Source organism: Cryptomeria japonica, chromosome 10 (assembly GCF_030272615.1).
Source record: "Cryptomeria japonica chromosome 10, Sugi_1.0, whole genome shotgun sequence".
NCBI classification, from domain to species: domain Eukaryota; kingdom Viridiplantae; phylum Streptophyta; class Pinopsida; order Cupressales; family Cupressaceae; genus Cryptomeria; species Cryptomeria japonica.
The window spans coordinates 458,364,960-458,653,317 of record NC_081414.1 but is presented as its reverse complement, the minus strand read 5'-3'; positions in this window follow the sequence as shown (position 1 = coordinate 458,653,317).

The window sequence follows — 288,358 nt, the reverse complement described above, 5'->3', positions numbered from 1 at the left end:
CTAAGAAAGAAAGCCTGAGAGGGAAGTTTGAAGATATGCGGATGGTTGAAGGTGAGACCATCCAACAGTATGGAATAAGAATCAAAATAGTTGTTGGAGAAATCAAGAGTGCAGGTGGTAAAATAGAAGATTCCACTGTGGTAAGCAAAATCCTGAGATCCCTGTTGCCGGTCTATGCAATAAGGGTTGCTGCTATTTAGGAGCTGAGATCAATAGACAAGACTAAGGTATCTTTGGACTCCATCATAGCCAAGTTGATAGCCTATGAGCTAAATAGTTTTGATGGTAGTGTTCAAAAGACTGAATCAACATTTAAAGCCTCTGCTATACTATCCAGAAAAGGAAAAGAAGCTAGCACTAGTGGTGAACCTAGACAAAGTAGAGAAATGAATGATGAGGAGATTCTGATGGCATTTGAAGCTCTCCCTGCCAGGAAGCTTCCTAAAGGAACCGGAAAATACAAAGGTAAGCTACCTTTGAAATGATTTTCTTGTAACCCGATAGGACATATTGCTATAAATTGTCCTAATGGCAATAACAAGGACAAACCAGAAAGGTTCAGAAAATTCAAAGGAGGAAACCGAAGAAATTGTTTTGTGGCAGTTGATGAAGGTGTCACAGAGGAGGAATCCGAAGATGCAAAGAATGAAGACATTGTGTTTGTTGCTGTAAAGGAAGATGTGGCAGACAAGAAGGCTCTTGTCTCCGGGTTCGATAATTCCAATGAGTGGATCATTGACAGTGGCTGTTCTCACCATATGACAGGTGACCGGAGAAAGTTTCTATCCTTGGAGGAGTATGATGGTGGTGTGGTTCACTTTGGCAATGATGCACCATGCATGGTCAAAGGCAGAGGGTCCATCTCTCTAAATGGAAAGAGTAGTGCTGACAATGTGTATTGGGTTGATGGTCTCAGACACAACCTTCTTAGTGTTGCCCAGCTGAATGATAGTGGCCTCACTCTAGAATTCAAGAATGGAGTCTGCAAAATCAAAGGAAAAGATGGTGAATTGGTGGCCACCGACATTGAGACCAAAGGTAACCTATTTCATCTGAACTCAAATATAAGTACATGTCTTATGGCTAAGTTTGATGATAGGTGGATATGGCATAGGAGACTCTGCCATGTAAACTTTGATAACATTGTGAAGGCTAGTAAGATCAAGGCAGTTAGAGGGTTTCCAGTGCTAAGCAAACTAGATAATACCTTGTACAAAGAGTGTCAATTGGGGAAAATGTCTTCCTCAACCTTTAAAGGTAAATCTTTCACTGCTGAAAACTTGCTTGATCTTGTGCATACTGATTTGTGTGGTCATATGAAAACTAGGAGTGTGCAGGGTGATAGGTACTTCATGATTCTCACTGATGACTGCTCAAGAATGATGTGAGTCACATTCTTGAAAGACAAGTCTGAAGCCTTTGTGAAATTCAAAGCTTTCAGAGCATTAGTGGAGAAGGAAAGCGGTAAAAGGATCAAGTGTTTTAGAACTGATCAAGGAGGGGAATTCACTTCTAGTGAATTCAACAAGTATTGTGAAGAATTCGGCATCAAGAGGCAATTGTCTGCCCCCCGGACTCCATAGAAGAATGGCCTAGCAGAGAGGAATAACTAGACTGTGGTTGAAGGAGCTAGAACCATGTTGATTCAAGGAAAGGTAGCTGACACCTTTTGGAGAGAAGCGGTGAGCACTGCAGTCTACACAATGAACCGGGTACTCATCAAGAAAGGTAAGGACAAAACTCCTTATGAGTATTGGACTGGTAAGACACCTGTGGTTATCTACTTTAGGGCATTTGGTAGAAAATGTTACATCAAGAGGAGTGAACATCAAGGAAAATTTGAAGCTAAATGTGATGAGAGAATATTCCTAGGATATTCCACCAAGAGTAAAGCTCTCAAGTGTTACAACCATAGGACTCAGAGAATTATGGAAAGTATCAATGTAAGAGTTGATGAATCCTCTGAGAAAACTGGCAGTGAGCAAGCTGTAAATGAACCGGTTACAACCTTCTGGGAATCGGTTGTCAGTAAACCAAGTACCAGTAACAGTGTTCCTGAATCGGTGAATGCTGATACTGATGAAGATGAGGATGAAAAGGAAAAGAAAGAAGAGCCAGTAAAGACCATTCCTTGGTATGTCAAGATGAATCATGATCCTAAGCATATCATAGGAGATAAGGATGCAGGAATCCTTACAAGAAGAAAGATCAGAGAAAACTCATGTATGATATCTGAATTTGAGCCTAAATCATTCAAAGAGGCTCATAAAGATGAAGACTGGATCAAGGCAATGGAAGAGGAACTTGACCAGATAGAGAAAAATGGTACATGGTCCTTGGTACCCAGACCGGAGCATAAAAATGTTATTGGCACCAAATGGGTGTTCAGAAACAACTTGAATGAGGATGACACAGTAATTAGGAATAAAGCTAGATTGGTGTGCAAAGGATATGCTCAAGAAGAAGGAGAAGACTATGGAGAATCCTTTTCTCCCGTAGCTAGATTGGAAGGAGTTTGTATGCTTCTTGCATATGTAGCTTTTAAGGATTCAAGGTATATCAAATGGATGTAAAATTTGCATTCCTAAATGGTGTACTTGAAGAGGAGGTGTATATAGAGCAACCAGATGGGTTTTCCCTATCTGAAGACAGTGATATGGTGTGGAGGCTACATAAAGCCTTATATGGTCTAAAGCAGGCACCTAGAGCATGGTATGAACATCTACATTCCCATCTTGCAATGATTGGATTTGAGAGTGTTAGGGTTCCCATAGATATTGAGAGGGGGGGGTGAATCAGTATTTGACCGGTATTCAAATTTTCTTAAGTTAAAACATGTAGAACATAAAGTAGCAGTATACCGGTATGCAAGAATTAATGTAATAAACAGAATCAAAAACATCCACATGAAAAGAACACCATAAAACAAGATGTTTTAATGAGGAAACCCGGTGTGGGAAAAACCTCAGCGGGATTTGTGACCCACAATATTCACTTACTGGCCAATAAGAGAATATTACTTACAATAGGGGCCTGCACATGCAGGAAGGCCAATTGCCTAGAGCTCACTGCTCAATGAGAAGTCACACTGACTTACAATGAGGATTGTACTAACTCAATGATATGTACTGCTTTACAATAGCATCTCCAATGCCATATTGAGTACCGATTCTAACTCTGTTCTTTACATATATCCTTGACCTATAATTCGCACATTAGGTCTGCCTAATAATTTTCCTTTTTTTCGCTTCCTTACCCATAAATGTCTACAATGATCTCTTTTATATACAAGAGTCATTTTACAATTTTCCAAGTCAGCTTACAATAATAATCAAAATATTACATATCAAAAATCATGTCGGCCTCTGTGCCGGTATACATCTTTTCTTCTATGCTAATGCTGGTGCCAGTGCCGGTGTAGAGTGATCTTTGTTGATGCCGGTGCACTGTCTTGCTTGAATAATGCTTTGCTGGTATAATGTCTTGTCAGTGCCATAGGATTGCAAGGTTGCCATCAATGACAAAACCTTCAATCACACACAATGTCTCATTGGAGTGTCTATATGCCAACAATCTCCCCCATTGGCATTGATGGCAACACTCATGATAAAATTCAAAAAAGTGTCCAAAATGTGTAGACCAAAATTTTTTACCAAAAATATGAAGGGCTCCCCTTGAGCATATGATTCCTGTCTTTGAACTTTCTCATCCTACTACTCCCCCTTTGGCATTAATGACAAAGGTTGTCAAGATGTTAGTAGAGTTTGTAGTTATACCGGTCCATATCCTCAACCTTGTAGTTGGGTAGTTATTATCTGAAAAAGATCACCCAAAATTAAGTTTATACTATCCATAAAATTTTTGCTATCTTTTATTGCTGTTTCAGTCCTCTTCACAGTATCGGTGAGATGCTACAATTGTCCTGCAGGTGTTTTACTTCCCGGTGTTAATGCCTTTGAGATTTCCTTCCGCAGAGATGCTAGATAATCCAATCTTGGACTCAGTTTAGATCTCAAGTGTTTTGCCTTGTTTATTATTTTCTCTTTCTGTCTTTCCTATTTAATTAATTCTGCCTCAAAATTTGCTAACTTATCTTAAAAAATAGATAGTGAATCCGGAGAGTTGACAAAATTGTCTACAAGCTTGTTTATCTCTTCCTGTGTCTTGCTTATTTTCTTGTCAATATCTACAGTCAAGAAGTTTGTTTTGCATGTGTCTTTATACAAGTTTTTATACTCTTTTAACAAACTACACAGTTCTGGTAGAAGTGTGTCAAAGTCTCTGTTACACTTCTTTATTTCCTCCTCAAAGAATTTTTGTTTCTCCTTTTCTACAATGTCCTTTATAGATTCTTCCTTTATTTTCTCAATATTTCCAGAAATGTATTTACATAATGTATCCAACTGTCCTAAAGAATCTTTATTATCTATACTACAATCAGGAGCAATTATCTTCAAAATTGGTATTGAATCATCTATTGCTTTGTAAGCTTGTGAACTATAGTCAGTTATTTTCTTGATGGATTCAAGTAATACCTCAGTCACATTTGTTGACTTTGATGATGACCCAACAAACTGAGTACCAGTGGAAGTGACCATGCTTGTATTGACCTCTAGCAGGTCAGTTTATGTTTGCATTTCCTTTAGCACTGGTTTTCCTACTTCATTGCTTAACGGTGGCATCTGTTCCAGAGCCTTTAGCTCTGTCGGTTTCTCTGTTTGTGCCTTAGATTCCATCTTTTTCCCTGTATCCTCTGCCGGTTGCTTCGTATCTCCTGTTACCAGAGGCTCTTTAGCCATATCTGATTTTTCACTTGTGTCTTTATCAACTATTATGTTGATCTTTTGGGTATCAACATTTACAGTGTATAGGACTTCACGATTTCTATTGCTATCCTCTGCATCCATGCTTTCAGCTGTCGGTTGGTTTTCAGGGATTGTAATTTTTACAAGTGGAGGTAGGTTATCTTTAACCTTTATGCTTGGAGGTCCACCAATTTTGCCTTTCCCTTTGTCCTTATCCTTCTGGTATACATCAGTAGGCTTGGGATTCCTATATTTTGGTTGTTTCTCTTTTTCAACCAAAAATATGTCCCAACCATCTTCAGTTTCCTCTGAAACTTCTGTAACTCTACCTGCCATCTGTGAAATTTGCCGGTGTGCAGTGGAAAAAACTGTCTGGTTAGCCTAAGCTATCAAATCATCAATTTCTTTTGGGGAGTTTACTGGATATACAACAAGTAGTTTTTCTATTTTTATTTTCTTGTCCAGTTCAATTACTCCTTGCCTTCTGGCCTCAAGTCTTTTGTATAAGTCATCAGGAATTTCATTTATGACTTCCATCAAAAACTTTTTGAACATGTCCATGTATAATATTACACTTTCCTCAACTTTCCCTTCCTCATCAGCCGATAGGGTGTCATAAATTTTCCCTATGTTCTTCAGTTTTCCTTCCTCTATGATCTCATCTAACAAAATGTATAGAGGTGCCAAGTCAGTTTTTGCCTTTTTCTTTTTCTTAGGAGTCAACTTCTTTTTAGGTGTGACCTTTCTGACCGGAGATCTCATAGCTTGTTGCTTCTGCCTTGTCCTTCTAGGTGAAGGAGTGGTTGCCGGTGAGAGATCTCTTTTCCTAACAACTCTTTTAAAGGTTGCTGGCATTTCTCCTTTTGAAGAAGTATCTACTGGTGATAGATGAGCTTCAGGTTGTGGGGCTGCCAACTCATTTTCTGTTATGCCAGTTTTCTTTAATACATCTTCCTTAATGGCTTTTGCTTGTCTGGATCCTTTTCTTACAAATGCCTCTACCTTATTCACTCTTTTCTTGGACTGTATTTGGCTTTCTATTGTTTCAGCACTACTAAATGCTTCCTCCTTAGGTTTATTGGGGGCTTCCAGAAGTGCTTTGGCATAAGTTTCAACTATGTGGTCATCTGTCTCATAGCCCATTTCTGTTACCCAGATTGTCCTTGGGATGACTACTTCCATCCATATTTCATCCTTTTTGATAAAAAAGCATATATCATCTTTGTATTTATTTACAATTTCTTGAGATAACCTTGTCCTTTTCTTCATTTTTGTCTTTAGTGCTTGGAAAAAGTCATGAATGTTGTTTTCCTTATTCTCACCCATGGTTTTGAACAGTTCTGTTAGTTGCTTTCCTACCGGTATGTCATATCCAAGTTCTTTATATCCTATACGGGGAACTTGTTTTGTTATATGAAGCATTAGACACACTAACAAATTTCCAAATCTGAAGGTTCCTTTCTTATCCTTCTTTATCTTTCCAAGGTTGTTTATCAGTTCATCCTTTAACCATTCACAGATGTCAATTTTTGCATTGTCTGTTATCATATCATAAGCACTCTTAATGCATAAACTTGAAACTGAGTTAAGTCTATTGGCATGAGTGGCTTTATAACCTAATATCATGCTTATGAATCTTACATTTGTATCCTTTACATCATTAACCCTTAAAGATCTTTTATCAAATGTTGCACCTGTTAGGTCTGTGACTAAATCATTTGAAACTTTCTTGTTTTTGTCTGGTCTTTTACTGGTGGCCGGTAACCCTGTGACAACCTTTACTGCTTGCTTGGTGATCTTATGAATTGCATCTAACCAGAAAAATTCTTTGTGAACTCTGCTTAACACTATCCTAATCACATCCTTGGGAAATTCAGGAATGCTAAGGATTTCTGTGAATCCTAGGGTTTCAATGATTTTGTGTTCAGCTTTGATATTGCCGGTATCATCACATATCTCAGTTTTATACATGGTTTTGATTTCCTCGTCTCCTAACTCTTCAATATTGCAGTGAATATACATTCTAGGGTCTTCAACATATACAACACCTTTAGGGATTTGAGAAAATGCACCTAAGGTATCATCCTTCTTTGCTATTTCGGGGACCAACTGAAATACGGGCTTAGGTCTTTTAATTACTTCCACAATAGTGGGGTTCGCTATGTATTCAATTACAGAGGTGGATGCCATGATAAAATACCTTTTTCTGTCTTGGATGGATGATTGCTTGGAGTGTGCTTGCTTCTTGCTCGAATGCCTTAGCTCGGAAATCTTTGCACTCTCTAAAAGTTGGAAATCATGGTGAAATGAAATGGAGCCAAAACCTTATTTTATAAAGTCTTTTTCGATATCTACTACATTGATTGCATGCCGGTTAAGTATTCACTTAACATTATTTGCCGGTAATAAGTGATTTTCAACTTCTTTTCTCTAATCGAGGGAATAATAGCACATGTGTCATTAGATTGCCAAACCCTCAAGACAATTTTCTTCAATTAGATGAAGAGCTTCCTACCAGTGGAGCACTGCTCTGTCCTATCAGTGAGGCATCACTCTGTCCTGCCGGTGGAGCATTTGTTGGTTCTACTAGTGGAGGAGTATTCCCAATATTTAGATCAGCTTTTCTAATCCATTGCTTTGAGAATTCTTGCTTAACCTCTTGAACTTTTTCTTTACCTTTCAAGCTAGCACTTTTGTTGTCTACCGGTGTGTTTTTACTTCTACAAAATTTAGCAATATGCCCAATCTTGTTACATGCATAACAGGTTACATTATTTTTCTGAATAGCTTTCCCATAACCTATGCCGGTTTGTGTTCTGCATTGATTAGATAGATGTCCAAATCTTCTACAAACATAACTTCTCACATTCATTATGTAGTTTTCAGAGTTATGACCAACTTTTTTGCATTTGGAGCATTGACCGGTGGGTGGATTGATATTCTGATAATTCCTAGATCTACATTCATTTGCCCTATGACCATATTTATTACAGTTAAAGCATTTTCCATTGAATTTATAAGTATTAGGTGGTCTTACCGGTTTGCTGTGATCCTGAGTATTTGTAGTACCAGAGCTTTCTCCAACTTCAAATCCAATTCTAGAAGTGTCACCTTTGGGTTTTTGATTCTTCAATAAGGTACCAAGTTCTTCTGAGCTTTTCTTGAATTTTTATTTATGTTGATTTGCAGTTTCCAATTCCCTTTCCAAGATTTCTTTTTGTCTCATTAGTTCATTTGAGTCATTCTGAGTATGCATTAGATTTGTCTTTAACATGTCATTTTCATAGCTAAGTCTTGTGTTCTCATTTGCTGCATCACTTAGTCTTCTGGTCAATTCTTCTTCATTCTTCTTTCTGTCCTCAATCTCTTTGCAAAATCTCATAGTCATATCCTGCATTTCATTTTTTGTTGTCATGATCTCTTGTTTCAACTTGCTTATCATATCATTAAGCGATTCCTTTTCATCATTCTCATTTTGCAATTTTTCACAAAGTTCTCTTCTCTTATTTCTTGTAACAGTAAGATTTTCTTAAAGTGCCTGAATGATATCCTGAGCTGCTCTTAAATCATCTTCTAATTTGATATTTTTCAACTTCTCTGCATCATAGTCAGTAAGAGCTCCTTCAAGTTGTTTCATCAGATTTTCCATCTTTACCGGTGTCAAGATCTTCCTCAAGCTGTTAGGCTTTTGAAAATAGAGAACCAGGCTCTGATACCAATTGTTAGGGTTCCCACAGATACTGAGAGGGGGGGGGGGTGAATCAGTATCTGACCAGTATTCAAATTTTCTTAAGTTAAAACATGCAGAACATAAAGTAGCAGTATACCGGTATGCAAGAATTAATGTAATAAACATAATCAAAAACATCCACATGAAAAGAACACCATAACACAAGATGTTTTAACGAGGAAAACTGATGTGGGAAAAACCTTAGTGGGATTTGTGACCCACAATATTCACTTACTGGCCAATAAGAGAATATTACTTACAATAGGGGCTTGCACATGCAGGAAGACCAATTGCCTAGAGCTCACTGCTCAATGAGAAGTCACACTAACTTACAATGAGGATTGTACTAATCCAATGATCTGTACTGCTTTACAATAGCATCTCCAATGCCAGATTCAATACTGGTTCTAACTCTGTTCTTTACATATATCCTTGACCTATAATTCGCACATTAGGTCTGCCTAATAATTTTCCTTTTTTTCGCTTCCTCACCCATAAATGTCTACAATGATCTCTCTTATATACAAGAGTCATTTTACAATTTGCCATGTCGACTTACAATAATAATCAAAATATTACATATCAAAAATCATGTCGGCCTCTGTGTCGGTATACATCTTTTCTTCTGTGCCAGTGCCGGTGCCGGTGTAGAGTGATCTTTGTTGATGCCGGTGCACTGTCTTGCTTGAATAATGCTTTGCCGGTATGATGTCTTGCCGGTGCCATAGGATTGCACTATTGCCATCAATGACAAAACCTTCAATCACACACAATGTCTCATTGGAGTGTCCATATGCCAATAGAGAGAACAAGTGAAGATAGTAATATCTACTTGAAGTCTGAAGGAGATCAGATCCTGATCTGTGAGGTTTTTGTTGATGACATTATCTTTGGTGGAGATGACAAGATGAGTCATGAGTTTGCTGATGAGATGAAGAAAGAGTTTGAGATGTCACTTATAGGGGAGATTAAGTTCTTCATTGGACTGCAGATCCAGCAGATGAAAGATGGAATCTTTGTCACTCAGTCCAAATATGTCAAAAGGTGTTGAAGACCTTTGGCATGGAAGATAGAAAACCAGTTGGTACACCGATGGTGATCGGTTGCAAATTGTCGAAAGAGGATGATTCTGCACTGGTTAATGAGAAACAATATTGATCAATGATTGGTAAGTTGCATTATGTAGTGCATAGGAGACCGGATATTGCACATGCAGTTGGCATTACCGTAAGGTTCCAGAAAAGTCCAAGAGAATCCCACTTGGTTGCAGTCAAGCGGATTCTTAGGTATCTGAAGGGAATAGTTGACTATGGATTGTGGTACCCATACAACAATGATTTCATTCTGAAAGTATTCACAGATGCTGATTGGGCAGGTAATGTGGATGACCGGAAAAGCACAACCGGTGGTGCATTCTTTCTTGGTGGTAGACTGGTCTCATGGATGAGAAAAAAGTAGAGTTGTATCTCTCAGTCTATAGCGGAAGCACTGTATGTTACAACTTTCATGAACTGCACTCAAACAATCTGGATGAAGCATGTTTTAAATGGCTTCAAAATCCCTGTATCTGAACCGGTAATTATATTCTGTGATAATACAAGTGCTATCAATATTTCAAAGAATCCGGTTTTACATTCTAGAACCAAGCATTTTGAGCTTAAGTATCATTTCTTGAGGGAAAAGGTTCAGAATAAAGAGATTGCACTGGAACATGTTTCCAGTAAGGAGCAGTTAGCAGACATATTCACCAAGCCTCTCCCAAAGACTACATTTGTGCATTTAAGAGGTGAATTGGGGGTACTGCCCCTTCAGGAGGTGAACTAAAAGTATTTGTTCCACATCAGTCAGGTATTGCATAGTCAAATTTTTGTTGATTGATGTGTTGAAGGATGCTACTCCTCAGGGGGAGCAGCATAATGGAACAGGGATGCTCGTGCCTCCACTTTGGCATTGTTGTCAAAGGGGGAGAAGGAGTGAAGCGGAAAAGATATCTACAGAAAATGGGGGAGAAGATGTGAAGCAGAGAGATATCTTTGTATATTGCCATCAATGCGAAAGGGGGAGATTGTTGGTATTATGTGAACTAGTATAAGGACATAATGATATTGTATGTTGTCATTGATGTCAATATGTGATATGAAGTGAACCGGCATATGTGATATGTGGGAAGAGAGAACCGACATATGTGTGAACCGGTATAAATGCCAAAGTGAAGCGGTATATTTGTTCAAGGTGAACCGGCATGTAGTTATGGGAACCAACACATGGAAGCATTGTATGACTACCGGTTGGTAGGTAGTTTCCACTTCAAGATTTCTGGTTGGAGTACCTCAAGCCTATGCGACTCAATCGGTGATCTTTGTGTGATGAGTTAGCAGTATAACGAAGAACAGATCGTGTTGCCACGTAAGCCCTGTGTGCGTGAAGGATCTTGCATGAAGAAGACTATCCCTATCTACCTTGGGAATGTGTGAAGTTTGTTAAACGGTGATAACGCGTGATGTGTTATTAGCCGCCATGAAATCTGTGGATAATGGACGATGGAGAATGTCTTGAGATTGATTCAAGATTGTTGCATTTAATGTAGTATGATTCAATGGTCAGGATTGAACCGTTTGAATTGCTTAACCTAACAGGTTTAGGGTTTAGGTTTTTTTTGCTACCGACCTGTCTGTTTCCTATAATGTTGATGTTGTGTTTCTTTCTAAATTTGTTGGCAAAAGTTGTATGTGTGTATCCAAGGGAAGTGATACATGATTCTTGCCAGACCAAAAGAGAGAAGAGATACCTGCCAAGTGAATGTGCAGAAGGTGAAGAGGAGCCAAAACAGATCTGTATTGGCATTGAGTGCTGTTCTTAGATCATTGTAATTCCTGTTGATCTTTAACCACTTCAATAGTTGTGAAATCCATTAACAGGGTAGCCTTAACCGGCTTGATACAAATCCTTTAATAGGGTAACTCAAAGTTATTGAGTTCTAGGAAGCTATAGAGCTCTGGAGATCCTTTAGCTATTGAGTTCTTGAAATCCTCTTACAAGGTAACCCTAACTAGGTTTAACCCTTAACCGGGTATTATAGCCATCCCTTAACCAGGTGATCCCTAATAGGATCGGTTCCTAGCAGAACCTATTGTAATGTCTTTAACCAGACAAGGCTCCTAACAGAGCGGACTTCTAAAGAGTTCAAAAAGCAGCTTGTGGGTATTCATCCCCACCGTGGTTTTTCCCAGTTGGGTTTCCACATGAAAAATATGTGTGTCATGTGTGATGCTTTTATCTTGTGATGCTTTGTTATTACCTGTTAAGCATATGATGGTTTTGTGTTTTATGCCTGTCTATAAAACATATTGAACTAACTATTGTGAAGATCTGATGATAGTTTACCTGTTCATGCATGAGGGTGTAATGGTACTATAGTATTGACCTAAGAGGAAAGCTAAGTGAGTAACTGGTTTATGATTGTTTTAGTTGTTCTGGGTCTTACCGGTTACACTTTGTTTCAACCAGTGTCACTGCTTGCCAGTCATTCGGAGTATTTGCTATCAAACCGGTTTTGGACAATATTTTGTGTGTACTGATTCACCCCCCCTCTTATTACCAGGTTGGTACTATTTGTTCATCATTGAGTTATCATATATCTCAAATTGATACTAATCGTGCGTCGGGTGAGCTCATTTAGAGTTATCGTGAGAGGCATTGTTTCCCCAATGGGCTTCATCATTGACATAGACCTTCCCGATGCAACCGGCTTCATCACCATGAGTCTTCCCGATAGTGTCTTCGCTCCGCTCAATCAATCTACTCCTTCATCAGGTATTGGGGTAATTCAAAATGAAACATATCGATAAGCAATGTCTTCCTGATAGAGTATGTTCCATCGATATATGTTTCACCGATGATTTCTTCGGGCGTCGGGGTGGCTCAAAGTAACACATACCGATCGCTTTGGCTATACCGATGCAATCAAATTCATCTCCATGAGTCTTCCTGATAGTGTCTTTGCTCCGTTCACTCAGTCCGCTCTTTCAATGGGTATTAGGGTAATTCAAAATGAAACATACTGATAAGCAAAGTCTTCTCGATAGAGTATGTTCCATCGGTATATGTTTCACCGATGATTTCTTTGGGTGTCAGGGTGTCTCAAAGTAACACATACTGATCGCTTTGGGTATATCGATGCAACTAGATTCATCACCATGAGTCTTCTTGATAGTGTCTTCACTCCACTCAATCAGTCCGCTCCTTCATCGGGTATCGGGGTAATCCGAAATGAAACATATCGATAAGCAAAGTCTTCTCGATAGAGTATGTTCCATCGGTATATGTTTCTGTAGTGTCCTAAAATTGCGACACTTGCAATTTTGACTGCATTTCGGTCTTCACGATATTGACGCAACACGCAACCTGAATGGAGACCCCGAAACCTGATTATGACACTGAAAACTGCATTTTTCAAGTACCCTGGCCTGAACCTCCTTGCACCCTGCTGTCCCGGGAGGTGGGACCAGAGCGCCCAGCGCCCTGGTCCCCAGGACCATGGCGCCCAGCGCCCTGGTCCCTGGGTCCTATTTTGGGCCCGGTCTCTTTTGGACTTCGGGTCTTTATGTTTGCAAATTGGAAATTATCTTTCCTGGTCGGCCTAAGGTCGGGAAAATCAGTCTATTAACCCTAATTGACAAGTATATAAACTACATTTGCCTCTCCCATTTGGGTAAGAAGAAAATATGTGTACAAGGCGTGGAAACTATACTCAAGCATTCAAGCATTCAAACATTCAAGCATTCCTTCTAAGTCTCCATTCAAGGCTAAGTGTTGCATTCAAGACAAGGATTCAACCATTGAAGAGGAGATCACATACTACATGCTGCATACAACATACTACTACAACAAACATACAACATCTATACCTTTGCACATAAGGATACAAACATCCTTAGAACAAGGTATTAGTACTTGTTTTACAGTCATTTACATTTACAGCACTTGCTCATTTCTTGGTTAATTCCAAAACCGGGGTTTGACCTAAAGGCAAACCCCTAATCCCTAACCCCCCAATCGTCTTCACTTTTCTGTGTGTAGGTTGCAGGTACACGGCTGAAATTGAAGATCTGGAATCCTTGTGCAGAGACGAACAGATCCCCCTTCGTTTCGCAGATTTTTCGGAGGACCGTGGCGCCGGGCGCCATCGTCCCGACAACTTTTGCTCAAATTTGTAGGATAGCGCCGTATCGACATTTTACTACTAATTCCAGGTCCGCAGCTTCATCCTATATCCCTATCTCAGTTTATAAGAGAATCTTTGTCACTTTCTATGCATTCCTAGCTTAATTCTTCTATGCACATTCTTTACAAAAGAGGGTAGCCTTGCTTTCTTAACCCTTGAAACACATTTAGCATCCAATCTTGCATTGCGTAGGATTGGATCTTGTGGGTTTCAACCCCTCTTTTGAATGTAAAGTCTCTCCCCTAAGTGAAAACCATCAACCCTAGTGAATCTCCCTTCTCTCTCCTCGGAGTTGGAAGAGGGGAGAGCAACTAGGGTTCGATCGCGATTTTCCGCTTTACATTTTGGTGAACCCGATGTGAACATCCTTTTTGATTATTCATAGTTAGATCTGAAAATTTGATTCCTTGATACATTTCCATGTTTGATCTTTTGCAAAATTTTAGAGGTTAATTGCATAAAAACCCTAAATTTTCTTTTTAAGTAATTAAACTTGTGAAATGTTTAATTATTAATGCTTGTTTCAGATCTGACCTTCTATTACAAATTATCAATTCATATCTATGCTTTAATTTTGAAAATTAAGTGGTTAAGTGTCAAAACCCTAATTTTTGAAACCCTCTTGATTCAACCTTTGTCTGACAATTTCACTAATCTAAACATCTCCAAATCAGCTGTAACTTTGGATTCCGCAATAAAATCACAATATCTTTCACCCCTGAAAATTTGGAAAAAAGTTGCGAGGACCGTGTGCACTCCGAGCGCCATCGTCCCCGACATTTTTTCCGAAATTTCGGGAGCTAGATCTTACTATATTTTCCTGCTAAAATCCAGAATTTTGGATGATTTTATCAAATCTAACACTTTCAAAATTACAGTCAAAGTTGGTCTTGTGATTGCTTGGATTAAGGCTTCTAAACATTCAAAAATCATTGAAACTGAAATTTTGTGTCAAAATTGTGTTCTTATTGTCCTAAATCTGAAAAGTGTATTTGCATTCATTCGAAATTTCAGTGCTTTATTCAAATTCTTACAATTTGTGACTTTTGAAATTAAGTGCTTAATTACAACAACTGTAATTTCCACTTTCAAAATTGAATTTTGCGTGAAATTGAGTCAATTTTTAAATTTCAAAGTTTGCATTGCTCTTGGCATTCCCTCTAAAATCATAAAATTCAAAATTTCAGTTTCCCTCTCTTTTTCAAAATTCAAATTTTTGCATTTTTCGACAATCTTGGTAGGGTTCAATTTCGAGATTGCAACTTTAATTTGGCCTATCTATAGATCGTAAAATCACTCAATTTTTTCAGATTAGCTCTAAAATCATCATACCTTTCATCCCTGTAAATTTCAGAAAAAGTTGCAATGACCGTGTTGCACTCCGAGCGCCACGGTCCCGGACATTTTTTCCGAAATTTTGGGAGACTGTCGTGATTGCATTTAACAGCTTAAATCCAGAAGATTGGCTGATTTTACTGAAAATTGCTACCTCTAAATTCAAAACTTTCTCTCTCTCTCTAGTGCATGAGTTTTACAACAATAAGCCCTACCTACACTATTCCCGTTAGACGAAGCCGTAGAATTAAGTCTTTCCAAGGTTTAACTACTGAGGAGATGGAACCTAATTTGAATAGTCTTTTTAACGAGGACATGGGTAATTCCTCTAATCCTCCTAATGATGAAGAAGCTCTCCATGAGGTTTCTGTAGAACAACTTTCAAAATTGGATAACCAATTTGACGATTTTTGACAGTGGATGTCTCAAGAATACCCCGATAGTCAAGCTCTTCCTTTAATTGAGGGTCTAAAACGTATGCTTCAAAGTGATAAGAATGGAATTGATATTTTGCGTGGTATTGCACACATTGTGGATTCGAATGTGATGCCTATGAAGAGTTGTGCCAAAACCTTAGGTTATACACAACCTCCTACTCAAGTCAATCATTCTATTCCTTTGACAACTTCCATTGCTAGCATACCTACCTTTACATCAAACATAATGGCTACTTCTACACAAGACATTCCTCCTGTGATCACTATTCATGGGAGCAACCCTTCCTTTTCAATTAACCCTCTTCCTTCATTTAATCCGACTTCTTCATTCATTACTTCAATGAGTGTCCCTATTATATCTCCACAAATGAACATGACGCAAGGGGGCAATTTATTTAACCATTCCATTCCTCCTTGTAGTGTTCCTCCTATCCAATCATCTCCTATGACTAATTATCATAAAGTCCCACCACCTTACTCTTTACCTTCTTTCAATAACATAACACCTCCATCTCAATCTAACACATCTAATATGAATTCTTCGACTGAAGCGACCATTAACAATCTTGCACAAACTGTCTCCTCTTTACAGCAACAAATTGCCTCTATGAATCAATCTAAGTTTAGTGTGCCCACATTTGATGTTGCGAGCCCACTTTCTCTTGACATTGTTCGAGCTATTCCCCCTAAACATGTTGAAATCCCGCATTTGGAGCTTTATAATGGTAAGGGTGATCCTCTAACACATGTTAAGACCTTTCAAACAATATGTACTGATTTTGCTTATGACCAAAGGTTGCTTGCAAAACTGTTCACTAGAACATTAAGAGACAAAGCCCTACAATGGTATTGCTCGTTGCCTTCTTATTCTATTACTTCTTTTGAACAACTTGCAAATGCTTTCATTCAACAATTTCAAAACAATATAAGTCCTAAAGTTACTTTGATTGATTTAATGCATTGTAAACAAGGTGTTAAAGAAAAAGTGACTGATTTTATTGGTAGATATAAGCATTTGTATGCTCAAATTTCTTTTCCAATGCCTGACAATGATATTCAAAGAATCTTTATTTCTAATTTACAAAAAGATATTCGAGACAAACTTCTATTTTCTGAGTTTACTTCTTTCCAACAGTTGTGTGCAACTCGTCACAATTATCAACTGACTGTGAGTCAAATGGAACAATCACATCCTATGGCTCCGAGTGATAAGGGTGATAGCAGTCAACAACCATTTGGGAAGTTTAAACAGAATAGAGATTCCATCAAATTCAATGAAAACATCATTAACAACAATGTGAATGCAGCATCAGGTGTGCCTCCTATTTCTAAATTTTTCAAGAAAGAAAGAAAGTATACTCCTTTGAATGAATCATTGCATAGTATTATGAATAAATTATTGGAACAAAATGTGCTTACTCTTCCTCCTATAAGACAAATTGATCCTGCAAAGATTACTTCACCTTATTTTGATAACAAATCTTTTTGTCAATTTCATCGTCAGCCTGGGCATGATACTGAAAAATGTTTTTCTTTAAAGGGTAAAATTCAAGATTTGATTGATAATAATACTATTTCTGTTTCTGGAGTGAATGATAAAGGCAATACATCTGTAGCTCCTCCTAATCAAAATCTTCAGATTTTCACTGATCCATTACCTTCTCATACCTCTAATGCAATTGAGGCTAATGATTCCTCTCTCTCATCTGATGGTCTTGTGTCTATGACTCCGAATGTGATTAACTTTGTAGAGCAGCAAGAAATCCCTAAAGAACCTTCCATCACATTTGATTCCAATGAAACCATTAGGGCACCTGATGATCCTTTATACATAGTTGCAAAAGTCAAGAATATACCTTGCCGTGGAGTGCTTATTGATCCTTCGTGCACGGTTAATGTTATTACTGAAGAATTTCTTTTTACTTTGCAATTGAATCAAGTGATTTATGACAAAACAGATGTGATTGTGAAACTATTTGATGCATTTTCTTCTCCTGCAATTGGTTCTATTACATTGCCTATTGAGGTCCATAACAAATCTCTTGATGTAAACTTTGCTATTATTCCTTCATCCGAACAATTTCATGTGAAGCTTGGCTATCCTTGGCTATCTTCCATGAAGGCTATTGCTTCTCCTATTCATAAGTGTTTGAAATTTCCCCATAATGGTGAAGTTGTTACTGTCAATCATAGTCTCTTTAAACCAGGTGAAAGAACCTCTAGCGTTCCTATTGATTACTTTTGGCCTAAACAATTCCAATCTCTTCCTCCGCGAAGTGATCATCTTTTCAAATCTTATCAAAAGTGGAAAACAGATATGATCCTATCTCTAAGTGAACCTAGAACACCTAAACTTGATATTCCTATCATTCTTGAGAAGGAAGTTCTTCCTTTGAAAGATAAAACTAATGTCTTTCCTCAAGAAGATTCCCAACCCATCCCTATGGATGTGACTATGTCTATGCCTAATAAAATTCCTAAGAGTAGACCTATACCTCCTCGTCATGATGGACTTGGTCTCCTTCCTAAACCAAAAATTCCTCCTTTATATGGAGCAGTTCCTCCTCCTTCCTTCTATAGAGAGAAGAGACCTTCTTCTTCTCCTATTATCCAGCCTAAGAGACCACAACCTAAACACCCAAGTGATAATGATGAGAACATCCCTCCTCCTCAATCTTCTCAACTTCCTACTAAGACTAGACGAAATCGTTCTGCACGTGAACGCTGACGAAAGCGTCGTCTTAGGGCTCAAGCAGCTGCTTCTCAAACTTTACAATCTCCAAAAACACCTTCAACAAGCATTATTCCATTTTCTCCTCAGCCGGAAATTGAGCCTAAATCTCCTAAACATAAGATGCATGATGGTTTTGATCCTGTGTGAGTTAAAGATCCTATTTTTATAAATCTTGATGATGATATAGATGAAAATGTTATTCATGATGAAAATGCTACTTCTCCTGTTCATTCTGATAGTGAATATGAACTTGTTGATATTGATAACCATTTATCTAATGAATTTTCTAAAGCACTTATCCTAGCTCCTAGACAAGAACACCACGGCTTGGGATATGAACATAGCCCTTGTTTGGATCTTGTGATAGCTCCATCTACTGTGTTGGATGTTCTTCCTCTAGCATGTTCCCTGCCTTCCCGAAACATTGATCAGCAAGATCGGGGGGTAGATGACGTGCTAGACTAGTTACATTAGCATAGCAGATTCTCTCCCCCTCTCTTTTGTTACTTCTTCTATATGTTATTCTCATTCTTCTATTTGTTGTCCTTAGTGTTGTCTACTTGAGGACGATGCAAAGCATTGAGATCTCTCGATCTCTCTCATGTTGACTCAAAAGACACATGTGTTCCCTTCTTCTAGGTGACCTTCCTTGATTGGGGAATGAAGAACAATTATGCATACATACATATGATATACATGAATTATCATACCGCATACTGACCCTGAGGAAAGCAAAGTCACCTCGTGCTTTGTGTTTTGTGTCTAGTATCCTTGGGTTTATCTCACACTTAGGGGCTAAATCCTTGCGATAACGTGCTCCTTTCCCTTCTCATTCTTATATGTATCACTACCTTAAAGCAATCACCCCCGGTGAGGCGTGTGCGATCGCTTTAACGTAGGGGGGCATACATCCCGTTCATATCTTTTCAAGATACTTGAAAATTTCTTGACAAATTTAACCTTGCCTTGAAAATTTTTGATATCTTTCTTGCATGACTCATAGTGAGGGAACCTTACTGCTAATAGTCATGGTTCTCCCTTGTGATCTTCCCTTTTAATTTGTCAATTGAAGTCGTAAGATCCTTAGTCCACTGGGGGCTTGGTGTGTCTTGCCTCCTTGACGTGGTGAAAGTCTTTCAATGTTGTTTTCTTGTACTTTACCGGAAGTATGAGCATACATACTCCCGCTAAAGTGGGGGCTAAATGTAGCGTCCTAAAATTGCAACACTTGCAATTTCGACTGCATTTCAGTCTTCACGATGGCGACGCAACACGCAACCTGAATGGAGACCCCGAAACCTGATTATGACACTGAAAACTGCATTTTTCAAGTACCCTGGCCTGAACCTCCTTGCACCCTGCTGTCCCGGGAGGTGGGACTAGAGCGCCCAGCGCCCTGGTCCCCAGGACCAGGGCGCCCAGCGCCCTGGTCCCCAGGACCATGGTGCCCAGCGCCCCGGTCCCCAGGACCATGGCGCCCAGCGCCTTGGTCCCTGGGTCCTATTTTGGGCCTGGTCTCTTTTGGACTTCGGGTCTTTATGTTTGCAAATTGGAAATTATCTTTCCTGGTCGGCCTAAGGTCGGGAAAATCAGTCTATTAACCCTAATTGACAAGTATATAAACTATATTTGCCTCTCCCATTTGGGTAAGAAGGACATATGTGTACAAGGCGTGGAAACTATACTCAAGCATTCAAGCATTCAAACATTCAAGCATTCCTTCTAAGTCTCCATTCAAGGCTAAGTGTTGCATTCAAGACAAGGATTCAACCATTGAAGAGGAGATCACATACTACATGCTACATACAACATACTACTACAACAAACATACAACATCTATACCTTCGCACATAAGGATACAAACATCCTTAGAACAAGGTATTAGTACTTGTTTTACAGTCATTTACATTTACAGCACTTGCTCATTTCTTGGTTAATTCCAAAACTGGGGTTTGACCTAAAGGCAAACCCCTAATCCCTAACCCCCCAATCGTCTTCGCTTTTTTGTGTGTAGGTTGCAGGTACGCGGCTGAAATTGAAGATCTGGAATCCTTGTGCAGAGACGAACAGATCCCCCTTCGTTTCGCGGATTTTTCGGAGGACCGTGGCGCCGGGCGCCATCGTCCTGACAACTTTTGCTCAAATTTGCAGGACAGTGCCGTATCGACATTTTACTGCTAATTCCAGGTCCGCAGCTTCATCCTATATCCCTATCTCAGTTTATAAGCGAATCTTTGTCACTTTCTATGCATTCCTAGCTTAATTGTTCTATGCACATTCTTTATAAAAGAGGGTAGCCTTGCTTTCTTAACCCTTGAAACACATTTAGCATCCAATCTTGCATTGCGTGGGATTGGATCTTGTGGGTTTCAACCCCTCTTTTGAATGTAAAGTCTCTCCCCTAAGTGAAAACCATCAACCCTAGTGAATCTCCCTTCTCTCTCCTCGGAGTTGGAAGAGGGGAGAGCAACTAGGGTTCGATCGCGATTTTCCGCTTTACAGTTTCACCAATGATTTCTTCAGGCATTGGGGTGTCTCAAAGAAACACATACCGATCTCGTTGGCTATACCAATGGACTCTTCATTTTTGCCACTCTTATCAGTATAAGTCTTACCAATACCCTCATTGGCTATCAGCAAGACAATTCTCCACTGCTGCCGCTATGTTTACTATGCTAATGGGTCATATTGGTATAGTTTTTGCCGATGCATCAATTCTCCTCAAATTTGCTCCTTGATTGGTATAACTTCAGCTTGCTACGCTCTCTCATCGGTATATGGTATCCTGATGCCTCCTCACCTCAATTGGGTGATTGTGAACTTGCAGAGGATTTGCTGGTGTATTTTGTGGAACAGGTATACAATTGGTAAAACATATAGTTGGTTGTTCTCTCTCACAGGGTAAATTTAATTTTGAATTTTTATTTTGGATTGGGGCATTAAAATGGGGCTTACTTTTGCAATTTGGAAATGCAGGGCAAGAAAGAATGCTTTACTTCATGCTTGTTCATATGTTTTGACTCAATCAGACCAGATGTGGCTTTGTAATTTACCTAGATGAATAATATGATTGACTTTGTGTTTTCATACTTACTTTCGGTTCTTGATATACTCTGATGATTCTGTGAATATTTTAAGTTTCTCTTTAATAAACATTTTAAATCTTCTGCACAATTAAATAGCTAATATTCAAAAAATTTATTTTTCAAAGTTCATTCGAGAATACATGACAAAAGTTGATGAGCTTGTTAAGGACAAGTTAGAGGCTGTCCAAGAAGAGAAATCCAAGGAGAAAGAAGAGAAAGATCTTGTTGCTCAACATGTATGCATTTTGCTTAATTGAGCCTCAAGGAGCACTTGTTCTACTCTACTGATTGTTTTTAAAAATTCAAATAAATATGTGCCTATTTTGTTTACAGAATATAGCATTTTAAGAGCATAATTAAGGAAATTATAGAAAAATTATATGCTAACATATTGCACTGTCTAAAAAGGATAATCTTTACAAGGATGCAATGAAAACTAGTTCTCAATCGAATGATCATGAACTTGCAGAGGAATTGTTGGTGTATTTTGTGGAATAGGTATTTTGTGGAACAAGTTAGAGGTTGTCCAAGAAGAGAAATCCAAGGAGAAAGAAGAGAAAGATCTTGTTGCTCAATAGGTATGCATTTTTCTTAATTGAGCCTCAAGGAGCACTTGTTATACTCTACTGACGGTTTTTTAAAATTCAAATAAATATGTGCATATTTTGTTTATAGAATATAGCAAATTAAGAGCATAATTAAGAAAATGTTAGAAAATAGCATGCACATTTTTAAGAGCATAATTAAGGAAATTATAGAAAAACAGAATTTTTTAGGAAATTATAGAAAAATTATGTGCTAACATATTGCACTGTCTAAAAAGGATAATCTTTACAAGGATGCAATGGAAACTAGTTCTCAATCGGGTGATCGTGAACTTGCAGAGGAATTGCTGGTGTATTTTGTGGAATAAGTTAGAGGTTGTCCAAGAAGAGGAATCCAAGGAGAAAGACGAGAAAGATCTTGTTGCTCATCAGCTATGCATTTTGCTTAATTGAGCCTCAAGGAGCACTTGTTCTACTCTACTGATGGTTTTTAAAAATTCAAATAAATATGTGCCTATTTTGTTTACAAAATATAGCATTGTAAGAGAATAATTAAGAAAATTATAGAAAACAACATGTGAATTTTTAAGAGCATAATTAAGGAAATTATAGAAAAATAGCATTTTTTAGGAAATTATAGAAAAATTATGTGCTAACATATTGTACTGTCTAAAAAGGATTTATATCTTTACAAGGATGCAATGGAAACTAGTTCTCAATCGAGTGATTGTGAACTTGCAGAGGAATTGCTAGTGTATTTTGTGGAACATGTATACAATTGGTAAAATATATAATTGGTTGTTCTCTCTCACATGCTAAAGTATATTTTGAATTTTCATTTTGGATTGGGGCATTGAAATGGGGCTTACTTTTGCATTTGGAACTGTAGGGAAAGAAAGAATGCTTTGCTTCATACTTGTTCATATGCTATGACTTGATCAGACTAGATGTGGCTTTGGAACTTGCTTGGATGAATAATATGATTGACTTTGTGTTTCCATACCTACTTCAGGTTCTTGATATACTTTGATGATTCTGTGAATATTTTAAGTTTCTCTTTAATAAATATTTTAAATCTTTTGCACAAATAAATATGTACCTATTTTGTTTACAAAATATGTATGCTCAGCTTCTTCACCTTTGCTTTGTCAGCACCTCCAATGCCTAGCATGGGAGTGGGCATGGGAGGTTGCTTTCATCTAGGTATGAGTGGAATGGGAATGCCTCCCATGCCAACTTATGGTATGCCACCTATGGGTGGCTATTGATGGGATTGAAGAACTTAACGTGGGACACAATTCTTCAATCATATATGGCTTTTTGAGGCTGGTCTTCAAGTGGAAAGATTAGATTGTCAAATTGTTTTAGTGTCGTTTGGTTGGTTAATACAAAATAATGAATCTTTAGTATTATCGTATTGGTCAATCAGTTCAAATCTTTCCATCCATCAAGCATTCGACGCTTGAACTGTCGCATGATTAGATTGTCAAATTATTTTTATTGTTGTTTGGCTGGCTGATATAGAATAATGAATCTTTAGTATTATCGTATTGGTCAATAAGTGCAAAAATTTCCATCCACGAAGTATCCAATGAGGATGTTGCATGTCTAACAACATCCTCATCGGATAAGCAGTGAGAGGGCATCGGAATTCCGATGCCCACCCAATTTATTCCAATGACTATCGAGTTTTGCCGACGGCTAAGCAATAAGGGGGCATCAGAATTCCAATGCCCACCCAATTTATTCCAATTACTTATCGAGTTTTGCTGAAGCCTAGAACATCGCACATACAACATCCTTGTTAGTGTGGATGCCCTCATTGCTGTCAGACTTTTGATGGCTAAATAGTGATGAGGCCGTCTGAATTCAGACGCCCGAAGTGTTGCACATACAACATCCTCATCGGTGCAAATTCCCTCGTTGCTGTCAGAATTCTGATGGCTACACAATGATGGGGCCATCTAAATTTAGATGCCCAAACCGTCGCACATACAACATCCTCGCCATTGTGGATGCCCTGGTTGTTGGAATTCTGACAACTTATCAAGTTTTACTAATGGCTAAGTAGTGAGGGGGCCGTCAGAATTCCAACTTATTCCGATGCCTGAGTCGTCAGAACATTACTTGTAAGGCATTGGAATTCCAATGACTTATCAATTTTTACTGACGGCTAAGCATAATCATGGTCGTCGTTGGAAGAGTCTTCGATGTTGTCAAAATTGTGACAATCTTGAGCACCATCAGAATGTCTGACTACAAGTTTTCGACAGCGTTGCTTGTTGGCAGTCCGATGAATTGTAGTCAGAATCCCGACAAACTACCATCGGAATATGAGGCCAAATGTACTAGTGAATATCCATCAAATTTTACCATTTTCATTATTGAATTCAAATAATCCACCAACCACTTCAATATATCCACCAAGGGAAACCATAATGCCTAATACAACATTACATAATAAGGTGGTTCAAACTACATATAATATTGAAATTTCACAGATCCCTTTACATTTCATTAGTATGTTTTAAATTGGTGAATCACAGTTGAAATGTGTATCTACAATGAAAGGATGTGATTTTGATTTGAATGAATTAGAAGAAAAATATGATCCACTAAATGATACTCAACTTTGTTCTTATCTACATCGTAAATCACAACCTTTAGAGGGTATTCAAACATATCAAAAAATAATTCAATATGAGTTTAATTTTCTTATGGAACCTATAAATGTGTGTAATCATGCGATTATAAATGTTGAACTATATGCATTAATCATTCAAGAAATGTGTGGTGAAAGAATATAAGATGTATACTTTTTAATTGTTCGTATATTCAAACATCTAGATCTTTGGAGGCCTATGGTAAAAACGTGCATTCCATACACACTTATTGATTTAGGTCCACTAATACTTGATTTTATGACTAAGCACAACTAAATGGATTTGAATACATTAATAAGCATACCAAACATGATAAAGAGGATGAAAATTCATTAAATGAGGCTCAAGGTATTGTGTCTATATACATAATTGTCTTTCTTGATTCTTTGGATTTTCCTAATGCCCTCATGCTTTTACAATATGAAATTAAGTTGGGGGGGGGGGAATCCCTTGAATTTTGAAATTCATTGGTTGATAATATCTTCATTTATTATTTCATTGGTACTTCTAATAAACCACATGTGTAATATTTGGACCAAATCAAGGTATTGTAATGGTGAAAAATTAGGGTTTCCATCCCAAGAGAGATGAAACCTGCTAATTTTTGCTTGGGGTGAACATTACATTCAAAAGAGGGGGAATCCAAAAGATTCAGTCAAAAATTAGCAAGGATTAAGATTGAATACTAATTGGATTGATTAATTTGGGATCCCTCTTTTGTGAGTTTAAATGTTGAAATTAGAAAAAGTGTTGAAAATGAAGGTAAACATGTGGAAACAATGAGCTACAATCGTCAAATCGAGGCACACACTTGGATCTGAGAAATATATGAAGATTCGGATCTGATCCCTGAAAAAGCTCCAAAAATGTCAGGACCAAAGCACCCGCCACTTTGGTCCTCCTAACTTTTCTCACACCAAAGAGGGTTGATTCATCTCTGCAAATAATGCCAATTTTGTAGATCATAGCTCCATACATATTTCCTCCACACACAAATAAAGGGAAATAGGTTGGTAATAGGGGCTTGCCTTAGGTCAAACCCCTGCTTTGGAATTAACCATGAAATTGAGATAAAGATAATTGAAATTACTGTAATGGAAGATTCTCCTTTTGATGGAGATGCTGGATAATGATTGAAAATCAAATGATATACCTTGTGAATTTTGTTTGTCTCCACATGAAATTAGGGCTTGATGAAGTCTTCAACAAAATAGAATGAAAGATGTCTACTTAATTGCTTGATTCTTGAATTTATTGCTGCTCCAAGGCTTGAAGGAAGACTAGCAATTTCTCAATTGTTTGATGTCAAATTGAATTTCATGTTTGTGGATGTTGAAATGAGAGGGGAAAGTCTCCTTTTATACTTTCCCATCAGAAAACTTGCTAATTTCCTGACATGAGCCGACACAGAACTGGAATTCTCACTCAATTTTGAAATAGGGCAAGGGGTTTTAAAGAGGCCCTAATTAGGGGGGACCAGAGCATGACACACTGGTCCTACCCTTATTTAGGGCTAGGATAAGGTGTCATCTGCATAGGAAAAGTAAAAAATGATGCAATGCATGAGGGGCATCAACATAATTAGGTCCAAAGCAGGCCAAGGGACAAACACTAAGATAAGGGTCCAATGTGGTCAAAATTGTACAAGGGTGCAATTTTAGGACACTATAGGTATGTATTCTTGTGTTAATTGGAATTGAATTTATATTACATATGTTTACATAAGAATTAATTAAAATTAATCTATTTTATTATTATCAAATATTTATTCATATAAATAACTCCATTAGACTCATTTTCTCATAAATCAATCAATTGCAATGATAGAGTTATTAAATGGGTAATATTGTGTTACTATACTTGATAAACTTGGTCTTGAGAATAGGGTTATAGGTTTCTTATCATGGCACCTTTTCACTAGTACCAATTGATGATACATTTCTACATGAGCATCCAAAGACACATTTTTGTAGCCTTGATAACTAAATGGCAAAGAATGAATTTTATTTGGGATTCACTCTTGGAAATAATAAAAGGATTGTTGGGTAATGTGTTCAACATTCATGGACAATAGTTCTCTTTTGTACCAGTTTTGATCCCATACCATGTGGAGGAAATTATGCAACTTGGTGTGTGAGAACCATGGATCTTGTAGTACTATCTTATTGAAAAACCACACATCCAAAGACAACTTGAAGGCATGTGGAGTATATACAAGGAGCTTGAGCATCTTCTAATGAAGATCATTTCACTTCATCATAAGTATCAATTCAGCTACCTATTTGAAGCTATATGGATAAGATTTCATTACATAGCCTTATCTTCGGGTTAGTAATTCTTGTACCCAAATTATTGGGCATCTATTCCAAAGTTCTATGATCAACTTTCAGATATGGTGGCATGAGCTCAATGGGATCTAGAATTTTTTAGCAATCATGCTATGAGAATATGCATGCTTAACCTTGTTGAAGGTATATTTCTTATTCTAGTCATCATTCCAAGTTCTTGAAGCAACCAATTTCAATAGTGACTTTCATTAAAGGGCTTTAGAAGAAACTCTATGTTTCGAATGGTATCACTTCAACATCCATATGCAACTTTTATTTTCTTTGGTCATTATCTATAGTGATTCAAAAGAGAAAAAAATAAAAAAATGAAAAAAAGGAAAAAATAAATAAATTCTAACAATGAAAACCTTTGGGCATTATTAGACAACTGCAATTTGAAAACTAGTCTCTGGTGGATTGCAATTGAAATAAATTGTTAGTGGTGAAAACTTTTTTTATAGCACCACTAAGTGGTGAGTGATTGAAAACTAGCTTGCCAATAGTCACTCATTGTTATAAAAAATTAAAAAAAATGAAAAAAAGGAAAAAGAATTAAAAAATGGAATAATTGGTGTTCTTCCTCCAAGAAAACCATTTTTCAAGAACACTCAAATGCTTCTATGGTTGTTTCACTCTTTGAGTGTTTCTAGCACCTCCTGTCACTCACTTGTGTAGCTGTGCTCTAGTTTGTTGTGGTCAACATGACTCTGATCACCTATAGAAAGAGTTACACATTTAGTTGAGGTGTTATAGAAAGTGGACTCTGTTACCATCAGTATGCTCCATAATCCTTCAGTAGGATGGAGATCTTTCTTGGTGTTATAGTCCCCGTCACAATTTTTGGCTCCTTCCTTGCTCAAGATCCATGGTTGTTGAGTTATTTTGGCTACTGGATCTTAGCATAACTGGACATGCAAGTTGTTACAACAATCAATTTTATTTGTCATTATTTTATCTCTTAACTTTATTAATGTTTCTTATCATATTAATCATGTGTGCAACATCCATACCTATTATCTCCTTGTTTCTTGAGGTTGGTAAACCCTTTAAGTTGGGGGGGAGGTTCATTATCCTTATTACTTATCTTTTATTCTTATTACTACCTATATTTTCACCCATTACTTCTTGTCATCCCAACCTAACTTCCTAACATCCATTATTTCATCTTGTCTAATCATTTCATATTGCTTATTATTTCACCCTTCATCTTCCTTATCATTTCTTGCTTCATGTTGCCTATCATTTGACCCATTTCTATAGCTGAAAGTGGAGATAATTTTTCATGATACCTCCCTTATATAGTATTGAAAAAATTGATGTTATGGAGAATGATAAAAGAGGAGAAAAAGAAATTGAAAAAATAATTGATGTTATGAAGATTGAAAAAAAGAGGAGAAAAAAAAATTGAAAAAAAAATCAAAAGCTGGAGGAATATTGAAAGATGAAAAAAATCTATAAAGTTGTAAAAATAAAGAAAACTCATGAAGTTGGTTATGAAGAGATGGGTGAAAAATAATTGAAAGTAAAGCCATGAAGCTTTCTATGAAAAGAAATTGATATAAAAATTGAAAGAGAATGTGGTGAGAGATATAACAACTAAGGGTGAGGAAGGCACATGCCATAAATCCAAAAGGTCACCTCTTAAAAATAAATATTGCATGATGACGTACAATATGCTAAGTTGGGGGGAATGATGAGAGCCAACTATGTCCCATTTCATGGCACATTTTAGCCTTTTACATATGCCTTCAATCATATTCTAATATTCCATTTTCATTCCATGTCTTACCATTTTACCATTTTATGCTACATGATTAAATATAAATAAGTAATATTTAATTTAGTTTTTTGATAAAATAAGTGAATAATATTTATTAGATTGTATTTACTAATATTTTCTTCAACAATGTTAAGAAACTATATAATGCAACATGTTGATTGAAGAAGAAGAATGTAGACTTTTTGTGACAAACTTCCTATCACACCTGTGACATGATTCCTATGACTTGTGACAACCTTTTTATCACACCGATGACATGGTTCCTATGACTTGTTATGTGGGTTCTTTTTTCAGTGAGTTATTTCCAGCCAATAAATGTTGTTTACTATATATGATAAGATATATTATAATATTCTATTGTAGCTAAATGCAATATGTGCTAGCCATAAACAACTCTTATGATACCTATTATTATGGCTATGGGATAAAAATAAATGTTGTTAAAGACAATTTGATATATTGGAACCTATTTATTACCAAACGAACCTACCATGTTAGAAATATCTTGCATTATTCTCTCATTTGAGATCTGATTTATGGAGAGATCATATGGAAGCATTATGTAAATTAGTAAATGTCTATCTTATATAATACATAAGAAATGGTATGAGAAAGGGGGAATGCATTTTTTAGGAAGGAAAAAATACACAAAAGCTAGTTTGGAGTAAAAGAGTTTGTAGTAAATCATTATATCACCAACTAAACCAAGGAGGTAAGGCCCACTTCTTGGGTTACTTAGTGAATTAGTTTAATTCATTTAATTTAACAATGCGTGTTAATCTTCTATAATAATTATGTCATTTAATTAGCTGTGATATGGTTATATTGGTTGCAAGTATTGATATTATTTTAAAAATTAGTCTATTTGTTGAAATATTTAAAGTGTAAATCTTTTTTTAAGCATACATAGGTTGTTGGTATTTAATAGACGTGATAGTTCTTGTCACTTCCTGTCAAAGTTTCTTGCAACAATTCCTATTGTTGTCATAGTTTTTTCTACTACTACTGGACTGTTCTTGTTGTAGTTCTTATTGCTCTATTCCTGTTGCTGTTCTTGTCACTTTGTTTCTATTGCAATCCCTGTTGTGTTTCTTGTCACAGGATCATAATAGAGAAACTAGACCAGATTTTCACTTAAGTAGTTTTCATGATTTTATTTAGTTGCATTTTCATCTCCACTCATCTCACTACCCATAACCCTTGTGAAAATAGGCATGACATATTTCATAAGTTTATACCTTGGATTAACACACAGACCAAGTTGAATCTAGTTATTGGTTCCTCTTATTCATTACCCTAGTTTTGGGCTATCACTTGGGAAGTCATATAATTAAATCCAAGGAGATATCTTCCCATTTTTGAGTGGGAATAGGTAGGGGATGTAGTAAACAAGCATGGCGAGTATGTTCATTTTTGTTGAGTTTTCATACTTGGCACTCACAAACATACTTGATAATTTCAACTTTCATCCCTTTTCTTGAGAACCTCTCATGGATCTGCCTACATGTCTTATAAAATCTAGGGTGGCCAACCATAGGAGTGTCATGAAAATTTTTATAACCTTCAATTTAAGCTTAGATTTAGGAACTAGAAACAATATTCCCTTGTAAAAGATAAGCTTATCCCTTACCTTGTACATGTCATCATGCAAGGAACCATCTTAAATGCTATTGGAAAAGGTGTTCTTGGCATATTGAACATGGATTTACTCTTTCCAATCTGCTACAATCTCTATTAGTGATCCCAAGTGTGGCCTCCTTAACAATGCATCAACCACTACATTATTTTACCCTTTTACATATTCAATGTAAAAATCACAGTCTTGAAGCTCACTAACCCATTTTTGTTGTTTGTCATTAAGATCCTTCTAATTAAAGAAGTGTTTGAGACTAGATTATGATCAATTTTCACAATAAATTTTTCCCCAAATAAGATACTATTTAAATTTAGCCAATGCATGGATAATCCCAACATCTCCTTATCATAAATGGAGTAGCTCCTCTCACCACCTCTTAACTTATTACTCTCATAGGAAATTATGTATTTTTAAAATAAGGACAACCCTAATAACATCTCCTAAAGCATTACATTCGAGCTCAAATGGCTTAGAAAAGTCCAAAATAGTCAAAATAGGGTATGTGCTCATAAAGTGCTTGAAGTGATCAAAATATTTCTGTGTTGATTCATACCAAGTGAAGGTTTTCTTTTTTGGTCAAAATAAATCTACATCAATTCATACCAAGTGAAGTATTAAATGTTTTTGGGTTACTTTTTAACCAAGGGACAAGGAAAAAGAAATGGGTAGTTAATAACCACTTATTAATATAAAAAATGTTAGAATCCAAATCATTAATTTAGAATGAATAGGAGTAATTGATAGTGGTATAAGAAATAGTTGTTGTATTAAAGGCTACAATGATTGTAGAAAAAGAATAAGGGCATATGGATCAATGGTCCCAAAAATAAATTAATAGAGTGAAAGGAAAAAAGAGCATTATTTATAATAATAAATAAGAATAGATAATTTTTTTTAAGGAAAAATGTGTGGATGTGCTAAACAAAAGGTACCACTATTGTCTATGAGAATATACCCACATGTCACCATCCCATGGTATCACCACTCATGGACATCCCCTTCTAGATGAAGTGGCATATTTTGTTGCATCATTTCAAACATGAAGGATATATGAGAAATATGCATTTTGTTGCGGTAACACCCTCAGTTATTGCTAATTTAATTATTTAATTATTCAAAAGAATTACTAAATTTAAGTTTAACTAAGAAACAACTTGCTTGGAATAATCAACTTTTTAATTAACTTTAAAAGAAGAAGATAATTACATTTACAATATATTTAGATATCCACAAATGAAAATGAATCCATTGCAACATATATCCACAGAGGAAGATAATTCTATTACAAAATATATATTCTCATGTGTTTAATCTAGGATAGCACTTACAATTTGCATTATGGCTTATCTTGCCAAATTTTGCATAAATTAATAATAATTGATAACAAAATACAAATGCCCACACATCTCCATGATGCTAAGGGGATGAGAGCATGGTTGAGGCACTTTATTGTCCAACCACAAAGTAACTTGTTTCCCTAAAGTTCTTCCTATCTCAAAGAACCATCAATGTTTCTCAGAAAGCCTAGAAATATAGAAATACAACAACAAGGAGTAACACTCAATGCAATTTGATATGTCATGTGCATACTACCATGAATGCATATAGGGTGTGGCAAAGATTTGAAACAATTTTCTAGGCAGATTATACATCTATTTCAATGTCATGGCTTTGGCCAAAACACTTATAACTAGATTTTCCTATAAAGAGGATCATTCATTTTTGTAGGTCCACATTTAACACCCTATCCCAGAAACAAGACTAATTTATACACTCAAACATAATGAAATGCATAAATTGTTACCTCCTATATGGTTGTTCCAATGCAAATTCAATTATTCTTATCTATTTAATAAATCTATATGAGTGAGAATGCAACTTAGATTCATAATGAATCTATACTCATGATATCTTACATCCCTAGAAGATTGGAAAAAAGTAGACCGGACTAGAATGCTACCATTCTAGTCCCAACCTTTTGTCCTCGAATTTTGGGAGCTTAATTTGGTGGTATTATAATGTTCAAATTCCACTTTGTGTCAATTTTTATTAATAATAACTTGGCCTAAAGGTGATTTTAATTATGAAATCCCTATATAAGGCATCTCTCTCAATTCATTTTCAACAATTGTATTTTTTGCTAACATTATTGTTTGCTCCACCAATAGGAATAATAACTATAGTTAAAGTCTCAACCCGAAGTTTAGAAATTCACTTTGTGAAGTTACTATATCCATAACTAAATTTCATTTGATTGTCAACCCAGGGACGTATGACTTGAAATGGGTCTGCATTATATATGCACTAAGTTCCTGCAATAGCTATCCTGCATTACTGCATCAACTAAAATATATTTGGGATAAGCAAGCAAGAATTAAAACAACTGAATAGCTACAGGAAAACACTGCATTAACATAAAACTCACTTAAAGAAATGTTAACTAATCCTAGAGCTATCTAACAGGAACTATTTGCTTTGGTTGCAGGAATAATCAATGGATCTGTTTCCAGTGGCTGCAAGAACAGTCAATACTAGGATGTCTATTGCGGCAAAAAAGGAAAACTAAATTTAACAAAGGCACAGGAACACTCACCAAGTGGGCCCCCTTGGATGAGTGTATCCAGGCTTCCAAAATAACTCTAAGTTCTTAGAATAACATAACATTATTCACTGCTTTTAAAAAGTTGATACATCATTCAGAATCAAAGAAGACTAAAGCATTTTGCATCTTTATTTCTAAACCTTTTTCTCTTTGTCCCTCTCTTTCTTTCTAACCTAAGAGAAGATCCAGGGACACTTATTTAAAATAAAATTATAACAAATTCCTACAATTAAGATCACGCTGATGAGAAGAGGTAGATAACATTCATGAAGGAAAACAGTCGGAGTCAAGCCACTCAAAATGTGGATCTATACCAAACCACAACCAAGAATATAGCGTGGCAGTATTACAAGATTGATGCTCACTAAAGTCAGACATAAATAAATCTTGCGCGCCTTGCTACTCCTTTTCTGTTCCTCACGCCCATTATCCTCTTCGCTCATTTGAACTTTTAGTCGCCCCTGGAATATCTCAAACTACCTTCTTGACGTGACAGGACAACCTTCTTCGCAACATCTCATTTATTCCTGCAATTGAAAAGGGAGAACATACAAGCATAAGGAAGAAATAAGGAATGAAGCTAAAAGGTATTTCTCGAAACTGCTCAAGAGGAATCACAAATTGGATGCTGAAGCTCAAACTTCTTTCCTTCATAACATCCCCTATCTCATTGATGAACAAATGAACGTCTCCCTCTCTTCCATTCCTTCGATCTTGGAAATAAAAAATGCTATTTTTTCTTTTGATGGTAACAAAGCGCCTAGCCCAGATGGTTTCCCCATGTTCTTTTTCCAAGATTTCTGGGATATTGTCGGGAAAGATGTCTCCAATGAGGTCAAGGAATTTTTTGGGGCTAGAAATTTTTTGAAAGAAATCAATGGTACTTTCATTTCTCTCATCCCCAAAACCCAAGGTGCAGACTCTATGGACAAGTTTAGACCAATCAGTTTATGCAATTCTTTTTATAAGATTATCTCCAAGGTTCTTACTACCAAAATTCTGTCTGTCCTTCCTGCTTTGATTAATCATCAGCAAAATGGTTTTGTCCCTGGAAGAAAAATTATTGACTCTATTATAATTGTCCATGAGAACATTCATTCTCTTGTTAGAGCTAAGAAGAAGGGTCTCATCCTCAAGCTTGATCTCTCCAAGGCCTATGATCAGGTTGACTGGCCTTTTCTTATGAAGGTTCTTATGGCTTATGGTTTTTCCACTAGAGTTATTGACCTCTTCAGCCAGCTTATCACCTCAACCTCTTTTTCTATTCTTGTCAATGGTTCTCCTTCCCCCCTTTTCCAAGCTTCTAGAGGACTAAGGCAAGGGGATCCCATTTCCCCCATCCTCTTCATCATTATGGTAGAATATTTTGGAAGGTCCATGGAAAATATGGTTATGCAAGGCTCCTTTAAGGGACTCCAACCTTCTTCTGCTGACCTTATTTGCTCCCACCAACAATTTATGGATGATACTATTATCATGGGGGAATCTAGTATCTCTGAAGCTAAAATCCTGAAGAGTATGTTAGGTGCCGGAGACAACTGAGAGGGGGGGGGGGGGTGAATCAGTTGTCAAATAAATTCAAACCAAAAACAACTTAACCAACTTAATTCTTAATACCGGTAAACAAATTTAATATGTCGGTAGTCAGTTTTAAAAGTTAATTTCTATACTGGTAAGGATTAGTGCATGAAACATAAAGAAAAAGTCATCCACAACACATAACACCAATATTTGTACGTGGAAACCCTGTAAGGGGAAAAACCATGGTGGGAAACCTTACCCACAATTAGATGATACTACTGCAGATAGTATGTGTACATAAATGGGGTCTGCACATGCAGAAAGGCCAAGCGCCTAGAGCTCACTGCTCAATCACAAAATGGGAGTCACATTGACTACAGTTGGATGGTTAAATCCAATAAGAATGTACTGCACAAAATAGCATCTTCATATGCTAGATTCAATACCGGTGTAGTCCCGATTGTCTTCACAAAAACCCTCCTTCAATCTTCAAATGATGTCTGCGTGTATAGCTCTGCTTATTCTTGCATATACCTTCACACAATCCTTTTTTGCATTCCACACTTGATCTTACAAATAAGATCTTACATTTATACCATAACCTAAGACCAATTTTAGTAGGTCGGCTCTACAAGGTATTACAATAAAAACATTTTACAAACAATACTATATCTGATGCAATAACCGATTCAACATGTCAGCTTAATGTATTTACAACAATAATTAATCATCTCCATAGCATGCCGTGCTGATCTGGAAAAGATAAACTTGCCAGTATAACCTAGACCTATTTGCCGGTAACAAAAAATATGCAAATATGAATATACCAAAAAAACAATTCTCCAAGACAAGATGTCCAAACGATGTCTTCAACATTACCAAGTGTTTTCCATATCATTCCAAGTGTCAGTGATTATTATATCTTGCCGGTGTACCAGATACCGATGATTGTGCATGAGTCACTTGCTTGCCGGTGAATGTTGCTGATTCTTCAAAGTGCCAGAGTTGATAAGTGTTTAGTAGGTGTTGACATCAATGACAAAACCATACCAAAATACCAACAATCTCCCCCTTTGGCATTGATGGAAACACAAGATGGAAAAACCGTGAAAGTGCCAAAACAAAAATGCCAAATACCAAAAACCAACAATCTCCAAAAAGAGATCATAACTAGAAATCAAAATACAGATACAAAGAGTAATAATCTCTCCCAAACAACAATCTCTCCCCCTGGAGCAACATGTGTTTTTCTTGTGTTTTTCCATACCAATCTCTCCCCTTTTGACATCAAATGCTAAAGTTACAACAAAACCAAGTTCATATACAAAATACCAATCAATTTAATATACCAACTACTCCCCCTGAGAAGTAGCTTCCCATGAAAGCCGGAATAAAAGATTTCTCTGTTAATTCTGCCGGTTGATGACAATCATCAACTTCCTAAGTCTCTACCGGTGGGGGTATGACCCTAAGCTGATCTCTAAGATATTCAAAAGTCTCGTTAGGCAGAGTTTAGTAAAGATATCTGCAATCTGCTCTTTAGTATTCACATAAACCAATTTTATTTCCTTTGCTTCAACATTTTCCCTTAGAAAATTTAGCTGGATAGAAACATGTTTGGTTTTAGAATGTAATACTGGATTCTTAGATATATCAATTGCTGCAGTGTTATCACAATAGATAGTAATAGGTTCCTTACATTTTACCTTTATGTCTTTCAACATTTGCTTAAGCCATAGTACCTATGTACAGTTAGTTGCTCCTACAACATATGCTGATTCTGTTGTTGATAAAGATGTACAACTTTGTTTCTTACTCAACCAAGAAACTAGTCTATTTCCAAGAAAGAATGCTTCGCTGGTGGTGATTTTTCTATCATCCACATCTCCTGTCCAATTTGCATCTGTGTATGCACATAATTCAAAGTTTTCATCTCTAGGAAACCATAACCCAAGATTTATAGTGCCTTGTAAGTACCAGAAAATCCTTTTTACTGCTGATTAATGATTTTCTCTAGGATTACTTTGAAATCTTGAAACAATACATACTGCATTCATAATATCATGTTTGGTTTGTGTTAAATACAGTAAACCTCCTATCATAGATTTGTATCTAGTTGGATTAACAGGTGTAGATTCATCCCTTTGTGATAATTTGTCATTTGTTGTCATAGGTGTGCTTACCGGTTTAGAGTTCTCCATCCCAAATTTCTTTAGTAACTCTTTTAAGTACGTGGATTGACTCAAGAATATACCTTTATCAGTTTGTGAAATTTGCAATCCTAAAAAGAATTTAATTTCTCCAATCATAGACATTTCAAATTCTTGCTGCATCTTAATAGAAAATTCTTTACATAATCCATCTTCTCCTCCAAAGATTATATCATCAACGAATACTTCTGTAATCAAGATATCATCATTGGTCACTTTATAATATAAATTACTGTCTGCATTTCCTTTAGTAAAACCAATCTTCAAAAGATACTTATCCAATCTTGCATACCAAGCTCTTGGAGCTTGCTTCAATCCATATAAAGCTTTTCTTAACCTGCAAACCATATCATTGTCATCTGTCAAAGAAAATCCATTAGGTTGTTCAATGTAGACTTCCTCTTTAAGATCTCCATTCAAAAATGCACATTTAATATCCATTTGATATACTTTGTACTTCTTATGTGTTGCAAAAGCCAAAAATAATCTGATTGCCTCAATTCTAGCTACTGGTGCAAAGGTTTCATTGTAATCAACTCCTTCCTTCTGAGAATATCCCTTACACACTAGTCTTGCTTTATTTCTAACAACCTTACCATCTTCATTAAGTTTGTTTTTGAATACCCATTTGGTTCCAATTACATTTTTATCTTTAGGCCGGGGAGCTAATGTCCAAGTGTTATTTTTCTCAATTTGTTCTAATTCTTCTTCCATAGCTTTAATCCAAAATTTATCTTCACATGCCTCATTAACTGATGATGGTTCAATTTGAGAAATAAGACATAGCTCTTCATTTTCCAATCTTCCTCTTGTCATAACTCCTTTAAACTTATTTCCAATTATCTGATCTTCAGAATGATTCAGTCTCACATACCGGGGTGTCTTTGTTTGCTGTTGTTCCTCAGTTACTGTGGAATCCTTAGATGATATCGGGGTAACTGGATCTTCATTTTGTACCAGTGGATTTAGTGTAGGTTCATTTGTCAAAATTTATGTTGCTGGTTCAGAGTCTATATACCTTGAAGTTCCTCTGAATTGTTCATCAATCTTTACATTTGTACTTTCAACAATTTTCTGCAATCTTTTGTTAAAACATCTATATGCCTTTCTCTTAGATAAATAACCAAGAAATATTCCTTCATCACTTCTAGGATCAAATTTCCCAATATACTCATCTCTTCTAATGTAACATTTGCTTCCAAATATTCTAAAATATTTAAGACTAGGAGTATTATCAAACGATAGTTCATGAGGGGTCTTACCGGTTTCACCTTTGATGTGAACTTTGTTGAATGTATAGACCATTGTATTGACTGCCTCTCTCCATTATACATGTGGTAGGTTTGCTTTTGATAACATACTTCTTGGTGCATTGAAGATAGTTCTATTTTTCCTTTCAACAACTCCATCCTATTGTGGTGTTTGACATGGTGATAGCTGTCTTCTGATTCCATTCACTTCAGATAATGTATTAAACTCCTTAGATGTAAATTATCTTCCTTGATCTGATCTTAGACATTTGATTTTCTTACCAGTTTCATTTTCTACCATAGCTTTGAACAATTTAAACTTTCCAAGTGCTTCTGATTTTTCTCTAAGAAAAGTAACCCAACACATTCTAGAGTAGTCATCAATGATTAGAATGAAATGTCTATCACCTTGTAAGCTTTTAGTTCTAGCTGGACCACATAAATCAGTGTGAATTAAATCAAGAGCATTATTGGATTTTTCTGGAATACTTTTGAAACTAGCTCTAACTTGTTTTCCAAATTGACATTCCTTACATACTGTATTCTAAGGTTTGACAATTTTAGGTAAATCTCTAACTACCTTAGTAGTACTGATTTTCACCATGCAATCAAAGTTTACATGACAGAGTCTTTTATGCCATAACCAAATTTCATCAATATGTGCAATTAAGAATGTCTTTTCACTGTTATTCAAATGAAAGGTATTACCTCTAGTCTGATTACCGGTTGCAATTTCCAAACTAGTTCTGTTCATGATTTTGCATTTTCTATTTTTAAATTGTAACTGAAATCCTTTCTCAACTAATTGACCAACACTCAAAAGATTATGCTTTAATCCTTCAACATAGTAAACATTGTCAGTGTTATGCCTACCATCAAGAGATATTGTACCCTTACCTTTGATTAAACAAGCTTTGTCATCTCCAAATCTCACTAAGCCTCCATTGTATTCTTGAAAGTTCAATAATTTACCTTTGTTTCCTGTCATATGATGTGAGCATCCTGAATCAATGATCCATTCATCCTTTACTTCAACTTTAGCTACCAAGGCCTGTTCTACCGGTTGAGCAGTAGTTGCTTGTTGATCTTCTATTATAGCAACAAAAACTCATCCATTGTCTTCTGGATCCTCATCAGAATCATCAGTCACACCTTCATCAACAATACAACAAGATTTGTCTTTATTCTTCTTAAATTTGTATCTTTGATATTCAGGGTTAGGCTTCTATGTTCTCCTTGCTTCTTCTCTTAGTCTAGCATGTCTATCAGGGCATCTCGAAGCCATATGACCAATCTTATTGCAGTTAAAACATTTAAAGGGTTCTTTACCTTCATACTTACTTCCAACTGGACCTTTAGGCATTTTCCTTGCAAATAGTGCTTCAAGTTCTTCATTTTCTTTCCTGCTTTCTTCAAGTTCTCTTGCATAAAAGGCTTTCCAATCAGATTTGTCAAATGATGGAGTAGATGATGTTGATGCTTTAAAGGCCAAATCTGTCTTTATAGTAGCAACAAGACCAAATTCTTCAATTTTATAAGCTAAAAGTTTCCCAATCAATGTATCCCTAGTTACTGATATATTAGGCATTGTTCTTAACTCATTTATAGCAGTGACTTTCATTTTATATGCCGGTGGAAATCCTCTTAAAATTTTTGAAACAATTTCATCCTCACTTAAGGTTCCTCCACAACATTTAATACCCAAAACAATCTCATTTACTCTTTCCATAAAAGCAGAATTCCTTTCATCTTCTTCCATTTTTCAGATGTTCATACCTAACCCAAAAGCTTTCAAGTTTTGCAATTTTGACTGTGGAATCTCCTTCATTCAGTGTTTCCAAATGATCCCAAATAGCTTTAGCAGTAGACCTATTTGATAGTCCCATGATTTATTGATCTGATAATGCGCTCAAAAGTGCTTCTCTTGCTTTGAAATCATTTTCCTCATCTTTAGTCAAGTTGGGTGGAGTGGGATGACTCTGAGTAGGAGCAGTATAACCATTCTTTGTAACATCCCAGATGTCCTTTCCAATACAATTTAGATGTGTCTCCATTCTGATCTTCCATATGCCATAGTTGGTTCCATCAAGTTTAGTACTGTCCTTCCTAAAATAGTTAGTAGACATTGGATCTCCTCAAGCTATTAAACTTATGCAAAAGAGGACTAGGCTCTGATACCAATTGTTAGGTCTCAGAGACAAATGAGAGGGGGGGGGGTGAATTAGTTGTCAAATAAATTCAAACCAAAAACAACTTAACCAACTTAATGCTTAGTACCAGTAAACTAGTTTAATATGCCAGTAGTCAGTTTTAATAGTTAATTGCTATACTAGTAAGGATTAGTGCATGAAACATAAAGACAAAGTTATCCACAACACATAACACCAATATTTGTACGTGGAAACCCTGTAAGGGGAAAAACCACGGTGGTAAAACTTACCCACAATCAGATGATACTACTGCGGATAGTAAGTGTACATAAATAGGGTCTGCACATGCAGAAAGGCCAAGCGCCTAGAGCTCACTGCTCAATCACAAAATGGGAGTCACACTGACTACAGTTGGATGGTTAAATCCAATAAGAATGTACTACACAAAATAGCATCTTCATATGCTGTATTCAGTACCGGTGTAGTTTTGATTGTCTTCACAAAAACCCTCCTTCAATCTTCAAATGATGTCTGCGTGTATAGCTCTGCTTATTCTTGCATATACCTTTACACAATCCTTTTTCGCATTGCACACTTGATCTTACAAATAAGATCTTACATTTATACCATAAACTAAGACCAATTTTAGTAGGTCGGCTCTACAAGATATTACAATAAAAACATTTTACAAACAATACTATATCTGATGCAATAACCGATTCAACATGTTGGCTTAATGCATTTACAACAATAAGGAATCATCTCCATAGCCTATCGTGCTGATCTGGAAAAGATAAACCTGCCAGTGTAACCTAGACTTATTTGCCGGTAACAACAAATATGCAAATATGAATATACCAAAAAAACAATTCTCCAAGACACGATGTCCAAATGATGTCTTCGACATTACCAAGTGTTTTCCATATCATTCCAAGTGCCAGTGATCATTATATCTTGCCGGTGTACCAGATACCGGTGACTGTGCACGAGTCACTTGCTTGCCGGTGAATGTTGCTGATTCCACAAAGTGCCAGAGTTGATAAGTGTTTAGTAGGTGTTGACATCAATGACAAAACCATACCAAAATACCAACAGAGTACACTTTGTAAGTTTGCCTCAGCTTCTGGTCAGCTTATTAATTGGGTCAAAAGTGAAGTTTTTTTCATCAATACTCCTGAGAGAAGACAATAGAGAATCAATAGAATCCTAGAATGTAGGATTACTGATCTTCCTATGACCTATCTTGGCCTCCCCATAGGCATTGCACCTCCTGATCCTTTTTGGAGCTCACTAGTGGATAAATTTCATAAAAAACTAGCTGGTTGGAAAGGAGGCCTTTTAAGTCAGGAAAGCTTCAACTTCTAAAAGCTTCTCTTCAAAGTATACTAATTTATGCCCTAAGTCTTTTCAGAATTCCAGTTAAGTATGCTGACGCAATTGAGAAAATTCAAAGAAAATTCCTATGGTCAGGGGTTGAGGACAAGAAAATAATGTCTTTGGTGACCTGGGATCAGGTTTACAGACCAAAAAGTAAAGGAGGTCTAGGCTTGAGAAGAATCCAAACCTTAAATGAAGCTCTCCTATCCAAACAGGTCTGGAGAATCTTCCATTCGGACACTGAATGGTGTAAAATCTGGCGAAGTAAGTACTCTCTTCTATCGTTCTCTCTTTCTTCTTTTATCAATTTGAAAATCAGTATTAATGGGTCCCATATATAGAATCATGCCTCTAAGTGCAAAGAAAGCATTTCTAAAGGAGTGATTTGGAAAGTAGGAAATGGCAGGAAAGTTAAATTCTGGGAAGACCCCTGGCTTTTTGATAAACCCTTGACTAAAATCCCTGAATGGTCCCCTCATGCTCCCTCCTGTATTAGAATTTTTGGTCCTTTAGTTGCAGAGTATTGGTCTTGCAATAAATGGTAGAACATTGAAAGTATTCACCCTAGCCTTACTAAGCTGAAGATCCATCTGTCTTCGGTTTGGTTGAATAAAGAGGAAGAATCTCTTATTTGGAAACATGAACCCAAAGGTATTATAACTATTTCTTCAATGTATGGTGTCCTTTCCTCCATCCCTCCTGTTAATCCTTTCTGGTCTAAAGCTTGGATTAAGGGTCTGACCCCCAAAATCAACTTTTTCTATTGGACCATCCTTCAAAATAAGATCTTGACCCTAGACAACCTCAAGGGTAGAGGTTTTGCCTTCCCTAATAGATGTGCATTGTGTCTTCAGCAGGAAGAGTCTGTGGACCACCTGGCCATCCACTGTTCCTATTCTACCTTAGTCTGGGAAAGATTTCTTAAAAGTTTTAGCATTGATTGGGTGTTTCCTAACACTATCAGTGAACTGTTCTCCTCTTGGAATTTTCATTGGACTAACTCCTTTTTGAGATCTCTGTGGCAACTATCACTTCCTCACATCTTGTGGGGATTATGGAAAGAAAGAAATAATCGTATCTTTAGGGACATATCCCTCAATTAGGATATTGTGTTCCAGAAAATGCAATGGGTGATTGTGGAGAATATTGGATCATTGAGGGTCCCTGTTTCTCGACCAACCCCTTGGAATCCAACATTTTAAGCTCCTAGAATTTTAAGATTGCTTCCAGTTCTGACCCTAATCAAAATAAAAGACTTGAAGCTAGGTGGCAAACCCCCCCTCATGGCTGGTTCAAAGTCAATTTTGATGGTGTTGCAAAAGGTAATGCAGGCCCTGCGGGTTGTGGAGCTATTCTTAGAGATGATAAAGGTATTTGAAAGGAAATGGTTGTTGTCCCAATAGGGAGCCAACAAAACCATAAAGCAGAAGCAATGACAACTCTCCAAGGTATTCTCCTTGCTAAAAAATGGAACTGCCCCTACATATGGATTGAAGGGGATTCAAACAATATCATCAAATGTCTCAAGGGGACTTCTAAGCCCTCATGGTCTATCAACAATATCATAAAATTTGGTAGAGACCTTATCAACACTTTTGAAAAAAGTTACATATCCCATATCTACTGTGAAGCCAATGGGTCTGCTGACTGGGCAGCCAACGCGGCGGTTAATAAAGATGAAATGATTACATGGATGGGAGAACAAGGACTCCTTGAGGATGTCAAACTAATCATTTTAAGGACCGATATAGAAGCACTCCAAACATTTTTGATGGACAAAATAGTAATGAAAAGGACTAAATGGAGTACTTCGAGTTATTATAATAATATCAGCCTCATTTATTATAATACTTATTCTATCACTTCCCACGCTTTCTGGGTTAAATTGATAGTTTCGATAAGATTTTTGGCTAAAAATCTCTACAAGTTTCAAAATTCTGCTCTGAACAGCAAAAATATGGGTGGAAACAGATGGCGATATGAACCTAGCATTTGTAAGGAATGGAAATAGAAGGAGGTGGTTTGGAGCATTTTGCAGAAGGGTGGTTTTTCGAAATTCATGGAGAGACTCCACAGATAGGATGGCATGGTTACCAGTTTTTTTCTGCAAAAACTGGAGAAAGGGTATGTTGAAAATGGGAAACCAGTCTATTGTAATTGATGAAGACCTTATTGCCCAAGCCACGGGCCTCAGAAGGGAAGGATACATCTTCTATAGAGATAGAAAAGTCATTAAGGAGGCCATTGACAGATATCTAGAAACCAAAAAGGAGAAAAAACACTTGGTGAAGTTAAGTAAAACTTACTACCCCCCTAGGGATTTTGTTAAACCATGGCAAGAGGTCCTCTTTGTTTTAATGCACTACATTACATTAGATGGTAGGTTTACTAAAGTTTACGACTACCATTTTATTTTGCTGAATCATTTTAGGCATGATGAGAAGGTTATTTTTCCTTATTTTCTATTATGCTCGATGAATGCCACTATTAAGGCCTACAAAGAGAACCCTATGGGGGACACTGCCATGCATCAAGGCTTAATGGTCCTTATTTATGACCATCTCAAGGCCAATTAAATAGCCCACTTGCAGCCCTCTATAGAGTCTGAGGAGGATGGGTTTGACTCTGTCTTTTTAGTGGATGAGGATTCTGATAGTGACCCATCGAGTGATTCTGAGGAGAGCTTGGATGTTTCGGATTTTAAAATTGGTAAGAAGAGGAGATATACAAAAACAAGACCTTCTTCCTCAAAGGGTAAAAAACCTAAAGGCAGAATCCTCCAGATTAGCTCTTTCTCAGAGGAGGAGGTCTTTGAAGACTCAGAGAAGGAGAAACCTCAGGGTTCTTTGAAAAAGAAAACTAAAGTCCACACTCAAACTAGAAACAAGCATAAGAGAAAGGAGGAGAATGTGAAGGAGCTGGAGGTTTATAAGCAAGAAAGGACTTCGGAAGCCGAACAAAACTTGGAGCAGGTGACCACTGGTGAGGCTCTTAGGGTTGAAGACACAACTACTATTCGTGACACTCCAAAAAAGGAATAGGACATCCCTGGTAAGATTGATCCTCCCCCTAACCCCCCTCCAGAGGGTATGCAAGGTTTCATGGACACTATGGAGTGGCTAATAACTGGTTACAAGAAAGTTGTGGATGACAACAAAAAGTTCAGTCACAAAATTCAGATTCTGGAAACTATCAATACTGGGGAAGGGAAGACTATGCTTGATTACATTGAGGACCTGAAAAATACCATTGCAAAAGCTGAAAACATCAAAGACACCTTCAACCCTAGATTTGAGAAAATAGAGAAAGACCTGATGGAAAGGAAAACTCTTGCTGACGCTAATGATCAAACTATTTCGAGCATTGCTAGTAAAGTTAGCAAAATTGAGGATTGCCTCAAGAGTATTGCAGAGCAGAGTTTAAGCATCTTGAAGATTTCTGCTAGAAACACAATATTCTCATCAACAAATTGGATGAGGAGAAGGAGACCCTAGATATTGACCCTGACACTGAAGGCACAAGAGATGCTCAAAGACCCAGAACTAGAACCAGAGGCAAAAAGAAAGAAAAGAAACCTAACAAGGACCTGGATGATCTCAAAGTTGTTGGGGCCACCTATGACCAGTTGGTGAAAAAGGCAGAGGACCTTCTGAAGACTATAGCTGTTTAGTTCTTTCCTAGTTTCTTTGTTGTTTTTATCTTTAGCTATCTTTTTGGTTTGCTGGCTTTTTTTCCAGTGGTTTATAAGCTCTAGACTTTTAGATGTCTTATCTTAATCTCCTATGTTAAAGGTTTCAGGTCTTGAAAACCTGTTTTTCTAAATTAATCAGAACATACAAGCATATACATATCTATTTTAATTAATCATAACACTTATTAATTTCACACATGATATCAACTATGACAATCTGTATGGCAACAGGAACAAATCACATGGCTACAGGAGTAACTGGCATAGCAACAAGAATAACTAGAAAAGACAAAACATGATTTAATGGGTTTAGTTAACATCTGAAATGCATATAGTCAAACTTTAATACATCATTACCATCCCATTATACAAAATAAAACATGACAAAAACTTATGAGTTCTAGGAATAAAAGGAGCTAATATCTCAGCTCATCAATTATCATCAATTCAAGAGAAGATCTAATTCAAGGAGCAATAAGCTACATCAAGACATCTTCAATTTATGTTTTATCTATGGTTTAATGATGGATTTTATGTGATTTATCATGTTATTGTATCAAAACATGAAGGACTTATTCTAGGAGTGTTGCATCACCTATTTAAAGCATAATCATTTACATTCAAGCATTTCAGCCTTGCCCTCAAAAGGCAAGCTTTTCCATTTCAATTTAAGTTCAATTGCTATTACAAGGGTTAATTCTAAACTTGGGGTTTTAATTTAGTAAAATCCCTATCAACAACCTGCTTTCTTTCCTTCTTGTGTGTAGTTATAGTGCCGAGTGGAGCTGGGAAGATGAAAACAACTTCAAGACCTACAACCAGAGCATCTAGCCAAATTTAAGAAAAAAGTTTCTGGACTAGGGTGCCCAACATCCTAGTCCAACAGGACAAGGGTTCCCAATGCCCTAGTTCACCAAGACAAGGGCACCCAGTGTCCAGCAGGACCAGGGCACCCAATGCCCTAGTCCACTAGGACCAAGGTGCCAAATGCCCCGATACTCCCCAATCAATCTCAAATTTTATAGGAAGTTCTCAGATAGGCTCAAGTTGTAGATTCCCAGTTTGTAGAATAATTTAGTTACTAGGACTAGATCACCCAATGCCCTATTCTTGTCAGATCCAACCCAATTTTCTATCAAAGGTGCATAATAGGATTCCATTCTTAGATCTAAACTTGTCTCAATTTTGTTAAATTATTAGTCTTTGTCTTACTTTTCTAGTCACTTGTATTCATCTTGTTTGCATAGTTTCATATTCTCCCACATTTTGCACATTCCCTTTCATAGTAGCAAAGGAACATAAACCCTAAAAGTATTCCTCACAAGGAGTATTAGATATCACTATTTTCAAGGAACCAAGCTCTCAATTTTAGAATCTCAACTCACTCAAAAGCAAGCAAGGTCACACAAGACAAGATAGAAACAAGAAGGAAAATAAAGGCAAAAAGACATGTACAAAAAAAACTAAAAACCAAAAATAAGACCTCAAGTCAACTAGCTGAAGAGACCTCGATATCAAAATGTCTCAACCACTAATATCCTTCTTTAAAAATTCCATCTCAAGAACACAAGCGATCACATAAAAGAGAAAGAGCATGCATCATCCATGAACTACTAATAGCAAAGCTATGAGCTCACGAGAAGAAAGAAAAAGAGAATGGATATACATTCTAGATGTGTTTTTCTAGGTGATCCATGAGAAGAAGAATGATAAAGGACATGGATACACATTCTAGATATATCTTTCTAGGTGATCCATGTTGGGGAGGAGAGTAGGAATAGTTTATTTGCATTTTTCTAGTTCCACTCATCCTTGTGTGTGTAAGTGTTATTTGGTTTCAAGTGTATAGCATCTCATATAAGAGTTTTTTTTGTCTAGTTTAGAGCATTCTTCAACCTATTAAAGACATGTAATGAAAATGCAAATGCCAAGGGGTGAGTCTAGTTTTGGGAACATCTTATATAAGAGTTTGTTTGCTTTAGTTTTGGGAATGTGTAACCTTGTATAAGAAAAATATATGCCTAGTTTTGAGGACATCTCTTGTAAGAGTTTGTATGCTTTGTTTTTGGGAACACACACCTCATCTAAGACATATATCAATGATGCATTTGGTTTCGGGCATGAAGCATCTCGTGTAAGAATTTGTTTTCTCTATTTTCGAGAACAAACACCCTGTTTAAGACATTGCAATAATATAGTATAAAGAGGGCGATATGTATGCCCCTCTCCCCCCCCCCAACCTTAAGATGTGAACATAGCCCTATGTTGATGTCTTAAGGAAGTTAGAAACAAGGATACCCATCTTCAACAACAAAGAGATATCCTTTTAGGAAATAATCATAAATCTAAGTTAAATAGGAAATACTCTTATAAGAAAGGATAAGATAGTTGAAAAAGAGATATCTTGTAACAAGTGTAAAGAGGATCCTTGGAGGACAAGAGATACTTTATAAAAATACATCCAACTCCAAGAGGAGTTCTTGAACAAACATAACATTTTCTACCAAAAGAAGGGAAGGAGAACAAGAATGCATACCTTCTTCTTATTTCTAGGTGAAAGGGCTTATTAATGAAAGATGACACACTTTTAACCCAATGCGAGGGTTAAGTTTAAAAAATATATACATTTCCAAGTGTAAAAGAGATTGTAGTCAAGGATACACACCTCATGTATGAGAGAGAATCCTTGAGGGAACATCAACTTCATACAAGGAATGACATCAAATCATAAGCAAACACAAATCAACAAAGGAAAAATGGATCCTTAGAAAGGACAATAAAGATCAATGCCCCCAAGTGTAGGGAAAATGAGTAGAATTACACAATATCTAAGGAGTGATTAGGAATAAGAGAATGCACAATGTACTCACATGAAGGAATATTCAATACAAGAAAAGACATTACGATATGTAAAATGCAACTCTAGAGAAGAGGTAATCTTAAAAAAGAAAAGAAATAATTTTAGAAGAATGATCACAAACTCCCCTAAGGAGAGATTAATCATAAGAGACATAAAATTCCATGCAAGAAAGGATATCAAAGTATGAAAAATGTAACCCCTAAAGGGAATAGTGAAGTCTTAGATAGAGATAAGATATAGGATAGAGGTAATAATGAATTATATTTCTATCCCAAGATGTTTTTATTTGAAATAGAATCACCTCCTATGACAAAGAGACCCAATTAAGTTAACCACTAGTGTCATAGGGTGAGGATAAACATGAAGGGTGAATGGAGTGCTAAGGCACTACCTCTTCACCAAGGAAGAGTGCAAGATTGGTTGTAAGAATTATGCGAGCCCTATCATTTTGTCCTTGAACAAATGTTTTAAATAGAATTATGATTAATTTTAATGAAAGGAAAGACAACATTCTTATCATACTTCAATCTCCAAAAGATTCGAGTAGCAAATTTCTCTTGTTCGTCGATAGGATTAGGTCTTGTATCTTGAGATGTAGGACAAGGATTGCTAGAAGAAGATGGATTTCCATCTATGATTTTAATAGTTTCATTATCAACTAGTTCTTGCATACTTTTTTGAAAATCTAGACAATCATTAGCATGATGATCATGAGTTTGATGATATGAACAAAAAGGATGATATGAACAAAAAGGATTTTTTGAAGAAGAAGCACCTTTACATGGATGATAAGTCTTATATCTTACAAGATAATATTTAAAATTTTGAATTATATGGAGATCATCCATAGGTGAATCATGATAATGTTCTAGACCTATGATACTAGTTTGGGTAGGAGGATTTATAGGAACTTTAACTCGTTCAAATTTTCCAAGTCCTTGTCCTCTAAAACCCTTTTTTGATATTATATTATAGCCACTCCTATAAACATTTCTTCATTAAGAAGGAGGAGGGACATTATAACGAATTTATTTTAAATTTATAGTGTAAGTTCATCTAGAAGGAGAAAAGGTAAACGTAGATGAAGAAGAAATATCTTGTGGAAGAGGATTTTCCTTTCTATCATCATATGCATATCCTCTTTGGTAGGTTGAGAAGGAATATCCTTATAATATAAGGACTCATATTTACTTAATGTTATGTGGGGAGATAGATCATGAATGGACTGCATAACATCATCCTCTCTACAAATGTTTTGATGATTAAGATAGGTTCTAGGAGAATCAGGAGGATCTAGAGAGAGTGAAACACTGGTATTTTGATCTTGCCCCCCTTGTTCTAGGGTATGTGTATGAGAATAAGTTGATGCCATGTTTATATTCAACGTGTTCTCCCTATTAGAGAGATCATTGATAGGAGTATTATCTCTTTCTTCATTCACATTAGATACCCTAGGCGAGGTACAAGTATTAAGTTTTCCATTAGCATCTCTAGGATTAGGATCTACAAAAGCTTTGGTTCGATATACATATGTGATGCATTTACCTAAAAAAGATTACCATAAAAAAACATGTACTATGGATAAAAAATTTGAGATCTAATTGATTGAAAGAAAAAAAATTGGAAATTCTAAAAATACAACATGCCAAAGTGCTATGAACGAAAAGAAGCAATGCCAAGTGAAATAAACTATTATCCAACACATGATTATAATAAATGTAGGTAAAAAGAAAAGTAATCATATGTGAAATGGAAAATAAATCAAATCTATTAAGTGCTATTATGAATGTATAAAATCAAATATGAAAATAGATTTGAAAAATTATGCAACCCAAAAATCAAATTAACCAAAATAAATTAGGGTTTTTGTGAATAAAACCTCTAAACTTATATAATTTGATTGAAATAAGATATATGATGCAAAATAAAAAATTATAGTGTTCACAAATCAAATATGAAATAATTAATCCAAATTAGACAACCCACAAGTTCAATGTTAGAATGATAAATTAGGGGTTTTGTGAATTTAACCTCTAACTTTATGGAATTCAAATGAAAATTAAGTTTGTGAATGTAAATTTGAATTTCATTTTTCATTAACACTCGTATCTTAATATAAATAAAAAATATGGGTGCAAGGAGTCAGGTTCACCAAAATGTAATGGTGAAAATATTAGGGTTTAACCCAAGATGTAGTAAAACCACTAATACTTTGCTTAGGGACCACTACATTGAAAGAAGGGTGAACCTAATAGACTTAGCCTCAAATAAAAAAGGATAGGGCTGAGAATTCTTATTAGATTCATTGGAATTAGGGGGTTTACTATCCTCTTTTAAGTTGAATAGTTGAAATGTTAAAATTAGGGTAAATATGTTAAAATTGAAGGTATTATGTATGAACAGTGAGCTACGATCGTCAAACGAAGCGACAAAACTAGAATTGAGTAATACGAGAGTATTCAGATCTGTTCCCAGAAGGAGTTCTTAATTTGTCAGGACCAAAATGCTCGCCACTCTGGTCCTCCACACTTTTTTCCATCCAAAGGAGAACCTATTCGTCTTTGTGAATAATGTAGATTATAAGAATTCCAAAGATTGCAGCTTCACACTTGTTTTCTACATACAAAAAGAAGGGGGAAATTATTGGGAATAGGGGCTTGCCTAAGTAAAACCTTGGTTTAGGAATTAACCTCGAATGGAATATTGCAAACACTAAAATAAATAATGCAAAGATATACCTTAGATCTACAATTATTGATGACGATGCTTTGCTTCTTGAATTTAATCACATTTGTTATCTGAAATGTCATCACCAATAGAAAACCCTAATCACACACATGCTTGCATATGGATGATGTAATTTTTCTCCACAATGGTTGAATGAAGACTATGTAGCCTTGAAGGTCTCTGAAAATGATTGAAAATGAATCTCTCACCGATAAAAGAATGTTGGATTGATAACTTGGTGTCTTAGATTGAAATTAATTGATTGATGTCTTTATATAGGGGATTCTGGGTCAATTACTAGTTAGGCCAACCTCCAACTATCATGTAGAGCCACAAATATCATTTCTCATTGGAGAGATAGGTCCCATCTCACACTTCAAGATAGGGCCCAACTAAGGGGGACCAGGGTGCTAGTGTACTGGTCCTCCTCAATCAGGAACCATGGTTTAGCCTTAAGGAGAAGAATATCCCACCATGAAATTAATTGTCAAGTGTACATGGCATCAGAATTTGAGTTAAGGCACTGAAAAAACCTAGATAGGAGATGAGAGGGAGAGATGCTAAAGTAGGGGCACACATATGAGGTGTAAATTGGCTTGGTGACAATTTGCAATGCTACATTTAGTCCTTACTTTAATGAGAGTATGAGCCTATGCAAATACTTGAGGTAAATTAGATGAAATAGATGAAGGAGATGATCAATTAAAAGCACAATCATGAGTAGTATAAGACATCATTAATTTCACGAGGGCTTCACTAGCTAGGAAATATTATATTATGTGCATTTATATTGGGGGGTTTAATATCCCAAAAATGAGGGTGCAATATATTTGCTATCAGTTAAAATATAAGGGATTTTAATTTAATCTATGTATTGGGAGGGGGTGACAAAAAAGGATTTTAGGGCAATATTTTTTGAAAATAGGGGGATTTGTTTAGCACGTGTTATAACCTAGGTTCAATAAGTGAAGCCTGTGCAACTAATTTAGAGGAACGAAGCCCTCAATCTGAGGATCTCAACTCACTTAAAAACATGCAAGGGCACAAAACAAGACAAAAAAAGGCAAACACAGGTAAACAAAGTCGAAAGGAAAAAATACACAACACAAAAGTTAAAAACCAAAAACAAGACCTTGATTCAACTAGCTGAAGAGACCTTGATATCAAAATACCTCAACCACTAATATCATTCTTGAAAAATGCCATCTCAATAACACAAGCGATCACATAAAAGAGCAAGAGCACACATCATCCATGAACTACTAATAGAAAAGCCATGAGCTCTTGAGAATAAAGAGAAAGAGCATGGATACACACTCTAGATGTGTTTTTTTAGGTGATCCATGAGAAGATGAATGAGAAAGGACATGGATACACATTCTAGATGTGTTTTTCTAGGTGATCCATGTTGGGGAGGAGAGTAGGAATAGTCTATTTATTTTTTTCTAGTTCCACTCATCCTTGTGTGTGTGTGCAAGTGATTTCTAGTTTCAATTGTATGGCATCCCATATAAGAGTTTGTTTTCTCTAGTTTTGTTGGGTGAAAATTTTGTAAACTAGTGAAGGCTTACAAAATGTGGGTTTCACCATTGTACATGAGACAATGTCTCTCAGAAGGAAAGATATGGTCCCTTCTAATTATAAGGAAGGCTCCCCCATTCTATTCCAAACTAAATGTACTACTATTCTCACTAATCCAAGATGATACAATTACTTTACTCTCTTTTTTTTTCAAAGTAATTATCTACCCAATTCTCTATTTAGAACAGAGCAACAACATACTTTTAACTTGCAGTAATCTTAAGAATCTATACTAATTGGGAGCAAAGTGTCCACAAGAGTACATAGCCTCATGTTGCTCCCTTTTTTCTGAAAATAACTTAGGGATGGGAAAGTAATAATAAAGATCAAAGTCTTTTTTTTATCACTATCCTATCAACCTTTACAAATAGATGACTCTTTCTTACAATACACTTTAAAATACAACCAAGAAGCTCATGAAAGCTCAAAGACTTGAACTATGACTTCCTCTAAAGCTTCAAGAACAAAGATAAAATATGTGTAGCTCAAAGACTTCAACATACACTTCACCTTAAATGCACAATTTTAGAAGTTAAAGCAACACAAAGAATATGGTTATCTCTTTGTTTGAGCATGAAACATTAGCTTTAAACGTGATAAGTAGCTCAAAGACTACAAGATTGAGTTTGACAATATAACATTAATTATAAACACAATAAGAAGCTCAAAGACTACAAGATTGGGTTTCAATCTCTTTCAAATAACACCACAATACTCATAATAAACTCCAAATAATGTCACCACATTACAACTTGGTCCAACACAAAGATTGAAAGCAACGTTAATCTTTTATTGATTACAATTTTATTTACATCTAAAAAAAAGTTTTAGAGTGCTTCCCAAACCGACAAAGTTTTGTTGCATTGCCCAAAAGATAAATAATTTGAAAAAGATCCAAAAAAAAGGATCTAAATTACAATAAGAACTCTCATATTTATAGAGGATAGGTGCATCATGAAACTAGGAAAGTTACAACTAATTTGTGACCAAGTCAAAGGTAGAGTTCTACTTGACTTAGGAAACATGTAGTCCTACATGTGTACTAGTGCATACATAAAATGACACCTACGATGTCGAAAGCTTATTACAAAATGACACTGGAAGTGTCAATTGAGATTACAAAATGCCATTGCACTAGAGATACATAAAAATGACCAAGTGTTTGGAGTCTCATCTTGTTCATCATTGTCTCCATTTTCTTCAAGAAATCTTCATATTGTTGCAAGGTAGCATGCATTTTAGAATCATCCGGTGTTCACAATGTGTGACACCATTTAGGATGAGAGGAAGAGAGGATAGGGATATTGATTCTTGTCTTTTCCCTGGAGATGATTCTGTCATATGTACAAGAACACATTATAGCATTAGGAAAACATAAACATTTTTGAAGAACAATCACCAACCATATTGCTCATTTTGTACTAAGTTGGATTATGTATTACATATGCAAAATTTGGTATCATTAGGGTTTACAAAACCACCATTGTATCATGGTAGAATGTGTAAATTGGGCTTATGAAACCTATTTATGCGTGTGCATTTGGTGTAATTCATGTTCATAGGCCCAATTTACACTTAAGGAAAAGTGTGGCTAAAAGGTGTAATTCGGTTTCATAGACCCAAACTACACTTGGGAAAAACATGTCCTTGGTGTAGGTCTGACCTATAGGTCTGAGATACACCTAAAAAAGTGCATAAGATAAAACTAGGTGTAAGCTAGACCTATGGATCCGATCTACACCTAAGCGAAAGGATCAAAGTGTATAACGCCATGCACTTGAAAAGGGAAGAACTCAAATCATAGTGTAAGGCAGGTTTGTAAACTTGCCACACACAATGGCAACCAAAGATGGTGTAAGGTAGGTTCACAAGCCTACCATTCACTTAGGACATGGAAAATAAGGTTGATGAGATGTAGGGTGGGGTTGTAGACCTACCATGCACCAAGTAAGGTTTTCGGTGTATGGCGGGCCTATGACCTCACCATGCACCATCCACACAAAGGGAGGGAAAGGGAGATACAATGTTGTTCAATTTCATAGGCCCGAACAACACCAATGACATGGTGTAGTTCAGGTCTACCAACTTGAACAATGCCTTTAGGTATTAGGCAAATGCAAGGAGGTGCAATTCAGGTTTGCAAACCTGATTTGTACTAGGAAGTCTAAATGGTGTAATTCAAGTTTGCAAACCCGAATTGCACTTGGTCACATAGAATTTACAAGATGCATAAGAGACCAAGAAATTTCAAATGAAGGTTGCAATCACACATGGGAAGTGACACAAATGACCTTGAGAGGTGTTATAGAACATATAAGAAATAAATTTATAAGGTTACCCCAGTTTTTCCAAATTGAGGATAACATTAGCTCTAACTAGGGAGCTTCCTTTGATCATTGAAATGACTGAAGGGGGTATAATCCAAAAGTCTAAGTGCCTTTATCTATCTATTGGGCTATAGAGTCAAGCAACAAAAGATACTAAAAACAAAAATGATGATGCAACCGACTAAAACAAACACGAACCAACTTTGTGCAACTACACTTATTGGAAAGGGAAACTAACCTATCCTAGACTTACTAACAATAAGAACTTATTTAAATGAAATTATTAATTGGTACTCCAAAGTAGCTGCATTTTTTCAATAAGGTTTCATGCTTGACATGATCATAGACCACCAGGTGTAGATGAAGCACAAATAGTAGTACCATGAGATGATGCACTGCTACTTAGAAGAAATGAAAAAATACACTTGCCACCTCTAATGGGTCATATGTACTTCTTCTCCAAAGTGAATCAATGAACCAAGAGTACTCTTGATCAACTAGAAATGCATCTTTGGCATCACTGTCAACTGCATCTTCATGTTTAGGAACAAGTACAACCTTTGATGTCTTGTTAGCTTCCAACCAAGCTAGATGTCTTATAGGAGATCCTCTTGATATAAAAAAATTTGACCTCTTCTCACCTGTTGTTTCTTTATCAATTGATTCCTCAATCACAACCTCATGTTGAGTGGAAGGAGTTTCCTCATGTGATGCAAGCAAAAGCATGGCTATATAGATTGCTTCATCATGGTGTTCACAAAATTCAAATTTGGGATAATTGCCATTAGTACTTCAGAAAAACTCCTCTATTATGCTTGTGAAAAGGTCTTCATCAAGTTATTTGGTAGTTCTCTCATGCATAATATATCCAATTTCATGACTTTGAAATAGAGATACATTCTTCTCATTTTGTTCACTTTGAATGGTACCTTCATGCATGTCCATCTTTTCACATCTCATGATGTGATGATCCTCCTTCATGAATACATTTGAAAAGTGGCCTTCAACCTCTTGTTGTGTGCTCCCCATGGTATCTGACATGGTATTTTCTTTTTGTTGAAAAACTTTCTGATTATTCATAAACCTGATATGAGAGTCACTAGCTTTGTTTGCTTCCTCCCTTGGAAGAGATTAGCAAGATCACTTCATTCAAATTCATAATTCCCCACTGCTACATTCATTGGTGGTTCCTCAAGTACAAGATTTTCTAGTGGTGAAGGAAGCTTGTTATGATTCCCTTCAACATAATCATATATGGTATTTGGATAAGTCCTTAGGATATCTGGGGAAGAGAATACACCTTGAGCTATTTGTTTTTTGAGAGCAAGCACCTCATTAGCCAACCTCTGAACCATGGGATCTATTCTCTTGGTAGACGATGATTCCATAGGATAATTTTCTTTGGACCCATATGGCTCTATCTCTATCTCACTTGCAAGGATAAGATCATCTTCAATCTCAATCGCTAAGGTTTGTGCAGCTGCAAGGTCTCTTGAAACTTTCCTTCTCAACAAGAAACTCACCTCAGGTGAGTGAGCATTGATGAAGAAGCACTTCAAATTTTCAGTAGTGGGTTGAGCCACCATTGGAATTTTGTTAGACAACTTGTTAAATTTAGCCACAAACTCCCGAATGGGTTCATGTGGTTATTTTTTTAGTTGAGTCAACTATGATAGCAATGCATGGGCATCTTTTGTAGGCTTGAACCTCTCTTCAAATTTTGTCCTAAGCATTTTCCAATTGGTGATGGTTTGTGGTGCAAGATGGTATAACCAGTCAGTAGCAACACCTTAGAATGTCTCAAAAAAAAATCACTGAAACATCTTCATGTTTAACCCTAAGAACACCACATGTAATGTAAAAGGCAACAAGATGTTCATCTGAATGTTGTGTGCCGTCCTTGTAGAACTTGGGAATATTCTTCCGTGAGCCATCAGGAAGAACATGTAGAGGAGGAGTTAGATTCAATGGACCAAAAGAATTCCCCCAAGGACCTTGAATAGCCATTTTATATATCCTTGGTGAAAGCTTGAGAAATTACAAGAAAATAGATTACAATGAATAGGATACTGGTATACTTCAACCAAAAGCATGAGGCCTTTTGATGTGTATGGTATCCCCAATAGAGTTGCCAAAAATTGTTGGGTTTCAAAATAGTACATGAGATAATATCTCTCAGAAGGCGGGATATGGTCCCTCCTCATTATAAAGGAAGGCTCCCCCTTTCTACTGCAAACTAAATGTACTACTATTCTCATTAATCAAAGATGATACAATTACTCTACTCTCTTTTTTTCAGAGTAAGTATCCACCCAATTCTCTATTTAGAACATAGAAACAACATAATTTTAACTTGCAATAATCTTAAGAATCTATACTAATTGGGAGAAAAGTGTCCATAAGAGTACAAAGCCTCTTGTTGCTCCCTTTTTCTGAAAATAACTTTGGGATGAGAAAGTAATAATAAAGCTCAAAGTCTTCTTTTTATCAATATCCAATCAACCTTTACAAATAGATGACTCTTTCTTACAATAAACTTTCAAATACAACCAAGAATCTTATGAAAGCTCAAAGACTTTCTATGACTTCCTATAAAGCACACTTTACCTTAAATGCACAAACGTAGAAGGTAAAAGCAACACAAAGACTATGGTTATCTCTTTTCTTGAGCATGAAACATTAGCTTCAAATGTGATAAGTAGCTCAAAGACTATAAGATCAAGTTTGACAATATAAAATTAATTATAAACACAATAAGAAGCTCAAAGACTACAAGATTGGGTTTAAATTTCTTTCAAATAACACCACAATACTCACAATCAACTCTGAATAATGTCATCACATTACAACTTGTTCCAACACAGATTTAAAGAAACTTGTCTCTTTTATTGATTGTAATTTGATTTACATCTAAAAAAAAAGTTTTGGAGTTCTTCCCAAACTGACTGAGTTTTGTTGCATTGCCCAAAAGATAAATAATTTGAAAAAGATCCAAAAAAGAAGATCTAAATTACAATTAGCACTCTCATATTTATAGAGGATAGGTGCATCATGAAACTAGGAAAGTTACAACTAATTTGTGACCAAGTTAAGGTAGAGTACTATTTGACTTAAGACACATGTAGTCCTACATGTGTACTAGTGCATACATAAAATGACACCTACGGTGTCGAAAGCTTATTACAAAATGACACTTGAAGTGTCAATTGAAATTACAAAATGCCATTGCACTAGAGATGCATAAAAATGACTAAGTGTTTGGAGTCTCATCTTGTTCATCATTGTCTCCATTTTTATTCAAGAAATCTTCATATTGTTGCAAGGTAGCCTATATTTTAGATTCATCTGGTGTTCAAAATATTTGATACCATTGAGGATGAGAGGAAGAGCAGATATGGATCCTACTTCTTAAACTTCATTGTCTTTTCCTTGGAGATGATTCTATCATTTGTACAAGAATGAAACTATAGCATTGGGAAAACATCAACATTTGTGAAGAACAATCACCAACCATCTCTATCATTTGTACTAAGTTGGATTATGTATTACATATGCTAGATTTGGTATCATTAGGGTTTCCAAAACCACCATTGTATCATGGTAGAATAAGTGTAAATTGGGATTATGTACCCTATTTACGTGTTTGAATTTGGTGTAATTCATGTTCATAGGCCTGATTTACATGTAAGGAAAAGTGTGGCTAAAGGTGTAATTCGGGTTCGCAGACCCAAACTGTACTTGGGAAAAACATATCCTTCGTGTAGGTCTAATCTATAGGTCTGATATACACCTAAAAAATTTGTAAGGTAAAACATCAGACCTATGGATCCAATCTACACCTAAGCAAAATGATCAAAGTGTGTGGAAGGTTTATAAACCTGCCATGCACTTGAAAAGGGAAGAAATCAAATCATAGTGTAAGATGGGGTTGTAAACCTTCCATACACATTGGAAACCAAAGATGGTGTAAGGTGGGTTCACAAACCCACAATACACTTAGGACATGGCACATAAGTTTGGTGAGGTGCAGGGCGGGGTTGTAGACCCACCATGCAGCAAGTAAGGTTTTCTGTGTATGGCGGGCCTACGGCCCTGCCATGCACCATCCACACAAAGGGATGGAAAGGGATACACAATTTTTTTCAGGTTCATAGGCCCTAACAACACCAATAACATGGTTTAGTTTGGGTCTACCAAACTAATCAACACCTTTAGGTGTTAGGAAAATGCAAAGAGGTGTGTTTGCAAACCCGATTTATAGCAGGAAGACTAAATGGTTTAATTCGGGTTTGCAAACCCAAATTGCACATGGTCACTTAGAATTTACAAGATGCAGAAGAGACCAAGAAATTTCAAATGAAGGTTGCAATCACACATGGGAAGTGACACAAATTACCTGGAGAGGCATGCATAAAGCATATAAGCAAGAAATTTGTAGGGTTACACCAATTTTTCCAAATTGAGGACAAGAAGTTTCAAGCATGCTTCAACCAAGGGGCAAGTCTGTTGGAAGCAAAGCAAAATGAAAATTGAGAGTGGGGGTGTGAATTAGTTTTCATCAAACTCAACCAAACTAATCACAACTTTGATTAGAAACAACAATAACAAAAATAATCACAATATCAACAACACACATAAAACATGGGTTTTTGACATGGAAAACCCAGTTAAGGAAAAACCATGGTGGGAACCTACCCACAATAAGATGATACTCTATAGTAGTATGTGAAAATATTACAATGGGGAATGCACATGCATTCAGTGACACTACCTAGAGCTCACTTCTCAAAACAACAAAGGGATACAACCCTGGGAAGGCTCACTGCCTTACAAAGATTAGACAACAATCCAGATTACATGAACTAAAAGGATATCATCTCCAAATGCCTGATTATAGTTCCAATTAAGTACATTGTCTACACAACAACTCTTCTTTGCTCTTCAACACTTTCGAATGATAGATTCACTTTCTCGCACATACAACACTCTCTTAAATCATAAACACAACCACAAACACACAACTCACATGATTACATCACCTATTTATACAATTCATCAGCCTTATCCATAAGGTCGACTCAACACATAAGACCTAATTAAAAAATTACATCACATGATACATAAATTCATAACTAGACCAATACAATGTTGGGAAGGACATAGCATGGACCCAAATAAAATCCTCAAAAATGCAACATTGCCAAATAATTTGCCAAGATCATCTGAAACACGCTACACCACCGATTATGTCGCATAACACGAAGAATACAACCAAACCAATAAAATATTCAATAACGTGCACCACGATCAACACGGACCACCAAAATGCATAGGACATGATCATCAACAAGCAACGTGAATTCCACCATAATCACCACAACAACTTGGATAATAATAATAATCATTAACGCCATCATCGGAGCCCAAGAGCACCAACTGACAAACTGAAAGATACGCTTGCAAAGTTCCAATTCATGAACCATCTGATCAAAAGACACACATGAACGTCCCAAACATTCTCCAAAATCCGCAACTTAAGATATCATCATTCTGGAGCAATATGAATTAAATGCCATAGCTCTGCAACACATAACACTAAAAAATCAGTCACCAGACCATATCACATAACTCAACCAAATCACCTCCCAGCATCATGAAAATCATACTGAATCAACTAGAGATAAGCATCTCAGAACCCAATAAACTGCATCAACACATCTACAAAAGATCATCCAAATCCAACTCTCTGCAACAACCAATTCTCTACAACACATGAATATGTTGTCATCAATGACAAAAAAATATCCCAACAAATCTAATGTCCAATAGTCTAGTTTCAAGAACGTCTCGTATAAGATTTTGTTTTCTCCGGTTTCATGAATTGGTAATCTTGTATAATTCAAATATATGCTTGGTTTCAACAACATCCCATGTAATAGTTTGGTTGCTCTGGTTTTGGGAACGTGCACCCCATCTAAGATATATATCAATGCTATGCCTAGTTTTAGGCATGCAGCATATCGTGTAAGAGTTTGTTTTCTCTGGTTTTGAGAATGAACACCCTATTTAAGACATTGCAACAATATAGTACAAAGAGGGCGATATCAAAATGTATAAGGTAAAAATAGAATTGGGTAGCATTAGGACCTAACTCCAGTTTCATTCATACATTGAAATACAAAAGTACCTAAAGGATTTATTCTCTTTGACTAACTCTTGTGAAAGAGAGTTAAGGAATAATTTTAGGGTTTCTATTCCATTGTTTCTATAAAAGGGAATGTGAAAAATGTGGGAGGATGTGAAACTATGCAAATAATATGAATACAAGTGACTTAAATCATAAAGCAACAAACTGATAATTAACAAAATTGAGACAAAAATTAAATATTTGAGAATGGATTTTTGTTATGCACTTGTGACCAATATCTGAGCTCAAATTGGAAAGAGTAGGGTGTTGGGTGCCTTGGTCCCAAAGACTAGGTTGAGCTGCAAATTGAGGGGATAAAATTTGGGACTACTTGAGAGCAAGCTGCCAAATCTAAAGTGGAAAGAGGAGGAGTAGGGAAGTGGACACCCTGATCCTAGGGGACTAGGGCTAGGGCACTAGGCACCTTGGTCTTGGGGTACTAGGGTGTTGGGAACCTTGGTCAAGTCACTTTTCACTGAATTTTGGTTGCATGCTCTGTCTCTAGGTCTTGATGTTATTCTGATCTTCTTGACTGCACCAAATACTTGTAACTGCACACAAGAAGGAAAGAAAGGGGGTTGTGGATAGGGATTTGCCTTAGGTCAAACCCAGAGTTTGGAATTAACCCTAATTGAAATAGAAATAGAAATTGAATTGAATTGGAAAAGCTTGCCTTTTGAGGGAAAGGTTGAAATGCTTGAATGTAAATAAGTACACCTTCAATAGGTGATGCAATGTTCTTAGGATAAGTCCTTCATGTGTTTATGCAATAAGATGATAAATCACACAAAATCTATCATGAAATCATAATTGAAACATAAGTTGAAGATGCCTTGTTGTAGCTTGCCGTATCTTGAATCAAATATGTTCTCAAATTGATAACAATGCTAGCATAAAGAGTAATTGTTGAAAATGAATTGAGAGAGATGCCTTATATAGAGATCTCATAATTAAAATCACCTTTAGACCAATTAGAATTGATATATTTTTGCACTGAGTAGGATTTGAACATTAAATATATATATTTATTATATAATATGATAATAATAAATATATAATATGCTAAATGCAACAAGGAGGCCACATACATAAATACATACATATATATGGTACATTATTATTTTTATTAAATGAATTTAACGTAATAATAAATATATAACATGTTATTAAATAGATTTAATAGAATAATGGTACAATATGATATCAAATATAAGGGATTAAATAAATAATAATGGATCCACTTGATTAATGGAAAAATTTAAGATTATTGCATTCCTCCAAATGTTTCTTTAGTTTTCCTAAGAATTAGCCTTCATCTATCAACATAAAACTAAAACAGTTGGCCAATTAGCAAGAATTACCAATAAGATAAGCAATTCTTCTACTCTTTAGTCTTTGCAAGACCCAAGATGGTGAACCTTAGCAATAATATTAGATCAAGAACAAATGATGATGAATATTGCTTGCAAATAGATAACTCAAGAAAATTACCTAGAATATATATGAAACTGTTTTAGAATAGGCTCCATTCTATGTTTGGATCATGACATTCATCTCTAAGAGTAAAAATTTCCACTAAAACGCTAACTTACTAAATGTTGCCCCCATATTTGGCATACCTTTAAAATTTAACTTCAAATCAGTCTCAATGTCGAGTAAAGATCCAATGGGTGTTTATGCGTAAGTAATGAACACGTTGTCCAAGGTCATTACTAGTCAAAATATGAAAAATGGAAGAATTTTGAAAATTATCACAAATTGAGGGAAATCAGTTGATAGTCAGGATCTAAGCGTCATTTTATATCACATGGCCAACTTTCACTTGAACCCAGTTCATACTTTGTCATATTTTAAACTTTCAATTTTTGGTGTCTGTTGCCCTGAAATGATTAAAATATCTCATCCTAGGATTCATCATGAGGTGTAAATAATTGTGTGGACCTATTTCCCTACCATTCACATGTGTTTCAAATTTCAGGACCTAACTCCCTACCGTTTGAAAGTTATGTCATTTTTCTCCAGCCAAAGCAATAAATTTAAAATATTTAAATTATTTCTCAAATAATAATTTACAAATTTTAAATTATTTTAATATGTCTAGTCATTTGCGATAAAAAGTTGTCTAAAAACATCAGTTGCATTCCTCCTTGATTCCCCTCCATGATCAATGGTTTCCGAGGTCAAAATCATAGTCTTTGAAGTAGAAGGTTAGAAATGCTCACTTTTTGAGCATTCTTAACCTCATTTCTTAACCTTTTGCCAAGATGGTTAGAAATGCTCAGTTTTTGAGCATTCTTAACCCATATTTCTAAACTTTCACAAAAAGGTTGGGAATGCTCCAAAATTGAGCATTTCTAACCTTATTTCTTAACCTCGTGGACCCGCCTTGTCAAAAAGGTTAGAAATGCTCCATTCTGGAGCATTCTTAACCTCCTCCATAAGAGATTAAAAAAATGCTTATGAACAAGTTATGGACATTCATCAAAGTATACAAGGGATAGATGAGTTTATTCAGATGTTGTGGTTGCAACTGCTCTAGAAGACAAGACTGCAAATTGTGAGGCATGACAAAGGTTAGAACTACTTTGGTAGACATAAATGCAAATCGTGGAAGCACATACATTGCACATGAACTGTTTGATATAATGCTAGGGACAAGAGAAATTATGAGTGACTAAAATCCCTATTTAGAGGATATGAGTCTTAGACATCTCTCGAGACAAACCTCTTTGGAGAGAAGAATCAAACACTACTCTAACTTCCATCAGATATTGTTAGTCAGGGAAGGAGACTTTTGGTTTCCTTTAGCCTTGGCCAAGGCATTTGGGTTTGCTTAAAGCATGGTCTTAAGTTCGTATTCCTTAGCCAATGAGACCCTTGAGCATTTGAAAGGATGTGGAGAAATGGTACTACATGATGTTGATGCAACCGTAATGAATAAGCTTAAGATATTAAGAACGAGGATGTTTGTTAGAATAGTCTTCAAATTCCCCGATGCAGGTAATTTTTGGTGATATGAATGAGTCGAGACATGGGTAACGTACCGGTTTGAGGTAGTCCATCAATGGAGAGGTGGAGATTGTTGATCATAGACTTCTTAGAACATATGGATCGAAGCCATGCTAGCAAGGGAATGCAACCAAAGCCCAATTTTACATTATCCTTTGTTCCCACACGAGAATTGGAGTTTTAAATTATGAATATGAAAGAATAGACATTGCATGTAAACTGTCTGACAGAGTACTTCAAAGAAATGTCATCTCATGGCATGCTCTGATCGCAAAATATTTACAAAACGTATAAGCTTAGAAAAGGCATTCGAACCATTTGATAGTATGCTTCAAAAGAAATATCATCCGGTGAAATGCAATGATTACCTCAAAATTGAATGCCTCAAAATTGATGTCATCTCACGACACGACATCTCACAATTGAATGCAAATTGTTCGATTGAATGCCTCAAAATTGATGTCATCTCATGACATGACATGTTTAATAGAATGCAGTTGCTGCAAGATCATGGAATCATAGGCATAGCACGTAAATTTTTGTGACCGAATGCCTTAAACAAATATGGTTTGGTTTAGTGTAATAATCCATAGAGTACAAAGGAGGGAAGTTGCAGCTACTCTAATATCTATGATTGTAGATAATGAGAGCATCATTTTGGCACGTGGATTGTTTTGACATAACATACTAAGAATTTGATAAAATCCATGTGCACCATGGAGGATAAGTCATACATGAGGAATTATGGCAGATGTAATTGCATTTGTTTTGGTAAACATGCATGCATCATGCAACATTGACAGTATCACTAGCTACACACTAGTAATAGATAAAGATGGAGAGTCACCATCCCACCTAATAGACATTCCAGGTTGATAGCCAACAACATTGCTATTTTATTCAGTTGAAGAACCAATCAGAGGGGTGGCGTATTCCTCATGGTTTATCTCATAGCAGTGGAATTGGATATACTTAATATTTTGTGGAGTTTGTGTTTCATACATTCATGCCAAACATGGAGAGAAGAGTATGCAAGTGAATTGTTTGACATAATGCTTCAAAGAGATGTTGCCTTATGGAATGTAATTGGCAGATGTACAGCCAAATTCCACAACCTTTACTAGTATCCCTCCCGCTTGTGCAGAGATGACAGACTATGAAGCCCTGGTATTAGCAGTCAAAGGCATTACACAGGAAAATGAACAAAACCTCCTATATGAAACGAGCATTCATCTTACTTTAGTTTTAGAAGATAAAAATGTACACCTTGGCCATCCTCATAATAATAATTTTGTGAGATATTGATATGGAGAGATGTAATGTATGGGGTGTATTGTAAGCTTATTTTTGCTCACACTACAATATCTATTTTGGGATAAAGTGAATAGATCGAGGATCAGAGTCATGCCAATTACATCCCTTGACAAATAACTTAAGTTTGAAAAATCAATATGACAAAGGATGTCATCATTTAATCCCTTACAAGATGGGAGAAGACACTTGTCAATGTATTAAATAGGTTAGTAGTTGCAACTTATGATGAGTCATGGGATGCCACCAATGTAAAGAATGTATTGATGGGTATGGGTTTTTCATTTAGTGAAGAGGTGACGATTCTTCTCAAAGGAATCATGGAGTAGTGTAAGCGACATGAAATATATTTTGAAATGATAAACATTCCATCAAACATGGTTTATTAGATACAACAAAGACAAGTATGTGAAAAGTAATGATGTCCTATTCAAGTGCCTTGTCATTCGAGAATTCATCACATTCCTAAGAGGAAAAGATGATCATTAGATGCAGTCGAATCACTTGTGTTTGAAGATCAAATTTTTGATGAGCAAGCAACTCGCAGATTAGATAAATATATGGAGGTCACCTCGACAAAATTGACAATGAGTTATTTCTTCAATGTAATGGGTTTGGAATTCTTTTTGTAAAAAGTGACTTATGTCACTTATTGTAACCAAAGGTTAGAAAGTTGGTTCCTTCTGTGCATAAAAGTATAAGTTACTAACTCATTGAAATTTATGTAGAAAAGAGTTAGTTATTAACCCATAGTTGAAGTTGGTTATAAGGTAGTTATCCTACAAGCCTATAAATACAAGGCTATTTGTAATGAAAAAAGGGAGAGACTTTTTACAGAGGGGAAAACTCTGTTGGAATTTTAGGAGAAACTTGTAATGACATTTTGATTTGCACTATGTATAGAAAGGATTTTGGATTTGTATATTTCCAAAAGGTTAATGAAGAATACGTCTTAGTTCGTGTGTTCTAAATGTATTCGTGTGTTATCATTGCCGGTTTCTTGTATGTCAAATTGACAGTCTTTTATGCATATGTGATTTGTACAATTGATGTGATGATGCACAAGAAACCTTTGGTATCTCAATTTGAATGTGTTGAAGTATCTTATCTCTCTATATGTTGAGACTTGTCACTCTTCTTTATCGTCAACTCATGGCTAAGCATATTACCTTATAAACTCCCCTTGTAATTTGTTGCTAATGTTGGGAAATCTCAGTTGATGGTCGTATGTCTATTGTTGGGGTTTCTATCTTTATTTCTTTTTGGTTTTATGTTTTCTCCTTTATTTACTTTCAGGTTAAAAGTACACAAAATCCTAAATACCCCTATCATACGAGGGAGCTGCCCCTCTCAAACGCAGAGGAAGATTGCGGTTTCACTTCAATCTCTCCAACTATTGGAATGTTTGTCACTACTCAGTGGGAAAATAGGGTCAGTTTCAGATAAACGACTGCAGTGACAAATCTGTTTACCCATAGATTTTTGGCGACTCTACTAAGGAGCGACATACCAGTGTGCTTTGTTCGTCAGATATTGTAAGGTACCTTCTTCAGAATGAAGGTTGGCGACTTTGTTTGAAAGATCAAATTTAGAACAATGGTTTGGTACAAAGGAAAGTTGGAAAGTGACAGTGAAAGTGACTATGAAGACTATATATATCCAAAGAAGTAGGTTTCTGATGAGCCCATACAAGTTGAATTCTTGAAGAACTTTTATGGCGACATGCAGTTTACTCCTGACAAGATTCATTGTGCCTTACATCAAGTGTTGCAAAGCATTGAAGAAAAGGATGGAAAGGAGATTGGTTTTTTCTCTTGTGATCATTTACCTAAATCAACAACAATCAAGAAAGATGAAGACAAAAGTGACCTTCTCCTGTATCAGTTTCTCAACAGAATCAAAGTCTTGATAATCCTAAACAAGTCAACTTCTTCAAAAGTTTCTATAGTTGAAAGAAACTTGATCCTCATAAAATTAATCCTTCTCTACTACAGACTCTATAAAAGATTGAGGAAAAAGATGGAAGAGAGAACCAAATTTTTGCTCGTGATTGTATTCTTGAATCAACAATGGATAATAATTCCGATGCTCATTCTCTTCCACCCATTTCACAACAAAATCAGATTCTCAATGATTCACATATCAAGTTTTTGAAAAGCTTCTATGGAAATAGGAAACTTGATCATGAAAAAATGCATCCTTCTCTGCTTCAAACATTGCAAGAGATTAAACAAAAAGAAGGAGAAAACTATTTTCTTGAAGATGTGTACGCTCCTGATGAGATGTCTTGTGATCCAAGTTTTGAAAAAGATCCATCACATTATGCATGTGTTAAGGAAGATGAAGCCATATTAGCTCATAAGGATACATTTCAAAAGAAAGATCAAGATGAAGTGTGTGAGGAAGAAAAAGAAGATTGTGTTCCTATATGTCACGAGCATTATGAAGATCACGATAGAAAGGATGAAGTCTTCCACGAACCTGAAAACAAGGAGCTTGAAGGAGAAATAAATGATTTCAAGACTTCCATGTAGATCGAGCTTGAAGAAAATGTTGAAGAGGAGAGGGATAAAGAAGAATCTCCTATAGTTCTCATTCCAACTTGGTGTCTCAATTCTTCTGACGATGACTTTCTATATGGTGAAGATATTCACATTCATCCATCACTAATAGTTGAAGATGAAAGCTTTTCCAATGAAATCAAAGGTATGATACCTAGTGGACAACCTTGTACATATATGTCAAATGGAGAAGAAACCATACGTAAAATTTTGCAAACATATTTCTTATCTTAAAAAATGGATACTTTTATTGAACTCCTAGATTAGTCCCGAGTGAAAGAAGATGAACCATCAAGAATCCACTTTTTATCATACATGCTACTTGAATAAGAATTTTTCAAATTTCCTGAAGAGTGTGATGAAGAGGAATCATTGGGACAAGCCAATACAAAAAGTAATACACATGTCTATGAGCACATTGAAGATGAAATCCATGTAGGAATACCAACAAATGTCCCTATCTCGAAGGAATTGCAATCTATGCCTTATGAAGTTTTCAAGGTTCAAAGCAATCCTCCTTTTGAATCTTTAGATCAAAAAGACACCCCTATACAAGAGGATAGTTCTGGGAACTGTACCAAAAATGTAGAGATAAATGAGGTCATGGATGATCTAATGAAGGAAGCCATTGAAGTTAATTCTCATAATGTTTTTATTCCAGATTGGTGTGTGAAGGCTTCAGATGATGACTTCTCTTATGGTGAAAGTGTGTGTTTCAATCCTTTGTTTTTAGATGAGTGTATTTCAACAGGGGATTTTCAAGTTGATACTCAAGAACAAGATTCAATGATTATGTCAACTCAAGTTTCTTCACATTACAGATTATATAAAGGATGTCCAATTCAAGGCTTGATTTATTCCAATCCTAACTATTAGAGCGATCTTTAGATAGAGGATATGGGTATGCTTGAGAATATTCCACAAATTGCCAATAATGTTCAAAGTGGTACCCAAATCATTCAGGAGAGCCCGCAAATTTATGATGAGATATGGTTGTTTGGTTTATTATTCAAAGATGTTTCTCATCTTATACATGTTGCTTGCCAACCTGCTGAGATTACAGGTGTCACATGGATGCACGTTGCTTTTACGCAAAGGTGCCTATTTCTCTCAACCCGTGAATGGTTTTGTATGATAATTTTGGAGAAGTTTGAGGTAGGATTTTCCTACCATGCACATGATTTAGTTAGAAGTTTTGTTGTGTTTGTCCCATTTTTGGTTTGTGTCTGGTTTCTCCAGCTTTTCCCGATGTTGTTTCCTATGTGACTTTGTTGCCCAATGGATAGTGCACTAGCCTGCGAACCAGAGATTTTGGGTTCATCCTGCATCCTTTGTAGTCCTTGTCCCCAATTAGAGCCAGCTGTTGCCCCCATATATGGCATACCTTTAAAATTTAACTTCAAATCAGTCTTAGTGTCGAGTAAAGATCCAATGGGTGTTTATGCGTAAGTAATGAGCACATTGTCCAAGGTCATTACTACTCAAAATATGAAAAATGGAAGAATTTTTAAAATTACCATAAATTGAGGGAAATCAGTTGACAGTCAGAATCTAAGTGTCATTTTATATCACATGGCCAACTTTCACTTGAACCCAGTTCATAATTTGTCATATTTTAAACTTTCAATTTTTGGTGTCTGTTGCCCCAAGATGATTAAAATATCTCATCCTAGGATTTTTCATGATGTGTAAATAATTTTGTGGACCTATTTCCCTACCATTGGTGTGTGTTTCAAATATCAGGACCTAAATCCCTACCATTTGAAAGTTATGTCATTTTTCTCCAGCCAAAGCAATAAATGTAAAATATTTAAGTTATTTCTCAAATAATAATTTAATATTTTAAATTATTTTAATATGTCTGGTCATTTGCGATAAAAATTTGTCTAAAAACATCAGCTACATTCCTCCTTGATTCCTCTTCGTGATCAATGATTTTTGAGGTCAAAATCACAGTCTTTGAAGCAGAAGGTTAGAAATGCTCACTTTTTGAGCTTTCTTAACCTCATTTCTTAACCTTTTGCCAAGATGGTTAGAAATGCTCAATTTTTGAGCATTCTTAACCTATATTTCTAACCTTTCACAAAAAAGTTAGGAATGCTCCAAAATTGAGCATTTCTAACCTCATTTCTTAACCTTGTGGGCCTGCCTTGTCAAAAAGTTTAGAAATGCTCCATTTTGGAGCATTCTTAACCTCCTCCATAAGAGATAAAAAAAATGCATATGAACAGGTTATGGACATTCATCAAAGCATACAAGGGATAGATGAGTTTATTCATATGTTGTGGTTGCAACTACTCTGGAAGACATGACTGCAAATTGTGAGGCATGGCAAAGGTTAGAACTACTCTGGTAGACATAAATGCAAGTCGTGGAAGCACAGACAATGCACGTGAACTGTTTGATATAATGCTAGGGACAAGAAAAATTGCGAGTGAATGAAATCCCTATTCAGAGGATATGAGTCTCAGACATCTCCTGAGACAAACCTCTTTGGAGAGAAGAATCAAACACTACTCTAACTTCCATCAGATATTGTTAGTCGGGGAAGAAGACTTCTCATTTTCTTTAGCCTTGGCCAAGGCATTTGGGTTTTCTTAAAGCATGGTCTTAAGTTTGTATTCCTTAGCCAAAGAGATCCTTGAGCATTTGAAAGGATGTGGAGAAATGGTACTGCATGGTGTTGATGCAACCGTACTGAATAAGCTTAAGATTTTAAGAACGTGGATGTTTGTTAGAATAGTCTTCAACTTCCCCGATGCAGGTAATTTTTGGTGATATGAATGAGTCGAGACATGGGTAACGTACCAGTTTGAGGTAGTCCATCAATAGACAGATAGAGATTGTTGACCATAGACTTCTCAGAACATATGGACCAAAGCCCTACTAGCAAGGGAATGCAACCAAAGCCCAATTTTACATTATCCTTTGTTCCCGCACGAGAATGGGACTTTTAAATTATGATTATGGAAGAATAGAAGATGCATGTAAACTGTCTAATAGAATGCTTCAAAGAAACGTCATCTCATGGCATGCTTTGATCGTAGAATATTTACAAAGCATAGAAGCTTAGAAAAGGCCTTCGAACCATTTGATAGTATGCTTCAAAAGAAATGTCATTCGGTGAAATGCGATGATTGCAGGATATCCACAAAATGGATTTTATTAAAAAATGAACTTTGAAATAGGGTATTAACATCCATCAAATCATTTCGGCCACATATAAATTCTTCGATTGAATGCCTCAAAATTGATGTCATCTCACGACATGACATGTTTAACAGAATGCAACTATTGCAAGAACATCGAATCATAGGCATAGCATGCAAATTCTCTAACCGAATGCCTTAAAGAAATGTGGTTTGGTTTAGTGTAATAATCCGTAGAGTACAGAGGAGGGAATTTGCACCTACTCTAATATATATGATTGCAGATAATGAGAGCATCATTTTGGCACATGGACTATTTTGACATAACATACTAAGAATTTGATAAAATGTATGTGCATCATGGAGGATATGTCGTACATGAGGAATTACAATAGATGTTGTAATTGCATTTGTTTTGGTAAACATGCATGCATCATGGAGCATTGACAGTATGACTAGCTACACACTAGTAATAGATAAAGATGGAGAGTCACCAACCCACCTAATAGACATTTCAGGTTGATAGCCAGCAACATTGCAATTTTATTCAGTTGAAGCACCAATTAGAGGGGTGGTGTATTCCTCATGGTTTATCTTGTAGTAGGGGAAGTGGATATAGTTAAGATTTTGTGGAGTTTGCGTTTCATACATTCATGCAAAACATGGAGAGAAGAGTATGCAAGTGAATTATTTGACATAATGCTTCAAAGAGATGTTGCCTTATGGAATGTAATTGGTAGGTGTACGGCCAAATTCCACAACCTTTACTAGTATCCCTCCTGCTTGTGCAGAGACAATAGGCTATGAAGCCTTGGTATCAGCAGTCAAAGGCATTACACAAGAAAATGAGCAAAACCTCCTATATGAAATGAGCATTCATCTTACTTTAGTTTTAGAAGATAAAAATGTACACCGTGGCCATCCTCATAATAATAATTTTGTGAGACATTGATATGGAGAGATGTAATGTATACTTCTCATGGGTTCTATTGTAAGCTTATTTTTTCTTCACACTACAATATCTATTTTGGCATAAAGTGAATAAATCGAGGATTAGAGTCATGCCAATTGCATCCCTTGAGAAATAACTTAAAGTTTTGAAAAATCAATATGACAAAGGATGTCATCATTTAATCCCTTACAAGATGGGAGAAGACACTAGTCAATGTATTAAACAAGTTAGTAGTTGCAACTTATGATGAGTCATGGGATGCCACCAATGTAAAGAATGTATTGATGGGTATGGGTTTTTCATTTAGTGAAGAGGTGACGATTCTTCTCAAAGGAATCATGGAGTAGTGTAAGTGACATGAAATATATTTTGAAATGATAAACATTCCATCAAACATGGTTGATTAGATACAACAAAGACGAGTATGTGAAAAGTAATGATGTCCTATTCAAGTGCCTCGTCATTCAAGAATTCATCACATTCCTGAGAGGAAAAGATGATCAGTAGACGTGGTCAAATCACTTGTGTTTGAAGATCAAATTTTTGATGAGCAAGCAACTGGCAGATTAGATAAAGATATGGAGGTCACCTCGGCAAAATTGACAATGAGTTTTTTCTTCAATGTAATGGGTTTGATATTATTTTTGTAAAAAGTGACTTATGTCACTTATTGTAACCAAAGGTTAGAAAGTTGGTTCCTTCTATGCATAAAAGTATAAGTTACTAACTCATTGAAATTTACATAGAAAAGAGTTAGTTATTAACCCATAGTTGAAGTTGGTTATAAGGTAGTTATCCTACAATCCTATAAATACAAAGCTATTTGTAATGAAAAAGGGGAGAGACTTTTTACTGAGGGGAAAACTCTGTTGGAATTCCAGGAGAAACTTGTAATGACATTTTGATTTTCACTATGTATAGAAAGGATTTTGGACTTGTATATGTCCAAAAGGATAATGAAGAATACATCTTAGTTCATGTGTTCTAATTGTATTTGTGTGTTATCATTGTTGATTTCTCGTATGTCAAATTGGTAGTCGTTTATGCATATGTGATTTGTACAACTAATGTGATGATGCACAAGCAACCTTTGGTATCTCAGTTTGTTTGTGTTGAAGTATCTTATCTCTCCATATGTTAAGACTTGTCATTTTTCTTTATCATCATCTAATGGCTAAGCATATTACCTTATAAAATCCCCTTGTAATTTGTTGCTAATGTTGGGAAATCTCAGTTGATGGTCGTATGTCTATTGTTGGGGTTTCTATCTTTATTTCTTTTTAGTTTTATGTTTTATCCTTTATGTACTTTCAGGTTAAAAGTACACAAAATCCTAAATACCCCTATCATACGAGGGAGCTGCCCCTCTCAAACGCAGAGGAAGATTGCGGTTTCACTTCAATCTCTCCAACTGTTGGAACGTTTGTCACTGCTCAGTGGGCAAACAAGGTCAGTTTCAGATAAACGATCGCAGTGACAAATATGTTTACCAACACTAAACTAATAAAGAAAGATTACTTTGATTTAGAGTTGGTTACTGAAAATGTATATCACAAGACAAGTGCATTATCTATTGAAACAAAGGCCTTATAGATGCATACCATCACCATACACATAAATCATACTTATCAAATCACCCAATCCTCCCAAATTTACTGTAATACACAATCGATATTTAATTTCCTCCTTTAAGAAAACCTAATTAATGCATCACACATCTACGAGATATTCATAAAGATAATTTCATTTATCCTTAATAAATGAGATCATATGACAAAAGTAGAATACCATGAGAGATAATATATGGTAATGTTTTAATAAATCATCTATGCCTATAATAGTATAATTCATCAGAGACAGACTTTATCTAACTCAATATATAGAGAAAATTATATTTGAATATTTTGTCCATATAAAAACATTTTAGAACCTTTTGCAAATGACCCTGAATTCCCTTTTATAGAAATGAGGGAGTAATAGAGCTTCGGGTTGATTTGCCACATTTCACTTTTTTAATACAACTGAACATGCCAAAGGCATATTTAAAGACTCAAAACTTTAGGACCTAGAAGAGAAGACAAAATAACCAAATTGACTAATAATTTATGATTTGATTCTTCATAACAAGGAAATCAGCACTAGGAAACTACTAACGAAATGAAACAAGTGGAACAACAACAAAAAATAGAAGAAATAAACAACTAATTAAGATAATAAAATATATAACCATCTAACCCTGTTACTAGAATGACAACTATATTTCTCTAATCCCAATGATGACCCATGATCACTGATCCGACAAAGTCTTCATTTGTATATCCAATGGTCCTTCTCAATTGATTATTCCTTCATGGCATGGTGTCCAATCCCTAAATTATTTTAATAGCAGAATATTTTTCATGCCAACTGTGCATTTCAAAACCTATGGGCGAATCAAATTTCTTGATAATATTCATCTTGTTGGATATTGCTGCAAATATGTGCTTGAATGATATCTGAGAGATGTGTTGTCATTGATGTCATCATATTTCTTTGTCTGTGACAGTATTGCAATAAGTTCAGTTAGTTGGTTTGTTCAACATGTTAATGGTCAAAGTTTGCAGATTAAAGGGTTTGTAGAAGATTGTGTTTAAATAATTCAGTGCACTTTTTAGTGGTCCGCATCAATATTTGAGTGAGTTATGGTTATCTATGTTGTGGTTGGTTTTTCAGTTGTTCAGTGATGCCAGAATGCCAATATTTTGATATGAATTGCTCTGCATTGCAATATCTTAATCTGCAGATTTGGAGGAGTGTTTAAGACATTGATGTGTGTCTTGAATTCAAGTGGTTCATAGTTTGGAGTTCCGCAAGTTATTTTTCCAGGTTGACAGTCGTTGTAGTTAGTGTTCTTAAAGTTCGATATAATGATGATGTGATTCTAGTAATTTGAGTTTTTGCATATGTTGCAGTGGTGATTCATAATTCTTGTGGATGTTTTTGGATAATGTGCCTTTTGTTTTGGTGGTCCGCATTGATCGTTGTGCATGTGATTGATGATTTTCTCCGGTGTGTTGATGTTCTTTATTGTTTTGGCTGACCAGATGCTTGTAGCATGTTGTGGATGTTCGATGCATAATTCTAGGAGGTTTTTCATATTTGAGGCATGTAATTTGGGTCCATGCTATGTCTTAGCTGATATTTCTTGGTCCGCATGTGATATTATAGTGTGTGTGATTATATTTTTGTAATTAGGTGAAGTATGCTGAGCTGACCTTAGTGAGGTTGATGTCATGTATAAATAAATGTAATATATTTGTAATTGAGTGTGTGAGCAACTGTATGGATGAGAATCACATGTGTATGAGAAAATAACGCATATATCTTTCAGAGGCAGAGAAGAAGAGTGATAAGATATTGTTATGTGCTTAATCATTTATGTAACTAGGAATTGGGAGATGTTATTTCTTCAGTTCATGATCTTCTGGATGTATTTTGAATTTGTTTGTAAGACAATGAGTCTTCCTTGGGTTGTTGCCCTTTCTTGTTTTTGAGTAGTGAGCTCTAGGTAGTGTGCCTGAATGCATGTGCCTTCCCCATTGTAATATTTTATATACTTCTAACATAGTATCATTATATTGTGGGTAGGCACCCATCGTGTTTTTTCTCTTGATCGAGTTTTCCATGTCAAAATTCTTGGTTTTATGTGTGTTCTTGATGTGTTGTTGATTATGTTTTCATACTTATTAATCAGATTAGAGATTAAGTTAAAATTGTGTAAGTTTGTGAGATAATTGATTCACCCCCCCTCTCATTTCTCTACCCAGAGTCAATCCTATTTCATCACATCCTCCTAGGAGACACCTTGTATTTACCATCCACTAATGTATTCACATTTATTATAAATTTCAAGTATACAACATCTATTGAAATGAAGTTATCAATAACAGTATAATAAAAAGGTTCAATGAGGTAATCACCATCACCCATTCTCTAAATAATTACATTAATAATACCTTCATATTCATGTTTCCAATCCTAGAAAGTTTTTAACTCTAAGTTTTCATTATATAGAATGGGTATGGTCTAGTGTTGCAATTATTTAAACACTCTCATGTTTTCTTTCATCACCTTTTCCTTACCTTTGAGATAGTGAATTTTATTAACTAGAAAATCATAGGTTTTGCACATGCTTACAATTTGCTGAGGGGATTTTAACATATACTAAGAGGCACCCCAAGATTGTGAATATTTGGTCCTAGTGGTCCCTAAGTCTCATGGGGCTCCTTCAATTTTTTTAAAGAATTCTCAAGATGAGATACTCCATCGAACAGATTATGAAAAGATATGTACACTTCCTCTACTTTGTCTAGAATAAACTTCAAAGATGAGAAAGTGTACCCCTTACTATTGTTATTAACTTGTCTTTTTATATCACATTTACTTGGACCACTTCATCCTCCTTCATCTTTAACTGATGTTGCACATCCTACAACTCCATTTTCAAAGTATTTAATTCCTCTGATGTAGAGGAAGACTCACCTTGTTGAGTTATAACTAGAGATTTGAAAGATCTAGCTGCTAGAGCTTTGCTTAACCGAGCATTTTCTACAAGGGACTTTGTATAAGAAGAATGTATCTCCATCCATTCTCTTTGAAGGGTATTGATTTTATTTTTTTGCTACTTCACTAAATCTTTGATTAGCATGGCCTAATGTAATGTAATTGTAGAAGCTTGAGCTACAGTTGTATCCTATAAAGTTTTGATTATAGCACCATCTCTCCCTTTTTCTTCCACTCCAATGAGAAATTGTGGTTTGTCAGTATTTGGGGCTATCACCCACTACCAAGTGCTTTAAGAGTAGGGTGGTAACCAAATCCTATAAAGCTTCCATCTTTGTTGAATTCAGAAAGAAAAAGTGGATCCTTCTCTTGCCTTATTTGATCTAGAAAAAATGCATCCAAATTTCAACCAGGAATCAACAATATCCCACTCTCTTTCACAATTTTCCTTGCTTCACTTGGCTAAGGTGATCTAAGTTAATATCTTCTAGAGTTACATTCTTTGGAATTCCTTCTTTAGGTCCCTTCATCTTCAACCATAATGGTTTAAATTCTAGGAACTTAATGAAATTTTTATCTAGCTTGATAGCATGGGCAAAAATGACACAATCATCTTCAAATTATTCAATGGGAATTTCCCTATTAAGATCTGCTATATGATCCTCCACTTTTTCCTCATCAACTTTCAATTTCCTAAGGACACTTGTAGCCTCACTAGTCTCTCCCCTTGGAGCTTCATGTTGTAGTGATTGTGGCCTTAGATCTTCAAACCCTTTTTGTACCGCATTAGGTGAATGCTCTGATGATCCCTCAATTAATGGTCCTTGGGTTGCTTCATTTGAAGACTAAAGAGGGACTTTAATGTCTTGCCTTTTTTCTTCTTCTTCTTCTTGAAACTCATACATTCCGTCATATATAGTCTAAAAATTTTCAAATGTAGTTTCTATCCTTTTCACCTCTTTGCTTTCTTTATTGTAAAACCTTTCAATGTTAGGATATCTTTACCTCATCTCATCCTCAATCTTGATCAAGATAGTCCACTTTTCTTTCTCTAAACAACAACAATAGTGTCAACATAATTTCTTATCACATGTTCATTGTAATCTATATCATGTACACAAATGACCATTTTTCATGTGTTTATCCTTAAGCCATTCCATGAAGCTAGATCATAATTTCTTTGGCTCCCAAATCTCAAAGCATATCTTACAATGATATAATTCTTTAACTTTTACAAGATTATGTCACTAATAGAAAATTTACCAAACGTAGTTGATCTTGGGATAAAATATCCTTTCCTCTGACCAAACATACACATCTTCTCCATCCATAGGAACTATCACATAAATTGAAGGAAAGCTATGCTTGGGGAAACAAATATTGGCAATTGATGAGGTGGTTGTGGTAAACCATATACTCTAATAAGAGTATAGTTAGAGAATAAGAACCATTCACAAAAATTAAATCTACCAACATCATCCATCCTTATATCTTTTGGCATCAAGAAATCCATATCTTTTATTGGTATTCTATCCATTTTGTATCCCATCTAATGCATAAACCTCATTACAAAGTGTTGATGAAAAATTACATAATCCGCCATGTTTGATTGCCTATCTTAAATGTAACACTGCCTTTGAATTGGGTATTGCATTCCTTTATTATCACTAAATTTTAATTGAATCTCTCCATTCCATTCATATTTATGCTAGAATAAAATAAGATGACAACAAAGAAAAATATTTGTACTTGATATCCAAGTGGGGTTTTGCACAACTCTTAACAGTGCCTACTAAATCTGTCTGGAAATGTATGATACAAAATTATATTCCAAATTGACATATTTGTGTTGAATCCTCATGGCCATCAACATTATCCAAAAAAGGATTTTATCTTTAGCATCTTATCCCAATATTTGGCATAGAGCATAATATGTTTTAACAAACTAATGCTGAAATTTATTAATAGAAAAGGGCTCATTCTCAAATGTTGGTATAGGGAGATTACTAAATTACCAATCCTTGGGCCTAAAAAGAGGCACCTCTCTTTCTCTATATGTTTTCATCTTCATCTTGTAATCTAATTCAAATATTTTCTCATCAAATTTTGACTCAGGCCTAGTTAAACTAAAATAGTTAATGATTTCCATCTCACTTATATCCACCAATACATGACCTTCTACATCTCTTATTGTCCTTGTAGCCAGGTGATGCAGGTGCATCATGAGCCGCATAAGCATGCATTATGCATCTTTTTGTTTTTTCATGTGTTTATGTGTTTTTGGGTCTAATAAGGCCATTTAAGACCATTTGGGATCATTTGATCCATTTTGGAAAGTTTGAGGTCAAGTTGTTACAAATTATAAAAGTTGCACAAAAGTTGTCATGTTGCACCAAAATTTGTTAAGAAACTTTGTAAACATTAACAAAATGGTTAGTTGTTCAGTTCGGAAGTTGGATATGATATGCCATGTGTAAATAATATTCCCAACTTGGATTGAGGGGTTGAAGAAGTTGTATGGAGAAATTTTGGTGAATGAAGCATTGAAATTCTGTGCATTTTACACGTTGTAGTATGAAACTTTGAATTTGTACATTTTGCAATTCCATGTACTGACTTGTACATGTGTGGTTTTGTGAGTATTGTGAATTAACTTCATTTTGTTTATGGTTTCATTATATTTAATAGAGTATTGTGCAAGTTATGTAAATTGGTAAAAACCCTACCTAGGGTAACTAGTGAGAGAAATAAATGTGTAACTTGGCCCTCCAACGATGAAAAATCCCCCAAATATGTGGAAAGGCCTATGTTGATGTCTTGTATCATATGCCAAGTTTTCAAGGTTTCAAAGGGATGTTCACATGTGCCACTACTTGATTTTTGGTTTGATTACAGTGGGATTCAGACTGTAGAACAACAAAGAGAGAAACGTTGGGTGGATAAACCCATGTGTTGTCTTTTGCTCAAAGGTGAATGTGAGGAGGGGTCATATCTATAGTAAAATTTTCAAGAAATTTTAAGGTGTTTGGTACAAGTTATGTAATGTCAGTGTCAATAGGATAGTGTATGCCAATTTAAGTAGTGAATGGAGAAAGTTTTGTGAAACCAATTTGAATTGATTGCAAACTCATGGTATATGTTTGGAAAGGGTGATATGAATGGATCATAGGTTTGTTCCAAGTGTTTAGGCATCAAGTTGGAATTGTATGTTCCTTTGTCCCTAAAATTGCATACCCAAAATGTTTTTATGGGTGGAACCTTGCTTCATGCAATGAGTTGTTATTAGGAATTTGAAGAGAACATATCCTAGAAGTCAAAAATCCTATGATGATGTTACCAAGTCTATTAAGGTTTTCCCAAGGAAGGGTGTGTCTTTTAAATGTTGGAGAGGTCCCGTAGATTGTGCTCTAAAACCAATGCAGGCCAAGTTCACCTTGTGAGTTTGATGGGAATTGTAGACACCTAAAAATGTCTCGTTAATTCTACACTAATTATTCATCTATTTAATTAAGTAATTCTTTAATTATTTGATTAAACTAACTATTCCTTCTAATTATTGCCCTTCAACACTTCTAATTATTCTATTTTTATTCTCAAATCATTTTAATCAGTTAACCCTATCTCAATTATTAATTAAATATCAATTATTTAATTAATTATGGCATTTTTCTTAGTTATAAAATCTTTATTATTTAATTAATTTTATTTCCTAAGTTTAAATAATTTCATTTAAATTGTTTAAATTAATTAATTATTCCTCCAATTCCCCAAATTATAATTCCATCCAATTTCATTTCATTTCTCCCAAATTTGAATTTCAATTAATTTCATCTAATTTCACATTTCCAAATTCACATTTCCCCAAATCTAAATTTCAGTTAATTTCATTTGCATTTCAGCATTCGAATGACCAAATTCAAATCCAAATTGAAAATGAAAATCAAATTCAATTTCAAAATCCTACTACACATGCTAAAATCAGAATTGATTGATCAAATTAGTTGTCTAATCAATTAACTCAGTTAACTCATCAATCATCCTTTTTAACTTTCAATCACCTTTTTCTGAATAATCAATCTATTTAGTTCACTAATCAATAAGTGAGTTGACTAATCCATCTATTCAGTTCACTCTTCAATCAATCCAGTTGACTACTCAATCAAATGAGTTAACAAATCAATCAATTGAGTTCACTGATCAATCAATTTCAGTTATCTCTCAATCAACACTTGAGTTCTATTTCTCACCCCTTTGTGTTGAAAATCTAGAAATTCAACCTCTTTTCATCAATTCAAGCTAGCTTTTCTAGAATCACAGTCTTCAATATTGTTGCTTATCTTATGCAGGAAATCAAGTGCAATATCTGAGAGCCACCTACATCAACAACAATGGAGAAGAACAATGGGATCACAAGTGGAGAATAGGGAGTTTTAATTAGTTTAATCTTCTTATTTCCTTCATTTATTTCATTGAATTGTGTTTATAATCGGTTTAATTAGTTAAGGGTTCTTGTGATTCATCCTTTTAGTCTAATTAGCCTCAGATTTCTGATGATTTCAAGCATGGTGACATTTGGTGAACCCGACGTGAAACACTTTGACCTTTATTTTTTGTTTTGACATGTTTTGCAGATATGTACGGATACAGGAAATTGGACATCGAAATTGCATATGCAAAAATTCGCAATTGCCCATATCATATAGCAATTGCCCTGACATCATGTCGCAATTGATTAGATAGGATGTCACAATTGCTTAAATAGATCACAATTGCCTTAAAAGATTGATAATTAAAAAGTTTTTGTGTCGTTTTTACATTATTTTTTATTGCACATCCAACCCTAAAATTTTATTAAATTCTGGAAAATTTAATTTCTGCATATAAGATGTATCTAATCGAATGGCAGGAAAAGTGAGATTCTGAATTTCAGGTGCAAAGAAGGCAAAGCATAATATGAGACAAAAAAAGGTTTATCAAAGACTTCTAAAGTCTGAAAGGAAGCTCCGTGAGATCGAAGAAAGGGAGGAGATCGCTCAGTATCACAGAACCATCCATCACCTTTTAACCAAATACAAATTCTTTGATGAATCGATGTGTTGGCTCGCATAGTGTGGAACAATATCATTGCGGAATAACTCTTCTATCTTATGCCTTTTTTCTTCTGTTTTCTGTTAAAAGTTCAAAAAAAAAAAAAAAAAAAAAATAGAAGTTGCAATGGCTATCACATCATATCGCAATTGATCAGTCATCATGTCACAATTGATGGTTTAGTAGGTCGCATTTGATATGATATCAATTCGCATTTGATTAGTAGGTTAGTTGCATTTGATAGATTTAGTTTTTTTCCTTTTGTTTTATTACAGTTCTGGTTTTTACCAGAATACCTCTTTGTCTATGAAAAGACATAACTCTGTAACCAGAAAATTAGGCTGGATAGCCCACCATGTGTTGACTATCATTATTATTTTTCAGCAGGGGTAGCTTAGAAACACTTCTTTTTGGTGCTTTAATAAAGAACAAAATAACTTTCATCATTGCTATGTTGGTTAAAATGAACACCATGTCTATGTGGAGCAACATCTCCACTTAGAATAAAAATTCATTGCAATGAAGGGATAAAAAGAACCTTGTCTTTTGTGTCTTCTAAGGGATAGGTATTATGCTCTCCCCTTCAATGGGTGATCAGAAAACTAGTCTCTCTTCTTTCATGCTTTCCTTTATTTTATGCAATTAAATCATTTAGAAGGCCTTCCCTCCCGAGTTTCCCTTAGGGTGCCATTAAGGCCAGTGAGAGGGGAATGACCTAAGTGGCCAACAACTAAAGCAAAGTAATCCAAGACACTATAATCAAGTGCATATGTGATGAAAATCATGTGCGACAAGTGTTACATGCTGTCACAATGGCGTTATGCCTCCCTTAGTGCCTATATGGTATGTTAAAATTTGTATAGCATAACCTCTACAGACTGGGAGACCTCCCTCAACGGAGTGTAAAATGCTACTGATTGTGACCACTCAAATGGAACCCTGTCTAAACACCATAGAAATTAGAAGCCAAGACAAGTCAGTAACTAGACATTTGTTTTATCACAATGCAAGGGTGGGGAAGAATCTTCCCCCAAGAGACTCACCATAAATCTTCCAGGATAACAGACCAATTGAGGAGAAATCTTCTTTGATCTAATTTCTCGAAAAAGGCAAAAAAATGGGCGCACCCTAGGGTGTGACACGATTGTTTGAGCTGACAGAGTATCAATATGTGGGCTGTGATAATACTTGTGACCTTTTGACATTAGGAGAGTCTGTCTGATATCAAATTGCCCAAATACAATGAAAAAAAAATGGAGTCTTGAAAAAGATTCTGACATTCATGGAAATCTGAAAAACTTTCCTAAATAATTGCTATATTCATGGTTTGATTCTTTTTGATGTGACTATTGTTCTCTTTGCTGTACTTCAACAAATTAAAAACATTACAAGATTCAAATCATAGCAAAGTCAAAAGTTTTAGTGTTCAACAAGATCAAAACTTCAACAAGAAAAACAAGTACCAACAACAAAACAAACGTAAAAACCAAACCTTTTTGCACTAGAGGTCCTCTAGAGGTATTTAATTCATGTAGAAGTCCCATTAGATTCATCACACAAAGTCCTCACACAACTCATTAAACCAAAGTGCCTTAAGATTAGTGTCATGTTAGATTATAGGAATCATACCTAAGTCCATGGGTATCAGAGGAGATGGAGAATTACCATTTGAACAACCAAATATTGGACCTAACACTGACCAATTACAAATAATTGATGGTTTAGATAGCCTCACTTGGGAATTAAGAGTCAATCATGCCCAATATGATATAGTTGAGGTCGTCATAGATGATGAATTCCAAAAGTCTATTTGCCTTGATGAGAAACTAAAGAAAAAGATAAAAAGAGAAGCTCAAAAAGAAGCCATTAGACAATTGGTAGAGAAAACCATATCAACATTCCTCAAACCGTGTTAGAAAAAGAAAAAAGTGTCCATCATTTTAGGTATCATTCATTTATTCTTAGAGTCTACATTGTCTGCATAGTAATCTTCAATGCATGGGTCTAAAAAGAAATGATCAATTCCCATTTGAACAACCAAATCTTGGGGCACACAACACTCAATTAGAAATAATTGATGGTTTAAATACCCTTGGTGAAGAATTGATAATTGATCAAAACCAATACAACATAGTCCAGGCTATCATAGATGAAGAAGTTCAAAAATTAGTATAGATAGACATAGACCTAGAATACCAAATTAAAGAAGAGGCAGAGTTTGAAGCTTTCTGGCAATATGTTGAAAATCTCGTGTCCGAATTTTGAAATTTTAGATAGAAGTCATCATTCATAGACCACATTGTCTCCATTTTAGGGTGTCATAGAAACATATTTAGTTGCATTTAACCAAGTCTTGCATACACATCTTAGAGAGTCAAGATCACTTCGAAGCAATATTCATGCCATTAACGTGTGCTCAAAAGGAAAAAAATCATATGGATCCTAACAATAACCCCTTGTTCAACCCAACATGGAATATGGATCTATCCACACAACAACAAACATAGGGTTACACATACACAACAATGTCAATAAACCTAAACAAGATGTCTTCCCTTGATGAAATATGACATACTTTGACAAAGGAAGAGCTCAAAGCAGCCCGACAAGATCCCACAACATTAATGATCCTCAACGCTCTCATTAATAGTGATAGAGATAGGTATCTCGCTCTCTTAGTACAAAATGGTGCCAAACTATCACCAGGGGTAGATATTTCAACAATACTACCACAGGGTATGACATTAAACCAAAATATACCTCAAATACCCGTTACAACACAGACACAAGCAACAATTGCTACAACAACACAAGGTATATCTCAAAATGCAAATATGGCTACAACCTCAATACAGTCAACAATGACATCACCAAGTGCCAATCTTACAACATGAGCAACACCAAATATGGCTACAACCTCAATACAATGAACAATGACACCACCAAGTGCCAATCTTACAAAATGGGCAACACCAAATATGATGTTGCAAGCTCCAATATCTCACACCACTACCTTGGTAAATATAACTCAACCCAACAGTCTTGGTTGGTTCCTCCTACAATAGTTCACACTGCTTGGCTTAGCCAAATGCTACTTCATAATTTGCATAGTTCACACCGCTTGTTGGGACTTATGGGACATAGTTACTTGGTTTATCTACATTTCAACAAGCTCAAAGGTACTCAAATACTATTCCTTTTGTAAGCAACATTCATCAAGTCAACACACCAATAACCCAAACAAAACTTCTGACTCAACAAATGGAGAACCTACAAAAGCAAATGGCCAGTATACAAGCGGGGAATGATAAAAAGAGCTATACCATGGAAGATATTCATCTGTATCCTTTTGACAGAAAATTATACATGCCACATTTTCCCCCACATTTTGAAATGCCAAAATTTGATAAATATAGAAGGAAAGGAGATCCTCGAGATCATATAAGACAATTCTTCATGGAATGCATTGAAGTAGCTCATAATGATAGATACTTGATGAGATTATTTTCAAAAAGCCTGGGAGGGACAACACTAGAATGGTTTTCACACCTTCCGCTAGAAATAACTTCATGGGGAGAATTAACAAAGTTGTTTATATCCAACTTTATCTTCAACATAGATAATCCAATCACATTAATGGATTTGTGCAACAAAATAAAAAGAATGTGAGACTTTCACTACATTCTTACAAAGATGGAGAGGCCTCTATCATAGATGCCTCAGTCACATCCATGAAGCAGAACAAGTAGACATCTTTAATGAAAATCTTTTGCCTTTGATTATATATCCATTACAAATGCAATGGCTGAATAATTTCAAAGATATAAAAGAAAAAGGCATCAAATGTGAGAAAGGCCTATTAGAACAAGGGATATTGAAACACCAAAAGGATAGTGGACCACCCACCAGCACAAGCAATGAAAGACCAAAATTTTGGTCTAGAAACAAAAATGTCACAAACAATGGAGTTGTTGATGCACGTATTGTGAACAGAGCTCAACCAACAATATCTTTACAAGGGACAACTGATAAGAACCAGTCTTAGACAAATGACACCAATGTGCTATAGTCAAATAATCCAAGGCTTCCAAGGATAGGCGCACCTAAAAGGAACTTCACACCCCTTGGAGAACCTATTGAATTAGCATTGAATAAGTTGATACAGAGCAATGCTATAACTTTGCCAGAAGCTGGGATATATAAAATAGGTCCATTTAAGCTTGCTTGGTGGAATGACAATGACTTCTGCGAATATCACTGTAATAAGGGTCACAAGACAACAACCTGCTACAAATTGAAGAACCTCATCCAAGATCTCATAGATCAAAGTGAGATTACAATGGATAATAAAGCACCAAATATAAATCATACCATTTTCAAAGATCCTTTTGTCAAACATGACAAGGGAAAGGCTTCCAGTTCTAATACACAAGACAATACTGTCGATTATACCAATGTATCATTTGACTATGCCATTAACACACTCAGTAAAGGACATGAAATGGTAGCTACAATCACAGTGAATCCTAGAAGCAGAGATTGTGTCATCATTACAAGAGGATCAAAAGTAACATTACAATGAGTATCTCTGAACTAGCCTTCAATAACTAGCAACTATAATATGGTGGATCAATTGAAGATAACTCCAGCCCAAATTTCATTATTTGAGTTGTTGCGCATATCACCAGCCCATAAAGCAATCCTGGATAAAGCCTTACAAGATTCGATTGTTGCTAGGGACATTGATGAGAACACATTTCAATCAATGGTGGGAAACTTGTCAGCCTCAAAGGTCACATTCACTGAACAAGATGTTCCTGCAAACTGACTCGTGCATAATGATCTGTTGCACTTAGAAGCTTTCATTGACCGAAAAAAGGTTCGAAGAGTACTAATAGATGGTGGTGCAGGCCTCAACATATGCACTCTACATCTGATCAAAGCTCTAGGATATTTTGAACATTATATTGACTCTACTAAGAGAATCAATATAAAAGCCTATGACGATGAGGAATGCCCTTCCAAAGGTATGGTGAATTTACTAGTACAAGTAGGACTGACTACAAAAAATATCGCCTTCCAAGTACTAGATAGAGAACTAGGGTACATTATGTTGTTAGGTCGCCCATGGATACATACAATGTAAGAAGAACCATCAACTTTTCACCAATGTGTAAAGTTCCTATATAATGGTATAGAGATCACCATCCATGGTGACCCGAACCCTTTCCAACATTGTAATCATTTAAGGGCAAGCTCAGAAAATTAGGTACCAAACAATCAAGAAGCTCCTATTCACCTACAAATGGAATCATTATCAATTAAAGAAACAAAGAAAAATACACCAACTACATCTTCTTTGCATATTAAAGAAGTTGGTTATGGAGAATATTCCCTTTCAAGCACATCAGATGATAAACAATCATAATTTTCTCCAAGGTCCTTTGGGAAGCCTCAGAACACAACAATGAAGCAAGATAAAGGCAAAGAAATAGTAAAATATTCAGATTCTTTTTCCTTCATTAGATGGTGAGATCTACAAGAAGAATCTCTAAATGAAGATATTAAAGACTAGATATATAGAGAGGAGGATGACATGGTAGTACCTAGGATACCTCTACATCAATATGGAAATGGCTTCAAGATGTTCCAAAAACATGGATATGATGGCACCACGGGATTAGGGCTGCAAAAGCAAGGAATATTAGAACCTATTTTACCAAATAAAAATCCAAAGAATCAAGGCTTGGGATATAAATATGTGCCACCAATAATAGAAGCTAGACAATGAATATTAGATATATTGAATAGGCCAAAGGTACCCTCAAATTTCATACCTATAAACCGGATGGATTTATTTCCACCTCAAAAAAGAAAGAAACTACCAACATCTCCTATCATAGAATCAGATGGTGAAGACATGAGGAAACTTCTGCAAGAACCTAACATAGAGAAAACCAACAATACAGTACCTGAATCATCTGCACAAGCAAATATAGCAACAGATACAGGCTTAGCACCAATAGATGAACCAAATCCTTGGTTATTATCCATACTTTTTCCAAGAGAAACAACTTCAACACCTTCATTTGAATCAAACAAAGAAAGACTGCAAAGACTAATACCGGGCTTAAGAAGGGTATCCACAATACAAAGGAGGTCTACTCATTTATAAAAAACTCAGTTACCAGAACAAGAGAAGATAAGTGATACATAATCAGAAAGTGAAATGTACATAGAAAGCATCACACATTCTCATGACTATGGATTTCCCTCTGACAATGAAGACAACTCGTCACCAATATATGATGAAGAAACAACAGATCATAATCAAGTATGCATGATATCTGGATCCTCTAAAATGACACGAGACAAAGATTTTCCCCTCATACATTTGTTTCTAATTGACTAGGGCAAGAAGGAGAGCCACAATTAGATTGGTTCCAAAATGTCAAAGCTATACCAGGAATTCTTGGGTGCAAGGGATGGATTCCCTTATAATGATCACAAAGATGGCTATGCAGTAGATCTAGACAGAATTGCATATTTTGGAGAAGCAATCTCTTCTCTTAATCACGACAGTGATGATAAAGTTGAACACATAATAGTTTCCCTACCTATTGGTAAAGAACAGTCAACGTTATTGGTAGAATAAACTGAGGAAATCAACATCAGCGATGCTGAGAAGGTTCATAACATTCACCTAGCAAAATCCCTTGATCCAGTGGAAAAAGATAAATTTATCAACTTCTTTAAGCAAAGACCCATCAATTTTGCATGGTCTTATGCAGATATGCCTGGATTAGACCCATAATTAGTCTTACATCACTTGCCTTTACTTCTAGGGGTAAAGCCATACAAATAAAAGCTCAAGAAAATGCACCCTCACATTGCCTTGTTAGTCAAAATTGAGTTACAAAAAATGTTAGATGTGGGTTTCATTAGACCTATAGACTATGCTGAGTGTATTTCAAATCTAGTCCTGGTATCCAAGCATACTGGAGGTATCAGGATCTGCATCGACTTTGGAGATCTTAACAAGGCTTGTCCCAAAGATGACTTTCTGCTCCCTAATATAGACATCATAGTGGACTTAACAACTAGAAATGAAATGCTATCACTCATGGATAGTTTTTCCGGTTATAATCAAATCAAAATTGTGCTAGAAGATCAACTAAAGACAACATTTACTTGTCCACGGGGAACCTATTGTTGGAATGTGATGTCATTCGACCTTAAGAATGCAAGTGCCACTTATCAAAGAGAAATGACCACCTTGTTTCATGATATGATACACACAATCATGGAAGATTATGTAGATGACTTGCTAGCAAAATCTAAAACAAGGGATAGTCACCTAAACATATTGGCTAAGATCTTTGATAGACTTTAGCAATACAATGTAAGACTGAATCCAAAAAAATGTGTCTTCGGGGTAACCTCTGGTAAACTCTTGGGATTCATTGTATCCAATCGCGGAATTGAGATAGATCCAGAGAAAGTTAAAGCTATTTTAGACATGCCATCACCTGCTACGCTCAAACAAGTTAGAAGTCTACAAGGGAGATTACAATCCATAAGGCTCTTCATAGCCCAATTGGCATAAAAGTGCCAACCATTTCAAAATCTTCTAAAGAAAGGTGTTACATTTAACTGGACACAACAATGCCAAGTGGCATTCAAAAAACTAAAAGAATATCTATTATCCACTCCAATATTGGTTCCACTAGTACATGGGAAACCATTACTACTATATATAGCTGCAACAAATTCTTCCTTAGGCGCCCTCCTAGCACAACATGATGAACAAGGAAAAGAGAGAGCAGTATACTACATTAGTAGAAAACTCATTGGGTATGAACTCAACTACACACAAATAGAAAGAGAATGTCTTGCAGTAGTCTTTGCATCACAAAAACTGAGACATTATATGTTGAGTCATAAAATACAACTGGTTGCACAATTTGATCCACTCAAATACCTGATGAATAGAGTAGCACTAATTGGAAGACTTGCCAAATGGCTCATGATACTCAGTGAATTCGACATTGAATACATCAACATAAAGGCTATAAAGGGACAAATCATAGCAGACCAACTTGCAGAAGCACCTTTACAAGACAACCATCCAATGGTGATAGATTTTCTAGATGAATCAGTATTTACACTATCAACACAAACACAGTGGAAATTATTCATTGATGGTTCACATACAAATAATGGATCAGGAGTAGGAATTCTTTTCATAACTCCTCAAGGCGATTCAATTCCCAAATCATTCAGGATTAACTTTCCTTTTACTAATAACATTATTGAATATGAAGCGTTAATGGTAGGACTACACACTACAATACAATGGAACATCAAAGATCTATAGGTCTTTGGAGACTCGCAACTCATCATTGATCAAGTCAATGATGATTACAATACAAAAGATGATAAGTTACAACTATACAAATAATTGGTAGAGGAATACAAGCAACACTTCACCAAGTTCACATTTGAATAGATTCTGAGAGTGCAAAATAGGGCAGTAGATGCAATGGCAACAGTAGGATCTCTCTTGGATATGCCAAATGATGGAACTCACTTTTAATTTCAAGTTGAACCACTCATTGTCCCAACTTATGAAATGCCATCCACTAAATATGTTTGTATGATAGTAGGACTTGAGTCTCCATGGTACAAAGATATATACACATACTTGCATGATCAATATATACCTCCAGATCTTTCATGGAATCAAAGAAAGACACTCATATGACAATCATCAAAACATGCAATCATTGATGACACTTTATATATAAAAAGTATAGACAACACCTTACTCAAATGCCTTGATATGGAAGAGACACAAATCGCCTTAAAAGAGGTTCATGACGGAATATGTGGCACACATTCTTCTAGACCTTCTCTAGCAAAAACACTATTACGAATAGGTTACTATTGGCCTACAATGGAAAAAGATGCTTACAAGTATGTCCAAAGATGCAAGCAATGCCAAATACATGGGAATCTCATTCATGCACTTGCTCAAGATCTTCAGCCAATAACATCACCATGGCCATTTTCACAATGGGGATTAGATCTTGCAGGAAAAATAAATCCTACCTCTTCCAATAGACATAAGTTTATTCTCACCACTACAGAATATTTCATAAAATGGGTTGAAGCAATCCTGATGATTTTTACAACAGGAAAACAAATACCAAAATTTATCTTGAATTATATCATTTGTAGGTATGGGGTACCCATGTGCATTGCGACTAATAATGGACGACCCTTTAAAAATCAAGAAGTGAGAAAGCTGTATGAACAATTTAAAATCCTGTAACTTTTTGCAACACCTTACTATCCCCAAAGCAATGGCCAAGACGAGGCAACAAACAAAACTAGTTTGAAAATCTTAAAGAAAGTTGTCAATGATAGTGGACGAGATTGGCATCTCCAACTAAATCAAGCTCTATGGTCTTATCGAACTAGTATATGTACGACAATTGGTACAACACCATTCTCTCTGGTTTATGGTGCAGAAGCCATTTTACCTATCAAAGTAGAATTGCCATCCCTAAGAGTCTATCTAAAAAATATTATCTCAGAAGAAAACCATAGAGTCGCACGTTTGCAGGAATTAGAATTCGTAGATGAAAAATGACAAAGTGCTCTAAACCATTTACAAGGATACCAAAACATAATAAGAAGAAGCTACAACAAATGAGTAAACCCACATTGCTTTGAAACAGGAGATATCATTCTTAAAGAAAATCAAAGAAACCTCGTTGAACGTGAAAAACCCAAAAAGTTTGAACTTAACTGGTTAGGTCCATTTGTCATAATGAAAGTAATTGGAAATGATGCTTATCATTTACAAATAATGGAGGGAGATTTACTCACTGATCCCATCAATAGTATGCACCTAAAAAGATATTATATCTAAGGGTGGGTTCATTTGCATATTTCTTTACTGCATTGCATTATCCCTTTCTCATATAGTTGCAACAATAAAATATGATGATGGTCTGACATATTCACCTGTATATACTGAAAGGAACAAAGGTTGTCTCATTTCCTAGATACTTGTTCATGAAGTCTTTAGGAGGTCTTTAGTCATTCATCTTCAATGTCACATTGTGATTACGCTTTATCCTTGGTTGGGTAGAGGTTTCCTTATCAAGTCTTGTTACCAAAAATCTATCAATTGCTATATCTTACACATTAATCAAAAACTCTAAGTCATTATAGATACCTAGTTGATCATGTGGCTAGCGAAAAATCCAATATTCTGCATCAACACCGTTGTAATTGTCAGACCGAAGTAGTTTTCATTACTTACAAGTCAAGGCAAGAAAATAAAAGAAAAAAGTGTTATGTCAATCTCAAGACAAAACAAACAAAAAAATGATATATTACTAAAATATCGCGCATACAAGTGCAACAAAAAAGAGAAAAATTGACTATGGGAACATGCAAGTAACTCCATCAGGGCTATGGATGCCTACTAGAAATGGAGCAATATTTGAGAGATTACAGTGCATAACCTCGTTGGAGCCCTAAAAGCTTGCTGGCAGCAAGGTTCTATCCAGGTTGCTTTTGAAGTTAGAATAACTCATGTAGCTAGCCACATAGGATTCCAAGGGTCTTTGATGGTTATAAGGGCCAGAATGAACTCAATTGCACACACATAGAAAAAAGAAGATCAAAATTTCAAGAATTGATGGAGAAGTTTTCCATACCTCCATTCATAAATATTGGTTACATGGTGTGTTAGGATGGATTATCTAAGTCATTTGAGAATGGATTGAACTCCTATCTCTAAAACTTTTCACACCTTTAATCTAATTAGTGCATTTCAGAATGAAAGACACACACACTCATCCTTGTTCAAATAGGAATTGCATTGTTGTCATGCATCTTGCATTAGCATAACTCATAAAAAAATTATTGTCTCCATCACATTATGCATCATCATGTAAGGTCTGCATACTTGGGGGCATAACTAAAAAAATCCAAAAAAATCATAAAACAATAACTAAAAAAATCCAAAAAAATCATAAAATAATCCTGAAAAAATAAAAAAAAATCATAAAATAATCCTAAAAAAATAAAAAAAAATCATAAAATAATCCTAAAAAAATGCAAAAAATAAAATCCTAAACATTCAAAAAATGATCCTGATAAAAATCCTAAACATTCGAAAAATGATACTAAAAAAAATCCTAAACATTCGAAAAATGATCCTGGAAAAATCCTAAACATTCAAAAAACGATCCTGGAAAAATCCAAAACATTCGAAAAAATGATCCTGAAAAAAAATCCTAAACATTCAAAAAATGATCTTGAAAAAATCCAGAAACATTCAAAAAATGATCCTGAAAAATACCAAAAACATTTAAAATCCAAAACCATGAAAACTTGCAATAAATTGTCTTACAAGAATGAAACACCCCAACAAATGTCCAGCAAACACTTCACATGAAGTTAAACAAAAGATACAACTAGCTTGTCAAAACGTTTGCAATCACACTGATAAACTGTCTAATCTATTGATTTATCAAACTATCAATGTGATGAACATCTTGTCTTAAACAGAATCAGTACACTCGAAACCAGACAGATTGGTCTTATACGGGGTCCAAAACTTCTGAAACCATACATTATCAAAATCACACCAAATATATAAAAGCAAAGGCACAATCAGTCTCACTGCTGAGTTTTGTCTATTTTGGTTGACTCTTTTTATCAAATTGGCGAAGATCATTTCTTTTAGCTACTCAAGGATGTCCAAAAGTGACTAGAGGAGACATGATGGGCATGATGCTTTTCTTTGTTTGTTGTTTGTGGTTTGAATTGATGAAGTTCTAGAGCAATTGCTCTAGTGGGTGCTTGTGATAGGAGCATTTAGCTTGTGAATGCCACACATACCTCAACCCGTAGTGTAATTCCTATAATGGAGGGTTCATTCCTTGTCTGTTACGTGTTTGTTTATTTGCAATGAGATATCTATAAATCTTGGTTCCTCATACCCTAGTGTCATAAGCTTCATTGTTATATAATAAGGCTCAATGATGACAATGTATTGCACTACGAATGAAGCAATGAAGACTTTTTCTTAAAATTTCTATCATATCATCCATTATTACATCAAAATCTGGCTTACAAAGATTGATTCAGTTGATTGATTATTTTCTATCATTTTTTACATCTAACAACTAACAATTCTTCTAAGATCTTCAACATGTATTTTGACACACAAAAATATGTAAGCATCATCACATTGCATGTTCATTACCATTTCATACTCATAATTAAGTTTTCATCAACCATTATGCATAAAGCTACATAAAATCATTGCATGATATCACATTCATATTGCATTCATCATCACAATAAGCAAACATTTGACCATGAAGTTCACCATCAAAAGCTCATTAAGAATGTATATCATATATATCATATATAAATGTGTCAAAATACATTGTATCTACAACATCAAAATCAATATCCAATCTCTCAACCTATATTGCCTCTATCAGTAGGTGCATCTCGACTAGCTCCAGCCTGTCCCGACGATGCTCTAGGTGGACCCATCACTCCCCCACTACTAGTCTGTCGAGAAGTAGATCAACTCGATCTTCTCCCCATGAAAGCACCAAAACTAGGGTCCCTCTGACCCTCAGGGATAGCTTTCTCATAAACATGCCGACAATAAATAGCCTCCTGTGTTGCAACAAAATATCTATCTGCCTAGCTACATGCCTCCGTCACTGGCCCAAATAACTGATCATATGCATCCATAGTGATATGATACCACCTAACTACCTCATCTCTCTCTAGCTGTAATCGATCTCTATCAGAAGCTATCCAATCCCTCTCCACAGTCAAATCCTCCATCCCATGTTGACACTAATCCCTATTCTCCATCCACCGCAACCACAAAGTAGCGACAAAGTCCTCTAAACTCCTAACCTAATCTGCCAATCCCTCCTCATCTCCTCTATCCACACCTACAAACTTTTCATCTTGGGGCATCTCCACATCATAACCATCATCCCTGCCCTAATCTCCATCATTGCTCGATGACCCTGACCTTGACTCATCACTATCATCATAACTGCTCATGGATGCAGTCTCTCCACCAATATCCACATCCTCCCTATCACTATCCACCTGCCCTGCAACCGCTACTATTAGATCTATACCTCCTCCATCCCTACCTCCTCCACCTCTACCTCCTCCATTCCTACCTCCTCCACCCCTATCCTCTCCACCTCTCCCTCTGGGACCCCTGATATGTCTAATTTGTTGAGCACCAATCAGAGCTGTCAGATATGTCAAAGGTATAGGCTTATGCAGTATCCACCATACACTATACTGCGTTGTGGACCCTAGATCCACTGCACCAAGCCGCCATCCCCACAAAACAGAAGCAAGAGCATCAAACTCAGCAATAGCAACATAAGGCTATATATAAGCACCCCAATCACCAACCTCTCAATTTGTGCAAGCAAAATAAGTTGTCACGTCTAGAATACCCTGTACTTCCCCAAACTGTTTGAGCACACGACCAGGAAGATGCATATCACTAACTGTATGACTACCAATGTCTCGACCAATAAGATATCTCTGTTGTCAACAAAAAGGAAGATACTGAGCATCATCAGTTCAACCAGGACAAGTAAGATAAGGTCTCCATGAGAAGTACTGTAAGATATCAATCTGATGGCGCCAATACAAGATGTTACCTGATGCCCTATGCCTCACACCAACAATATATCCATAAGCATATGCCTGTTCTGGCTCTAACTATATATGTAACACAAGACTGAAGATAGCTATGTGCTCCCAAGCCCATGTCTGAAGCAAAGTAATACCACATCCAACAGATTTGTACTGCAAGTAAACAACCGCATGTATTTGATGATACAAAGTCGCAAGAAGACAAGGACCCCATGAAAACACACCTCTATCAATAATCATATCATGTATAACACATCCCCATCCAACAGGAAAACCATGGGCGTGTCTAATAGGAATCAATAATCCAGCAACAATACAAGCAAGCACAACGATGAGATCATCATAATCAAAATCATCCCAGCGAATATCATAACGACCATGGATATGTAAATCCCTCTCCTCACACTCAAAAAAAGTACACAAAGCTGAAATACCATCATCTTGATCAAAAGTAACCTACCTACCAGATATCAGAATGTGTAAAATATGCCACACATCCTCAAGTGTTATAGATGTCTCACTAGTTGGTAGATGAAAATAACATGTCTCTAAATGCTACCGCTCAACCAAAGCAGTAATAATAGCCCTGTTGGCCGTAACCTTAGGCAAATGCACTATATAATATAATCCAACATATCATAACAAAGCAGTATCCTCTGCATCCAACTCATAACGTTGATCAAGACTATCTGGCTATGTCTACCTAGCAAGAAGTACTGGATAATGTGGCTGCATTTGGACAATATAAAAATGAGTCAACTACATCATCAAAACTATCAGGACGCATAAACTAAAGGAGGAAAGGGCTTTATTATCAATTGCGATTCAATATTATCATATGCAAAGCAAAATAAACAAATGCGACATATTTATGCCAAATGCGAAGCAAAAGAAGCAATTATGACACGATATAAGCAAATGTGATCCAATACATTCAATTGCAATACGGTTTTAACAATTGTGACATAAAACATCAAGTGCGAAGCGTTAAACTCAATTGCGACAAAATAAAGTCAATTGCGGCAAAGGCGATAATCAATTGCGATATAAATGAAAAATGACACACTAAAAAATGATTATTTTTTTGCAAAATACAGACAAAAAACAAGCAAAAAATCAGGCAACTCACCATGCCACCAGTGTCAGGAGGTGTCTGATAAGATCACACTCACTTGGATAAATGCAACCTCGCTCTATGACTTGCCATTTCGCCCCAAAGACTCTAGAAGCTATAATCTCTCTAAGAAATTCTTTTAAAACAAAAAAATGCAAATGAGCTCAAATCCATACCAATCCTCAATTTATAAGCTCAAAAATTAGGGTTTCTTAACATAGACGCATGTGGACCCCTCCAGCTTCAACACAGTTTTTGACATAGCAAACGAGATCGAATCTCTTTCAAACTTCATATTATCACTATCTAGCATATTTCCGAAAAACTGGTCTTCGATCCAAAATTTTCTGACCACCGGGGGATTATACCCTAGCATCACCGGGGCATACTGGGGCAGTTTTTCTTTTCATTTTCTTTGAAACAACGCTATTTCGATATTGGCTCAAAGAGGGGCAAATGTAGATACCTAAAAATTTCTCGTTAATTCCACACTAATTATTCGTCCATTTAATTAAGTAATTCTTTAATTATTTGATTAAACTAACTATTCCTTCTAATCATCACCCTTCAACACTTCTAATTATTCTACTTCTATTCTCACATCATTTTAATCAGTTAACCCTATCTCAATTATTAATTAAATATCAATTATTTAATTAAATATGACATTTTCCTTAGTTAAATAATCTTTATTATTTAATTAATTCTATTTCCTAAGTTTAAATAATTTCATTTAAATTGTTTAAATTAATTAATTATTCCTCCAATTCCCCAAATTATAATTCCAATTAATTCCATCCAATTTCATTTCATTTCTCCCAAATTTGAATTTCAATTAATTTCATCTAATTTCACATTTCCAAATTCACATTTCCCCAAATCTAAATTTCAGTTAATTTCATGTGCATTTCAGCATTCGAATGACCAAATTCAAATCCAAATTGAAAATGAAAATCAAATTCAATTTCAAATTCCTACAACACATCTAAAATCAGAATTGATTGATCAAATTAGTTGTCTAATCAGTTAACTCATCAATCATCCTTTTTAACTTTGAATCACCTTTTTCTGACTAATCAATCTATTTAGTTCGCTAATCAATCAAGTGAGTTGACTAATCCATCTATGCAGTTCACTCTTCAATCAATCTAGTTGACTACTCAATCAAATGAGTTAACAAATCAATCAATTGAGTTCATTGATCAATCAATTTCAGTTATCTCTCAATCAACACTTGAGTTCTATTTCTCACCCCCTTTGTGTTGAAAATATATAAATTCAATCTCTTTTCATCAATTCAACCTAGCTTTTCTAGAATCACAGTCTTCAATATTGTTGCTTATCTTATGCAGGAAATTAAGTACAATATCTAAGAGCCACCTACATCAACAACAATGGAAGCACAAGTGGAGAATAGGGAGTTTTAATTAGTTTAATCTTCTTATTTCCTTCATTTATTTCATTGAATTATGTTTAGAATCGGTTTAATTAGTTAAGGATTCTTGTGATTCGTCCTTTTAGTCTAATTAGCCTCAGAGTTCTGATGATTTCAAGCATGGTGATAGGAATAAGAAGAACCTAACCCAATTTGTGTTGTCTTAGTCCTTCCTCTAAATCATTTGGGTATTAGAGAAAGAAAGATTATTTACAACAAATAAGTATAAAAAGAAAGTTGATTTGAAGACAAACCAAGATGCCTCCAAGGGTAAGTGTGGAAAGGGCAATAGAAAGGATAGCCCAAGAAATGATAAAATCTCTCACCTAAGAGATGAGAGTATTGAGAGAAAACCTTGATGCAAGACTCATAATAGTTGATATGAATAAGAGGAGGAGTGGTCACAAGAGAGTGATGAAGAAGAAGAAGTGGGTGAAGAAAATCCACAACAATAAGAACCTCAGGAGGAGAGAGATGTTGAAGAGACAAGATTTCTAAAGGAAGCCAAGGGAGAGGGTTCCAAGGTGAATATGGAACTTCCAGTGTATACAGGCAGTTTGAATAGTGAGGAGCTTCTTGATTGGGTAGGAGAACTAGAAAAGTACTTTGAATTTGAAGATGTGCCTAAGAAGCAACAAGTCAAGTTGGATAGAACCAAATTCAACGGCCATACCTCCCTTTGGTGGGATTATGTGCAAGATGAAAGGAGGAAGAAGGGAAAAGAAAAAATCACCTCTTGGGATAGGATGGTTGCAAAATTAAAGGATAAATTTCTACCTAGTGACTATGCTACTCAGTTGTATAGGAAACTACAGAATTTGAAATAAAATGAAATGGATGTGAATACCTATACATAAGAGTTTTAGAAGTTGAGAATTAGATCGGGCCATATGGAAGATTATGTGGACAAAGTTGTAAGGTATTTGAATGGGTTAAAGCCTATCTTGCATGATAAATTGAGTCTCACAAGCCCTAGAACTCTTGAGGATACCAGTTAGCCATGAATGTTGAAGACAAGTTAAAAAGAAGACATGAGAGACAAACTAGAGGTAGGGGAAGAACATTTAGAGGAAGAGGGAGCTTTGCTGGTAGAGGACAGTCCCAAAACTCTCAAGGAGAGACAAGTAATGCACAAGAACAAACCTCAGACTGAAGGGGTAGCTTTAAAGGAAGAAGATCTAATTATAGGAGCAGTTTTGGAAACCAAAGAGGAGTATCTAGTGGCTTCATTGGAAAGTGTTAGAAATGTAATAAATTTGCAGGTCACCAAGGATAGTAATTCCTAGAAGAACAATCATATACATCTTTTAGAAGTGAAAGGAGAAATCAAGTAGCACAAGGTGGAGATGTTGAAAGTGTGATTTTTTCATCACAAATGACAAAACTAGAAGCTGGGGAGTATTTATTGAGGAGGAGGACATTGATAAAAGTACCTATGGAGAAGAAGCCAACCCAAATAAATTCTCTATTTATAACTACATGCAAATGTCAAGGCAAGTTCTTCCAAGTGGTCATTGATTCAGCCAGTACATATAACTTAGTGGTTGTTGAAATGGTTGAAAAGTTGAAGTCAAAGAAGTTACAACATGCTACCCCCTATAAGGTTTCCTTGTTAAACAAGGGGTAGCAAGTGTTAGTGAATGAAAAGTGTTGGGTTGAGTTCCAAATTGGTGGATATAATGACAAATTCCTATGTGACATTATTCCCATAAATGTATGACACTTTCTTCTTGGTAAACTGTGGTAGTATGATAAGAATGCAAAGAAGCAATGGAAGAAAAAACACTTATGTGATAAGGAAAAAGGGAGTCACCTATACTCTCATACCTTTGAAGGATGAAGACAAAAATCAACAAGTAGGCACAAGTGTGATGTTAGTGGGTGAGGAGTTCATAGAAACCATTGAAGAAGGAGAGGAAGGTTTTGCAATCATCATGAATCCTAGGACTGTTATGACAATAATTAAGTTGGATGAGTTGCCTTTGGAGATCTAGGAATTACTCAAGGAGTATGCCGATTAAGTGGCAGAGGATATTCTAAGTTCCTTGACTCCCATAAGGGATATTAGCCATCACATTGAATTTATACCAGGGGCTAGTTTTCCCCATAAGGTAGGTTGTAAGTTGACACCACAACAAAATGCAGAGATTAGAAGACAAGTGCAAGAAATATTGGATAAGGGGTCAATTAGAGAAAGCCTTAGTCCATGTGTGGTTCCTACTATCTTAGCACCCAAGAAGGGAGGTGAATGGAGGATGTTTATTGATTCAAGGGCCATAAACAAGATTATAATTAGATATAGGTTCCCAATCTCAAGAATAGAAGATCTAATGGATTGCCTAAGTGGAGCAACCTATTTCTCCAAGATAGGCCTTAAGAGTGGGTATCACCAAATCCAAATCAGATAAGGAGATTAGTGGAAGACAACATTTAAAAAAAATGAAGAGATATATGAATGGCTTGTAATGCCTTTTGGTCTCTCAAATGCACCGAGCACCTTCACAAGGCTCATGAATGAAGTCCTCAAGCCTTTTATTGGTAAGTTTGTAGTGGTTTATCTTGATGACATTTTAGTTTTTAGTTCTATTAAAGAAGAACACTTGTATCTTTTGAATTTGGCATTGAGAAGGTTGAATGAGGAGAAACTAATGATAAATCTGAAAAAGTGTGAGCTAAGAAGATAGAGCTGCTATATCTTGGATTTTTAGTCACCGAGGGCACATTAAAAATGGATCCTATCAAGGTTGAAGTTATCTTGAGTTGGCATACACCAAAATCAATTATAGAGGTAAGAAGTTTCCATGGAATGACAAGTTTATATAGGAAATTAATTAGGGGTTTTAGTCATGTGTGTGCACCCATCATAGACACCATAAAGGGAGATAGGAAAATAAAATTTGTTTGGACAAAGGAGGTTGAAAGGAGTTTTTAATCTTTGAAAAATAGAGTTGCAGAGAAGCCCATACTTTCTTTGCCAGACTTCAAGAAGGTGTTTACCATTGAGTGTGATGCTATTGGCTATGCTATAGGGAAGGTGTTGAGTCAAGATAATAGACTGATTGCCTTCTTTAGTGAAAAATTAATGATGCTAAGAAGAAATTCTCTTCCTATGACCTAAAATGTATGCTATGGTTTAGTCCTTGAACAAGTGGAGGCACTACCTTCTTCCTAAGGAATTTGTGGTCAATATTGATAATCATGCTCTCAAATTTCTTAATAGTAAAGGAAAACTCAGTCATAGGCATTTTAAGTGGGTGGAATACTTACAAAGTTTCACCTTCACCATTAAACATAAACAAGGGGCAATTAAACAAAGTGGCCAATGCATTGAGTAGGAGGTCATTGATGGTGCAAGAAATCCAATGGCAAAGTGTAGGAGTTGAAGCATTAAAAGGTATGAATGTTGATGATGATGATTTTAAGGAGATCTATTTTTTGTAAGAAACCCTATGGTAGTACTAATGAAAAATGGTATGATTTTTTTATTCAAGATGATTTTTTGTTCAAAGGGTCACAAATTTGTGTATCTAAGTGATCAATGAGAGAAAATATTATAAAGGAAAAGCATAGTGGAAGCATGCCAGGTCATTTTGGTCTTGATACAACCTTGGAGTAGTTGAGAAGGCATTATTTTTGGCCTAAGATGCAAGTTGATGTAAGGATGTTTGTAGAGAAGTGTACAATTTGTCAAAGGGCTAAGAGCACTAGTACCAATGTAGGTTTGTATCAAACTCTTCTCATCCCACATAGACCCTGATAGTCCATCAATATGGATTTGTAATGGGGTTGCCAAGAATACCTAGAGGATTTGATTCGATTTATCTAGTGGTTGACCTATTTTAAAAGATGGCTCATTTCATCCCATGCAAGAGCATCAATGATGATTCTTATATTGAAAGTTTGTTCTTCAAAGAAGTAAGAATTCATAGTTTGCCTTTAAATATTGTTTCAGATAGGAATAGTAATTTCATTTGTCACTTCTAAAGAACTTTGGGGAAGAAGTTAGGCACCAATCTTAGTTTTAGTTCCATATATCAACCCCAAATTGATGGGTAGACCGAAGTGGTTAATAGAAGCCTAGGAAATATCTTAAGATGACTTACTAAGGAGCATTATACTCAGTGGGATCTTGTGTTGCATCAAGCATAGTTTTCATATAATGATTCAGTGAATAGGAGTGTGGGAAAGAGTCCTTTTCAAATTGTTTATGGTTTGTAGCCAACAGGGGTGTTTGAGTGGTACCAAGATCGCCCACCTAGCAGTGCTCTAGAGTTGGAGTGCATCCTTGTGTGATGTTGGAAAGAGGTGAATGATGGAGATAACGAGAGGAAAGATTTTCTTCCCTCCGAGGAGGGATAAAATTTTCACTACGGATTTCTCTTAAAACACATTTTCCACATTACATTAGAAGAGGGAGGAAAATACACTAGATTAAACATCTAGAGAAAGAGATTGAATTCTGAGTGATGGTGAGTGAATCCCCTCTTTTGAGATTGAGATTTGAATTGATTTAATTGTGTACTTATAATCAAGTGTAAAAGTGAAAAAGATATAATTATAACTCAAGATGGAAGCATAGGATGAAGCTGTGCACCTGGATCTGGCAATAATCTGTCGAGATGAAGTCGCCCTGCGAATTTGAGGAAAAGTTGCCCAGACCATGGTGGGAGTGTACATGATCCTCGAAAAAATCCATGAAACGAAAAGGGTTTTTCTGCCTTTGCAAATGGAGCCTGAATCTGAAAGTATAGCTGCACACCTACAACCTACACACATAAAAGAGAGGGAAAGGTGTTGGGATTGGGGGTTTGCCTTCAGGTCAAACCCTAGTTTTGGAATTAACGAAATGATGAAATAAAGTACTTGCAAGTAAATTTAAGTCACCTCAAGGGAGGTTGTAGATAGAATTTAGGTAGATTTGTTTGTGTGGAATTGAATGTTGGAACGAATCTCCTCTTCAACAGTTGAATCCTTGACTTGAATGCAATACCTAGCCTTGAAGGGAGACTTGAGAATGCTCAATGCTGGAAAGGAATGCTTGAATGCTTGAATTCTCTTGAATTCTTGATCTCATGAAAACTTCCCACTCATCCAACTTTCTCAACTTGTGCAAATGAGAGGGAAAATGCAACTTAAATACTCGTGCAATGTGCAACCTCCAAATCACATTTGAAAAGGGTCCTGCGCCAAAATGGGGTAGAGGATAGGGGCATCCTGTTCTAGGGGGGACAGGGGTGTCACGCCCCTTTCTTGCCTCTTTTTGCAGGACAGGATGCAGTCTAGATAGTGTAGAGGGAAAGCAAGTCTCTGGTCTCCAATCTAGCTTAGGGATTTAGTTCGCATGCATGAGGACACTAATGTGGTCGACAATTGAAAGGGTCACAATTTCATGACACTGCATTTATCCCCCACTTTAGCGGGAGTATAAGTGTACCCAATACTATCGGTAAAGTACAAGGAAACAAGATTGAAAGACTTCTACCACGTCAATGAGGCAAGATGCACCAAGCCCCTAGTGGACTTAGGATCTTATGACATTGATTGATGAAGTAAAAGGAAAGATCAAGAAGTGAAAATTGTGATTGCAAGTAGCAAGGTTCCCCTCACTGTGAGTCACGAAAAAGATACCAAAATTATGAAGCAAAGACAAGTTCACTAAATAATTATGATCAAAAAAGAAAATATGAGCGGAGTGTATGCCCCCATGTTAAAGTGATTGTGCACGCCTTATCAGGAGTGATTGCTTTAAGGTAGGATACACCCAAGAGAGAGAGAAGAGAGGGAGCACATTATCGCAAGGATTTAGCCCCCAAGTGAGGAATAAACCCAAGGATAATGAACACAAAACATGAAGCACAAGGTAGTTTCTCTTTCCTCGAGATCAGTATGTTGTATGATAGCTCATGTATATAATATATGTATATGTGCATATAATAATCATCATTCCCCAAATAAAGGACATTGCCTTAGAATAAAGGGAAGAGAGGATGTTTGTCAAGTCAACATGAAAGAGACCAAAAGAGATCTCAATGATTTGCATCATCCTCAAGTAGACATTAAGGGAAAAATAGAAGAACAAGGATACACATAGAAGAATGATCACAAAAGAGCAAGAGAGAGAGAGAAGATCTATAGTGCTAATATTGCTAATCTAGCATGACATCCGCCCCCCGATCTTGTTGATCACTATTTTGGGAAGGCGAGAAACATGCTAGAGGAGAGACATCAAACATAGAAAATGGAGCTATCACAAGATCCAAACAAGGACTATGCTCATGTGGTAAGTCACTTTGTTCGATTCTACGAGCTAGGATTAAGGTTTGTGAAAATTCAGTTGATAAATGTTTTTCCATATCAACATATTCATACTCACTATTAGAAGCATTAGGAGTTGTATTGCCATCATGAATAACATTTTCACCCATTTCTTCATCAAAGTTTAGAGAAAGAGGAGCAAGAACATGAATAGGAGTAAAACCATCACACGTTTTATGCAACTTATGATTTGGAGATGTAGGTTGAACATCTTTCTTAGGAGAAAAGGGAATCATGTCAACTGTTGGAGTCTTGGGAGATTGAGTATTTTGAGGGACAACTTCATGAGCTCAAACATGGCATCTTCATCAACATTCTCTTGCACAATGATTCCATCAAGTCTTAGTGGAAGACTGAGAAGGAGGAGAAACATTTAAAAAAGTAGGAATGTTTTTCTCCTTGATAGTTGAAGGTTTAGGTTGAGGTCTTTTAGGTTGAACAAGAGGAGAAGTAGGCCTCTTCTCTCGATAAGAGGAAGGAGGTGGAACTGCGCTATATGAAGGAGGAATCTTAGATGTAGGAAGAAGACCAGGTCCATCATGAGGAGAAGGTACAGGTCTAACCTTAGGTGGAATATTATTGTTCTTCTTAGGAGAAGGCATAGTCACATCCATAGGAATAGATTGAAGATCTTCCTTAGGAGGGCAATTAGTTATATCTGTGAGGGAAAGAACTTCATCTTCAAGTATGATAGGAATGTCAAGTATTGGGGATCTAGGTTTACTTAAGGATAGGATCATATCTTTCTTCCATTTTTGATAAGATTGAAAAAGAGAATCACTCCTTGATGGAAGAGAATAAAATTGCTTAGGCCAAAAGAGATCAATAGGAACACTAGGGCTTCTTTCGGATGGAGAAAATAAGCTATGGTTCATGGTTATGATTTCTCTATTGTGAGGAATTTTCAAAAATTTATGGATAGGAGAAGCAATAGCCTTCATGGAAGATAGCCAAGGATAGCCCAACTTCACATGAAATTGCTCGGAAGAGGGTATGATAACAAAGTCAACATCCCTCTATTTAGTCTGAACTTAAACATGAAGGGTGATAGAGCCAATGGAAGGACAAGAGAATCCATCAAATAACTTCACCACTACATTAGAGGATCATATATTGGTTTATGCAATTGTAAAGTGAAATGATATTCCCCAGTGATAATGTTAACCATGCAAGAAGGATCAAAAAGAGCGCCATCACAAGGGATATCCTTAACCTTCACAACTATGTATAAGAGGCCATCATGTACTCTTATGGTCACACTAGGATCAAATGTAATACAAGAATCCTTAGGCGTATCTTATTTTTTTACCATATTTAACGAGTTCAGGGTCATAGAAGTGAATTCCTCAAAGGAGATAGAAGTATACTCAGTCTCAATTACGTTAGAGGTATGAGAAGGAAAAGGATCAGTAAAAATTTTAAGATTTTGATTAGGAGGAGCTACTAATTTATTTCCCTTATCATTCACACCTGCCACAGATATAGTATTGTTATCAATCAAATCTTGAATCTTATTTTGCAATGCAAAATATTTTTCAGTATCATGACCAGGTTGGCGATGAAATTGACAAAAGGAATTATTATCAAAATAAGGGGATGCAAGTTTAGAAGGATCAACTTGTTTTATAGGAGGTAGTTTGATAACATTTATGTGCAACAACTGAGACATAATACTATGCAAATATTCATTCAAAGGAGTAAATTGTCCTCCTCTTTTGAAAAATTTAGAAATAGAAGGCAACCTATTGTAGTATTCACATTGTTGTTGTTGATTGTATCATTGAACTTGATGAAGCTTTTTGTTGGTTTGAAATTCACAAATGGTTGTTGAACACTCTCCCCTTTATCACTAAGAGCCATAGGAGTAGATTGCTCCATTTGACTCACAACCAGTTGATAATTTTGGAGTGTTGCGCACAACTACAAAAAGGAAGTAAACTTACACAAAAGAAGCTTCTCCCTGATATCTTTTTGCAAATTAGAAACAAAGATTCATTGAATATAATTATTAGGTAGATGAAAATAAATTTGAGCACACAAATGGTTATATCGACCAATGAAATAAGACACTTTTTCTTTAACACCTTGTTTACAATGCATTAAATCAGTCAAAGTAATTTTAGGACCAATGTTATTTTGAAATTGTTAGATGAAAGCATTTTCTAGTTGTTGAAAAGAAGTGATGGAATAAGAAGGAAAAGAGCAATACCATTGTAAAGCCTTATCTCTTAGTGTTCTTGTAAATAGTTTTGCAAGCAATCTTTGATCATAAGTAAAATTAGTATACATGGTTTGAAATATTTTAACATGTGTGAGAGGGTCACCCTTTCCATTATAGAGTTCCAATTGACAGACCTCCACATGCTTAGGTGCCACGATTTTAACAATATAAAGAGAAAGTGGGCTCACAACATCAAATATGGGAACACTAAACTTGGATTAACTCATAGAAGCAATTTGTTGTTGTAAGGAAGACACAGTTTGAGCAATATTGTTAATGGTTGCTTCGGTAGAAGAATTGATGTTAGACATGGTTGATTGAGAAGGTGGTGTGATGTTATTGAAGGAAGGCATGGATTGAGGATAAGGTGGTGGGCCATTATGATAAGTAGGCATAGGTGATGATTGAGTAGGAAATGGGACACTCAAAGGAGGAATAAAATTGTTGAATGAATTGCCTCCTTGTGTCAAATTGATTGGTTGAGGGATAATAGGAATACTTATGGAAGACATAGGTAAATATGGAGGATAAAATGAATAAGAGGAATTTCCCCCATGACCAATAGTTGTAGGAATTTTGAGTTGATGTAGCCATGATGTTTGAAGTGAAAGTAGGAACACTAGCCATTGAAGTGGTCAAAGGAATAGAAGAATTGATTTGATTTGAAGGTTGTGAATAACCTAAGTTATTAGCACAACTCTGGATAGGCATGACATTAAAATCAACAATATGAGAAATGCCACGCAATATATCAATTTTATTCTTATCACTTTGAATCTTGCATTTAAGGCCTTCAATTAATGGAAGAGCTTCACTATTAGGGTACTCTTGGGACATCCATTGTTGAAAGTAATCAAATTGATTGTCCAATTTTGAAAGTTGATCAGTGGAAAATCTAGTCAAAGCTTCATCTTCATCAGGAGATTAATCAGTTGGATAGATAAGGACATGATTAGGATGGGAAGTATTAGCATTATCCTCATGAAAGAAGTCACCCAAATTATGTTCCATCTCCTTGGTAATTAAACCTTGGGAGGCCTTAATTCTAATGGTTCGTCTAAGGGGGATAGTGTAGGTAGGACTAATAGTGGTGAAACTCATGCACTAGAGGGAAATTTGAAATTTTGAATTTGGAACAAAGCTTACAAAATTGAGTAATGCAAAATTTTAAGAAAATACCGATTAAACAATTTGATTTGTTGGAAGAAGAAGATGACACAATTTCCAAAATGAAAGGAAATTGGAATTTTAAAACTAAGGCCAAGGTAATACCACTTAATTTTAAAATCAGAGTTTTAAAATCAGGGCAGATCATAATTAACCTCTTAATTTTAAATTTTTTCTTGAAATTGAAAATATTGAATTTTGGAGGTATTTTCGATGTTAGAGGTATCAAAAATTGACAAAATCAGCCAATCTTTTGGATTTAGGCTATTAAATATAGTCATAACAGTCTCTCAAAATTTCAGGAAAAAAGTCAAGGACCGTGGTGAGAACGCACATAGTCTGCCCAACTTTTTTCAAAATTTTCAGGGATGAATATTACGATAATTTTAAAGCTAACCCCAACAATTTTGCACGATTTTGCGATAGGCGAAATGAAGGTTCAAATGTGGAAATATGACCCTATTAGGGTTTTGAAGAAAAAGAGAAATTGAATTGCAAATTTGAAAAGGGTCACACCTAATGGATATGGACACCTTGAAAAATGTTTAGAAATTTGAATTTGAATGAAATTGATTGAAATTTGCAGAAAATCCAGTGAACTTTGAAAACTAGGGTTTTATGACCTAACCACTGAATTTAAGAAATTTAGAATTTTGGAAAAGGAGCGAAATTGAAAATTTGAATTGTAGGACAGAAGATAAGTCTAAAAACAATCACAAATCTGAAAATTAAATGAAAATTCAATTTTTGCGCAAGTTCAAGATAATTTTGAAAAGTTAGTCCATTTAATTTTTGTACAAGTTCAAGATAATTTTTAAAAAATAGGGTTTTGACAATTAACCTCTTAATTTTGTGAATTTGATTTACAAATTGAACAAAGCAATTTTCAGATCTAAGACAATAACAAGCAATTTTTGCAAAACACAAGTTCAATTTTAATTTTAAAAACTATGGTTTTGAATGAATTAACCACTAAGTTTGCAGAAAAAATTAAACTTGTAAATGAAAAATATGCAATGATTTTCAGAATAAGGCATGTAAGACGTCGGGTTCACCAAAATGTGATATTGGAAAGAGGTGAATGATGGAGATATCAAGAGGAAAGCTTTTCTTCCCTCTAAGGAGAGATAAAAGTTTCACTTCGGATTTCTTTTAAAACACATTTTCCACATTACATTAGAAGAGGGAGGAAAAAACACTAGATTCAACCTCTAGAGAAAGAGATTGAATTCTGAGTGATGGTAAGTGGATCCCCTCTTCTGAGATTGAGATTTGAATTGATTGAATTGTGTACTTATGATCAAGTGTAAAAGTGACAAAGATTTGATTATAACTCAAGATGGAAGCATAGGATGAATCTATGCACCTAGATCTGGCAATAATATGTCGAGATGAAGTTGCCCTACGAATTTGAGGAAAAGTTGCCCGGACCATGGTGGGAGTGTACATGGTCCTCCAAAAAATCCATGAAACGAAAAGGGTTTTTCCGCCTCTGCAAATGGATCCCAAATCTAAAAGTACAGCTACACACCTACAACCTACACACAAAAAAGAGAGGGAAAGGTGTTGGGATTGGGGGTTTGCCTTCAAGTCAAACCCTAGTTTTGGAATTAACCAAATGATGAAAGAAAGTAATTACAAGTAAATGTAAATGAAAGAATAAAATGTAAGTCACATCAAGGGAGGTTGTAGATAGAATGTAGGTAGTTTTTCTTGTGTGGAATTGAATGTTGGAATGAATGTCCTCTTCAATGGTTGAATCCTTGACTTGAATGCAACACCTAGCCTTGAATGGAGACTTGAGAATTCTCTTGAATTCTTGATCTCATGTAAACTTCCCACTCATCCAACTTTTTCAACTTGTGCAAATGAGAGGGAAAATGCAACTTAAATACTTGTCAATTAGGTTTAATTGACTGATTTTCCGTCGCAGGTTGACATTGGGGGAGTCTTACTGGTCAATGTGCAACCTCCAAAGCACATTTGAAAAGGGTTCTACCCCAAAATGGGGTAGGGAATAGGGGCACCACGCCCCTATCCTGCCCCTTTTTGCAGGACGAGATGCAGTCTAGGCAGTGCAGAGGGCAAGCAAGATGCAGTTCTCAAGCATCAAGCAAGTCTTCGGTCTTCGATTTGGCTTAGGGATTCAGTTTGCATGCGTGAGGACCCTAATTTGGTCGACAATTGCAAGGGCCGTAATTGCATGACACTACACCTTGATACCAAGGAACTTAAGAAGACAAGTAACAAGACACATCTCCAATATTTGGCCAAGTGGACGAGTCTTCCCATGGAAGATTCTATCTAGATGTCCGAAGAAGATATTGTCAAAAATGGTTGTACTTTTTCAAACCTACTCTCAAGTGGAACTTGATTTTTTTTCTTCCCCTTAGGTGTATGATGCGGGGGCATCAAGAGCCTCATAAGCATGCCTTATGTCACTTTTTGGTTTTTAGTGTGTTTAGGTGTTTTTGGGTCTAATATTGCCATTTAAAACAATTTGTGATCATTTTGATCTATTTTGGAAAGTTTGAGGTCAAGTTGTTACAAATTGTGAAAGTTGCACAAAAGTTGTCATGTTGCACCAAAAGTTGTCAAGCAACTTTGTAAAAGTTATTACAATTGTTGTAATAATTAACATAATGGTTATTTGTTTGGTTAGGTAGTTGGATATGTTGTACCATGTATAACTTATGTTCCCGACTTAGATTGAGAGGTTGGAGAAGATGTATGGAGAAATTTTGGTGAATGAAACATTGAAATTTTGTGCATTTTACATGTTGCAATCTAAAACTTTTAATTTGTATGATTTTCACTTCCATACACTGACTTGTACATGTGTGGCTTTGTGAGGATTGTGAATTAACTTCCTTTTTTTTTTTTTTGGGAGGGGGGGGGGGGGGGGGGGGGCTCATTATATTTCATAGAGTATTGTGCAAGTTATTGCAACTTCTTTGTAAACTGGTAAAAACCCTACCTAGGATAAACAGTGAGAGAAATAAATGTGTAACTTGGCCCTCCACCAATGAAAAATCCCCAAAATGGGTGGAGAGGCCTAGGTTTATGTCTTGTATCATAGGCCAAGTTTTTAGGGTTTCAAAGGTATGTTTGTACGTGCCACTAATTGATTCTTGGTCTAATTACAATGGGAATCAACATAGAAAAACAAAGAGAGGAAAGTCAGGTGCATAAACCCATGTGTTATGTATTTTGGGTAAAGGTGAATGTGAGGATGGGTCATACAGACCTATAGAAAATTGTTCAAGAAATTTTAATGTGTTTGGTAGAAGTTATGTAATGGCAACCTGAATAGGACAATGTATGATAATTTAAGCAGTGAATGGAGAAAGTTTTGTCAAACCTATTCTAATTGACTGCAAACTCATGGTATATGTTTGGAAAGGATGCTATGAATGGATTACAAGTCTATCCAAGTGTTTAGGCACCAATTTGGTAATGTATGTTCCTTTGTCCCTACAAGTGTAGACCCAAAATGTAGCTATTGATGGAACCTTGCTTCATGTATTGAGTTGTTATTGGGAATTTAAAGAGAACTTGTCCAAAATCAATGCAGGCCTAGTTCACCTTGTGAGTTTAATGGCCAGAGTAAGAAAAAAACTAACTTGATTTGTGTTGTCTCAATCCTTCCTCTACATCACTAGGTCATTCTTGGGTGTCAAATATCTAATAAGATCCACTACAATAAAAACATAAGGCATAATGAGCCTAGCCATATTTAAAATCCATGGATTACACTTGGGAATAGGCTCATCTTTATATATATAGGAATATGAGAATATTTTCCACCCCCTCTCAAGGATATATGCATCTCCATAGTGGAGACACGCATCCTTGAGATCATCACTATCTTTGTTGTTCATGGTGGACATAAGGAGCACATCCAAAAGACCTTGACATAAAGTTCCCTTTTTCCTCGTAGGGGCTTGCGAATCTTCCACATTTATTTCAAGCCTTTGAGTGTGCTCCTTGAAAGTTTCCACAGGGACTTCATGCTCATCATTCAAAGTTAATTCCACTCCATCAGAAGCAATGGTAAGACCATCTTTGAATTCCACCATGTAAATAAATCTGACACTTTTTGAATTACTTAAGAGTTAATTTTATAGACACACGCTATGCATTCTCCTATTTTCACTAATCTTGTGGGAATGTGGGATCCTTTTAGTTCACTTTCCTTCACTGCTCACACATCTGCACATTACTTGATCTTTTTCACTTGACTCATGCGGGAGTACGAGGTCAACATTTCCTTTGGTAGCTTCTTTTCCCTTTGTTTCCTACATACCTGCATGGTAACAAAGGAAACAATTGATGACATCACAAGGTGTGGGGCATAATTCTTCATGCCCTTTAAAACCAAACCATACCCCGTAAACCCGCATTGCAACATGGGAATTATTTGGACACATAACGGGATATCAAGATCGACCCATAAAGCATGTCATTAACCACGTGAGGAATTTCAATCATAATTAAAGCTTAAGGGGAAGAGTTAGGAAGACTTGGGAGAGTAAAACAATGCCCTAATGGAAAACCAAAGTAGTTGGTAAAAACTTAACAATAGAAATAAAAGGGGCTAGTCACGATACAAACATAAACCCATAAAATGGACCCCCTTACAAGGTAAAACCGATTGAACAAGTCAATGAAAAAATAGAAATAGGGCTAATCTATAGTGCATAAAACTTGAAGACTTAGCCATATTTTCTCCAAAAATTTCACACTTGGAAGACCTATCATGGATAAACCAAACTGAAGAGGATAAAAATAAACAGTCCTAATATCGTCTCTAGTTGGGAATGATAGGTTGCAAATCAACACGAGAACTCCAAAATATCTAGGATGTAGACAAAAACTAGAAGGAATATATTTACAAAACAAAACATATATATACAATATGCACACTAACCTAGTCCGCATGGAATAAATAATGGCAACAAAAAATGCTTTTTAGGAACTATCCATGCACTCATAGCTCCATCACTTCTCCATTAGTATTTAGTAGGAAGTATGAATCCTCACCATGATTTTCATTGATCACATAAGGCCAAGCCACAAAGATTTAAAATTACCATGTTTTCCCTTATCTTGATGCCCTGCAGTCCACATCAAAAAAAGATAACCCTATTGAAAATTCCCTTCCTTTTATTTCTTTTCAAATAGAAAATTTTCTTGTAGTTGTATATTTATGAATTTATTTTTGGCTCCATCCCTTATTTCATCTAATTTGGCTTGTTGGACAATTCTTTCTTCTATCAGCTCTAGGATATCATCATCTTCTTCTTGAATCAACTTGTACAACGAGAGCAAATCATTTTCATGTTACTTGGCCTAAGAGACATAAACTAATTCAAAAGGAGACTTTCTTATGGCTTTCTATAAGGTTACTCTGTTAGACCATAATGCAAGCCTAAGTTTTGAATCCCAAGCCCTCTTATTTTTCTCCAAATTTTTTTTTTTATGATTTTCAACAAGCTTTTTTTACTGGATTTGGCTTGTCCATTTCCCTGGGGATAATATGGAGATGAGTAAGAAATTATTATTCCATAGGAGTCACAAAATAACTTGAACTCATCAAATCTGAAATACATAGCGTTATCCATTACCAACTTAATAGGGACACCAAACCTTGTAAGGATGTTATCTACCAATAAGTTGATAACAACCTTGCTTGTGGCTTGTTTGGTTGGACCAACTTCAATCCATTTTTTAAAGTAATTTGTTTCCTCTAAAATCTATCTATGATCATTACTAGACTTCTTAGTGATTTCTCCTATGACATCAATTCCCCATTGGCTAAAATGTGCCTCCACTTGAATAGGCCTAAGAGGCAAAGCTCTAGAATATTTTAGCTTTCTAGAGAACTTGTGGCATGATTCACACTTCCTCACATATTTATGAGTATCTATAAATAAGGTAGGCTAGTAATAACCTACCCTAATTATCTTGTAAGCAATAGTTTTTGTTGTAAAATGTCCACCACAAACGCCTTCATGTATTTCTTTTAGGATCTTTTGAGCTTGCCATTTATCCAAGAAAAGAAATAATACACCATCCCTAATTTTCTAGAAGAAATCCCCTCCTTTCATCATATACTTGTAGGCTTGTAACTTCAATGTTCCTTTCTAGTTATCAGTTATATCATCATGATATTTCATATTCTTGATAAAATAAACAATGTTCTTGTACCATGACTGCACTTCAATACTGGTCACCACATCACCCATTGTGCAATATACATTATTGATATGTGAAGCTTCCAAGTTGGCATCCATCATTAACCTTACAAGACCTTAGCCTTGAACCAACTTTGTGATTTGTATATCCATGTTGAATTCTTGTACCTTATTTATCCACCTACACCTCTTGCCAGTTACTTCAGACTGAGCAAAGATATCCTTAATAGCAACATTAGGGACATAGGCAATGATATTTGCTCCTATCAGATGTGATTTGAAGGCCTTTATTGCTTTCACCAAAGAATAAAATTTCTTTTCCATTATATTATATTTCAGCTCAACAGCTTGGAGGGATTTACTAAAAAAAAGAAATTGGTTGTTCAAATCCCTCATCATTTTTTTGAAGCATGACTACAACAATCATATGGAATGAAGAAAATATTTTTTTTTGAAAGGGATTTTAACATAGGAGCCTCCTTGATAGCTCATTTTATACTTATGAAAGCATCTATTGCCTCAGTTGACCAATCAATCTTAGCTCCTTTCTTTAACATATTGGAAATAGGTTTTACTATTTTTGCAAAGTTTGAAGAAAACCTCCTAATAAAGTTAATCTTTCCAAAGAATGACCTTCATAGTTTTAGGAATTAAAATTTTATCAATTGCAACAACTCCTCCAGGTTCAATCTGAACTCTTTCCTTTAATACTATATGACGTAGCAACTTCCCCTTTGTAAGAGAAAAATGACATTTCTTGGGGTTGTGGGAGATTCCATATTCTAAAGCTTTGTAAAAAACCTTTCCTAAATGTTTGCAATGATCTTATGCCCTTTTAGAATATTCAATTAAATCATCTTGATAAACAACCAAAATAAAATTTATTAAGTCCACAAATGCAACTTCCATATCCCTCTGAAATGCTTCTTCGACATTAGTGAGACCAAATGGCATCCTTAAATATACATATGTCCCCTAAGGAGTAGTAAAGGCTATTTTATACTATTCTGACTCCTTAAATTTCACTTGGTTATACCCTGAGAAGCCATCCATAATTGATAATAATTCACATCTTATCACTCTTTGCAACATAGCTTCCATGTTAGGTAATGGATAATTATCTTTTAATGAGGATACATTCAAATTTTTGAAATCTACACACAGTCTTATATCTCCATTCTTATTCCTCACAGGTACTATGTTGGAGACCCAAGTAGAATTTTTGATTGGTTTAATTATTCCCCCATATTTGAGTTTCATTAACTCCTCCTACATCTTTGGAGCTAACATAGGGTTTATTGGTCTCTTCTTCTGCTTGAATGGTTTTGCATTCAGATTTAGAGGAATTTAATGCTAAAATAAATCTTCCCTATAAGCCATAAGGTCATCATATGACCATGCAAAAACATGCTTGTAATTTCTTAATAATGTGATCAATATTATTCTAATTTTAGGACTGATGCTCTTTTTGATATACACCTTCTTTGGAGATGCCTCAGTTTTCATATTTATTTCCTCCAGATCATCCTTATTCATAGAGGCAGGTTTCAGTGCATAAATATCATTTCCATCAAAGACTCGCTCTAATGCAACCAAACCTTTTGGAATCTTATTATTCTTCAACTAGACCACCTCATTTTTGAAAAATGGTTTCTCTACCATTCTTAACTTCAACAATGGTAGTAAAATCAATCTCTTGTGTTTCATATTGATTAATGCAGTGTAACAACTTGAGAAGATCATCATCATCTTCGAAGACCTGCCAATATCAAATTTTATCTAGAATATAAGGCATAACTTTCACCTCTACTCTTGATATACCTACTAAAGTAACATCATTTGTTTTCAAGGAAACATTAGCCAAAAAATATGCCATGCTATTTTTTGACCTCTCCACCCATCCAATTGAAAATGCATAAAAAAGTTTGAGTTTCCCATACCACAAACTTGTATTGTTTTAACCTTTTGTTCTTAGAAGAATATCTGGATCTAACTTGTGAGACAACTAACTTTAAATTTCCAAAGATAGCCAACATATTTACACCATATTTCATAACTATATTAAGACCTAGTAGTAATGCTTCATACTTCTCAATGTTATTAGTGCATTGAAATGATAACAAGAAAGGATATTTGAATATCTTTCCATTAGGGGAAATAAACACTATACTATCTCTAGACCCCTCTTTACTACAAGCACCATCAAAAAACATTTGTCATAACCTATCCTGATCATTAATCATTTCGTCAATCATGGGATCAATATTTTGCAATATTGGCTCCACCTATTCAACTCTAAAATTGTTAGCATCAATATCACAAAAGCATACCAACTGATCAAGATCTACTTTTTCTACCACTCATTTTGATATTTTTTCTCTTTCAACTAGGATATATCATCCTCCTACTAGGATAGTAGCATAGGACAAATCAAATGTGCATTTCCACCCATAGGTGCGATCCATTGCCTTGACAACAATATACCATAGTGTGGAGCAATATATGCTATAGTCACATCCATTCTATATGTTGCCTCAATACATGATTCTAACTTCAACTCTAGTCCTTTTATAACACTTATAACTAGGATCGATCTATTGTCCATTCCATAGCACTTTCCATATAGGGTATCTACTTTGAGTCCTAACTCTTTCATAACTTTGGTTGGAATTACATTAATTTCAACCCCTGAATCAATCATATAATTTCTTATCAATTTATTTTTAATCAATAAGGTTAGGTAGAATGGATCGATTTGGGATGGGCATTTAGTAATGGTTGACCCTAAATAGACTTCAAGTGTCTTCATTTTCTTAACTTGAATATTACTTGTTATCCTATTTTCTTTTCCTTTTGTGGGTGCTAATGGGGTTGACTCAATAGACTCATGAGGAACATTCAAAATCAAGGATACAACACCATGTCTATATTCTTCAAACTTCATCATTTCTAAAAATGGTACTGATACTTTTATTTGAGATAAAGTTTGTATAATATGAAATGAAGGAACACTGTGAATTAGTTGAGAATCAGTCTTTCTTACCTCGTTTGGTACAATTTTCTTCTTCTCTGCAGAGACTAGACTTGTCAATGTTCATTTCTTGGACCTTATTATTTTATTTATATCTTACTTATTTGTTTGGAAACTAGATGATGATTCTTTAAATTTGTAGAAGTCTTTTAATTTTCCTCAAGCTTTTGATCTACTAATTGTTCTTTGGCTTTGGAATCCTTTACAATCATACTGCTTGGTTGACCTTGATCAATGTTTATTCCTTAACTAATAATTACTCTTGGCTTGAGCTACTATTGTATCTATTAGTGATTTAATCTCTTCCTTAGAGGGCCTCCTAAGATTAAATTTTTCAGGAACACAGTTAAAAACTTTTTCTACAACTTCTTCCACTAAATTGCCCTCTATACCAGAAAATACTTATTGGTCAAGAACAACCTAGCAATGCATTTTATAATCAACATAATTTTCATATGTTTCATCATTGGATGAATCGGGATCATGCAAAATTACATTAGGACCTAAAGAAAGCAAATTTATAGTATCCTCATAATCACATTTATGATCTTGATAACTTTCACGAGCTTCTGTGTGTTGTACTGCTAAAGCAACAACACAATGCATAGGAGAATGAGAAATATCACATGCACAACACCAAGGGGTTTCATCTAACATATTTGCACTTTTTATTTTCAAGGGATTAGGAGTATCCCTACTTAAATCCCCTTTTTGATTATTGATATTGTTTATTGGTTTGCCATCATGCCAATTTGTGTTGTATGGCATATCATGAAGTCTTGACCTGCCACTCTTTTGAAAGATTTTCTTTTCATTAGATAGTCACTTTTCATTCCTTGAAACCTTGTAACTTAGGTCCAATAATGCATTCATGACCTTATCAATCTTTTCCTCTTCCTTTTGTTTCTTTCCTTGGCGACCCTCTAGATTTTGAAGGATCTTTACATCATTCCTTTTCTAATCTTCCCAACAACTTTCCTTTTATTCTCAATACTGAGTGTACCTTTGAAGGTATCTCTAAGAGTTGGGGGTTGTCTAGATCTCAATTCATATCCAAATTTGGGATCATAGGCCTTCATGTAAAAAATCAGACACATTTGATCATTTGGCCTCAAGTGGTGTGGTATCTTATTCAGGATTTTAAAAAATCATGCATTGAACTTGATGACCATCTTATTTTGACCCTTTTTGGATCGTGGCTATCCATCCTAATTTGAATCTTGAATTAGTTTGATCTCCATACCATTCTCTAAAAAATCTTTGAAAATCATGCCAACTACCAATGTGTGTATTTAGGAGACTCCTATACCAATATCTTACATCATCTTCTAATGACTACATAAAGAATTTCATTAGTATATATTCACGTTCCACCTCAAAGATGTCCATGACATTCATGAAGGCTTTAATATGGTCATCTCCAAATAACCCAATGCTTCTTGGTTTTTTGTGATTCCAACCTTATATCATTGTTCATTGGGTTTGGGTATCGAGGGATAAGAATAAAATCAAGCTATCTCTATCTATCCATATGAAGTGGGGCCCTAGCAGGGGATCCTCCCTCACATTTGGAGCAACACGGGGTTCTGGGGCTAGGATATTCTATGGTATATTTGCAAATTTTGGCTATGGAATTATGACCCAAGGATTCCAAATAGTATTAGGATCTTATGGATTAAACATCTATTGATATTGCTATTGTTGTTGCAACAAGTGCTAGTAGAGCTGATTCTATTGCACATTCATTTGCTGAGGTATTAAGGGTTGGGTACTTGAGGAGCTGTGATAGTCACAACACTTACTGCAACTATAGGGTTGAAAATTGGGTGGTTCTATCTCATTCCCATATTAATTTGATTACCCATATGAGAATTTGACTGACTAGAAGGTAAAGAAACAATGGGTATACTAATAAGGGGATACACAAAAGAGGAAGATACACATGTGATCACATTTGAAGGCTGTGTACTTTCACCACCAGTTAATAAATCAACAACAAAAGACCCACTAACATTATCTAAACTAGGTTTTGGAGTACTTGGAGACTGTGAAGTCTTAATACCCCTTCATGATAAACTATCTAGATCTTGCAACCTTCTAAGAAATTTAGACTTCCTTATCAACATGTTTTATCTCATATAATTTGACTCCAACTCCTCAATTTCTTCTCACAAGTCCTAGTCAATGAGTTCTCCAGACTTTACGTTTGAATTAAAACACACATTTTCATTAGTTAGAATTGCCTTTCCTTTGTCTTGGGGTGCTGAGACATTCACGAAAGGCATGGTTGATACAAGGGGATTTGTGGTAGTATTTATAAACATCCCAACAAAGAGATCTTCCTCTTGCTTCTTCTTTGCTTGTAATGCCTTTCTTAATTGGACTCTATGTGTCTCTTCTTCAAGTTCCACTTGAAACTCTTTAGCCATTTTCTCTAGTCTATCTTTAAACTCCCTCACCTTATCTTGTTGTCTATCTTGACCCTTTGACAACCCTTTAGGAAGTTCATTATAGGATGCATTCTAGATACCCTCCTCTTCATCATAATAAATTTATCCCATCACTATTGTAGTAATAATACCTAGTTCTTTTAGGAATTTTAGAATAGTATTTATGAGATTTATGAGACTACTCATTAGAAGATGACCTTTGATGACTAGAAATTAATGGAGTAATAGAACTTTTCTCAACGTCAACCATATATGTATTTGTATTCAAAGTCGTTGAGGGAAAATTACTTAAGGAAGAAGTGTGATTATCTCTATTTCCTTTTGGCTTCCAATGTTGGTTGCCTTCTCCCAAAGGTGAATTTGGATGCCCTTGATGTAAAGATCTTCTCATATGCATCTTGATTTCAGATCTTTCAACGGAGAACTGCAATTTTCTATTTTTGAAACTTGTTGTTGTAGTCTTGCACACTACCTTTTCTTTGGTCATACCCAACTTGAAATTAATTCAAGATTTATTATAGTCACCACTCTTTCAAGCGAATGATTAAAAATTCAAAGTAACATTTTTAGAATAGCGTTACTCATACACAGTTTTGCACAATGTTTCTCAATAGACAACATATATCAATAAACCTCTTAGCACCCAAGACAAACCACTAGTTACATAATGCAAGACATAATTCAAAAAGACTTTTACAAGAGAACAATTCAACTCCAGATCTAAAAGAAAACTGACTTATGATGTAGTCCCCAGGAGAGTCACTAGTTTTGTTGGTTCCTCCAAACATTTCTTCATTTTTTAAAAGACTTAGCCTTCATCTATCGACATAAAACTGAAACAATTAGCTAATTAGCAAGAATTACCAATAAGATAAGAAATTCTTCTACTCTTTGAGCTCTGCAAGACCTAGGCGGGCAAACCTTAGCAATAATATTAGATAAAAAACAAATGATCATGAAAATTGCTTGCAAACTGTTGGTGTAAATAATTATTCATCATGGATATTATTACACTTACTTAAGTTTACTTAGGTACATGCATTTCATATTAGTTTGGGTATGAGACACTTGGGTGTTTGTGCCACATTGGGATAGTGTGTGTAGGAGAATTTCCACCTTTTATGGTGTTGATCTTATCTTGTTGTTACATTCCACCTCATGTGGAATATTATATTATTTCTCCTACCTACCCACACCTATTTCCTACCTACCCTTGTTTCTTATTGCACCACATGTCATGTTTGTGTGCTCACATATCCCTAGCCTTGCCTATATAAGTAGACTCATCTACATTGTTTGTACGGGCAATCAATCTATATCTTGTAATGATCCAGTGGATCATATTTTGCATCTTGATAGAATATAGTTTATTTCTATCATCTATTTTGTTCTCTCTTATTTGTGCTTTCCATTGCCTCTAGATCTTGGTAAAATATCACATGGTATCAGAGCTGGTCCATATCTCACATGGTATCAGAGCTGGTCCATGTCTCACATGGTATCAGATCCATTAAAGTGTCATTGGTTTGCCGATTCAGAGAAATTTGATGCTATTTGGGGTTTGTATTTTGGAGCACTCTATTGCAGGTTATTATTGAAGTTTGATGGGTCAAATATGAAGTCACCATTGGATTGAGGAGGTCCAAGAAAGTTAGTTTTGCCTTTTGTTTCATCCAAATCAGACTTCGGAGGCCAAATCTAGAGGCATTTGAAGTTTGAAGCTGCAGCGGAAATTTTCGAGAAATTATAATTTTCCAGGCAATTTTCAAATAGTGATATCTCACTCATCCAGACTCCGTTTTTCAAGCAATTTTTTTTGTTTTGGGGTATAATTTCATGATCTATACAATGGTGGAGGATTTTTCTTATTTTTGGATACAAGTTTTTTCAGAAATCGTGAAATCCTAATTTTTACAACTTTGGAGGCTTCATTTGGGCTCATATGGACTCCTTTTCAGGTGCCATTTTTTTTGAAAGTGCATAATTTTTTGTCTACTTTCATAATCTGCCATTAGTTTGCAATGAATTTGAGTGGATATTGTACTTTCAATATTTGGTCATTTTTGGCCTATTTGGTACTTGTATTTTGCTTGGATCTCAGTTTAGATGACTAGTAGTATTTGTTGAAGTCTCTTATATTTCATTTTGAGAAGTTGTAATCATTGAAAATAGAAGTCCACTTTACCATTATTTGCAAGTACCAACATGATCTTTTTATGGGGGGTCAGTTGTTCATTTATATCTCTTGGTGAAATTCCATTCGGAGGCATCTTCATTTGAATATTTTATCATGATGTATGCTCTTTCTTGAGCAATGTTATACTCATACTATCATAAAGTGCCACACCTCTTTGTATCTTGTCATTGTTGATTATTTGATGTAATCCTCTTGTACACTTAGATTAGGAATATCTTGTGAGACTTGGTGCATGTCTCCAGTTGAGACTTAGATTGTACACATTTGTGCATGGATCCCGTGAGACTTTGATTGTACCAGTATTTCTACTATTTCTGAATATCCATATGATCCTCACAGTAGGTTATCTCCATGCCCGATCTTCTTTTTTGTTGCAGCGAGTGATTCATTGTCATCGACTTGGTACCTAGTTTTGTCACACTTTGACATTATTGGTGCAGCATTGGCTCTCTTTCTTCCTTATGGGGAGGAATTTTGGTCATTATCATTGGACCATCCTTGCACGAGATTCAACATTGAGGGGGGACACAATTTTGTTCTTCTCTTTCATCATTGAGAGCATTGTGTGCTTTCATCATCTCTCATTTGGGGGAGGGTTTTTTCCCATTGGATTTTTCTCTCTTTCCCCACTTTGTGAGAGATTTCATTGCATAGTTTTTCTTGCATTTGCATTTATACATGGGTACCTAACATGGCCTTGTAGCCGGGACCCATCTTGCATTTCTTAGTTGCATTGTAGACTTTAGTGCATTCCCCTATGTTGCACTTAAGGGGGGTGGTTGGTGTAAATAATTATTCATCATGGATATTGTTACACTTCACTTAAGTTTACTTAGGTACATGCATTTCATAGTAGTTTGGGTATGAGACACTTGGGTGTTTGTGCCACATTGGGATAGTGTGTGTAGGAGAATTTCCACCTTTTATGGTGTTGATCTTATCTTGTTGTTACATTCCACCTCATGTGGAATATTATATTATTTCTCCTACCTACCCACACCTATTTCCTACCTACCCTTGTTTCTTATTGAGCCACATGTCATGTTTGTGTGCTCACATATCCATAGCTTTGCCTATATAAGCAGGCTCATCTACATTGTTTGTATGGGCAATCAATCTATATCTTGTAATGATCCAGTTGATCATATTTTGCATCTTGATAGAATATAGTTTATTTCTATCATCTATTTTGTTCTCTCTTATTTGTGCTTTCCATTGCCTCTAGATCTTGGTAAAATATCACATGGTATCAGAGTTGGTCCATGTCTCACACAAACAAATCACTCTCAAAAACATTACGCAGAATATATACAGACCTTTTTCAGAATAGGCTCCATTCCATGTTTGGATCATGACATTCATCTATGAGAGTAAAACTTTCCACTAAAACACTAACTAAAATAATAAAGAAAGACTACTTTGATTTAAAGTTGGTTACTAAAAATGTATAGCACAAGACTGGTACATTATCTATTGAAACATAGTCACATGTCCGATGAATCCGACATAAGTTGTACACAATTTTAAATACACATGCCTTACATATGCATCCCATTGTCATACACAAAAATCATACTTATAAAATCACCCAATCCTCCCTAAGCTACTGTAGTACATAATAGGTATTTAATTTCCTCCTTGAAGAAAGCCTAATTAATGTATTACACATTTAGAGAAATTCATAAAGACAATTTCATTTATCCTTAATAAAAGAGATCATATGACAAAAGGAGAATAACGTGGGATACAATGTATGGTAATATTTTTATTAATCTTCTATGACTACAATAGTACAATTCATCAAAGACAGACTCTACCAAACTCTGTATACAAAGATCATTCTATTTGATCATTCTATCCATACGAAAAACATTTCAAAACCTTTTGCAAATGACCCCGAATTCCCTTTTATAGAAATAAGGGAGAAATAGAGCTTCAAGTTGATATGCCACTTGTTAGTTTTCCAATGCAACCAAAAATCCCAAAGGAATCTTTTTAAAGACTCAAAACTTTAGCACCTAGAAGTGAAGACAAAATAACCAAATTTAGTAATCATTTATGATTTGATTCTTCATAACAAGGAAGTCAACACTAGGCAACTAATGATAGAAAGAAACAAGTGGAACAACAACAAAAAATAGAAGAAACAAACAACCAATTAAGATAATAGAATATATAATTAGCTAAGCCTATTACTAAAATGAAAATTGTGTTTATCGAATCCCAATGATGACTCGTGATCACAGATTTGACAAAGTCTTCATTTGAATGTCTAGTTGCTCTTTTGAATTGATTACTCCTTCACAAAATGGGGTTCAATCCCTCAATTATTTTTACATCACAATATTTTCCATGCCAACCGTGTACTTAAAAACCCGTGGGCCAATCAAATTTCTTGATAATGTTCATCCTGCTAGGAGAATCCCTGCATTTTTTATCCACTAATAATTTCACCTGTAATGAATTTCACGTATACAACTTCTATTGAAATAAATTTATCAATAGCAGTATAATAAACAAGTTCAATGAGGTAATCTCCATCACCCATTCTCTAAACAATTACATTAATAATATCTTCATATTCCTATTTCCAATCCTAGAAAGGAATTTATTATTGTAATTACTTAAACACTCTCATCTTTTCTTTCATTACCTTTTACTTACCTTTGAGATAGTGAATTTCATTAACTAGCAAATCATAGGTTTTGCATATTCTTACAATTTACAAAGGGGTTTTTGGCATATACTGAGCAGCTACCCCAAGATAGTGAATCTTTGGTCCTAGTGTTCTCCAAGTCTCATGGATTTCAATTCTTTTAAATAATTCTCAATATGAGCTACTCCATTAAAGAGAATAATAAAATATCTACACACTTACTCCAGTTTGTCTAGAATAAACTTCAAAAGATGAGAAAGTGTTCCCCTTACTATAGTTATTACCTTGTCTTTTAATATCACATTAACTTGTACCACTTCATCCTCCTTCATCTTTAAATAATGTTGGACATCCCACAACTCCCTTTTCAAATAATTCAACTCCTTTGATATAAAGGAAGACTCACCTTGTTGAGTTAAAACTGGAGATTCAAAAGATGCCTTTTTATAAGAGGCATGTATTTCCATCTATTCTCTCTGAAGGGTAATGAGTTCATTTTGTTACAACTTTGTTGAAATTATGGTCAGCATGGCCAAATGTAATGTACTTGTAGCCATTTCAACTATAGTTGTATCCTATAAAGTTCTAATTATAGCACCATCTCTCCCTTTTTCTTCTACTCCAATGAGAAATTGAGGTCTATCAGTATTCAGGGCTCTCACCCACTGGTCACGTGCTTTAAGAGTAGGGTGGTAACCAGATCCTGCAAAGCTTCCATCTTTGTCAAATTTAGAAACAAAAAGTGGATCCAATTGTTGCCTTATTTGATCCAGCAAAAATACATCCTCTAAATTCCAACCTAGAATCAATAACATCCCACTCTCTTTCACATTTTTCCTTTCTTCACTTGGGGTAAGGTGATCTAAGTTAATATCTTCCAAACTTGCATTCTTTGGAATTCCTTCTTTGCTTCCCTTCACCTTCAACCATAATGCCTTAAATTCTAGCAACTTAATGAAATTGTCATTTATCATGATAACATGGGCAATAATGACACATTCATCTTCACATTCTTCAATGGGAATTTCCTTGTTAATATTCTATATGTTATCAAGTTCATCTATCACACCTTCATCCCTTGGGGGTGACAATAGTGGTTGCTCCACTTCTTCCCCATAAACATACAATTTCCTAAGGACACTTGTAGCCTCACTAGTTGATGCATGAGCATCCCCAGTCGATGAGCAATCCTGCATCAACCAAAAATATTTCCTTTCAGTTTTGTTCTTGTTTAGTTCTTTGTGCAGTTTTCTGTATTTTTACTGGCATGTACCTATAGTTGCTTGTTCCTCATGGTAGATCTTATTTTTTGTTTCTATATGGTTTTATGTGCTTGATTCCATATTTCCAATTCATTTGGTTCCTTTACCGGCCAGTTATTGCTTCCGGTTGATTGTTTCTGGGTTCGTGGGCAATTCTTGTACTTACCGATTGGTTTTCCTTCATTAGCGACATGATTCTTAGCATGTGGATCCATCTTGGGTCTTTTCTAATGTTCTTTGGCATGTGGCCAACCTTCCTACTAAACCACATCACTTGGTTGTTATTTTCTAGAAAGATTTCTTAAATCTTAGGGTCGACCTAATTACATGTTTTATTTTCCTGCATTGGTGAATGTAATCTTATGAGGCTGGCCCAAAAGTATTTTGGTGGGTATAAATATGTTATCAGGCATTCATTTATAAGGGGATATAGGAAGTAGAACTCAAAATAAGGATTAAGATTCGCATGTTGTGATCTGGTTGATTCTTAAGAGTCCCGATTGGATTGTATCTATTTTGAAGCCTACATGTAACCGATTAATTACCAGATGTTCTTTGATGATAATCTGATGATTTCCAGATGATTGCCGGAAGTTCTAAGGCTTTAATATGATATGTTTATGTGAATTTGTTATGTTTTCTTATTGCTTTTGTTTTGCCTCTCTTGCTGCATAAGCCAGTTGACTCTTTTGGGGGTTTTTACTGGTTATGGTTGCATTAAGTGGTATCAGAGCTGGTTATGGATTGGCTGGTGGAAGAATCATTTGTAAACATTAAGGCATTCCTTGGGGTGGACAGATCACTGATTGGAGGCAGGTTGTGTGTGTGTTCAATAGATCATCAAGGGCAGGAAATTGAAACTGGTAGTCAAATCGCTGAGTTGAGGTAGTTAATCAAAGTGGAAGGAGAGATCCACCGAGGAGGACAAACCCTCGGAGGGTAGAGCAGATGATGGAAGACTTGAAGAATGAAGCAAGGAATGAAATCCAAAATGTTTTGGCTGGTTTATGGAGAAACCTTGATTCTAAGGATGAATATGAGGAAATCAGTGAAGAGCTTGAGGAAGTTGAAGGACCAAAAGATGAAAGAGAGGAAAGATTCCTAAGAGAAGTAGTTCAAGCAAGTAAAGTTTATAAAGTTGAGGTTTCTAACTTTTGTGAATGTTGAACACAGAGGATCTGATCAATTGGATCGAAGAGTTAGAGGAATACTTTGAGTTTGAGGATGTCAAGGACCCACAGAGAGTCTGATTGGCATAGACCAAGTTGAAAGCGCATGCTGCCTTATGGTGGAAAGAATTAAAAAAAGATAGAGTGGAGAATGGTGAATTGAAGATCACCCGGTAGAGACAGATGGTTGCAAGATTGAAGGCCAAGTTCATACCGAGAGACTATGAATTGGAGTTGTTCAAGAAGTTGTAGAACCTTAAATAGAGAAATATGACTGTGAAGGAATATACTAAGGAATTCTACAAGGTGGTGATTAGATCTGGACATAGAGAGATGGGCGGAGAAAAGGTGGCAAGGTACATCAATGGACTTGCTTTTAACATTCAAGATGAGATTGAGTATGTTGAATGTTTCCACAATTGAAGAAGCTTACCAGTATGCTTTAAAGGCTAAGGAGAAGGTGAGTAGAAGACAACCAAACAAGGGAAAGGAGAAATTCAAGATGAGTGATAGTATGAAGAAACCGGTTGAAGAAGAGGAGTCAAAACCTAAGTGGAGTAAAGAACTAAAATAGAAGACACCAAGGAAAGGTTGCAGCAATATCGGTAGACAATTTCCTGGCAAATGTTTCAAGTGTGGAGAAACCGAATATAGATCCTATGAATGTAAGAAAGGAATGGCAAGAAGTTGTATGGCAAGTGATGAACTGGAATGTGATGGTATCAGATTTGACTATGAATCGAAGCAAGGAGAATCCCTTATGTTTAGAAGAAAGGATATCAGATCTACTCAGAGGAAGAGTCTTTTTTGGACTGTGTGTAAATCAGGTGGTAAGTGTTGCAAGGTCATTGTAGATAGTGGAAGTAATGATAATTTAGTATCTGAGGAGATGCTTGTGAAGCTTGGGTTGAAGAGGCTTAAGCATCCTTGTCCTTATGAGGTAAGTTGGTTACAAGATGATCAGAAGATAGAGATAAAGGAGCAGTGTTTGGTGAGTTTCAATATTGGGGCTTTCAGAGATGAAGTTTTATGTGATGTTGTGTCTATGGTTGTTTGTCATATCTTGTTGGGAAAACCTTGGCAATATGATAGAGGAGCTATTTAGGACTGTAAAAGAAACCTAGTTACTATTGAAAAGGATGGACAAAAGTTCACATTGATTTCTTTGAAGGAGAAAGAGGAGGTGAAGAATCTGAGTCATGAGAGAAGTTGCAATACTTAGAAATTGGTGACAGAGGTTATACCAAAAGGTTTGATAGAACCGATTGCAGAAGTTATACAAGAGGGTTTGAAGAAAGATCTGATAGAACTAGTTGTAGAGGTTATACCAGAGGGTGACGAGCTTGCAGAAGGATCTGATAGTTGAGCCTGATGGATAGAAGGAATCGGTTAACATAGAGCTTATGGTGACAAATCGGATGAAGTCTTGTGGTAGAACCAAATCAGAGTTGCAAAAATAAAGAAAATGTGCAGATTTGAAGAAAAGAAGGGGAAACAAAGAGGGTCAGAGGTTAGAGAAACCAGAAGAGTTAAAACAAAGGTTGGTAGATAAAGAAGATGCTTGGATTACAAATGAGCATGGCATCTTCATTCTAAATCCTTTTAGATGTTCATTCTGAACAATTGTTTTTTAAAAGTATAAACATCATAAGTGCACTTACAAGACATGCGCAATAACACAAGCAGAAGACTTACACCAAAATTCCTTAAGGGTTACCAATGAAGAATTAACTTCCAGAATAAATTCCATAAAATCATAAATCCACATATGCATCATTAACTCAATGATCACAAGAAGCCATAAGCAAATAAAGATTCATCATAAAAAGATTGAAAGGATACAATATAATTTTCACTTCAATAAGCATTTACTAACATCATCAAGGAAATTGATAAAAACATCCCAACATAAGATTACATTGCTTTTCCAATACATAGCTCCTCAATAAACATATAAGGATAGATCTCATCCAATTACAAGGTTACATAAGATCAATAATACAATGATATAATGGTACAATGACCTCAAGGGTCTCCAAATAACAATAATCTTCAAACAAGAGATGAAGCATGAGTCACAAACCACAGGAACACCTACGAAGCCAATCCGTGCATGAAGGTACACATCCAAACATCCAATGGGAAGTGGCACTACCACCCGACCATGTAATTCCCAAATGGACTCACCCCACCATGCTAGGAGATAGCTGAGGACCCTCAAACAAGCATAAGCATGACATGGTCGACAAAACAATATGACTCCATGACATCACAAAATGACCCCACAAAATCCAGGTGACTCAACATCACAAACACACAAGTGAACCAAATGAGAGAGTGTCGTTGCATAGCTTAAGATGGATACCATGGTACATCCTCCATAGGTCCTGGCTCACTATTCTAGTAACCTCTCTCGAACCTCCAGTTCCAACTAAGTCTCATGCAGACCCTACCTGCCTTTTGTGGAGACAAGGTGGTTGGTTTTCCATTCCAGGTCTTCTCGCAACATTATGAGCCCTGTACTAGCACTCACCTATGCATGAGGTACAATTATCTTTATTAATGTTATGATACTACCCACCTAATCAATTCATTAGATTATCAGTTATTATCTGACTTTCGTTGGGTCGTAATGCCTACCACTTTGGGTGCAACCCCCAAGCAAAAGTCACTCTCTCAAAGGACACTAAAAAAGCATGGTCACTCCCCAAGGACCCTATGGTGAAGCAGATAGCCATAACACCACTGTCAGAAACAAGTGGTCAAATAAGGATATAATGACTCTTGGCTAACCATAAGGCAAGGACACTAGATTGTTAAGACAATGAAGCCAACATATATCTCTTGGTCAAATGAACCAAATACGCCTCCATAGGATGATTGAACCACATACCAAAACAACACATAATACACTTGCAACATCATGGATTGAAAAGAAATGAAATAAAACACTCTTTCAACAGTCACGTTATTCAATTTCTAAATCAATATCCCATCAGAAATGAAATCCATATTGAACATTCAACCAAATAAAGATATGAATTCCAAATAGGCACTTAATTCATTTACAAAATATATCCAAATCTACCAATTTCAATCTCTAATTCATGCCTTGATTTCCATTGATAAATTTATTAACCACATAATACAAATCACATGAAAAATCACCATTTATGTTTAAAATAAAAGAACAACATCAACATGTTCACTTAAGAAAATTTAAATTAATTTTATAACACATACCAGTTTGCACCGGTAAGGCACATGGTCAAGTGGTGGAAAAAGCCAACCCGCAGTAGTGTTGTTGCCAAGGCAATAGACACTACCAGCTGGTAGTGTTGTTACCATTGGTAAAAGCCCTACCGACTGGTAGTGCTGCTACCGCTGGTAACAGCCACTGCCAACTAGTAGCACTGCTACCAACTGGTAGCGGTATTGCCGACCAGTAGTACTGCTACCACTGGTAGTAGCCGCTACCGACTGGTAACACTACTGCCAGCCGCTAGCAGTCCTACTGATCAGTAGTGCTGCTACCAACTGGTGGTAGTCCTACCGATCGGTAGTGCTGCTACCAACCGGTGGCAGTCCTACCAACTGGTAGCACTGCTACTGCGTAGTGGTGCTGCCGACCGGTAGTTCTGCTACCTATGGGTAGCAAACACTACCGACCCATGTGATGAGGCAAACCCATCACAAGAGCGGTAAATTCTATGAAACAAACCTAAACACATGCCTCCAAGGAATTCTAAAACCAAAAGTCACAAAATCAATAACCACAAAGAAAATTCCATTTCCATAATTATTTCACGGGCACACACATACAGTGCCAATTTCCAAAATTTCAAGGAAATGTTTACTAGCAAGGTAGATGGTGAAATAAGCACATTGGAAAGAATAACTAGCCAATTCTTGATAGTAAGAAACAAGGATGCACCCAGCAAACCCAATCTAAAATTATTTTCTTTCAAAAGAAGAGGTAAATCAAGAAGTTGTTTGCTATGAACAAATAACACACAACAAAGAAGAAATGAACAATTACTTTCCTGAATGCAACCATATGCTAATAGCATCACAAAATCAACTATATCAGGCAATATTTCTTCTATTTCAACATTTCAAAAAGAATCTACAAGCAAAATGCATTTTCCAATCACGTAGGAAGAAAATTGAAATATACAAAATCAAATCAAAACATTAGAATAGATTATCCAACCTGAAGCAAAGTCAAGTAAGGGAATGAAGGAACACCAGTCTTACAACCCAGGTCGAATCTCCAGCTCTTCCAAGAAGATTTCCAAAATTGTTTCCTTCTCACAAAATTCCTCTTCTTCTCCTGTCGTGAATACCCAGAATGGATGCCCAAAAATATCTTTTAACCTAAGCTTCTAGGTTACAGTTTTCATCCAATCAAATTTAAATATTTTAAAACTAAAAGGCAATCAGATTTATTTCTTTCCCAAAAATAATAATTCTTTCCAATGATTAAATTAAAAAGGCCAAATGGAAAAGTAAAAAGGGAAGCTTTTATTTTTATTTATTTCTTTTTCCATAAATACTTCTGTCAACATAAGGATTTGACCTTTTTAAATGGCTAGGCAATTTATTTATTTCACAAAAATATCAATGCAACATTACACAATACATTAAGCCATTTAACTATTTAAATCTATCAATTCATCAATTTAAATAAATCAATAATCACAGAGAATATTAATTAAATGATTACGCCAACATGAGATAGAATTATCCATTTAAGTTAAATAACCATTTAAATAAATGGAAACACGCAAAACCAAGAAAGATCAAATGACGACTCTCAAATGACCAAACCAAGGCACCATGATACGCATAATAGCCAGACAGGGAAACACAATAGACTGACAACACTCACACGAGTGTTATTGCAGGTCAAGATGGGGTACCACAACTATCTCCTCTACTCCCATCGGATATATCAGGCATGCTCAGACGTGTGAAACCAGGTGGAGTCAACATCCTATACCTACCTGGTACTAGTACCTGCAATGTCCTGCACCAAGTAACCATATGTGCATATAAACCAATATATATATATATATATAGACATGACACGCACACCGATAAAGGAGAATCATGACGTTCCCTGTCTCACTAGAGTGAGTGAAGGAAAATCATCCACTCGCATCCCAATACACTTGCAAACACACAACATATAAATAATGCATCGCAATATATGGGAAAAGTGTCAGTCCATGATAAAGATCCATAAAATAACATTATTCATAAGCACTAAGATACTGCATAAAATCATACACCATAAATCTAGATAAGCATGAAATAACATCGCATAATATCTGAATCAAAATACAATAATGTTCCATAGAATAGTCACTGAAGTAACTCAAAACATACAAAACAGGCTGATCGAGGAGGGGTACTACATCCTCCTCCCCAAGCCTAGGCTTACTCCTGGAAGCCTAAAACAGATAAGAATAAAGCTCTCTCATCTTCGATGCGTCTTCCCAAGTCACAAAGGACTCATCACTAGGGTTCCATAGGACCCTTACATGCTCGATGGTACGACCCCTGAGGGTCAAATCCCGATGCTGAAGGATGCGCACGGGCTCCATGGAAATCTTCTCGTCCTCGACCTGCAAAGCATTCCAATTAAGAACTTTCTCTCACTCAAGTCCACACCAAGGGACAATGCTGCAACCTCATGCCGCCTACGGCTCAAAGCTTTTGCAACTACATTCTCTTTCTCCTAAATATAACAAAATTCAAAATCATACTCGTAGAGGAATTCCATCCATCTTTGCTGTCGAGCATTCAAGTTTGGCTGTGTGAAAATATACTACGAACTGTGGTGATCACTATGTAGCTCAAACCAACGCCCCAACAGGTTATGTCTCCAATGAACCAACGCATGCACTATAGCTGCCAACTACAAGTCATGAACTGGATAGTTCAACTTGTGATCCTTGAGTTTGCAAGACTCATAGGCAACCACATGTCCATCCTGCATAAGCACTCCACCTATACCTTCTAAAGAGGCATCTGTGCATACCATGAAATCTCTGGACGAGTCAGGAACTGTCAAAATTGAAGCACTAACCAAGAGTTCCTTCAAGGTATGAAAAGCCAATTCGCACTGCTCTGACCAAACAAACTTCTTCCGTTTCCTCTGAAGGGAAGTAATCAGATGGCCTATCCAAGAAAAGCACTGAACAAAGCGATGGTAATATCCGACCAAACCCATGAAACTTTGAACTTCAGAGACATTGGTCGGTGCTGGCCAATCAACAATGGCTTGGATCTTAGAAGGATCCATAGATACACCTTCTCCCTAAACTATATGATCAAGATAGCTCACCTCTGACTGGAAGAAATCACACTTTGCCAAATTTGCAAAAAGGTGATTCTACCTCAAGCACTGCAATACCTGACGCAAGTGACCCTCATGCTCTTCCATGGATCTAGAATAAATCAATATATCATCCAAGAACACAAGAACAAAGTGGTCAAGGTAGGTGCAAAAAACCCCATTCATAAGACTCATGAACAATGAAGGTGCGTTCGTCAACCCAAATGGCACCACTGTGAACTCATAGTGACCATAACAAGTACGAAATGCCATCTTATGAATGTCTGCATCATGAATGCGTAGCTGATAATACCCAAACTTTAGGTCTATCTTAGAGAACACCTTGGCTCCCTTCACCTGATCAAAGAGCTCATCAATTTAAGGTAATGGATATCGGTTCTGGATGGTTACCTTATTCAACTATCGATAATCAATGCATAATCAAAGAAAAACATCCTTCTTCTTGATGAAAATAACTGGCACACCCCAAGGAGAAACACTAGGATGAATGAATCCCTTGGCCAACAACTCCTCAACTTGCAACTTCAACTCACTCAACTCTAGAGTAGTCATATGATATGGTGCTATCAAAATAGGTTCCGCGCTAGAAACCAAGTCAATGCGAAAGTCTATGTCTCAATTCGGAAGCATACCAGGAATATCCAAAGGAAACACATCCGCATACTCTCAAAGAATAGGATGACCATCAAGAGCGATTTCTCAACTCTCTCCCTCATCCACACCCTCAAGAGCGATAGCAAAAAGCTGACACCCTTGATGCATGCACCACCAAAGTTGCAAAGAGGAAATCATACGTAAGGATATCGATTGCCGTGTTAAAATGTGGCGACTGATCAGCAAAAGTACTGTACACTCAGCACGTATCCTTGTCGGGGTCCAGGGCCGGGCCGGGCCCCTGGCAGGGGTTCGGGGGCGAGAGCCCCCGAGAAATTTTTTTTTGCCGTTTTTCGTTGATGAAAACTGACATTGTAATAAAACCCTAAAAAGGCCGACTTTGTTTGTTGCCCTAAAAACACATGTTATAAGCGGCTGGAATTCTTAAGACATTGTAAGGTTGATGTACTATTTTTGCTAGATAATAAGAAAGATTGGACGACTGTGTATGATGGACGTAACCCATTCTGGGTGAACCACGTTAAATCTCTGTGTTATCTATGTCCTATTTTATTTCTTTATCTTTTGTATTTAAATCTGCATATAATTGTTAGTTCATATTTGCTTCGGATCTGCTTGAAACCCTAACAATTGGTATCAGAGTGAGGTTTTCTATAAATTGGCCGGACTTTCAGATTTGAGTGGGAGCAATGGAGGATTCCAAACTCAAGGTCAAAAAATTTAACGGCCAGAATTATCAGTTATGGAAAATGCAGATGGAGGATTACCTATATCAAAAGGATTTGTGGCGGCCATTGGAAGGAAAGGCAAAGAAAGTGACCACAATGCCAGATGAAGAGTGGGACATTTCAGATAGAAAGGCACTGGGATCCATTCGATTGTGCCTTGCGCCATCTGTAGCATTCAATATAACAGAAGCAAAAACGGCTGTAGATTTGATGGCAACATTGGCTAAGTTGTATGAGAAACCCTCGACTTCAAATAAGGTATTTCTTATGAAGCGTTTGTTTAATTTGAAAATGAGTGAGGGAGGATCTGTAGCAGAACACTTAAATGAATTTAATACAATTACTAGTCAATTGTCTTCAGTAAAAATTACCTTTGCAGAAGAGGTTAGGGCTCTCTTGATTTTATGTTCTTTGCTAGAAAGTTGGAATAGCTTGGTTATGGCTGTAAGTAACTCTGTCTCTGGTAAAAATACTTTGGTATTTGATGATATTGTTGGTGTTTTCCTAAGCAAGGATATGCGAAGGAAAAGCATAGGTGAGACTCCAACATCATCGGGTAGTGTTTTGAATGTGGAGAATAGAGGAAGATCAAAGGAAAGAGGAAAAGGCCCTAGGAATGAGAAGTCACGAGGGAAGTCAAAGAAAGGATGCTCTCAATCCAGAGGAAAGAAAGATTGCTGGTACTGCGGAAAGCCTATTCATCTAAAGAAAGACTGTTGGTCTCGGAAAAACAAAGAAGAAGACAAAAATGAAAATGACAGTAAGGAAGCTAATATTGCAAGTAATACTTTACAAGATGATTTAATCTTATGTTTGGATAATGTTAATTATTCTTGGGTAATAGATTCTGGGGCTTCATTTCATGCTACACCCCATAAAAAATATTTTCTAGATTATGTTCAAGGTGATTTTGGATAGGTATATTTGGGTGATGATGAGCCTTGTCAAAGTGTTGGAAAATGAAAGATAAAGATCAGGTTGCAGAATGGTAATGACCGGTTTCTGTAGGAGGTAAGACATGTTCCTAATTTAAGAAGAAATTTAATTTCTGCAGGGCAACTAGGTAGTGAAGGTTGCATAGTTACCTTCTCAGACAGTATGTGGAAGGTCACTAAAGGATCATTAGTAGTAGCTAAAGGTGCGAAGGTAGGCACATTATATCTATGTACTGGTAACACTTACTCTACCTTAGCTGCTATAGATAAAGTTACTGCAGGGACAACAACAATAAATGTTGCAAGAATAGATTCGATAATGTGGCACTATAGGCTTGGGCACATGAGTGAGAAAGGGATGAAAACCCTTCACTCCAAAAATCTATTGTCAGGACTAAAGAAGATTGATTTAGAGTTCTGTGAAAACGGTGTTTATGGTAAACAGAAAAGAGTCAGATTTCTCAAGGTTGGGAAAGAGAAGAAGAGTGAGAAGTTAGAGATTGTACATTCAAATGTATGGGGATCAGCTTAGGTATCATTTCTTGGTGGCTCTTGTTGTTATGTTATTTTTATTGATGACTCAACCAAAAAAACATGGGTATATTTCCTAAAACAAAAATCATATGCTTTTGAAATTTTTAAGAAATGGAAAGCTTTGGTTGAGAATGAGACAAGAAAAAAGTTGAAGTGTCTCAGATCGGATAATGGAGGTGAGTATTGCAGTAAAGCATTTGAAGATTACTGCTCCTTAAATGGGATTCAAAAGCAGAAGACAGTTCCAGGAACTCCACAAGAAAATGGTGTGTCGGAGAGAATGAATAGGACAATCATGGAACGTGCGAGGAGCATGAGATTGCATGCTGGATTGCCCTTACATTTTTGGGCAGATGTTGTACATACTGTTGTCTATTTGATAAATAGAGGACCTTCAACCCCTTTGGATGGTGGTATTCTAGAGGAGGCATGGACTGGTAAAAAGGTAAATTATTCTTTTCTAAAAACTTTTGGTTGCGAAGCTTTTGTCCATGTTGATAAAGAAAACAGAAGCAAGCTTGATGCTAAATCTCAGAAATGTACCTTCATTGGATATGGGATAGATGAATATGGCTATCAGTTATGTGATTTTGAAAATAAGAAAATAATTAGAAGTAGAGATGTTATATTCAATGAGAAGGTTATGTATAAAGAACAGATGCAAGAAAAGAAGCATGAACAGGACAAACAAGAATATGTGGTGTTGGATGAGATTCTTGAAAATGAAATGCCACAGGTACCTGATGCTCTGTAACAACAGATTGTCCCACAAAATCCTGTAAGTGTTAGATGTTCTACGAGGACAAGTAGACCCCCTAAAAGATTTTCTCCTTCTTTGTATTCTATTTTATTAACGGATTCTGGTGAACCAGAAGAATATGAAGAAGCAATGCAAGTAGATGCCAAACAATAGTGGGAGCTAGGCATGAAAGAGGAGATGGACTCCTTGATGAAAAATAAGACTTGTGACTTAGTCCCTTTACCTGTAGAAAAAAGAGCCTTGCCTAACAAATGGGTTTATCAGCTGAAGGAGGAGGAAGGAGGTCAGAAAAGATATAAGGCCAGACTTGTGGTAAAAGGTTTTGCACAGAAAAAGGGTATAGATTATGATGAAATATTTTCTCCAGTTGTAAAAATGACTTCAATTAGAATTGTACTTAGTCTTGTGGCTGCAGATGATTTACATCTTGAACAGTTAGATGTCAAAATAGCTTTTCTCCATGGAGATTTGGAGGAGGAAATTTACATGTTGCAACCACAGGGATATGAGGTCAAAGGTAAGAAGAACTTGGTGTGTAGGTTGAAGAAAAGTCTATATGACCTAAAGCAAGCACCCCAACAATGGTATTTAAAATTTGATAGTTTCATGGTTGAACACGGTTATCATAGATGTCATTCTAATCATTGTGTATATTTTAAGAGATTTGATAATGGCAGTTATATTATCCTATTGCTTTATGTTGATGACATGCTTGTTGCTAGGTCTAACATGCAACATATAAATGATCTTAAACAGAAATTAGCCAGGTCATTTGCTATGAAGGATTTGGGTACAGCTAAGCAAATTCTCGGTATGAGGATTACACGGGACAAGAAAAATAGAACCTTGAATTTATCCCAAAGTGAGTATATAAAGAAGGTGTTGAAAAGATTTAACATCCAGGATGCAAAAGTAGTTAGTACACCTTTGGCTAGTCATTTCAAATTGACTAAGGAGAAGTGCCCAAAGACATAGGAAGAGGTTAATAAAATTTCTAACATCTCGTATTCATCAGCTGTTGGTAGTCTGATGTATGTAATGGTATGCACAAGGCCAGATATTGCACATGCAGTGGGAGTTGTGAGAAGGTTTATGAGTAATCCGGGTATGGAACATTGGAATGCTGTGAAATGGATTCTTCGGTATTTGAAAGGAACTACTACGAAGGCATTATGTTTCAAAGGATCTAATGCTACTCTAAGTGGATTTGTTGACTCTGATCTGGTGGGAGATATTGATTCATGCTGGAGTACTACAGGGTATGTTTTTACTATAGGGGGAACTACAGTTAGTTGGATTTCTAGGCTGCAAAAGGTTTTTGTACTTTCAACCACTGAAGCTGAGTATGTTGCTGTTACAGAAGCCAGCAAGGAGATGATTTGGTTACAATGTTTTCTGGAGGAATTGGGTCAGACACAAGAGTATCACCTATTGTATACCGATAGCCAGAGTGCCATTCATCTTGCAAAGAACTCTGCTTTTCATTCAAGGACAAAGCACATTCAGCTCAGGTACCACTTCATCCAGACTATTTTGGAGGAGGGTCAGTTACGGCTTGAGAAGATTCACACAAGTGAGAATCCTACCGATATGTTCATGAAGGTAGTTCCTCATGAGAAGTTGATTTCTTCATTAGTTTTTGTTGGTCTTCTTGATTGATAAGTGTGGAATTTATACCAGTCAAGTCCAAGTGTTTTATCTAGTGGATGCTATAAGTACAATGGTGTTGTCTAGTATCAGTCTCCAAGTGGGAGATTGTTTGGTGTGGAGCTAACATTGTAATAAAACCCTAAAAAGGTCAACTTTGTTTGTTGCCCTAAAAATGCATGTTATAAGTGGCTGGAATTCTTAAGGCATTGTAAGGTTGATGTACTATTTTTGCTGGATAATAAGAAAGATTGGACGACTGTGTATGGTGGACGTAACCCTTTTTGGGTGAACCACATTAAATCTCTGTGTTATCTGTGTTCTATTTTATTTCTTTATCTTTTGTATTTAAATCTGCATATAATTGTTAGTTCATATTTGCTTCGGATCTGCTTGAAACCCTAACACACTGAACTCCAACGATCCCCACTCTCCTACCATGGTCATCTACACACTCTACTATCTTCAGACAACAGTTTACATGAGCGCTATGAGATGATAACCAATCCATCCCCAACACAACTCCATAGGACCCCAAATGAATGACTCGAAGGTCAATAGAAGTCACAAAGGGTCCTAGGTCCAACTCACAACTGGGAATGAAGGCATCTACAAACAGTCGCACACCGGTAGCCAGCTCTACTTGCCACCTAACTGCCTGCTTAGTAGACACGAACCCACACTGCTTCAAAATGGATGAAGAAATAAAAGAATCTGAAGCACTGGAATCAAAAATTACAGAGGTAGGGGTACCACGCAACACACCTATGGTCTCAATCATAGTACTCTAATGCTTAGCCTGGCGGTCATCCACCACTACAAATACTTTATGGGATCTACTTGCATCCCCCACTATCGACTCTGATGCGGCTGGCCTCTGACTGCTCATCTAGTGAGAATGTTGAGGACACTGAGCAACCTTGTGGCCATACTAACCAGAAGTGAAGCAAACTCCCCTAATCGGTCCTCTACTCCCAGATGGTCCACTAGACTGCTGAAAGCTCTCCCCACTAGGGGCCTGAGATGCTCCCTGAGAAGAATGCCCTAGAAAGGTCTACCTACCCTTCCTCCATCTCCTACTCTTTCAGGACTGAGAGATGCCACCCTGCTGGCCTTGAGACTACTTCAGTCTTGGCGGCTACTGTTGTCCACCCTTGGCGAGTGCTTGAGGACCCCTAAAAGGTGCAACAGTCTGGGATTGATTCCCTCTACCTCTAGACCCACTGAAAGGATCACTCCCAATCTAAACTCCAGACTGGCTGCCATGAGCACGGCTAAGGATCTGCTCTACCAACTTGGCTTTTTCCATGGCTACCTCTACTGAAGTAGGCTAAAAAAATCTCACTCCTCAACTGATGCAGTCATTAAGACCCCTCAATAAGTGTTGCACAAGCATAGCCTCATCATTTCCGATCTTGACATACTATTTGAGCTCATAGAATTTGTGCTCAAAATGATCCACTGACAACCCAAACTGGTGCAGAGCATAGAACTCATCTTCTCGTGACTACCTCCACTGGGGTGAGAGGAATCGTGCCCTAAACCTCTCCAAAAAGATCTCCCAAGATGCGGTGTTAATTCTCACACTGATCCTCTCCTCCTCTAAGCTCTACCAGATAGATGTGAAGCTCTTGAGACACATGATCGCAAATCTTGCCTTGGTGTTTCTATTGTAAAGATATATAGCAAAACACCGATCTAAACTGATCAGCCAGGTCTCTGCCTCAAGACCGGTAGCTTTTCCATCAAAGAAGGGAGGATTGGACCTCATCAAGTCCCTCATGTGCCCTAAGATAGCTGGATTTGGGTCGCTTGGGGCCTCTCTCCTTCTAAGAGATCTCTCTCTCTCTGAAATCTTCTGAAGTGATTCCTCTACCCGACCATGGATGGGCTAATCCACCTCGGGTCTGGGGCCTAGTCTAGCTAGCACCTCGTGAAACATCTGACGCAACTCCTCCCTTTCGGGAACCTTCTCTACTGAATGTGGTTCCTCCTGATGAATTGACTGATCTCTATCCACACTCACATGAGTGGGTGTGGCAAAGGACTATGGCGATCGAAACCTCGGCCCCTTCCTCCTCCTCTGCCTCTTGTGTGGCCACCAACATAGCCATCTCCCTTGGATTTCCTAGCCATGACCTAACACTACACAAGAGAAAAAAGTTCAGATCAAAGGCAAAGAAAGACACAAGGAAGTCACACCATAAGACCTACACAAAAAGGTCAAGGCAAATGGGCTCACTACAAACCCAGAGTACCCAGTGTTGAAACTTGGCTCTGATACCAAATGTAATGCCCCGCTAGGAACCCCAAAGGAAAACCCACAACAAGGATGAAACAATATTTTTTTAAAAGTATAAACATCATAAGTGCACTTACACAACATGCACGATAACACAAGCGGGAGAATTACACCAGAATTCCTTAAGGGTTACCAACGAAGAATTAACTTCCAGAATAAATTCCACAAAATCATAAATCCACATATGCATCATTAACTCAATAATCACAAGAAGCCATAAGAAAATAAATATTCATCATAGAAAGATTGGAAGGATACAATATAATTTCCACTTCAATAAGCATTTACTAACATCATTAAGGAAACTGATAAAAACATCCCAACATAGGATTACATTGCTTTTCCAATACATAGCTTCTCAATAAACATATAAGGATAGATCTCATCCAGTTACAAGGTTACATAAGATCAATGATACAATGGTTCAATGACCTCAAGGGTCTCCAAATAACAAGAATCCTCAAACAAGAGATGAAGCATGAGTCACGAACCACAAGAAAACCTGTGAAGCCAACATCACATGAAGGTACACATTTGAACATTTGATGGGAAGTGGCAATACCACCCGATCATGTAATTCCCAAATGGACTCACCCCACTGTGCTAGGAGATAGCTGAGGACCCTCAAACAAGCATAAGCATGACATGGTCAACAAAACAATACGACTCCATGATAGCACAAAATGACCCCACAAAATTCGGCTGACTCAACATAACAAACACACAAGTGAACCAAATGAGAGAGTGTCATCGCATAGCTTAAGATGGATACCATGGTACAACCTCCACAGGTCCCGGCTCACTGTTCTGGTAACCTCTCCCGAACCTCCAGTTCCAACTAAGTCTCATGCAGACCCTACCAGCTTTTTGTGAAGACAAGGTGGTTGGTTTGCCATTCCAGGCCTCCTCGCAACATTATGAGCCCTGTACTACCACTCACCTATGCCTGAGGTATAATTATCTTTATTAATGTTATGATACTACCCACCTAATCAATTCATTAGATTATCAGTTATTATCTGACTTTCGTTGGGTCGTAATGCCTACCACTTTGGGCACAACCCCCAAGAGAAAGCCACTCTCTCAAAGGACACTAAACAAACATGGTCACTCCTTGAGAACCCTATGGCGAAGCAGAGAGCCATAACACCACTATCAGAAACAAGTGGTCAAACAAGGACATACTGACTCTTGGCTACATAAGGCAAGGACACTACATGGTTAAGACAACGAAGCCAACATATATCTCTTGGTCAAAGGAACCAAATATGGCTCCATAGGACGACTGAACCACATACCAAAACAACACATAATACACTTGCAACATCATGGATTGAAAAGAAATGAAATAAAACACTCTTTCAATAGTCACGTTATTTAATTTCTAAATCAATATCCCATCAGAAATGAAATCCATATTGAACGTTCAACCAAATAAAGATATGAATTCCAAATAGGCACTTAATTCATTTACAAAATATATCCAAATCTACCAATTTGAATCTCTAATTCATGCCTTGATTTCCATTGATAAATTTATTAATCACAATAAAAATCACATGAATAATCACCATTTATGCTTAACATAAAACAACCACATCAACATGTTCACTTAAGAAAATTTAAATTAATTTTATAGCACATACCGGTTTGCATTGGTAAGGCACATGGTCAAGCGGTGGTAAAAGCCAACCCGCAGTAGTGGTTTTGCCGAGGCAACAGACACTACCTGCCGGTAGTGCTGTTACCACTAGTAATAGCTCTACCAACCAGTAGTGTTGCTACCGCCGGTAATAGCCACTACCGACCAGTAGCGGTACTGTCAATCGGTAGTGCCACTACCACTAGTAGCAGCCGCTACCAATCAGTAACAGTCCTTATGATTGATAGTGTTGCTACCAACTAGTGGCAGTCCTACCAACCAGTAGCATTGCTACTGCATAGTGGTGCTTCCAACCGGTAGTTCTGCTACCTGCGAGTAGCAAACACTACTGACCCACGTGATGAGGCCAACCCATCACGGGAGTAGTAAAGTCTATGAAACAAACCAAAACACATGCCTCCAAGGCATTCTAAAACCAAAAGTCACAAAATCAATAACCACAAAGAATATTCCATTTCCATAATTATTTCATGGGTACACACATACAGTGCCAATTTCCAAAATTTCAAGGAAAAGTTTACCAGCAAGGTAGATGGTGAAATAAGCACACTGGAAAGAATAACTAGCCAATTCTTGATAGTAAGAAACAAGGATGCACACAACAAACCCAATCTAAAATTATTTTCTTTCAAAAGAAGAGGTAAATCAAGAAGTTGTTTGCTATGAACAAATAACACACAACAAAGAAGAAATGAACAATTACTTTCCTGAATGCAACCATATGCTAATAGCATCACAAAATCAACTATATTAGGCAATCTTTCTTCCATTTCAACATTCCAATAAGAATCTATAGGCAAAATGCATTTTCCAATCACGTAGGAAGAAAACTAAAATATACAAAATCAAATCAAAACATCAGAATAGATTATCCAACCTGAAGCAAAGGCAAGTAAGGGAATGAAGGAATACCAGTCTTACAACCCAGGTCGAATCTCAAGCTCTTCTAGGAAGATTTCCAGAATTATTTCCTTCTCACAAAATTCCTCTTCTTCTCCTGCTGTGAATGCCCAGAATGGATGCCCAAAAATATCTTGTAACCTAAGCTTCTAGGTTAAAGTTTTCATCCAATCAAATTTAAATATTTTAAAACTAAAAGGCAATCAGATTTATTTCTTTCCCAAAAATAATAATTCTTTCCAATGATTAAATTAAAAAGGCCAAATGGAAAAATAAAAAGGGAAGCTTTTATTTATTTCTTTTTCCATAAATACTTCCTTCAACATAAGCATTTAACCTTTTTAAATGGCTAGGCAATTTATTTATTTCACAAAAATATCAATGCAACATTACACAATACATTAAGCCATTTAACTATTTAAATCTAGCAATTCATCAATTTAAATAAATCAATAATCACAGAGCATATAAATTAAATGATTACACCAACATGAGATAGCATTATCCATTTAAGTTAAATAACCATTTAAATAAATGGAAACATGCAAAACCAAGAAAGATCAAATGACGACTCTCAAATGACCAAACCAAGGCACCATGATATGGATAACAACCAGACGGGGAAACACAACTGACTGACAACACTCACAGAAGTGTTACTGTAGGTCAAGATGGGGTACCACAACTATCTCCTCCACTCCCATTGGATATATCAGGCATGCTTAGACCTGTGAAACCAGGTGGAGTCAATACCCCGTACCTACCCGATACTAGTACCTACAATATCCTGCACCAAGGAACCATACGTGCATATAGACAAATATATATACAGACATGTCATGCACACCGATGAAGGAGAATCGTGATGTTCCCTGTCTCACTAGAGTGAGTGAAGGAAAATCATCCCCTTGCATCCCAATACACTTGCAAACACGTAACATATAAATAACGCATCACAATATAAGGGAAAAGTGTCAGTCCATGATAAAAATCCATAAAATAACATTATTCATAAGCACTGAGATACTGCATAAAATCATACACCATAAATCCAGATAAGCATGAAATAACATCGTATAATATCCGAATCAAAATACAATAATGTTCCACAGAACAGTCACTGAAGTAACTCAAAACATACAAAAGAGGCTGATCGAGGAGGGGTACTACAAGTTGCCTCTCATGGAACATATTTTTCTACTTGGGTTGTCTAATGTAGGAGCATCTCTGGTCGATCAGCAATCTTGCATCAACCAAAAATATTTCCTTTCAGTTTTGTTCTTGTTTAGTTCTTTGTGTAGTTTTTTGTATTCTTACCGATATGTACCGATAGTTGCTTATTTCTTGTGGTAGATCTTATTTTTAGTTTCTAGATGGTTTTATGTTCTTGATTCTATATTTCTAGTTTATTTGGGTCCTTTACCAGTCAGTTATCGCTTCTGGTTGATTGTTTCTGGGTTCCGGGATAGTTCTTGTGCTTACCGATTGGTTTTCCTTCATTATCAGCGTAATTCTTGGCATGTTCATCCTTCTTAGGTCTTGTTTGATGTTCTTTGGCATGTGGCCAACCTTCCTACTAAAATGCATCACTTGGTTGTTATTTTCCAGAAATATTTCTTAATTCTTAGGGCCGACCTAATTACACATTTCATTTTCTTGCATTGATGAATGCAATCTTATGAGGTCAACCCAGAAGTATTCTGGTGGGTATAATATGTTATCATGTACTCATTTGTAGGGGGGTATAGGAAGTAGAACTCAGAATAAGGATTAAGATTTGCATGTTGTGATCTGGTTGATTCTTAGAGTCTCGGTTGGATTGTATCTGGCTTGAAGCCTGCATGTAATGGGTTAATTACCAGATGTTCTTTGATGATAATCTGATGTTTGCCAGATGATTGCCAGAAGTTCTAAGGCTTTAATATGATCTATTTACGTGAATTTGTTATGTTTTCTTGCTTCTTCCATTGTGCCTCTCTTGTTGCATAAGTCGATTGACTAATTTGAGGGTTTTTACCAATTATGGCTACATTACTAGTCTCTCCCCTTGGAGCAGATTCTTCATGTGAATGCTCCGTTGATCCCTTAATTAATGGTCCTTGAGTTGTTTCATTTGAAGACTAAAGAGGGGCCTAAATTTCTTTCCTTATCTCTTCTTCATAAAACTCATACTTTCCTTCATATATAGTTTGAAAATTTTCAAACATAGTTTCTATCCTTTTCACCTCTTTGCTTTCTTTCTTCTAAAATTTTACAAATTTATATATTTTTTGTTGGAATTTTGATGATGTTTGTACTTAGTTGTGATTGTCATTGATGGACACACACTTATTTGCTGTATGAGTTATTATCAACCGATAGTATGTGATGTATTGTTCAAACCGATATTATATGCCAATGTATGCATAGTATTTGTTTGTAGAAAACCATCAATGTTTGCAGAAGGAGCTTACCGATCAAAGCATGACTGAGGACCTCAAGCGGTACAAGGACCTCAAGCGGTATGAGGACCCCAAGTGGGAGCCAATATTTTTAAGATTGGAACACTATGTTCCAGTTTACCAGTCTTTGTTTGTAAACTGGTAATCGGTATACTTTGTTTTATTAACCGACAAACTTGTAAAGTGTGATGAGTTATCATCCACTGACACCGATGCAGTGATTCTGTGTCATGTTACAATTGTGTCTAGATGCATTATACCTAGGAAATTCTGATCTAATCTCATTGGACCGACATGAAATCAGATTCCTATATGAGGACATCATGTCTAGGGTTTTGAGGGTGTTGTGTAGGAAGATTAAGTCTTTAGAAAAAGTATCTTGTGATAGAGATTGAACGTACGAAGAACAAAAGACTAAAGTAATGCTATAATGCATTAACAAAGAGAAATCAAGGATATAACTAAGCATTTTGTGCTACTTTGTAGATCACTTACTTTTTGATTACTAATCTCTTCGACAAGTCAAAAACCCTTAATCGGGTAGGCTTAGTTAAGCCTGTTCTAAATCCTCTAACAAGGTGGTTCACAGTTGTGGATCTAAAATCCTTTAATAGGGTAGTCTTTAATAGGACTTATCTCCTAACAGAGATTAGGATTCCTAATAGGATCTGTTATGATGAAGAACATTGTAAGGTGTTAAATGATCTGACCTTAATCGGTCTGGTTGCTATTCTGCAGATAGTAGACTTGTGAGTTTTACTCACCGTGGTTTTTCCCATTTGGGTTTCCATGTCAAAATATATTATGTTATGGTGATTGTGTTATTGTGGGTGAATGCTTTATTTTCTATTTGGCTTGTTTGTGTATTAATCGGTTTTCTATTTAAAGGGCTATGTCGGTCTACAGTAAAATTGCTTAAGTGTTTGGTAAGCTTATTGGGTATACTAATTCACCCCTCCCTCTTAGTATTTATCAATTGGTATCAGAGCTAACCTTTCTTTAAGTCTAACCACTTGAAAGGAGATATGGGGGAATACAGCATGAGGGAACTCACTCACTATCTGGCTGAATCTAAGAGAGCCTATGATGAACTTAAGGTCAAGTATAAAGCCTCTTTAGCCAAAAGAAGAGAACTTACTGAGCAAATGCTGAAACTTACTGAAAACAACTCTTCTGATGAAGCAGACATGGATGCCCTAGTCAAAGAAGTGGAGAAACTAAATGAGTCCAAAACTAACCTAAGGAGGGAGTTGGGAGCACTAACCATTAGAATGAGTCAGGAACTAGAAAACTGAAGAAAATTTGAGGATATCGTGAAGGAAAAGGAGCACGAGATCTTTAAGTTGAATCAAGAAATTGGTAGCATTACCTCTTATCTGCAAGAGGGTGAGGAAGAGAAAGAATAAATGCAAGCAGAATTCAATGTAGCCATTTCTCATAATGAAACCCTAATGAAGACCAATGAAGCTCTTTCCAAAGAACTTGCTGAGACAAAGGAGATACTTGCAAAGTTCAACCAGAGCTCTACAAAATTGGACCAATAGATGGAATCAATGAAGTCATCAAGGGATACCACTGGACTTGGTTTCTTTGCATATGAGGAAGGTAAATCCTCTGGAACCAAGATTGATGCACCAAAAGAGCAACTGGTACCTGAGAACAATAATAAAAGAAAAGGTAAGTCAAAGTTCAAACCTGTATGCTTTAACTGTCATAAGGAAGGACATACTACCAATGTATGTAGGAGAAAGACTTATAATAATTTCCCTTACATGAAAAACAATGTGTATGACCACAAGGCTAGAACTGGTAGATTTAATGGTCATTGTTATGCATGCAACAAGTTTGGGCATAGATCTTTTGAGTGCAGATCGATTATGAACAACCCTGGAGGCTATGCATCGAGATCAAAAGGAGTTGTCCAAGAACCTCTTATGAACCGGAACCCAAACCGGTATAGAACCTATGACCACTGGTCAAATGGTTATGGAGTGACAAACGGTTGGAGTGCAACCTTTGTGATTTGTCGTGGTAGCGGTCACACTGCTGCAACGTGTAGGAGAAAGAATGGAAATGTGAACACCAGACCATGGAGAGCACCTGGTATGATATGTTATCATTGTCACAAACTGAGACATCTTGACAGATCATGCAGACAGACAAAACCCATCAGAAGATAGACTGGTCGACCTAGAAGGTAAAGGAAAAGTCAATGTTGAAACCGCTCGGGCAGATATGAATAAAATTTGGAAAAAGAAATCGGAGGAGAAGCCACAAGATGTACCAATTTCTGCACCTAATGTGGAGACCCCTGAATCAAAAAATTGAGCTTCGAAAAGCTTAAGGGGGAACATATCAGTAACAATGTTTTGGACCCCTAGAGTATATCGGTAAAGTGCTTTTATCGGTATTGGTTACCTATCGACTGACATAAGAAATGAAGTGGTAAAAGGTAAAATTAGGGTTTGTACCCTATCCATAATGCATTTATTATGGTAAGTAGGAGCATGTCTAAAGGTGACTCTTGTAGTCATTTTTACTTACCTATTTTTGAAGAACCATTTTTCTAACTTGAGCAGTGCAACAAAAGCGATCAATCTTGCATTCGAAGAAATCTAGAAAGAAATCTTGTGCAAGACCCAACAATCATTTCAAGCTATCTAGAGTGGAGGTCAGAGTGGTAAAGAAAGCTTTTGGAGAAGTGTGTTGTGCTCTACATCGGCGAACCCTAGTTTAGAGTGAAAAGGTATTTTTCATCGAATCACTCTTATCATTCAGAATTATTTAGACATGGCTTCTCCATCCAAAGTCACTTCTAGTTCTTCCGCACCTGAGGAGTCATCCAAATCTCTTAGGAAGAAGTTGAATTACAATACCCTATCTCAAATTCTTGCTAGAGTCATTGTCAAAGGGAATGCTTCTGGTTATATTGATTGCAGACCGAAAGACCTAAGGTCTCTAGTGATTCACTCCCAGTTGAGTTTGTTTTGTGGAGAAGATAAGAAGATTAAACCAAAGTACAACATGATCGAGAAGAAGAATTTTGACAATGCAGTATATTTTCTTGAGGAATTCACAGAAGATCATATAAGAATTATTATTAGTAGGGTTCATGGTGACAACATGTATCTTGAGAGAACCCATGATATCACATTGGAGGCAATCCATGTCGTGACCAGTTTCTACAATATCAAAGAAGTCCCTATTCTTCGTAAGATCACAAAAGCCAAAGTGAAAAATCTCACCGGTTCCATGAACAACAAGCGGGCAATGAATGTCAACACCATAAGAGATGACTTGGTGAAGTATGTGTGCATGGTGATCGGGTATAGAGTATTATATGCCAGCAGGATGAATTATGTTCCTACAGCTACGGTGCATACCACTTTTCAAATGATCAAGGAAGATGCAGAGTATGACTTGTGTACCTGCATGCAAAGACAACTCATGGAGAATTTGAAATCCATCAAAGAAGACAAGGCACTAAGGTTCAAGTTTGGTGAATTACTTGTCGGGTTGTTTTTCTACTTTCAAGGGTATTTTCTGGGAGTTGGTGATATTCAATGGACAAGTGACCTACCGATTACAAGACATATCAAGGAGAGTCTGCAAGCAGTGGGATCTACTTATCTGGAGACTCTGAATAGGTATTTTGATGAGTTCAGATTGAAGATGAACCAGAGAACAAGGATATAAGGTGACCTAGTTAAGAAGTATGAAGATGATATTTGTTTGACAATCCAAGTGGATCATTTCATAATGGAAGCGGTTAAGCCAAGAAAGAGGAAGTTGAGGCTATGGGCTTTGAAGTGGTGAACGATATAGTCATGGGTATGCCTCTACCCTACTTGCTTCACCGCTTGATCCAAAGAAGAAGAGGACCAGTACCTACTCTAAGAGAGTAAATCCTACTGAAGTACCAAAGCAAAAGAAGAGGAAAGTTGTGCCATCGATATCAGCACTAGTTACATCTGTTGCTAGTCCAAAAGTGACCAAGAGGTCACTAGACAAGAAGAAACCAGAGGCTATTCCATGAAAGGTATTTGAGAGGAAGAGGAAAACTAAGAACAAAGCAGAGGATTCAGAAGACACTAAATTAGAAGCTAAAATGAAGAAGATGAGGCAATCAGGTAAGAAGACCAAGCTAATAGGTAATGTACTTGTAACCCCTGCACCGGTAAATATACACATTGCTTCTGACAAGCTTATGACACATTATCAAAGGACTATAAAGAATATTAGAAGGAAAATTCTTGATGACCTAAAAGATTATTTTGATGATCTTAACGATACTGAAAAGCAGGAGGTAGAGCAAGAACTCATTAAGTATTTATGTGATAATGATCAATCTCCAACTGATATTAAACTTATAGTTTCTAATTCTTTGTATGATTCTTTGGACAATAAATGGCACATTGTCATTGAAAAGGAGCAAGGAATTAGGGAGAAAAGTTTTGCTCAATATTTCCTAGATGCTTCCAATTCTGAATTATTTGAGATTCTTGATGGGTACAAAGGCATACTTTTCATGAGAAAGAGAAGACTTCAGTTACTTGAAGGTAAAATCTCTGAAGTAGAAAAGGACAATCATTTGCAGGCTCAAGAAGTTGTCAAGATGCAAAAGGTGTCGGAAGAAAATCTACAGGCTGAGCAAGTGATTGACCTATCAAAATAAAAACCGGATGAAGCCTTCAATGATCAAGGAGAAAGAGAAACTGAGAAAAATGATCCTATTGATGTGGATGCATTAGATGCTAAAGGCACTAAACCGAAGGATACTACACTAGATATTCAAGAATCACCTAGTGAGAAAGCGGAGAAGGAGAAAGCGGAGAAGGAGAAAGTGGAGAAGGAGAAAGAAGAGAAGGAGAAAGCAAAGAAGGAAAAAGTGGAGAAGGAGAAAGAAGAGAAGGAGAAAGAAGAGAAGGAGAAAGTGGAGAAGGAGAAAGCAGAGAAGGAGAAAGCGGAGAAGGAGAAAGCAGAGAAGGAGAAAGCGGAGAAGGAGAAAGCAAAAAAAGAGGAGAAAGAAAAGGCCGACAAGGAGGCCAAGGAAAAAGAAGAGCATGAGAAGAAGAGACAAGAGGAGATCAAAGAAAAGGAAGGAGGACAGACTTTCGAGATTCCCAAGGCAACCGGAGATCAAGTTCAAGCTAAATAGGTTAATCCCACCGGTCACAGTGAATTGACTCTTGCCTGTCTTACCAAATCTATAGATGAAAATGAGCTACTTAGAAGTATTCAACTTGCTAAAGAAATATTCGAGGAATTAAGAAAGAAGAAATAAAAAGATGTTATTCAATTTGCTGTTGATACTCTTTCAAACTTAGTCCCCAATACTCATCTTTCTGGTACCGATTCCTCACTGGCCCAGTTGAAGCTTCTATGCACAATAGTGTGTTGGCATATGCACACTCCAATAAGACATTTTAGGTGATTGAAGGTTTTGTCATTGTAGGTCCCGGGGACAACTGAGAGGGGGGGGGGGTGAATCAGTTGTCTAATAAATTCAAACCAAAATCTTACTAACCAACTTATTGCTTAATATCGGTAAGATAGTTAATTGTGCCGGTAAATAATGTTAATAGGAAATGCTGTACTAGTAAGAATTAATGCATGAAACATAAGCACAAAGTCAACCACAACACATGACACAAATATTTGTACGTGGAAACCTTGTAAGGGGAAAAACCACGGTGGGAAACCTTACCCACAATCAGATGATACTATTGCAGATAGTAAGTGTACAAAGAGGGGTCTGCACATGTAGAAAGGCCAACAGCCTAGAGCTCACTGCTCAAACACAAATGGGAGTCACACTGACTATAGTTGGATGGTTAAATCCAATGAGAATGTACTGCACAAAATAGCATCTTCATATGCTGGATTCAGTACTGGTGTAATGCTGATATGCTTTTCCAAAAACCTAACTTCACCTTCAAATGATGTCTTCGTGTATATCTCTGCTTGATCTCACATATACCCTTCCTTAAATCTTTTTCGCATTCCACACTTGATCTTACAAATAAGATCTTACATTTATACCATACCCTAAGACCAATTTTAGTAGGTCGGCTCTAGAAGATATTACAATAAAACATTTTGCAAATAATACAATATCCGATGCAATAATCGATTGAACATGTCAGCTTAATGCATTTACAACAATAATAAATCATCTCCATAGTGTGCCATGCTGATCTGGAAAAGATAAACCTGTCGGTGTAACCCTAGATAACCTGGACCTATTTGTCAGTAAAAGAAAATATGCAAATAAGAATATACCAATGATATTACTTCAAGGAAAAGTGTCCACATGATGTCTTCGACATTACCAAGTGTCTTCCATGTCATATCATATACCGGTGATTGTTTGAGCATTTTACTGATTGCTGGTGAATGTTGCTGGATCTCCAAAGTAGGTGTGTTAGCAGGTGTTGACATCAATGACAAAACCATACCAACAATCTCCCCCTTTGGCATTGATGGCAACACAAGATGGAAAAACCATCAAAGTGCCAAAATAGAAATGCCAAGTACAAAAACCAATTCTCCCTCTGGGAGTAATATGTGTTTATACAAAGATTTATTTACAATACCAATCTCTCCTCAAAAGGATAATGCATTTTTCCATATATTTTTCTTTAATGTTTTTCCATATATCTCTCCCCCTTTGACATCAAATGCCAAAGTCACAAAAGGTCAAGTTAATTGAAAATACCAACCAATTCAATATACCAACTACTCCCCCTAAGAAGTAGCTTCCTCATCAAATACCAGAATAAAAGATTTGTCCATTTAATTCTACCAGTTGATGACAATCATCAACTGTCTAAGTCTCTACCGGTGGAGGTAAGACTCCGAGCTGATCTCTGAGATACTCAAAAGTTTCCTTAGGCAAAGGTTTTGTAAAAATATCTGCAAGTTGTTCTTTAGTATTCACATAAACCAGTTTTATTTCCTTTTCTTCAACTTTTTCCCTTAGAAAATTCAGTTTGATAGAAACATGTTTTGTTTTAGAATGTAATACTGGATTCTTAGATATATCAATTGCTGCAGTGTTATCACAATATATAGTAATAGGTTCCTTGCATTTTACCTTTATGTCTTTCAACATTTGCTTAAGCCAAAGTACTTGTGTACAGTTTGTTGCTGCTGCAACATATTCTGATTTTGCTGTTGATAAAGATGTACAACTCTGTTTCTTACTTAACCAAGAAACTAATCTCTTTCCAAGAAATAATGCTCCTCCAGTGGTGCTCTTTCTATCATCCACATCTCCTGCCCAATTTGCATCTGTGTATGCATATAGATCAAAATTTTCATCTTTAGGATACCATAATCCAAGATTTGTTGTGCCTTGTAAGTACCAGAAAATCTTTTTTACTGCTGATTCATGATTTTCCTTGGGATTACTCTGAAATCTAGAAACTATACATACTGCATTCATAATATTAGGTCTGGTTTGTGTCAAATACAGTAAACCTCCTATCATAGATTTGTATCTAGTTGGATTAACAGGTGTAGATTCATCCCTTTGAGATAATTTGTCATTTGTAGTCATAGGTGTGCTTACCGGTTTAGAGTTCTCCATCCCAAATTTTTTGAGTAGTTCTTTCAAGTACTTAGATTGACTCAAAAATATGCCTTTATCAGTCTGTAAAATCTGCAATCCTAAAAAGAATTTTATTTCTCCAATCATAGACATTTCAAATTCATGCTGCATTTTAAGAGAAAATTCTTTGCATAATCCATCTTCTCCTCCAAAGATTATATCATCAACAAATACTTCCATAATCAAAATGTCATCATTAGTTACTTTGTAATATAAATTGCTATTTGCATTTCCTTTAGTAAAACCAATTTTTAAGAGATACTTATCCAATCTTGCATACCAGGCTCTTGGAGCTTGTTTTAGTCCATACAGAGCTTTTCTTAATCTGCAAACCATATCATTGTTATCTATCAAAGAAAATCCATCAGATTGTTCAATATAAACTTTTTCTTCAAGATCTCCATTCAAAAATGCACATTTAATATCCATTTGATAAACTTTGTAATCCTTGTGAGCTGCAAAGGCTAAGAATAATCTAACTGCTTCAATTCTGGCTACCGGTGCAAAGGTTTCATTGTAATCAACTCCTTCTTTATGAGAATATCCCTTACACACTAGTCTTGCTTTATTCCTGACAACCTTACCATCTTCATTGAGTTTGTTTCTAAATACCCATTTGGTTCCAATTACATTTTTATTTTCAGGCCGTGGAACTAATGTCCAAGTATTATTTTTCTCAATTTGTCCTAATTCTTCTTCGATAGCTTTAATCCAAAATCTATCTTCACATGCCTCATTGATAGATAATGGTTCAATTTGAGAAATAAGACATACCTCTTCATTTACCAATCTTCCTCTTGTCATAACTCCTTTAAATTTGCTTCCAATTATCTGATCTTCAGAATGATTTAGTCTTACATACCGGGGTGTCTTAGTCTGTTGTTGTTCTTCAATTACTGTGGTATCCTCTGATGATACCAGAGTAATTGGGTCATCATTCTGTACCGGTGGATTTACTGTTGGTTCATTTGTCATAATTTCTGTTACCGGTTCAGAGTCTATATACCTTGAAGTTCCTCTAAATTGTTCATCAATCTTTACATTTGTACTCTCAACAATTTTCTATAATCTTTTATTAAAACATCTATAAGCTTTACTCTTAGATTAATAACCAAGAAATATTCCTTCATCACTTCTAGGATCAAACTTGCCAATATACTCATCTCTTCTAATATAACATTTACTTCCAAAAATTCTGAAATACTTAAGAGTAGGAGTATTACCAAACCATAGTTCATGAGTGGTCTTACCGGTTTCACCTTTGATGTGAACTTTGTTAAATGTATAGACAGCAGTGCTTACTGCCTCTCTCCAGTACACATGTGGTAGATTTGCTTCTGATAACATACTTCTTACTGCATCCAAAATAGTTCTATTTTTCCTTTCAACAACTCCATTCTGTTGTGGTGTCTGAGGTGCTGATAACTATCTTTTGATTCCATTCATTTCACAGAATGTATTAAAATCTCTAGATGTGAATTCTCCTCCTTGATCTGATCGTAAACATTTAATTTTCTTACCGGTTTCATTTTCAACCATTGCTTTGATTAGTTTGAACTTCCCAAGTGCTTCTGACTTTTCTCTGAGAAAAGTAACCCAACACATTCTAGAATAATCATCAATAATTAGCATGAAATATCTATCACTTTGTAAGCTTTTAGTTCTAGCCGGACCACATAAATCAGTGTGAATTAAATCAAGAGCATTATTGGATTTTTCTGGAATACTTTTGAAACTAGCTCTAACCTGTTTTCCAAATTGACATTCCTTGCAAATTGTATTCTGAGGTTTCACAATTTTAGGTAGATCTCTAACTGCCTTAGAAGTACTGATTTTTACCATGCAATCAACATTTACATGACATAGTCTTTTATGCCATAGCCAACTTTCATCTATATGAGTAATTAAGCATGCCTTTTCACTGTTATTCAAATGAAAGATATTTCCTCTAGTCTGATTACCGGTTGCAATTTCCAAACTAGTTCTATTCATGATTTTGCATTTTCCATTTTTAAATTGTAACTAAAAACCTTTCTCAACTAATTGACCAACACTTAAAAGATTATGTTTTAATCCTTCAACATAGTAAACATTGTCAGTGTTATGTTTACCATCAAGAAATATTGAACCCTTACCTTTGATTGAACAGGCTTTGTCATCTCCGAATATTACTAAACCTCCATTGTATTCTTGAAAGTTCAAGAATTTGCCTTTGTCTCCAGTCATGTGATGTGAACATCTTGAGTCAATAATCCATTCATCCTTTGATTCAACTTTAGCTGCTAGGGCTTGTTCTACCGATGGAGCAATAGGTACCGGTTGATCTTCTGTTATAGCAACAAAGACCCATCCATTGTCTGTTGGATCCTCATCAGAATCATCAGCCACACCTTCATCAGCAATGTAACAAGATTTATCTTTGTTTTTCTTAAATCTGTATCTCTGATATTCAGGATTAGGTTTGTATGTCCTTCTAGCTTCTTCTCTTAGTCTAGCATGTCTATCAGGGCATCTTGAAGCCATATGACCAATCTTATTGCAATTGAAACATTTAAAGGGTGCTTTACCTTCATACTTACTTCCAATTGGACCTTTTGGCATTTTTCTTGAAAATAGTGCTTCAAGTTCTTCATTCTCCTTCCTGGTTTCTTCAAGTTCTCTTGCATAAAAGGCTCTCTAGTCCGATTTGTCAAAAGATGGAGCAGATGATGTTGATGCTTTGAAGGCCAAATCAGTTTTTATAGCAACAGGACCAAATTCCTCTATTTCAAAAGCTGAAAGTTTTCCAATCAATGTATCCCTAGTTACTGATGTATTAGGCATTATTCTCAGCTCATTAATAGAAGTAACCTTCATTTTATATGCCGGTGGCAAACCTCTTAAGATTTTTGAAACAATCTCATCTTCACTCAAGGTTCCTCCACAACATTTGATACCTAAAACAATTTCATTTACTCTTTCCATAAAGGCAGAAATTCTTTCATCTTCTTCCATTTTCAGATGTTCATACCTGACTCGGAAGCTTTCAAGTTTTGCAATTTTGACTGTGGAATCCCCTTCATTCAGTGTTTCCAAATGATCCCAAATAGCTTTTGCAGTAGATCTATCTGATAATCCCATCATTTGTTGATCTAATAATGCGCTCAAAAGTGCTTCTCTTGCTTTGCAATCATTTTCTTCATCTTTAGTTAAAGTAATAGGAGCAGGCTGACCAACTATAGCAGCAATATAACCATTCTTAGTAACTTCCCAGATGTCTTTACCAATGCAATTCAGATGTGTCTCCATTCTGATTTTCCATATTCCATAGTTGGTTCCATCAAGTTTAGGACTATCCTTCCTGAAATAATTAGTAGACATTGGATCTCCTCAAGTTGTTAAACTTTTGCAAAAAGAGGACTAAGCTCTGATACCAATTGTAGGTCCTGGGGACAACTAAGAGGGGGGGGTGAATCAGTTGTCTAATAAATTAAAACAAAAATCTTACTAACCAACTTATTGCTTAATACCGGTAAGATAGTTAATTGTGTCGGTAAACAATGTTAACAAGAAATGTTGTACCGGTAAGAATTAATGCATGAAACATAAGCACAAAGTCAACCACAACACATGACACAAATATTTGTACGTGGAAACCCTGTAAGGGGATAATCCACGGTGGGAAACCTTACCCACAATCAGATGATACTGCTGCAGATAGTAAGTGTACAAAGAGGGGTCTGCACATGCAGAAAGGCCAACAGCCTAGAGCTCACTGCTCAAACAAAAATGGGAGTCACACTGACTACAGTTGGATGGTTAAATCCAATGAGAATGTACTGCACAAAATAGAATCTTCATATGCTAGATTCAGTACCGGTGTAATGCTGATATGCTTTTCCAAAATTCTAACTTCACCTTCAAATGATGTCTTCGTGTATATCTCTTCTTGATCTCGCATATACCCTTCCTTAAATCTTTTTCGCATTCCACACTTGATCTTACAAATAAGATCTTACATTTATACCATACCCTAAGACCAATTTTAGTGGGTCGGCTCTAGAAGATATTACAATAAAACATTTTACAAATAATACAATATCCAATGCAATAACCGATTGAACATGTCGGCTTAATGCATTTACAACAATAATAAATCATCTCCATAGCGGGCCATGCTGATCTGGAAAAGATAAACCTGCCGGTGTAACCCTAAATAACCTGGACTTATTTGTCGGTAAAAGAAAATATGCAAATAAGAATATACCAATGATATTACTTCAAGGAAAAGTGTCCACATGATGTCTTCGACATTACCAAGTGTCTTCCATGTCATTGCAGGTACCGGTGAACATTATATCCTACCAGTTAACCATGTACCGGTGATTGTTTGAGCATTTTACTGATTGCTGGTGAATGTTGCTGGATCTCCAAAGTAGGTGTGTTTGCAGGTGTTGACATCAATGACAAAACCATACCAAAATACCAACAGTCATTGATGGCAACCTTACAATCCTATGACACCAGTAAGGTATTCCACTAGCACTAGCAAGATCAGACTCTATACCGACACTCAGATCACTGGCACAGAGGCCAACAAGATTTTTGTTGTAATATATTTTGTTTATTATTTGTAAAATCATTGTAAGCCGACTTGGAAAGTTGTAAAATGACTCTTATATAAGAGAGATCATTGTAGAACATTTTGGAATGAAGTAAGAGAGAAGAATATAATTAGGCGAAATAAGGTAGACGTATTATGCGAATTATAGGTTAAGGGTTTATGTAAGAAGCAGAGCAGAAACCGGTACTAGATCTAGCATTATAGATGCTACTTTGAAGCAGTACAAGACACTGGATTTATATAATCCATTTTGTAAGTCATTGAGACTTCCTATTTTGTATTTGAGCAGTGAGCTCTAGGCAATTGGCCTTCCTGCATGTGCAGGCCCCTCTTGTAGCAGTAATATTCTTTTATTGGCTAGTAAGTGAATATTGTGGGTCTCAAATCCCACCAAGGTTTTTCCCACACTGGGTTTCCTCATTAAATCCTTGTGTTATGGTGTGTTTTTCATGTGGTTGTTTTTATCTCTATTTATTACATTACTTTCTATTTACCGGTACATAGTATTAATATGCTCTACATGTTTTAAGTTAAGAAAATCTATAACTGGTTAGATACTGATTCAGCCCCCCCTCTCAGTATCTGTGGGAATCCTAACAATTGGTATCAGAGCTTGGTCCTCTATTTTCAGAAGCCTAATAGATTGAGGAAGATCTTGACACCGGTAGAGATGGAAAACTTGATGAAGCAACTTGAAGGAGCTCTCTCAGACTATGATGCAGAAAAATTGAAAAATATCAAACTTGAAGATGATCTAAAGACTGCTCAGGATATTATTCAAGCACTTCAAGAGAATCTTACTATTTCAAGAAACAAGAGAAGAGAACTTTGTGAAAAGATGCAAAATGATAAAGATGAAAAAGAAACTCTTAATGATATGATAAACAAGCTGAAGCAAGAGAACATGACAACAAAGAATGAGATGTAGGACATGACTATGAGATTTTGTAAAGAAATTGAAGATAGAAAGAAGAATGAAGAAGATTTGACTAGAAGACTAAGTGATGTTGCAAATGAGAACACAAGACTTAGCTATGAAAATGATTTGTTGAAGACAGATTTGATGCACACTCAAAATGACTCAAATGAATTGATGAGGCAGAAAGAAGTCTTAGAAAGAGAACTAGATACTGCAAATCAACATAAAGAGAAATTCAAGAAAAGCTCAGAAGAACTTGGTAACTTGCTGAAGAATCAAAAACCTAAAGGTGACACTTGTGGAATTGGCTTTGAAGTTGGTGAAAGCTCTGGTGCTACAAACACACAGGATCATAGCAAACCGGTAAGACAACCTACTGCTTATAAATTTAATGGAAAATGCTTTAACTGTAATAAGTATGGTCATAGAGAAAATGAATGTAGATCTAGAAACTATCAGAATACCAATGCCCCCACCAGTCAATGTTCAAAATGCAACAAAGTTGGTCATAACTTTGAGAATTGCAGAATGAATGTGAGATGTTATGTTTGTGGAAGATTTGGACATTTATCTAATCAATGCAGAACACAAACCGACATAGGCTATGGAAAGGCTATTAAGAGAAATAATGTGACTTTTTATGCATGTAACAAAATTGGGCATATTGCTAAATTTTGTAGAAGCAAGTCCTCACCGGTAGACAACAAAGGTTCTAGTTTGAAAGGTAAAGAAAAAGTTGAAGAAGTTAAGCAGAAATTCTCAAAACAATGGATCAATAAATTAGAACTAAATGGTGTTGGGAATAATCCTCCACCGGTGGAACCAAGCAACACTCCACCGGCAGAACAAAGTAGCACTCCACCGGCAGGAGTCTCTTCATCAAATTGAAGAAATTTCCTTGAGGGTTTGGCAATCAATGAGACATATGCTATTATTCCCTTGGTTGATGGTAAGAAGTTGAATTTACTTCTATACCAGTAGATATGTTAAGTGATTACTTAACCAACATGCATTAAATGTGGTAGTTGGCAGTTCGACATTATAAATTTGTGATTTTGGCTCCATTTCACTTCACCGAGAATTCAAACATTCAAAGAGCATGAAATCTCCAGAGCTAAGGCATTTAAAGCAAAGAGGCAAAGCACTTCAGCAATCAATCCTTCCTAAGGCAGAAAAAGGTATTTATAATCATGGCATCCTCTTCCATACCTGAATTCATAGAAAACCCTACTGTGGTCGAGGTAATCAAATGCCCTAGGCCCGTATTTCAGTTAGTTCCCGAGATAGCTAAAAGGGATGACAATGTAGGTGCTTTTTCCCAAATTCCCAAAGGAGTTGTTTATGTAGAAGACCCTAGAATTTATATCCATTGCCATATAGAAGAATTAGGAGATGAAGAAATCAAGAACATGTACAAAACTATCATATGCGATGACTCTAGAAATGTAAAACCTGAACACAAAACTATTGAAACCCTAGGATTCACAGAGATCTTCTGCATTCTGGAATTCCCCAAGGAAGTGATAAGGATAGTATTGAGCAAGGTACATGGAGAATTTTTTTGGCTAGATTCAATTCATAAAATTACCAAGGAAGCTATGAAAGTTGTAACAGGGTTACCCTCCACCGGTAGCACACCAGACAAAACAAAGAAGGTCTCAAATGACCTGGTAATGGAATTAACTGGTGCAACATTCGATAGAAGGTCTCTAAGGGTTAATGATGTGACCGACATAAATGTGAGATTTTTTAGCATGATTTTAGGTTACAAAGCTTCACATGCAAACCAACTTAACTCGGTTTCCAATTTATGCATAAAAAGTGCACATGATATAGTTAAGGATAATGTAAAAATTGATGTATGTGAATGGCTAAAGGATGAATTGATTGACAATTTAGGGAAGATCAAGAAGGATAAGAAAGGGACTTTTAGATTTGGTAATTTACTTGTATGCTTAATGCTACACATAACCAAATAGGTGCCCGGTATAGGCAACAAAAACCCTGGATTTGACATACGGGTAGGGAAACAATTATCAGACTTATTCAACAACATGGGTGAAAACAAGGAAAAGAATATCAATGAGTATTTTCAAGCACTAAAGGCCAAAATGAACAAAAGAATCAGACTGTCACAGGAAATTGTTAACAAATACAAAGATGATATATGTTTTGTGATTAAAAAGGATGAGATCTGGATGGAAGCAGTTATCCCAAGAACAATTTGGGTTACTGAGATGGGCTAGGAGACAGATGACCACATCATTGAAACATATGCTAAAGCCCTTCTGGAAGCACCAAATGAACCTAAGGAAGAGGTATTTGGTAGTGCTAAGACCATTGAAAGCCAAATTCAATCTAAGAAGAGAGTAAAGAAAGTGGAAGCAATAGTAAGGAGAGGTTCAAGGTAGGCTAAGGCTATAAAAGAAGATGTATTGAAACAAACTGGTATCACTGAAGATGAGTTATAGGCTCAACAACCAAAAACTCACCTTTCACTGGTAGCAACTTTTTCAGAGAGTGACAAGCCAGCTGAATTTAAAAGAGTTGTAAGGAAAAGACAACCTTCACTGGTATCCACACCCTCACCTAGAAGAACTAGACAAAAACAACAGGCAGTGAGGTCTCTGGTAAAGAAGACAACCCCAAAGAAAAAGCTAACACCTAAGAAGAAAAGGACTCAATAAAATATTTCTCTGATTGATAGACTATTGGATGAAATCACAGAAGAAGGAAAACTCAAGAACATAGAAAAATTATATGATACACTATCAGCAGATGAGAAAGAGCAAGTTAAAAACATTGTCATTTTACACCTGGATATCTATAAGAAGTTTTTGATGCAAGTTGTAGATGAACTACCAGATGAATTATTCAAGAGACTAGAAGCAAGAAGACAATCTATTGTAGAACTGGACAAGAAAATCAAAATTGAAAAATTACTTGCTGTCTACCTAGTTAACTCTCCAAAAGAAATAGATGATCTAATTGCAAAAGTCAATCGGTCAGTATTCTCTACTGCACATCGACATATTGCACTAATGGCAGGAAGAGTAAAAGAGGTAACAGAAGAAATAGAAAATGGATGGGATATATTCCTTGTGGAGAAGGAAAAGTAGGAAGGATACAGGAACCTCAAGCCTATCAAAGCCTATCAAAAGGACAAAGATAAGGGTAAAGGAAAGGTTGGTGGACCTCCTAGTATCAAGATAAAAGATAACTTATCCCCACCGCCTCTGATTACTACACCAGTAACAACAATAGAAGACCAACTGATAGATGACAGTATGGATGTATCACAAGAGGATACAAATCATAATTCAGAGATACTATACATAGTTGATGTTGATACTCAAAAGGTCAACATTGTGGTAGATAAAGACACAACCGGTAAGACTGACATGGCTAGTGAGCCACTGGCAACTGACAACATTGATAACACTGAAGGAAAAATTGAAGATGATAGCATAGAGAAACAAACAGAGACTCCGACAGAGACTGAAACAAATTAACAGACAGAGAGACAAGCAAAGTAACAGGCTCTGGAATAGGAACATGTTCATGTGGAAACAGTGCCACCGGCAACATGAGAGAAACAAAAACCCTTTCTTAAGGAAATGGAAACACGGACTGACCTACCAGAGGTCACTACAAGCATGGTTACTTCCTCCACCGGCAGAATTCAGAATGTTGGTTCCTCCTCAGCAGATTACAAATCAACAATTGTAACTAAAGTTATTTTAGATTCTTTGAAGAAAATAACTGATTGTAGTTCACAAGCTTATAAAGCTATAGATGACATAATTCCAATTTTGAAGATGATAGCTCCAAAATGCAACATAGATAATAAGGATTCATTGAGTCAACTCAACACTTTGTCAAAGTATATTACTGACAACATAGTGATAGTTGAGCAAATAAAGGAACGGGCATTCAAAGACAGGTTGGAAATTGATAAACAAAAATTCTTTGAGGATCAAATAAAGAAGTGTACTAGGGAATTTGACACACTTCTACCGGAACTATGTAACTCATTGAAGGAATTTAAAACTCTGTACAAAGATACTTGCAAGACAAACTTTTTAACAATTGACATAGATAAGAAAATGAGCAAGCTACAAGAAGAAATAAATAAACTTGCTGACAATTTTGTTAATTCACCTGATACATTATCAGTTTTTGAGCAAAAGATAACAGGTTTTGAGGAAGAGTTACTAAAGCTAGAGAGAGAAAAGGAGATAATAATAAACAAGGCTAGAAATCTGAGACTAAGACTAAGTCCAAGACTGGACTATCTAGCATCCTTGAGGAAGGAAATATCTGAGGAATTAGTACAAGGAGAGAAAACATCGGCAGAGCATATGCAGCAATTCACCGGTACAGTTCAAAGAATAGAGGCAGCAATAAAAGACAGTAAGAAGTTTATGGATAGCATAAATTTGGTTTTGGTGGATCTTTTTCAAATTGTAACCACCCAGTTACAAGGTTGAGACAGAAAAACTACAACTCTATTGACACCTTGACAACCTTTGTCATTGATGCCAAAGGGGGAGTAGTAGCATAAGAAAATAATCTGCAAAAGACTTATCTACTTAGGGGGAGCTCATATATTTTTGGTAATATTTTTGGTACACAATTTTTGGATTACAAGTTTTGGATACACTTTTGGAATTTTCTCATGAGTGTTGCCATCAATGCCAAAGGGGGAGATTGTTGGAATATGCACACTCCAATGAGACATTGTAGGTGATTGAAGGTTTTGTCATTGATGGCAACCTTACAATCCTATGACACCGGCAAGGTATTCCACCAGCACTAGCAAGATCAGACTCTACATCGGCACTCAGATCACCGACACCGGCAGTGAAAAGAAGCATACCGACATGAGGCTGACAAGATTTATGTTGTAATATATTTTGTTTATTATTTGTAAAATCATTGTAAGCCGACTTGGCAAGTTGTAAAATGACTCTTATATAAGAGAGATCATTGTAGAACATTTTAGAATGAAGTAAGAGAGAAGAATGTAATTAGGCGAAATAAGGCAGACCTATTATGCAAATTATAGGTTAAGGGTTAATGTAAGAAGTAGAGCAAAAACCAGTATTGGATCTGGCATTATAGATGCTACTTTGAAGTAGTACAAGACACTGGATTTATATAATCCATTTTGTAAGTCAGTGAGACTTCCTATTTTGTATTTGAGCAGTGAGCTCTAGGCAATTGGCCTTCCTTTATGTGCAAGCCCCTCTTGTAGCAGTAATATTCTCTTATTGGCCAGTAAGTGAATATTGTGGGTCACAAATCCCACCGAGGTTTTTCCCACACCAGGTTTCCTCGTTAAATCCTTGTGTTATGGTGTGTTTTTCATGTGGTTGTTTTTATCTTTGTTTATTTCATTACTTTCTGTTTACCGGTACACAGTATTAATATGCTCTACATGTTTTAAGTTAAGAAAATCTATTAACTGGTTAGATACTGATTCACCCCCCCTCTCAGTATCTGTAGGAATCCTAACATAGTGGGTGATCAAGTACAATCATTGGAAGATGTTGCCTAGGATACTACAAAGAAAAAGCATGAAAAAGCATTAAAAGTTGCATTTGTGAAGCAAATTGACGAAGACAGAGCCAAGCTGACCCATCAGAGAGATGATATCAGTCTGGAAATGGTTGAAGGACATAATCTTTTGAGCAAAATCTGCTAGCCCGATCTATTTTGTGATGATGCTATGGAGAAGAAAGGTCAACTCCAATTGGAATTAAAGCAGTATATGGAGACCTTCAAAGTGCCATATAATTCCTTCACAGTGTATGGGAAGACTATACAGACTCACAGGCAACAAATTGCCAGGATTGATTCAGAGATCTGCAAGCGGACTCAAAATCTGCAAGAGCTTTAGTTGCTTTTGTTACCTAAGTTACAGATCCTTCAGAAGTGCTTTCTGAACATGGAACCCATTATTGTCACTCAAGAATTTAGCACTATGGATGCCAGGGAGGAGTTATCATTCCCAATGAAGACTCAAGAGTGAAATTGCTACCTCACTCCTAGATACTTGGTCTACAGACATGCAGGAATTTCTGAAAGACTTTAAATTCATTTTTGAGAAGTTTTACTCATTATTGTCATAAACATATACTCTATTTTCATGTTATGCAATATGATTTTGGTAAATCTCTACAACATGTTTGCATTACTTTGTCATTATTGGCAAAGGGGGAGTGGCATTGAATGAAAATTTTATGCAAATGGAAGTAGTACATTCTTATAATTTTGGCAAAGGGAGTAGTGTATATGCTTAGGGGGATTAGTTTTGATTATGGTATCATTTTTTTGTTTTGTACACACTTACATGTCAAATTTTCCTAAGTGTTGCCATCAATGCCAAAGGGGGAGACTGTTGGCATTTTGATGATGTTTATACTTAGTTGTGATTGCCATTGATGGACACACACTTATTTGTTGTATGAGTTATTCTCAACCGGTAGTATGTGATGTATTGTTCAAATCAGTATTATATATATGCCAATGTATACATAGTCTTTGTTTGTAGAAGACTATCAGTGTTTGCAGAAGGAGCTTACCGGTCAAAGCATGACCGAGGACCTCAAGCGGTATGAGGACCTCAAGCGATACGAGGACCCCAAGCGACAACCGACCTTTTTAAGATCGAAACACTATGTTTAAGTTTACCATTCTTTATTTGTAAACCGATAATCGGTATACTTTGTTTTGTTAACCAACAAACTTGTAAAGTGTGATGAGTTATCATCCACTGACACCAATGCGGTGATTCTGTGTCGTGTTACAATTGTGTCTAGATGCATTGTACCTAGGAAATTGTAATCTAATCTTATTGGACCGACATGAAATTAGATTCCTATATGAGGACATCATGTCTAGGGTTTTGAGGGTGTTGTGTAGGAAGATTAGGTCTTTATAAAAAGTATCATGCGTGGAGATTGAATGTGCAAAGGACAAAAGATTGAAGTAATGCTGCAATGCATTAACAAAGAGCAATCAAGGATATAACTAAGCATTTTGTACTACTTTGTAGGGCACTTACTTGTTGATTACTAGTTTCTTCAACAAGTCAGAAACCCTTAACCGGGTAGGCTCAGTTAAGCCTGTTCTAAATCCTCTAACAAGGTGGTTCACAGTTCTGGATCTGAAATCCTTTAACAGGGTAGTCTTTAACAGGGCTTATCTCCTAATAGACATCAGGATTCCTAACAGGATCTGTTCTGGTGAAGAACATTGTAAGGCCTTAACTAGTTTGACCTTAACCACTCTGGTTGCTATTGTGCAGATAGTAGACTTGTGAGTTTTACTTACCATGGTTTTTCCCATTTGGGTTTCCACATCAAAAATATCTTGTGTTATGGTGATTGTGTTATTGTGGGTGAATGCTTTATTTTCTATTTGGCTTGTTTGTGTATTAATCAGTTTGTTGTTTAAAGGGCTATGCCGGTTTACAGTAAAATTGCTTAAGTGTTTGGTAAGCTTATTGGGTATACTAATTCACACCCCCTCGTAGTATTCATCATTTTCCTCATCTCATCCTCAATCCTGATCGAGATAGCCCACTTTTTCTTTCTCTAAACAAAAAAAGTAGTGTCAACACAATTTCTTATCACATCTCCTTTGTAATCTATATTATGTATAAAATTACCATTATTCATGTGTTTATCCTTAAGCCATTCCTTGAAGTCCTTGGAATCATGATTTCTTTGATTGCTGAATCTCAAAGCATATCTTACAATGATATAATTTTGTAACTTTTCCAAGAATTTTTCACCAATAGAAAAGTCACCAAATCTAGTTGATCTTGGGAGAAAAGATCCTTTCCTTTGACCAATTATATGCATCTTATCCATCTAGAGGAACGACCACATAAATTCAAGGGAAGCTATTATTTGGGAAAAAATTATCAGCGATTGATGAGGTGGTTGTGGGAAACCATATACTCTAATAAGAGTATAGCTGGAAAATAAGAACCAGTTACCAAAATTAAATCTACTAGAATCATCCATCCTTTTTTTTATCTTTTGGCCTCAAGAAATAAATATCTTTTGTTGATAATTTGTCCACTTTGTATTCCATATAGTGCATAACCCTCATTACAAAATGCTAATGAAAAATTACATAATCTGCCACATTTAATTCCATGTCCCAAATGTAACACCACCTTTGAATTGGGCATTGCATGCCTTGTTTATCATAGAATTTTAACTGAAACTCTCCACAACATTCATATTTATGCTGGAATAAAATAATACAACACAACAAAGAGAAATGTTGAAATTGATCTCCTAGGGGTTTTGCACAACTCTTAACAGTCCCTCATGAATTAGTGTAGAAATGTATGATACAAAATTATATTCCAAATTGACATATTTGTGCTAAATCCTCATGGCCATCATCATTATCCAAACAAGGTTTTGTCTTTAGCATCCAATCCAATATTTAGCACAGAGTATAAAACAAAGTATTGATCAAATTTATTAATAGAAAAGGGGTCATTCTAAAATGATGGTATAGGGAGAGTACTATATTGCCAACCCTTGGGCCTAAAAAGAGGTACGTTTCTTTCTCTGCATATTTTTATCTTCATCTTGTAATCTGCTTCAAATGTTTTCTCATCAATTTTGACTCAGCCTATCCTAGTTAAACCAAAACAATTAATGATTGACATCTCACTTACATCCATCAAGACATGACCTTCTACATCTCTTATTGTCCTTGTAGCCAAGTCATACTTGGGTGCCAATATATAATAAGATCCACTTCAATAAAAACATTGGGCACAATGAGCCTAGCCATATTTAAAGTCCATGGATTACACTCAGGAATAGGCTCATCTTTATTTCTATAGAAATATGAGAATATTTTCCACCCCCTCTCAAGGATATATGCATCTCCATAATACAAACTGATAGCATTGAAAATTGATTGCATAAAATTTTCAATTTTGAGCTCGAATATTGGTTTCCCGATTTTGTTTGCATCCTTTGTCAAGGCCCAAGATCTATGGTTTAGGGTTTATCAAAGTTTCTTATGTTTTGTGAAGACAACCCTAGCAATGATATTTTTTGTCATTACCTTTTTCGCACTTAAAGCCAAGGGTTGTTTACCATGGGTGGGGCCATTTTATTTCCTAATTATTAAGTGGTGGTCAACTGATTTATGAAATATGATTTTTTATAGTTGCAAAAAAACTTCCTATGACCGGTCTCCCTTTAAATATTTGTGCCCACGCCCATAATTTTCCTAAGTCTGAAAGTCCTAAGTATTTTGGTGAGTTGCTAAAGACAGAATGAATCCAAAGGTCCGTGCTTCCCTATGGTCAAAAGTGCAAGGATGATAAAGACTGCATCATTGCGAGATTGTGCCACATGTCTTCAGCGGAAAACAACAGGTTGGCAATATAACCAATTGAAGCAATGTTGCCGGTTCTCAGGTAGTAAAAGTTGGTTTACTAATAGTACCATCTATTTGTACGTGTTCAAAATGAACGATGATCTTATGTCCTGAGGTAAAAGGCACTCGATTTTTAAATCTGGAGGAGTTAATTGTGAGGCCTCACCTCGACTCAGTCTGACATTCAGTGGATTTTATATTTAGACTATTATGGATACTTTATTTTGATGCATTTTGAGACTTAGAACTTATATGATTTCAGGATTTGGATAACATTGCTATGTTTTGATGATTTACTTATATGCTTTATGAGATAGAACACTACATGATTGTTAGATAGAATGAGATTGCAATGATAGATGTCGTAATTATATTTGCAGGACTTTACTATGATAATAGAACTATGATGTATGGTTAAGTTTATGAGAATTGGGATGAAATTGCTTATGTGAAATTGCTTGATAAAAGATGTATTTAATCTGTGCAGATGAAAATTGTATGCAAGTGATGATGTGTATTGTTATTCCTTTGAATTATATTATATGTGGATATTTGAAAGTACTAATGTGTAAATTGAGATGCGCAGGAAATTTACCATGTGACCATGGAAAATTATGGAGAACCAAACCTAGACTTATGTATGTTTGTAAGCCAGGGGTTGTCTATTTGGAGAGACAACACCCCGTTTGTGTTGTATTTTATTCGTAACAGTATATGCTGCATGGGTGTTAAGTGTCATTTAAATTCAATGTGTAAAATCCACAAGAGACGATTTCATGTTTTATTTTGTAAAAGTGTTTTATTTGTGTCACTTGACACATGTGTGGATTTAAATTTAAATGTATTATGTTTGTCTCTTGGGGGAAAGTGTTTAACTATAGTTTTTTCTTAAATAATATAACGTGTTGTCATAAATACCTTGGGAAAGAAATCTTTGGAGTGGTCAACATATGTTTGACCCGAAAATAAACTTCAGAGGGGTTTAAAATGGGTTAAATGAACACCTAGGGGTAGTTTAATAGGGTTTCCTAAAGCCCATAAGGTATACCTAGGGGTTAGGGGTAATTTTAGGCAAGTTTCTACTTTTAAGTGACCTTTTTGACGTTTTAAAAATTGGCTTTTTTGAGTTGTGCGAAAATTGAAAATTAGAAGTTTAAATCTAATTGAGATTTTTCCTATTCGAATGGGAGTCTTTTTCCCATTCTGCTTTACTTTCCTTTTGGGATTTTAGAAACTTGTGAGAACTCAGAGAATGAGCTTCTTAAGCAAGATTTGGAGAATTTGAGGGTAATCACCCACTCTCCATTTTTGGAGACAAGAGAATTTTTGAAAAAAAAAAGAATGGTTTGGAATAGAAAATTTGACTAAGGGTAGAAGAAGAAGATCCGTGGATTGGGAAGCTCTTCCTCAAATATTATACTACCATTGGGTAGATTAAGGTTGGTTTGATTATTCTTTAAAAGGTCTATTTTCTTGTATGTGCTTGAGAGTATGATTGGTGTAAGAAATCTGTGTTCTTGAATGTCTTGTTTTTAGAATTTCATTTGGAATTTTTGCATTATGTTTTGTTGTGTTTTGGGAGTTTTCTCAAGACCTCTTACTCTTGGGAGAGAGGAGGATCTTGTGGGTGGTAGCAGTGACAACCCTCGAGTGAGAGACTCTCGTTTGAGAGCGATCACAAGGGATCTTTGTGTGACCCTTGCTGCATGGCCTGTTTGTGCAATGGGGGTCATAAGGAGGGATATAAGGCTAGAATGCCTTTGAGGGACATATAGAATAAGGGGCCAAGATTTTTGATGTATTTATTGTGCCATGAGGTGGCTACTTGTTTTTCCATACTTGCAGTTCTCTTCAGGGTATTGGTCCACTACCACCCTTAAAAAGGTCATCACCAAAGTGTGGTGCTGTGAAGCCAAGTTGGGAGTGTGTCTGAATATCTGTGTGTGTATTTTTGTCTTCTATGTGTTTGCATGTTTGTTACCCGTCTAGGGCTTGGTTCTTCGAGCTCGGGGGTGGCTACCAGTTAGCCTAGGCTGGGAGGTGAGCACTCCGTGGTCATATTTGTGTTTCTATTATGCAGGAATGCCAAGAGAAAAGACTAGGAAAAGTGAAAGGTTGCAGAAGAATATTGTTGAAGAAAATTTAAATTGATTTGCAGTTATTAGTTTTAAATTTGATAGGAGAAATACATCCTCATTCATAGAAATGAGAGGGAAGTTGTAATTTTGAAAATAGACATGAGATTTGTTGTTGTAGTTAAATAAAGAAACATCCTGTAAATTTGCAGAATATCGTTAGAGTTGTAAAAAGTTAGATATGCTTCTATTTTCTATTTTAAAAAAAAGATTTGCTTTTTGATTTGCATGTAATAGTTTTTGTTTTTTTTTGCAATATAAAAATCAGTTTTATTTAAATCTGAGTTCTCCTTTTTAGCTGAAAATCTATCTCCATTTTAATTGTAGAAAATCATGATTTGTACTTGTTGTTAACATGTAAATAAATTAGTTGTTTTATTAGTTGAGAAATCAATGAATTTATTTATTTCAGAAAAGTATAATGCTTTCCTAAAATAGTATTTCTTAAGTTTAAAAAAAAAAAAATTCTTAGAATTCTGTTTCCTGCATACCCATAGATTTCGATATAGTTCTGGAAATATATATTTATCCATTAAAACAGACGTAATCCATATTTCCTTTCCTACAATGGTATATCAAAATCTTTCATGATTACGATGTTAGTTTAAGAAAAAGAATTAAAACTATTAGTCATAAATAAATATTTATATATATCTATATGCACGTAGAAATCATGGGTATATTTATATATATTTTTATATAAAACATGCCATATAAATACCCTGCAAAACAAATGAAAATGTGAGCCTAAGTTTATTTACTATATATATATATATATATATATATATATATATATATATTAATTTAGCATAATGAGTTACTTTGTTATTTTGTTTCTTTTAAAAAAAATTTGCATGTAAAATTAGCATTGAGAAATATATATATATATATATATATATTTATATTATATATAAATTAAAAAAAAAAAATTTAAAAATTTTTTAACAAAAAAAGGGAAGGGCCGAAGCACTGTGCATCGCACAGTGATCGACGGCAAGCCGTGCACTGTGCAATGCACAGTGACCGGTGGAGCCGCGCACTGTGCAAAGCACAATGGACGGCGGTGCCGCACACTGTGCAGTGCACAGTGAACGGTGGGGCTGCGCACTATGCGTTGCACAGTGGGCGGCCATGGCCGAGCCGCCACCATTGAAACCCCCGCCTTTCCTTGAATTTGCCCCTTCGCCGTATACTCTCTCTTAGTTCGGCCCTGCAATGCGGGGTTGAACAAAACAAAAATATATATATATCAAACCCTAGCCCGGGTAGGGCTAGGGTAATAAAATAAAATAAACTGTTTAACTCTTGTTTATAAATTTAAAAAAAAAATCCCTAATTAGGGATTACATGAAAATTGTTTTTTTTAAAGTTGTGGAAAATCTATATTTAAAATTTGTTAGGATGTTCAATTTAGATAGACGTGGGAGTTTTAATTCCGATTAATTATTTTTTTGAATAAACTATTCGTGAAGCCTTGATTAAATAGAAAGGGAAATTAATTCCTTGTAAACTAAATTTGACTTTGGAAAAATAATTTTCTCCTTCGAATAATGTCATTAAGAAATTAATTTGACACTTTAATCCGATAAATTAATTAATGATTTAAAATGAAATTTAGACAATATGGCTTTATTGGAGATCAATTTTTATCTACGTCTACCATTTAAATGAGTTTAATAAATTAAACTAACGACTATATTTGATGAGAAAATAAATTAAAACATTTAGTTTTCCGCAAATGAATTTTAATTAAGTTTCGATACTTAGTTAGTATCAGAGTTAGTTCGATCTTTGTTATGGCTAACATGTTAACACATGTCGTGATAGCGAACTTTGTTAATTAACTAGTCATTTTTAAAATAAAAAAATCATTCCGTTTTTGCCCTAATTTTTGGGCATGACATTAATGGGTATTGTGCGAAGCAGTAAAGTTTGAACATGTCTGACAACCCCCATATCCCTGCGATGGAAGTTGGAAGGAAGTTATGGACCATGGCATCGTGAGATGATAGCATGTGTCCCAAGATGACCAGGAAGAATTATTGTGGGGTTGATGACAAAATATGGTCAAAAAATGATATGGTGCTGATTAGTTGAGACTTGGTGGGTCCATAGATACAGATGGAGGGTCAAATGATGAATTGACAAACAATGACCATTAGATTTGCCAAGTTGGTTAAGATTTGTGGTTGAGTTTCAAATGTGAAATTAGGAGGGATTATAGAAGGCATTGGTCATAGCTTACATGGGAGAGGCAGAAGGAAAAGGATACAGACTTGTCCACTCAGGATGATTAGTGACCTGTTGGGAGATTTTGACGCTAACCCAGTCTAAGAGGATTATTTTCAAATTTTCTATTGAGCAAAGGACTGATTCAACAAGGCAAGGATGATATCTTAGAGATGTGAAAGGATTAGGATAAGCTTCTAGTTCAAGTGTGATGGATCATGAGTTCTCTAATGAATTCAAATATTTTCTTGTTGATAGAGATCCTAAAGCAGAAGAATGGACACCCATGAAAGAATAAAATTAGGATAAAATCACTCGCATCACATGAACCTTGACAAAATAATACAACGGATGTGATATGCATAAGTTCTAGTGTCCATGGCTGGCGGATTGAATTAAGGGCACTAGAGTGATGATGTTTCACAAATAGGCACTTTTTGATGAAGTATTGTTTAACTATAAATACAATAAGGTGGTGATTAAATTGGTAGGAGAGTAAGAAACCTTTTTGAATGCAATTTTTCTTTTTGCAAAGGGAATGATGTTTGAGCAAGCTTGTAGATGGAGTTGCAATATACTTTGTGATATTGGATGGATTTCTCTCTCATATGTGAGTATGTCTATTGCCAGAGGGGATGTGAAAGAGGTGAGGATTTCCAGAGGGGTCCTGAAAGCCTTTTCTTATGAAGAAAGGCCACGCATGGCACAACCTCTGTGTCTACTCTATCACTGGATGGAAAGGGGTTCTGAGAGAGAGACCATAGAGGAATGAAAAAGGAATGTGTATGGGTAGGGAGTGGCAGCAATCCATCCATGTAGTTGTATGGAAGTTGCGACCGCTCCCCAACATATTATGTTTCCCACCTAACTCCCCCTCCCACTGCCTCTGATCCTGGGCATGAAGGTTGAAGCTCCTCCTCTAGTTTAGAGGCAACTTTTCTTCTTGTCGGGAACCCATTTCCTTTCCTAGAGGGGAAATGCTCAATAGGACAAAAGCACAACATATCACACTCCATCCGAAGGTGTCAGGGCGATAATGACATGGCTCAAATAGTTTTGCCCCTACAGATTTTCAGTTAAGAACAATAATTCATAGGTGCCAACACATGGATATGTAAACATTTTTGTAATAGAATTGCATACGGCCTTTTAGGGTTAATTGTTAAGAATGAATCTATTGTTAACATGTGTCTTTTGGCCAAAAGCTTGTTGCTCCCTTTATTCTATAAAAAGGGAAATCATGGCCAGAAGAAATGTTTAGATTTGTTGGAAATGTCTTGTAGGTTCAGTTTTCTTGTTCCTTGTGTTTTTCCTAGTTTGTTTCCAGTAGTGAGTCAAGGTGAAGCAAATAAGTTGTAAAATCTTTTACAGAGCAAATAAAGGAATGTTTTAGTGTCAAATTTTGTATAGGTTCTTGAAGGAGTTATATGTAGATTTTATCGTGTGACAGAGATAACGACTCGTCATATGGAGATAAGAGAAATAAAAATGCTCATGAGGTATCTCAAAATGAGGGCTGCCTCGAGCGTGAAAACTCAATTATGAAAGTTATCGGAATCCAAAATCATCTTTTTGAAGCTTGCACTTCCTAAACACAAGTTTCTAATCATTAACATGTGTGTTTGGAGGTACAACAAGCTTGATAATTCAAGTTCTAATTTCAAATCCATGAGCATAGAAACATGGTTATGAAACTTATCGTACTCCCAAATCATCATTTTGAAGCTTTTGGTTACTAAATGCAAGGTTTGAAGAATCAAAATGTGTGTTTGGAGGTACAACAAGCTTGAAAATGCTAGTCCTAGAAGTAACGAGTTCTAACTACCTTGGGTTGGACCCCACTGAGAAGAACATTACTTTCCCTCCAGCCCTCGGGCCAACATTACGAAGTATTGATTTGAAGCTTTCCCGCCCGGTTGTTAGATTTTTCTCGGTAGTGAGATCCTGGTTTGTTTAAAGAAAAACAGAATTCTAATCTTTTTCTCTCCATTGCATGATTCTATCATTTTTAAATGAAATCAATCAAGGGTTTATTTCATTTAGTACATTGTTATGATGTATGTAGCTTTCTATTTATGCTTCGGCCCAAAGGGTCAATTAAATCGCTTAAATGGAGTTGCGGAATGATAGGGATTATGCAAGGATTTTAGATAAGTAGTTTTGGGTTAGGGTTACAAATGGGGTATATTGTAAGGCAATATCATCTCAGATTTTATGTTATTGGATCAAATTCTATCACATTTTAATGTTTATCTTTTATATATTTCAGGTGCCCAATGGAGTAAGGCACTAATCAATGCTTGTAACTGGTTTTGTTTATTAGCCTTTTTTTTCTTTTAACTAATGAATCTCTACAAATCTCTTAAAATATCATAATATCATTTGATTAAGTTTTATACATTTTCTGAAAGTTGTCCCACCCTTCTCATACTCTAGCTTAAGGTTGAGGATCACTGAAGGATTTGTTATCCTTGAGAATTCTCCCTTTCTATTGAGTCCTCTTATGAGATAATCTGCTTTGTTTTCAATAAATTCCTGAGTATCATTGCAAAGAGCACGAGATTTACTGAAGGGATCACCCTCCTTGATCTTGCAAAGCCCAAAGTGTAGAAGGATTTTATGTCCTTGTTAAAGTTGGTCCAAGCTTGATGAATATTGATAGTTGGAGGTGGCTCTCCATAGATATTTGGAGGAATCAGCCTAGTCTCTACCTAGTGGCAGTGTAAACTTGTCCATTTTTGGGAACCAACACAAACATGCATCCTTTAGATCATCACTATCTTTATTGTTCATGGTGGACATAGGGAGCACATCCAAAAGATCTTGACATAAAGTTTTCCTTTTCCTCATAGGGGCCTGTGGAGCTTCCATATTTACTTTAAGCCTTTGAGCTTGCTCCTCCAACCTTTGCATAGGGACTTCATGTTCATCATTCAAAGTTTCTACAACCTTCTCTTCTTCAACAAGTTTCACCTCTTTCTTCTTCCTAGGAGCCCCATGATTTTTATCCTTAGGCGCAGACGACTCTCTTTCCTTTGCTTTTCTCTTGGTGGTGGTTTTTGGCTTTGTAACCTTAACCTTAGTGGCACTTTCAACCCTAATGCCTTCTGGTTGCTCAGGTTCTTCTTGAACTATTATCACAAGAGGTTTCATTTGAGCTGTTTCCATTTTCTCTACAACCTTCTCTTTCTTCTTACCTACAAAGGACTCTCCTTTCTTTGACATTTTACAAAACTAAATTCATACTGGGGTTCTTAAAACCTTTTCTCGGGTCTACGTATTTCTAAACCTTAATTATGCAAATGCAACTTTCTTCTTTCGAGAAAATTGAAGAAGGATAAAATTTTACTTACTGCTCAATTTCTCCCACTGTTGCATAAATTTTACACTCTCTGATGCTTTATGCTCATGATTTCCTTTTTTCTCATTACAAGCTTCAATTTCTTACAGACTATAGAAAGAAAAGTGAGAAATGTCAATTCAAAATCAACATTTATTTCCTTGCAATTGACACCAAAATCCGGTCTCTTCGGTATTAATGGAAAAAAATCTAAATAGGAAACAAATAGTTGTGCACAACTTTAAAATACAACCATAGATGCTTTCCACTTCATCAGATCCAAAGGTAAGACCATCTTAGACTTCCACCATGGATATCAATCTAGCATTTTTTCAATTACCTTAAGAGTTAATTCCATAGACCTGCACTACACATTCTCCTATTTGCACTAACCATGTGGGAATGTAGGGTCCTTTTAGTTCACTTTCCTTCACCCCCCACACTCTCGCACATTAATTGATCCTTTTCACTTGTCACACGCGAGAGTACGGGGTCAACATTTCCTCTGGTACTTTCTTTTATCTTTGTTTCCCGGATACCTGCATGGTAACAAATGAAATAATTGATGACATTGTGGGGTGTGGGTCATAATGCTTCATGCCCTTTAAAACTAAACCATACCCCACAAACCTGCATTGCAACATGGGAATTATTTGGGCACATCACAGGATATCGGGATGGACTCATAAATCACATTATTGACCATGTGAGGAAATTAAATCATAATAAAAGGTTAAGGGGTGGCATGGGGAGGACTTAGGAGAATAAAACAAGGCCCTGATGGAAAACCAAACCAGTCAATAAAAACTTAATAATAGAAATAAAAGGACCGGTCATGATATGAACATAAACCCATAAAATGGACCCCTTTACAAGGTAAAACTGGTCGAACAAGTCAATGACAAAATAGAAATAGGGCCAATCTATAGTGCATAAGGCTTCAAGACTTAGCCAAATTTTCTCAAAAAATTTCACACTTGGAAGACCTATCATGGATTAACCAAACCGAAGAGGACAAAATTTAATAGTCCTAACACCTGACACTTTTACACATTTATGATTTGGTTTTTTCAAATCTATTTTTTCATAATGAAATTTACAAAACTTGATTGGTTTTCTATTTCATATGTGATTACATTAATTTATAGATTCCTTAATCAAAATGATGTGTTGGATAATAGCTTCTTTTATTTCATACTGCTTATATTCTTTCATAGTACTTTCACAAATTGTGCTATAAGGGTTTCAACAATACTTCCTACTTATAAATAAATTTTCAATAAGGGTCTCAACAATACTTCCTACTTATAAATAAATTTTGAAGCCTTTTATCCATGTTTCATGTTGTCATATAATAACATTTTGAAGGAAAATAATGGAATGTGTAGATCATTTTAAAGCTTTGGTGGACAGTACTCTTGATAATCTTAGAAATGATATTGAAAGGAGCAACAATTGTATGTCTCCTAGGGCATCTTTTGTTAATGAGGAAAGAATCAATACTCCTATCAATGACCTCTCCAAGAGGGAAGCAACATTTAAGAGTAACATTGAACCATCCTCTTCACATAAATATACTTTAGAGCAAGGGGGGCAAGGTAAATATTTTGGTACATCAATCACTCTATATCCTCCTTATTCTCTTAGAGCATATCTTAATTATCAACCTATTTTGAGGCAATATGATATTATGTATTTTACTGATGATCTATCTCCTAATATAACATTGAGAAAAGATGAAGCCTTAGATGTCGAGGATTCTCCTTCCCAACCTAATAAATTTGACATGAATAGTGGTGATATAAAGGAGAATATCTATAAAAGGGATATTCCTTCTGCATTATTCATACATTTGACCCTTAAACATGTCCTTACACAAATTTTTTTCAAGATATCCACAATGAGGGTCCTCCTTCACAATTAAAAATATCTTATGAGGTTGGCTATGATATTATTTCAAAACAAGGCTTTAGTAGACAAGGACTTTAAAAAATGGAGCAAGGAATTAATGTCCCTATAAACCCCCCTTGACAATTCACAAGAGAAGGTGTAGGATTTCATCCTCCTCCCTTATCAATCCTTTTACCACAAGAAAAGAATCATTTTACTCCTTTACCTTACCTTATATATCAAGGAACAAGACCTATCCATGCTGAAAATCAAGAAAAACTAGCCACAAGAATCTTTTGGAGACTCAAATATGATAAAAATATTACATTTCCTTTTGAGAAATATATCAATAATTATAAGAACAAATATAGTAATGTGCATTGCCTCTTTAATCATATATATAATATTTCTTTTGGTAACTATAAAGCTTTTAAAGCATTTGTTCAAGATTTATGTGATAGAGCTCTTATCCATCTTAGACAAGATCTCATGCTCTTTTTTTATCCAAAGTTGAAGGTGGTGCACTAACACTCCCTTTGCCCTATTATTTTGCTCCTCATATGTGATATTAGTAGCTTAAATTAATTAGGGATCTTTTTTATTTGTGGTGGTATAACTTCGCATGCAATCATACATGGCTAGCAACATAATAGTCTTTTCCTTGTTAGCTCGCTTGGGGGGAAATACTTACATTTTGATTTTCTCTCTTTCATGGATTGCCTTTTCCTTTGTTGTGTTGCATCTTTCATAGCTTGATGTCCTTTCTTACATAGAGTGGTCCTTTATGTGAGTACATACATGTCCCTTGGTTGGACCTATTCCTTTTTTTAAGTGGTTCCTAATTTTATGAATAATCTTTCTGTAGTGAATGTGTGCAATCCTTCACTAAGAATCTACTTTTTCCTAGCAATGGGAAGGTATACATTCTTGGTATCCTTCCCCTTTCAAATATGTTATACTTATTAAATTGTTAATCTTATAAGAATCCAGTTAATACTGAGAGGGGGGGGTGAATCATTATTAACACAATTTATAACTTCAAATCAAAATACCATTTACAATAGATTTGAAATCAATGAATCTATCCCTTTAGCAGATCTCATACACTTGTTACCCACTTATGCAATCTTATTAATTATAATATTCACCAACTAGATATCTGATCAACACATACTCATACTGACTTATTATCAAATAAAAATACTTCATCTATCAATTCATTAACATTACCAGTAACCACTTACAGATATCTGATAAACAACAGTAAACTTATCATAACCGGTAATAAAAAATAATGCATGAAAACATAAAAACTATGAAAAGACATTCCACACATGAACACCAAGATTTTTAATGTGGAAACATAAATGGGAAAAACCACGGTGGGGATTGGTACCCACAATAATTTGTACTCTTTCGAAGTACGCCTTGTTAGGAGCTTACAATATGCTTGGTTAGGAGAAGACCCTGTTAGGAGTCACCTAGTTAAGGGATTTGCCTATCACTCCAGCTAGGAGCTTAATGATCTATTAGGATCAACCTGGTTAGAGGATTTAAACACTCTTTTGTGAACTGCCTTGTTAGGGGACTTAGATGGAAAAGGCTTGTTAGGACCTACCTAGTTAAGGGATTTATGCTATTGTAATTGTTAGAGAACAACAATGAAAAATTATCTGTTACTTTGCACTTCCAACTTGCTAAATCAGATCCAGTTATGCTTCACAGTCTGTAACACTCAGAAAAATCTCTATCTTCTCTGGTATGGCTTAACTCATTCTCCTAATGCCACTGACACATAAAACAATAGTTGTGTCATTGTAAATAGCCATAACAACTAAGTTAGCCATAAAACCTAATTACATCTTAAATTTACAATACAGATCATATCAGATCAATATCTAGATCATTTCAACAAATTACAATGCAATATCAATTGTTGGTTGATTGTAACCCATCACAAAAATCCAATCTATATCCTCAAAACACAATACTAAGCATTTCGCTGATTCCCAAGAAATTCTTCCTTGAATCACACCAAAAGAACAATTAATTCTTTCATGCGGGTCATGTCATGTTACGAACTTCATATAGACTCATCGTTGATCACCATCATAACAAGAATAATTACCAGTTGAGTGAATTCATCGTCGGTCCTAAAACCCTAGCACAACTTCATCAAAAATTCAAAACATGCCTTCCGATAATCAACATAGGATATGGTCATGGTCACATACAAAAATCCATCATAAAATCTTATGTCTCAAACCAAAATTCTCCAACCATCACTGATTTACCAATTCCATCAAAATCTTTTCTTTTATCGACTGAAGTCCTAATTCTCAGTCCTGCCGGTAAACCCTGTCATACTTACAAATTCTAAATTTGGTAGACCAAATTACTTATCCAACAAGTCAAACATCAAATTTCATTTGTAACCATCATCAAACATTAATTGACATAGGTTGCCATCAATGACAACACAAATAAGTGATCATGTCATCATCATTCTCCTATCGATACAATCATCAACTCATCTACATCAGTTATGCCAATCATTCCAACAATCTCCCCCTTTGGTATTGATGGCCACACCAATCAGTTTTACAATTAATATATAATCATATATGCCAATAATCTACATCTTAGCACATTAACTATTGGTCTCTGCATCTACTAGTCTTCACTATCTTTTCTTCTCCTCAAGCTTGATCATTTTCTTTTTCTTTTTCTTCTCCCATAAGTAATTAGCTGATTTATTTTTCTTCTCCCACTTTGACAATAATGCCAAAGTTAAAAATGCATCACTTGACTTCAATCTGACCAGAACTATAAATCATATCATATTGCTTTAGAGCCACTCCCCCTACGAAGTATCTCACATCTTCATCAATCCTTAATGAAAAATAAACATGAAATTCATAGCATTGATGCAACTCCAACATCTTAGTTCTTCCCGTGTAGGGGTCTAACCCCTATTTTACTTCTAATAAACTCAAAAGTAGTCTTTGGCAATGGTTTAGTAAACATATCGGCTAACTGATCTTTACTCTTCACATACTCCATCTTTACCTACTTCTCCTGAACTCTTTCCCTTAATAAATGATACTTCAATTCTATATGCTTGGTTCTTGTATGAAGTACATGATTCTTTGAAATATTTATTGCACTTGTATTGTCACAATAGATAGTCAATGGTTCAAACATATCTATCTTGAATCCTTCTATCACATGTCTCATCCATATGGCCTGTGTACAATTCATGGATGCAACAACATACTCAGTTTCAGCTATAGATTGATAAACACAAGTTTGTTTCTTGCTTTCCCATGCTACAAGTCTTCCTCTAAGTAGAAAAGCTCCATCAGTTGTGCTTTTCCTATCATCCACATTGCCTGCCCAATCTGCATCAGTAAAAACATTTAATGTGAAATTTTATTTGCAAGGATACCATAATCTATAGTCTAATGTTCCTTTAAGATATTGGAAAATCCTCTTAACAACCACCATGTGACTTTCTTTGGGCTCTTTTTTGGAATCTTGCAACAAACCCAACAACATGAGCAATGTCTAGTCTATTATGTACAATATAATGAAATTTACCAATCATAGACCTATATTGTTTTTCACTAACATCGGGTGAATCATCTTGCTTTGTCAACTTGCATCCTATTACCATCGGTGTACCTACCGATTTAGAGTCTTCCATGTCAAAAGTATTCAACACCTCTTTAATATACTTTCTTTGACAGATAAAAATACCACCATCCAGTTGTTGGATTTGTAATCCAATAAAGAACTTTATTTCACTGATTACAGACATCTCGAATTCCTTTTTCATCTCATCAGCAAATTCCATACTCATATTATCATCTCCACCAAAAATTATGTCATCTACAAATACTTCATCTATTAGCATCTTGTCACCATCAGTTTTTAGATAAATATTACTATCCTCACTGGTACACTAGAATCCAATCTTGATCAAATGTGCATGTAGTCTCTCATACCATGCTCTCGGTGTCTGCTTTAGACCATACAAAGCTTTATGCAATTTACATACCATGTCCTTATCATTGGTCAAGGAAAAACCATCTAGTTGTTCAATGCAAACTTCCTCTTCAATAATTCCATTCAAAAAGGTTGACTTGACATCCATTTGGTAGACTTTGAATCCCTTATATGTAGCAAATGCTAGCAACATCCTTACTCCTTCCAATCTTGCAACCAGTGCAAAAGTTTCACCATAGTCTTCACATTCTTCCTATGCATATCCTTTGCAGACTAACCTTGCCTTATTTCTTACCACTTTTCCATCTTTATTTAACTTATTCCTGAAGACCCATTTAGTTCCAATTACATTCTTGTCCTCTGGTCTACAAATAAGTGACCATGTTTGATTTTTCTCTATTTGATCTAATTCCTTATTCATTGCTTTCACCCAGTCATCATCTTTGAGTACTTCCTTAACTATCTTGGGTTCTATTATAAAGATCAAATAAGAAATTTCTCTAATCTTCCTCCTGGTCTTCACACCTGCATTATTATCACCAATTATCTGGTCCTAAGAGTGATTTAATCTCACATATCTAGGTATAGTCTATGTTGGTTTTGCATCTTCCTCATTTGATTCATCAATCGATTCACTACTTTCTTCTTCACTGTTCTCGCTTACCAGTGCTGAATTTTCTAGTTGATCATTATTCTATGCTTCCGGTTCAAAGATCACTAGTCTTTCTTCATTATCATCTTTTTCAAGTTTAGACCTACTTAATCCTTCAGATTTGTTTGACAAATCATCCACCTTCACATTAACACTTTCAACTATTTTCTTAGTTCTCTTATTATAGAATTTATATGCTTTTCTTTTAGAAGAATAACCAAGAAATATTCCTTCATCAGATTTTACATTAAACTTTCTAGTCTAGTTATCCTTTTTAATAAAACATTGACTTTCAAAGATTTTGAAATAACTAACACAAGGAGTTTTACCATATCATAGCTCATAAGGTGTCTTGTTGTTGTCTTTCTTTACAAGTATCCAGTTTAATGTATAGACTACAGTACTTACCACTTCTCTCCAAAACATCTTAGGCATATTACTTTGTAATAACATTATTCTAGCAGCATCAATAATTGTTCTGTTCATCCTTTTTGCTACACCATTTTGTTGTGGTGTCTTTGGAGTAGACATCTATCTCTTGATACCCTGTTCTTCACAATACTTGAAAAACTCATCAGATGTGAATTATACTCCTCAATCAGATCTTAAGCATTTCAAGTTTTTACCTATCTCATTCTCAACTAGAGCTTTAAATGCTTTAAATTTACTAAAGGCTTCAGATTTCTCCTTTAGGAATGTAACCCATATCATCTTAGAATAATCATCGGTAAAAAGAATGAAATATCTATCACCAAAATAACTTTTTGCTCTCATAGGACCACAGAGATCAGTATGAACCAAATCCAAAAAAATTTCACATGTACACTTCTTTCTCTTAAATGAAATAGAGGTCATCTTACCAATTTGATAGTCTTTACATATCGCATTATCTGATTTAACAATTTGTGGTAGGAATCCTCTCACAACACTAGACTTTATTACCTTCACCAAGTTATCAAAATTCATATGACATCTCTTGTGTCATAACCACCTATCTTCCACCTTTGCAACTAGACAACTATTGATATTAGCATTTAAATGAAATAAGTTACCTCTTGTTTGTTTTCTGGTAGCAATCAGTTCACCATTTCCTCCAAGAATTTTGCACCATTAAACTCAAGCAAATAACCTTTATCATTGAGTTGTCCAACACTTAACAGATTATGTTTTAGACCATCAACCCAAAATACAATATCAATATTATTTTTCCCATTCAAAGAAATAGAACCTTTACCTTTCACCATGCAGGGAGAGTCATTTCCAAATCTAACAACACCTCCATCATATTCATTAAGAGTTAGGAACTTGCTCTTATCTCTGATCATATGGTGTGAACAACCACTGTCTATAATCCATTCATTACTATTTTCTACATGAGAAACCAATGCCTTCTTATCAAACAATTCCTCCTTTATAGATACAAACACATTCTCTTCATTGTCATCTTCATCTTCAGATTCTTCATCAGTCACACCTTCATCCACTGCAACATAATAGTGTTTTCTGCCTTTCCCTTTGATTCTCTTGAACTTATCTTTCTTATTGGTGTTAGGGTAGTTAGCAACAATATGACCAATATTACTACAAGAGAAACACTTTAAAGGTAGCTTTCCTTTATACTTACTAGTGCCTCTTGGAAATCTCTTGGCTAGCAGTGCTTCAAGTTCCATTACTTGATCTTCATTGTCTTCACTTTCCTGGTTACCTCCATGACTAGATCTGCACTCATGACTTTGACATACATTCTTTCCTTTTCTAGCAGATGAACCGGTAACAAAATCTTTAAAAGAAGATTCAGTAGATTTTGCCACACTATTGCCAAAACTATTTAACTCAAAGGTTGTAAGCTTACCAATCAAAGAGTCAACAATTACCTTATCCTTTGAGATGGATCTCAGTTCTTGGATTTCCGGTACTCTAATAACATACTAAGGTTGAAGAGTTCTGAGCATTTTACTTACCACCACATCATCATCAATTTTACCATGAGCACCTTTTATACCGCCAACAACTTCTTTAATTCTCTGACTATACTATGTAATGTTTTCTCCTTGCATTTTCATATCATCAAATTTACCTCTCAAGCTTTCCTGTTTTTTTCTTTGTACATGTTCATCTCCTCCATGAATTGTTTCTAATTTTTCCCAAACCTCATGTGCAGTTTCCAATCCTTGAACATCAATATATTTAGAATCAGACAAAGTACTTACAATAGCTTCAAGGGCTTGCATGTTCTCCTGCCGATCTTTAAGTTCATCCTATGTCAAGGGAGAAATAGTAGGAGTGACATATGTTGTTTCAACATGTTTTCAATATTTAATATCAAGACCTTTGAGATATATCTTCATTCTATCTTTCCAGATCTTATAGTTATCCTTGTTGAATTTCGGACCCTCTTTCTTCATCATCTTGTCTTCCTCAGAATCTTTTCCTCAAGCAGTTAAGCTTTTCTACACATAGTGGACCACATCTTTGATACCAATTGTTAATCCTATAAGGATTCAGTTAATACTGGGGGGGTGAATCAATATTAACACAATTTATAACTTCAAATCAAAATACCATTTACAAAAGATCTAAAATTAATGAATCTATCCCTTTAGCAGATCTCATACACTTGTTACCCACTTATGCAATCTTATTAATTAGAATATTCACTAGCTAGATATCTGATCAACACATACTCATACTGACTTATTATAAGATCAAAATACTTCATCTATCAATTCATTAACATTACCAATAACCACTTATAGATCTCTAATAAATAGCAGTAAACTTATCATAACCGGTAATAAAAAATAATGCATGAAAACATAAACACTATGAAAAGACATTCCACACATGAACACCAAGATTTTTGACGTGGAAACCCAAATGGGAAAAACACAGTGGGGATTGGTACCCACAATAATTTGTAATCTTTCAAAGTATGCCCTGTTAGGAGCTTATCCCTTTTAGGAGCTTACAATACGCCCAGTTAGGAGCAGACCCTGCTAGGAGTCACTCGGTTAAGGGATTTGCCTATCACTCTAGCTAGGAGCTTAATGATTTGTTAGGTTCAATCTAGTTAGAGGATTTAAACACTCTTTTGTGAGCTTCCCTATTAGGGGAATTAGATGGAAAAGGCTTGTTAAGACCTACCCGGTTAAGGGATTTGTGTTGTTGTAATTGTTAGAGAACAAAAGTGAAAAATGATCTGTTACTTTGCACTTTCAGCTTGCTAAATCAAATCAAGTTATGCTTCATAGTCTGCAACACTCAGATAGATCTCTATCTTCTCTAGGATGACTTAACTCATTCTCCTAATACCACCGACACATGAAACAATAGTTGTGTCGCCCTAAATAGCCATAACAACTAAGTCGGTCATAAAACCTAATTACACCTTGAATTTACAATATATATCATTATAACAAATTACAATGCAATATCAACCATTGGTTGATTGTAACCCATCACAAAAATCCTATCTATATCCTCAAAACACTCTACTAAGTGTTTCATCGATTCCCAAGAAATTCTTCCTTGAATTGCACCAAAATAACAATTAAATCTTTCACGCGGGTTGTGCCATGTTACTAACTTCATGTAGACTCGCTGTCGATCATCGTCACAAAAAAAATTATTACCAGCTGAGTGAATCAATCAGCGGTCCTAAAACCCTATCACAACTCCATCAAAAATTGAAAACATGCCTTCCAGTATTCAACATAGGATGCAGTCCCGGTCACATAAACAAATCCATCAATTAAGCTTATGTCTCAAACCACAAGTCTCCAACCATCACCGATTTACCGATTCCATCAAACTCTTTTCTTTTCAAAAATTAATTGGCATAGGTTGCCATCAATGACAACACAAATAACTGATCATGTCATCATCATTCTTCTACCGATACAGTCATCAACTCATCTACATCAATTATGCCAATCATGCCAACATAAATATATCCTCTAAATTTGGAGGTAGCTATCTTTAGGTGAAGATATCTTCCTCCTTTCACCACTCAAAAGGATCCCTTTACACATGTTGCAAGATATATTTTTACAACTATCTTTTCCTTGTTTATAAGGGTCATGCCTCTTTAGCTTGGAGTTATGTAAATTGTTGCTTAAAGGATATCTCCTTGGTGTTGAAGGTGTTTATCCTTGTCTCTGTTTAGACCTTTAGACATCAACATAGGACTATTTTTATATCTTAAGGAAGCCAACATACATGCAAATTCCTTGTTGCTTATGCTTTGGATTTCCTTGCATTAAATTATTTTCTTGGTTATCCTTTTCAAATTCAAGTTATAATTTTTTTTGCATGCAATAATTTGATTGGTTATCCTTATTAAAGTTGCAGATTTCCTTTCATACATTGCTTTACTTCGTTATCCTTTTCAAATTAATGTTGCGGATTTCCTTACAAACAATGCTTTGTTTGGATATCCATTGCACTTTTTTATAGGATGAGTTGACTAGCATAACACAACTTGTTAGAGTTTTCAACTCTTCCTTTGGGATAGGTTGACTAGCATAATGCAACTTTTTAGGATTTTCAACCCTTCCTTTTTCAATCACTAAGGGTGATTTTACTAGCTTACCATATCTTTCTAGACCTTTCAACTCCTCTTTCTCAATTTTTAGGATGAGTGGATCTAGCATAACACAATTTTCTACTTTGACTCTTACCTCCCACATGGATCACACAACATAACACAACTTGTTGTCCCATGAGAATTTGTACTTTCGTGGATCTCCTAGCATAACACAACTTGTTATCATGTGGAATCCATGTTCCCTCTTACTCTTTCTCCCATGGATCACTTGGCATAGCACAAGTTCCTATCTTGTGGAATCCATTATTTTTCCTTTTTTTCTCCCCAGTAACTCATATCATAATATACTTTTCTAGTTGTTGGAACATGGTTCATCAATTGATGTATGCTCTTTCTCTTTCCATGTGACCACTTGTTCTCTTGTGATATTGTTGGTTGAAAATTATGTAAACTTATGAGGTTTATAAAATGGTGGTTTCATCCATAGTGCGTGAGATCAAGTCTTTCCTAACTATAAGGGAAGGCTTCCCTTTTTCTTACTACTCTTTTTTACTTAGGACAAAACTCTAATTATGAATCCTAATCTAAAATTGGGTGATACATCATCTTATTCTCTTTTTCAGAATAGATGTTATTATTTTCTCTTTTTCTAGAAAAGAAGTTACAATTAAGAGAGGAACTGATTTAAAAAACTTTCTAAGTTACTAATGAAATATACAAATAACAAGAAGAAAAGTTTCCATGAAAGCACAAAGTCTTCCATTGCTTCCTTGGGATGAGAAAATAGCTCTTGAGCTCAAAGTATTCAAAACACTATAATCCTATCAACCTTTAACCAATGACTTATGTAACCCAAAATAAACTTTCCTAGATAACAAGACAAAGCACAAAGTCTTTGTATTGATACCCACTTACAATATTATAAACCTTTACTTAAGACAACTGTAGTGCCCCTCCCTGATTCATTTTGTCTTTTGCGCATCAATAGACCATATTGATATAGGTTAGCATACTTTATGATGATTTGATGGTATCTTACCATTTACTAACCATAATTCATGATTATATTGGATATGATGGTGAGTATGATAGAGCTTGGTTGTCGAGACTATCTTCTATTGCATTTGTGATAGGGATGATGTCATACCTGTAATACCCTAAAAATGGTCATCTAAACCATTGGCCCCTAATCTCGACAACATCACCAAGGTCCTAACCAAAGGCAATTAAATCAATCTTGAGCACATTATTAAATCTTTAATCATCAAATATCACATGGCAAATCAATTACTCAATATTAATTAAATATTCATTTAATTAATTGAATCATTTCCAATAATATCATTTTGATTAATTATTCTATTTTAATTTATTAAATATCCTTGCATATTTAATTAATTAATAAAATTGCCATTTAATCATGCAAAAGGAATTAATTTATTACAAAAGAGGAATTAATTACAAAACAAGAGTTGAATTGAAAATTAAACAAAAAGAATTGAATTGAGAGAGAAATCAAACTTGAGATATTATTTCTTTTTCTAAATTTAGAACTTGAAATCAGAAAAGCAATTTAAATTGAATTATTGAATTATTCTCTAAAATTAGAACTCAAAGCTTTTCAGAAAAAGAAGTTCAGTTGCATTGAAAAGACTCTTTTCTTGAATAAATAAAAGAATTATCTATTTTTATCACAAATGCATGGAATTAATTTATTATTATTTCCAATGCAACTTGGACTTCTAATTTGAATGCATTTCAATTAAACTATAATTGGAATCTATCTCAAGGTTAACTTAACCTGATTTCTCAATTATTTTCAATTAATCCTAAATTGAGCTTTTCTCTTTTGTGATTCTCTATAAATTCAGTCTTCATCTCTCATTCTAATTGACCCTAGAGATTTTTGAGAACACGCTTGGAGATTATTATCATGCTAATTTCACTCTGGAGTCATTGAAGATTATTGTGCTTTTTTAGATTATTTGCATCTATTTTACATCCATCATTGCTTTCATCCATTATTGCTTGAATTGATTATTTGCTTGAATTATTCATCCATCTTGCATCGATATAGTTAATATCATATAGATTCAATCCTTCGTCTTGGTGTAGTCTAGTCACTAGTATTCCTTATAAAAATTTGAGAGCAATCTTATACTCACATCTTTTAGAAGGAAATTAGTCGCTTTGTTATGGTTTTTTACTTATTGATTATTGATTACTAACCATGCATATAATGACTTAATTGAAGTGTTGTGCTTATAGCTTACATGCCACTTTTTTACACACATATCTGTGGCACCCACCGTGGGGTCGAAGACTACATTTTTTTGGCCTCCAAGACTGACTGCTTTGTTTTTTTGTTATTTTCCAGATTTCAGATTTTTCATCTGTACATCTCATACGACAATTCCCATAGGCTTAAATGACAAACTACAGGTGTCGTACAAATAGGAATCCTATCTTGTATGAGTTGGGATCTTATATCATACGAGTTTTCATATTGTCGTACGACTATGTATTTTCTAGTTAAAAGGCAAATTTCATGATTTTTATTGATTATTCTGACAACTGACCCTGACTATTTATTTGTCTATCTTAGAATTTTTCACAGCCTAATCAGTTTTTTGTAGAATGCTTGTCAAAGAATATGCTTGTCACACAAAGACAATATGACTACTGATTCATTGTGTTTGCAGGTTGTCTAAGGAGAATCGAATAAACATCGTGTATTCTTTAAACTCATTTTTAGGAACCTAACTTGCTATCTAGTTAAAGAACAAATTTGTATTTTGTGTTTTTAGAAGATTCTGAGAGGTAGGAGAGTATGCTCTTGTCATTTTCTAGACAATCAGAAATCTAGACCCTTGAGATTTTTTCTTTGTTTGAGATTTGTACATCTTTAGCAGGCCTGCCCTCCTGAGGGGTTGAAAAACTCTTAAAGTCGTTACGACTGGTGTAAGGGGAATGACCTAAGTGGGAACGACTAAATGCCAAGTACTCCAACCCACTATAAAATAAACGTGATTTGATGAAAATCAAGTCAACGACAGTGCTCAAGAATAGCTCTCCTCCATACCTTCGAGTATATTAAACCTTGGTTTTCAAGGCTGGGAGACCTCTTAATTGAGTTTATATCTTGACGCACTGAACGGATCCCTGACTAAATCAAATTCAAAATTAGAAGCTACCCGGTTCACCTCTGAAAGGGAGATAATCTTTGTGCAAGAGAGATGGTAACTCTCCCAAGATACTTGTCATTTCGTGCCCCCATTAGCGTTTGGAGTCAGATAATACAGTGTTGAGAATCCATTGCGTGATACTCAATGGCCGTATTCTGATTAGCTATTGGGTGTGTACTTGAGTCTACAAGCAAAGGTTTTCTTTCCTCACCAAATTCCTTAGGGTTTGCATGCTGTGACTGGAGTCACTATACATACTACTTGTTTTCTGTGTTTTCATCCCTGAAAAAAAAATTGAAATACCAAAATTGGAGAAGACAAGAAACAACTTAGTGATTTGAAACTCTGTCCATGTCAGAAACTAGTCCATCTTAAGTTGAAACTTTGTCTATGTCAGAACTAGTCCGTCCTAAGTCAAAACTTTGTCTGTGTAAGAAATTAGTCCATCTTAAGTCGAAACTCTGTCCATGTCAGAAACTAGTCCGTCTTAAGTTGAAACTTTGTCCGTGTCAGAAACTAGTCCATCTTAAGTCAAAATTTTGTATCCTAGTCCAAAATCAGTCCATCTCAGAATTAGTCAAACTCAGATATCATACTCAGCAATTGAAAAAACTTAGAATTTCTAGGCTCTATCCTGTGAACAGTCGTACGAGTCTGATAATTTATCGTGCTACACTTGATCCTATGTCATACGAGTGTTCTGATTTGTCATCCTAGACCTGATCCTATGTCATATGAGTCTTTTTAATCTATCATCTGGCTCTGTATCCTATGTTGTGTGAAATAGAACTACTCTAAGTCTTTTGTCATCCTGAACATACCCATCTGTCATACGGTAAGAGACAACAACTCGTACGAAACATAACTTTTGTCATCCTGTAGCTGCTAAATTATCGTCTGGTTCAGAAAATCCTATCGTACAAGTCTCTGGTTTTGTCAGAATAGAACAATCAAACTTGCCTAAAAATAGCTTACAACGAACATAATACTAGTTACCAATTTTTCCTGAGCATAAACAGATCAAGACAGTGTACCTCTGCCATTTGCATTGCACGATTTGGTCGATCATCTTTCAGCTAGTTCAATTAACTACCTATCAAATTTTAGTCACTTCGGTAACATCTTATACAGGATAGATCGTTCCTGAAACTAGACTGAATCTTACACTATGCTTAGAATCAACTTAGATATACGTCTTATACAGGATAGATCTTTCCTGAAACCAGACTGAATCTCAGTTGTTTCTCCCAAACAATACTCTAAACAGAACAACTAGCTCTGAAATTGATCTTGACCTCTACATCACAAACAACTTTAGGTCACACTAATCCATAAAAATGCCTATTCAAACCAAGAGTTCTCATAAGAAAGAAGCCAAAGGCAAAGAACAACCCTTCAAATATCAAGATAATCCATTCTACGTGAAGGATCCACTCACTGACATATCATCGTCATCACGCAGACCAATTTTTGATGAGCCTGAATTTCCCACTATGCATGAGACGGAACACAATGATGGAAACAAGGATGATAATAACATTCCCATAAATGATAATGATTCCTCATCATCAAGTGAGACTGATGAAGACACTGAACCTCAAGAAAAAGAAATCCTTGACTGTCAAAAGGACAAAGACTTAGAAAAATGATGAAAGCTATCATGACCCAAGAGAAGGAAGATTATTTCTTAGAACTAGCATAACAAGGTGCCAAACTTCCTACTGGATATGATGTTCAGACACTCGTTACTAAAAAGAAAGACTCACCTATACTCATGGTACACAAATTATTACTAGCCTTATGGATGGAAGTCACATAACTGAAGAATAAGGACAAGTCCCCAAAACAATATTCTCTGGAAACAATATGTCCCTTTCCATTTGACAAAAATCTATACATGCCTCCATTTCCTTCACAAGTGGAGATCCCAAAATTTGATAAGTATGATGGTACCTCAGATCCCCAAGATCATGTCAGAGATTTTTGTGCTACCTGTATAGAGTTCATGCATGATCAAACTTACCTCATGCGCCTCTTCCCAAGGAGTTTAGGGGGTCAAGCAATGGAATGGTTCTCAAGTCTACCCAAAGGAATAAAAATGTTTGAAGAACTAATCCAACTATTCTTACAACAATATTCATACAACATTCAACATCTTGTGACTATGATCTATCTTTGTAGTACTCAATAGAAAACAGGGGAACCTCTTCTTACTTTCCTCCAATGCTGGAGAAAGATGTTCTCTAGGTATCCACGACCTATCCCAGACTATGATAAAATGGATATATTTGTCAATAACTTGGTCCCCGAACTGAAATATAGTATACAAATGCAAGTACACCCATCATTTAACAAAATGGGAGATGATGCCATTTGAATGGAAGATGTGCTCATAAAGAAGGGGGATATCATGCCTTGAAAAGAAACACAACCAAGATCTAGCTCTAAAGAGTTCAGTATTGGAAATTTGGAAAAGACAACAACAAGAATGTTGTTAATGATGGAGTAGTAGACACTATTAAAACCAACTCAAAGCCCACAATATTCAATTTGGTTAGTGGTACACAAGCACTTAAAGCTGTTGAGGCTGAAACAAAAAATCCACCAAAGAAAGCAAAGGAATGGTTCAAAGAAAAGCCTTGGCTTTCCAAACCTAAGTGTGATTTTACTCCTCTCAAAGAATCATATGAATCCGCTTTCAAAACTCTGTTGGCAAACAACTTGATAACACTACTAGATAACTCTAGACCATATGATCCAGAAGTCAAACCGAGATGGTGGAGAGAAAATGAATACCGTGACTTCCATCAGAATAAAGGTCATAACATAAACAATTGTATGAAGCTAAAACATGAGATTCAAGATCTCATAGATGCTGGTAAATTTATTTTTGGGAATCATCCGACCAATGCTGATCATAAAGCATTTAAAGACCCTTTGCCTATTACAAACAAGGTGATTCTTCAAAGACCAAAGGAGGTGCCAAGGTAAATTATACTTATGCCAGTCAGGACAATGTTATCAACATGATTAAGCCTTCCCAATTAGAATATTGCAATGTGATTATAGTCCAAGATAAACCAAATGAATCATGATATGCAAGAGCTCTGACACGTTCTCAGAAGAAAGTCACTCTCTAAGGAGCTAGTTCTTCCAATCTAGCTCAAGCAACATCAAACCCATCAGCCTTGCCAAACAAACAAAAAGAATCAACCTTGGACAAATTTAAAAGGCTAACTTCATCATCATCTTCTGGATATAGTGTCGTTGAACAGTTGAAAAGGACAAATGCTCAAATCTCAATCTTTGAATTACTAAAACTCTCATCTACTCAGAAAGAGATCCTAGACAAAGCATTGCTCACCACCAACGTTCCAAAAGATTTAGACATTGATCGGTTTCAGTCTATGGTGGCTCATCTGACTTCACCTCACTATATGACCTTCTCTGAAGAAGATGATAACTCACTAAATCATCCACATAACCATCCATTGCATATTGAAGCCATGATCCACAAACACAGAGTCAAACATGTTTTGATAGATGGAGGCACGGGGTTGAATATCTGTACTTACAGTCTGCTTACACAACTAGGATTCTTTGAAAAATGTCATTGATCTCGACAAAAAAATAACAATAAAATCCTATGATGAAGAAGAAAGGACATCTAAAGGTCTTGTGTCATTACCAATCAGAGTGAGACCTGTAGAAAGAGATGTCCTTTTCCAGGTACTTGATATTCCATTGTCATATATAATATTATTGGGTAGGCCGTGGATTCATGAAATGAAGGCAGTACCGTCAACATACCATCAATGCTTAAAGTTTCCTTATAACAGAGCTGAAGTCAATATTCCTGCTGATACAAATGTCATCTGTAATGCATTGACAAAAGGTGTAGATACTTTTGTGCCTCATAATAGGGCAGCCTCTCCAAATGTAGATCTAGAAACACTAATGAAAGACTTAGAAAAGAGATTGAAGACTACAAATACCGGCATGGATGGCTACAAGATAGAACTGGTACTTTCATTAGTTTCTCTCCCTCCATCACCAAAATAGTTGGGCAAGCCATCAGAAGCTATGAGAACACAAGCTTCAGCTCCGAATACCATATATGATGGTCTCTTTGTATAGTCTTCTACCTCCTTAGCGGATGAAATAGAAGAGGATGTTGTTCTTAACTGGCTCTTTAAGGAGGATAGTCAAAATGAGGAGGTATGACATTGTGAGATTTCCTCAAACCAATATGGTCCTGGATACAAAATTATTCAACGCATGGGGTACTCAGGTACTGGTCCTCTGTGTAAACAAAAGGAAGGTATTACTAAACCAATTCAGCTACAAACCAAATCCATAAATGATAAGGCTGGACTAGGATACGATCCGAAAAAGACATCAGATCAAAAACATGTTTCTAAGTTTAAGTGGCAGAAAAGAATATTGCCTTTAACATTACAGGAAGTAGACACTCAACAAACAAAAGAAGAGTGTAGAAAAGAGAAAGAGGAATCAACAATCAAGAAAGAAGAAACAGTCAGTGCTCAAGATTCGATGGTATCAGCTACAATAATACTGGAAGTTGAGGTCCCTGAGGATATAAGAGATGAAGTAGTAAGAATCAAAGAATTGTTTGCACCATTAAAAGTTCCAGTCACATATACTGGCAGGCAGCAAGTAGATGATTCAGAGACTGATTCAAACAAGTATGAATGGGGTCCTGACTATCTTTCAGATACACTCACTACAGGAACTTCAGAAGAATCTAGCAGTGTCATAGATGATACTCAAGAACTGATCCACATTAAACTAGAGAAAGAAATATAGGAAATTAGACAAAGGAGACAAGCAAATTATGAACAAGGATTGAAAGAAGGGAGATTACCAGAAAGCTTCTCATCTATGTGCCCTTATCCTAAAACATAACAAATCAGGTATAGCACTACACAAGAAGAGTTGGAAGCTACACAAAAAGAACCAATTATCAGTCCAGAAGAAGCTGAATGGAGTAGATGATAGCAAATCACAAAAACATCAAGATCATGTCAACAAGTATGTCAGATACAAGTGACAAATGAACCACAACATGAAGGAACTTGCAACATTAAAGATGTTGGTATTGATACCATACACATGCTTACTAAATCACCTGAAGAAGACTCAAAAACTTCATTTGATGACTCTGACGACTCTGATGACAGTCTTATTCAGGATAATGTCTACTCAGCCTCAAATTATGAATCATCTGATACAAACAATGAAAATTTGTCTACTGGTCTTATTGTTGTTAAACCATGATATGAAGTCCATTCTGGCATAGTGAACGACGTTACAAGTATGTCTATCAGATTAGATCGATTAAATATTAATATGAACTTTAATAATCATGATCTGACTCTTCTTGGTCTTGAGACACTTACACAAGGTATCATCCTGGAACTTGACTTTTCGATCTGCAGCTGTGATAACAATACCATGAACACTCTTGAACCTATCCAAAATTTATCCTTAGTACATCCCAAGTTGATTGACTGCACATTACAAAACCAGCACATGGGTATACCTACTTTTGCCAATGACTATATGTTAGCCTATTATCTCAATGCAGTTGAACCCATAGACTCTTCCACCAGTGAACAGAGTGAAAATATGACTGAAGCGGATATCAAGTATCTTAGTCGCAAAAATAAGAAAAATAAAAATAAAAGATCTAATGGCGAAAACCACATTGTAGCGGTGTCAGAATCTAAAAAAGAGAAAATAAAGGACCTACCTAAAGGTGAGATAATTGATATACTGCCAAGTCATTTCCAGGAAAGGTCCTCCATATTGATCGAGCCAACTTAGCCAGTGAACATTGGGGGTCAAGAGACACCACACATCATTCATGTAGCTCAATCACTATCAGCAGAAGAATTGAAGGAGTTCACTCAGGTATTCTTAGAAAAGAAAATAAACTTTGCATGGACGTACTCTGATATGCCAGGCTTGGATCCTGATCTCATTATGCACCATCTTTCAATCACACCAGGAGTAAAACCAGTTAAGAGAAAACTCTATAAGATGCACCCGCATGTAGCACTATTAGTCAAGGCTGAACTAGAAAAACTGCTCAAAGCTGGATTCATCAGAGCTATAGATTATGCCGAATGGATTTCAAACATAGTACCTATGTCAAAGGCAGACAAGTCTATCAGAGTTTGCATGGACTTCAGAGATCTTAACAAAGCTAGTCTGAAGGACGACTTTCCATTACCAAATATTGATATGATAGTCGACATGACTACTGGGTATGAAATGTACTCACTAATAGATGGATTCCCCGGATACAATCAAATCAAAATAGCTCCTAGAGATCAAGAAAAGACAACTTTCACCTATGCATGGGGAACATCTTGCTGGAATGTCATGCCATTTGGGCTAAAGAATGCAGGAGCAACCTATCAAAAAGCAGTTACAACCATCTTTCATGACATGATGCAAAAGAATATGGAAGATTATGTTGATGACACCTTAATGAAGACTATGAAAAGATCAATGCATATTCAAGAGTTAGGTCCTATACTAGACAGAATGGAAAAGTTCCAACTCTGATTAAATCCAAAGAAGTGTGCATTCAGAGTGACATCTAGTAAGCTACTTGGCTACATCATTTCAAAGAAGGGAATTGAGGTTGATCCTGAGAAGGTCCAAGCTATAATGGAAATGTTAGCTCCGAAGAACATCAATCAAATGAGAAGTCTACAGGGATGTCTCTAATCCATCAGACGATTCATTTCTCAGCTAGCAGACAAAGCTCAACCTTTCACAAAGGTATTGAGAAAAGGAATAATATACAACTGGGATCAACAGTGCGAACAACATCTTCGGCAGATAAAAGAGTACCTATCAAATCCACTGATATTGATACCACTAATTCAGGGTAAACCACTAATCTTATATATCAGCAACTGATTCATCACTAGGGGCACTTCTAGCGCAACAGGATGACAAAAAAAAGGAATGAGCTATTTATTACATCAGCATGACATTGGTGTCTTATGAAATGAACTACACTATAATAGAAAAATCATGCTTGGCATTAGTCTTTGCATCACAAAAAATGAGACACTACATGCTAGCACATTCAGTCAAGCTAGTGGCCAAAATTGATCCACTCAAATATCTTCTCAATAAGGCAACACTTACAAGAAGATTAGCAAAATGGGTCATGATCCTTACAGAGTTTGACATTGAATATGTGGAATGCAAAGCCATAAAAGGACATGTAATTGCTAATCAACTTGTTGAAGCTCCACTTGAGGACACTCAACCACAACACATAGAGTTTCCAGATGAATCTATAATGCACCTTACTCAACAACCCTGGAAGATGTTCTTCGATGGTTCCGTTACTCAAAATGGTTCAGGTGTTGGCATATTGTTCATTACTCCTCAAAATTATTCAATCCTAAAGTCTTATAAGATTCTATTCCCTTGTACAAACAACATTTCAGAATATGAAGCTTTGCTAAATGGGATAAAACTAGATATTGAATGGAAGGTTGCAGAATTGTATATCTATGGAGATTCTCAGCTGGTGGTTAATCAAATCAATGATACATATCAGACTTGAGATGAGAAATTGATACCATACAAGAGGATGGTTGATGATCTTAAGAAGTATTTTGATTTTGTATCATTCCAACAAATTCTTAGATCCGCAAACAAAGCAATAGATGCTATGGCTACCTTGGCATCTATACCTGAGTTACAGGAGTCCAATTTTCACTTTGATTTCCTGGTGGAAGAGTTATATTACCCCACCTATGATTCTCCTGAGACCCAAATAGTCTGTTCTATTATTGGACTTGACTCATCCCAATATAGTCATATCTACTCTTATCTACAAGACCAAATTATCCTTGGAAATCTTACTTGAAATGAGAAAAGAAACCTAACTCAAAATGCTTCACGGTATGTTATCATTGCTAATAATTTATTTAGATGAGGTTTGGATGGTACATTGCTTAGGTGTCTAGAAACTGAAGAATCTAAATGTGCGTTATTGAAAGTTCATGAAGGTATTTGTGGATCTCATTCGAATGGTCTTACTTTAGCTTGGAAACTATTACGGGGTGGCTACTACTGGCCAGACATGGGAAAAGATGCCATAAAATTTGCTAAGACTTGTGACAAATGTCAGCTTCATGGAAATCTCATACATGCCCTAGCAAGGGACCTCATACCATTTATAACACAATGCCCTTTTCAACAATGGGCCTTTGATCTCATTGGTCAGATATATCCTGCTTCATCCAACAGACATAAATTCATCATAACTGCCACTAAGTATTTCACCAAGTGGGTAGAAGCAGTTTCACTCATTAAAGCAACCGATAAACAGGTCGCCTTGTTCATCCTAAACTATATCATCTGCAGGTATGGGATACCTTCGTCCATCGTGACTGATAATGGAGGACAGTTTAAGAATAAAGATCTGGATGAGCTTTATGAGAAATTTAAAATAAAGCAACACTGGTCATCAGTATATCACCCTCAAGGTAATGGACAAGTTGAGGCGTCTAACAAAAACCTACTGACTATCTTGCACATAACAGTGAACAAATCCGAGAAGGATTGGCATCTGCAGCTCAATCCTGCACTATGGGCTTACAGAACAAGTATCAAAACACCTACTGGGGCTGCACCTTTCTCTTTGGTGTATGGGTCTGAAGTAGTACTAACTATTGAAGTAAAAATATCATCTCTAAGAGTTTCTTTGCAAGGTCTTGTTACTGATGAAGATCATAGAATATCTAGATTGTAAGAACTTGAACTGTTGGATGAGCGTCAGCAAGTGGCGTTTGATCATCTCAGAGTGTATCAGAAGAGAATGTCCAGAGGATATAACAAGAAAGTTTCACAAAGAGAATTTCAGGTTGGTGACCTAGTTCTAAGAGAAAATCCAAAAAATCAACACTTTCGCGACAATAAAGGGAAGTTTGAACCCAACTGGCTGGGTCCTTACATTATTACTGCAGTATATGGCTCGGGTGCCTATCAACTCTCAAATTTGGAAGGAGAACAACTCTGTGAACTGATTAACACCATCCACTTGAAGAAATTCTTCGCTTAGCATTCTCTGTGCCATCAACTTGTACAACTAAAAAGGTCCTAAAAAAAAAAAAAAATCAGAAAAATCATAAAATACAAAAAAAAAAAAAAATCATCAAAAGAAAAATAAAATAAAAAGAAAGAAAATGCCTTGGAGAAAACCTAGTAAACAGGCACCTTGGTAAAAGAAAAAATGAATCTCTGCCAAGTAGGTGAAAACCTGGCAAACAGGCGCCTCTTGTACTCAAGCGCTCCATCTATCAACGCAACATTGGCATTTCCTGCTTTCATGCATCTTTTGCTTTCGCTTGTACATTTTTTTCAATCACTTTTGTGACATCCTGGTTAATTGGAACCCTCGTGACTTAAAACTGATCAACATCCTAGTCTTAGGTTTCTCGATAGAGCAATTTACATATCCTAAGCAGTGTCAACCAAGTCATCTTTTCGTCAGTGAAACCTGGTCGTCCACTCTGAGTCAGTCACCTATCTCCTAACTACCAAAGAGTTTTTATCACTGAGTAAACAAGCAAAACAACATAACGGAAAACAATCACTAAACAATTTGACCTATGAATGGAAATTTTCTTTGTGTGTTGTCTTTTATATTGGTGTTCAATTATTATCCCTCTGAGTAACTTGAGGAAGTCTATTGTGACTAAGAGGAGCAAGGATTGGGGGCATAATATTTTCTTTGTTTTCTGCTTGTAGGAATGACCCCAATGATCTAGAAAAATATAAATTAGTTGGGTGTCTATGATAAGAGCCTTCACAACAAGGTGAAATCGCCTCACATACCTCGACTCCGCTTATTTGTATGCTACAGGGAGGTCCATATCATTTCTTTGTCTATTTTGAGGGAATTTCTTTATGATGCAATTCGGGTCCCTGCAAAATTTGTCCAAGGATATGAATGAAAAAAGGGTCATTGCGGACAAGATAATAAATATTGCACATTTGAGAAAGAAAGGAACTCTAACCTACCTATTGTGTTTGTTATGCTCAGTGATGAATCTTAAGTATTTTAAATCTAGTGACTAGGTTTAGGTTGCATTTTGCACATCATTTTGCATATCATTCTGCATTTTTGTGAATTTAGAGTGATTTTGGTATGGTAACAATCTCTTTATCTTCTGAATGAGAGCTGAAAGCATCGTCATTTCTTACGCTAAGTGGTATCTTTAGCATCATTTCTTTGATCGAGTACTTGTGTTTTGAGATGTTTTAGCTGCATACATAACATTTAATATAGCTTCATACATTTCATTATTCACTCATCTGTCGCCATCTTATTGCATAGAAAAATGAAAACATTGCATTACTCATTACTCATACTCATTTATTTGCATATGAAAAGACACAAAAATAGACATCTATAATCATTTGCATTATATACATACATATTGAAAATTAATGCATACATATAGAATAAAGCATATAAAAGACATCTCTGTAGACACCTAAAAATGGTCAACGCTTGCGGGATCATACTTTAACATTTGCGCATTGCCTCATTTTAGGGTTTTGCGTCGCATTAACATTTCTCCTATGTCACGCACTTGGTTTTTATCATTTGCAAGCATCGAGTCATTCTTCTACATTCTTCATCTATCTCGCTTTCGAATTTGGTCTTGTCGGCAACAATCTTCAGTCATGATTTTGGTCGATCTTTGTCCTTGTCAATCTTGTCATTTCGCGATCGATTTGTCATCGATCATCTTCCTTCTCAATCGTGTCAATTTGGATTAATTTGTCATTGTTCCTCATCAATTGGTGCATTTATCAATCAAATCATTTATCACATTGGTCATTTATCAATCCAAAATTAAATCGAATCGATATCAATTATCCTTTGTCAAGACCTAATTATCATTCTCGCATTGCTAATTCGTCTTCTAGGGTTTCGTGATTTCATCATTTAACCTTGTGTGTGTCATTTCTTCCTTTAGGATTAATAAATTGTTTATTTATCCTAAGTCTTCTCATTGCAATTAAATGTTCATTTAATTGGCTAATTATTCCTCTTTGTGAATTAATTAATAAATGACAAATTATTAATTAATTTACCTAATTTCTAATTTCCATCAATTTTCTAATTTCTTAATTCCTCATTTCTAATTTTATAATTTTTCTAATTCCTAATTTCAATTTCCTCCTATTTCTCTCCTAAATTCATGGAAATGACATGTCAATTTGTCATAAATTTGTCATAATTGACAATCAATCAATTTTGACATAGAAGTTGTCATAATTTGTCATAAATTGTCAATCAACAAATTTTGCATAGAAAGTGCATAATTTGTCATAATTTGTCATAATTGACATAATTGATTTGCAATTTCCATTTGAGTTGAATCATGCTAATCTTGTCATCTCTCCAATTCTTCTATAAATTGGATGATCTTCATCAATCAAAGATAATCCTTAATCAGGCTATCGAATTTATGCTTCTAGTACTCTTGATCGATAATCAATGTCAATCTTGCTTTCAATTATGTATATGCACTTGTAGGTGAGATCCACAACCATTTGAAGAGGAAAGAAGAACAATGGAGCTGCATGGAAGGAGCATTCAAATCGTCATCCGATTTGCATAATATTTAGTTTTGTATGCTTTGTTTTCATGTCTCTATTGAATGTGTTTAGGATTAGATCATTGCAATGAATGCATTTGTGATTGAGCTAATGATTTATATTACGTTTATCTTGTTTGTGATGATTTACTATTTCCTAATGTACATTAATTGGTGAACCCGATGTGAACACTAACCTTCTAACCTCTTTATGGTGTTTTGAGTGCTCTCAAGTTGATTTGCAGGCCAAAAAACCCAAAAACAGGGTCGTGCAGGGTTTTCTGGAGACTTCTGCGCCTGTGTCCTACATCCTGTGCCTATGTTGAGAATTTTGCACCTATGTTGAAGACATTCTGTGCTTGTGTCCTGCATTCTACACCTGTGTCATGAGCTCTGCGCCTATGTAAAGTCCAGAACAGAGGTAAAAATGCAGTATTTTACTTGAAATTTGTTTAGTTTTTGCATTCTATTTTCTGTGTTTTGGTTTTTGGTACTAATTATCTATGCAAAATCTTGGCATATGCATGGCAAAGACAACAAATCAAACTACTAACATGCTTTATGCAGAATCGATAGTCAAAGACAACAAATCAAACTTCTAACTTGGGTTTTGTAGGTTGCCTTGGAGAAACAACTAAACTTGGTGTTTGTCATTAATGTTTTAGGCACCTAGTGATTTTTAAATAGGTTGGAATGAACATGTTTTTGCTTTGATTGTTGAGTGTGACATTGGAGTAGGAGAGTATGCTCTCATCCTTCTTAGGGTGATTAGAAATCCAGATCTTCGATACCATGCTTGTGTCTTTGATTGTGTGTCTCCTTTAGAGGGCCTGCCTTCCCGACCACTTTGCTTTTGCAAGCAAGTGATAATCATGAGAAGGGAATGACCCAAAGTGAGTACGGCTAGAATTCCTTGGCATTCTAACTCACTATAAACAAATACCTGATGAGTGAAAGCTTTGAAGGAAGGGTTACGTGGGAATTGCAGTTACTTGGGAAGTGATGACCCTTGAACTCTTTCTCATATCAACATCTAAGTAGGGCCCCTTGGTCTAAATCGTGCTTGCGCGACTACATTTGTTTGGTATCTTGGTGGGCTTAATGTCTCAATCACGCTTGCGTGACATCAAGGAGTGATGCTTAACATAAATCCTTACTAAACACCTTGTTTTTAGAGGCCAAAAACCCTTCTAGTTTCTTGAGAAGGACAAGTTTGGATACTTGGAAGAGATACTAAGTTCGCCATGGGGAGATTTCCATGGGGACTGATGCTTGGCTGCCTTGAGAAGTGAGTGCCGTGGAGGGGAGCCCGTGGGGTCAAGCATCTATGTATTCTCCTTGAATCCTATAACAAGTCTACCTCTCAAGTACCTAATGTCCTTGCCTACCATAAGAAATGTGGGAATGAGCATGATTGTCTTGAGTCTAAGTTGCAATATCTTGTATTCTTTGCTTGTCAAAAGTTTAATTGCATCTCATTTCAAGAACAAAACAAATTGATCCAACATAAGATTAAACACAAGAGACATTCATCCAACAAAAGTTCAACAAGATTCAAAACTCATCTTCAAACATGGTTAGCAAACATTGTTCAAAATCTTGTCTCAACATTCATGTCACTTACATTTAGGTTCATCCTAGGTTGCATTTTGCAAAGTTCATTGTCAAGTACCAAGGTTAGGTTTCACTTAGGTCATACTCCTTTGCATATCAATAAGGGTCATCCATTTGCATGTGTCCTCTTGCATTAGAGTAATACCATTTCATAATTCAACCTTAGGTTGACATTGTCATACATTTGCATTTGCATACCCTAGGTCCCTTCATTAAGCTTAGGTCATTATCATATCATATTAGGGTCATTTGCATAGTAATTGTCCCTTTGCATATAGTGTCAAAACTAGGTTTTGTCATACTTGAGTAATCCAAATCTTTGATAAACCCTAAGTCATTGTTAGGAAGTCTAGACCTTATCAAACTTTTGTCTTTTTGTCATCACTATCATTTGGTCAAACCTAGCTTAGTATCCAAGCATATAGGGGAGACTTTGTCATTTTGTCCTTTTATCACTTGGTCCTTTTGTCCTTTGAGGTCTAGACATCATTTCAATTTCCTAAGGGTCTCTTTCTTAGATTTGCATTCCAAAAAAGTTTGTCCAAATCTTGAAAAACAACCAAAAACATAGGTTGCATTCTTTCCATAGATTGCATTCTCATTCATTTAGTTTGCATTTAGTTGCATATCATATATTTCCCTTGAAAAATTCCAAAAATATTGCATTTGCATAGTGACATGTCTATTGAAACAAGGTTCCAAGCACCAATGATGCAACAAAGTTTGACATATCAACCGACAATGCAATCACAATTCTATCCAACCCAACAACAAGGCAATATCGATCAAACTTTTTATGATGAAACAAGTCTCCAAATACAAAAACTAGAGGAGAAACTAGCTCAAGAAGAAGAGATATTGGAACAAAGAGTGAAAAACATTGAGAAGAATAGATCACAAATGTCCAAAGTGTTTCAAAAATTTCCAGGTCGAAATCCAAAGGTTGAGCCAATTGATGTAAGATCTCTTCTTGAACAATCAGACATACCAGCTCTCCTCTCCCAAATAGAGATGATGAAACAATTTCAAGAAAAGAGACAACATCAGTTTCAACATTATGTGCCTCCACAACAAGAACAAGAAGGTGTTTACTATCAATCAGATTTTCAACCAATACAACCAATGGCTCAACCAATTGTCCAACATATGCAACCAACACAACCAATGGTCCAATTTCAACAATATGTCCAACCAACTATACAATGTCAACAAATAGTTCAACCAATGGTGGAATATCAACAAGTTCAATCAACATATCAATGTCAAGAATTGCAACCAAACATTCAAAAACAAAACTTGCAACATGCACCAACCCAAGTTTCAAACATGTCAGAACAATTGAACCAAGTCCAATATCAAAACATGACATCAGATCAGAACCAACTCCTTGCCAGACAAGTTCAAATTCCAGATACAACTATGTCAAAACCTCGAAAGAAAGGTGGCTTTATTGCAATGCTCTTAAGCAAATTACCAAGTGAGTTCTTTGAGGAAGATCAAAATAATACACTTATGTCTAGCAATGCCTCATCCCCCCTCAAACAAATTGACTCTCCAGTGGCATCTATCCCTACACCTTTAGAAGTTTCACAAGAACCTTCCATATTGTCCTCATCAAATAATACACCCAAGGATGCAATTATCCAAGAGCTATCCATAATTGATTGCCAAGATAATCCAATTCATGATGCACATCCTTGTCTTTTATTAGAAATACAAGACCCAATGCCACCATGCACTTTATTGCCATTACCTATTTTAGAGGACCCCATTCGAAGTCCCTCTTCCTCATGTTCAAGCATTGATTCCTTGCCAGAATCCATCACAAATGTTCAAAGTGCATTTCCTTCATGCAAAAACATTGAGCCCTTGTTAGAATCCCCCATGCATATCCATAGTCCAACCTCATGTCAAGAGGATAATTTAGAGCACGAAGAAAAGTGTCTTGAAATAGATGAAGATCAAGATCCCGAAACCTTATCATCCCATCCAATTGTTGACCAGGATCTCATCTTCCGAGAAACTCATGATGATTCCCCTATTCTTGTCCATCCTATCCAAAGTCCTATTGACACTCCATTCCCCGGGCAAGATCAAGATATCCCAGTTCATCCAATCCCAAACGATCCCCTTCCATTTCATGAACACAATGTCCTTTCAAATCCCATTGACATTCCACTTCCTAAGAAAGATCAAGATATCCTTTCCATCCTTTATGATGATCCCATTGAAAGTCAAGAGCAAATCACCTTTAAAGAGGAATCCAATGATCTTCCTCCTTGTCAAGATCAAAGTATCCTTCCAAATTCATTTCCAACACAAGACCCTATCATTCCTTCAAATCCTCCACAAGATCCACTTGTTCCTCCATCTCCTTGTCTTAATGCTCCATATACACTCCAAGGTCTCATTTCTTTTGATGATCCCATTATTTCTCCCATTCCATCTCTTGAAGAGCCTATCATTGAACCATGTCCACTAAACAATCCCCTCATGATCCTAATCCCCCTCATGATTCTAACGTGTCAATGCAAGATGTTCATGAACCCTCCACATGCACAATGGGTTCTTCCACTTTGGTGAAATCCGATCCACTTCAAGATCTCATTATTTCTCTCATATCATATCCACCTCATAATGGACTCGCGTCTTCTTCCCAAAGAAAAGAGTATCCTACAAGTCAAGATATTCATAAAGGCAAAGGAGTAGACCTTCATGAGAAAGAGCCCCTCCATATCAAAGAAGATCTTAAGGGTCATGTCTACACAACTCACTCTCAAGACGTTGGTATCCCTCCATCACAATCCAAACATATCCCTTCCCCATCATCCCTTCCATCCATCTTAGGTCCTTATATCCCTTCATCCTTTATGCAAGGTCAGCAAAGGCACACATCCTTGAGTAAATTTCATCCATCCAAAAGAATTCCATTTCATTCATATCCATCCATGCATTCCTTTCCCCTTCCAAGCAATTTGGATGCCAAGTATAAACGCCGCAAGTCTAGCAATCCACATGTATTCAAGGATCAACATGTCCAATATAATTGACATGTCAAAAGAAAGCAAAATATGATCTCTAAAGAAAAAGAAATATCCAAAAGGCCACAAAGGCCCACTGAGAAAAATAAAGCAAAGTCAAAATATATATGGGTTCCTAAATCCCTTGTGCAAGCAATGCACTCCAAGGAACCACAAAAGCATGAAAAATCAAAAACCATGTGGATCCCTAAGTGGCTCCTTGAAGCACAGAAGCCTAAAGAAACATCAAAATTGGCACCCAAAATTGCTATTCCTCCATCCAAACCTCTCAAATTTGTTCCTCCATCACCTTCATCATCCATTTTGGGCTCTTATGTCCCAAAATCCCAAGCTATTCCTCCATCCAAATCTCACAATCTGAGATCCATTTTTCCTCCATCAGTCCATCACCCCTCAAGGTGTGTGCCAATGTCGATCTTGCCTTCATTTCCATCTAGTGAAGCCCAGTTCTTCCAATACCCTATCCATTAGCCAATGCATATTTTCCATCCTTCGATCCCTTGGATCCAATCCTTTGCATAAATCCTTGCCTTAATTTCATCTCTTTTCCATGTCCTTATCCTACCACCGTCTTTGAGCATACTTTTAAAGGCCATGGTCCATTTTTTTTCAAGGCTACTATCCAAAAAAAAAGATGCTTGAGTCCTTCTTCCATCCCCTATCATGTGTCCATCTTCTATTGAAAAAGTCAAAATACAAAAAAAAGTGAAAAAAAAAAGAAAAGAAAAAAGTAAAGAAAAATAATTCGTCCACTGGTGAAAACCTGGCAAACAGGCGCCTTGGGCAAGTACCGTGATGAAAATCTGGCAAACAGGCATCATGCGTAATCCATGAACTTCTTGCATATCGTACTTGGGGGCAGGTTTCCTCCTTCATATCCTTTTGTCCTTCATTGTTCCATTATCCTATCAAACCCATGTCATATTCCTTCATTGTTCCATTATCCTATCAAAACCCCTATCATTACCCTCCATTATCCTATTGTCCCTCATGTCCAGTTTCCCTTTCCACCTTTTGATCTTGACAAGGCTGATGATCTTCATGAGCATCAAGGATCTTGTTTGCAGCTTTTAGTCCATCATAGCTTTTGGTCTTTATCCATTTGCTTATTATAACCTTTCATCCATATTCCCTGGCTTATTGCAACTTTCTGCCACTATCCTGTATCCTATCCCGACCTTCAGTCCATGTTCCTTATCCATTCTTGGTCTTGCTTATCCTATCCATATCTTATCACTATCCATACACTCTTTTTCATTCCTTGATCTTGATTTGACATAAGGACGCAAAATTTAAACATGGTTTCAAAAACCTCTTGACATGTCCCTCATGCCATATAACTGCTTTACATTGTCATATCTAGTCTCTTGTCCCATCACGCAATAGCCCTTGAAAATTGCATCCATATTGTCTCCATGATAAAAGGCCTGTTGGGTCTCAAATCAACAAATTGGATAGGTTCTAAGGAAATGCCAACTCCTATAATCAAACCCTCCAATTGACTTGGCCAACATATAGAGTGAACCTATTTAGTTGCTAACTCTCTCACTTTAGGCTCTGCAGGACCTAGGCGGGTATACCTATTCACTGAATGTCTCCAATTACCAGTGCTTTTTATAGCAGATTTATTATCCTAGTCTGATATATCTTGATCTTGAAATGGCATGAGTTCCTTGAATGGAGATATAGCAGATGAGTTCAAGATTGTTGTTTGTAATAACTGTTTGCTTTATGTTTCTTAATTACTCCTATTGCTTATTAAAATAATCAATTATGAATGAAATGATGAGTGCAACTTGTAATTTAGCCAGTGCCTTCTTCGCTGTTTGGGTTACAAAGTCATTACACTTTTCTTTAGGACTTATGGTGCGAACCTGTGAGGCAGTTTTTTAATTCATCCCTTTATGAACCTGTCAGTTATTCTTTCTTTTGGAAACAAATGAATGCCTATATCATATGCTGATTGAGCGAATTTAACCCCACCCTTAAGGGACCAGTCAATTAAGCTTTGCAAGGAACAATCACAATCCGCAAGCAAAACTTTTGTTGCAACATTATAATATAAAACATAGATCTGATCTTAAGAACATGAATAACCTTATCTTATCAGACAATATCACAGACGATTGCCAAAAGAAAGTGAAATGATCCACAACACATATGCAGAGAAATAGTTGATCAAAATTTGTATTCCATTATAGTTTGTATACAGAAGACTTACAGGCTGTCATCTATCGCTATCTTCATCTTATCTAATCACCATCATCTTAAATTACAAAAATCATTCTCATATATATATGAGGATGAAAGCCTTTCATGAAGAGACACGACCTTTCAAAATATTAATCGTTAATTTGAGTATTTCTAAACTTAAGCAAAAAGAGATTTAGGAGTCCCAAATGATGAATGTAATCATCGTCTTTGAAGGTTTTGATTTGAGGAGTCTATTTCTTCAATTCATCTACCAGCGACAGATACTTGAATATTATCTGGTTGACAGTAGGGGCCATATCCTTACTTCGATCTATCTCTGACAAGGCCCAATCCTTGACGCTGGTGAGCTCTTTTCGCAAATCCTCCAGGGATATCACTTCTCCTCCTTTGTAAACGGAGGGCATTCCAATAGGTTTCTCATCATCCAATTCCTTCAGGTCTCTCCTCAACATATCTTCAAGTTTAACATGATTCTCCATATACGCAGTCCCCTCAGCTTTTTCCTCTGGCGTCAAGGCATCGACATTATTTAGTACTTCATGCAATCGTGCTTTTAACCTCTCATGCTCTGTTAATGCTTTTATCGTTCCATTATATACTTTTCAATATGGTTCAACCTGCAAGAGCATGGTGTTAAACTGATGTCCTATGATGTCATTGACCAGTTTGTCCATCCTTTGTTGGATACCTTCTGCGCGTTTATTGGCTTTCTCTTCTTGATACTTCCAGTACAGAGCATCAGAGACATCGTCCAAGCAACGTCCCGCGGGGTATGAGGTGTATTCGCTGATAGGAGTCCCTGTCTCTAGTTGCAATACTTTTGCCTGCAACTTTTGATTCTCCTCTTTAGATTTTTCATATAACCCCTTATATGTGATGTTCTCTCTGACCAAAAACTCTGTCTGGTCCAGGTTCAATCTGGCAACATCCAAGTTGAGTTTTACAGTGACCCTAGGGTCAGTTTTTCCAACCTGATGAACCATGAGGTGCCCAAAGGTTTCTTCAATGTCCACAATGATAGGCCTCTTCCCCTTTGGATATAATGCCCATTGTAGGAGAGCTTTCTTGTCTGGATCATATCCAGAGCCTAAGAACAATTTGTCTATCTCCTGAGGCAACACCTGTTGATTCAAATCTTGCTTCTTCAGGAAGCCATCAAATAAAAGTGCTGAGTTTATATCCCAACTAGAGAAGATGATTACACCGGCCTCTTTTAGTAGTTTCCTCCCTTTCTCAGGAGTCATATCTTTCATGAGGACATCAATCTCATCTTGCAATCTCTTCATCTGTTCCTCCTCTGGTCTTCCGGCCATGCTTCGTTTTACATGAGCTCCTTTGTATTGGTACAAAAATGAGAGGAACTCCCTAGAAGAAGCGAATCCATCATCAGCAACGAAATCTTCATGCTCAGTCATTCTTATATCAACAACATCCTTGATGTTAATTTCACCAGTGTCCATATTCATCTCTGCTTCGAAACCAAGAGGATAATCTTCTTGAGGAGAATCAGGTGGGATACTACTGGCGGTCGACTTTGGTGACATGTGAGCTAGGGGCTGAATGTCCTTCTCAGTATTAATGAAATGGAGGAATTGCGAAGGCACTCTATGCATGATCTCTGCTTCATGTTGAAGCATCCTTTTAGCCACTTCCAGAGGATCTTGGAGATTTCCAATTAGGTCTCCATCTATCATTCCCCTTGCCCTTTTCCATTTGTAAGCCTCCCAAACTAACTCACTCTTTCCTCTCAAAGCTTTGGCCTCTTCTCTCTCAAGATTCTTAATCAGGTCATCTGGCATTTTGGCCACATGAATTCCAGCTTTGAGTTTTTGTGATACTCTGGCAGCTCTTATATATCCTTCAGGGTCGAAGTTCTCTCTAGGTTCACCCAGAGTCATGCCATAGTAGTCTAACTTGTTCTGTAGTAAATGATAACTTTTTGAACTTTTAACAATGAAATCAGAAAAAACCAATAAACCTGGAACAATGGATTGTTTACCGGAGTCTGTAAGGTGTTTAGCACTGACAATAGACAATTGTCTTATAATCTCCAGGCTAGCCACCCTGTTTGGCACTGTAATTGGGAGCATGTGGGGTTTTCCTTCGTATCCAAATACCCTGATTTCTGTGTGATTGTTATGGCAATACCAATCACCCCAATTATGATCAATCTGTGACTCTGGAGAGAAGTCCTTTGGTCTAAGGAATCTCTTGATTTCAGGGGACAAATTGTAATCCCTATGTTGCCCAAAAGCTGTACTAAGAGGTTTCACAAAATATTCTTGAAAGTGCCAGTACTGGTTGTTCATGAACCTCTGGTCCCATGCAGATACCCATAACTGAACTGGCTTCTTCAAACCATTTTTATCATAGGATCGAATGCAGAAATCATCTGACCAGAAATTAATCTCTTGTCCACAATAAAGAATGATATGCATTAACAAGGAATACAATGAAAAATGACCATTCACAAGGTCCCCTTTCAACTTTTCCAGTCCATGATTTAAAGCATCTACAACATAAGTGGCAAAATCAAATGACCTAGGGTCTTTTGACTGTAAATCAGCACACAGAACCATAACCCCAATATCCATGAGTGGATGGGCCTCTAGGCCTAATACTTGAGCTGCAGCATAGTAGGTATATTTAAAATAAGGATGGAAATGGTTGACATCAAACGGCACCTTGTCATCTTTGCTGAATGGAACAAATGACCAACCCACTTTTGGCCTGTGAATAGGTAGCCTCCAAGTCCTGTAGATGTTTTCCAAACTAAAGAATTCTTGTGAAAGTTTCTTCATATCGATACTCTCCTCCACCTCCCAGTCCAAATCAAACACCATATCAATAGTCTGTTTGTTAATTACTACTAATGTATTCCCTCTGTAATCACATATGGTTTTGGTTCTTGGATTGTAACAATCTACTAGAGCTTTCATTAATTCTACATCTACAAACACATTTGGGACTACCAATTTGCCTAAGTTCTTCTTCCATAGATTACTTATGGGTTCAGGAGCGTCCCTTCTTTTGTAACTAAATAAGAATAACTCATGTCCTCTGATTTCAGTCCAAATATCTCCTAGATTTTCAAATCTATCCTCCAATCCTTCTTCTTCACTTTTGATCTTTTTGGACCTTACACTAGATGAGGGACATTGGTCTAATAAATCCTGAGTTAGAGCTCTTCCTTCCTTCTTTTGTCTCTTGGGCTTCTCTTCAGGGTTTAACTCTTTTCCTTTCCTACTCTTTTTAGAAGAAGAAGACGAAGGTTCCATGATTACAGTAGATATGAGAAACAATACTTACTTGGAGAAATGCTCAGCTCTTCTGGTTATCGTTCGCAAGTTTCCACAAGTTCTTCGCAATTTTCAGTCTTTTGGCATTGATCTGGATCTCATGAAAATTCAATCAGTTCGACTGTAATCGTATGGGCAACTTGTGCATAGTTAATGTTCTGCGTCTACAACGGCTACTCAAGTGTTTAAACTTAATTGCAGATGTGACATTCTTCACTTGGGCCTTTAACTCTTTTGCGGGAAGTACAGTTCGCTCAAAGTGATCATTTTCCAAGTTATCGATGAAACCCTTGTCTTCGGCCGAGTGTTTAAATCTTTCATCGAAAGCCCGTTTTCTTTGATACTATTCTTTCGGTGAGTAGCCCATGTCGAGAAGCCACTTTCAAGACTCATCGAAATCGTTCTTTCATCGATAGACCTCCTTTTCGATAAGTCACTCGCGAGTTTCATCGAAATCATTCTTTCGATGAATTTCTTTCTTCGGTGAGGGCCCATGTATGTTCATCGACATTCCTTTTTCATCGATATCCTTTTTTATCGATGAAACACCTTTGCTTTTGTTCGACATTATGTCATCGATGAAAACTTGTGTTTCGATGAATGCTTTATGAGTTTCTTCGGTAATGATATTCCTTCGAAATTACTTTTGCCTTTCTGCCTTTCGATGAAACTTAGAGTATCGATGAGTGATTTTCTACATTCATCGAAAGTGACTTTTTGCCGAAATACTTTTGTTCGGTGCTTTACATGCCTCATTTCGATGAAAATACTCTTTCGATGAAACTTCTTTTGCAGTGCTCGATACAATTTGCTGGCCGAAAACATCTTTCAGTCTTCACGCCTATGGGAATATACATTTTTTATATATTTTTTTATTTTCAAATATAGTGTTCAACAGCGGCTCTGACTGAGGATGGAGGCATATTGAATATGTCTTCAAGAATTCAGAATCTCTGGTTAGCGCAGATTTATGATGGTATTTACAATGGAAATGGATCCTAATCTACTGTACATGTGATACAAAATGTTCAAGAAAAGAAGCCTTTTAAGAATTGCCCATGCACTGACAATTCTTGGACTTCTCCTGTTGCGTTTTGAAGCAAATAGGAATCCTCCCCTTTTTTGTCTATAATCACATATGGGCCGATCCACAAGGCTTCAAATTTACCATGCTTGCCTTTGTCTTGACTCCTGGCATTCCACATTAAAACCCAATCACCTACACAAAATTTTCTGTTTGATGTCCTCTTGTCATATAATCTCTTCATTTGATTTTGAATCCTGATATTCTGCTTTTGAGCTTCTGCCCTGACTTCATCAAGTTCTACCAACTGCATTATTCTTTCTTGTGATGGATCTTCAACATCTATCTCTTCTTGAATCATAAATCTGTGTACAGGCAAGAGGTTATCCAAAGGTAGTCTGGCCCTTTTGCCATAAACCAGTTCAAATGGAGACTTTCCTGTAGATTTTTTCACAGTTATCCTGTCTGCCCATAGTGCAAGATTCAACTTCGAATCCCATGCTTTTTTGTTCTGTCCCAGCATCTTTTTAATGATCTTTAGGATGTTCTTGTTTCTTGATTCAGCTTGCCCATTCCCCTGGGGGTGGTAAGGAGAAGAATGTGATATCTTAATGCCATATTCTTCACAAAAAGTGTTGAATTCCTCTGATCTGAAGGACATGCCATTATCTGAGATGATCCTTGCAGGAACACCGAATCTAGTAATAATGTTCTCCATTAAGAATTTTATCACCACCTTACTAGTGGCCTGTCTAGTAGGTATTGCCTCTACCCATTTGGTAAAATAGTCTGTAGCAACCAATATCCATCTGTGTCCTCCACTGGACTTTTCTGATATTTCCCCTATAAAGTCTATTCCCCACTATTGAAATGGTTCCTCAGCCAACATTGGTCTCAGTGGGAGTGATCCTTGATACTTTGTTTTATTTGAAAACTTCTGACAAGCTTCACACTTTCTGACATATCTATAAGAATCATTGAAGACACATGGCCAATAATATCCAGCTCTCAATATTTTATGTGTTGTAGTCTTAGCCGAGAAATGGCCACCACAAACCCAATCATGCATTTCATGAAGAACTTTGTCTGCCTGGTAGTTGTCTAGACATAATAACAATATCCCATCTCTATTTTTCCAATATAGGTCCCCATTGATAATTACATATCTCGCTGATTTTAGCTTCAGAGCTCTCTTCTGATTATCAGTCATGCCATCTGGACATTTCAAATGCTTGAGATAGTATATGATATTGGTGTACCATCCTGTTCTTTCAATACTGAAGTTAGCTTCTTCCCATCCAACCTGATTCACACCAGATTCCTCAATTTCAGTTCCTGTCATGAGTTTGGCCAGCCCTTGTCCTTTGATAACCTGTGAAATTTTGAGTTCAATGTTAAATTCTTGTATCTGATTGATCCATTTGCATCTTTTGCCCGTGACCTCAGTCTATCTGAAGATATCTTTTACTGCTGCATTTGGGACATAAGCTATAACTTCAGCCCCTACTAAGTATGGTCTAAATTGTTTCACTGCTTTGACCAAAGCATAGGCTTGCTTTTCATTCAGTTCATATTTTACTTCTGAAGGGCTCAAAGACTTGCTAAAGTATGCAATGGGCTGCTCATACCCTTCTGAATTTTTCTGCACCAGCACTGCTGCTATAGTGTGACAAGAGGCGAATGAGAATATCATAAAAGGTTTACCAAAATCTAGGGAAATTAGTACTGGTGCCTCAGAAATTGCTCTTTTGATTGCCACAAAAGAATCAATTGCCTCTTCAGTCTAGTCAATTTGGGCCTCTTTCTTCAACATCCTTACTATAGGTTTTACTATGTCTGCAAAATTCAAAATGAACCTTCTCACAAAATTAATTTGTCCCAAGAATGATTGAATGGCTTTGATAGTTCGAGGGATGGGAACCTCATTGATAGCTGCTACTCTCTCAGGGTCAATTCTTACCCCCTCCCTGGATACTATGTGTCCAAGTAGTTTTCCCTCTTCAACACCGAAGTGGCATTTCTTAGGATTCAAGGAAATTCCATATTCTAAAGCTCTTTTAAATATCTTCTCAAGGTGTTCACAGTGATCATCAGCTTTCTTTGAGTATGCAGTTAGATCGTCTTGGTATACTACCATGATTACATCAATCAATTCTGCAAAAGCCACATCCATTGCCCTTTGAAAAGTAGCTCCAGCATTGGTCAATCCAAATGGCATTCGTGCATAAACATAAGTGCCCCATGGAGTTGTGAAGGCTGTCTTATATTTCTCAGTTTCTCTAACTTTCACCTGATTGTAACCTGAAAATCCATCCATCATAGACAACAACTCACACCCTGTTACCCTCTGTAGCATGTTATCCATATTTGGCAATGGATAGTTATCCTTTAGAGATGATATATTCAAATTTCTAAAGTCTACACATAATCTAATATCCCCATTCTTCTTCCTGACTGGTACCAAGTTAGAAACCCATGTGGAATATCTGCATGGTTCAATTATTCCTACGTCTTTCATCTTTATAATTTCTTCCCTCATTTTTGGTAACAATGTAGGATTAATAGGTCTCTGCTTTTGCCTGAATGGTTTAGCTTTTGGTTTAAGTGGTATCTCATGTTGAAAGAGATCTTCCCTGTAAGCTTTGAGATCCTCATAAGACCATGCAAACACATGTTTGTATCTTTTTAGCAACATTATCAGTTGTTGCCTCATAGCAGGAGTTAATTTTTTTCCAATAAAAACATTTCTGGGGGCTCCTTCATTCCCTAGGTTGATTTGTTCAACATCACTCTCTTTAACAGCTGACCCTTTGGTTTCAATCACATCTTGAGCATTAAAAGTTCTTTCTAATGCTACTAGGCCTCTTGGTAATTTATTTGACTTCAGTTGTATAATTTCATGTCCAAACAAAGTTTCCTTACCTTCAGTTTTTTCCACAAAGTCATTTAAATTTATGGCTTGACCCTGATAATGATCAACACACTGTAAGAAGTTCAGCAGATCTACATCATCTTGAAACACTTGCCAATTATACAAGTTGTCGGGAACAGATGGTCTTACTTTCATTTCTACTTCAGATATCCCAGTTAGCATTATATCATTGTCTTTTAATGCAATGTTTGAAAAAATATGCCATGATGTTCTTCGACTTGTCTATCTAGTTTATCTGAAAAGCATCAAAAAGCTCCATAGTATCCCAAACAGCATTCCTGTATTGTTTCAGTCTTAGGTGTCTCGAGGCATACTTTTCCTTCACCTGTGAAACTATCAATTCTGAATCACCAAAGACACTTAGCAATTTTATTCCATGTTTGACTGCTATGTTAAGACCAGTGAGTAGAGCTTCATATTCGGCAATGTTATTAGTGCATTCAAATAACAACTTAAAAGAATATTTATAAGTTTCCCCTGTGGGTGAAATGAATAGGATTCCAGCCCCACTTCCTTCCTTGCTACAAGACCCATCAAAGAACATTTTTCATATTTGATCATCCTTTTCATTTAGACATGACTCAATAGGGATCCACTCTTTAAATTTAGGTTTTGTCAATTGTACTCGGAAGTTGTCCATATCAGTTTGTAAAAAACATATTTGATTCACTGTTTCTTCCATGTCTTCTATGATATATGTGGACCGGGGTTCTCTGTCAATTTTCACTTCCTGTCCATTTATTGGAATCGTTGCATATGACAAATCCAGCTGCACATATCCACCAATCATATTTGACCACTGCCTAGACAACAACATTCCATAGTTTGGGGGAACATCTACCACTGTAATATCTGTTTTATACGATGCTTCTGGACAGGCTGCTAATCTGAACTCTACATCCTTCATGATACCAACCACTGGGACTGATCTATTGTCCATGGCATAGCATTTCCCAAAGGTAGTATCAACTTCCAATCCAAGTTCTTTCATTACCCCAACAGGCATGACATTTATAGCTGCTCCTGAATCAATCATGCAATTCCTTATTTTCTTGTTATTTATCACCAAAGTGAGATAAAATGGGTCTACCTGTGTTGGGTTCTTGGTTATAGTGGACCCTAAATATATAACTGGGGCCATCTGTTCATTACTATCACCTGTTTGTTTCTGTTCGTTTACCTTCTCTTCCTGGATACCTGAAATCATCTCCAAAGTTTTTTCTCTGTACTTAGGAAACCTCATTATTTCCATCAATGGGACAGAAAATTTTAATTGCGTTAATGCAGTTGAAATATCAAATGAAGTGGAGTGTTGCGCTGAAGGAAGTTTTACCATTTCTTCCTTTTGAACATCGGGACCCTTCTTATTATTCTTTGGTACAACCTCCTTAGTCTTATCCCCTTTGTTTACTCGCTTGAGTGTTTCATCAGTTTCTTTCATAAAAAGACTAGTAGGTTTACCTTGCTCTGGATTCACTACCCTATTCCTTAAATCATAAGTCCTTTTTGCTTGTGCAACGGCATAAGCTGTAATTCTTCTTTTCTCTTCTTCAGTAGGGATTCTGAGCTTAACACTTTCATTTTTGCTGGTGGTCACAGGTAACACAGAGCATTGATCAATGTTCATGGGATCTGACCTTCCTTCCTGGGCAAAGGATATCATGTTAACAGTTGGGTCATCTATATGTTCTTCATAACCATCCTCCTCCTCCTGCAATCCTTTTGCTACTGCGCACAAAGAAGGAGCGTGTGGCATATTGCAAGCATAACACCACATGTCATCATCTTGAGTATAGTTTACTGTTCTTTTCAAAGGATCTGGAATTTGCTGATTATCTCTATGGTTTCTGTCTACTGGTTTTCCATCCTTCCATGTAGTGTTATAGGGCATGTCTTGCAATCTGGGTCTTTCAGGACGGTAGTATTGCTGTTTCTCTGTTTTGTTTACCCTTACAGATAAATCTTTTAGGGCGCTCAAAACTTTGTCAAGCTTATCTTCATCTCTATTAGCCTTGGGTGCTCTAGGATTGTACAACCTTGCATCCTCTCTTTTTCCCACTTTACCAGCAGTTTTTCTGTTGTTTTCTATAACAATGGCATCTTTCATTACATCCCGGAGGTCCCTAGGATTTCTGGTTCTCAGCTCATAGTTTGTTTTACTATCATAAGCATTGATATAATACAGAGTGCTCACCTCAGGTACTGGTTTCATCCTATTGGGGATTTTGTTTAGAACCCTGTTAAATCTTTTGTTAAAATCTATTACTGATTCATTTTGTTCCTTTTTTATGCTAATGATTTCATGCAAAGCAAACTCAGGGCTGTTATGGTCTCCATACTGCTCAAGGAACAAATCTTTGAATCCTGCAAGATTTCTAATGGATGCATCAGGCAACGTCCTAAACCAATCTCTTGCATCTTCTATTAATGATTGCATAAACAACCTGATCTTGACATCTTCATATGGTAACCCAAAATCCTCAATTACTGCATCAAAGGCTTTACAATGAGCCTCACCTGAAACTGCATTACTTCCTGTGAATCTTGGTATTGCTGTCCTGATTTCATTTGGGATAGGATATGGGTACACCATCATTCCTGAAAAATCAAACTGCCTCATTTGTTCCATATTTATTAGTCCATGCCCTCCGTGAGGATTCCCAAAGTTTTGGTTCATATTGCCATATAAGGGTATTTGATTCTGATAAGGAAGAGGGTATTGATTCTGGTGTTGATATTGAAATTGATTAGGGGGGGGATGTTGGTTATGAAATTGACCAGGAGGTGGGTACTGATTATGAGTAGTGAAGTTTGTATGCGAACTTGGCTGTACTGGCGGTGCACTTGATTGCACATGATCATCCCTTTTGTTACCAAACAGGGGATTCTCATAAGCCTTAAAATCATTACTCCTTGTTTTACCCGCTCCTTGAGCAAATTTTTTCTTGTAGTTGTTTACATCTTTATTAAAGTCATCCTCACCAACATTTATGCCTAATTTAGCACACAGTTCCAGACCTTCCTGAGTCCTTCCTGAATCTCTCATCTCAGCAGCTGCCTCCATCATTTGTCTAGTTAAATCTGTAAATCTGTCTGCAGGATCCACCATACCTGATCCTAATGAAAGCAGTGTGTTTTGTCTAGACCGTGCTTCATGACTTTCGAAACCAGGGGGAATTTGGCATCGCCCCTTCTGAGCTTTATATGCTGCAACCAAATCCTCATTTACTGGGCTTGAAGTAGTTGCTCCATCTTGTTCTCTTAAAGGTGAATGTTGGTTGCCTTCATATTTATACTGATTGTACCATTCTCTCATGGATTCATTCATGGATTCTTTGTTTTTGTTCTTCCGTTGAGAGAAGTCTAACTGGGATAAAAATTGTCCTTTCGTGACTGATCTTGTTCTGTGCATTGATATTTTTAATTCAGAGTCGCCACCTCTTTCTTAGAGGACATAAATTATTTCTTTCTTCTGAGTTCTATCCCACAACAGAGTCTTAATGATTTTCCCCAGTAGAGTCGCCAATCTGTTGGGTCTCAAATCAACAGATTGGATAGGTTCTAAGGAAATGCCAACTCCTATGATCGAACCCTCCAATTGACTTGGCCAACATATAGAGTGAACCTGTTTAGTTGCTAACTCTCTCACTTTAGGCTCTGCAGGACCTAGGCGGGTATACCTATTCACTGAATGTCTCCAATTACCAGTGCTTTTTATAGCAGATTTATTATCCTAGTCTGATATATCTTGATCTTGAAATGGCATGAGTTCCTTGAATGGAGATATAGCAGATGAGTTCAAGATTGTTGTTTGTAATAACTATTTTCTTTATGTTTCTTAATTACTCCTATTGCTTATTAAAATAATCAATTATGAATGAAATGATGAGTGCAACTTGTAATTTAGCCAGTGCCTTCTTCGTTGTTTGGGTTACAGAGTCATTACACTTTTCTTTAGGACTTATGGTGCGAACCTGTGAGGCAGTTTTTTAATTCATCCCTTTATGAACCTGTCAGTTATTATTTCTTTTGGAACCAAATGAATGCCTATATCATATGCTGATTGAGCGAATTTAACCCCACCCTTAAGGGACCAGTCAATTAAGCTTTGCAAGGAACAATCACAATCCGCAAGCAAAACTTTTGTTGCAACATTATAATATAAAACATAGATCTGATCTTAAGAACATGAATAACCTTATCTTATCAGACAATATCACAGACGATTGCCAAAAGAAAGTGAAATGATCCACAACACATATGCAGAGAAATAGTTGATCAAAATTTGTATTCCATTATAGTTTGTATACAGAAGACTTACAGGCTGTCATCTATCGCTATCTTCATCTTATCTAATCACCATCATCTTACATTACAAAAATCATTCTCATATATATATGAGGATGAAAGCCTTTCATGAAGAGACACGACCTTTCAAAATATTAATCGTTAATTTGAGTATTTCTAAACTTAAGCAAAAAGAGATTTAGGAGTCCCAAATGATGAATGTAATCATCATCTTTGAAGGTTTTGATTCGAGGAGTCTGTTTCTTCAATTCATCTCCCAGTGACAGATACTTGAATATTATCTGGTTGATAGTAGGGGCCATATCCTTACTTCGATCTATCTCTGACAAGGCCCAATCCTTGACGCTGGTGAGCTCTTTTCGCAAATCCTCCAGGGATATCACTTCTCCTTCTTTGTAAACGGAGGGCATTCCAACAGGTTTCTCATCATCCAATTCCTTTAGGTCTCTCCTCAACGTATCCTCAAGTTTAACATGATTCTCCATATATGCAGTCCCCTCAGCTTTTTCCTCTGGCGTCAAGGCATCGACATTATTTAGTACTTCATGCAATCGTGCTTTTAACCTCTCATGCTCTGTTAACGCTTTTATCGTTCCATTATATACTTTTCAATATGGTTCAACCTGCAAGAGCATGGTGTTAAACCGATGTCCTATGATGTCATTGACCAGTTTGTCCATCCTTTATTGGATACCTTCTGTGCATTTATTGGCTTTCTCTTCTTGATACTTCCAGTACAGAGCATCAGAGACATCGTCCAAGCTACGTCCCGCGGGGTATGAGGTGTATTCGCTGATAGGAGTCCCTGTCTCTAGTTGCAATACTTTTGCCTGCAACTTTTGATTCTCCTCTTTAGATTTTTCATATAACCCCTTATATGTGACGTTCTCTCTAACCAAAAACTCTGTCTGGTCCAAGTTCAATCTGGCAACATCCAAGTTGAGTTTTGCAGTGACCCTAGGGTCAGTTTTTCCAACCTGATGAACCATGAGGTGCCCAAAGGTTTCCTCAATGTCCACAATGATAGGCCTCTTCCCCTTTGGATATAATGCCCATTGTAGGAGAGCTTTCTTGTCTGGATCATATCCAGAGCCTAAGAACAATTTGTCTATCTCCTGAGGCAACACCTGTTGATTCAAATCTTGCTTCTTCAGGAAGCCATCAAATAAAAGTGTTGAGTTTATATCCCAACCAGAGAAGATGATTACACCAGCCTCTTTTAGTAGTTTCCTCCCTTTCTCAGGAGTCATATCTTTCATGAGGACATCAATCTCATCTTGCAATCTCTTCATCTGTTCCTCCTCTGGTCTTCCGGCCATGCTTCGTTTTACATGAGCTCCTTTGTATTGGTACAAAAATGAGAGGAACTCCCTAGAAGAAGCAAATCCATCATCAGCAATGAAATCTTCATGCTCAGTCATTCTTATATCAACAACATCCTTGATGTTAATTTCACCAGTGTCCATATTCATCTCTGCTTCGAAACCAGGAGGATAATCTTCTTGAGGAGAATCAGGTGGGATACTACTGGCGGTCGACTTTGGTGACATGTGAGCTAGGGGCTGACTGTCCTTCTTAGTATTAATGAAATGGAGGAATTGCGAAGGCACTCTATGCATGATCTTTGCTTCATGTTGAAGTAGCCTTTTAGCCACTTCCAGAGGATCTTGGAGATTTCCAATTAGGTCTCCATCTATCATTCCCCTTGCCCTTTTCCATTTGTAAGCCTCCCAAACTAACTCACTCTTTCCTCTCAAAGCTTTGGCCTCTTCTCTCTCAAGATTCTTAATCAGGTCATCTGGCATTTTGGCCACATGAATTCCAGCTTTGAGTTTTTGTGATACTCTGGCAGCTCTTATATATCCTTCAGGGTCGAAGTTCTCTCTAGGTTCACCCAGAGTCATGCCATAGTAGTCTAACTTGTTCTGTAGTAAATGATAACTTTTTGAACTTTTAACAATGAAATCAGAAAAAACCAATAAACCTGGAACAATGGATTGTTTACCAGAATCTGTAAGGTGTTTAGCACTGACAATAGACAATTGTCTTATAATCTCCAGGCTAGCCACCTTGTTTAGCACTGTAATTGGGAGCATGTGGGGTTTTCCTTCGTATCCAAATACCCTAATTTTTGTGTGATTGTTATGGCAATACCAATCACCCCAATTATGATCAATCTGTGACTCTAGAGAGAAGTCCTTTGGTCTGAGGAATCTCTTGATTTCAGGGGACAAAGTGTAATCCCTGTGTTGCCCAAAAGCTGTACTAAGAGGTTTCACAAAATATTCTTGAAAGTGCCAGTACTGGTTGTTCATGAACCTCTAGTCCCATGCAGATACCCATAACTGAACTGGCTTCTTCAAACCATTTTTATCATAGGATCGAATGCAGAAATCATCTGACCAGAAATTAATCTCTTGTCCACAATAAGGAATGATATGCATTAACAAGGAATACAATGAAAAATGAACATTCACAAGGTCCCCTTTCAACTTTTCCAGTCCATGATTTAAAGCATCTACAACATAAGGGGCAAAATCAAATAACCTAGGGTCTTTTGACTGTAAATCAGCACACAGAACCATAACCCCAATATCCATGAGTGGATGGGCCTCTAGGCCTAATACTTGAGCTGCAGCATAGTAGGTATATTTAAAATAAGGATGGAAATGGTTGACATCAAATGGCACCTTGTCATCTTTGCTGAATGGAACAAATGACCCACCCACTTTTGGCCTGTGAATAGGTAGCCTCCAAGTCCTGTAGATGTTTTCCAAACTAAAGAATTCTTGTGAAAGTTTCTTCATATCGATACTCTCCTCCACCTCCCAGTCCAAATCAAACACCATATCAATAGTCTGTTTGTTAATTACTACTAATGTATTCCCTCTGTAATCACATATGGTTTTGGTTCTTGGATTGTAACAATCTACCAGAGCTTTCATTAATTCTACATCTACAAACACATTTGGGACTACCAATTTGCCTAAGTTCTTCTTCCATAGATTACTTATGGGTTCAGGAGCGTCCCTTCTTTTGTAACTAAATAAGAATAACTCATGTCCTCTGATTTCAGTCCAAATATCTCCTAGATTTTCAAATCTATCCTCCAATCCTTCTTCTTCACTTTTGATCTTTTTGGACCTTACACTAGATGAGGGACATTGGTCTAATAAATCCTGAGTTAGAGCTCTTCCTTCCTTCTTTTGTCTCTTGGGCTTCTCTTCAGGGTTTCACTCTTTTCCTTTCCTACTCTTTTTAGAAGAAGAAGACGAAGGTTCCATGATTACAGCAGATATGAGAAACAATACTTACTTGGAGAAATGCTCAGCTCTTCTGGTTATCGTTCGCAAGTTTCCACAAGTTCTTCGCAATTTTCAGTCTTTTGGCATTGATCTGGATCTCATGAAAATTCAATCAGTTCGACTGTAATCGTATGGGCAACTTGTGCATAGTTAATGTTCTGCGTCTACAACGGCTACTCAAGTGTTTAAACTTAATTGCAGATGTGACATTCTTCACTTGGGCCTTTAACTCTTTTGCGGGAAGTACAGTTCGCTCAAAGTGATCATTTTCCAAGTTATCGATGAAACCCTTGTCTTCGGCCGAGTGTTTAAATCTTTCATCGAAAGCCCGTTTTCTTTGATACTATTCTTTCGGTGAGTAGCCCATGTCGAGAAGCCACTTTCAAGACTCATCGAAATCGTTCTTTCATCGATAGACCTCCTTTTCGATAAGTCACTCGCGAGTTTCATCGAAATCATTCTTTCGATGAATTTCTTTCTTCGGTGAGGGCCCATGTATGTTCATCGACATTCCTTTTTCATCGATATCCTTTTTTATCGATGAAACACCTTTGCTTTTGTTCGACATTATGTCATCGATGAAAACTTGTGTTTCGATGAATGCTTTATGAGTTTCTTCGGTAATGATATTCCTTCGAAATTACTTTTGCCTTTCTGCCTTTCGATGAAACTTAGAGTATCGATGAGTGATTTTCTACATTCATCGAAAGTGACTTTTTGCCGAAATACTTTTGTTCGGTGCTTTACATGCCTCATTTCGATGAAAATACTCTTTCGATGAAACTTCTTTTGCAGTGCTCGATACAATTTGCTGGCCGAAAACATCTTTCAGTCTTCACGCCTATGGGAATATACATTTTTTATATATTTTTTTATTTTCAAATATAGTGTTCAACAAGACCTTTGTCTTCCCTCTATCCACCATCATTTCAGCAAGCCTATTTATTCACCTGTCATATTCCTTGCCTTGCTAGACACTGGGGGCAAAATCATAAAAAAAAATTTGAAAAATGTCCTTAAAAAAAGATCATAAAAATTGAAAAATGTCCTGAAAAAAAGATCATAAAAATTGAAAAATGTCCTGAAAAAATCTCATAAAAATTGAAAAATGTCCTGAAAAAATCTCATAAAAATTGAAAAATGTCCTGAAAAAAGAACATAAAAATTTTAAAATGTCCTGAAAAATCTCTAAAAAATCAAATAAAGTCCTGAAAAAATGAACACAAAAACATTTCAAAACATTAAAATCCCAAAACAAGCATTTTGCAATAAATAATCTCTCATAGACAAATCACTGAGCATACATCCAACAACACGCAATTAAACACTGTGCTTTAATGAAATCACGCTTAAATAGATAAACTTTTTCCATCAAACTCAGACGTTCAAACTGATCAGAATTGTCATATCAATCAACCTCAAAATCATTTGTCCTTGTCTCTACTATCATGGGTCTTATACAGGGTGTGGTATACTCAAAACCAGACTGTGTCCTTTCTTAGACGGGGTACCGCATGTCCTGAAACCAGATAGCATGATCGTCCTATCAGCACTTTCAACTTTTGACAATGAAGATCAAGATGTTTGTTTGATGGAATTTGTGCGTCTTATCTTTTTACTGATTTATCTTTGGCTTCGATCATGGTCCTATGTTGCTCGATGATGTCACTGAGTGATTTAGAGTGACCAGGATGGTTCATGATTTCTTTCTTTTTTGTTGTGATTGTTGTTTGTCTACAATGTGTCTGTCTTTTGCAAAAAGGGTTGCATTTCAGCTCTGGCCTTCAATGCCATGATGCTACGCTTCCATTTTGCTACATTAAATAAAGGTTCTCACCTACAAAGTGCATTACTGAAAGCAAGTTTTTCTTTGTCTCTAACTATCCTCTGTCTAATTTCTTCTTACTAACATTTCTTCCGTCAGTCTTGGCAGTCCGTTCGATCCTATCATCTCCTATCATTCTTATCGATCAATTGGCCTATTTTCTGCATGTTTCCGGCCAATTCCTCGAGGGGGCATGCATATGTCATTGTCATTGTCTGGGGCATTTTCATTACTGTTCTTTGAAACAACACTTAAAATCGCATTATCTCAAAGAGGGGCAAAATGTAGACACCTAAAAATGGTCAATGCTTGCGGGATCATACTTTAACATTTGCGCATTGCCTCATTTTAGGGTTTTGAGATGACAAGATTAGCATGATTCAATTCAAATGGAAATTGCAAATCAATTATGTCAATTATGACAAATTATGACAAATTATGCACTTTCTATGCAAAATTTGTTGATTGATAATTTATGACAAATTATGACAACTTCTATGTCAAAATTGATTGATTGTCAATTATGACAAATTTATGACAAATTGACATGTCATTTCCATGAATTTAGGAGAGAAATAGGAGGAAATTGAAATTAGGAATTTGGAAAATTAGAGAATTAAGAATTTAGGAATTAGGTAAATTAATTAATAATTTGTCATTTATTAATTAATTCACAAAGAGGAATAATTAGCCAATTAAATGAACATTTAATTGTGATGAGAAGACTTAGGATAAATAGACAATTTATTAATCCTAAAGGAAGAAAATGACACACAAGGTTAAATGATGAAATCACGAAACCCTAGAAGACAAATTAACAATGCGAGAATGACAATTAGGTCTTGACAAAGGATAATTGATATCGATTCGATTTAATTTTGGATTGATAAATGACCAATGTGATAAATGATTTGATTGATAAATGCACCAATTGACGAGGAACAATGACAAATTAATCCAAATTGACACTATTGAGAAGGACGACGATCGATGACAAATCGATCGCGAAATGACAAGATTGACAAGGACAAAGATTGACAAGGGCATTCATATGTCATTATTATTGTCTGGGGCATTTTTATTACTGTTCTTTGAAACAACGCTTAAAATCGCATTGTCTCAAAGAGGGGCAAAATGTAGACACCTAAAAATGGTCAACGCTTGCGGAGTCATACTTTAACATTTGCGCATCGCCTCATTTTAGGTTTTTGCATCGCATTAACATTTCTCCTATGATTCGTACTTGGTTTTGATCATTTGCGAACATCGAGTCATTCTTCTACATTATTCAATCATCTCGCTCTCAAATTTGGTCTTGTCGACAACACTATCCAGTCATGATTTTAATCGATCTTATCCTATTGCATCAATGTGCATGCTTATTTGTCATCATTTTGGACATCGTCAATCCTAATTAGGGTTTTGTCCTCCTGTCAATCTTGTGATCAACTTGTCATCGATCGTTGTCCTCTTATCAATCTTGTCATCTGGTGATCGATTTATCATCTATCCTTCAATCTTGTCGTTTAATGATCGATTTGTCATCGGTCGTTGTCATGTTTGATCTTGTCATTTTGCGATCAATTTGTCATTGATCGTGGTCATTTTCAATCCTGTCATTTTGCAATCTATTTATCATCAACTCTTGTCATCTTGTTCGATCTTGTCATTTTGTGATCGATTTGTCATTGATCGTTGTTTATCTCAATTATGTCAATTTGGATCAATTTGTCATTGTTCCTCGTCAATTGGCGCATTTTCTCAATCAAATCATTTATCACATTGGTCATTTATCAATCCAAAATCAAATCATGATAGATATCAATTATCTTCAATCAAGACCTAATTGTCATTCTCGCATTGCTATTTCATCTTCTAGGGTTTCGTGATTTCATCATTTAACCTTGTGTGTCATTTTCTTCCTTTAGGATTAATAAATTGTCTATTTATCCTAAGTCTTCTCATCACAATTAAATGTTCATTTAATTGGCTAATTATTCCTGTTTGTGAATTAATTAATAAATGACAAATTAATAATTAATTTACCTAATTCCTAAATTCTTAATTCTCTAATTTTCCAAATTCCTAATTTCAATTTCCTCCTATTTCTCTCCTAAATTCATGGAAATGACATGTCAATTTGTCATAAATTTGTCATAATTGACAATCAATCAATTTTGACATAGAAGTTGTCATAATTTGTCATAAATTATCAATCAACAAATTTTGCATAGAAATGCATAATTTGTCATAATTTGTCATAATTGACATAATTGATTTGCAATTTCCATTTGAATTGAATCATGCTAATCTTGTCATCTCTCCAATTCTTCTATAAATTGGATGAATTTCTTCAATCAAATCCCTTAACTAATAATCCTTAATCAGGCTATCAAATTTATGCTTCTAGTACTCTTGATCAATAATCAATGTCAATCTTGCTTTCAATTATGTATATGCACTTGTAGGTGAGACCCACAACCATTTGAAGAGGAAAGAAGAACAATGGAGCCGCATGGAAGGAGCATTCAAATCGTCATCCGATTTGCATAATATTTAGTTTTGTATGCTTTGTTTTCATGTCTCTATTGAATGTGTTTAGGATTAGATCATTGCAATGAATGCATTTGTGATTGAGCTAATGATTTATATTACGTTTATCTTGTTTGTGATGATTTCCTATTTCCTAACGTACATTAATTGGTAAACCCGACGTGAACACTAACTTTCTAACCTCTTTATGGTGTTTTGAGTGCTCTCGAGTTGATTTGCAGACCAAAAAACCCAAAAACAGGGTCGTGCAGGGTTTTCTGGAGACTTTTGTGCCTGTGTGAAGCAACCTGCGCCTGTGTTGAGCATTCTGTGCCTGTGTTGAAGACATTCTGTGCCTGTGTAAAGTCTAGAACATAGGTAAAAATGCAGTATTTTACTTGAAATTTGTTTAGTTTTTGCATTTTGTTTTCTGTGTTTTGGATTTTGGTACTAATTATCTGTGCAGAATCTTGGCATATGCATGGAAAAGACAACAAATCAAACTACTAACATGTCATGTTGGTACTAATTTTCAAACTTTTGTCCTTTTGTCATCAATATCATTTGGTCAAACCTAGCTTAGTATCCAAGCATATAGGGGAGACTTTTTCATTTGTCCTTTTGTCACTTACGTCCTTTTGTCGTTTAAGGTCTAGATATCATTCCAATTTCCTAAGGGTCCCTCTCTTAGATTTGCATTTCAAAAGTTTGTCAAAATCTTCAAAAACAACCAAAAACATAGATTGCATGCTCGTCTATATAGTTTGCATTTAGTTGCATATCATACATTATCTTTGAAAATTCCAAAAAAAACATTGCATTTGCACAAGTGACATGCCTGTTGAGACAAGATCAAAATCTAAAAAGATGGGCGAACCAATGTATCAACCCATGGACAACATAGCAAATTCGCAGTTTCAAACCAGTCAAACAGTACAAATTGAAGGTTCATCAAACACATCTCTACCACCATATGGAACGGTTCAACTTGGACCACCTCCATTATATGAACCAGTGTTTGTACCTATGAAACCAGGACATGGGAGTGTTCCACCAACTCCAAGAGGAAGTGCGCCTTTCAATTTTAATCAACCACACCTACAACATGACATTCAAAATCAAACATTATATGAAGAACAAACCCTCTCACAAGGATTTGGTTCAGATCAAGGCTTCAACAAGAAACGAATCCAAATGTCCAACTAGATTCCTCATCCGATTCCGATACTTCTAACGATGTTGACATGTTCCTTCAAGATCCGAAGATAACAAAAAAGATGGATAAGTTCTTGAACAAAGTCTTTAAGATGTTTCCACAAAAGTATCTTAACATGATGAGTAATGTGACATCTTCAAGTGACCAAATCAATGTGCAAGAACAACAAGGTGGTGAGTTGTTAAGTTTTTCCCTGCATCCAAATGAAGAAGATGCACAACAAGCAACTCAACCTACCTTGATGAGTAAACGTGCTTCGAAGGCATTGACAGTGACTATTCCTCAAAAGTCACCATTTGAAACGATAAATAATCCACTCTTCAACACAACACCTGTAACACAAGATCAAATGAAGAACACGCAAGTATTCACAGCTGTCCCTCAACAAGAAGTGGTTCCTTACATGCATAAAGTGGGATCAAAATCTAAGATGCAGGAAAGCTTCACAACTGGAATGCCTAATGTCACCAATGTCCAAAATAATTCCATGATGCAACAAAGTTCTTATGTCCCATTAAGTTCAATATCTTTGCCGAATACTATTGCGACAAATCCTTCAATAATGGCAACACAAAGAGCTACAGATAGTGGTTTGCACCAACAACAATTGTTGCAACAATTGAGTAATATACAAAAGGTACAATCGAATGTGAAAACAAGTAATGTGCAACAACAACAATTTCACATTCGACAACAAATTGCAGCACCTTCGGCACCATTACAAGTTAATGCAAACTTGCAACCATCACAATGGATTGGACAAACAACACAGTAAGTTAATGCAAGTGCTATACCCCATCCTAAGGAGAAGCAACGAAAAGCACCTAAACAAAGTTTTTTACAAATGATGGGATATACACCACGATGACAATTGGCACAAAGTCAACAAGTTCCGATCCGTCAGCCTCAACACCAACATGTGCCACAATATGTGCCAAGGCAAGCAAGCTATCCTACTTTACAACCGCAATTGGTGCCTGTGAAATATCAACAACCTACTCAATTGCAATATCAACCTAGGCTCCAAGAAGCACAACAACAAGGTCAATATCAAGGCATAGCACAACCGCAGCAACAAGCAATGTATCAAGAACTTTATATGCCGGAAACACCAAAAACGGCCATTTCAGAGTATCAACAACCGATCGAAAATGCGATGTATCGACAAAGGATACCAACTGGGATTAATGATGGACCTCTAAATTCTGATACAATTGCGCAACAGCTTGAGAAGTTGCAATGAAAAGTTGACCCATTAGAAACCAAAGGAACAAAGAAGTTGTATACAGATCAAGATTTATGTCCTAATCCATTTGACAAGAGTGTACACATGCGTCCATTCCCTAAGCATTTTGAGGCACCTAATTTTGAGAAATATAAAGGGAATGGCAATCCAAAAGATCACATTCGAGCATTTTTCGCAGCATGTACTGAGGTAAGCTATGAAGAGACGTATTTAATGCGCTTATTTGCATGAAGTCTCACGGGACAAGCTATGGATTGGTATTCACATTTGCCAGGAAATATAAAGACTTGGTCTGAATTGGCTCAAAAGTTTTTATCTCATTTTGCGTTCAACATCGACAGTGATGTGACCATGTCAGATTTATGTAACACCAAGCAAAAGCAAGGTGAATCATTAGTGACTTTCTTGCAACGATGGCGAAGCTTGTATAGTCGTTCTTCTCTTGATATACCCGAAGAACAACAAGTGAATCTATTTATCCAGAATTTGGTCCCAGAAATGATGTATGAGCTAAAGTTGAAAAGTCCCAGTACTATAGAGAAACTCATTAAGAAGGGAATGAGCATTGAAACGGCTCTGGTAACTAAAGGAATTATCAGGCTCAATAAAGACAATGACAATACCAATTATTCGGGGGATAGAAACAGATTTTGGTATAAGAACAAGAATGTCACTAATGATGGAGTTGTTGATGCAAGAGCAGTGAATGCAAATCAACCCCCATTCACGATCAAGAAATTGAGTGTTCCTAATATGTCAACTATGGAACAAAATCAAGCACTAATGAGCAATGTTACCCAACAGTCGCAATATCAACAACATGCTCAACAACAGCATACTCAACAACATGCTCAACAACAGCATACTCAACAACAAGGCCAACAACAAAACCAGCAGCGCAAACCCTTCTGATCGCGGGATGGGCCTCGTTGACAATTTACACCATTGGGAGAGCCTATTGAATCAGTAATGAGACAATTGATACAAGCAAAATTTATTAAGCTACCAGATATCAAGGTAGAACCAGCGGTAAAACCGCATTGGTGGAATGATAATGCATACTGTGAATATCATCGGTCTAAAGGACACAAAATTGCATCCTGTTTCCAATTGAAACACATGATTCAAGATTTATTAGAGCAAGGAGTAATTGAGGTAGATCCACCCCATCCGACCTCTAACACTGATCATACTATTTTCAAAACTCCTTTGCTTGATCATGACAAGGGAAAAGCGTCTTCTTCCAACTTTTCCCAAACGGCCAATTATGCAAGTTCTGGTTATAATAAAGTCATTAATTGTTTTCATGCATCAAATGAGTATGTTTCTACCTTGAGAATAAAGGGACAAGATCCTTCTTGTGCAGTCACCACTCGTCGATCCAAGATAGTCCTGAAAGGAGCTCCTGCAGCTCCTCCCAAGCCAACTCCTGCAAGTCAGTATAATCTTTTGGATCACCTAGGAAAGACACCTGCACAAATATCAATTCTTGAGTTATTGAAAATGTCTCCCATGCATCGTGCAGTCCTGGATAAAGCTTTAGTTGAGTCCACTATTCCAACAGATATTGATGTTGACCAGTTTCAAGCTCAGATTGGACATTTAGCCATTTCCCGAAATATCGTATTTTCTGACAATGATATCTCACCCGAAAAGCTCCCTCACAATGATCCTTTACACCTTGAAGTCTTTGTTCATAACTGCAAAATCCGATGAGTCTTGATAGATGGCGGAGCAGGTCTTAATATTTGTACTTTGAGAGTGGTTATTGGCCTTGGGTATACAGAAAATGACATTGATGCTTCTAAAAGAATAACAATCAAAGCATATGATGATGCTGAGCGCCCATCCAAAGGGATAATTGCATTGCCTATCAGAGTTGGTCCAGTGACAGAAAACACTTTCCTGCAAGTCCTCAACCTTGATCTCCCTTATAATATGATCCTTGGTCGTCCATGGATTCGTGCAATGAAAGCAGTTCCATCCACCTATCATCAATGTTTGAAATATCCTTACAATGGAACTGAGATAACAATTCTTGGAGATCCTAATCCATTTCAATTTTGTGCTACTCTAAAGGATACCCCTCAGCGGCAAGTCCCAGTCAACAGAGAAGCCAAATCACATAGCTATGTGGATCCCAATCAATTGTTAGAGGCTGTCAAAGGAAAATTGAAGATACAAGACCAAGGATGTGGAGGATATTCAATGGATCAGACATTCCTCATCGGGAATTTGCCAATATCTCCAAAATCATATGGCAAACCGTATTTATTGCAAAAAGAACCTAAGGTTATTATTCAATATCAGCCTCCTACTACATTTACCAAATGGGGAGAACTTGACAAGGAAACTGTAGATGACGATGTCATAGATTGGCTTTATAAAGATCCAACTGAGACCCCACCTGTCAGGTTGCCAGTGGAACGATATGGCAAAGGATTTACTATGCTGCAAAAGAAAGGATATGATGGTTGCAGTGGCTTAGGTCTGAACAACAATGGAAGGCTAGAACCTGTCATACCTAAGAGACAACCTCCAACTTTAGGGTTAGGTTTTGTACCATTGTGAATTGGATCCACATCTACCAAAGTGCCCACATGTAGAAAAGGGCGTGATTCTGACGATGAAATAACACCTGAGGATCCCCGACCCGAAACTGATTCTAATGAATGGGAGTGGAGTTCTTTCTCTTCTAGTTCCTATGCCCTCGATAATATTTTCATTGACCCTAATAACTTGCCTATGGAAGACAAACATGAAATAACTCCTCTTCCTAAAACCTGTCCTCACGCTTGGATAGAGACATTTTGGGATCCAAGCTCCGAATCCGATACAAGCAGTTCGGATAGTGACACTACAGATGTTCATATCTTTACCATATCAGCCCTCTCTCTTCTTACAACTGATGATGACATGCCCCTCATCTATCCTCAGCTTATCCAACATGACCAACAAGAACCGCTCACATTGGATTGTTTTCAAAATGACAAAGCAATTGCAGAATTCCTTGGACTACGGGAAGGCATACCACAAGGTGATCACAAGGCAGGATTTGCTATTGACCTGGATTCCACGGCATATTTTGGGGAGTCAACTCCCTCTTCCAGTCATCAAAATGAAAAAAGAAAATAACTAATAAAAAATCAAAAGAATAGATCTTTGGGTGAAAACTGTAAGGCACTCTCTGATCATAAAAAAGTAAAAAGAAAAGACATACCTGCGGGTGAAAACCTCTCTGAGGCGCCCAAAGGTGGAAGAGTGGACATACCCCTATCAACTCAGGACAAATCAACATTACTCGTGGAAATGACCAAGGAAATCAATTTGGGTACACCTGACAACCCTAAGGTCATTCATTTTGCTGCTTCCCTCTCACAACAGGAAAAAATAGATTTTGTCAATTTCTTTCTAGAGAAGAAGATCAGCTTTGCATGGTCCTATGCAGATATGCCTGGCCTTGATCCAGAATTGGTTCTTCATCATTTGCCACTAAAAGTGGATGCCAAGCCTATCAAACAGAAACTTAGAAAGATGCATCCTCAGGTGGCTCTTTTGGTCAAAGTGGAATTAAAAAAATTGCTAGATGTGGGCTTCATCAGACCCATTGATTATGCAGACTGGATTTCAAATTTAGTACCAGTTAGCAAAGTAACTGGGGGCATCAGAATCTACATAGATTTTAGAGATCTCAATAAAGCATGCCCTAAAGATGATTTTCCATTGCCAAACATAGACATCATAGTGGACATGATGGTTGGATATGAGATGCTTTCATTAATGGATGGTTTCTCCGGCTATAACTAAATTTGCATTGCTCCTGAAGATCAGCATAAGACAGCATTCACCTGTGCTTGGGGTACCTATTGTTGGAATGTGATGCCCTTCGGTCTTAAAAATGCAGGTGCAACATATCAAAGAGCAATGACGACAATTTTTCATGATTTCATGCACACTCTGATGGAGGACTATGTTGATGACTTGTTATGCAAATCTGTCACTAGAGATAGTCATCTGGCCATCCTGGGCCCAATCTTTGACCGAATGGAGACCTACAAACTCAGGCTCAATCCAAAGAAGTGTGTCTTTGGTGTCACAGTTGGCAAATTACTAGGGTACATTGTTTCTCACTGAGGCATTGAGGTCGACCCTGCCAAAGTCAAAGCAATAATGGATATGCCTCCACCTTCAAATCTCTAGCAATTAAGAAGTCTGCAAGGAAAGCTCCAGTCAATCCGCCGCTTCATAGCTCAGTTGGCCGACAAATGTCATCCATTCTAGCATCTATTGCATAAAGGTGTCACTTTCAAATGGACTGAGCAATTTCAATCAGCCTTTCAAGCTCTTAAAGAATATTTGCTGTCGCCACCTATTCTAATGCCTTCGATAGACGGAAAGCCATTTTTATTGTATATTTCTGCAACTAAAACGACATTAGGAGTTCTCTTGGCCCAACAAGATGAGAATGGCAAAGAGCGAGCTATTTACTATATCAGTCGGACACTGGTAGGCTATGAGCTAAATTATTCAACTATTGAAAGGGCATGCTTAGCAGTGGTATTTGCAACGTAGAAACTCCGACATTATATGCTGAGCCACCAAACATTGTTGGTTGCAAAAATTGACCCCTTAAAATATTTGCTTAGCCGAGCAACTTTGACAGGTCGCCTAGCAAAGTGGGTCATGATTCTCAGTGAATTTGACATTGAGTATATGGAGCGAAAGGCGATAAAAGGACAAGTCATAGCAGATCAACTTGCAGAGGCTCCTATTTTTGATGATCATCCCATGTTGACCGATTTTCCAAATGAATCAGTCTTTGCTTTCACATCATCTAATGAATGGAAGTTATAATTTGATGGGTCCCATACCAAGTTTGGGTCCGGAGCAGGCATCTTGTTTGTCACCCCTCAAGGTGATGCTATTCCAAAGTCTTACATAATAACTTTCCCCTGCACCAATAACATTGCAGAGTATGAAGCACTAGTTACAGGACTCCGAGTAGCAGTCCACTGGAATGTCAAGCATTTGCAAGTCTATGGAGATTCTCAATTAGTCATCCAACAAGTGAATGATGACTACGAAACAAAAGATGAAAAGCTTATTCCCTATAAGCATATGGTAGATTTCTTCAAGACCAAGTTCATGGCTATCCATTTCAATCAAGTTCCAAGAATGCAAAATAAGTCGGCAGATGCGATGGCTACGATTGCTTCCATGTTGAATATGCCAAGCAATATGGACAAATGTGAATTTTTAGTTGAACAATTGCTGGTTCCTTCTTTTGACATTCCGATAGCGGATGTGATGTGCGTTCTTGTTGGTCCCAATTCCCCATGGTACAATGACGTCTATCAATATTTGAAATCCCAAACCTTACCACCCAACCTTTCCACTAACCAACGCCGAGCCTTTATCCGACAGACAGCCAAATATGTCATTATCGCCGACACCCTTTACCGCCGTTCCTTTGACCATACCCTCCTCAGGTGTTTGGATTCTGACGAAGCACAAATGGCTTTACACGAGGTTCATGATGGTATATGTGGGGGCCATTTCAATGGTCTAAGCTTAGCTAAAAAGTTGATTCGTGCTCGGTATTATTGGCCCACTCTGGAAAAAGATGTTCATGATTTTGTTAAGAAGTGCTACAAATGCCAGATTCATGGAAACTACATTCATGCACCAGCCCAAGAGCTTCATTCTTTCATATCTTCGTGGCCTTTTTCTCAATGGGGATTGGATCTTATTGGCAAGATTCACCCGACCTTTGCAAATGGGCACAAGTTCATCATTATGGCCATAGAGTATTTTACAAAATGGATCGAGGCTATTCCCATGACCTATATCACGGGTGTCCAAATTTCAAAATTCTTGCTGAATTATATCATATGCCGGTATGTGGTTCCCCTTGCCATAGTCACTGATAATGGTCATCCTTTCAAGAATAAATATGTTAAAGAGCTTTGTGCAAAGTTTCATATCCAACACCATTTCTCCAGTCCATACTATCCACAGGGGAATGGTCAAGCTGAAGCATCAAATAAAACCATTATCAAGATCCTGAAGAAGGTTGTCAATGATGCTGGTCGAGATTGGCATGTACAGCTGAATCCAGCACTATGGGCTTATCGCACTTCTATCCGCACACCTACTGGTGCAACACCTTATTCCTTGGTGTATGGTGCGGAAGCTATTTTACCTTTGGAGGTGGAGATTCCTTCCTTGCATGTTTCCTTGCAACATTTGATTGATGATGAGACACACAGAGTCTCTCGGCTGCATCAGCTTGAGATGTTGGATGAGAAACGTCAGACAGCTCTGACACATTTGCAAGCATATCAAAACCGTCTCCGTCGCTCTTATAATAAGAAGGTCAAAGGGCGACACTTCGAAGTGGGAGACCTGGTTTTAAAGGCAAACCCTAAGAATGCACAGTCTACTGACATCATCAAAGGTAAATTTGAACCTAATTGGGTTGGTCCTTTCATAGTAACTGCAGCATATGGCTCGGGGGCATATCAACTTGCTACCCCGGAAGGTGAACCTCTGTCCGATCCTATAAATAGCATGCATCTTCGCAAGTACTGGGCATAATTTTCTATCAGTACTTCTTCAAATATGATCCTGAAAAAATACAAAAAAATGAAAAAATGAAAAATACAAAAAAATGAAAAAAATGAAAAATACAAAAAAAATGGAAAAAAGAGAAAAAAGCAAAAGAACAAAAAAAAAAAGAACAAAGAAAAATGATTCGCCCTCTAGTGAAAACCTGGCAAACATGCGCTTCGGGCAAGTACCTTGGTGAAAACCTGGCAAACAGGCGCCATGTGTAAAATGAGATCATTGCTCCATCATCTATCATGACCTCTAAGCTATGCTTTTTCTCGGTCGGTTTCTCATGTTTATCTTTGTCTTGACCCGATGTCTATTCCAGGCTCTTTATTGGTCAACATCATTGTCTTACATACCCCAGTTCTTTGTCCATATGTTTTGGTCCCGGTCTATGTATGTCTTTCCGATGCACATTGGGTGCGTTCCCTTGTCATGATCGATCACTGGAACTTAAACATTTAAAAATGTCCTGAAAAAATCTCAAAAACATTTAAAAATGTCTTGAAAAAATCTTCCAAAAACATTTAAAAACATCCTGAAATAATTCACGAAAAAAAAAAATTGAAAAATGTCCTGAAGAAAGATCATAAAAATTGAAAAATGTCCTGAAATAAGACCAAAAAAATCATATAATGTCCTGAAATAATTCACAAAAAAATTGAAAAAAGTCCTGAAAAAGTATCTAAAAACTGAAAAAAATGAAAATCCATAAAAATCATAAAAAGTCCTGAAAAAATGAACAAAAACATTTCAAAAACATTAAAATCCAAAAACACACATTCTGCAATAAATGATCCCTCTATGCATAAGACATATCACTGAGCATACATCCAACAACACGCAATCCAACACTGTGCTTTAATGGAATCATGTGCTTAAACAGATGAACTTTTTCACTCAAACCAGACATTCAAACTGATCAACATTGTCATATCAATCAACCTCAAACTCATTTGTCCTTGTCTCCACTATCATAGGTCTTATACAGGGTGTGGTATACTCGAAACCAGACTGTGTCTTGTCTTAGACGGGGTACCACATTCCCTGAAATCAGACAGCATGATCGTCCTATCAGCACTTTCAACTTTTGACAATGAAGATCAAGATGTTTGTTTGATTTGTTGGAATTTGTGTATCTTATCTTTTTATTGGTTTATCTTTGGCTTCGGTCATGTTCCTATGTTGCTCGATGATGTCACTGAGTGATTTAGAGTGACCGGGATGGATCATGGTCCTTTTCTTGATTGTGATTGTTGTTTGTCTGTGATGTGTCTGTCTTTTGCAAAAAGGGTTACATTTCAGCTCTGGCCTTCAATGCCATGATGCTACGCATCCATTTTGCTATATAAAAATAAAGGTTCTCACCTACAAAGTGCATTACTGAAAGCAATGATGGACTAAAAGCTACAAACACACAATCAAAGACACGAGCATGGTATCGAAGATCTGGATTTCTGATCACCCTAAGAAGGATGAGAGCATACTCTCCTACTCCAATGTCACACTCAACAATCAAAGCAAAAACATGTTCATTCCAACCTATTTAAAAATCACTAGGTGCCTAAAACATTAATGACAAACACCAAGTTTAGTTGTTTCTCCAAGGCAACCTGCAAAACCCAAGTTAGAAGTTTGATTTGTTGTCTTTGACTATCGATTCTGCATAAAGCATGTTAGTAGTTTGATTTGTTGTCTTTTCCATGCGTATGCCAAGATTTTGCATAGATAATTAGTACCAAAAACCAAAACACAGAAAACAGAATGCAAAAACTAAACAAATTTCAAGTAAAATACTGCATTTTTACCTCTGTTCTGGACTTTACACAGGTGCAAAAGTCATGACACAAGTGCAAAAGTCATGACACAGGCGCAGAATATCTTCAACACAAGCACAAAATGCTCAACACAGGCGCAGGTTGCTTCACACAGGCACAGAAGTCTCCAGAAAACCCTGCACGACCCTGTTTGTGGGTTTTTTGGCCTGCAAATCAACTCAAAAGCACTCAAAGACACAATAAAGGGATTAGATGGTTAGTGTTCACGTCGGGTTCACCAATTAATGTATGTTAGGAAATTGGAAATCATCACAAACAAATCAAAAGACTAATCTTCACTTAAGTGAATCAACACAAGTACGATGAAGTCAAATCGGATCTCGTATATATATATATATATCATGTCAAGTATAAGAGTACAAAATGATGTCGAATGACATATACAAACTCCCATCGGAGCAAGAATCGTATAGGCTACAAAAAATGGGTATGTCTACAAAAAAATATCTGAGCTACAAAAAGAAATAATCTAGCTAGCACCCTCTCCCTCATCGCCTGGTGGAGGAGGAGGAGCCTGATGCTCGGGATCCTGACAAGGTGCCCAAGCTCCCTCTGATCATGCCATATACTGCGAGTAGGGTATCACCTACTACGCAACAGGAACTAGACACTATATGCTGCCACATAGTAGGCTGCCCTACTACTCTAGAGAAGGACCTCCTATCGTAAAGCTTCTATCTCTGCTCTCGACTCTACCCTCAATGATGTGATCTGGTGATCACACTTGGCCCTCACCTTGGCAAGCTGTCGATCTCGCTCCGCCAGCTGAGTCTGAGCCACTGTCAACTATGAGTGTAGCTTTGCAAGACATGCTCTCATCGACTGCCTTGCGTCAGTCCCCTGCTCTCTCACAGGCTCCCCACCCCCATCTCCACCTGGAGCTCCACCCTGCTCATCCTGCCGCTATCGGACCTATCTCAAAGTTGTTTGCTCCTCCTTAGTCCCACCCAATCTCACTCCTACATGCCCTAAGGATCTGCCCTCACCCCTCTACTATCCAACATTAGCTGGCAACCTGATGCTACTCGTACCAAGATAACTACCACTCTGTCATGGAGCCTCAGCTCTCTGTGTCTGTCCCTGCCTATGGCCCTATCCCTATCCCTATGTCAGTGTGGGGGCATCATCCTCAACATCCTCAATATGAGGAGCTTGCTCTGTTGGATCTATCAATCGAGGGAATAGATGCTGCTGAAACCAATCTCTATACTAGGGCAATACCCCCGCATCTGCCACATCATCCATATAATCCAACCTCAAGCTATATGCATAGGACAACCGTGGTGACCATCCCTATCTCTCCTCATCTGCATAATGCACATACGTTGTAAACTCCTGTGAGATCCCCTGAGGCCAGCCATACTACCTCATCACCCATGATACAACGAACTGCTCCACAATGGTCTGCGATCTCCCAATAAGAGGATGCATGACAAAAAGGTCCCCATGAACCATCTGCCAGTCATCCCATGACTCTAAGCCTCTGTATGGTCTCCATACAATGGCTATCAAGTCATCTAGTTGTCGTCTCCAAAAATCTGTCTTGCCTAGATGGGGCTGCATAATGTATTCGGCATACTTGTATATAATCGGCTGCCTAGGCTCTCTACTATCATCTACTATGGGCCAACAAATGGGAAGGTGCTCCCAAGCCCATACCTGATAAATATATACACCAGCAGCCATGATCCGCCCATCTCTCTAGTTGATCTCATGCATCTCTCGATACATGTGGACCAATAAACACGAACCCCAACCAAGTCTCTGAGGGGTCTCTATCAATCTCTCTAGCATCTGACCCCATCCGCACTGGAAACCTTGTTGCCCTCTGTCTGGCATCAGAAAATAGCCTATGAACCCTGCTAGAGCACATGCCAGAGGAAACTCCTTGCTATACCTGCTCATCAATATGTCCCAACTAATGGAACGAGTCAAAATGTCAAGATCACTGAAGACATGCCTCACTGCCTGTAATCCTAGAAGGTTCCCTGAATCATAAACCACCTTATCCCCAACAAAAGGGATACAGAGGATCCTATATACATCTTTGGGAGTGATAGTCAACTCCCCCACTGACAGATGAAACATGTTATTCTCTGAATGGAAACATTCTACCAATGTCATGAGCATTCCGTGATTCACACAGATATCAGGTAATCTCAATAGATGAGTCAAGCTGCACAAGTAAATATGAGCCTACTCAACCTCAGATAAATGTCAAACTAATGCCATAGTAGGAGGATAAATGTATCTAAACAACACAGTAGGTAATCGAACCTGTAAAAACCCAACAACGGAGCATCAGAAAACATTCCAAATGAGCCTACAAGAGAAGTAAAACATCACGGAAATCCAACTAAGTCAAATGCAAAATCAAAATTTCACATTTAGACCTTCAAAACCGCTCACTGTCTCTTGAACGAAAAAACACAGAGAAGCAGAGTCTCGTACAATTCAACAATAGCTATCATACGATAAAATAACCCCAAATGACAAATTATTGGACTTTGCACGACAAAATGGTCTTTTTACAGACCTGTCGTATGATACAAGGGTGTGTTCCGAATGACAATTCTAATAACCTTAAATGACAAAAGAAAATTTACCAATTACTCGTACGAGACAGAATCCTGTCTCGCATGATAAAACATGAAACCCGACCCCACACATACGAAAAACTTGAAAAATGAGCAAAAAAATTTAAAATTGAAAACATAAAGAGGCTTAAGATCGATCACTTACCATTGGCTCATAGTTTCAGAGTTGATTATGACATCTCTGGTGCTTGAATCGATGCTAACGAGTAGGGACCACCATTTTCTTCGCAGAAAGCTTTTTGAATTTTCAAACTTGGAGGGTTAGAATGATTTGAAAATGACACTTTCGTCCCATATATAGCTAAAAACCTAATTTTTCAACTTGCTCCAATGGACATGAAAATTGTACCCTTAGCTAATTTGACCACTATGATTCCATTTTCGAGATCAAAATCAAAATTTGAGATCATTTTGCTAGTCAATTTCACAATTTGGACCGCTTAGTGCTCTTTTCATCAAATGTTCATTTTTTCTTCAAATTACGCTCAATTTCAATGCTGAATATCAATTTCAATTCTACACATCAACTTCACACATCAACTCTGTGCTTAACTCATCAATCAAAGCTGAATTTTTCAAATATTCCTCAAAATCAATTTGCGCTCAAATAACTTATTATTGCCAACAATTGCCTATCATATACCCTCGCTATATTTCAATTTCGTTCCCGAGGGGGCATACTCACGACCTTATGACCTCACATCTCACAAGTTGAGAAATTTTTTCAAATCTTCATCAAAAGTTGAGCAAAATCTTTTCAACTAAAGAAAATCAATTCTTATTGCTAAGGGGCATCTCAGCTTCATCACTTCACATCAAGTTGAGATCTCTCGATCATCTAAATCAAATCAATCGCTAGGGGCATATCAGTTTCATCGCTTTAAATCAAGTTGATATTTGTATTGATCTAAATCAATCTCTTAACGTTAATTAGTTTCATCGCTTCAATCAAGCTAATTATTCGTTTAAACTCGATCAAAAGTTTAAAGAGTATCTTTGAACATGCTCAATCTAAGTAGGTGCTCAGTATTCGTTTCTTGATCAAGCTGAACAATTTATCTTCGCTCATCGTATCTTGATCAATCAAGTTGAAGATCGATTTGTATCATCACTCACTACATCTAAGTTCAATCAAGTTCTAGATTAGTAAGATCCGCTTCTTGATCAATCAAGTTCAAGTTCGATATCTTTTGTTTCTATCGTTCCTCAGTTCAATCAAGTTCGGGAATGATATCGCATTAATCAGACTTCATTCAGCTTTGTCACTTTGAATCAAGCTAAACACCTTGCTCTTCATTTGGTTTGTGATCATTCAAGTTTAGAACTGGCATCTCCTAGACATCACACATTCTTTGAACCAACGCGCTGCTTGCACATTAATTCAAAGAGGGGCAAATGTAATACCCTAAAAATGGTCATCTAAACCATGGACCCCTAATCTCGACAACATCACCAAGGTCCTAACCAAAGACAATTAAATCAATCTTGAGCACATTATTAAATCTTTAATCATCAAATATCACATGACAAATCAATTACTCAATATTAATTAAATATTCATTTAATTAATTGAATCATTTCCAATAATATCATTTTGATTAATTATTCTATTTTAATTTATTAAATATCCTTGCATATTTAATTAATTAATAAAATTGCCATTTAATCATGCAAAAGGAATTAATTTATTACAAAAGAGGAATTAATTACAAAATAAGAGTTGAATTGAAAATTAAACAAAAAGAATTGAATTGAGAGAGAAATCAAACTAGAGATATTATTTCTTTTTCTAAATTTAGAACTTGAAATCAGAAAAGCAATTTAAATTGAATTATTGAATTATTCTCTAAAATTGGAACTCAAAGCTTTTCAGAAAAAAGAAGTTCAGTTGCATTGAAAAGACTCTTTTCTTGAATAAATAAAAGAATTATCTATTTTTATCGCAAATGCATGGAATTAATTTATTATTATTTCCAATACAACTTGGACTTCTAATTTGAATGCATTTCAATTAAACTATAATTGGAATCTATCTCAAGGTTAACTTAACCTGATTTCTCAATTATTTTCAATTAATCCTAAATTGAGCTTTTCTCTTTTGTGATTTTCTATAAATTCAGTCTTCAGCTCTCATTCCAATTGACCCTAGAGTTTTTTGAGAACACGCTTGGAGATTATTATCACACTAATTTCGTTCTGGAGCCATTGAAGATTATTGTGCTTTTTTAGATTATTTGCATCTATTTTACATCCATCATTGCTTTCATCCATTATTGCTTGAATTGATTATTTTCTTGAATTATTCATCCATCTTACATCCATATAGTTAATATCATATAGATTAAATCCTTCGTCTTGGTGTAGTCTAGTCACTGGTATTTCTTATAAAAATCTGAGAGCAATCTTATACTCACATCTTTTAGAAGGCAATTAGTCGCTTTGTTATGGTTTTTTACTTATTGATTATTGATTACTAACCATGCATATAATGACTTAATTGAAGTGTTGTGCTTACAGCTTACAAACCACTTTTTCACACACACAATACCACTCATTCATAAGCACAATATGACATTGTAATTCCCCTTCACTTGTCTTCTTATTTCATGATATACATTATTGTATATGTTGTTGTATGTATGTTGGTGGTGACAAGTTTGTAGGTACCAAACATCAACTCCACCTAGCTTCATAGGTTTGAGTGTTTCTTCATCCCTATGGCAAGTTGATCGAAGGTGACATGAAATCCCTTTCTACACTCTAGGTTTAAGTTGGTACCCTATTAGTCTTAGTTTTATAATTAGAGTTGTCTTGTGTTGTTTTGTGTTACCCCTTGTTGAGTTGCTTTAAGGAGTTGTGATTATTGGTAATTTATTTATTTATTAATTAATTGGCTCATATAGTTTATAATAATAAAATAAACTAATAGTTCATACTGATAAATTAAATTAATAGTTAATATTAATGTGAGATTATTATTAAGGATTATTTATTATTTATTTATTTATTAAGTTGTGGCTTTAACATTTATTTGAGTCCTTTGGTTTAATTATTTAATTAGGCCTTATGTTTTATTGAGTCTTGGTTTATTTAATTAATTGGTTGATTATATTATTATATCCCTTTTTACCCTTTTGGGTTAATTAATATATTATTTATTTTACCTACCCCATTTTACAATTGGTTGTATATTGGGGTAAGTTAATTAAATAATATTTTATATTTTCACCTTGGTTTTTGAGAGGGTTGGTATGAAATATATTTTAATACATTATTTTCATTGGCTAACATATTCTATAGTTTTGTGACATGGTGAAAACAATGAGCCGAGACATATTGTCCTGATTATTTAGCCCATTTCATAGCCTCCCAACATTTGAGGAGATTAAAGGAGCGTGAATGGAGCGAAAAGGAGCGGGAATCCCAAATTTCAAATTGGGGAATGGCGGAATTCCTGGGGAAGGCAGATTTCTTGGAGATAGCAGTTTTTCTGGGATCAGAACTGGCAAACATGCAGGAGGTCAGGCATCTCAAGGGTCAGAAGAGGATAAGGAAAAAGCAAAACCGGGAGAGGATAAAGATTCGAAACTCGAGGATCCACACGACAGAGGCAAAGGTAGAAAATGGTCTTCCGTCTTTGGAGTGAAGCCGCTGGCTAAATCTGGGCTTCCAGAAGTTACAAATATCTCAGACTTAGCCTTTAGACTGGTTGCTATCTCTATTCCAGACAAAGTGGTTGATATGACTGTACCAAGCTTATCCATGACTTTAGTGGGATGATTCTCTGGCTTTAGGCCTAACATCGATGATGTGAGGAATTTCATAAGGAGAAACTGGCTTGTAAAAGGTCAAGTGGACGTGGCAGCGCTGCCATGAGGGTTTTTTTCCTTCACTTTTAACTTTGAAGAAGACATGAATAAAGCTCTCTGCGAAGGCCCCTGGATGTTTGGCAAGTCATCCTTGGCTCTTCAGAAATGGGCCCCGAACCTCGCCCTTGAGGAGTCTTTCTTTGTTTCTGCGCCAGTTTGGACGTGCCTCCCAAGTCTCCTACTGGAATACTGGAATGAGGAAGTTTTCAAGGGTATTGTGAAATCCTTTGGAGAACTCCTGACGATTGACCCGATGACAGTGGCAAAATCAAGGTTAGTATTTGCTCACATCTACATAAATGTTAATCAAATGACGGATATGCCTCAATCCATAGAAATCATATCAAAACTTGGAAAATGGTCCCAAGATATTGAATATGAATCTCTTATGTTTGCTTGTTGCCATTGCAAAAAATTGGGGCATTGGGCAAAATCATGTCCGCTCAAGAAAAGCAAGGAAAGCAAGACTGATAGCAATATGAAGAGCAAAAAGATTTAGCAAATGATAAATAAAAAAGGAGACCCATCAACTGAGTGTAACCAAAATAAGAATGTAACGGATTTAGTGAATGAAGTCAAGAGGACTGGGAATAGTAGTAATGATAAACAAGATTGTGTCTACTCTAACAACCAACTAGGGAGCTCTAAAGAAGTAGAGCAAGGAATTGAGTTGAACAATAAAAATAACCCAGAGGATTAGGAGGTTGGAACTGTTAGTCAGGAGAAGGAAGAAACCATTCCAGATCAGGAGGTTGAATCAGTTAGTCAGGAGAAGGAAGAAACCATTCTAGCCTCTTCTTTCTCAAAATCGGTAGAGGAAAAATTTAATGAAGCTCAAGACCCTTTTGACAATGAGCCCTTATTGCTTTTAACTTATGGAAGCCCAAAGCCTCTTCTCTGTAAAACCCCCTCTCAAAGTGTGGATATGCTGGAAGAGAATCTCCAGATTCTCGGTTCGAGAGAAGGAAAAATGAACAAGGAGGAACTCAATGGAGGAATCTCAACCAGAAGCAAGAACAAGAAAAAGGCAGATGTTGGAAGTCAGAACAAAAAATAGGGAAGGTCATCCCTAAAAAATCAAAGGGAATAGGAAAGCTGGAAGAACCGTGCTAATGGAACACAGTGTTCCATTGACTCAGCTCTATCCTCAGTTAAAGTATGAAGATAATATCCTGGAATATCAGAGGGCTGAATGCCCCTTATAAGCAAGATGTGTTACAAAATATCACTAGAGATCATAAACCGGATGTCGTCCTCATACAGGAAACCAAGATGTCTAAGGAAAAAGTTGAAAAGATTAGAATTTTCAAGGAAAATGGGGTCATAGGATTTAACTTGGAGGGAGCTTCTGGAGGAACTGCAATTTTTTGGAACCAAAAAACAATAAAAGGTAAGTAAATCATCTCTGCTTTTAATAGGAACTCTACTCAGCTTGAGCATATTAAGGACAACTTTGTTTGGGTGTTATCTAATGTCTATGCGCCTAACACCAAAACCGGGAGAGTTAAATATTGGAAAAGAACAGTCGATAGACTCAAGTTTGCTGATCAAAGCTGGATTATTATGGGAGATTTCAATACTCCGCTCAAAGAGGAAAAGAAGATGGGAGGTATCCCTTTACAACTTGATGGGAAACAAGACCTTATGGATTTCATAAATGATCAAGCTCTCATTGATGTGGGTATTAATTACACCTAGACCAATAGAAGAACCGGAGCTGATCTGATTCAAGTTAAGTTAGATAGATCTTTAATCTCTCCTGACTAGTTTTCCAAGTATAGCTGCTCCGTTGCCTCTATTATCAAAATTGGGTCAGACCATTACCCCATCTCCTTTACTGCCAACTCTTTTTTGGCCAAGAGAAACTTCCCTTTCAAATTTGAAAAAGCTTGGCTTTCCCATCCTTCTCTAGAAGCTCGTAATGCTGAATGGTGGAATTCTGAAGTGGAGGGTACGACTCTTTTTAGAATTGCCAAAAAGCTCAATGTCCTTAAAGCCAAAATTAAAATCTGGAACAAAGAGATTTTTGGGGATATATTCAAGAGTAAAATTCAAGTCAAAACTAAAATAAAGGAAGTTTAGGATAGAATCCAAGAGGTTGGGTTGTTTGAAGATCTTAGGATGGCTGAAAATGATCTTTTATCTAAATACCACACCATCATTTCTAATGAAGAGACGTTCTAGAGACAAAGATCCAGAGCCTTGTTCATGAAGGAAGGCGATAAAAACACCCGGTTCTTTCACTTAACTTCTCTTAAGCATAGGGAAGCTAATAGAATATCCAGATTATCCTGCAATAAAGGCATCCTAACAGAGGATAGCGATATTAGGAAGGAAGCTCTCGAGCATTTCAGCACCCTACTAGGAGATGTGGATAACCTGGATTTCAGCAATCAAAACACCCTTTTACAAGCTATTCCTTCTATCCTGACTGAAGCTGATAACAACCTTTTATCTTGTATTCCCTCTAATCTAGAAATCAAAAAGGCGGTGTTCTCCTTTTAGGGTGACAAATCCCCTGGACCGGACGGTTTCCCAATGTTTTTCTTCCAAAAATTTTGGCACATAGTGGAGGTTGACATCTGCAATGGTGTTAAAGAATTCTTTGGCTCTTGAAGACTCCTCAAGGAACTGAATGCCACCTTCATTGTCCTTATCCCAAAAATCTCTGAAGCTGATTCTCTCAACAAGTTTAGACCTATTAGCTTGTGTAACTCTGTTTACAAGATTTTATCCAAGGTTCTGACTTCTAGGTTGTTGGAAATTCTTCCAAGGATTATCTTTGTTCAGCAGAATGGCTTTGTCCCCAGAAGATAGATTTTGGACTCCATTATATCCGTTCATGAAAATATCCACTCCCTAAAAGTGGTGAATAACCAGGGCTTCTTCCTAAAGTTAGACATGGCTAAAGCTTTTGACAGAGTGAATTGGTAGTTTCTCCTTAGGATCATGAAAGTGTTTGGTTTTGGTGACAAAGTTATTCAGCTATGTTCTCAACTCATGGAAACTTCCTCCTCTGCTGTTATAGTCAATGGCTCCCCATCCAGTTTCTTCAAAAGCTCTACAGGTCTTAGACAGGGGGACCCCATTTCCCCTATCCTATTCACTATTCTAGTTGAATGCCTGGGCAGATTTATTCTTAAAATTGTGGAAGATGGCAATCTCAGGGGTCTGAAACCTTCTTCTTCCAACGTTGTTTGTTCTCATGAACAATTCGTTGATGACTCTATTACCATGGGGGAAGCCACCATTATGGAAGCTAAAAATATGAAGAATATCTTGAATACTTATGAATCTGCCTCTGGCCAAAAAATCAACTGGGATAAAAGCTCTTTATTCTTCATCAATACCCCGGTCCAAAGGCAACTAAGGATTGGAAGAATTCTTGGCTGCAATATTTCTGAGCTTCCCTCTACTTATTTGGGGCTTCCTGTATGTCTCAAGCCCGAGGATTCCTTCTGGAATAAGCTGATAGATAGAATTAACTTGAAACTTGCTGGTTGGAAAGGGGTTGTCCTTAGTCAAGCAGGCAAAATTACTCTGCTCAAAGCCACTCTCCAAAATTTTCCTGTTTATGCTCTCAGCTTGTTCAAAATCCCCACAAAGTTTGCGGAAGCCATTGAAAGAATCCAAAAAAAGTTCCTTTGGTCGGGGGTCGAAGTCAAAAATAGAATACCCCTTATTGCTTGCAATAAAATTTGCTCCCCTAAGGCCTCTGGTGGGTTGGGCTTAAGGAACATTGGTTCTATGAACAAAGATTTATTAGCCAAACAAAAATGGAGATTGAAAGGGGAGGAAAGAGAATGGAACTCAATCTGGAAAAACAAATACCTCTATATGCAACCTTCTGAGGAAGAATTCCTTGATAATTCTTTCATTGTTGAAGGCTCAGCTATATGGAATACTGTTCAATCTGCTAAAAGCTGGGCTGCTGCTAGTAGAACTTGGAACCTTGGGGATGGGAGGAGAATAAGATTTTGGGAAGATAGATGGATTCTAGATAAACCTCTGGAGGAAATTCCAATCCTTAAAGATTGGAAAGACTGGTTCAAAAGCAGGTTTTCTGAGCTGGTCAGAGATTATTGGAGAAATGGGAACTGGATCGATTTTAGCCAGTAGTGTCCAGGGCTCAAGCCCCTTTAGATTTCTCTCTCTGCTAAAATCCCTAGAGACAACAAAGATGATAGATTGATATGGAGGGAAACCTTGGATGGGAAGTATTCTATTTCCTCAGGTGTGGCTATTCATAATGATCCGGTGGAAGAAATTCCCATCTGGGCTAAAGTATGGAACAAGAAGTTAGTTCCAAAGGTCAATATCTTCTTTTGGATTTTCATCCAAGATAAGGTTTTAACCCAGGACAACCTTCATAAAAGACATTTTATTTTTCCTAATAGGTGTTCTCTATGTTGCAGGGAAGAAGAGACAGCTTGCCATATTCTTAATCAATGCACTTTCAGTCAGGATATCTAGAAAATCATCTTAAGAAGGTGGAACCTGAGTTGGGTCTTCCCGAATTCCATTGGGGATTCCTGGCAGCAATGGCTATGCCCTAATTCTAATCCCAAAATTGTGGAGACATGGATACTTTCTTTGTCGATTGTTATCTGGAATATCTAGAAAGAGCATAACAAGAGGATTTTTAGGGATAAAAGGGCTATTCCTGAAGTGGTGGCAGATAAAAATTTTAGGAGTATTTTTGAATGCCTCTATGGCACTGATGATGGACCTGCTACTAAAGATTACTTCAAAGACAGGTGGAACCTCTCTACCACTACTACCAGTAAGGAGACAGAAAGAGAAGGTCTCGTCTATTGTTTTCCTCCTCAAGGGTGGATTAAGGCTAACTTTGACGGGGCCTCTTAAGGGAATCCGGGTGAAGCTAGATATGGGGGCATTATTAGGAATTTTGGTGGAAGTTGTTTAAAGGCGGTGGTTGGTCCTCTAGGGAATCAAACTAGCCATTTTGCCGAAGTCTCAGCTACCCTGAACACCTTAATTATAGCCAAAAATCTTAATTATGATAAATTATGGCTTGAGGGAGATTCACTTAATATCATTAAGTGTTTAAAGGGGGAATCAGAGCCTTCTTGGTCAATTGAAAATATCATCATGAAAGCTAGGGAGATCATTGCAAGTTTTAAAGAAAATATTATTCAACATGCCTTTAGAGAGCAAAATAGTGTAGTGGATTGTTTAGCGAATATAGGGGTTAACTCTGACTCCCAATCGATCTGGCATGAGGATGATCTCAATTTAAATGCTAAAGAGTTCCTTAGAAAGGACCGTTATATGGGGAAAGAAGGACAACTCAATCATGAGAGGTAAAAAGAATAATTTATGCCTTGATGGTAAGGTCATCACTACTTGGCAAAGCGACAGATCTCCAACAATCGTTAATAATTCACCGCACGCTTTGTGGGTAACCCAATTCAAAATCTCAAGCAACACCGGGAAAGGACTTAGTTTGTAGAGAAATAGAGAAAACAGCTTGAATCCGAAGATGGGAGGAGACCTAAGGCGGGAGGAACTAGACAATACGTCGACTTGGAAAGCGATGTCAAAAGTCTGTTTGAAACTGGAAAAGGGCTCTCTCACCAGCTTCATGGAGAAGCTCATGGACTATGACAAAGGTAGGGTAAACCTCGTCGTTTCCAAGATTTCTGAAAACTGGTCTAATGGCTCTTTTAAAATTTATGGAGTTAAGTTTAAGCTGGACGCCGAATTCATATCTACTGTGACTGGCATGCCCTAGACTAGGCTTAATTTATTTTGAGACCTTAAAGTCTCCAACAACGCGGTCAATCTGTTCCCATGAAAAGAGAAAGAGAGGGTTAAAATTGGTAAAGCCACTAGGGGCTACTACAAAGCTGCAAATATCAAGAAACTGTGGGGCTGGGTTCTGAATGCAATTATGGAATACATCACAGTTGAAGGCCATTTCTCCAGGGACCACACCTACCACTTTGTTCTCTTAAACCATTTTAGACATGACAAAAAGGTATCCCTGCCCTACTACCTTTTTAGGTCCCTCTCCAGGTCCCTTAATAAACACAAGAATAACCCTTCTAGCTCGAGTCTCCATTGAAGGCTTTTACTGCTCATCTATGAGCATTGCAAACCCCTCACCTTGCTAGAAAATAAGAGGTTTTCTGCCTCTCTGGGTAAGAGAAAGATGGAAGGAGGAGACTCCAGCAAGGAGAAGGCATCCTCTAGCAAAAAAAGGAAAAGTGTCCCTGGGTTGGAAAGAGAGGAAATTGAAAAGGAAAGTAGTGGAATGGAGACGGATGACTCCAACGATGAAGACAACTGGAATGATGAGGAGCTGGGTAATGAGGAAGAAAGTAGTGATAATGAGCCCGGTCATGGAAGCCCTATCCTTAGTGATTTCCCTGGTAAGGACAACAACCATCCGATGGAGGAAGTGGATTTCAAGGATAATGAGGAAACTGATGTGAATTCCGAGAGGGAAACAAATAAATATTCTAAGAAGGACCTGACTAAGGACAGGGTTAGTGAGGATAAGGAAAATGTGGGTAAAGGGTTAATCTTGGATAACCTCAAGAAACTCTCTGAGGCAAGAATGGATTATGACAGATGGACCTATGAGCTCCTGAAGAATCTGGAAAAAAAGGGGAAGAACATGGATGAGAAGAGGGAGGATGAAAACAGAGAGCAGATAAACTGGAAGCAGAACATGGAGGATAAGGTTAAATTGCTAGAAGATGGGAGAGAGGCGATGAAAAATCTAATGACCATTATCCCGAGTATCCTTTCTACTATCACTAAAAACCTGGAGGGTATTGCTAAGGTCCTTTATCATACCTGCTCTCCAAAACTGGTTGTGGATCTTGACTTGGATGAAGAGACCATCCAGACTGGTAGCGGTGATGCTACTCCAGTGGGTGGCACTGCAAAGAGGACCAGGGCTAGTGTCAAGAAAGTTGTGGCCGCTTCTGCAAAGGATCTCCCTAATCTCAAGGATAACATCAAAGAGCTACATGAAATTAGCAACACCCTGACAAATGCCCTAGAAAAAATCAACTAGTATCTCTTCTGGATTCTGGATGGCCTGTTGGCTTTGTGGGGCTTTTTTTGGTTTTCTTTGGTTTTCTGTTGTCTTTTCTCTAGACTGTTCCTTTTTGTATCTTGTCACTTTTGATGTTTAAGTTCTGCTTGTAAAGGGTTTCGGGGCCCCTTCAAAACCTTCTTTTACCTTAATCAAAAACATATTCTATATTTTTTGAACGAAATTCTATTTATTGATTTTTTTGAGTTTTGCTGGGGGTTGGCTAGTTGGAGAAATTTTGCATGGTTTGAAGATCTTGGATTTTGGGATCTTGGAATTGGTATTGTGCTTAATCAATTATCCATAGACCATTTCTTCAATTTCCAGGTTGGAGTTTTAAAAACTCTTTTGTAATTTGCATTTTGGCTTTCAAATGCTTGTATGGAAAAGATTGTTTGCTCGGAGAATTTGGGAGATTTCTATATAGATTGATAATTGTATTATGTGTAAATGGTGCCTTGGGTTAAATAATTTTGTATATTTTTAATTTTATATGGGGAGCTAGAAGTTATTTCCATGAGTGTTTGTTGTGAATGATTTTACTATTCCTTCATGTGCATTGATGTGGTGTGTCTTGAATATTTTGGGAGTCTTTGGCATCTAGATTGCTTGTGTCCTGAGTGCACTATGGCTGAGTTTATTGTTTTGAATTGAGGCATTGGTTGTCTTACTCCCTGTTCAGCCAAAGAAGTCTATATTTTGCATTGTCAGGAGATGATTTAGAGTTTTGGAAGGCTTGTTTGTTCATTTAGGTTTTATTCCTTGATTCTATGTTGAATTGTGCCTCTATTATCAGTCCTTGGAATAATCTCTATGTGCTTATGCATTTATTTGATTTAATCATGAGTTTCCATGTCCATTTTTCTGCCTTTTCCTTTCTTGTCTCAGATGTGCTAATGTATGTGTTATATGCACTAACCTGAGGGTTATATGCGCTAGCTTGAGGGTTATATGTGCTACAAGGCAGTGCAAAAGCGCTAGATTGTGAAGTATATGGGCTAATATATTTTATGCATGCATTTCTCTGGTTAATATATACACTGTTTGATTCTACAAATGTGTTATATTATTGTTCAGGCTTTTTTGAGCCTTTTCTGATTTTCATTTTTAGATTTTGAGTTTCCAGAGGCTGTCATTTTGATTCTTGAGTTATCCTAGGACTGGTTTATTGACTAAATTGGTTTATCTGTGATTATTTACCTAGGCTCATATTGGATATGATCTTGATATTGTGGATTTAATTGTATATTATTTATGAGGCTGCTATGATGGCATTTGATGTTATTTATCAGTTTGAGAACCTTGGATAACTAGGCTATGTGTTGTAGAGAGCCCTTATTCATGAAATATTATGTTCATATGTGATGTTACCCTAAGCTCTAGGTGCATGCTAGGGGAAGTGGGCTTCCAAGTAAATGAATGGGGTCATGGAGAGTATACAACACCAAGTTACCCAGGGTCTAGACTATCAGCATATCTCATTGGGAGTTTACCTTGTAATCAAGTAGTAGTCTAACTAATTAATTCTAGGAGGGTTGGGTAATAGTGTAAGGAAAACAAAGTGTGAAACCACCTTCCTAAATGTCAATTTCTTAGAGGAGAGAAGCAACAATGTATTTCAATTCCAATTACAGTCATTAAAATACACAATACAAGGAAAATAGAGTAACGTGAAAAATCCATAGTCACAGAGAAGTACACTAGAACTCACATGGGAAAAACTTTATGGGTAAAAATCCCACACACCAAAGAAATATCTCTTGTATTATAGTAAAAAAATTACATACAAGTTACAAATTTCAAGATCTGATCTAGTCTCTATTTTGGCAACCAATTTAGAAGATTACATCCGCAATCGGTATTCAACCTTCAACAAAATCACCAATCGGCCATCCTGCAATTAATTGACCAACCATTGAAACCATTTCTTTAGATATTTTATATCTCTGCTAAACAAAAAATAGTTTGTTTTAGTTTCCATAGCTTCAATTGTCAAACTTCCTTAGACTGTCAATAACATGTTGTGTTTTCTACATCGCATCCTCTAAGTCATTCCAACTTGGACCAATCATTGACATACATCTCAACAAGTTGTTCTGAATTTGGTTGTGGTCCCCACCTTCATCGCTCTTAACTTATCGATAGTAAACACTTTGATACCTTACAAGATGGCTGGAAGAGTGAATCTCTTTGCTTCCCTGGTACCCTGTAGGACTTCCTACATGCCCTTCTTTAAGTTGTGGGGTGGCGGGGTGAGCAAGTCTTCTTGCCTCCTTGTTATCCTGCAAGACTTCTTTGAAACCATCAAATACCTTGCGGGGTGATGGGGAGAGAAAGCTTAATACCCCACAACACCATCAATAAACCACTATTTACCACATGGGGTGGCGGGGAAATCCAATACCTCGCTAGCCCGCAACACTCTTCCCATGCACTTCTCAAAGTCATGAGGTGGTGAGGAAGACATAGTCTCCTATCCCCCACTATCTCGCGACACTTCCTTTGTGGTGCTTAGTGCCTTACCGGTTGGCTGGGAAGACCAAGTCTTCTTTCCTCCTGCTATCCCGCAACCTCAGTCACCTTAGTCTTCTTCTTGTGTAGGGTACATGAAGAGGTAACTCCTTTCATTCCCGCCTTCTCGCATGACCATAACTTTGGTTGATGTATAACATGAAAATTTATTTAGCTGCCTTTGGATCTGGTCAATAACATGAATGTTTTCCATACCAAATTGCTCACTGCTATTACCAAATGTCATCTTATCGAGATTTCAACCATGAAGTTTGAGACACCCATTCTCAACATTCTCCCACTTCATGAAGAACTTACTAGTAACTCTAGAACATGCGAGACTAAAGAGAATCATGGGCTCCAAGGCCCATAGAGTTAGCACACCATTTGAACTTAGTTGTTCTCATAGGTTTGGTCAACACATCTGCAATATTCTTCAGAGTATCTGTTATCACTGTTTTTGATAATATTTAAAATCTTGCCTATTAGCTATTGGAGTCTGTCAAAATTCAGAAATTTGACCTTTGTCTAAAAGTTTATGGTTCTAAGGGTTTAGGGTTTTATTTTACATTTCAAAACCATTTGAAAATAAACCTTTGTGACGCTTTTTATCCAAATCTTCTTTTTGCTCATTACCTTTTTCCACTTAAATGGAAGGGTCATCACATCGTTGTAGAGGGGGCCTCTTTCAAGTCTAGGCTTAGGCGGGTTCTTATAATTTTGAAATATTTTGCGATATTTTCCTAAGTCCTAAGTCTTTCCTTTTATCTATCATGTTTCCTAAAAATTGAGCAAGTTCCTGTTAGATCAATGGTTGTTGCGAGATTGCAACATAAAGTTGCGCGATGGAATATTTGTCGCAACCTAGCGACCAAGTGGTGGGGCCCATGAGAAGAGAACTGCTCAGGCAAGGTAAAAGTTGAGCAAGTCCAAGGAAAATCAGACAGTCAGGAGGAAGATCTGATGGTTGTCGTGAGACCGCAACATAAAGGTGCATGATGGTTATTTCTTACGACCCAATGACAAACTACTAGTGGAAGGCCCAAATAGACAGTTAAAGCAGATAGTTAAAGTGGTGGCGGCTAAGTTCTAAAAGAAATTTAAAGATCGAACGATCAGTTCAAAATGATTGATGGTTCTCACAAGATCGCAACATAAAGCTGCTTGTTAGAATATCCATGGTGACCCAGTGACAAAGAAGAGCTTCATTTCGACAGTTAGTGAGGTCGTGTTAAGGTGTCAGGCCAGGGACTCTAGAGCCAATCAGGGGGTGCCACATGGTGACATGGCAAGAGTGCATCTCAGGAAAATTGAGTTAAAGGTCGAGTAGGTTAGAGATGATCCAACGGTGGTTGTTATACCATGGTTGTGAAGTGCTCGATGAATACCCTTCGTGGACCAGCGACAAAGAAGGCCCAAGGTAAAAAGGTGGGTCCGGCTCAAGGCAAGGTGGCAGACAAGTGGCACCCAAGTAAAATTTTGGGACTATTAACGGCTATCGCTGTACTGTGGTTGTAAAGTGCTTGAAATGTTATTCCTTGTGACTCAGTGACAGATTGCCAATAGTCCTAGTGGTTAATTTTATTCTGTCATGTGTTGGCAGTTAAAGCAAGCGGTTAAGTTGTGACTATTCTTTAAAGCCCGAGTAATAATGAAGTGATCCAATGAGTGTCATGATACCGCAATGGGAAAGTGCTCATTTTGTAACCATTGCGGATCAGTGACTAAAGGGAAAATACTCAGAGGAAAGCTTCTCTGGTCCATTGGTGCCAAAATTTGAATTTTGAAAAGGATTAATGGCAGAAGTATGCAGTTTCCATCCGACATTGTTTTGAAGTGTGAACTTGCAGAGAGGTATTCAAGGGGATTTGTAGAGAAAATAGGTACAATTTTGTGATCTCTTTGGCAACAATAATGGGAAATTATGTGATGAAAGGGATAGGGCAAAGGAAGAATCAACTGACACTCCAATATGTAGTAACCCCTGGGAAATCAGAAGCGATTAGTTCTTGCAACGATTTTCTGGAAATCACAATTATGAAGAATCAAAGGCACTTGACACTTGATCGGTGAATACTGAGTAGTCAGTTGGCCTTTCTCCATCTGGTTAACTGATTTGTTATGCTCCTGCTTTGATGGTAATCAATGTAACCTTTTTAGGGGGGATTATGGTTAGGATTTAGAATTTTTATTTTCTAGGGAAGTCTGAAGCTTGTTGCATCCATATCTCTATAAATGGATACCAGGACTACTTAGAAAAGGGACACAAATTTTGTAGCAAAATTCTGGCAAAATTAATATAGGCCATTTTCTTAGCAATTTATGAGTCAGATAGGATGTACTTGTAATCTTTTGATGGAGAAATAAAATATACAGTCCAAAGAATTTAAACTCATACTTGTATTGTCTCTTTGTCATTGTACTAGTTTTCTTTTCATTTAAGTAATCAAGGATTGTTTATCTGAATGACTTGTTAGGCATTTAATGAAGTTGTTTTAAGTATTTTCCTCAAGGAGGAAATATAAATGTATTTTAAACAAAGTCATTGATATCAATATTTTTTGGTGTTGATCTGATGATGAAGTCTGGTACAGATTAGGACTCTGTATATGTCAGGCATATAAAGAGTTGATAGATCATTAACTTGTGACTTGTGTACAAGTTTCTTTTGTCAGGTTGCAGTCTGTTGTTGATGACTCTATTGCCCGAATAAGGCACTCGTTTGCCTGTTGGTTTTTTGATGCTTTTTTGTGGTCCTTTTCAAAAAGTCAAATCAATTTTCCATTTTATGTTTAGTTGTACCAATCAGCAAGGAAAGTTTACAGGAATGTACACTGGTTTTCTGTAAATCTTTTACTATTTTTGTAAGAAAATAGTCATAAAAGGGTTCACCTGCCCAAGCTTTTATAAGCTTAAAGTGTAGGAGGTTTCCTAAATTGAAACCTTGTCTTGTTGTCTTTATTTCAAACTTTTTGTTGTCCTCTTCCATTGTAGCACAAAGGCAGTAACATTCACTTTTAAAAAGGAGAGGGAATAAAGGTTTTCAAAATGGAGAACAATAGTATCCACCTTTTCAAGATGAACCTTTCCATCTTCCACCATGTCATGAAAAAATTGATGTTGCACATCAACATGTTTCATCCTGGCATGGAAAGGATTTTTTTCCAAACAAATGGCACTCTGAGTGTCACAATAGATAGAATTCCGCCCTGCATTAAACCCAACATCAAAACATAAACACTTAAGCCAAATAACCTCTTGATAGGAATGAGTTTCTACCATGTACTCTGCCTCTATAGTGGACAAAGTGACTACAACTTATCACTTTCTCATCCAACCACTAATACATTTGGTCTATAATTCTGACTGAGGTTTCCGACGGAGAAGGTATATTGTGACAAAATTTGATTTTTTTTTTAAATAAATGCACGAATTCGTCAAAATTCTGATGGTTATGTCACATTTGGTTTCGACAAAGAAGACATTAGCAATGAAATTTGTTTTTTTTTCAAAAAAGTGACATTTGCAATCCCACGCAGGCTTCCACATTGAGCTCAACTCCTGGCAAGATCAAACTACACACTCACCATTCGAGGTAGAATCTTCACCTTCATTTCGGATTTGCATAATATGAGGAATTTCTGAATCTTCACCTTCATTCATTGAATCTTCAGATTTGCATAATATTTGCATGAGGAATTTTGAATTTGCATAATTTATGGATTCGCTTGGGTAGAATCTTCACCATTTGAGGTAGCTGAATCTTCACCTTCATTCATTGATTTGCATATATGAGGAATTGCTTGTGTCCCACCCATTGCTTGAGCTATCAACTTCATTTCACAGCTACCCGTGCTTTGTCATTCCTAGGTCATCGGAAGTCTTTTAATGTTGCCCCTATGCCTCGGTTGTCGATGTTCAGTCTTCCCCTTTCGCCACCATGAATTCTATATGCCTCAGAGGGAAATCGACCTTTGTTTCTCTTTTCTCTCTCTCCCACCCTGCCCCTACCAAGGCACTAGGACATATACACAACAAAGAATGAGCTTACCAATTCTAGGGAGGTATCTAGCAGAGGAAGCAGATATGCCCAAGTCTGAGAGCATACCATAAAGCATCTAATTTAAAAAGACTTGATTATTATAGTCATGATCAAACACAACATTCATCTTTCCAAAGAATTAGTTTCATGAAGATGTATCTAGGCCTAGAAGACAAAAAAGTAGTTATACGTTACAATAGTCATAAGCACAGGGATATATACCTATGAATAAGAATTTAAAGGAGTAAATGATAGTCTAAGTCAGATTTTATAGTGAAATGAATTGCATGTTATCACAATAATCTTATCATTGAAAATGATTGTCATTCATCATTAACTTCAAATAAAACAATCACATCATCACCATGCTAGATCACATTTAAAACAGTTTTAGATGGGAGTCACAGTTATTTTAACTATCACAAAGTACACATTCATGAAGTATTAAATAGAATAGCCAAGACAGAGGCCCTCATGAGAGAAATACAAGAAGTTCATTATATGTGTAAACAGTCTTTAGGATTACAACACACAAATTTTCATTTACAGTCAAAGATCACAATGATAATGAAGACCTACACAGTCCTAGAGGAAGTAAAGGGACAACCAAGGCTTGTGATTTGGGTTCAATATCAACATCAATGAGTACCATAGCAGTAGTGATAGAAAAAACAATGTATATACTACTTGTGTATAGACTACTTGTTACTATTTTGTGGTTGTCTCTTTTTTATAGGCTTTGTCCTATCTTTTTCTCTTTGGTTGGGTTGTCATTGAGATTTACATTTCAAATCTTTGCGCATGATCTTACTATTATTAATTTGGCTAGGACTACTATCACTTATACTTTTCCATGTGTATTTGGTTCTTATTGTGTATCATCTTCTCATGACTTCTTCAGGAGGCTTTGTGTCTACTCTTAACACTATCCTAGAAAATATTTACCATATTTTCAATGAAACTTGGCTTTGTTTACTTCTTATTCACTATTTTGTTGGTGTAGCTATTCCTTTCTATGTCTTGTTTTAATGTGTGCTTCAAAGTGATGTGTTGCTGACAATTCTTTTCCTTAGACCTATACATAAGGCTTGACATATCATCTACATACCGTAGTTTCACTATGCTCTCAGACTTAGGCATATCTGTGTTTCCTTGCACATTTACAAATGTGCATGAGAGTCATCTTGAAATAGTTCTAGGGAGGTATATAGCAAAGGAAGCTTCATAACATTACAGTTTGTGTTATTATGTTCCAAACATATATGTAAATAAAAAATTGACAAATATACCTCAATTTTGAAGTGCTTTAATGTTTCTAGAATATGTTAGTGTATGCTTTCATCATGGAAAACCATAATGTAGTTGATCATAACTGATGTAACAAAGTTGTATCTTTGAATACCTTTTTCATTGATTATAGATCTATTCTCAATTGATTTGAATTGCTTGATTGAAAAATTGGTAGATGTGGGTTGGAGTTTATAGGGGTTTGAAATGAGAAATGGACTTGTATCTATATGCAGCTTGCACCTTTTCAAACTGAACTATTGGAAAATTCCAAATTCAGAGAGAAAATTCCTACTATTTGCAAATCCAACATTCATCTTTCAAATTTTAGGTCCAATTTCCATGAATAAGGGTTCCCAAGACCTTAGTCCTAGAAAATTGAGCCATGAGGAACATCATGAATAAGGGAATGAACCAGATTTATGGAAACATTCTGAAACCTAAGTACAATTAGGCATAAATAAGGCGCAACCACTAAAGTGAGTCCAAACCTAGTGTATATTTATAAAGAGACGCAACTTATGATGCAATATTTAGCCTGCTCTTAGCAAGAGTATGAAATTATGCTCATGTACTCTTGGGAAACTATGGAGAAACCAAATATTCTGAAACCAAGATATTGAAGAGTCAAGATGACTACAAGTTTGGAAAGGTGGTAGCTCTCAAGACTTATGATATTGTCAATCTACAATATTGAGATAAAAGGGAAGTACAAAGTGAGTAATATGAGTAACATTGGTAACACACATGGAGCATGCAAAATACAAAGTTATGACATTTAGAACTAGTAAGATTCATATATTCTCACTAGGAACCATATCAAAAAGACAAGGCATAGATCTAGGACTAGTAAGATCCTTATATAGTTACTAGGATTCATGTTAGAGACACATTAAAGCATGATACCCAAGTTAGTAAGATCCTCTAATACTTAGTCATAGATTGCATTCTAACAACAAATAGAAGGTCATATCTTGGTAGCCTAACTAGTCCATGAGTAGTAGCTCAAAATGTTATCAAAGCTAGGTTAGGTTAGGAGCCCCAAGAACCTATAATGTATCTTATAATTGGTGTTGAAAATAATCTACACCCAACCCAACAATGGAATGGTAAGAAAGGGGATAGTAGCTCAATGGTAGAGAAATTTTTTAACAAATAGAATACCTTAAGCTAGATTCCTAGCTATTTTATGAGTATTAGCTTAACATTTTCATGCGTAAATAAAATCTACTCCCACCTCTACCATAGATCCAAATTCCACCATTTCTCCTTCCACAACCTCTAGTCACCTTCATGTACCAAAGCCACTAGTGCCACACCTTTAGTACTTACATCCTTCACTTATCATCCACCCATATGGCCTATTTATCGAATTTATTTCTTTTACATGTAAAAGCCATATGCAAAAGATGGAATGACAATTGGTAGATGTAAAATCCATATTCCACAACCTTTGCTAAAATCCTTTCTGCCAGTGCCAAAATGTGAGGTTTGTAACAGGATGTGACATCCATCAAAGCATAATAGAGATGAGATTTCTAACAAGATGGCAGATCAAACAATGTAGGAAAGAATTGATTAAAAATAAACACAAGATTGCAGTTTATAGAGTTAACTTCATTTTGTCTTTTTGTGGCATTGAATTTCATAGTGTTTTAAAGAAGATATCATAGTTTTTCCAAAAAATGTCAAAACCCTACCTAGTGTTTACCGAGAGGAGTAAATAATGTATAGTTTGGTCTCCCATGCATATAAATTCACCCAAATATGCGAGAAGACCTTTGTTCATGCTATGTATCATATTATGTTGTGTGAAGGGCTCCAAATTATATTTGGTATGTGTTTGGGCATGAGGACAATCTGATATCTCTATGTATCGGATAGTAAAAGGTAGTAAGACTGAAGAATTTGGTGGGAAGATCAAGCAATTGGTATTTTGAAGTGGTTGATGACAGGGAGAGGGGTGAGGTGACCCTATGCAACCTTCGGAATGGTTTGTAGATTAAAATCAAATGAAATAGATTAAATTTCTATGACTCTCCTAAGGGTATTGATTGTCACAGTCATAGTTTTACTAGTGATATTATTTTTGTTTTGATAAAGTTGTGTTTGTAAACCCAAGTGTGTACATGTAATGGAGTCATGAGATGTCTTAAGAATACATCAATACTTAACAACAACATAGTGCGTAGGCACCTAAAATATGAAAGGACTACATATTGGAAGGCACGTGTGATGATGCCATGAAAGGTCTGATATCCCTATGTATGAGACTGAGAAAACCAGTGAAAGACAAAAAAAAATGCATTGAGAAGGCAAAAGGTTGAATTGCCTAATGTTTTTTGTTGAAGTGACGTGTGGGGACCCTGCCAAGTCAAATACCTTGTTGTAGTTTCAAAGGGTGGAAAAAGAATAAGCATTTTATTTACCGTCCTAATAGGCTCTTTATATTGTAATACCAAGTGAGTGTTCATAGACCTTGTGTAGGGTCCTCCAAGCCTAGAGAAAGGAGTTCTAATCCTAGATACATTGATTTGGCCTTGTGGCCATCAATGAGTGTTGAACCAATAGGAGAAGTCTTAAGACTGACAATTTTGGAAGTGTGGCATTGTTGAGAGCCAACACTTATGTGTGAACCCCATATTCATGTATTATGATTAGTTGTCATGATACTTGACCCTATCCTCATGGTGTTGGCTCAATTCATAGTAGTGTGTTCTTTTGAAGAAACATGATGTGAGAAGTTTGATGTAGAGGCAAGGGTAGAACTCAGTATTTCATATTAGGATAGCAACCACATTGATTAGGCAAGTCAAATAAGGTTTCTCCAATGTTTAGGATACACAAGGGCATCATTAGTCATGTAAGTATGCATGAGCATGGGAATGGATAGTTGCTTTCCTTTTAGACTGATTTGGATAGTATTGAGAGGATCCTATAAGGAATTACTATCACCATACTCTCGATGACTTCACAACATTGATAATGAATTCACATTAGACACTCATGGACTACCCCAATTAGACATTAGTCAACTTAAGATATGATACAAGGATTGCATACCACAAAGCCATTAGATATGTTTTGAGATGAAAAAGAAGAGTTAAAAGGTTTTGGTTGTGGCCATCAATGAGTGTTGACCCAATAGGAGAAGTCTTGAGACTGAAAATTTTGGAAGTGTGGCATTCTTGAGAGCTAACACTTATGTGTGAACCCCATCTTCATGTATTATGAGTAGTTGCCATGATACTTGACCCTATCCTCATGGTGTTAGCTCAATTCATATTAGTGTGTTTTGTTGAAGAAACATGATGTGAGAAGTTTGATGCAGAAGCAAGGGTAGAACTTAGTATTTCATATTAGGACAACAACCACATTGATTAGGCAAGTCAGATAAGGTCTCTCCAATGTTTAGGATACACAAGGGCAGCATTAGTCATATAAGTATGCATGAGCATGGGAATGCATAGTTGCTTTCCTTTTAGACTGATTTCGACAATATTGAGAGGATCCTATAAGGAATTACTATCACCATACTCTCGATGACTTCACAACATTGATAATGAATTCACATTAGACACTCATGGATTACCCCAATTAGACATTAGTCAACTTAAGATATGATACAAGGGTTGAATACCACAAAGCCATTAGATATGTTTTGAGATGAAAAAGAAGAGTTAAATGGTTTTGGTTGTGGCCATCAATGAGTGTTGACCCAATAGGAGAAGTCTTGAGACTGACAATTTTGGAAGTGTGGCATTGTTGAGAGCCAACACTTATGTATGAACCTCGTCTTCACGTATTATGATTAGTTGCCATTATACTTGACCCTATCCTAATGGTGTTGGCTCAATTCATATTAGTGTGTTTTGTTGAAGAAACATGATGTGAGAAGTTTGATGTAGAGGCAAGGGTAGAACTCAGTATTTCATATTAGGACAACAACCACATTGATTAGGCAAGTTAGATAAGGTCTCTCCAATGTTTAGGATACACAAGGGCATCATTAGTCATGTAAGTATGCATGAGAATGGGAATGGATAGTTGCTTTCCTTTTAGACTGATTTGGATAGTATTGAGAGGATCCTATAAGGAATTCCTATCATCATACTCTCAATGACTTCACAAAATTGATAATGAATTCACATTAGACACTCATGGATTACCCCAATTAGACATTAGTCAACTTAAGATATGATATAAGGATTGCATACCACAAAAACATTAGATATGTTTTGAGATGAAAAAGAAGAGTTAAATGGTTTTGGTTGTTGCCATCAATGAGTTTTGAACCAATAGGAGAAGTCTTGAGACTGACAATTTTGGAAGTGTGGCATTGTTGAGAGCCAACACTTATGTGTGAACCCCGTATTCATGTATTATGATTAGTTGCCATGATACTTGACCCTATCCTCATGGTGTTGGCTCAATTCATATTGGTGTTTTTTGTTGAAGAAACATGATGTGAGAAGTTTGATGCAGAGGCAAGGGTAGAACTCAGTATTTCATAATAGGACAACAACCACATTGATTAGGCAAGTCAGATAAGGTCTCTCCAATGTTTAGGATACACAAGGGCAACATTAGTCATGTAAGTATGCATGAGCATGGGAATGGATAGTTGCTTTCCTTTTAGATTGATTTGGACAGTACTGAGAGGATCCTATAAGGAATGACTATCACCTTACTCTCGATGACTTCACAACATTGATAATGAATTCACTAGACACTCATGGATTACCCCAATTAGACATTAGTCAACTTAAGATATGATACAAGGATTGCATACCACAAAGCCATTAGATATGTTTTGAGATGAAAATGAAGAGTTAAATGGTTTTGGTTCAATTTGCATAATTTCTATATTCAAGTAATTTAATTTGGTATATTATACTGAAATGTGATTTCATAACTAACATTTAAACTTCTATATAACTAGTTCAATAGCTCAATTTTCTTGCCTTTGAAGAAAGATCATATCAGACAATATCAACGAACAACAAAATAAGGAGACAATTGCTAGATTGTGGTATAACTTGAAAAGAAAAGGTGATGGAAATTTTTTTGTCCTTGCAAAATTTGTAAGGGGTTAAAGACTAGAAGACTTCTAATCAAAATAGCTAAGAAACATTGTAGGCTGCATGGTCACATTGAAGGTGGACATGATTATCATCCATTGGTAAGTTTTTCATTATATCATTTTAACAATTTATATACATAATAAATCACTTGATGATGAGATCATGATCATGGTTTATTTATGTTTATCAATTTTATATAGGTCGAGTACCCTGGAGCACATGATATGGATCAACACAACCTAGAGAATATGGTTTTTTAAGTGGACAAACATGGAGGTGTGAATATCAAAGCCGAAGATAATGATCCCATGGAAGATGACGGTCATGAGCCACAAAACATAATTGAAGATGATGGTACAAATACATTGATCCATGACATATTTAGTACTCGCGCAGCTGATCATGATGATGAAGATGACCTTGATGTTGTTCATGATGTCCCTCTACTTGAGAAGGCATCTGAGGCCCTTTACGAAGGCTCACAGACAACTCTTCTCCGATGTATTGTTGTTGGTGAACTTGAAGGTTATGAATGGTTTATCCAACATAACAATCTCACATATGTTAAGGTATGTCATATATGTCATAATAAATGGTGAATCATGTTGTACCATCAATATTCTTTTTATTAACAAATTATATTTTTTTGTTGTAGATTGATAGGTGAGTTTTTGTTATCACCATCAAATATTCTACCTTGCTCATACTGAGAATTATCTGTCATTATGAAAGATATTGGAATGGAGTATCAAGCAATAGATGCTTGTCCCAATGATCATATTATATATCACAAACAACATGAATTTCAAACTGAATGCCCTGAATGTCATTTAAGTAGATATCGAACAGATCAAATAACAAAAAGGGTTCCTCGCAAGGTTCTTCACTATATTCCCATTATTCCATGTATGAAATGATTATTCAAGTGCACTAGCTAGGCACAATTTATGGATTACCATGCATGCAATAGAAGTCGAGATGACATTATTCAAATGCATGTGGATGGTTTAGCATTTATGGACATAGAGGAAAAGTGGCCACCCTTTAAAGAAGAACCTTGTAATCTTAGTCTTTCATTGGAAGCAAGTGGTGTCAGACCATTTGGAGAGATGAGATCTGTTTACTCAGTGTGGCCCTTTTTTGTTATCAACAATAACATTCCTCCATGGATGTCAATAAAGAGGGAGCACATAATGTTGGCAATGATTGTTCCAGGTATTTTATCATTTAAATATAGTCGTCTACATTTAATTATAAATATTGCAGTAAAATGGTCATAATAATTATGTAATGTTTTTATTCATTCGATTAGGTAAGTACCAAGTTAAAGATATGAATGTATATATCGAGCCTCTTATTGATGAGTTGTTGGAGTTATGGAATGGTGTCACTATGTATGATGTCTCTAGACCAATAGGACAAAGACAATTTAAATTCCATGTGATGCTTCTATGGACAATACACGATGCCCCACGGCTAACACATTTTTGTGGTATGTTATAGTGTTTAAGTTGTGCATGAACATTATAATTCAAATAATTAACATATTTAATCCAATTATACATTATCATGTAGGTCTTCAAACAAAGGGAAAATTTGCATGTCCAGTTTGTGGTCCAAAGATGAAATCTCGTCATTCAAAAAGTTTAGGAAAGCAGGTGTTTGATGAGTATAGGCACTTTCTCCACAAAAATCATAAGTATCAAAATACTGAAAAACATCTTTTCAATGGGAAAGAAGAGAATACATCAAAGCCACGAAGAATGACACCTCACCCATGGAAGTTGGAATATAATAGAATTAATCATCAAGGTAATGCCTTTCCATCTAATGGTTTATGTCATAAATCATCTTTTCTATTTTGTTTTGTTTACTGATGATGTGATTGATGATCATGAAGGTCGTGAAGGCATAAATGACCACCTTCCTAAGGGACTAAAAATTTATCCCCGACAATTTAGTAGGTTGCCCTACTATGAGCAGTTAAAAATTGTGCATTTGTTTGATACTATGCATATTGGAAAGAATATAACATAGACATTATGGAAAATATTGGATGGAAGGCGTGACAAAGAAAAAATTGTCAAAATATGTAGTGACATTCAGGATTCCAATCATGCAATGATAAATGTCATTCAATCAAATGGCCATGGAGACCAGATTAATATAAGTGAGCTTCATTGGTTATTAATGGACCAGAAAAGCAATTCTATAAAAGAAGTCATACAAAAAATTTAATTTCCCACAGGATTTGCTACGAACATAAACAATCTCATATCAAATAAAAGTGAATTTGGGCCAGGGATAAAAACGCATGATTGGCATACCTTCATTAAGGTAATTCATGTTCTTGTGTTTTTACTATGTATTTAAGTACTGCACGTGTACTTTTCATTGTATTATGTTAGAAAAAAATGAAAAGATAAATTTATAATTGTTGCAGTACATTCTACCTCTATCTCTCCCATACAACTTCGACAATAATGTCAAGCAAGTCATATATGATCTTGGAAAATACATGAGGTAGGTAGTGATAATTGTTCAGTTTGTTGTATAGATATTATATTTGCGATTTGTTTTACTTGTTATGTAATATATTTTTTTGCATCTTGAATATCTTGTAGGTGGTTGTCATGTAAAGAAATCCATATAGAAGATATAAAATATTGGAAGAGAAAAATTCCTCATATAATGTGTGAAATGCAAAAGTGTCTACCTCCAGATTTTTTCAATGCATAAGAACACTACCTCATACACCAAGTTGAGGAGATTGAATTGTGTGGACTTGTACACACTGGGTCAATGTGGATGGTTGAGAGGCACTTGAAATTTTTTAAGGCTTTGGTTCAACAAAGAGCACATCCTGAGGGTTCTATGGTGGAGGGATATATGGTAAACTAGACTATGGTGTACATTTCTGAATATCTTCCTAAGTTTGCAGCAAAGATCCACGTGGATTGCATTTGGGATCCCAACCCCATTAAAAAATTTGAAGGGGAGTACTTGATGAGGAAAGGTAGATTGAGGAAAGTGAGAGGTAATTATAAGATGTTATTGTAGTTAATTAATTCTTAATCTTCAAAATAAATCGATTGTAAGACATCTATTTATTTTTTGTACAATTGGTCGAGAGTGGGATGCACTACATTTGTATATTGCAAAGAATCTTGATTGGATGATGGTATGGATTGAACGTTGTCAACATTTTGGTCGCACATTAACATGGGAAGGTGTGGCTTCATTGGTTAAAGAAGCTCATCGTAATGGAGATTCCAATGTTATGCAAAGGGAAATTGATTTAGCATATGGTTTAAGAGGTAAATAGGTATGTATAAATTTATTAATCGCCCATATGTTTATCAACTCACAATGCAATATATTTTACATGTTTGACATATCACAGGTCAAACACCATAATGCTATGTGCTGCAATGGTCATAAACTTTGCATAAAAAAGTTGGATGACACGAAGAAAACTTGTGATTTTGGCATCACTGCAGTCTTTGAGGTGACAAATATTTCATCGAGAAATGACATACATCCTCAATAGTCTTAAAATAGATACTATGGCATTTTGGATGATATACTTGAGTGTGACTTTATTTCCTTCAAATTAGTTTTGTTCATCATCAAATGGTACAGGCTACGATTGAATAAAAATGATCCCGATAGAACTGTTATTGAACATGATAATGGTTTTACAATGGTTAATACAAGGTCATTTGAACCAGTTGGGGATGAGCTCTATGTTCTTCCAAGCCAATGTGAGCAGGTATTTTACTCAGAGGTTCCACATAAACCGGGTTGGACATTTGTTGTTAGACATGATCCAAGAGGAAGGCCAATAAAGTATAATGTGATGGAAGAAGAAGATATTGAAGAAGTAGAAGATGAAGTAGATGATGATCACGATCGACAGTTTCTCGATGATGATGAAGAAGAAGAAGCTATTGATGATGATGATGATGGTGATGGTGATGGTGATGGTGATGGTGATGGTGATGGTGATGATGGTGATGGTGATGGTGATGGTGATGGTGATGGTGATGGTGATGGTGATGATGATGGTGATGGTGATGGTGATGGTGATGCTAATGGTGATGGTGATGGTGATGGTGATGGTGGTGGTGATGGTGGTGGTGGTGGTGGTGGTGGTGGTGGTGATGGTGATGGTGATGGTGATGGTGATGGTGGTGGTGATGGTGATGATGGTGATGAAGACGATGATGGTGGTGGTGGTGATGATGACGACGATGATGATGATGATGATGATGATGATGATGATGATGATGATGATGATGATGATGATGATGATGATGATGATGATGATGATGATGATGATGATGATGATGATGATGATGACGACGATGATGATGACGATGATGATGATCATGATGTTGATGATGATGAATGAAATGTATGAGGTATGCAATTAGTATATTATCTATTTAATATTAATTTCTTGATAGAATTTTTTTATATAATTAATTCATTATGTTTTGTATTCTAATGCCATTACATAATTAATTCATGATGCACCTGATGGAGATAGGGAGAGTGACTATTTATGTGACATTTTTTAAACTTTATGTTTATTTATGGAATTCGGATTGTTTATTAGCTATGTGATGGATGTTGATTTAAAATACATATGTGATGGATTACATGTTTATGATGATACATGTGACATTTTTTGAACTTTGTGTTTATTTATAGAATGTGGATTGTTTATTACCTATATGATGGATGGTGATTTATGATACATATGTGATGGATTACATGTTTATGATGACACATATGTGATGCTAATTATGATGCTCAATTACATATATGATGATACATCATGTGATTCTTATGATACATATGTATTTATTGTTTATCAACTTACAAATGTAGTAATGCTTATGATGCTCAATTGATGGTGTTGATTTCATGTATAGTCCCTGTGTGATGATGTCACCATTGGTGGGAATGGGTCGTTGACTACAAACATCATCAACCATTTAGTTGAGGATCCTGCATAGTCTACATAAAGTAAAGGTAAGGAATTAAAAAATTTACAATGATTTTGATGACAACATCTTTTTATTATTTAATACTCTTTTTGTCTACAAAGTTCATGTTGTTCATGTTGTGTACTATGTAACTTTTAGCTAACATAAGATAATTAAATTACATGTGCAAGAACCTGAACCCCTTTGACGAGGATCATGCACAGTCTCATGGATGGATAGGTATAACTAGTCAATACACCCTATAGAAACAGTTTATTTTAAAAAAATTACTTGGAAAACAAACTTCCTCAGTTTTTGAAACCTCGACATTAGCAAAAAATCTAATATAGTTATCAACACTTGAGGCCCCAGTTGGACATTCAAATTTTAATCCCAAAATCAACTTTAGGGCCGACTTCTTCATCAACATTACCCTCATTTGCAAAATTTCTCTCTCATTACCAATTAACTCTCTCATTTGATGGAGTGCAGGTACCCCCAAATAGGTATTTGTCAGATGTGTCTTCCTCGAGTGAGGGAAATGCAGGAATAGAAAATGAAAGTGAGACATGTAGTAGGTCTACAATAGGGAGATCAACAAGAGGTCAAAAGATTAGAAGAAAATTCAATAAACACATAAAAATTTTCGTTGCTCAAGGGGGGTCATGTTCTTATGATGATGAGGCCAAAGGTGACATTGAGGTACAAACATCTACAGAAACAATGGGTGCCCAAGGATCTTCCTCCAATAAACACCAATTTTTGTGTTAACGATAGGATATATCGCATAGCACCTTCATCGTTACATGGTTTCGGCCTATTTTCCATGGACGATATAAAGGTTTGTTACAACAAAGTTGCTGAATTGATGGAGTTTGTCAGAGCTTGTTACAATTACAATAATTGGATGCAGATTGTTCGATATAAAAAAAGTATGCGCAGGTATGCACTGTCAGCAAATTATATACAACAGAAAGATAATGATCAAAGTAAATGAGTGGTTGTATACATTGATGGTTGGCCAAAAGCAACAGGAAATATTGAAAGTTTAATAAATAGTATGCGACCTGGGTCAACTAATAAACAACCCAATTGCATATTTGAGGCGCGCAGGGGAAATCATGTATTTGTATGTGTGATGAAATCAATAAGTGCAGGTGAAGAGCATCTAATCGATTACAGTTTGAATCGTATAGATACAAACAAAGTTAATATCATGGGGGTGGTATGTACTATATACCATTTAAATTAACTAACCTCCAATTAATGAATCCAATATACCTTTTTATTATGAAGTTTTTTTGCTAAGTCTATTGGTTTAATTTCGCTAATGTTTTTAATATTTTTTCTTTGTCATGGGGTGACATGGATCCATCACATAGCGCAGATAGGGATGTAGGTCATGACACTTCTACCAAGTAGGTAAACCTCATTGTAATTGTACAAATTAGATAGAAGCAAACTATTACATTATTATATTCTTTTTTGAGCGATTTAGACTAATTTTGTAATTGTTAATGATATTCTTGATACAGATGCATGCTCGGGGATGGGGAAAGGGAGCTACAGTACCTGAGCACTTCTCTACGGATGTGGACTCAATAGGATTAAGCGATGATGACCCTAAAAATTCCACACACCCTATGGAATTCATAAAAAATCCTCTTAGAAAAATTAGTAAAGAGATTGTTGCTTTGGCAGTCGTGCATCCTATAACTACTGAGATACAAGAGAGGGTGAAAGTATTGATTTGGAAAAAAGAAAACTTGCAAGTAAGAAGTAATGAAAGCTTTAATTATGACAAATGTTCAATAATAGTTTATATTTTATTCTCTTTTATGTCATTAAGTAAAATATGTACGTGTTGTTTTTACAACAATTAATGCACCCTCATGAAAGTGGTGACCATGATCAGGGTGTTGCAGGTACTTTAGGTGATGATGATTTTCTTGGATAATCGCTTGCTTGGCTTATCACTTTGAGTACCCAAAACACATCATACTTGATACTGTCAATGTTCATAATAAAGGTTCATCCTTGTTTACGATTCTTGCACTTTTCATATATTTAATGTATTATTCTTTAGGTGTTGTCAATGTTCCTGTACAAATGCCACTGCCACCTCATCAGAGGTTAGCCCCACTTGTATTTCCGACTACAATGTCAGCAATGTGTAGCATGCATACATCCTCTACTGCACGTCATATTGGCCTGCCCACTGTTGGTAGATCCCTCTTTTTCTCTATCTTTTGTTATGTGTTTATTTCCCTTCAAGCATTGTTTCTTGGGGGCATTTCATAGTGGATTCATTTTTTGGAGGAGGAGATGCACATGAGGATGCACCAAAGGTGACTACTACTGATAACATACCATCATTTCTTGGATCTTCTCGTATTTCTAGTATAGGAATGTTGCAGGCCACATTGGTGGAGTGATGAAGAAATGATTCCCTTAAAGATACAGAAGGTTCCAGGTACTTTAAAATTATTATTATATATAGTCTAATTGTAATTTACTTTATGATCCCTCATTTTGGACTAATGATCCCATGAATTTTTTGCAGGAAATGATATTTTCTATAAACATCTTAGTGACATTGCATTGCAGATATTTAGGCCCACCATACGTAAAAGGTGGTACATCATATGTGAACTAACCCTAATCCACTATTTTGATTTCATATCATTGCTAGAATAGTTTTCCTTCACTAATACATTTGGCCTAAAATTTCGACGGTGATTTCCGACAGAGAAGGTATATTGTGAACAAATTTGATTTTTTTTTTGAAAAATTGTCTGCATTGTTCGGAATTCCCATGATAATTCAATATATGTTTGCGGTAGAGAAGGAATTGACAACGATATTTGTGTTTTTTCACAAAAAGTGCCCGCGTTCATCGAAATTACAATGATAGCGGGCATTAATTTTTTTTTAAAAAGACCAAGACATTTCAAATAATTTTGGCGGCCTCTTCCCATTCTCTCGTTGCTGCCCTAGCAGCGTATTCCTGCCCACAGTTCCACCTCTATTTGCTAGAATCCCCCAGCCTTGCCTCTGCCACTACTCATTGCTTGTTCTTGGTCATAGATGTTTAGGTAGGAACCACTGCTCAAGCAGTTAACTGGTTTTTGTTCTTATGGTGGAATTTTCCTGGAACTAGAGCAAAGAGCAAGATCTTTGTCGTAGAATATTTCACTTGGCCGTGGAAGGAACTCAAACAAGGATTGAAGGCCCCCCACTTCATGGTCGTGGTGTGGTTTACTATCTATACATACAGTGACAAACCCCAGCAACTGTATAAATCGAGGTTGTGTTTGCATACATAATGCCACGGCCGGTTTTTTCTGGGCGATCATCCGGGCCTCGAAGCAGACCCACAGGGGAGAGGTTTTTTCGGATCTTAACACTTTGTTTTCATGACATTTGAGTGAAGTAGACCATAGCTGCAATTGGTATGGAACCCGGGAAGCTTCTTGAAATTTCATATTGATCAACCTTGTGAGTAAACCACGGCTCCATTGGGTTTGTCATAACAATTTCAGCACCATCCATGATTAGTCCATCATCTTTCTTGATTAACAGTAGCGAATTTATCCAATGTCACATTACACCATGCAATGAAACTTAAGACATAACTCATTATTCTTTTGTATGAGATTTTTTAACCAAGATTATCATATTTCAGCTTGTGTGATAAGTTTTGGCATGGGAATCAACTAATAGACAACATAGATATTTATCATCAACCTCCTTTTTTTTCACCAAAGGGATAAAAATTTATTAAACACAATGAGAATTATAGAGAAGAAAGTAGATACATAACCTAATCTAATCTCCATTTGCATAACCTAAGAAGGTAGATACAACTAAATAATCTTGAAAGAATTGCATATGAAGGGCACTATTAGAAAAGAACTTATGTACCATGCTAGTCTATGTAGCTACTACTAATTATTGCATAGAGATAGATACATGTGTTACAATGTGTTGAAATAGTAGCTATCTCGAATACCCATCTATTGTATTTTAATGTTGTCAATGACAATTAAAATACACAAGTATTATCTATTATGTAAATCAAACTTATGGTTGGGCCCAAATACATGTAACTTGTAATTATGTCTTGTTTGGGCAAGACCTATATATAATGTAACTTGTGGATAGGATAGGTCCTATAAATGTAACTTGTAATTTTGTCTGACCCTAATTGGGTGATGTAACTTGTGGTCCTATATTGAATGTAACTTGTAGATAGGGTAGGTCCAATATGTATTTTGAGCAATTATGTAATTGGGTTGGGCCCAAATTCATGTAGCGTGTGATAAAGGCAATCAAGAAATAACGTCTTAATAGGTCAAGACCTATTTGGATGATATACATAATAATATTATTAAATTAACAAGGCAGGCTGACTTGAGAGTTGACACCACAAGTGAAGTATATAAGTAAATAATTTGCATGGCATAATGAATCAATAACATACAAGGCAAATTATTCTTAAGGCTGTCAACACATGTAATCTACTCTCCAACATTTCTCTCTCTCTCTCTCTCTCTCTCTCTCTCTCTCTCTCTCTCTCTCTCTCTCTCTCTCTCTCTCTCTCTCTCTCTCTTGTGCAAACTTTCTCCTCATCCATTGTGTGAAGGTTGACTATTAGGTGATACTAAGGATAAATATTCAAAAAGTATAATAATGACACTAATACATATATCACTCTCATGCCTTCCTTAATTTGATATAAGGTCCCTCTATCCTGTTAATGCATGATAGCCTTGGTAAGATAAATGATTGAATGAGAGATAAATGAAGTCTCTCATTCAATCATCTATCCTATCGATAAACTATGATGAAGACTTCAAGCTATTGTTCCTTCATTTGATGATCATTATTAAATTTGTATATATTCAACCATACTTGCAAAGTTTGATCAATGCTTAACTACCGATAATCATCGGTTGTAAATCTCATAGCATAGAATACCGATTGGTATTGGTTTACATTAAAACCAATGCACTCCAATTAATATCGGTTAACATATTAACTATGAACCCCGATCGTTATCGAGCTTAACCAATGCACTCTGATTAATATCGGTTAATATATTAACTGTGAACATTGATTGTTATTGGGCTTAACTAATACATACCGATTAGTATCAGTTGTCTTGCATATGATAGACACATCGATTAAGTATCAGGTGGTTTGTTAAGTGATATACACCGATTTAAGTTTCTATCCTCCTCCTTTGTTGACATCCCCTCCCCCATTGTTTAATATATCTATGACTTTTCTAACAACTTTTAATATCACAACAAGAGATAATTTTGAATGAGTTTCTTAAAGCCAACTTTATTACTCTCCCCTTGAAAAATTGAGGAAAAAACCATAAACAAAATTAGGACAATCTTTTTTTCAAGCATCATCAACTATTCCACTAATGAATGTCATGATTTGGAGATTAAAATTCAACAACTTATTGTAGTTCTAGTAACATTTAAATAATAGGTGACAATGAGTTATACACATCATATCCCTTCTAAATGACATTTATAACCTATTATGTTTTTATCTTGCTATATGACATTGGTAGCTTAATTACCTATTAGGGGCTCATTGTCATTCATGGTATTATGATTTCATGTGCAATCATACTTGGGAGGCAACGCAATAACCTAGTTCTTCTTGTCTCTACATTGTGGAGCAAGAATAATAGTTGTAAATTGTTCTTCTTTTTTAAGGATCCACTTTACCTTTGTTGATTTTTATCTTTTATAACTTGATATCCTTTCTTGCATAGAATTGTCCTGAATCCAAATTCTCTCCTTGCTTGGACGTGTGTGTTCCTTGATTAGGACCTCTTTCATTGTTTTGTAGGCAAATAAACAAAGACATCGACCTCTCCTCTCTACTTATACACAAAATGGCTAATTGAAACCACTTCATATACACAAAATGTCTCCTTGCACTGATCGAGCCTCAACATGGTGCCTATCATTCATGAGCTCAAGGTGGTTGCTTTCATGCTCAATAAAAATATGATCAATTTTTTTTGTAGTTTCACCACCATCATAATATCATTTTTCTATTATTAACATCATACATCCTCATTCTACACAGGCAATTCATCGGGCTCTTCAATTTATTCACTCTTTATATGTTAGTGACTACTTTTAACTTATGAACCTTCAAATAAATCATCATAATGACCCCTTCACTATCTTGTGTTGAATGAAAATCCTTCAACTAGACTGTGTTGTATAAGAATCTGGTGTGGATCTTTCATTATCTCCTTGATTTGCCATTTTTTATTGTTCCACCCTAGAATTTTGTATTTGAGGTATGTAAAATAGTTTCTCTATAGATTTGTTTATCTCTCTGCATTCTTTTGGTTGCCTTCATTTAAAATATGTAATGTTTCCATAATATCTCTTTTACAACTATCTCTTCATTTCTTTTATAATTAAGAGATCACTTGAATTGTAGGTAGACCCCTTCAAATGACAGGGTAGGCTTCCTTTTATACCTAATATATGTCTTGAAAGAATTTTATCATGATGACATTAAATTAAAGTACTTTCTCTTCTATTTGGTATTGGTGGAGCAGAGGTTGCATTGCATCGACCTAGGATACATATTTCCGCAGATACAACACAAGTTAAATGTATCCCAGGTCGATGCAAAGCAACCTTTGCTCCAGAGCTCACTAGAAAATAGTGAAAGAATTTAAATTTAATGCCATCAGGATAAAAGGCTTTCAAGACAGATAAATGGTATGCAACTGTATCTATTTGGAATGCAATAGCCAAACAATGCAATCGATCAGTCGCCTTTGAAAAGAAAGTGGTATGATGAAATCTTTGGGCATTAAATAGATGAAATGCACTCCATACTACTGCTGCACGATATTTTGGTCAATGATATTTTTAATATAGTAAAGGAAGGTGTATGGAACAACCAAATTCTTATCATTATAAGAAATGAATATTTTAAGATCCTTTTATGATGTGTAAGTTGAGAATATTTTATGAAAGGTCCCTAAATGAATACACTTTAAACTGATTTTAGAAATGACTTTTGGATGTAGACAAAATTAATGATTTTTGGATTAGGATGGTGCACAGAATCTACTATCAAAAGGTTGTCAAAAATTCTTGGGACTAGGAGGTGTGAAATGGCCTACTCTTATGCTTTTCATGCCATCAAAATTTGAGTTTGATTGTCATCATTTACTTTGCCAAATTCTCCACATGTAACTCTTGAATCAATTTCCTACACACAAAATGATGAAAAATAGGTTTTTTGATGGGGGATTTCCTAGGTCAAACCTTGGGTTGTTAATTAACCTCAAAGTATAATGTTTTCCTTTTGATGGAAAGGATAGATCTAATCTAAAAATGCTTAAAATTGAACATAATACCTTGATGAATCTTTCTTGAATCCTCACACAAGGTTTTAGGATATCATGCAGACCATTGATCATGAATGCTATGCTTTAACTTTTGATGCAAAGGAAGGGTGTGATAAATGAACCTTTAATATTTATAAGGGAAATACAAGGTCCAAACCCCTAGGCCTACTAGCACCCAAATGGCTCAAATAGGTCAAATGCAAACCAACACTTTTTCAAATGATTCCAAAGGTATGGAATGTTTGTACTACCTCCAAATAAGTTTTTTTAATTGGTTTTGTGGTTCCAAGAACTTTTTTAAGTGCAAAGCCCTCTTTTTAGCCTTCTAGGCATAGTTGCCCAATTAGCCCTCCAACGAGGAAAATGAATTGTTTTCTCTCAACTTTCCCAAACAACTAAATTTTTTTTTTGGATATTCAGACACCCATTTGCCTTATCTTCAACATACCAGAAGATTGCATATGGTTTCTTTGGAAAGTATATGCTGTCATGTGACTATGCACTATTTTTGGACTCCAAAAATGACAATTTTACAAAGGAAGTATATAATGTTTTAACTCCCTGACTCCTAGAATCTCAACAATCATCTAATATGATTCAAAACTAAGGAAAATGAAATTATTTACAAGTTTTAACCTTCTTAGATGCAAAATCCCTTATTTAGCCTCTCACAAACCCTTAAAAGTAGGGTTTCTCATATACCCCTCTTCCAAACACTATACCATCCAAATGATGATGGATTCACCTTTCATTTGAAATGTTTAAAAACTTTCAATCATAAAATGTGCCCCTCTTTAAGGTGTATTTGCTACTGTTGTTCCTTAGCAAGCAATTTCTCCACTCTTACATTCGTTGTTTTTGTGTTCACCTGAGTTCTCCACCCAATCTGCACATCAACCTGTTAGTAATTTATTTTACATGTTAGAGGATTTCCATCCCATGAATATTAGGCCTTTTACATTCATGGAATGACCATTCTCATTGTAAATCAACCAAATCAAATGCCAAATTGCACAAATCTGTTAGAACAGTCAATTTAACTAGTCTAAAGTTTGAGACCAATGGATTATCAGTGCATCTTCCCTGCAAATAAGATGTTCAAGGTCTCTTCAATGCATTAGGAATTTGAATACACACTCAAGACAAAGTTACCATAAGCCAAAACACCAAAAAAATCAAGAAAACAAAAATTTGTTGTTATTGCTTGTCCCGGTCCGTACACTAGCATTCTCTGCCATACAAAGCATTACATCAACAATTTGATCAAAAACTCTTAATTGCTGACACACAAGGTCATGAAATGATTTATTGAACTAGCCTAAACTCTTCTAGACTTCCTAAGCCATAAATTCCTATTACATCTTTTTGTTGGTCCTAAGGTCCTTACCAAGTCCTTTAGGACAAATTACAAACTTATTACAATTTTCATAATTGATTGGCTCTTTACTCCTAAGACCTTTCAAATTCTTTAATGGCTTCATTGAGTCATTTGATCTTCTAAATGCACTTGCACCAACTTGAATTCTCCTTCAATGCTTGATGAATGCTTGATTGCTTGTTCACTTGGAATTGAATTGATTTTATAATTAAGAGATCACTTGAATTATAGGTAGACCCCTTCAAATGAAAGGGTAGGCTTCCTTTTATACCTAATATATGTCTTGAAAGCATTTTATCCTGATGGCATTAAATTAAAGTACTTTCTCTTGTATCTGGTATTGGTGGAGTAGATGTTGCATTTCGTCAACCTATGATACATATTTCCGCAGATACAACACAAGTTAAATGTATCCTAGGTCGATGCAAAGCAACCTCGGCTCCAGAGATCACCAGAAAATAGAGAAAGAACTTTAATTTAATGCCATCAGGATAAAAGGCTTTCAAGACAGATAAAATTTGAGTTTGATTGTCATCATTTACTTTTCCAAATTCTTCACACGTAACTCATGAATCAATTTCCTACACACAAAATGATGAAAATAAGTTTGTTGATGGGGGATTTCCTAGGTCAAATTGGTTTGAATATACCTTGAAGTGTGCAATATGGAAGGTTTGTATTCTTAATCTCCTGCCCATTTCTTAATTTAAATGATGATATCTTTATTAAATATCTCCTCTATTTTTGGAGGTAGACATCTTTAGGAAAAGATCTCTTCCTCCCTCTTTAAAATGATCCCTTTAGATCTAATCTAAAAATGCTTAAAATTGAACATGATACCTTGATGAATCTTTCTTGAATCCTCACACAACGTTTTAGGATGTCATGCAGATTGTTGATCATGAATTTTGTGCTTTAACTTGAATTCTCCTTCAATGCTTGATGATTGCTTGATTGCTTGTTCACTTGGAATTTAATTGATTTTATAATTAAGAGATCACTTGAATTGTAGGGTAGACCCCTTCAAATGATAGGGTAGGCTTCCTTTTATACCTAATCATACATAAAGTGTTTGAATTTTTTCTCACACATGAGGCAAGAAATGAGGGGTCATATTTTGGGTCCCAATCACGAGTCTTGTCAATTTAAGATGTGACATGCTAAAGTGGGCATCAATGTCTCGAGATTAGATGGACCTTAAGTGATTGTCTCCCTTGCATATAATTTGTTTGGGCGATAAACTTCACCATTCTACTCACAAGAATTTTATTAAGTCTCAAAAATAGGGAAACATAAGGCTTCAAATAGAAAACTTGTATATGCAACTAAATCCATTGACTAATAAAAAAAACAAAATTAAGAAACGATTCAATCATCTGAGAGATATTGTAGACTTGCAACTCACCAGCTACTTGGTTTTTGCGGTAATAATTTTTTTGTTTTGGTTATGGTTGTGGTGTTTGTAGGGAGATATTTAAAAATTTATATCTATTTTCACTATTTAATGGTTTATGGGTTTGTAATGGTAATTGAATGTTCTTTCATATTTTTGTATATATTATTTATAATAGCCTATTATATTGATTTGTTCTATTATGGATAATGGTGTGGGTCAGATAGCTTTGCTGTCGGTGCATGAAAATATTGCATGAGTTCTACTTTTAAAAATTACATGAAACATTTTTAATTTATTTGGTTCAGTGTTATTTGAAAAAAAGTTTATCAATGATGTTTCCTTTCTCCAAGAATTGGATCTAGGATCTTTCCGTCAGATAATATGTAACATCTAATGACTAAATCTTTTCTTTACAAATGATTATTTTATTTAATTATCATCTAAGCATGAATTAAAATTTATATCTGTATGGAAGTAGAACATACAAGCTAAAGACTCATGTGCAACTAAATTTCATAAAATAAAGCAAGCAGGCATTATCTTGAATGACATGGAAACAAGCTCATCAACTACCTAGAAGAGAGCAATTGGAGAAAAGCAGAGGAAAGTGTTAAAGGGTGATAAATACATAGAGAGTATGCAATACAAACAAACAATGTCTAGATTGTGTGATGTGACGTCTCTAATTTATGTCTGGAGGGACTAACTGATTTTGGAGTTCTTGCGAAACCTATTGGGCCATGCTTGGAGGAAATCAATGTGTTCATGCAAGGAGCACCTTATTTCTATTATGAGAATGATGCTTTTGCATCGAACGATATTTGGAAGGAAATATCCAAAAATTTCTATAGTGTGGAACCAGAGTTGGCAGACTCGAAGTAATTTTCAGCTTTTAGAAGACCAAGAGGTTATGTACACAATCTCCCAATAGAAGGGCGATTTCAAGAATTACCTCTCCCCCCCATGACTATTTAGGAAGAAATTTTTTAGACAAAGGACTATTGGCCTCCTGGGATCAAAGAAAAAATTGAAGCATAGACTCTAGACAATGTGGTGGTGTCCTTCGTGAAGAACTCTGCACTATAATTGAAAATTCATGAGGGAAACTGCAAGATAGTGAACAAAAATACATTCTTGAAAAGTGTGAAGAATGGAACTTGGTTTGGGTGGGGCCAGGCCAGGTGGATCCTCTAGAGGTTGACGAGATAGAAATAATATTAGGATTTGAAAAAGATCACACATGTGGAACTTCCTGTGCGACTGATCGATTGCGCTATTTGGGTAATGCATTCCAAATAGATACAATTGCATACCATTTATATGTCTTGGTTAAAGCCTTTTATCCTGATGGCATTAAATTAAAGTACTTTCTCTTCTATGTGGTATTGGTGGAGAAGAGGTTGCATTGCATCGACCTAAAATACATATTTCCATAGATACAACACAAGTTAAATGTATCCCAGGTTGATGCAAAGAAACCTCTGCTCCAGAGATCACTAGAAAATAGAGAAAGAACTTTAATTTAATGCCATGAAGATAGAAGGATTTAATCAAGATAGGTAAATGGTATGCAACTATATCTATTTGGAATGCATTACCCAAACAACGCAATCAATCAGTCGCACACGAAGTTCCACGAGTGTGATCTTTTTCAAATCCTAATATGATTTCTATCTTGTCAACCTCTAGAGGAGACACATGACCTGGCCCCACCCAAACCAAGATCCATTCTTCCCACTTTTCAAGAATGTATTTCTATTCACTATCTTGCAATTTCCCTCGTGAATTTTCAATTATAGTGTAGAGTTCTTCACAAAGGACACCACCACATCGTCTAGAGTCTATGCTTCAATTTTTTTCTTTGATCCCATGGAGGCTAATATTCCTTTGTCTAAGGAAGTGCTTCCTGAATAGTCATGGGGGGGAGAGGTAATTCTTGAAATCGCCCTTCTATTGGGAGATTGTGTACATAACCTCTTGGTCTTCTGAAAGTTGAAAATTACTTTGAGTTTACCAACTTTGGTTCCACACTATAGAAATTTTTGGATATTGCCTTCCAAATATCCTTCATGCAAAAGAATCATTCTCATAATAGAAAAAAGGTGCTGCTTGCATGAACACATTGATTTCCTCCAAGCATGGCCCAATAGGTTTCGCAGGAACTCCAAAACCAGTTAGTCCCTCCGGACATAAATTAGAGACATCACATCACACACTCCATACATTGTTTGTTTGTATTGCATACTCTCTATGTATTTATCACCCTTTAACACTTTCCTCTACTTTTCTCCAATTTCTCTCTTCTAGGCAGCTGATGAGCTTGTTTCCATGTCATTCAAGATAATGTCTGCTTGCTTGCTTTTACGAAATTTACTTGTACATGAGTCTTCAGCTTGTATGTTCTTCTTTCGTACAAATATAAATTTGTCATTAGATGTTACATATTATCTGACAGAAAAATCCTAGACAATTCTTGGAGAAAGGAAACGTCATTGATAATCCTTTTTTTCAAATAACACTAAATCAAATAAATAATAAATGTTTTATGCAATTTTTAAAAGTAGAACTCGTTCAATGCTTTCATGTACCGACGGCAAAGTTGTTTGACCCACATCATCTGACACTATCGGAATTCTGATGATGACTAAAGAAACATCTGACAAGGATGCTGTATATCCAATGTCACTTCCATGTTAGATAGTCATCAAGGAGAAAACATAGCATCTGTCCGAATTATGATGTTAGTCCGCTGAAATTTTTGGCCGGCGGAGCAAATATAGCCGTTGTCAGAAGAGTTCATAACATCATCGGACGTCCGATGCAAATGGCATCGTCGAGAAGACCGACGACGAGTTTTCAACAGTTAAATTTGTCGGAAGTCTGACGTGGTGTCGTCGGACTTCCCGACAAATAGCCATCGGAAATTAGGCCCAAATGTACTAGTGCTTTGATCCATTTCTTGAACTATAATAAATGTAGCTTCAGTTCATTTCTGAATCTAACAGGCTTGTTTTTTCTTTAAAAGGTGGAATGACCAAGAAAAAAGGTTAAAAGATGAATTGACAAACCAAATGGTTGAGTGGTTTGGAAATGACACATTTGACAAAACCAAGCTCCTTGAAAAAGCTGGCACATATCTAAAGTATGTGAGGGACTAATACAGGACCCATTTAGAGAAGAACCTAAAGTATGAGTGTCTCCCCATGATTCCAGAGAGGGAGTGGAAGGACTTGATTTTGGATGCCAAGGAGAGAATTCAAAGGAAAAAAGGAAATACACCACCAGATGCCAAAATAAGGTATGAGATACTATTAAGAATGTAATTATGTACTAATTAATTACTCTTTATATTTATATAATCTAACATATTTCAAACTTTTTATAGACTGAGTGACACATCAAAGGCAACCAAGGCAAGACAAGAAAAGCATGGGCAACACAAACTTGGCTCTGATGGTTATATGAAACTTGCTGCATGAATTGTAAGTATCTCATGTAAATGAAATATTGCATCAAAATATTAATAAATTGCAAACGATTTTTTTTTTATCAAACAATGCAAGCAAAATTCACGATACCAAGCAAAAGTGCAAGGCTCTAAATTCAATAGAGCACCCATAGAAGATGACAAGAGAATTGCCTACCAACAAGGCTATACAGTCGTGGCTGATCAGCTATGAGAATTGAGTGGGCATACACAATATTTGAGTGCATCCATCACACAGGTAAATAGGCTAAATGGAAATTGTTTCAAATTGAATACTTTACCAATAATCTAATTGATGTTGAGTTCCAACATAAAGTGACTATATTTGTTTTAAATAAGCAAGACATGATAACAATGTGCATGACATTGGAATGCAACGTGCTAATCATGAAACACCACCTGCACATGAAGGTTCGGATGTGCATCCCAGTAGTGGAGGTATTCATTTGCTATTCAAATTTATTTATGTAGTTATTAATATAATTAAACATCTTAATTTATAATTAGAGTAGTAATTAATGTAACCTTTTTTGTTAATATTTTAGAGCATGTAGTTGGTGGTGACCAAGTGGATCATGATCTGGGTACACAACATTAGGAATGTGATGTTCCTCATTCAGGTAAAGAGGACCACTGTTATTACTTTAAACAAATATAATTGCAATTGGTGTTCAACATTAATGTAACCTTTACTATTTCAACCCCAGATGATCTAGAGGGTGTTTAGCATGTTGAGGTTGAGGCTAGACAAAATGATTGGCCCCATCAGGTAAAGAGCATCACAACAGTTATGTTCTCTAAATTAATGAAATACTTGTAACAATAATAAAAAATGTTTTGGATTTGACCCATTTCTTTGTTATTGCAGAGGATCCCCCTTCACTTCAGTGTCCTCGTCCTCAATATAGGACTAGGCATACATCAAGATCACAAGCAGAGGGTGGAACAACTACAGAGGGGGGAAATGATGAAGAAAAAAATGTTCCACTTAGTCTTTTCATAGCTTCAAAGATAAAACAAAAAAAGAAATGATTGTAATCTACCTTATTTGATAATGACTCATTTTTATGTGTTAATGAATGTAATTATGTGCTAATTAATGGTTATGCATGATATGTGTTAATTAATATTGATGAATGTTGCATGTTAATTAATGTTAATCAATGTTATGTGTTAATGAATGTTATGTGATATTAATGAATGAATGTTATATTTTATTAATGGTAGAAAGAATGAATGAATGAATGTTATAAGATGTTAATGGGGAATTTACAGTGATATTAGGGCAGGGGGGGATGGGCCAAATGAGCTTCCACCTTCACATGGTTGGCCCTATTAAGTAGAGAATATTAAACTATTCTTGAAACCAAGCAAAGCTCAACAAGATAACACACTTTTCAATATTTCATTATGTTGCATAGTTAATCTTACTGAATAATGTATATTGAATCTTAATTGCAAGGTTCAATAGACCAACATGAACAACAAAACAATATGAGTTGCTTCTAGTGTTGATATCCATGGAAGGACTGCAAAAGTTATGAATATGCCTCATCCTTGTAAGTTTTTTAATTACTTGTCATTTTCTTTAGCATTTTGTTACTTCATGAATGAGATGTTTTTATATGTCTATTCCATGAATACCTCTCTATTGTATGCTTCATGATTGATGTGTCTTCAACATGTCCACTCCATGACAACCTTTCTCATATATTCTTGTATCTTATGTGTATTTATGTATTACTTCATGGTTTACATGTATGATTCATGCCTTGCATGTATTCATATGTATGGTTTGTGCTTTACATAGCTCCTTCATGCCTTATGAGCATTACTTCATGCCTTGCAGTCTTCTCAAAATATTGAAAAATCATTCAACAAGAAAAAGAGTAGTAGAGGCTACATACCAAAATAAATTAGATCTCCCTCTTTATTTCTTCACTTTCTTCCCTATTTTCTTCCTCCCTTCTTTATCACTTCCCTTTTTCTTTATTTTTCCTTGATATAACTAACCTTTTCTCCTTAATGTTATTCATGAATCCAAAGACTCCTTTACACTCCCCACTTTACATCCATGGAAACTACCTCCATAACTTCACTTAGTGTGAAGTAATTATTCTCCTCTACCATGGCCTTCATATATCTTTCATATATCCTTTCATATATTACCATCCATATATATATCGACCTCATTCTAAGACTTTGAATCTGCCTCTTCTACCTCATTATGTGACAACAAAATGTGAGGATTTAAGAGAAGCTTCAAATCACAATAGCCCTTAGCATTGGTTCATAAGGAGTCTCATATTATTCCTCCTAGATTGGATGGATTTGATCCTCATCACACTATTCAGCTTTGTCCTCCTCACTAGATTGTTTGCACTCGTGATGACAGAATTGTGAAGATTATATTTCAACAATTTTTCATTTTTTTTCTCGCTTCTTTTTCAATTCTTTATATTTCCTAAAATTGTATGAGCCTAATAGATTCTACTCTTGTTGATAGTTTGGTGGCTCTGAACAATGGCTCCTTCGAAGATGCGTGATCCTTGTAATTTTGGCCTTCCATGATGTGAAAAAAAGGCTATGTTATGAATAATGGTCCAGATGATTTAGTTATTTCTTATTATGTTGAGTATTAGTAAATTTGGGCTTCCTTGGATATGGTCACTATTTTGTACTAACTATTGTCATTTAGTGTGATTTGAGCATGGACTTCAAGTAATCATGAGGGTGGAAACAATCTTCAAGTGTTAGGGGGTACACAGCCTTGACCAGGGGATGAAAGTATTGGGAAAGTACAAGTGATTCATGTGTAGATCAATGTATCATTCAGCTATTAATTCCTACCAACATTCTCAAATAAAAAAGAAAAGAGGTATGTTGAGTGCATATATACATTTTATGTTGCCATGATATAAGTAAGATATCAAACATGTAACTTAGATTGATTTGCAATTTCATTCATAAATATTAGATCTTCCTTGTGGATTTTTGAATGTATAATGTCTCGTTGATTTTAATATATTTATTGCAAGTACTCTTTTCAGCATGGAACTCCACTCATTGAGGTCTCTTACTAAATGAAAGTTAGGTATCCTATCAATGATGATACGTTTTGCATGCATTTTATGGGGAAATCTTATTAATAGCTATGGTTGGGTTGTTAATTGTTTTGTGAAAATATATACTAGTAGATTGGGACATTAGAGTTATAAACACCGTAAATTGTGTTTGAGATCATTGTCCTAATTGTGAGAGTCAACCACCATTGGCCCAAGGCTACACCAAAACCATTGTGACAACAAGGTTTGTGCATACTAGTGTAAGGGATACTCTTAGGACATTTCATTACTATTACATATACACACCTAGTGGGGTTTCCAAACACAACTTGTTTGAGTAGGCAGTATCACTAGTAAACTTGTGATTGTCACAATTGGTACCGTTAGGACAGTCATTAATATTTGGTCTATGGAACTTTTTGATGGCTTCCAAATTCTTTTATGGGGTGTGAAGGGGTCCCACACATATCTTCCAACATTCCATCCATGACACTTCAGTCTCACCTATCTTATATTCCACTTTCTCTATGCTACTATCCCAGAGGTCCGATACATGTTGCTAACATTTCTTTGATAACCCCAAATTCACATCTAAGCTCATCTTAAGGTAACATGTTCATAGTCAATCAATAAGCTTTCTATATGTGGTTTCAAGTAAGATATTGATCTACATAGTTAATTTTGTGATTGATTTGAGGGATACATCCATTGTCAAACCTTAAGAAAATTTTATTCCATATCCTAGATTTATTTTGTTTTAATTCTCAGTGAGTAATTTTCAATAGTAATAAAGTGGTATATAACCTTATATTTCAATGACAAAAGATCAGTTATTTGAATAAATACATATAAACATAAAACATATTTTTCAAATTGCTTTGATATATTATGTATAACAAATTTCTATGGTTGCAAATTGCTTTTATATGGTTGCAAATTGATTTGATATATTATGTATAACAGATTGCTATAACCAAATTTTTGTGTTATACTCTTGGATCCAATACTCATAATTTTGGATTTTAGATAGCATGCCTTGCTAGATTACTTTGGACTATAGGTATAGATTCATTGTGGTTTATGCTAAAATAATTCAAACAATTGTACATAGTTTATGGGTAACTTCACTTAAGAAACTCATGTCTCATCTCAATTATGTTCAATTACATTGTCAATTTGAAGATTTGGTCAAGTTTGAGGTAGGAACTCAAATTCCTCCTTTGTTTTTCAATTGAATTGATTTTAGTTTGTTGCAAATGAATTGTTGAGTGAATTAAAGTATTCTTCCAATTTAAATCTCTCCATTTGGATGATTATATGATTTGTATGAACCAAATTTGGAAATTACAAGTATATATGAGGTTATTTTGTTCAATTCTATTTGGGATGTTGAAATGACAAATCGAGGGAGTATTGTATTATTGAGTTGATTAGAATCAAAAGGCTATTCTTGCATTTTCATTTTATGTACTTTAAAATTTCAAGGTTTTTGAGGTCCATCAATCAAGGGTGTTTGTCTTGGTCCCATAGACTATTTAGTCTCATGGACATCATTAAAATCCTTCATTAGTTCATTCATCAATGGTAATTGGCCTCATGACTGGTTTTTGGTCCAAACTTGGGAATTATTGAAAAGTGGTATTTGATGATTTTGAGATGATATTCTATTATGGAATCATGATAACATATATGTGAATTTTGATAAGGTATCAATTGG